Raw genomic sequence first — 288,358 nt, forward strand, 5'->3', positions numbered from 1 at the left:
AGAGAGACAGCTGCAGTGTGGCCTTTTTCTGGCCTCATATTTATAAAAGTCTTATGACCTATGACTATGCTTATTCCTGTAATGATAGCAATCATCTGTAAGAAATCTTTTCTTTGCAAGAACTCTTAGTGTGTGTCCATTGTACAAGGAGTTGCTCCGTGCATGAAAAGGCTCTGCTGTCCTGCCTACAGCAAGCCAGATGTATGCTGTTACACAAGAGAATATTTCTGTAGAGCCCTTTGATAAGTATGCATAATGAAACAAAACCAGTGACTGTTTATATTTTGTGAAGGAAAATAAATATGGGTTGTGCCTCCGACAGTGTGATTAAGAGCTATTTTCTTGGTTCTCCTCACTCCACTGCTATCCCAAGAAGGAAGGGAAAATGTAAGGATTTAATTGAAGCTTAAATGATAGGAGTACATATTTAATGCAATACTTAAAAACTGAATGGTAAACTGATATTAAAAATCCTTGGACAATACATCTATTACATGAGTGTATCATCTTGTTCCTTTGTTATCTTCAAGTTTTCAGAGGAATTGCACAGTCAGCACAGGATGTGCATTTATGTCCACTCAGTACTCCCTGCTGCTTTAAAACCTCAATGCCAAGTCTTGTCTACTGTGTTCAAGTTCATGTTTTTGTAAGGCTGCAGAAACTAGCTGACTAGTGAAATTGTGGAATCGCTGTATTTTGAACACTCTAAGAGTGAGGTTTGGAATTTTTTTAACCAACTATTTCCTTTTACATTATTTTGAATTTCTGGAAGAATAAAACAGTTTAAGAAATGGTGTATTTCTCAGCTTTATAAACCACAATGACTTGAGTTCTGGAGAATTATGAGAATCATTCCTTACAGCACTGCACTGTGTCTTAGTAACAGTCTTTAAGTGACAGTGTGCATCACACTTTTTGCAGTTATCACAGCATCAAAATACAGCAGACATTGGTTAGGTCAGTATTTGGCTGAAAAACTCTCAATTTTGTATGGGTATGCAATGTGCATTATGAGCATAAATAAAATGTACAAATTTGTTATACATTATATATATACATTACATCTTCACATATAAAGATTTTCACAAAGAAAGCTTCTGAAATCTGATCTGCAATTTTTTTTCTTTCAATAAGACACAGTGAATTCATGGAAATCTACAGTCTGGAAAGCATAGAAGCTAAAATGCTAAGAATTTTTTACCTATTTCACTATCAGTTCTGCAATTCCATATAATTAGAGATTACTCCTTCTTTAAGACCATGTGATCTTACCTTAAAACTTATGGAATATATTACTGCTGAAGAGAAACAACATCTGGCCAATACGTTTATAAAATGTTAACCAATGATGAAAATATACTTCAAAATCTGCAGACAGAGGGAGAAACAAGTCTCATGTAGGGCAGGTAACACTGAGATCACTATAAAGTGAGTGTCATGGCAGACAACCTAGACATAATTTTTCTCAGTACCTAGGGGACATTCCTTCCTTCAATACCTTTTCTTCCTGGCACAGCCTTCCATCCATGCACCCATTCCATCCATGTGCAATACATAGCGCACTGTAACTGTGTCAGTTACAGCAGTTTAACTGCTCCCTTTGTAGATGCATAGATGGAACCTTCACCAAAGCACATGTGCTGCTGAAAGGGATCCCAGCCTCTCCTCATGCACAATGCACAGTACAAACTGCAGGCAGGTGCCTGAGCTGCCAATCAATGAACGATTTGCCTGAACGATGGAGACTGAATCTCTACATGAGACTTCTGGAGAACTAGGTGTCTGAAATCCTGCAAGGTCCTTTAGTTATAATTTCTGTAACTTAACTTGAGCACATGTCTGTGTTTAACAATCAACAGAAGTGTCATCATTAACTCAAAACATTTACAAGCAAGACATCATGAACTCTGCAATGAAAAGGGCAATACAACTGACAGTTATTTACTGTTAATTATTACTATTACTGCAGTCATGGGACCACTCAGGCATTTAGCTTTCTGGTTTGCCTCTCTTTCTGAATGTCTGGTAGCAGTAGTGGAGAAAACATTCTTCAGCTTTAGGACCATGAATTTTAAAGAGCTGCAAGTATTTTTTTTTTCTTCTTCTTCCTTTTTTTTTTTTTCATTTCAGTTTTAGATATTGTTTCCTCTTCGTCAGTTTGTACAGGAAATCTGGCAAAGATTCATGCAAGATCAGCACAAACCTGTTTTGTGTTTCCTTTTTTTTTTTCCTCTCTCTCTATTTATTTATTTATTTATTTGTTTATTTTGCTGACAAGCAAAAGTTCAGAGGAGTGTAGTTAGCAATTTAGAGGGCTGGAAAAAACTGTGGTGTGGGAGCTGCTCAGCTGTTCCACCACATGTCACTGGCTCTGGGCTGTGGTGGGGATAAAGTCACCTCATAACTCCAGACCCTATAAAACAACACATGAGACTGATTAATGCCTGATATGTAAGTAATAGCTAGGACATAGTATCAGGAATATATGAGTAGGATTCTTGAACAATTCTTGCTGCCAGGAGACAGACATATAAAAAGAACAAAAGAAAGAGAGAAGGAGAGTGTGAGAGAGAGGGATAGAGCAAGCAAGAAAGGAAAGAAAGAAAGAGAGAAAGAGAGAAAGAGAGAAAGAGAAAAGAAACTGGAGGTCAGCTAGTTCAGCTAGAGATAAGGACTTATCAAAGTTCAATGCCAGCCTGGGAACCATGTCTCCTTGCAGGAATACAGAGCCCTTACAGATAACGAAAGACAAATGAGCAGCTATGCAAAGCTGCTGACTGAGGAGATGTTGAGGTGTGCTGAGGTGATTATTTCTTGTCAGGACAAGGACTGAGTTACTTTTCAAGCTCTACAAGCTGCACCGGTGATTTTGGAACTGGACAGTGAGGAGATTCAAAAGTGAGAATGACTGTTATTGCCTGTAGGTAGATAATGAGATATAAAGCCTGTTTGGTGTAAATTTTTAGGCACCTCAAGATTCATCCAAGCACATGTGAACATTTGAAACAGGTAATTTCATAAAGCAGCCAAGAGTGTTGCTAGTGAATATTGCAGGGAAGATTTTTTCACACCTTTGTTCCTTGGAGTGAAATGGATTAGTGTGAGAGTTTGCACAGGTACTTCCAAAGGTGTCTTCAGGCATCATAACTTCTTTTCTACTCCCACTTTTCTTTCTTTTTAACACCATGTTATTTCCTCTGTTCTGTATACTGCGGCTTTTATGCTGGAAAATCTTTGCAGTTCTTTTTATTTTATTCTATTTTTTATTTTATTTGTTTTTTGATCCAGCAACCTACAATCTAGGAGACGAAAGCCATAGGAAAAATAGTAATATTGGTAGTGTCAACTTAGCAAGAAAAAAAATTTAAAGATATAATGATCTTCCAATCCTTGCTCACCCAACATACTAAAGAAATAAAATTCTAAAGAAATAAAATTCTACAGAAAAAAAAATTGCCTTGCCTTCACTATTACCTTCAAGAACTGCATCTATGGAAAGTAAATTTTAGGGTTGTAACATCAAATATTTGGGGACTTCTGTTGTGTGCATATTTCATCCAAAATATACAAATAAATATGTGTTAATGATATTTATCCACACAGATGTGAACTTTTCAGGACACCATTTACGGGTGTCCCATCCCTGAAGGCTCTCAATGCCAGTTGGTATGGGGCCCTGGGCAGCCTGATCTACTGAGTGACAACCCTTTCCATGGCATGGAGGTGAAACTGGATGGGCTTTAAGGTCCCTTCCAGCCTAAGTCATTCCATGATTCTACCGTCATTACGTATCTTACAGGAGGGTTAAATGCTTATTTACTGAATAGATTGGAATGTCTTTAGTACTGTAGTATATATACAATATATACAGTATATAATAAAATTTTATAAATTCATTTCAAATGGTGGAAAACAAAACATACAAAGACCATCACTTTCTTAAGAATTGCAAGTATTTCCTATTACCGTAGAATCCCAGAATAGTTTGGGTTGGAAGAGACCTTAAAGACCATCTGGTTCCAACCTCCTGCGGTGGGCAGAGACACGTTTTATTACACAGCATACTCATCACATTCTGAGTGGGATACAGATACCTAGCAGCTATGTATGAGTAAAGTGGCACTGTAGCTACTGAATTTTGTACGAAATAATGCTTGCTGAAGGCCAAACTTCAGGGCAGTATAGCTTTGTTATCAGAAACAAAATATGGGTAGGGGCTGAGTGTCATTGTTTCTTTCTCTTTAAACAATACTACTGACAACACTCAAAAGGCTGTTCCTCTAAGATAGGTGATACAAGTTCTTCTGTCGCATTGAATGTCAAAACTGATCAAAATCAGGTGGAGATCTGACTCTCACAGTCTTCCATCAGCTTCCAAAAATCAAAGCCAGGAGGTTACTTCGTTCAGAAACTGATTGTTGTGAGCGGATGTATTCAGCACAACTCTTCTTCCACACGGAATGCTTTTCATAGGCAGTTCAGTTCTCTCACCAGCCCTCAGAAGGTCACTTTATAGTATTTATTTACTTACAGAATTCAGTTGAGCTACTTACATTTTGAGCTCATTATGACACTAGGAGCATCCCCCCCCTCTTTTTTGTGTGGAACTAGATTTTACTCATGGTGGAAGTAGATGGCCATCAATCTCAGCATCCTGTGCGCCAGAAAAGTGAAGCATACTCTGTTAAGTGAAGACCAACACTTGTATTGATTTAGGTTTGATTTAGGCAATTACACGCTCACAACTTGTGTTGATGACACACTTGCCTACTCTTGCCCTCAGAATAACACACAATAATTTGTTACAGTTCAGCATTCCAGGTCTGTGCTATCAGAAAAGTACTATCACCAGCAATCAGGCTGTCAAGGCATATACTTGAAGCCATAATCATTTTAGCTTGCCAATTCTGTTCCATGTAAAATGATTATATTGTTCTTAGCCATCTGAGTCTATCCCTAAGCTCTCTTAACATCTGTTGCAGACCATGCTGTTGGCAGTCACTGCTATATTTCAGGAAAATAAGACAACATAGATGCATAAAAAGAAACTTGACTAAAAATATGCAAACAGTTTTTCATCACAACTCAACAACACTTCAACTTTGGCATTCTAGATCCTTCTCATTCATTGGCTGAACCCACTTTTCAGTTCAGTTTTCATGTATTTTACAACCAATAGGCAAAAAATAGTCTTAAATTTCCTGTAAGGCTCATGGCATGTTGTCACCAAATCTCATGCATTGTGCTGTCATTATTTCCATTCTCTGGCTAGAGTTCAGTGCACTGAACTATGCTTGGATGACCTGTTACAAATCATTAATGAAAACTTGTTTTTACAGGTAATTCCAGTTAAAGACCTTTACTGTCACCTGCAATGACACACAGTGGATTTAGCAAATGAATCATCTTCCTCCACATCTCCTGAGGTATAACATCTGTAGCAGGAGATACAGGTATTGCTAGCTATACTTCTAAAGCTATGATTGCAGTTTCACCCTTATTAAGACCTTATTTGTTCATGTAAAGAGAACTATCTAAATAAAGCAAAATCAAGATTGTTTATCTTCCTTCATATTCATTGGTCAGTACCATTAATTGTTTTAGATATGCACAGAATGAGTGCTGGAAAGCCTGTGGTGTCCCAGGTGCAAGTGCATCATCCCTGTAGAAAGAGGGACAGGTGGTTACTGTGTGGAATATCATGGAATCATAGAATGGTCTGGGTTGAAAAGGACCTCAAAGATCATCGAGTTTCAAACCCCTTGCCATGGGCAGGGTCGCCAACCACTAGAGCAGGCTGCCCAGAGCCACATCCAGCCTTGCCTTGAATGCCTCCAGGGATGAGGCATCCACAACTTCTCTGGGCAACATGCTCCAGTGTGTCACCACCCTCTGAGCAAGAAACTTCCTTCTAACATCCAACCTAAATCTCCCCTGTCTTAGTTTAAAACCATCCCCCCTTGTCCTATCACTATTCATCCATGTAAACAGTCACTCCCCCTCCTGTTTATATGCTCCCTTCAAGAACTGGAAGACCACAATGAGGTCTTAACAGAGCCTTCTCTTCTCCAAGTTAAAGAAGTCCAGTTTCCTCAACCTTTCCTCATAGAAGAGGTGCTCCAGCCCTCTGGTCATCTTAGTGGCCCTCTTCTGGACCCATTGCAAGAGCTCTGTGTCCTTCTTGTGCTGGGGGGTCTCAGGCCTGGATGCAGTACTCCAGATGGGGCCTCACAAGAGCTGAGCACAGGGGGACAATCACCTCCCTCTCCCTGCTGGCCACCTCTTTTTTAATGCAGCCCAGGATATAGTTAGCCTACCAGGCTGCAAGAGCGTACTGCTGGCTCTTTCCGGCTTCTCATCTGCTAGGACCCCCAAGTCCTTCTCCACAGGGCTGCTCTCCAGGAGTTCTTCCCCCAGACTGTATAAATACCTGGGATTGCCCCAGCTCAAGTGCAGAACCATGCACTTGGCCTTGCTGAACCTATTTAGGTTCACATGGGCCCACTCTCCAGCCTGTCCAGGTCCCTCTGGATGGCTTCCCTTCCCTTTCCTCCCATGTATCAACTGCACCACTCAGCTTGATGTCATCCACAAAATTCCTGAAGGTGCATTTGATTCCACTGTCTATATCACTGTCATGATATGTATGAAGCTGTTGAAGAGCAATGATCCAAAGACCAACCCTTGGAGACACCACTGGTGACTGTCCTCCACTCAGACATAGAACCATTGACCACAACCCTTTGGCTGCAACCAGCCAACCAGTTCTTAGTCCATCGAACAGTCCATCCTTCAAATACACGCCTCTCCAATTTAGAGAGAAGGATGTGGTGAGGGATCATATCAGAGGCTTTGCAGAATTCCAGGTAAATGGCATCTGTCACCCTTCCCCGTCCACTGATGCCATCACTCCATCATAGAAGGCCACCAGATTGGTCAGGCAAGATCTGCCCTTGGTGAAGCCACGCTGGCTGTCTTGGACCACCTCTTCATCTCATATGTGCCTTAACGTGGTAACCAGGAGGAATTGCTCCATGATCTTCCCAGGCTGACCAGCCTCTAGTTCCCCAGGTCATCCTTTCTTCCTTTCCTAAAAATGGGAGTAATGTTTCCCTTTTTCCTGCCTCCAGGGATTTCACCTGACAGCCATGAGTTTTTAATTATGAAAGAGAGTAGCTCAGCAACCAGATCAGCCATCTCTCTCAGAACCCTGGGATGCATATCATCCGGCCCCATGGACATACATTCAGTTTCATGAGAAGGTCTCAGACTTGTTCCACTGTTACAGTGGGATGGAATCCACTCCTCTCACCCACACTTAGAGGATCAGTGTCCTGACAGACATGGGGAACTTAACTACCGCAGAAGACTGAGGCAAAGCACTTATTGAGCACCTCAGCTTTTTCCATGTCTGAGGAAGCCAGTTTTCCATCTTCCTCAACCAGAGGAAAACACTCTCCTTGGTCTGTCTCTTCCTGCCTATGTACCTGGAGAACTCTTTGTTATTTTTCACATCCCTCACCAAGTTCAGTGCAAGTCTGTGCCTTGGCTTTCCTGATCTGCACATGCAGACATCATCCCTATATTCTCCCTAGGCTACACAACCCTGCTTCCACTTCCTGTAAATCTCTTTTCCCTCAGTTTGAGCTGCAGGTCTTTGCTCAGCCATGCCAGTCACACATCTCCTCTGCTCAAGTTTTTCTGCTGGGGGATGGAGAGCTCTTGCGCTTGTGAAGGGCATCCTTGAAGAGCTGCCAGCTCTGTTCTGTTCCTACACCCTTAAGGACAGTTTCCCATCCAGCAGTTCCTTGAGCAGCTGGAATTTTGCTATCCTGAAGTTCAGGGTCCTGTTTCTGCTTTTTACCAGGCCTGCATTCCTCCAGACCACAAACTCCACCAGGGCATGACCAGTACATCCCAGGCTGCCTCCAATCTTAACCTTTCTAATGTTCTCTTCTGGACTGGTGAGCACCAGGTCCAGAGAGGCTTCACCTTGGGTCCATCTGTCTAGCACCTGAACCAGGAAGTTATTCTCAACAGACTCCAGGAATCTCCTGGAGGGAACTCCTGATAGGATTGGAGGGAATGGTCTCAAATTGTGCCAGAGGAATTCAGATTGGATGTTAGGAAAAATTTCTTTGAGACTGTGGTCAGGTGCTGGAAAGAGCTGCCCAGGAAAGTGGTGCAGTCACTGTCCCTGGAAGTGTTTAAGAAACATTTAGGTATTGTACTAAGGGACACAGCTCAGTGGGGAAATACTGGTGGTAGGTGGATGGTTGGACTGGATGACCTTGGAGGTCTTTTCTACCTTAATAGTTCTACAACTCTATGATATAATGGCCACTGAGATAACATATGGAACTTGTAGGCTGATAGAATTATTTTAAATGCAGAAGGGGAACAGAGCCAATCAGTTACTCAGAATATACACAGTAATTCAGGGTCAGTTTACATTTGTAATCTGTATGATAGTTAGAGGACATGTCTGATGAAAAATATTTTCCTTGTTAATTGTGGTATGGTACAGATTGGTTAAAGAAGAGAAAGACACTGCATTGTTATTATGTAATTCCAATGCAGAAAAGCAAAACATTTACCTAAAAATCAGAGATCTTTTCTGACTAATTTTGTTTGTAAATAGACAGTTGCCTTTATCAGATGTTCCTTAGTTCACTGAAGCAAACTCCAAGTCTATATCAGAGGATGTCAGCGTTTGTAGCTTCCTTTGAATTCTGACACGTATGCATTTTGTTATCTAACACTGCTCTGCTGCAAGACATGTACTGCCCTGCTATAACTCTTTCTGGAGTTACTTTAACTAATGTGTCTCCTAATGAATTTCCTGAATCTACTTTACTGTAATATATAGTATTTGTTTTCACTTATATTGATCTTTAGTCATAGCATTTAACAAAGAATTTAAGGTCTCACAAACAAATCAAATTGGTTTTATGTAAGCATTAAGCCAACTTCAATGGCCTGTTTTTGTTTTAATTTATTCCTCTATAAGTGATGAGTAATTCCACTGAGATGACATAGTTACACTGCTGTAAAATGAGAATCGCGAGAGAAAAATCAGCAGAGACTCACAATCTGCAAGTGGACTTTGAGTTTCCTGCTTGTGACATCCTTCAGTCCCAGCAGCAAAACAGACACTGATGTCTTGAGATCTTGTGATAGAATTCATGCTGGATCCATGTTCTGCTTCCATCCTGTACTATTTGCACATGTTGCAAGTCACTGTTGCAGACTTTACCAGAGTATAACTACCAACAGCCTTACAATTCCAAGTCCATTTAAAACTTTTTCAGAAATGTATTTATTGCCAACCTAGATGGCCGAAATAATGAACATCAGTTAATTACAAAAGTAGCTGTACACTAGCATTTCTATGCTGTGGTGCTTTGAAAGGTTTGATACAAACAAACAAAATGAGGGATATTTATACTCAGCAAGAAGGGAAGGGAGCTCTTATTCCCATCAGTACCATTATTCCCCCCTGCTAAGAAAGAGAGTGAGTAGGCACTGGATGATAATTATAACTACTGTTGAAACTGAAGACTTCTGCAAATTAGAATTAATAACAGCTTCCTGCAGGGAGACTAAGTCTTACTCAACAACTAAGAGAACACTTGCAGCGGAAAGGGAAATTAAAATTTAGGGTTATTATTCCTTTAGAAACTATAGATGAAGGGCTATAGGAGCCTATTGATTCAAGGGAGCTGGCTAAAAGAAACAGAATGGTTGTGCTTTTGTGCTGTAAATTTAACAACTGTTAAGATCTTCATCCTATTTATAGAAATTACGGAAATGATGTATTTTCTATGCAGTAAGGGTAACATGTCAGAAAGAAGGTTAAACATATTTAGGGAGTCATACATTTCCAAAACAACTGAAATAGACCTGTCTACATCCAGAACCATCACGGTAACATTTCTTACCACTTGAAGGAGGAACTATCTTCCTCCATGAATCTCAAGTCAGAACAATGGTCTTCAGTAGGGTGAATGTTATAAAGCAAGATGCTTACAGGATACAACTATAAATGTAGTTAAGACCCCCCTGACTTAATATTATAATTGTGTTTGGTAGATGTAATGCAATGTAGTGGTAGAATAGTAAATAGCTATTAGCACAGTCACAGTTGCTAATGAAACTGCTGCTTCTCATCCCTCTGTGAAGCAACTAAGTATCTGTGACTATCTCTGTATACTACCTACGAGCAAATGTAAACTTTCCATCAGTGACCACTGCACATTTCCATCCTCAGAGTGCTTTCCCTAGCAGGTCTCCTGTTTTATAAGCTAGCTGCTTTGTCTGGATGTTACATTCTTCAGTACATTTGGGCTGTGAGTCTCAGTGTGCCGAGTGTGCTGTGCATAGTATTTCCAGATTTCCAGCTATTTGCAATAACTTGTAAGAAACCAATTTTCAGTCACTACTGAGCTGTGTTTTACACCTCTCTGTATTAATAGAGCTGTACCTGCTTTTTTTTTTTGTTTGTTTTGTTTTGTTTTGGTTTTTTTTTCAGCAATTAGGAATGGGCAGACCTGATGCACCACCAAATACTTCCAGCATACCTGACAGGGCTCCATTAGTGCTAAAAATCAGTAAGTGAACTTCAAGGCAGGAGGCCCAGCAAAAAACCTCTCATTTGGAACACAACAGGACATCACCACAGAAACAAGGGCTTGATCCAGCAGAACTCCCTAACCACATAACCAAGGTGAGGATGTCCCATCTTGAAATATTTATCGATCCGTATCAAACATCTGCCTCTGCGTTCTGCTTCGTGTCCTCAGAGACTGCTGAGTAAAACCTCAGATCTTGGTCCTCCTTCCTATTGACCTGAGCAAGGCACTTCAGGATGACAGCTCCATTCCTCACATCCAAGACACAGGCAGGAGCTCAGCACCCATCTGTGCAGGAGATGGGGTCGGGGCACAGAGCTGAGCGAGTAAATCTCACCGCCAGGAACCCTGCGGGCACACTACATTTGCAGACACTTATCTCTACACAAACATACATAAACCATACATCAAAGGAAATCAAGCAAAAACAAAGCACTTCATGCATGAGCAAACCTCTGTGTGAGGAAGGGGGAAGAAAGCAGCATAACGTGAGTGTTCTCGAGTACCTCACTGGTGAAGATGGAAAGAAAGCCTAACAGCGTAACAGGGCTACACGCTGCTGGCAATAGTAGGGCCTCACGGATTCCACATACCTACAGTATTCTGAGGGCTCCAACCCACAGCACACGCTGTTGAATAGGAGCGATGCCCCGGCTCCCGGCGCAGCCGAAGTAAGCACGAGCAGCCTTGCACCAGGAGCCCCGCAGAGCACACGCGCTGCGCTGGGGCACGCCGGTCCCTGCGCAGCTAAGGGGCAAAGCACGAGACAACTGACTGCCAGCTCAGCAGTTTTACAAATGGAGAAGTGCCTCTCCCCGGCCGCGTCCGCCCGCGTGCCCGCAGCACGGCCCCCCCGCCTGCCTGTACCACTGCTCGGTGCGACGGGGTGGCCCAGAAACGCGCGGCCCCGCGTTCAGAGCCGCCGCATGGGAAAAAACACCTCTCCGGTCTGCGTGACAAATGGTTTCTACTTGCAGCGAGTTAACCGAGAGGAATTTTGGAAACTTCAGCCGGAGGGGTCTGCTTTGCTTGCAAGGTCGCGCAGAGCGAGCTCCCTGAACTTTGCCCCGCAGTGCCCCGCGACGTAAACAAGGGCCCTATAAAAAGCAGCGCCGCGCTGCAGCCGCGTCCTTGTGCCGGGAGCTGCGGGGTGAGGACGGGGCGGCCGCTGCGGGGAGCACTGCGGGAAGGTTGGGAGGTGCGGGGCAACGCGGCTCGGGGTCCTGCCGGCTTCGTGCGCTGGTTACCGACCCCCCGAGGGGCGGGCGGCTTCCCGGATGCGTGGAGAGTGGGGAGAAGAGGCTCTGTCCGTAATTGCCAGGGCAGAATTTCGGAGCGCTGTGCCCCTGGTGAATTCGGTAGAGCTGTAGGAAGGCAGCGCTGGAGTTAGCTGTGCCGGCTTTGCGGAGTGCTGTCTCTTGGCTGGGAAGGTCAGGAATGAAAGTGTTCTGCTTTATTTATTTACTTCAGCAGAACGTGTTTTTCGTTAATCTTATCGTGCGTCAGGACTTGCTGTTTCTAAAACGTTCCGAGTTTGCTCTCAGATGTGAGCGCTGGAAGTGCACAGTGCCACAGCCCAGGGTGTGTTGGGCAGCAGCGTCTAAATTTCACTAACGAGGGTGGTCTGAACGTAGTAAGCCAAAGTTATTACGCTATTGGGTTGAAAGGATGATTACAGATTTTCTTGTACGTTTTGATTCCCACAAACATCAAAGGGACCCGGTGCGGGCAGGGGGCTTTATAAGGTCTGGCAAATCCTGGAACTTGAGATTTCATGTCCTATTTCTGCAAGCTTGTTTCTACTGCATGCCTTAAGTTTTATTTTTATTTATTTATTTATTCTTCCCCAATGGCGCCCAAGTGCTACTAACTGACATCTAAGAAACTGTCTTTTTTTTTCATCTTACTTTTCGTTTCTGTAGCACTTGCTGCTTTAAATGTGCTGCTGGTGCCATTACTTTTAAGTCAGTGGTTGGATTTGTGCATAGGTTCTTACTGGTGTAAACCGGCCCAGCAGCACTGTTTTAACAACCAAGGAGACCAGTCTGTTTAGTGGAATTAAAAAAAAGCAAACAGTTCTTTTGAGCTTTTTAAAAAATATATATAATTTATTGCAGAGGAACTCTGCTGCTAAGTGAGATAAATTTGGTCAGGCAGCAAACATAATGGCTCAAGTCTATTGTTGTTGTTTTCTTTTCAAGTGACTGGAATCAGTATCCTGCTGCGTTTTGTGTGGGAATTTCAGCGTCTGGACTTTGTTCAGGCATTGATCTCATCTTGTTTATTTTCTTCCTTTTCAGATAGGCCCAGCCATGTGGGCAGGGCTGGGGCTGGCCCTGGTTCTGTGCCTCCTCCCAGGAGGGGGGGCACAGAGCCATCAGTGCCAGGAGCCTCCGGAATGGCACATCAGGGAGGAGAGCCCGATGCTGAACTCCAGGGGGTCGGTGGCAGTGGTTGCTCTTCTCCAAGCTAGCTGATACTTGTGCCTGCTGCAGGCTTCCAGGTGAGCACCAGTTTCCTTCCCAGCTTCTGCTTTATCACGAGTGGGCATTCCGTAAAGCCAACTGAAGATATTACATGCACTCGAGTACAGGTGCACTCAACAAGCTATAGCTTCCTCCAATTACCACGGCCTTGTGTGTCCTGGTCCTTCTGACCAGGCCATTTCCCAGCGGCTCCAGTTCTTCAGCTGTCAGCTTTGTCCTTTCAAGATCTCTTCAGGTTATATTTACAACATTAAAATACAATGAGCTTGATGTTAATGAAACCCAAAATGCACCAAAAATGCACAGGAGCAATTCGTCAAGAGAGATGATTTGATTAGCAGCAAATAGTTAACATAGGAAGGCATTGAAGCCAAGAAACGTAATTCTCTAACAAGGCTTGAAGACCTGAAATAGACCCACAGTCATGCCTCTTTATGTAAAATCTGCAGGGGGAAAAAAGCAGAATGTGTACCTTTCATTTGCCTCTGTTCATAGGTTCTGGATACAAAAAATTCAGAAGATACAGAAAGGAAAAACCCTCCAAAAAATTGGTAAAACATTTAAGGGAATCATCACTGTTACATTTTCATGCAAGACCTAGGACTTCGGTGCTCCAGTTTCTAGAATGTACCTTGGTATAAATAGATAGTATGATAGTAACAGCAATAGGAACATAATTTTGAGCTGGCCTATACACGAATTGCCTGCAGTGCTTACTTTTGGTTCAGTGGTTGTGAAATCACTTTGGCATAAAAATTCATAGTGCTGGTTTCACAACTTGATTAGGATCACTGTAATAACATGTTTGTTTCACTCTCCAGGCTGCTTAGCTTCATATTACAAAAGTCTTAGCAAGTTTTTCAGGAGCTGGATTTTGGAAAGAGCAGTGGCAAAGTTCTGGCTTTGTGGTTGTCTTTCCAAGTAGCTGGATTTGACTCTATGCGTTTTAGAAAGGCTGTATTCTTAGAAGTTCTAAGGCTACATCCAGAAAGTGAAAACATGAAAGTGTTTTTGTTTCTGGAGTAATCCTGTAGTATACTCAGAAGTATGCTGAAGCCAACTGGGTCACAAAGACATTCTGTAGCTGTTCTTTTGACTCAGCTGCTGACCCTTTGCTGTAATGTCCCTTTCTGGCTATTGCAGAACGTAGACAAGTCAAGATGAGAGGGAGAGCTGTTGGCCTTGTGCTGTAGGTTTACTTCCTTTGTTATTCATCTTCCTGATGTATTCACTCTGCATTCTTTAACAAACTATGTGACCCAAAACTCAGCCTTTAAGTAAAAACATGAGTACTCTCTGTAAGAATGTGAAGAGTGTGAAAGAGCTGACATGAAAATAACACTGAATTCAGTCTGATAACATCTGCTTTACTTAGTACTGTATCCTAGTCAAAAGGATAGGAGCTGTGACACGTGAACTTTTCTTGAGTCTGACTTGGTGGCAATATAGAATCACAGAATTGTAGGGGTTGGAAGGGACCTCTAGAGATGAAGAATCATGCATTCCTTTATGTTGGAAAAGAACTTCAACGTTTTCAGTTGTGAAAGGAGCTGATACTTACAGCAAAGAGCAAGAAACGTTTTAATCGTATTAGACTGTTGCTGAGAGGAGAAAAGACTCACTCTAAGGCAAGCAATGTGGAGCACATTAACTTTTGATGAATGTGACAAATAACTTATTTTCATATTGCAAAGGAAAAAACCTCTTGTGATTGCCTGTAGATTTGTAGTCCTCTTTTTTTCACGTTCCCCTCTAGGTTGGAGGACCTGCGAGTGAAGTTAGAGAATGAAGGACTGGTCAATATCTCATACGTGGTTGTCAACCATCAGAGTCCTCATTCCCAGAAAAAATTTCACCTCCTGCAGGAGAGTGTTTCAGACCACATTGCTGTCTACCAACAAGATGATCACCAAGCTGATGTCTGGACTACTTTAAATGGAAACAAGGATGATTTTCTTATCTATGACAGGTTTGTGTTTAGAGTGAAAAACTGGAAAATATTTACATGTATTTAGAGTAATGACCTCTGTGTTAATTCATTAAAATGTCCTCACAACAAAGATACCAATCTGCATGTGTGCTTTTACTGGAAAATGGAAGCTACATAAGAGAAGTCTGCTTTTGCTTAAATAAGTTTGGGATGATGGCTTAAATGGTTCTGATCTTAAGCTGCTTTTATTCTCTAACAACTTTGTACACCCATGTGTTTGAAAGAAAAATCAACCCAGGAATTCTACTTGACTTCTCATCAGAACATTTTGACTGGCGTTGCTGAAAGTGCCCTGTAGCTGAATGAAAAAACTTAGAACTATGGGAAAATTAGCTTTTTGATCACGGGATTCTGGGACAGGTGTCTTTTGGTAGAAACAGTAATGACCGTTTAGTTGGAATCCCAATTTCTTATTTCTGGAGTGATGAAAAATATCTGAGAGCTATTCTAAAATGCTCATCTTAATTACTATTATGTTACTGTAAAGAACATTCTGTCTTTGTACTGAAACATAATGAAGAATTAAAAGTTATTGAGCTATTATTTTTTTGGTAGTATAATGAAATTAGATAAATTAGCTATATTAGGCAGCAAATGTACTGAAGTATGGAAAGCTGCTGCTGTGTGACAGACAAAGAGATAAAGGCTGTCTGCTGTCCATGGAGGAGCTGCAAAGCTGACACCTGGCTCACAGCATTTGAAAGGTAGTTCTGCACTGTTGATGCACTGAGTACGTGTACACCTCCAGTACTAATTGGTTTGACAACAGTTGGGCTGTAATCTTTTATGACTCTAGGAATTTATGTCGTACTCTTTGCTGGTCCTAGATATTTATGGCAGATGTTTAAAGGTAGGGCTGAAGGACCTTCTGTTGACATTGCAGATGCCTCCTTACCAAGATGCCCTTGCATACAGCTTCCACATTTATAGCAGCTGCTTTTAGAGTACCAGTTGTACAGTTAAGTACGTACCAGAATATTAAAATACAGACATGGTGCAAATATTTATCCTAAACTCACCCCCATGCATGCTAAATTACTAATGTAGATGGTTTATTCCAATCAGAAAGCACATAGGCTGCATTCAGACACTCCTCCTATGAGATAGGAGGTTAGGGAAAGGCTTTTCAGCAGAGGGCGGCTGGGCACAGAACAGGCTGCCCAGGGCAGTGATCATCACCCTGTGCTGCCAGAATTCAAGAAGTATTTGGGCAACACTCTGAGACGTAGTGTTTGAAATTAGTGTGGTCCTGTGTGGAGCCAGCAGTTGGCCTTGATGATCCTTATGGGTCCCTTTCAACTTGGTATATTCTGTGGATCTGTGATTTTTTGGATACAATAACCATGTAGTGATTTGCATCCCTGTGCAGACTGCCCTCCTCATTAGGAAGACAGGTATTGCTAATGTATACCTTTGGTAATCTAAGTGCAGATAAACTATAAGTTCCCGCCAGCAGAGTGATTACATCCCTTAGAAAGCAGACTTCACATGTACTAAAGCAGCTGAGCATAAAGAAGTTTGTGAGGTGGAGATTGCAGTTTACTGTGAGAAAAACAGTATCCGTGGGACTGCACAGCACTGATGGACTGGCATAAGTAAAATAAGGTATACTTAAGAGATGTTTAGTTTTGTGTATATGTAACCATGAAGTTCTTTCTCTCCTTAGATGCGGTCGTCTTGTGTATCACCTGGGTCTTCCATATTCCTTCCTGTCTTTCCAATATGTAGAAGAAGCTATTAAGATTGCATACTGTGAAAACAAATGTGGAAATTGCTCTTACACGGTATTTTCTTGTTTCATTCTATTTATACTACGAAAAAAAAAAAAACAAAACCCTGATACTTAAGAATCTTTGCTAGCATGATTAATCAAAAAAGAAAACTTTGAATGTACATGTTTCATGAGTTGTGACAGAGAATATATAAGTATTACTGAAAATTGATCTAATTTTGAATAGACTGACTGTTTAAATTCCTGAAAACCATTTTCAGAAATCTAAATGTAATCTTGAATGCTAATGCTGTTTGTGGAATTACATACAGATAGTGAGAAGTTAGCTACTTTAGTTTTTGGGGAGAGGTAGGTACTTTGTTTTTTAAACGTTTGAGATGGTTTGAGTTACATTTCCTTTTGGTTTATATTTAGAAGCAGTATACAAAAGTTACTTTGAAAATTGGTAATACAAGGAGGCATTTGTTACTGTAAGAAAAGAGGAGCTGAATTTTACATGTAACTAGATATCAGAACTACTGTAAGGATTATCATGGAATGCAGACAGGTATTGAAGAATTTCATCAAGAGGAATTTTAGCTCCCATCAAACAGCTTCCAGCTTAACACGCCCTGGGCAGGTTACATATGGGATCCTAGAATAAGAATACTTTTAATTAGAAATTGCTTTGATTGAAATTTGAAAAATTCTACATTAGTTACTGGTGGTCCTGTAAAGCATGACTATTTTTGATACATTCAGATCATTCTTCAGCAGAGAAACATTCTGAAACAATCACTTTATTTTTTTTCCTGGGATACCCTTAAGGGAAACAATTCAATGTGTTTCAATGCTAAACACCTTACATGCTGTTCAGGGGGCACAGGGCACCTGTGTGCCTCCTTCACCCTTCAGCCTGCAGTGCTGACACAGATAATCACAGCTGGAATCGTGTGGTCTGATGAACACACTATTTGGGCACTGAAATAGAACACGAAGAGTATGTGACAGAAAATATTGCTTGCCCTCTCTTTCACAGAATTACATCCAGCCAGGTTAAAAGTTAAACATAAAAAAAAGGGATTTTAAGTGGCTTTTGGGTGACTGTGAGCATTAACCAGAATAATCTTTGCTATTTTCAATGTTTGTTTTTTTTTCTTTTATAATTTAAACTTTGACATTAAGAAACTGAGTGTGCGTTGCTGACTGTTTTACCTAGCTTTACTTGAAAAATCTCCAAAAATCCACTGACAAGCCTATCTGTGGCTCAAGAACACAACCAAGAAAAATCCCAATTTAAGATGGGGACCTAGGGGTTACAGAGGATTGTTGTGCCTCAGTGACAAACTTTGGAAGCAGATGTTTCTTCCTGGTTTTCCTTTTGCAATTGCACGACCTTTCAGAAGCCGCTATAGATTCCTTTCCTGGAGTCAGCATTTTTGGCTTTCCACTCCCTGCCATCCTTCAGCATGGAGAAATTACAGAAATGACTTTTTGGATGGTCTGTGTTATTTTCTTGACTTCACTGGAAGCTAGAATGCTACATGTTTTATTATTTTCAGGAAGGAAATACAGACTAGCTCACACTTTGCATTGCTGCATTAGTTTATCAAAAATATTTATAAACAAAAATTTCATTGTGTGGGTTTTCTAGGTACTGCAAAAATATTTAGTTAAACTACTTACAAGATATTAATTAAATGCAATGTTTCTGTTTTGCAGGATCCTGATATTGATGATATATGTGAAAACATCACTAAAAAATACGAAAATCTAGCAGGGATAGAACCTGAACCTGAACCAAGTGGTCAGCATTCACATAGTCACCACCAGCTGCACAGGCACAGACACCACCATCGTGAGGGCAGTCGTCATTCAAAAAATCAGAACCATCAGGCTCCCTCTGCATCTCCAAGACGTCACCCTCACAATGGTCGGCGGCACAGAATTTTTAGCCACAACAGACACGACCAAACAGGTAGCCATGAACAGGTAGAATCTCTTCCTCCAGGAGAAGGCGTGGAAGTTCTTCCACGTGTTACAAAGCTATGAAAAAAGGGGAAAACCATCTGTAAAAATCAGTTAACCTGAAATTGGCAGACAGCATCAGACTCAACAACTAGTAGCTGATGTTGTCACTGTCGACACCTTTTGTTTGAAGAGCTAGGAAACTCCATCACTTGACAGTGTCGTGGAGCACTTCCAAATTCATGCAGGTGACACGGCCAGCTGTTAGCAGAGGATATCACTGAGTCCTGACAGTGACGTCTGCTCACTGCTGCCTGAGAGTCATCAGCAGCAGGAGGAAGTGAGACGAGTGACACCTGACAGTGACAGGAAAGGGCAGCAAACTGAGCATGAAAAACAAACTAAGCACTTTAAAAATGCAGGGGAATCATATGGCCTACATTTACTTAATTGCAAGACTGGAAAAACTATCAGCTTATGTATTGCTCTTGCTCCCACATAAAAATTAGACTAAGGTGACAAAGATGTAGAGTTAAAATTTTGCAACGAGCAGTGCTCTTGGAATTTTGCAAGACCTTGTAAAACTCCATCAGTGAAAATTTCTTACTATAAAGGAATTGGATTAACCCATAGTTTGTTTTTCAGTTACATTGGAAAGGTGTCTGTGTGGTTGATTAATTTGTCTTTCTTGTTTCTCTTCTAACATTCTGCTTGCATTTGTGAAGACAGGAGCATAAACTATGACCTAGGGGCTCCTGTTCGATATTTTGCAATCAAGAACAGAAGATAAACAAAAGAGATATTTTAATCTTTTTTTTTTTTAATTAAGAGGGGATATATTCAAAAGGCTTTTTTTCCTAAAGTAGGTATACACATTATGTACAAGCAAAGCTTATTGCTAAACAGAGAAGCAAAGTGACTTTTTATCTCAAGTGTAAGATACTACAGTAACTGTGTTGTTTTAAAGTAACAGACCATATGCTTAAGGTTTGTGGGTTAGGTATAGTACCAGGTTCCACTGATACACAGAGCTACAGTTCGTCAAATCCCACTCAATCAATAAGTTCATGTCTGACGTGAGAAGCAATATTAACAACTCTTTGTGCAGAATCAATGCCTCTATCAAGTAAGGGACAGGACAAACTCAATCTTGGTTTGATATTTTTCTTCGCTTGTGACAGTACAGGATTTGTTAAATCTGTATTGATTAGTAAGGCAATATACCACTGACATTTTTATAATTTCTTTGTATGTAGCTTAGCATTTTCTAATTTTGATTAACCATGTTGAAGTAAAAATTCTCTTGTTCAAAGGATTCCGGGATGAGCAGAGTGTTCAGGAAGGGAAAGCTGCTTTGAAAGTGTACGCCATAATCAATGATGATTGAATAGGGAAATTATTACCCCTATGAAAACTGAATATTTTTGTGGTGAATGCTGATTAGCAAGAAAGTAGTACTGAATATAAACAAAATGCATGCCTTTGGAATATTTGACAAGAGACTTTTCAATAAAAAATATTCAGCATTTCTTTGTATTTTGTTTTTATTCTCAAGTGCACGGTTTTAAATATTCAGTTTCTTATGATATCATACTGAAATGTTTTATGCTATTTACTCAAAACCTCCTCTGTTTCAAGTGCAGATCCTGGCCTTTATTAAGACGTTGCTCTAAGTCTCTTATGGTGTTTCGAAGGATTTGAATTTCCTTGTTTTTCTCCTCCTGGAGGTGCTGTAGTTTCTGTAAAAATATGAGTAAAAGCTTTTTTCATAATTATCAGATAGGATTACGGACCAACACAGTGTACTATTGCTAATGAGAAATATTCTAATAAGAATATTTTTCCTTGGTAATTTCTGTCACAATATTAAAAAAGATGGCAGCTCCTCCCCCAACCCCCTCCCCCTCCCCGCCCCACACACACACATACACAGGCACACAAATCCTGGTCCTGTGGCATTACAAAGTTTCCATTCCACAAAGCCACTAATGCGCACAAAAAATGTTATCTATTCCAGTATCACTGCAAAAGGACCTGGAATTGATCATCTAGGCATGGGAGAGATGTGTTGATGAGGCACATTGTTTAAATCCTCTAAGTCATGGAACCGCTTTTCCCAAATAAAATGTTCTTGCAAATGAAACACAGTAACAGCCAAAAGAGCTGCTGCTTACAATGAGCTGTGACAGTACTCAGTATTTGCAGGTTATTGGTTATTAAGGCACATACCCTTCGGTAAATACTTTGTGGCAAGACAGAAGCATCCGAAAATGATTTTGTTGTTTTGTTCTGAATTCTTGCCAATGTACTGTTGAACTGAAAGAACCCGAGAAGAGAAAACATTAACAATCCAACAAGGAAAAAATGTATGTTAAATAGTACAAACTTTTTTTTTTTTCTTTTCTTATAGTGGATGTTGTTATCTGGAAGTTGCAAGATTATCTAGAATTTAGTCCTAGGACAATTAAGTTTATTAGAAATAAACATAATTACAGGTTATATTTCTTAATAATATAAAATATTACAAACAGCAAATAGTTCAAATATTCTAATTCCACTAAGCTATGTGTAACTATTTCTGAAATGCTGGATAAAAAGAACACTACTGAAATGAAAACTTCTTTAGCACCACAGTCTCGTGTGTGCAGGAGGGTAAAATGGAAAGGATGCTAAAAGCCTCTTCCCTCCCATACTACAGATATCTCAGCCCAAACGCTCTCCCACCTTGTTTCTTATTTAGTGTGTGAAAGGTTTGAACTGTTTCCTTGACTTTTCTGTTGTGAGGACTGAGCTGTGAAATGCGTGTTGAATTCCATGACTCAAAACTCTTGGAAATTTATAGAATGGCAATTATAAAAAAAAAAAAATCTTCAAGCATTCAGAAACAATCATAAAAATGAATAGAAAACATTGTTTTGATTTCTTTATAGGACAAAAAGTCTCAACATTTTCAAAATAATTTAAAGGAAAAACACTACAAAACTCAGCCTTATATGGTAGCTAGAAGTGCAGATTTCTGAGCAGAATCTGCTTAGATGCCATAGTGGAAGAGAAAGCAGTGCCACTGATCCTTCTAAAGACTGCTTTTTAAGATGCTTAGGTTCCATCACATTACTTTGTTACGCACTAATTACAGTCTCTTTCACTACAGTCTTCAAAGTTTACTCAATGCCTAATCAAGCTTTAATTCAGCATAACACATACCTCTATCTGCAGTTTAATTATTTCATTCTGCTTCTCTTCATCTTGAGTTTTCAGCTGCCTGGTTAGCTCTAGTATTTCCTGTTCCTTTTTCTCTATCTGTTCTCTATACTCCATCTCTTTTGCTTCAGCTAATATTACAGTGGCACCAAATATGTTGATTAAATTAATTTTATAATATGGTTAAATGAAACCAACCAACCAACAAACAAACAAAAACAACATAAGAAAACAAAAACAGAGCATTTCCCAAATTGCAGAGCTTTCTTGAGTGGCAGGTCAGCATTTTACAGAACAGTTTCTGTCAAACAAAATATATACTTGAAAGTTATCTAAGTGGAACCACTAGTGAGATTGAATCTCATTAAAGCAGCATCATGTTTTTTAAAAACTTCGTTTTGCTTTTTTACAGCTAAGTGAGTAACCAAAAAGACCTACTTTTGAGCCTATTTCCATAATGAAAAACAATCAGTACTGCAATCAGGTGTTTCCTTTGGCAGCATTATTTATTAGCAAAAAGTCCTGCTCTTCTCGGGCATAGCTGAAACGCCCTCCTAGGAACCTTCCTAAATCAATTTTCCAGCAAGTTCGAAACAATTCTCCAATGAGTACTTAACCCCAAATTTTATTCTCTCAGATCTTTATGTGCAAGTTCTCAGTGTCCGTTCTACTCAATTTGGAATTTCTGCTCATCCTGTGTTGCTGTAATATTACCTCATTGCCACTGTCTGTTCTCTTCAGTTAAGATAAAATTCAGTTTGACAACATCCGCTTCTAGCTTTCATGTCTGCTTGTTATGTCAGTAATACACCTGGACTCTATGTAAAAACTGTTTTCCAGTCATGTTTCCATGAGGAAGTTGAACTATTATTTTTGCATTTATACTAGACAAAGTATAGCTCTTAGGCTTCAGAAAACTTACCTTTTTTCCTCATCTCACAATTCAACTGTGCTATTTCTAATTTGTGATCTTCCTCTTTGTTTTGAATGTCTATTGTGAGTTTCTCAATCTGATCTTTGTATTCCTGTGAAATGTTCATGAAAATCTTCAGGATTCTGTGCTTATAAAGCCTTCTGCAAAGCACAATGTTCATATCAAAATATACAGAATAGTTCAGTTATTTATAATTCTATAATTCAGTACTTGTTTTATTTTATTCCGTTCAATACTAAAATGTCCAGCCACTTCTTAAACCAGTGAAAAGCTACAGATGAACAATGTAGCAGATTTCACCTATCTGTTAAAATAAAATTATAAATTGCTTGTATTAAGAGAAGGAGTAAATGGAGAGGTAGTATTCATTTCCTTAGTGCAGGGTCTGGTATGATTCTGGAGTTGGTTAGATAATTACAGTTTTCCTCGTATAGATTTAAGGTTGTAGAACTGTGCGACAAAAAATTGTATTTAAAGTATTTCAGATTGCTAATACCAAGGACTCCACAACTTCACACTAGCAGCAGTGGAAACATCAGTGGTATTAACGCTGTTGGCCCTGATATTCAAGTTAATAGTGAGAGCATACTTGTTTTAAATTTGCATCAGTGAGAAATACTCCAGAACTATCAAGTAATTTGCTGTAACTGCAAGTGCAGAGGTGCTTACTCCCAAGGTCTCATCAGAGCCTTCTGTTGTAGATAGACACTAACTAGGAGGCACTGCCAAGGCAATTACCATCTGGTGGTAAGAGCATGTACAGGATAATCAATTAAGTGGCTTCAGAAAATCACTAGGAAAATTCAGTAAATGTATATATACATACATACATATATACAATACATATTAGTTATTCTCAAACTGATGAGATAACAGTTCTATTAGTATGAAAGTTTAATATAGATTTTTTGCTATAAACATAGACAAAGAAAATTAACAGTAAGATTCCTAATCCTACACAGGTAACAGATGTTCAGTCAAAGAACAGAACTGGCACAATTTGTGACTAGTCCTGTCAGTATTACCTCCTTTCCGAGAATGAGATGATAGACAAAAAGTACAGGGACAGCAATGGGATTTATTTTGAGATATGAGGACCTACCCTCTTTACAGCATTTACTCACAGAGAAACTACAGGCATAATTCAGATGGAACTTGATAACCTAGCAGTAGAACAGATATCTTGACTATCAAAAATTTATGTGTAGGAAGTCGAAAAAAAAGGAGTGTATCTCAGACTGAGCCAGAGTTCTCAGCTGTGTGTAGTTTTGACATTTTAGTTCTTGTGAAACTCTCTTATACTGTGATTATAACAATTTTTCTTGTTTCACACATGATAAACTTTAGGAAAAGTGAAACAGTGATGTGATTAGTAGCAAATGCAAGAATAAAAATGTAAATGAACTACTTCAATGAAGACAGAAATATTATTATTCCTCCTATTAAAGAGTGATCATTTTGACAAACCTGTTCAGAAGCCTTTAATTTATCTTCCAAGGAATGAATGCTTCCTTTCAGTCTATCGTTTTCATCTAAACAACAACAGAAAAGAACAATGCACTAAGAGGTAAATGTTGATGCAGGGAAGTATGGAAGAAAATTTTTTCATTTTTTTGACTTGTCTGAACTACAGAGACCAAACATTTTCTAGACATGATAATCTTAATTTACAGAGATACACAATGTCTATACAAATTTTTGAAGAAGATTCCTTGCATAATTGTAATATATACATGCATTACTACATGAACTGCATTTATCAGTCTTTAGCAACTGTTTCCCATTGCATTCAAGAAAACCCAGATACAAAGCTAACTTGCTCAGAAAACAAAAGATTATTAACATATTAATAATACTTTAAAATTAGGAGGTGCAACTATTTAAGTGCTTGTTTCTCAAAACCAGAACCTAGTCAGTTTGTGTAGGCCCCAATAGCCTGTCTACAGTGATAGCAAATACACAAATTGAAAAGCGGTACCTCAAAAACAAGAAACAGAAAGCAGATACTGCTTCCTTGGTTAGACAGATTCTTTCTAACTATTAAAAACAGCTACCTACTTCAATTTTTAGTGTTTTATTAACTCTTATACTAAGGTACCTGGAACAAAGAATGAGTATATAATTGAATATGATAAGTAAACAGCAATATAAAAATATGTTAATATATGACGTATAGAAATATTGTGAGTACTTTTATTTTTTAAATAAAATAACAATGAGCAATTATCAGTAATTTATGGATAATGGCCAAATTTCAACCTCCTTAAGATGAGGATTAAGACTCTATTTTTACAAAGCACTTCAACAAAAACTGCACAAATGCTTTAAAATAATACAGTTCAGTGGTTAAGTAATACTTCCTCACTTTTTCTGAAGTTTCATTTGCTATGCTGAAAAAAGATTTTAAATCTAACTATTACTTCAAAATCTTTCTGGGACAGGACTTCTTTTATGAGTGGATTCTAGGCAGAATAACAGTAATAGACATTTACTAAGCACACAGACCATCAAAATCTGCACAGGATTAATTTTAGATATACTTTCTTTTCTGTCTGGATGCTAGTGAGTTTCTCTCTATAAAACACATTGGATTTAAAGAAAAAAAATTAAAAACTCTGTTTATACAATATGATTGTGCAGTATATATAAGAAGAATTTTCTTTTACCTTTTACGTTACACTGGTTTTCAATAGTTTGTATAAGACCCTTTATCACATTCCGTAGAGTAGTACATTCTAGAAGTGAAAAATCCACTGTTTGAAAATAATTTCTTCACCACTTTAATTTCAGAATTTAACATAACAATTGAAAAAGTAATAAACATCACATTTAAATTATTTTTATAAAATAATAAAACCATCATAAAATAATTTATGTTTCCGAGTAATAGAATTGTAAGCATAATCCTTCTTTTTGGTCTTTCAGTAATGTTTAACTTGGGTTTTTTTGGATAGTGGGAAAAATACAATGCTTTGCTTAATGTAAAGCTCTTCTGTAATAATCAGCAATCTCTTTCCCCCTGGGAGGTAACGTTATTTAATTACATAACCTCTGAGAAGAATATATTTTGCAGGAAAGTCTCACAAACCCTATATATTTAAACCTTGTGCACTGTAGAAATCAGCTTAAAGATTCACAGCCTTCTACTGGTAGACTACAAGAATTCAGCAAATAAAGAATCTGTACAATTTTGTTCTCAAGTTGGGCTTTTCAGTAAGAACTACTTAAATTACTTCATATTTGAGATTTTATTTATTTAGCAATGTTACTATACCACGTCTCTGCCTTTTGAGGTGGATTTCGGTATAGTCAGTGTCATGGGAGATGAAAGCCTGCTGTTAGTAGCTGAGCAAACATTTAGTATGTACAGGAATTACAGTTTATTTTGGAAAAAGTATTGAACACTTTATATAAGTGCTTATAGAAGATGAGTTTGAAAAATGATAGTAAACTATAAGGCATTGGATTCAACTGTGACTTTCCAGAGAGGGGAGCAACCTCTGTGATAATCTCCATTAAACTCCGCAATCTATAAAGGGAAGAAGAGAGCACCGAGGAATTTTGCTTTGCAATAATATCATCGAAAATGTATTTTAATAAAGGATGTTTAAGAGCCAAAAAAATTTCTACATTAAACGAATATTTTCTGCTACACAGTTTTAGTCCTACAAACTTGTTGAAAATATCTGTCCTGAAGATATGCTTCCAGGGCCTAAATGTTTTATTACTTAATCTTTAATTAATGTTATTGTTTTCTTAGTATAGCTATGTAAACATTGTTTGGATGGGTTACAGAATTTGTTCAAACATTAGTTTCAAGGCTTCTAAGTATGTAAAATTTGCATACAGTAAGGATTATAAATTACTATAAAGCATAGAAAGGCATGGAAACTACAAGTAAGTGTATTTAAGAATAAGTTTACAATAGTTGAATTGCATAAGTGAGGGTAGTAAAAAATGAACATAAAGAAAAAATCCGTTAGACACTATGAAAAATGTTTCTTTCTTATAATGTCCTTTGTCATTCGTTTTCATGTCTTTGCCCTCTTATCACATGAATGGCCATTATTCCAAAAATACTTGTTCTTCTTTACAGGTACTTTGAAGCTGTTAATGGAGGAGATCTACTCTCCATTCAATATTTGTGTGACCTTCACTCTGAAAATCTGGCTATTTCAAATTCAGTCAAATAGTTGACTTCAGAAAATCTCAGTTTGTATGTGCCCTGTAGAGACCTTCTACAGCTTGCTATTAAGTTTTCAAGACTCAGATAAATAGCCCAAAAACTGAACAAGACTTGTCATTATATCAGCAGGTAACTACTGCTGCTGTACATGCTGATGTCAGTCTCTCCATCCTGTGACAGTGGTGGTAGTTAAAGTTGTTTTATTATTATTATGAAAAAAAAATGCAGAGACTGGGAAAGTAGTAGTGGAAGAAATTGAGATGTGGATGAGAGGGGCAAAACACAACAGAGGCACCACTTGCAATATAGATGATAGAACTGTGAGTTGCGCAGCAATCAACAATGAGGAGAAATGCCTGATGCAAGGAGAAAAAGGACAGAGGTGGTAAGATGGCAATCACACCATGCAGGAAAGAAAGGCAGATAAACAGGACACTCAGAGCAGGACATAAGAAACCATGCTTTAAGAATACTGCGAGTCCACCCACTCAAATCAAACTTTCTTAATTTCATAGTATTTGAATTATGACTAGTCATTATCATGCTTGGTCTTGAATACGTGTAAGTATACAGCTTCTGCCCATAACAAGAAGGTGAAGAGAACAGAAAGTGGTATAATGATCTTGGGATAAAACACTAGCTTTATTGTGGGGGTAAAACACTAGCATTGTTAGTTACAGAAAGTCAGAATTTCATTCTGAATGAGGTAGGATGCTTCTGAAACAGCAGATTCTACTCCTAAAGTTGTCTGTGGCACTGTTATCCACTTAAGTCAGTGGCAAGCAGCTTATTATGCCTGCAGGTGTCTTTTGAGGTCAGAAGACCACCCTAGTATGCCACTGTCTTATTTCTATGTCACAGCGCATACTGAAAATGTATATCTACATATAAATGAAAATTATTTGTTTAACTGCAAATAAGCGAAAAGCCTGTAAGATGGGTAAGGAACCTCAGCAAACTGGACTTCCTATGTTTTAAAGTAAGCATCTGAATTTGGACATTTTGGATACTGATACTTCATTACAATCCGCATCTGAAATACGGAAGTGATTTCTGTCACATCTGAATGCAAAAACTGCAAAATTTGTAACACTAAAGACTTAAATGATCCACATCCTTTAAACATGCTCTACCTGTACATTTTTTTTGTTTGTCTGTTTACAAATATTTCTTAAAGGTTTTATAACCACCTAGGTTAAACATTAATCTTCTTACTGGCTATACAGATAGCATCTTACTGTTATACTATTACTTTTAGCTTTTATCTTGATTACAGATTGAACTCAAATGCAACAAGCATTATGATTTTGTAAAACAACTTTTTTTCCTAGCCATCAAATAAAGATGTCATTATATTCTTGGCAGTAATTGAAGTTTTTCACACCAACATAACAAATAATTTTATGTAATCAATATTATGTTTACCTCTTCACCAACAGTATTTTTGCCAAGATTGTTTTCAATAAGGCACAATATAAGAACAAGTTTCAATAAGAACAAAATAGTTCTCTGTGTGTACATACACGCAGCTTGTTGCTAGCTTACATACTTATATCCCGTAATTTTATTAAAAAAAAAAAAAAAAACGAACAAAACCAGTGTATTTTTCGTATTCGGAGACGCGGCTGTGTGTTAGCCACCGTCATTCCCTTGTTCCATTCTTCTAAAAAAGCAGTAGGGGGAGCACGAAGGGCATAGGAACAGTATCTGTCAGCTCTTAACACTCGTATTGGACGCCTTATCAACGGCATTCGTGGAAAAATCCTATCCAAAAGTTGAAGCTCGGTCAGAATGTCTATTTATTCTGACAGGTTCTATTACGACTTTTCATTCCTTTGAAAATGTACTAGATTCTAGAAAGTTATACACACACTATAAATACACTGCATTGGAGTAAACAATGCGACAGCAGATGGTCTTACAATGAATCACAGCTATTTAGATGCAAACTACTTTTTTGCCTAATCTCAAGAATATTTTCTTATCTTTATTACCTTTAAAAAAATGTATTGACAATTTTCTTATGTTGAATTATAGTTGTGACTGGAAAAATTACTGAGCATGCAGTTTTGCTTGTCTACATTAAGGAAGAAAACACACAGTTTTGCTAAATGGTCATAGCTTTGTGGATCATTGGCATTATTGTGGCTCCACCTCTGTAAAGAATACACCCTACACACAGAACGAATGAACAGCCAATCAGTATTATTTCATGTTTAATATTCATAATTTGTTGCAAATTCTTCCATCCACAATTGTAACCGAAAATATTGCTTTTTTTTTTTTCTTTAACACCTTCAAAACACTAGTCAACAAATACATAATGCTGGAGATGCTATATGGAATTGTGTCATTCAGTATGCCAGTCTCATCTTTGTTACTTGGAAGCAAAATCCACTGCTGCAATATCTGCTGCTGCAAGAAATATTTGAAGAAAGTGATTAATGACCAAACAAAACCAAAACCATTCATTAAGACAAAATAAAGCCATCTTCAGTTTTCTGACGAAATAACGCAATCACTTTCTTTTTAAAAACTACTCTAGATTTTATCCAGAACTGTAGTCTGCACCTCAGTTATTCACTTATTATAGGAAACATTTAGAAGCAGAAAAAAAACAACAAAAACCAGACTTGTCCATCTTAAGTTGATCACAGTGATTTTCACTAAACAAAAACTGTAGTCCCGAATCTCACCTTTGTTCAGCAAAGAACATATTAAACGAGAACAAATCTCATTTATTATCTTCCAGAACATGTACACACTTGCCACGTTGCTTATCTTTTTCTACATTATCTTTGGATAAAGAGTTTCACACTCCTCTCACAACTGAGTTTTATATATTCTCCTTCCTCCTTTGCATATCCCTCAGAACTCCCACTCTTCTTTTATCTTGAACAGTTTCAAAGACTTCTGGCAATCAAGGATGTCAAGAAGCATTCAGGTTCTCACTTTTACTTTTTGGAATTTTCTTGGGTCTGTTAAATGCTATTCTCATTTCAGTTTCTCATACTAACGTAAGGTTTTTCAGCCAGAGCAGAATTCCACTTCCTCCAACCCACCACCCCTAGCAGCCACTAATCCTTCAGGGTAAGTGGAACAACACCCTTTCCTTCCACTGTGCTTTTGCTGTCTTTGCCATTGCTGAAAGAAGCATGTTTATTTGGAATCATATGTGAACCATTCACCAACATGTGGTCTCTCGTGTTTTTCCTTAGCTATTCTGTGAATCACTTTGTGGTCTACTGCTAAGGCTTAGTTGTTTATCTATTCTACAAACTCTCTTACTCTTGTGTTAAATTTGCAACAAGGTGAACTTGAGAATCTTATTCAACTTGAGAATGTACATACATTCAGAATGCACATTCACATTGTTCATCAAAGACTTGTGGCAGCTGTTCAGATCCAGCAATTTCAGTTGCTTTTGGATCAGTTCTTTGACTGGTACTGTTGGAAACTGTGACTATGTTGGGCGCTGGGAAGTGGCTTGGGATATGAGGCTAGAAGAAATCTCTTTTCTAAGCCAAAGCTGACCCTGTCATTATATAAAAGCCATTCTCACATCTAGAGTCTGCTAGGATAACTGTTGCCAGAATAAGAATAGAACAATCAATGATGATGTTCCCACACCACTTCTGTGCAGGGCTCCTCTATATCCTGACTAGAAATAAAGTGTGTTTTTACTGCCACAGTGCTTTGACTATCAAAAGTTCCAAACTACCTGACACAGCACTTACAGTGCACTATGTCCAAATATACTTTATGTTACTATTTTAAACAGTGATTTTGTTAAAATTTCAAGGTCCATCTTATCAATTCTAAAAATAAAGGGTGAAATGATTTGAAAATATTTTACAATTACTGTAATTTGTAATTTCTTGATAACCTATAATGTCCTTTCAAAGTATTTTTAACAGTATAATCACTGCTGACCCTGAGGAACACAGTAACTCATGTTTATCTGAAAATTTCTCTGACAACCCCCACTGCAAATTATGGCAATGTATTGAAAAAAATGGCTTGAGAAACTACTGTTTGATTACCTTTAGTGAATGTCTTTCAAAAATGATACTTCTATAAACACTTTAAATCTGTGCTGTGCTAGAATTCAATTGGAATACCTTACTAGTAAGCATCTTAACCTAAGAGAATATAGACACATTAATCAGCTTATTTTCTAAATACATTCTATGCCCTTGGCATCTCTTATTTGCCTTATTACCAAGTAGATTACAGAACCACCTCTTGGAAGTACTACTATGTTTCAAGTTACCTCTTTTCACTTTTTCCTTTATTGCTACCAATTTCTTGGCAGTCTCTCTTACTCTTCGACAAGAATTATCAGATTTCAAAACTTCTGCATCCTATCTATGTCCTTACTAATTTGTAAATTACTGCAACTTGAATATTATTATATATATATATATTCATTATATTATATATTATATATATATATTATATTATATATAATGAAGATTATATATATATATATATATATATATAATATATATATATATATATATATAAAATATAATATAATATATATTATATTATATATAATGAAGATTTGTTTTCTTTTCCTGCTGCCAAACTTTATTTCATATTTCATGCTGATTATTCTGGCATTTTTACTTGGACTTCTGCCCTCTACATTTTTTTTCCATCACGTGTTTCAAAACAGCTCCAGAGATTGTTCTCCCCCGTTTTATCAGCATAACTATCTCCTCAAGTCATTTCACTCTTATCTCATTGTAGTGAGGCAATTTACATAGCCCAAACCTCACTTCTGACTTCCATCTGTTTTCAGTCTGTTGTGCTGATAGTGTCCTTGCTTCAATCTTCCCAGCTGCTCTGACATACTGCATTGTCTCTTTTGTATTCATTATCTCTTATACCATGGGTTTTATGATAAGAATAATTTCTTCTTTTTGTCAACATTTTCCTTTCTGTCTTTAAAATCAATTTCATATAAAAAATAACTCCTCTTTGTTCTCATTAATAATGAAGGCTCTTGCTCTGTTTCTGAATGGCTATCCTTCATTGTCTTTTGTGCACAATAGAGAAATGAATGTTTCTAATGATTTAAATTAGAGTTCCTCCCAGATTACTGCCCCATATCAGCATGCTCCGTAGAAGATACATCAGGAAGGACTGAAAATACTGAGCAAGGTACTGTCATGATACAATCTCTCATCTTCAAAAACCACAAAAAGGGGGAACCTGAGTGAGAGGTACTGTCCTTGTGTTTAAGACTTCAGGAGTCCAGGGAGGTTATTGTTAGCCATAAACTAGCCAATGTTATACACATCTACCAAAACAGCATGAGAGAAGACACAGAAAACTACAAAACTGTCAGTCTAACCTCAGTCCCTGAAAATGTTATAGAGAAGATTATCATGGGTGCCACTGAGAGAACACAGAGCAAAACTATTTTTGAACATAGTAAACATATTCAGGAAGAGAAAGCTCTGCCTTAATGGTTTGATTTCTTTCTGCAATAGCCACCTGCTTAATGAATAGGTTGCTGGAAGGGTAGATTCCATTAAATGCCACAAAATAAGCATTACTGCATTTCACACAGTATATAAGATCCTTGCTATTTTGTATGACTGAAAATAACAGAAGTATTTCTCAGAATTTCAGAAAATGCATTCTTTCTGCTTATTTATTTATTTATTTATTTTGGGGGGAGGAATGAAAAAAAAGACCTTACCTTCTTTTACAGATTCCTCCCTTGACTGGCTTAATGTTAACAAGCTGTTAGATTTTTCTAGCTGAAGAACTAATTGTTTGTTTGCTTCATTAATTTCTGAAATTTTCTAGGAGATGGGAGAGAGACTAATTTTATACTAATATCTTTTGATTTAAGTTTTAAATCTTGCTTTAAATTTATATAAAATTAGCACTTAACAAGACTGCAGTCACAATCCTCTATTATCTGACTGTCTGGAAATTCTATCATAGAAAAGGTGAATCATAGAATGTTCTGGATTTAAAATGGACCTTTGAAGTACATCCAGTTCAACTCCCCTGCTATAGGCAGGGACATCTTCTCCTGAATCAGGTGTTTCAAAACCCTGTCCAACCTTACTTTGATCACTTCCAGTGATGGAGCACCCACAACTTCTTAGGGCAGCTGGTTCTGTGTCTTATGACTCTCACTGTGAAAAATTTCTTCCTTATGTCTGATCTAATTCTAACCTCTTCCAGTTTAAAACAGTTTAAAACTGTTCCCCTTGCCTTGTCACTACAGTCTCTGGTAAAAGGTCTCTCCATCATTCTTGTAAGCCTGTTTTATATATTGGAAAATTATAATGAGGTCTCCCCAGAATTTTCTCTTCTCCAGGCTGAACAAATCCAGCTTTTTCAGCCTGACTTCACAGGAGAGATGCTCCAAACCTCTGACTACCCTCATGGCTATGGATCAGCTACAACTTCTCCACATCTTTCTTACACTGGGATCCCCATGCCTGGACACAATACTGCAGCTGGGGTCTTATGAGGGCAGAGAAAAGGGGGTACAATCACCTCCCTTGTCCTGCCAGCCACTCCTCTTTTGATGAAGCCCAGGATAATTTGGCTTTTTTGGATTGCAAGTGCACACTGGTGGCTTATATTAGTTTTTCATTCTCAAATTCTTCTCAGCATGACTGCTCTCAGTCTCTCACTCAGACCGGTCAAAATCTGAGATGGCACCAATCCAGGTACAGAACCTTGCACTTGACTTTATTGACCTTCATGAAGATCACATGTCAGGCTTGAAAAACTATGCAGTTGATAGTTTACTCTGCAGAACTAAGATCTTGGTTATAAACTGCATCTTTCTGAATTCTGTAGTGTATAGTTCAGAGAAGTCCTCACAGAGTTCTTTTTCCTGCTTTGCATAAGAAGCTGTGAATGCCAGCACTGGGAATCAACATGAGTAATGTGTATGAATAGAAAGTGGAATAATATATATGTGTGTATATATATATATATATATATATATGTATGTATGTATATGTATATGTATATATATACACACATATATGTATATATATGTATATATATATTTTTTTTTCATGAGAAATACTACGTTTATTTTAGGCACTGCTTCTCTATTACCTTTAGTGTGTATTTACTGAACAGGATCAATTACCAGAGAAGTGACCTGTGGGTCTAACAAAAAATCTCCATTCTTTAGTGGATGTGGCTGGGAAAGTGCCCACTTAGGATGAGGAAAAGTCTGATGTTCTCAGCGCCTTCATAAGTTCTGTCTTTTAAGGTCAGACCAGTTATCCTCAGGGTACTCTACTCTCTGACCTGGAAGTCTCAGATGGGGAGCAAAATAAACTCCTCATTATTCAGGAGGAAAGAGTCAGAGACCTTCTATTTCACCTGAACTGCCACAAGTCAATGGGGCCAAATGAGATCCATCCAAGAGTGCTGAGGGAATTGTCAGAGGTGATAGCCAAGCTGCTTTCTTTCCATCATCTACCAACATTCATGGTCAACTGGAGGGGTTCCAGAGGACTGGGTTCTTGCCAGTGTGACTCCCATCTATAAGGAGGTTTTTAAGGAGGATCCAGGGAACTATAGGCCTCTCAGCCTTACCTCAGTGCCAGGGAAGGTTATGGAGCAGATTGTCTTGAGGAAGATCTCATGGCATGTGTGTGACAACTGGGGGATCAAGCCCAGCTAGCAGTGTGCTCAAGTGGCCAAGAAGGCCAATGGCATCCTGGCTTGTATAGTGTTGCCAGCCAGAGCACAGAAGTGATTGTCTCTCCTGTGCTCAGCACTGGTGAGGCTGTACCTTGAGTACTGTGTTCAGTTTTGTGACCGTCACTACATGAAAGTCATCAAGGCCCTGGAGCACGTCTGGAGGAGGGTAACTAAGCTGATGAGGGGTCTGGAGCAGCTGAGGGAGCTGGAACTGTTCGGACTGGAGGAGGCTCAGGGGAGACCTTACAGCTCTGTAACTACCTGAAGGAAGGTTGTAATGAGCTGGGGATCAGCCTCTTCTCTCTTGTAATTAATGATAGGATGAGAGAAATGGCTTCAAGTTGTGCCAGGGGAGATTCAGACTGGATGTTAGGAAATACTGTTTTTCCAGGAGAGTGATCAGGTGCTGAAATGGGCTGCCCAGGGAGGTGGTGGAATCACCAACCCTGGAGGTAATCAAGGAACATTTAATCATTGTGTTGAGGGATATGGTTTAGTGAGAACTATTGGTGATGGGTGGATGGTTGGACTAGATGACCTTGTAGGTCTTTTCCAACCTCGGTGACTCTATGATTCTACGACTCCAGTACCAGTTTTCCACAGTGGATCAGTCTTTAAGAAATTATATATAGAAAGTTCAATGCATATAATGATAATGATAGTGATAATGACATTATTATTATTATTATTATTTTAATTAACAATAATAATAATAAAACAGATTATCATTCTATATCAATACCAATTTCTAGAACAAGGAACAATTTCTGAAGCAAAAGTCCAGCAGAGCTCTGTGATACTAGTATTAGCAGCGCAAGTGTCTGTAAGAAAGAGATATTGCAATCTATTCCTCAGAAGCCAAAATTGGCTTCAGCACCACTGAAATTTTAGCACAGAAAAGAATGCTTCTCAGACTTCACAGACCTTGCATAGAGGTTGTGACAACTTGGAAGGCTGAGCAGTCACCAGCCTCATGAAGCTCAGCAAGAGCAAGTGCCAGGTTCTGCAGCTAGAACAAAGCAACCCTGGCTGTATATACAGACCTGGGGGATGAGAGGACGCAGAGCAGTCCTGACAAAAAGTATCTGGAGGTTCTGGCTGATTGTGAATAGACTCTGTGTCAGCAGTGTCTGTGGAAGCCCAAAGAGACAAATGCACCCTGGGGTGCCTCAGGCCTCGCGCTGACAGGCTGTTGCAAGAAGGATCGTTCTACTCTGCTCTGCAGTGTGCAGCCTCACCTTGAACACTGGGTACAGGTTGGGCACCACAATATAAGAAGGACATAAATCTTAATAGATTTATGATTTATTTATCAGGGAACTTTCTGATGAGATCTATGAAGGTGGTGAATGTTCTAGAGGGTAAGGAGTGTGAGGCACTGTTGGGGTCCCTTGGTGTGTCAGGCCCACTGTGACAGCCACAGGACCCAAGAGAATGTCATAGGACTGTGATGGGGGAGGGCCGCAGCCTTAGGGAAAGGGTCTGCACCAGAGGGCAGAAGGTAGGGTTTGAATATTTGTGTGTTCCTGTATGAAGCCAGGAGCTAGACTCCTGGATCCTGGTGGGACCCCTCCAACGTAGGAAACAGTATGATTCCGAGATTCTCTTAAATCACTTGTATCACTTTGAGATACAGCTAATACAAACAGCTTTGAAACAACATTGGTATTACAGGGTGTATAAATAAGAATTAGCTGACAGTACTTAGAATAAACCTTCACTTGAAAAGCACAATATGAAAAAAATATTATAGATTGTAATTTCAACTCTGTTTTCAGACCAGTCACTTACCTTTTCTATCTCTGAGAAGATATCTAAAAGTTTATCAACATCAACCATGTTGGTTTTATTCATGGCTGTGATTCATTTATTTCCAGAACATTTCATCCAGTGACCACTGCATATATAAAGTATAGGTCTGTTAATTTTCAGAAGATTTCCTATGCATAAATGTAAGCAGAGCGCATAATACTTTTTAATAAATTGCAACTGATTTTCTCTATTAAACTTGAACCAACCTGAGACCTATTTCTAAGAAATAAAACTAATTTCAGAATGCCCAAAGCAAAACTACCATACTGTTAGATGATGTAAAATAAAAATAAAAATGTTGCAATTCAAAAATACATCTAAATCCCCTTCCATAGACACAGTGACATAATATTAGGTAAAACCACATGACACTTCTAAAACATATGAGCTACTTCTTTTTACACGTTAATAAAACATATTGTTTTTCTTATCCTCACTTTCAAAAGCAAAAAATTGAATTCAAAATACTCGTTCTCCACTGTGCATCTTTTAAAGGCACCATGAATCTCTGTTAGGTTTGATTAAGTTAAAAAATATTTCTTAAGCAGAGGAGCTTTTACTGGGTACATATTAATGCAGAATATACATATTTTAACTGTCTATGTGCTCTAATAAGTTATTCAGGCTTAAAGCTACATAATGTATTTTCTTATAAATGATCCACGTTAATATCAGTGATGAGACACTGCTGCACATAAACCTCATCATCTTAGTGAAAATCAATATTTTGAAGCACAACCGTATAATTTCTGATTAGTAACACAATTCCTATTTTTCCAGGATTTCTACTTACAGAAACTTCAACATGCAATTGCAAGGTAGATCTGAAAGAAAAGATATGAATGTTTCAAAAATATTTCAAGTTTCTTTGGACATCAGGCTTCATCAAACAGTAACTCAAGAACAGATAAAGCATATATTCTGGACAAAATCATCAGTTCTGTGTAGGAACGTATAAACTGTCTATTTACTACAAATAGTAAGTAAAAATGAAATGAGGGATAAATTGGTGATTTTCTTCGAAGCTAGTAATCTTAATGACCTACAATAGTTATTATGGTGTAGTGAATTGTTCAAATTGAGTTTGAAATAGTCACTTAGGACATTCAATACTGTAAAATAATTACAAGTTTTATTTGATAATCTAAATGTATAGTGTGGATGCCAAGCCCCGATCTTTCCAATCTATATCGTGGACACTATCTTGTCTATTTTTCTATCACAGTTCCATGTTATCGTGCTTATAAAATTGTTTTAACATCTGAATTTTGACTGAGGATGGAAGCTCAGAGAGCTGCCATGCTGCATGCTGCTTTATTTGTGTTTTCATATTCCATGGCATCATTTGTTTATGTAGAAGACAGGATGTGCTAAACATTTGGCAGCGTTAAGCAACGATGCCACTGGGAATATAACTCCTGCTGAACAGAAAGAATAAATTAAAAATAATATGCTGTATTTTGAATGTTGTATTTTTCCAGCAGGAAAACTCATCACTTTTTGTGTAATTATTATTTATATGTTATGTTCTCCAAAGGCATTTTTCTTAAGCCTCCCACTCCTATTTTGAACTGTATTTATTTGACTCAGAGGAAGGCTAAAGATTTAACATAAGTATTCAACTGCCACAAAACTGACACCTTTATTTACTCTCCTCCTCTTCATCTCTTACAATCATTTTCATTTTTTATGTAATGCTAACGATCTTATTTTGGAATTTAAGGGTTTTTTTTTTTGTTTGTTTGTTTCATGTAACACCGAAAACTGTATATATAGCCTAAAATGCCCAGTAAGTTCTCCTGATTTTTTAACAGCACATCTGAAGTGAATACAGTGATTGCTCAGGAATAGGCACTTCGAATCATCTCACTGTTTTTCTGAGCTCCACCCATCTTGGGGACAAGCGCTATCACTGGTGCCAACCTTACTTCATTGCTCACTCTTGGAAGACCCTCTGACATTTAAAACATGGTAGGCAGATCAACACGCAGCCCTCAGAAGAGTGTGAATCCCATATCCTCGCTTGATTTTGCAGAGGACTCACCGCAACACAATAAGTCGGCAGCACCAACTGCTGCAATCCCAGCCAGTGGTGTACGCCCGCTCACAGAGGCCCTGTTGACCTCTCTGTCCTGCAGTTTGCTTCCAGCCAGTGCCTGTGTTAAAGTGAGATCCTCTCACAGGCTCTGGAGTGCAGCCTGCTCAAGGTACGGCCTTTTGCTTGGCAGAAGCACAGGGGGAGGGAGTAGGTGCTGCAGGTACCTGTGGGAGGACAGCCTGCCTCGCTCTGCCCTGTGCACCCCTTGTCCTCAGCAGGATGAGAAGGAACAGCTCTCCCCCTCAAAGGCGGGAAAACCTCTCTGCTGGTGGAGCACTCTGCTGCCAGTCCAATTCCACTGTAGGGTGCGGGGGGAAAGGTTGGCTGGAGCGTGCCACGTATCCTGATGCTCCCTTGACATCAGCACCTCACAAAGTGGACCAAATAGAACCTGAACACCTCACTGGAGCACCTGTCAAGGCCCTGTTTTTCTTCTCTCTGTGATTGTATTATTTTTTCAAAGTTCTCCTCACACCGACATTAGCATTAGCTGAGCAGGAAGTTCATGTGTGAATATTCCTTTACACAGAGGCGAACTGACTTCTGATGAAGTCAGCGCACCACCTCTGTGAGTGACAGAGAGACCAATACGTTCCCATTATCTTCATTTCTAAGTACTGATGATGTGCCTATAAATCTGTCTACCAAGCAATGAGATTCTCTGTGTGTATCACTCCTTTTTCTGTAGGAAATTACCACAAAGGGCTTCTAGAAAAAGTGTCCAAGATACATTTATGAGTGTAGCAGCATGCAGAGAGGCCTGCAAAGTAGACAATTACGATGCCACTGAATGACATTCCCATGAAATCAGAGGCGATCAGGCCCTCTGGTTATACAGGGAAGCTGAATGACTCCTCCTCCAGCTCCTTCATACCTCATTAGGTAAAAATTGCTTGTTTTCCAGGCTAACACCGAGTTGATGAACGGAACATATCACCATTTCTCTAATCCTGCTTGTTAGGCCCATGTATGTATTCCACTTGATATTCTGCCTTGCCATGGAAACAAACTGCGGTGGCAGGAGGCTCATATCAGTAAATGTAACTGTTGTTAAAATAGCTTAATTAGCTAGAGACTCTTACTGAAAGCTTCACAGCAAAACATTAACTATTTTGTCATTAAAATGATCATAACAGAGCTTCAGCGTTAGTAATGCTGGGTGAGGGAATATTTGCTATGCTTCACATAGTAGTTTTCTTTGGGAGGGACTTCTGGATCATGCCTGATTCAAATCTCCAAGTCGGGCCAACTTCAAAGTCAGACTGAGTTGCTCATAACATGCCAAATTCAGTTCAGAATATCTTCAATTAATGATGATATCATGGGTTGAACAGGAATATTTTTCAGAACAAACTGTTTCATTTAGACAGAAACAACTGAGCCAGATCTGCATTCCTCAGAGATCATCTAGTTTCAACCCCCTTGCCATGGGCAGAGTCACCAACCACTGGACCAGGCAATAAGTGGACTCGCTTTCAGAAATGCTAAATATGTCATGGCATGCTCAGGTAGCATGACATCATTTGTGATTGAGAGGAAAGATATTACATCTTCAGTGCTCGTTGATGCTGTTCTCAAAACCAGAACTGCCTGCCATGGGAGCATGCACTTCAGGTATGAGCATGTCCAGAGGAATAACAACCTACCAGTCATGGTCACAACTGCTGTCTGTAGGGAACAAGGTGATTAGAATGTCTGAGGATTGCTGTCCACTGGGAAATAGACATAGACAAAGCGATGAAAGTATTTTTTGTGCATACAAGATCTGCAGCTGAGATAGGTGCAAGTGGAGAAAGTACTGAGCTCTTGTAGTCATGGATTATACTTAGGACTTCAGGTGTGTCATGATGGCAGGGTCTGATAGGGAAAGGGGAACTTGACATCTCCCAGTGAGCTCAGTGCTGCTTGTACTTTCCAGTTCACCTCTGCTTCATGTACCAATGTTCATGAAATTTATTACACATTTTCTATTGTCCTTGCACAATCACTACTGACTGACATGAAGATTAAAAAAAAAAAGAAAAAGAAAAAAAAAAAGCAGTCCCAAGTAATGAGGGTTTTAAAACAGAGTAAACCATATGGTATTATACAGTTTGTTTTTAGTGTTAATTAGTAGTGGTTTTACTTTATAGATTACAGTCACAGGAAGACAGGCAATTAAGAATGAAATCTAACTCCAATTATAAGGCAAAAATTTAGCTTTGCAGACATTTCTTATACTTGCAGTAAAGTGATGCTGAATGCCCATCTGCAAATACATCATAGAATTGTAGAGTAGAACATCTCAAGTTGGAAGAGATCCACAAGGATCATCAGGGCCAAATCCTGGCTCCACCCAGGACCACCCAAATTCCAAATGCTTTGTCTGAGGTATGACCAAGTACTGTGTCTGAGCTATGTCCAAATGCTTCTTAAATGGCTTGGTGCCATGAACTCTGCCCTGGGGAGCCTGCTCCATTGCCCACCACCCTCTGACGCAGAACCTTTTCCTAACACCCAGCTTCACCCTTGCCTGACACAATGCCATGCTTTCCCTCAAGTTCCATTACAACTGGTAAACAGGAATTGAAATTTTCTCAAGTGTATATCATTCTGTGTCTCTGTAAATGCCTTGATTTTAGGCACCTCCAGAAGGACTCATTAGGGTCAGATGTGATACAAACACACTCACTAGTGTTAGTGGTACCACATGCTTAACTTGAAAAGGGCTTTAGTCTGCCTTCTAAAGTAACTTTCTAACTGACTGTGACTGGATGGAAATCCAGCTCACTGTATCATGCTGTCTGCAAATCTTGGTCTGGAATAGCCTGTGTTTTTCTGCAGCATAACTTTAATAAAATATTTAGCCATATGGTATTGAAGGTAGACAACATGTTCCAGCACTTTGCTGCATAGACAGACTGGTACGTGCTGTTTCCAAGGGGAAAAAAGCCCCTTATATGTCATTAGAGCCTAAGAGACCTTTACAATTATTTAGCTTGTCAGAACAATATTTTTGTTTTAGAAGTCTTAACCATCACCCAAGCAGGACTGAAAACACTGACTTATGGCATGGCTTACTTGTTTTTTTAAGGTTATTTTTGCTGATTCCATTAAAATTCTCTCAGGAATATAGGTACATACCAAAGCCCAAAGAGTCATTGCATATGTAGACTAAATAATTTAGTTATATTAACGGAAAATTTTAATCACTGCTGCAGTGAAGAAAGTATCTATCTGTACACGGTCAGATTCAAATGTTCTTATGACCCAAGTGTAACTTGAGATAGTGAATTCCTCATTAGTCAGGAGTTCTTCACTAGTCTGTCAGTATCATCAGCTTAGAGACACTTCTGGGTAGAACACAATTAAGTGAATGTATAATGTTGATATTTAAGATCTTCTTTTCTAAAAATTGAAGTTGCTAGAACAATTATTTTTTTTTCTGTAAAGACTTTCACTTTATGAATTACTGCTTATTTTTTTTATACTGCAGCCATGTCAGCATTCCAATCATGCCAAAGCTCTGTCCTGCCAAGTACTGTATGAGCTTAGAAAGAGAGCCTTTGCTTGAAAGTATTTAACAGATAGGTCTTTTACCCACTTTAAATAGGATATGACAAAGAAGACTGATGAACTTCAGAGAAAATAGAAACAGAGAATTTAGGACAAATTCAAGAAAAATAACTGTATTTCCACTGAATTCCAAAATAATGTGATCCACATTTCTTTTCTTATTAATTTACATAACACTGATATTTCTGGTGAAATACTGACATGTCAAACTTACAATTTCAAGCACATTTATAGCAATATAGTGTTTTGTAATCTATTTCACACAGATCTGTGCGCTTTAAAGTAATACTAAACTTCTCCTGAGATTGCATGCGTCAGGCTGGCAAGGAGCACGCTTTCTTAAATGCATCTGAAACACCATTTCCCCAAGACTATAAAATCTTGTCTAATTGATCATATCCAGAGGTCTCTGTTTAGACAGTGTTTTGTACATTAAACTTTGTTATGTTTCTTCTTTTTTCCTTTCTGTTGACTACTAACTTTTCATCTATGGATATTAAGTAGAGAGGTTAAGACTTGTGAGAAATGACTATCTGTGTTATCATCTACTGCACTGTGGAAGTAGAAAAGTAACTTGTGATGACACATATTCTTCTGTCTTATGCATTGTATTTATGTTGTGACTGTGCTAAGCTATCAGTGCCAGGCTAAAATCATGCATTTTGCAGCTACACAGATATTTACTACATTCCACTTGAAAGGACACTTTTGTAATTTGATTAGTGGAAATTAACTAATTAATAGAAATCACATTCCAGGAAGAAACTATGAAGATGCTATTCACACTATAGAAGCAACAAGTGTTTTACCCCTAGTGCTTTTCATAAAATAGGTCATGCTTTGTCTGGTCTTCAGAAAAATGTTGAGTTTTTAAATACTCTGTACTTACAAATCTAATTGCAGTTAACACAGATACTTCCCCAGAGCTTCACATTCTTTCATTAGAACATATTTGAGTCAGGAAATTTCACTGAGAAGCTTTCATGGCATTTCAGGGCAATAGCAAATCTTCCCGATTCCGTAAAACAAAACAAGCAAAAAAAAAAAAAAAAACCAACAAAAACAAAACCAAAAAACATAGTCAAAGCTTATAGAATTCCACATTGCTAGTCTAAGGAAGGAGGATGGGATGCTGATAACAATCCTAACATTTCGGGGTAGTAAACATTCAGCACTCAGACTGTTTTTGAAGGGCTGGACCCATTCTTTGGGTAACAGTTTTGCTGGGAATCATTCTCTTTGATAATTTTCCAGGCTTGTGCCTTACTCTTCCAAGGAAAGTACATTTAGTTGGCTCACAGTTTTAGTTCCTGAAGAAGTTTTCCATTCAGAAGGGCAAAGTTGCTATTTCCTTTGTTTGTAACTCAAGATTGCAGCACTGTATGTGCTACAGGGATAGCTGCTGTGAAATAGATCAGAAATCTGAATTTCTTTCTTAGCTGGGGAAGTTACCAAACTCTGTATGGTTCTATACTGAATATCTTTCTGGTATGATATTGTAATCCCCTTCTGGAAGGGGGGCACCCTGCACCCAGCAGGCAGCTCACTCTCTCTTGCAAGAGCAGTGGGGAGCTGCACTCTGTTAAACAAACATGGTGACCATACACTGCAATTGTCAGACTGAAGAACCCAGAAACCTAGGCTGGGGAGCCACAGCCTTTCTGGGATGATGTGTGCACTCAGACAGAGCTCCTGAGGTGCAACCAACTGCGCTTCCCAGTTCCCTGGGGAACTTCAGAATCCGGAAGCCCTCCAAGAGGAAGGTGTCGTGGGTGCATATGTGCCCAGCTTGATGAACCTTTTGAGCAGGTGGCCAAGTTGAGTGAGGAAATTACCAGACAGAGTAATGTTTAGGTAACAGACAGATCAAGTGATACATGATATTTATGGCACAGTGACATGGGCACACTGACGGCTCTGTCTTAAGTTCCTGAAACAGAAGAAGCTAAGCTAGCTTCCAGCCTTGAGGAGACAGACAATACTGTGATCAGTGGCTCTATTACCAGGTAGGGATCAGTGATGAATGGTATTCCCAGAGCAACTGTCTTGGGACCAGTGCTATTCAACATCTTCATCAGTGACTGAGATAGTGAGATTGAGTGCACTCTCAGAAAGTTTGCTGATGACACTAAGCTGAGTAGTGTAGTTGATACAACAGAATATTCCATAGAAACGGATCTGGACAAACTTGAAAAGTGGGCCCCTGAGAACTTAATGAGATGCAACAAGGCCAAGTGCAGGGTGTGGCACTCGGGTTGAAAAATCCCAGCTATGTGAAGAGCTTGGGATTGGAACTCACTGATTGCAACTCTGAGGAAAAGGATTTGGGATTTCTGGTGTATGCAAAGCTTGAAGGGAGCCAGCCGTGTGCTGGCAGCCCAGCTGTGTCCTGGATTAAATCAGTATAGGGGTGGCAAAAAGGAAAAGGAGGTGATTGTCACCATGGAATACTTTATCCAGACCTGGGGCTCCCAGCACAAGTCTTGAAGCTTTTGAAGCAGGTCTAGAGGGGGACCACAAAGATGACCAGAGGACTGGTGCACGTCTACTGACAAGCTGAGAGAGATGAGTTTGTTCATCCAGAAGAAAATGGCTCTGTCTTCCAGTACTGAAGAGAGCTCATAAGCAGGAGGGAGACCAACATATTCTGCATTCTGACAATAAAAGGACAACAGGGAATGATTTAAAAGTAAAATAGGAGAACTTTAGGTCAGACTTTAGGAGGAAATTTTTTACTCAATGAGTGGTGAGGCCCTGGTATGGGCTGCCCAGAGAAGCTGCAGATGCCTTAACACTGGAGGCATTGAAGGCCAGGTTGGACGGGGCCTTGGGCAGCCTTGCCCAATGGCAGGAGGTTTGGAACTGCATTGGCTTTAGGGTCTTTTCCAACCCATGCCATTCTGTGTTCTGTGATATGAAACAGAAGTGAAGAAATGTGTGAAATATATGTAAGTTTTACTACTGAAGAAAGAGTGCAAGAAATATGTTTCCTGGTATGCACCGTTCTCAGGTGTTTCTTAATAAACAGATTTCACTTCCCTAAGTTCAAGAGCAGACCAAAGATATTAGTGGAAGCATAATTTATAAGATTTGTGACCGGAGACTACAGAGAGTTGTTAGCTCTTCAATTTTGCTTTTATTTCTGCTCCCTAAAGATAAGCCTTCTGCTAACTTCTATTATTTCCAACTGTGAGGAGGTAACTTTACCTATGTTCTCTCATAATTTTCAGTATGATGTGGAAGGATCCTCTGATTTCTGTGACTAATCTCAGGAAGCAAATATATAATTAATGTGATAAGTTCCATATATTAGGACATGGAAACTCATATTATGCTAAAGAAGTACTGAAGCCTTTGGGGAAAAAAAAAACAACTATCAAACATATGTATAATTTACTAGATGCACTGATTTTAATATCTGCATCTGCTTTTCATTACAAATACTGACTACAGTGTTGTCATCCACACCACTCCTACAGCTCCACCTACAACTCATTACCCTGCACACTGCCATATCCCTTTGGCTGCTGGTCTGCTGGGCCAGAGTCTCAAACATCGGTGTTATTATTTCTCTTCCATCTGTTTTTGAACATTTTCTCTTGTGGCCCTGATTTGAGGAGGTGAAAAGATGCTCACTCAGTGAATTATGAAAGAGTTCTTACATGATATACAAATAATGGAAGTGGATTTCATCTACATCTTACTTCTGTTTGGCATGATTTCTATAGTGGCTAACGCACTGAGTGTTATGTCCAATTAATGATAACAAAGAAAACAGAACAGTAAGATCAGATTTTAACAGAGATTTCCAACATAGATATATATCCAGTGGTATCTCCTAGAAGTCATTTGGGTAAATAAAGTGTTCAGTACCAATTTCCACCATTCTGGAAAACTAGGATGTTCTGAATTATACCTGGGAAATGTGTCATGACATAGTAATCTTTCATAGCAACCCTTCTTCAAAACAGAGTTTGCACTGCTTCTTTACTTACAATCAATCATTCAATCAAAACAAAAACCAACACCATACTTCAAAATTTCTGTCTTTCTCAAGTTAGTTAATCTCACACTTCTTTATTACAGGGTGTCTGGTTCTGTTAGTCTTCCCATGCTGCCTGACCTCACTCCATTGCCAATACTTTTGTTTTCCACCTGAACTGAAGGTGAGGTTCCTCTTCAGCTAAGGTGGCCTTCTGTGCCATCCACTCAAGTTCCAGCATTTTGTTATCACCTACTTATGTGCCCTTTAGAGTTGGTAATGAGCTATGAACAACAGTAATGCTCCAAACACAGGCTGCCATCATAAACTTGAATCATTAATAATAACACAGAAAGCTTATATATAACACCTTGCACCTCTTTAATACTCTTCCTATTCTGAAAATAGAGCATATCTTTGATGGTGTTTATTTTCACTGAGGAAGAATGAATAACTCTTTCTGGTCTTGCCTCCTGTATGATGGGTTAGGAAAAATATTTCAACTTAAGAAGTAATAGAAATGTAAGGTTATGTCACATAGAATTATTTCCTTAACAAAAATTTGTATAAATACAGTTTCCTGTAACAGCAATTTGGAAACCTTGATGGAGAAACTGACTAAAAATCAAACTCTTTCACACTGAAGTGTGCATTTTGATGAAACTAAAAGGAAACGACAGATGTAATTTTTGCCCCACTCTAGGGAAAACATGTAAGTAAATAAATGGGCCGCTTTGCAAGTGCCTCATATCTTAATAACAGGTTACTGTGTTCCATAGGAAAGCAGCAAGTTGCCAGTACACAACACAGCTGCAGGTCTGCCTGCACTTGTCATAAGAACTAGTGAATTGTACACACAACCTACAGTCACTAGGTATGTGATTATTTGAGTTGCTGATGGAGGCAGGAAGAAGCTCAAGATGACTTTCCATAGTCAACTACTTTTAAAGTGATGGGGGGCAGTTACCATCAGGAGAAGCTGTTACACTACTGAACTGCAAACATATCTACCTTGAGCTGTGCATTCCTCCTGTATCTTGCCTGTGTAAGTACTGTGACTGTCAGAATCTGATTTGTGGATTGAGTTGTAGGTGTGAATCTCAAACTAATGCAGTTTATTTATCTGCAACCACAGGCTGTTCCAGCCAAAGGTCTACTAAATTAGTAACTCCATCTGGGCCAGTGCTGGGCACAGTACATCTTATCTCCTTCTTCAAATTTAGGTATGTAGTTCTATTTTTAACTAAATAAATATCAATAAGTGAAAACACTGATGCCAGCAGGTAATGCTTGTGTTCAAAAGAAGGCTGTACACTTCTTCACCCAGTAAGAAATACTCAATATTTCTCCTGGCAGAATCTGTGTTTTCCATGAACACTGAATTATCTGCAATAAAACACATTCTGTCAGGACAGATCAAAGACAATACATTTATTAAACTTTGAGGAAAACAAACAAAACACCGACATAAGGAAAGTTAAATAGAAACTGAAAGACACATCTTCTGACCGGCGTATAATGGCTTGTGTGACCAGTAAAGTACCAAAATGACATTCTGAGTTTGATTGAGGTATTTAACTATTTTTGGCAATAGAAACAGAGTAAGAAACTTTTTCCAAACACACACATAGGCTTTACTTGCATTAGTGTCTATCACCTATGAAATTTTATATGAAACTAAATAATGTAGCTGTTAGAAAAATATAGCAGCAAATTAGCAGAATACCTAATGCACATTTACCATAAAGTACGTTCTAAACGTAAAAATCCCACCCAATAGTTGGGCTCAGTCCTGTAGCCCTTGGTCACAAAGAGAGCATCAGTGAGTTCAGTGGGAGACATCATGAGCAAGATCTGCATTCACTGCACGTCATACACTTCCGTTCATGTCAGAGAAAGGCAATGAACATCCCCATTTGCTTTATCAGAAGAACCCTGCTATGATGCAGCTATAGCCTAGTAAGGTAACTTCTGAAGCAATAAAAACTCATTGCAAAGCTCTGTCAAGTTCTTTATATACTTAAGAAAAAAGAGAACTTTCCCACTCAGTTTTGGTTTTCTCACCTCCTTTCATTCCTAATTCTGCCTAGTGCAGTCAGAGGAGATGCTGTTAGGCAAAGAGGAAAAATCCTTTTTTAACAACACTGTATCAAATACGCATGTTCCATTGAAGCCTTTAAATCTATTTGTAGCTTACAAAACCAATTGCTGGCCAAATCCTGAAGCCCTTGTTTTATTTTCTTAATCAGTACTCCACGTGGCACAATCTAGTAACTGTAGTGGTAGCTCTGTCCATTGGAAGGCTTCAGAATTTGGTCAAACATGGAAAGATTATGCTGCTAAATTACCAGAGCTTATTCATGTGTTTTCAAAAATTTTCAATGGAAGTGTACTTCCACATTCCTTAATACTGCGATCATCAAAATCTTGCTTTAAAAAAGTACATTATCATTAACCAGAATTGGATGAAGAACAGAATTTTTTGTCCAAATATTTCGCATAGTTTAAAGTTTTCTACAAAACTTTAAATTTCACATATATTTCTGTACTAGTTACTATAAGAAAGCACAAGGATCAATTACTCTAAGTTCCTAAAATATTTCAAAATTTCTCAACAGATTTCTTTGGAGGTATAAAATGGCTCTGTAAAATTTATTTGTAATTTTTGCTGCACACAGAACTTTTATAAAACAGGAAACTCCTTTTCAAGACTGCAGCAATTAGATTCCTGGGATGGGCCACTATGTAGTATGTAGTATAATATAAAACATCTACACTTTTGTGACTAGAATATTAAAATATATTTTATTAATTCATGTAGATCAAAATAGATGTTTTCTTCAAACTAATTTTGTGGGGTTTTTTTTTCCACTTTCATGCTCAGTTCTCAGTTATTGATATAAAGATCTCTGTCAACTGTACGATTTTTGCTAAATTCTCAGATTTTAGACCACCTGATTTTTAGCTTTATCGAAAAGCATGATTTACTGTACATTAAACATAGTCTTTTCAATGTTCAGTATCACAAAAATCAACACCCACGAGAACAAGACAGTCACGGCTAGTTAAGCAGTCTCAAGACAAATTCATAGATAATATTTACAAAACAAGAGGAATATTTTGATGAATATTTTATGCTTCAACATTTGAGATAAACTTAGAAGAACCACGACAAACGTTTAGACTTCATTTTGGTTTCAGCACACAAGCCCAAGCTGGCCCTCTGCTGTGAAATACTGCACACATCTAGTCAAAGAATTGCTACGGCATGATTTTGTTCAGCTGGTCTGTGCTCACATAGCCACAAGACATGTTAAATTCTTTCTCTGGCACAGGCAGTGCAGTTGCATTGAGCACAAGGCCTTGTGGAGAGTGAACTATGTGAATAGAAGTGTAGTCTGGGACAGGCATTTCCATACTTGGGGTTTCTGCCATTGAAGCGCCAAGACTGATACCAGTAGTGGTAAGGCTTTCTGTGGTGAAGTAAGTGTCCTCATTACAGCTTTGCTCCTGAACATGCGGCTCATCCTCTTCCTGGGAAATCACAGCAATACATTTTTTCACATCTGCTTCGCAGAAATAGGCATTGTCCATGGTGAAGTTTTGTTCTGGGCAGCCTTCACACTGTGCTCTCCCCACCTTGGATTTCTGTCCTGGAGAAAGCACAACACTTCCAGCTGGAGTAATATCACTCACTTGTGCATAAAAGTCAGTGTTTGTCAGAGAATTCTGGTTGCTTAGCTGGGTATGGACTGATGGACTGGCTGAGTCAGTGCTGTCTGCAAAAGGTGGCCATGACTCTCTGCTTTCAGACTGAGTACTAGTATGCGGCTGTTGGGTGTCTGTGTTGGCAGGACTTGGAAGTGCCTCATCGTCCTCTTTCCTGTCAAGGCACAAGAGATCCTCTTCTTTTTCAGTTATCTTCTTGAACTGATCAATATCAGAGATGGCATCACATGTGTCGCTTGCACTGAAGTCTGTCTCTGGAATATCTGGTTCACAACAACTGGCGCGTCCAGAATCATCATCTTTTGCTCCCAAGCAACTGTGTGATTTCAGGCGATCATCACTCAGAAGCCTGTCAGTATCTGAGACTCTGTTCTTTTCATCGGAGTCATCTATGTCCAATTCAATAAACTCAACCCACAAGTCATCATTGTATAGCTGTGTCTTATAGTTGTCATGGCTGGCTAAGATGGAGTTCACTTCATCCAGCTTTCCTTTCTATAAAACAAGAAAAAAAAGATGTTGTAAAGGAAAGAATAAAAATATTAGTGCTTCTGATGATGGTAGCTAAAGGAAAGGTAACTGTAGCTGGTGTAATAATTACAATAATTTTTTTTGTTGTTTTCATATTTTACAAAAAGTTGTCGGAGTGCAGCATTACCTTCAAGAGGTCTGGATCAATTCCTTTAATCTTTGGAACTGGCACAGGAGGAAAAATCAGCATTTTTAACCTAGAAAAAAAATAAATGACTGTTTTTAATTTACAGCAGTCCTTTTAGAGGAGGCTAGAAAGAAGTGAGCTTTATGTTGCATTTGGACTTTTTGGCTTCAAAATTGAAATGTTTGAAGATTCAGCTTAAAATAGTACTAAGGAAAAGAATATCTTTTTCTTTCATTTCAAATTACAAAACAAAACAAAATGAAAAACCCCTAGGTTCTTGCAGCCTGCCTTGTTGGAATCACATAAATTTATGCTGAACTCTAATCTGATTCCATTCTTTTGTTTTAACACTTTATATAAGGAGAATAAATTCCTAGGGCACTGTCAGCTGTCTCCCTTTTTATGTTTTCCCTAGTGTTTTTGAGGCATAAAGTAGTCTTGCATGAGCCCAAGTAATTTAAAGAGGGGAACAGAAAAAGAAAGTTGGTGAGGCCAATATTTTGTCATCTGCATGACAGTTATTGTTGCAAAAATTAATTACAATAACGTTTATCGTTTTTGAGAAAGAACTTGCTTATACATGTTCATGCTGTGGTGACATTATTTTAATCCTTCATAAAATGAATTTAAAATTCTCTGAGAAAATAACAGTAATAATTCAGCTTATGTTCATGCCTATCCTCTTCCATTTTACCTCTGTTTCTTTTGCAAACACATAAACCATACTCTTAAAAGGGAAATTCAACGTTTTCTTTATACTGGATTACTTACGTATTTTAGAAGGTAAACTGTGAGAATGGCAGAGCCAAATCTCAGTGTGGATTCTGCTACACTGTTAGTGGCCTTGATGATCAGAGGAGCATTAAGAGGTGTTAGTGAAAAATTTAGGCACGTTCTGCTTAACTATAAGAGGTGTGCATTCCTCAGCTATTTTTGCTTTTTGTAGTCTCTCTAAAGTTTTGTCCAGTAAGCTTCAATGAGAGGCAGAAATACAGTAATTTTCCACCTGTTCCCTGGAGGGATTGTGCTAGCTGTGCACTGGCTGGGATCTCAGAGTATTAATTTTAGATATCCATTTCCAGCTGAATCCACACATCAGATATTCTGACAGGATTAGGAACTCAATCCAGTGACACAGCCCAAGGATTTTACCACTCATTGATTTGTGAAATAGTTCAGGAGGCTCCTTTCTTAGCTTCAGGTAACTGTAGCCTGTGTGTCTCAAGGTTTGATCCTATGGTACCTGTCCTAAGGAGCCTGGTTCAGAATGTGTGATAGCAGAGTTAAAAAAAAAAAAAAAAGAATTGGGATCTTTTCAGATAAAGGAAAAAATGGATCCTGGATGTTTTCCATAACTGGAAATCTAAGAAGCCCATTTCTTTGCAAGAGATTCTGTCACTCCCACCACCACAAGCAGCAATGCATAGAATGGAAGCATACAGGCCCAGAGATACATGCTAGATAAGGGGTCATTGCTGGAGAAAAGCCTCCTTCAGCAATTATTATTAGCACTGAATGAGCTGTGATTAGAGACGTGCTTTATCCCTTGGGATTTTTTAAGAACAAGCTACTCCTTGCTCCATGTGCTGAACAGTAAGCTCCTGGTCCCACATGTGACATCTTGTACCCACCTGAAACGCAGAGCTTCTGCTATTGCAGGGAGTGGATTCCTGGAATTTAAGCACTACTAAAATGCAGCGCTGCTTCCTAACCTATTTTTCCAGCAGTAGTTCCCTCGCGCACCATCTTGTTTTCATTTCAGTGACTTGTCCTTACCTGGTATGTACAAAACACCTCAGTGTTCAATTTCAACATGTATATATAAGATTACTGACACTGTGCACGTGTGCACTGGGGCTAGACCATGGAGTTGCTCTGAAGTGAATTAATTCTGTCAAAATCTGTCCCTGAAAATATATTCTAGGGAATGAATTCACTGTGAGACCATTATGTCATTCCTATAAACGTGTCACTGTGTCATTTTTATAAATGACACAACCCTGAGCTTTGTTTTATTTTGTCCCTGTTATTTATAGAAGGCACAGTCTATCCACAGATACCAAATACTGCCCTATGACTCAAGCTCTTTCCCTTGACTCAGTGAAGAAATAGTTAGAGATGGCTGGAACAGCCTTAAAACAAACCCAAATATACAGCCATATGTTTGAGTGAAACTTTTGAGCAGAAGAGTGTAAAAAAATATCATTTACAAAATTTGAATGGATTAAAAAAATATAAATTGACTTTGAAGTCTAAGTATACTAAGTAAATACCATATTATAAAGTGCTCTGCAATCCAAAAGGATCAAGAACTGCCAGCATAAATAGACTCCTTCTGCTCAAAGCCCAGTATGCACATATACCAGCATCCATGTAGCTTGAGAGGGTGGACAGCGATCATCAGCATACTTTCTAGCCCCTCAGGTGTGATGAAGTTGAAGCATCCTTTTCTTAAACTACAAATAAATAAAATATGACAGATAAACCTCCCTACCTTGGCTGCTTAGACAACAGGATTAAGATCGCTGTTACGGCCAGCCCACACACTCCGAAGATAACAACTAAGAACCAGGGAAACTCGATTTCTGGAAATACAGAACAGAAACATTAGCAAGAATCTGCATCTCTGCTGCATCTTTAACTTCCACCTTCTCTGCAGCCACCTGAGAATTCCAAAGTCACAAAAACTGATAGCAGAATTTTTGGTTACACAAATGAGGAAGTTCTGTAACAAGAAGAAATAAAAACACTCTTTGATATCAGTAGTTTCCATGCTGCATTTGTGAGTCCACTGAGACTGCTTACAAAAAGAGACTGAACTTTTTGGTATGAGCAAGATCATAGCACAGACAATACATATAGCAAAAGCAGACAGGAGGAGAATTCTGCCAGCCAGGAACGTGCTACCAAGTAGTCCCCTTTGTAGACCATGTTATTGCTTCCGTTAGCCTAAGCAGAGAACACATCATTAACACCATGTTACTCTGCTAAATCATGGGCACCACAGTGCCATCAAAAACTGCGATACCCCTTTTTCTAAAGGCAGAATAATAATTATGTTGTGAGCTGTATCAATTGCAAAAAAAGAAAAAAAACAAAAAACAAACAAAAATTAACCTTGCAGGTAAATACGTGGAGAGAATTTTAGGCCACTGATAGAAGTGATTTGGCAGCTATGAGGAATGATGCTAATAAATGAAATGTTTTATCTTTCAAATAACATCAATTTTTTATTGTAATGTCAATTGTGAACTGTAAATTCAATTGTATTTAAGCTGACACCATGAAGTACAAGGTACAAAAATTCATTCTAGCCTAAGATTCTTCTCACTCATTCCCAATTTTAAATTTTATATTCAAACTTCACTGACTTTTGGAGTCAAAAAGTACTGGGCAGGAAGATTTGGAATTCTATAGCATGTACAGTAGCCTATACATGAATATATGGTTTTTTAGGAAAAAGAAATTTTCAGTTTTAGACATCTGCTCCCAGCTTAAGATGATGACTTCATATTTTCAAACATGAACATTTGAAGTTCCATACACTTATGCCTGTGTTAGACAGGACTCTGTTCTAATGTAGAACCTGTAACTTCTAACGTCAGTGAGACTGGAGTCTGGCTGCCTAAAAAGATAGCATACTACATGTGCATTTAAGTACCTAACATGGGAAATGTCAAGTATGTGTTCCTACAGGTGAAATACAAAACAAGGAATATAACATTTTGCCAGAGCCATTCTATACCTCCTCAGTTTTCCTTTGTGAACTTCCATCTTGTGTCACAATCTAGCAATTCTGTAGATGGAGGAGAACTGACTTTCAAATGAGATCACTGTGTCTGTATGACAAGTACAGATACGAGTCCACTTGCAGAACATGGGTTGCAGTGAATGAAGAAAACTGCTTGGCCTTAGATTTTCATTGTATTTTTGCTTGTATGCACAACTGTATTTTCTGCTGTAACACAGACAGTGCAATTTGCATTGACAAAATCACATGGACAGAACACAAGCTATTCGCCTAAACTAAGTAATATTAACTGTTAAAACGGGGACTCTACAGAGACTGTGAAAGACAACATTTACAGGTTGTTTGTATTTCCACTGATACTTCGGAAAATGAAGTGAAGCAGTTTGTTAAAATAATTTACTGAAGAGTTCATCCTGTGAAAAGCTTAGGAAAAGGCACTGTCTCATTCTTTTGGTAGAAAAATTGCAGTGTCCAGTGATTGCTCCTTCTGTTTTTAACAGCAAGTACAAGCAAAAACAAGTACAAGCACAAAATAAAGAAATAGAAAAACACTGTCCTTGATTCCATCCAGCAAATCAGGAAAGCACAGCATTCTGATAACATACTTAACAAACAGTGTAACATTTTAATAGAAGTGAAAATTCCCTCCTCATTACTGGAGTTCTCTGCTTACACAGTGAAGGGTGAGGTTTATCTGTCTTTTTTTTAGGCTGTGTAGGAGCAGTTGTTATTTCTGATCCTCAAGGCTACTTGTACTTCTGCACTCTAATGATCTGGGAAACAGTTGCTGAATTTACTTCTGAACCTGTGTATGGAACTTGCACACTCCTAATCTCACCAAATGACTTGCATGTGGTGGGCTGAATTACCAACTTATTCAAGTATACAACAAACGTAAGGAGGAAAAAAGACAAAAAGATGACAATGGTTATAAAAACACTCTGATGTACCTTCAGCACAATGAACAAATTCAATGCCTGCTTGAGTAAAGGAAACATAGAGGATTTCACTGAACTCCCCAAACTTTTCAGAGGTACGCTGTCTTGATCGGACTCGGATCTCATAATCTCGTCCCATCTTCAGGGAATACAGAGGAACCACTGTTGAGAGCCTGGGTTCTAACTGCAAAGACAGAAAAGCTGTGATATAACAGCGTGAGCTGTACCTGCAATTTTTCACTGCTTCTCAATTTCAGAAGTAAACATTTCATGGCAAGTTCCAAGTAGAAAGAAAGACTTTAAATGTTTATTTCTGTGATGAGTAACTGAAGTGACCTGAAATTGCAAGACAGTTGAATGAAAAACTGAATGATGCATGTGAAACATCACACAGGTTAATCCCAAAACCTCTAAAAAAAGACTCAGCAATGGGAATTTAATAGAATTTAAGCACAGTGAATTCTTTTCTATGTTATTTTTATGGATCAGAGTTATACTTCATTATGACGTATTCATGCACTCTGAGATTATCTTCCACATTTAAAACTAGTAATTTAATCAAAGCATAACTGGACATTTCTTTCCGTACTGCTTCAACACTCATTTTAGGAAGCATTTGTAGCAATGAATGCACAGGGAGGAACTGTCACTCCACTACTGTTATTAGGGATTTTGCCATTCTTTGTTTAGATCAAGATTTTGTTCAGAAATTTGGCTTTTACATTCTGATTGATAAGGGCTCAATGCCACGTTTATGGTTTTAAAATGAAAGGTGCAGTAATGCACAATACATACAGCTCCAGTAAAACATAAATACTGTTTTTTTTCTTGAGGCAAATACAGTATTCAGCAATATGTTTTCTGTAAGAAGAAACACTGAACTTCAAGCTTTGCTGTCCTGGGAGAATCACTCCCAAGGCAAACTGGAATTATTAATGGTACTGGAGTAAGAACAAAGGTTTAGAAGGGGATTTGTATGATTGATACCTAAAGGATTATAAAAAAAACCATAAAACCTGCATTTTTAAATTGCCACTTGCTTTTGTAGATCTCATCAGAACTCAGCAGATTTTCATGTTAAGGATTTATGGCAAAAAGTTAACCAAGTCGTTTTAAATATATGGATAATACAGAAAATATAGCTTAGACAAATATAAATTCAGGCAGGTATTAGGAAAAAGTTGCAGGCACTACAGTGCCTGTTTTGTTGTACTCTTACCAGCAAGGGGAGAATAAACAGAAAAAAATAACATCATAAAGATCAGAGGAGAGAAGGAGTCCAAGGTCTGTCACAGATAAAAGCAAGCAAACCAACTTAGCTATGTTTCAGCTGGTAAACCTGCCTTTTGTAGATTAAGTCACATTCTTATCAGTATTATCTGCTTTCTTTCTGTCATTAAGCTCAGTTCATTCTAGTAAGAAAATAAAGGAAGAGTTGTGCTCTGAGAAGATATTACACTGGACAGGTATTCAGAAAAAAGTCTGTATGTGCAAATATTCTACAACATCATGGAAGTAAGCAGTAAGTGGAGTACAATTATTTTCCCCAAAACAGGAAAACTCCATGAAAGGTTAGTGATTTTTAAAAGAAAATGTAAGAGTTGAGAAATAAAACACTTCATACTTCCATGGACTACCTATATGTTCACAAACCATATATGCATTTCTGTCTTCTATGAAATCTATATGTTTTACCAATGCCTTGATTCTATCAGCTTATTGTATCCAATTTTAAATCATAAGTCAGTCTTCTAAAAAATTCATTGAAACAATATTTACAATTATTAGAACACTGAAGAATCTGGACAGACATGGTGACATTTTCCAAACATAGAATTCCTGCTCCATGTACTAAAAATACTGTTCACTTTTTTAAATAGCAGAGGCTTAGGAGAAACAACAGAGAAATATTTTATCCTTGAAAACCTTTATATATCTGATTACTGCTACACAGCGATTTCAGGGTCTCTTTATTATCCTTGTATGCCAGCTATCTTGATACAGAAACTTAAAATGTCTGCCAGAAAATTCCAGAAGAGTACGTGTGTATAAATTTATGATTTAAGGTATCATCTAATGAGCATTTACAATCCTGTAGCTTTTCAAAACAGGACAAATGGGCAGGGACAGGACAAGCCTGCACTCGATTATAAGTGTTGCATAAAAAATTTTCGTTCCATACCTCCTTCCATTTTGTCTCATTAACTTCTTTGTACTGCAATTCATACTCCAGAGTAATCCATCCTTTCTGAACATCTGCTGTTGGTGGTGGATCCCATCTTACTTGAATATCCCCATGGATCCCAGTTTGACTAGTATTTAGCAAAGTCCAGTTAAGGTGCACAGGGGGATCAGGTAGTACTGTTTAAACAGAGCATTTGGATAAAACAACCAGTTTTCAATCAAAATTACCATTCTTACTACACAGTGCTACATTATTTCAAGACTAAAAAAAATAAATGCATATTAATCAGACATTTGATGATTAAAATCTAAGCATGTGAGTCAATGACAAAACCACTAGACATCTGATAACAAGAAGGTACCTGGCCACCAGCAGCAGCCATACTCTGCTTAAATCTCAACTGGGTAGTTAATAAAGCAGACTAAGAATGTACTACCTATTTAATTATAATTTCCAAAAGTGGCTTATAAAACACTAAGGTATAAGTCTCCATCAGAATTCATATCGAGTTCTATTGATAGATAATACTAAATAATTAAAGTCATACAGAATACAATATTTGGTAACAACCTTGGAAATAATGTAGAAATACACTGAAGAACGGTATCTGAAAAGTGATTCTGATGTTGCACAGTGGATACACTCTAGTCACTTGTGGGAATACAGTCTTAACTGGATGTGCATACACCAATGATATGGACAAGCAAAAACATCTGGAGATATCAGTTCCAATTCATATTGTAATAAATATAAAATCTACAAAATGCTAAAAATACCACACCTGACCCTGCAGGTGTTTTGATTCAGGAACAAAAGTCTATTTGGCTCAGGAACAAAAATCTATTGGGTGCCAGAATCTTGCAGAATCAAGACTTTAACGCCATCCTTTCCCACACTGACCAAGGGTATACAGCACCCCCTGAAAAGGGTGTAGTGACAGCAAAAGTAAACACTGATGCATACATATGAGAGCATTGGTAATCATGACATATTAGCTTTTACCCTTCTAGCTTGCTCTCAACAGCAGCACTACTGTCTGGATGCTGATCACACTGCATACTTTACAAATACAAATCGCCTCCTATATACAGTGTTTTTTAGCAACCTTTCTCAGGGGGAGAACGAAAGCTTATAGAATCACACCCATTGCGGTATAAAACTACAGAGATAAAATGCATAATGGAAAGGTACCTATTTCATCAACACTGAAACATTTTTCGTCAAATACGTCATCTTTATTGGCAAGCTTAACACAATACGGTATCCAAATCGAGGTGTAGGACGTGTTGAAGTAACAGCTATTTTCTCCTGCAGTGATATAATCAGGACATTCTTTCCAGTCTTCATCATTCCTAGAATGACAACAAAAACATAGGATACGTGAGAGAAAGATTTATGGGATTTACGAAGTACACATTGTAGACGTTAGAATACACGCTGTTGATAAGTCATATCTTCTGTGGAAGTGAGAAATATGTGTCAGTATTTACTGAGATTTACAATGGAGTCAAACCACTACTCAAGCAACCTACATAAACATCTCATGTATTGCTAGTGGCACTTCTATGCTTTGGATGGTATTTCTGAATGAACAGTCAGAGAGCATGAGTCAGTTTAACACGCATTTAAACAACTGTTCTTTGGGCAAAATCGATTGTGATAAGGCAGCTAACTATACAATGAGATCCAAAACACTGAAAGCCAGACCTCCAGGCAGGTCAGCACTGCACCACTTGCAAAACTATGGGCACTGGACTTTTGCTGGTCATCAGGATGGGAACGTAGGCACTGGGACACTTAGTACTCACACAGGAAAGTGCCCAAGGGCAAATGCTGGCACAGAACCCAGATCTGTAGGATGTGAAAAAAAAAAAAGGGGAAGAAATACAGTGTTGGGAGTGAGGAAATGCTATCTTATTTAGGATAAAGAATTTCTAAAACACTGGAAGTACAAGCAAAAAAACCTACTTTTTTCCACTTTTATTTTCTAAGTGCTCTTTGTAAATAAAAGAACTGTAGTAAAAATGTCACATTCATATGATCATATGATCAAATACAGACTGGATAGGGATCTTTTCAGAAATTACAGTCTTGTATTTTTAAGAATATAATGTAAATGCCTTTCCTCACTGAGAGTTGTTCATATTGTACAGGGGGAGGATCAGGCTTAAGCCATTATTCTAATTGCATCCTTTAATGCTGGAGTGGGTCCTTATGAAGTGAGAAAGACAGATGCTACATAAATGAAAAGGAAGCATTCATGTCACTGGATGAGAGCCTTGTGCTTTGCTGATAAGACCACATACTTTTCTAAAGGCGATGCTGTAGCTCTGCCAAAGCCAGGATGTGATAAAGCTCACACACTAGAGGTGCTATGGCTTGTGGTAAACAAGAGACTGAGTTACTTGGTAAGGTTCAATCCAGAGTGTTAAATATTGCTCGTACTTTGAAACAGAAATACTTCTAACATGGTTTTCGACATCACATCTTTCATTGCAGCACACAAATTTCTGAAGCAAAGATGAAATATGTGATCTTTTCAACACACGTGGAACTGATTTTACTTTTTCAAGTTTGTACCATCTTCATGCATGCCACTGACATTGTCAGATCAGCATTTACACTTAACAGTGTTTTTGATCTGATTCCCTGTATTTGTAGGGGGTCTTAGAAAGGCGAGGAAGTAAACAAGCCTTGCCATTAAGTTAGTTTCCAGAGCAAATGTATCACCATCTGTAGAAAGTTTCAGTAAATCAGAAAGGTTGAAAACCAGTAAATTAGATGGAAGAGAAACTCACATCCTTCTGCTCCTTTGAGGAAAAAAGCTTCTGTTTCCCAATTAGACATTACTGATAATGGGTATGTTCTCTTTCTGGCTAATCATTTTAACAAGCAGAAATCTGCAAAAACTTCATTGGAATGTGAATCTGAGTTCAACAGAACTATGTGAAACATAATCCCAGTCTCAGAGCGTGGTTTTTACCCAGACCTGCACATTCAGACTTCACTTTAGCAGTTGACCAATAGAGGTTTTATACAACTTTAATATGAATTGTAAAGGGCTTGTACACAAACTCTTCTTCTTTATACAGACATAATGAATATCACAGCTACAAGTTAGATAGTTAAGGAGAAAACTGATGTTCCCTGTTAGAAACTCCTTTTCCAACTGAAACAGAGTTCAATTTCAGATTCCACAACTGGGACTTACATTCAGTTATGTTTTCTTACTTGATTCCCATGAAAGGTTCATGACTGCAAAAAGCTCGATAATTGACAAATACATTCAAAAATATGCACTTAAGGTTTTGTGCCCCTAAATACACTATTGGTCATATCATAGTGAAAAATTAATAATGGTGAGGTAACAGGCATAAAGGAGGACTGCTCTGAAAATAATGTCTCATATCCTATTATGTGGGCCCACAGTGTCAGAGGTAGATGTTGGTGGTATGGCAGTAGAGGTCGAACCTTTTCACCTCCTGTTATATGTTGTTGATGTGTGACAGATGGCAGCAGTGGGGAAGTCTGACACAGTGGTATCTGACACAGAAGCGTGGATGAAGCAAAGGTGCATCACCGAATTCCACCATGTGGATAAAAAATGGCACCCACAGACATTCAGTGATGCTTGCTGAATGTTTGTAGGATGCGGATGTGAACACAGTAAAGCTGTGGGTAGTGTGTTTCAGCAGCAGCAACAGCAACAATGGGTTGTCCATGCTGGTACAGGTTTTTATGAGTGCAGTATACAGGTTCTTGTTCACTGCTTGCAAAATTACAGAGCTAATGGTGGTGGCTGTGTTGAAAAGGAGTGTTTGTAGCTGCAAATTTTCTTTAACTAATAGCATTATTTCACTCTGTAGCTGTTGCAGTTTTTGAGGTAAATAGATAGGAGGCATTGCTTTTGGAACAACCTATGGATAAAAATAAGAATGGTGTCTAATTCTTTTCCTCCTTCTGTTGTTTTCATATTACTACCTTTTCATATACAACAGTTGTATTGTTCCTGAAGTAGTGAGGTTTCCATCAGTCCAATAACATGAAAATGTCTCCAGCTCAGGTGATCTGCACTTGCTGATTTGCGGCCACTGCAGAAGATCTGTCAAGAAAAATGGCAGAAGACAGAGTTAGACAAATTAAAGGAATACATAAACTGGACCAATATGCTGTTAAAATGAAACATAGCACTCTTTATACATAATTAAATTTCCTCCCAATTGCTTATGAGCAACGAGACGAGATTTAAATTCTTCTTACATGAATATACATAGATGACTGCATCTGTGAAAGGACAGATTTCAAAGATGGATCCACTTCTCCTCTGTGAGAATGGAAATGGTAGTGCTATGGCCTGACACTCAGATGGAGACATGCCAATGCTAGAGCTGTAGTAGAAAATGTGTACTGCAGAGCTCAGCACTAGACTAACCAAAGCTCTGTATTTACTCAGCTGAGCAGTTTAGCAATGTGACAGGGCCTATAGTGCTAACATTAGAGCTGCTACCTTGAACTGAGTTCAGATTTGTGAATTTTTCATTGTGCAGTTGTAGCCTTACCCTGACAAGAGATGAGAACAGCTCGTAAGCATGTGCCTGCTCTGCCACATGCTGCTTTGATATTTGTAATTTCCATTATTTTTCAAAGCTGAATGATGTAGATCTATGAAATGACTGGTATAATGACTCAGCTTTGACAGCCTCGTGAGAAAAATAAAAACAAAATTTGTGTTTATGATTCACTGCTTTCAAAGTAAGTATGTAACTTCTTCCTAATTTGTAAAGGTCTAATCGAACAGTCACTCCAAAATGCCAACATTACCTACTTGGCCTAGGAAGCTGTCCAAAAGAGGATCACAACACAAGGATGTGTTTACCTCTCTTCACTATCTGTGAAATATAATTATCTCTTTAAGAAAATTTCTCTGTTATGCAACCAAAATTTGGATATTAATCAGGTGTTTATGTCTGGTGAAATCACCCGTGGCCATGAACAACACAATACTACTGGATTCCACGTATTGTTGCAGCATTGCAACTGTAAATATTTAGTACAACTTTATTTAAAGTCAAATTTGGAAAAAGTATTAAGGTACAGATATCCATGTGCTCCCGATGTTTCCTCCTGTGCATGGGAATATTGTGGCCCTCCAGCAGGTGGACTGCTTTACTTATAGCCCGGATAGAAACAGCTACTGAGTGCCAAAGTAATCTGTATTTCTTTGGCTCATTGGTTCAAGTTGTGTCGTCTGCATTCTGTAATGACAAGCGTCCATAGCAGGCAGTAGCTAATACACAAATATTAGACATTTCTGTTTAGCTCACCATGCAGTATTGCCTCATTTTACACTTTGGACATTGAACAAGGACTGAACGCCTTAATGTAAATAAGAGGTTTCACAAGCGCAGTGACCTGTGCCCCCACCAAATATTTAAAATTCTTCTTGCCAACCTAAAATAACTGCTTTCCTGATGAAAAAGATTTAAAAAGCACGTTCCATTTTACTGAGCTTCAAAGAAATTTCATTTTTAAATTATAACACATTTTCAAGTGAAATGTTGCAGCAAAAGGAAAAAGAAGTCAAACTGTTCTTTTTCAGAAAATACTGAAATGAAACATTTTGGCTATGGCACCTGGTTTCAACTGTTATGGTATTCAGTATTTGGTGGCTTCTGCCTAAATCTCAAAACACTTTTGGTTGACCTTGACCTGTATTTATAGAAAACTCTGCACCACTCATCAAAAAACTTTCATCTGGCAGAAGTGATAAGATCCTTAACACATGACTATCACATTGTAAACGATTGCAACACAGATTGAAAACAAAATAGGATAAATATTCAAAAGTAATACTACATATATATTTTTTCTACTTACCATAGTTTCAGTTTTCAAGCTCAACTTTCTTTCACTTTAACGAAAATTCATTTAATTGTTTAAAAACAAGGCAAAGAAAAATAAAATTTTGTGCCTGTACTTCAGAGACATGAGTAAAACTGCCTCAGTCACATGATACCTATAATCATCAAGATTCAGGCCTCTCCCTTCTTCTATAAACAAGAGTGGTAAGCAAGTACATGTTATAGTTTCTCCTGTTTCTATCCTCAGCTATGTGAATCAAGAACAAATATAGCTAGTTTCACTGAAACAGGTGTAAGAATATAAGAAAATGATATACTGGGAAACCCTCCTGAGTTAGAGTATTTCTGTTGATGCCTGCACTGTATTTAAAGCTGGGACATACCATATTTAAAACTCACACAGACCATGGCCTCATCTCCAGGGGCAGAAGTCACAGTCACTTCTTAATGTGACTGAAGGAATTGAATGGAATAAAACTTCACCAACTTCATATGGAAACTAAGTTAAAGATTATAAGACATAACAAACTGTTCTAGAAAAACTGATAAGAATGCAGCCAGAAGTGCCATCAGTTAGGACACAGAGGATCAGCAATGCACACAGAATGCTGATTAAGACTTGTTCTCTTCCACTCTAACTTGAGAGGAACACACTCCTAAGGGCCCAGTTTCTTCTCCTCTTCCTTCTAATAGGACTCAGTATTTCATCACACAGGTCCCCTTTGACATGCACACAAATCTACCTCATGGAACAGATTTATCTAGGACTCATATACTCCTAGGTTACTGACTTGCAATTCATATTTTTACTTTTTTTAATGACCAGCTCAATTTCTAACAAAAATTGTTCTCTGATCTATTGTTTCCAGTTTCTATGTCAAACTTCCAGCCTTCAAAACCACAGGCTTTCGTGCCTGACTTGTCCCGCTGACTTGTATAATGCTTGGCACTCTTGGGGTGCATCTTCTCAATTTCTTGTTTGCTACAGGAGGCAATTATCAACATTGTACAGGACCCTGTGTGAGCTCCATCGCCCGAACAAACCGTACCAGACTCTGATAAATGAATACAATAGCTCAGCTGAATGCATTTAGGCACAACAGTAATAAATGAATAAAACCACTCATCTCATCCCAGATAATGGCTTGGCTAAGTACGCAGACTCAGCAGCAGGAAATGTGGAAAAAACCTAACAAATCTGTGATTTCCACCGTGCTGGTCCTGGCCAAAACATTCAGCTGCCACAACTGCACTGCAAAAGAGCATCCAGGATCTCTTTGTGTTCTGCTTTCATTCTGGTACGGCCACAGATTAGCCGATGTATAAACTCTGGCTCAGTCAGAAGCAGCTCAGCCAAAGCAGTAGCTGAAACACTGGTGTGGTTTGCAGAAAGAATCAGGAACGCAGACATGCCATCTCTTCTGCTTACATTTGTTCAAGGCCACAGTTTTCCATTTAGCGTAGTTTCAACGCTTACATACACTTTAATGATTTAAAAGGGAATATAATACTGTAACAGCTTACTGAATGTCACATATAGATGGACTTCAAAACAAAAGAAATCCTAAAGGCAATCTAGAGCTGTCAGAGAGCTAAATCCTTCAGAGATTAAGTTCTCCAGTGTTGCTGTTTTCTTTTTGTTTGCTTATTTAAGTCTCTCTAATAAAATCTAACTGTAAAGGCAGCTGGCCTCGAGTATGCGACAGTAGTCACTGATGCTGTTAAGAAGTCAGTTTATAACTGGTTACTCTCACCTCAGGGACAGTTCTACTGCCACCAGAGCTCCAGCAGCTCTGCAGGGACACTGGTGGGGCATGGTATGAGCCATGCAGAAACACATCTCACTAGTATGGAGCTAGGTAGGGGAAATAATCATGAGGATGTAACTGATACAAAAAAATCAAGCTAACTAAGCAGTAAATGAAAAAGGAAGATGAGCTTTGGGGGATTAAGACCAAGTATTCATCATGGTAATTTTAAAACGTTCATGTGGAATTACTGGTTATCAGAACTTCTGTTGCCTACTGAACCTAGAGCAAACTCAAACTTCCAGAAAAATAACGTGCTCCAACATGCAAATCTCTGACAAAACAAACTGTATGCAACAGTATATTTCTTACTATCCACACTCAAAGCACATGCAGTGCGTCACTGCTAAAGTGTATAGAAGATGGAGATGCAAAAAGTGAAATTAAGTACATTTAAAACTGCAAACAATTATGAAGCCCTGGAGTGTTGTTTACTGCAGTTCAGATTTGTACACTGAATATGAGTGCTCTGTCAATCAGGTTCTGAATCTACCAATTTCAACAATTGTCAGGCAATTTACTTTAATGGGGGTAGGGTGATTTCTCCGGTACCAGGAAATTTCTGATTCTTTCAAGTTGCATGGCAAAATGAACAACATTTGCCATCTGTGGATGATATTTTAAATATGTACAATCTAGTATTAATAACTGAACGTACATCACATATAAGGAAAGTGGGATGCAACCAACAGACAACAGGGTCAGTTCCTTATTGGGTTGCTTGCCAGCCTGACTTAAGCCTTGCCCTAAGCACTACCTGCACACGAAAAGCCAGCAGCAAAGTTCTGGGACAAGGCTGTGGGGAAAGGAAGTTAATCTCTTTTCTGTCAGTATCAAATGAGATTGTATTGCACGAAGTTCTCAGCAGAAAGAAAGATGAGTTTAACGGCTGTAAAAGGGACAAAATATTTCAGTGAAAAATAAAGGGAAATCATATGCATGAGAGTATTTTGTTCATGAAGTCTAAATATTATAATAGTTCCTGAAAAATACAGATGTTCTACTGAGGAACATGGAACACTGAAGGCTAATTTGGTGATCAGTTTTGGGCAATAACACATGGGCATCACTGCTAACAGATGATAGGCATGCACAGTGCTCTGTAAAGTGCCAGAAGGAACTACTAGCAAGTTTGCAGCAGAGCTGAAGAACTACAAAATTCAAAGATCAACTCATAAAGCACTGAATGAAGAAGCAATGGTCAGCTATTCCCTTTCAGGAGAAACGCCTTTCTTTTTGTCACGTGAGATAGTTAAAAGTATGAAAGCCTTGCTGAAGCAGAGATTTACTTCAGAATCACAGTGAAATGACTGTGATGGTTTCCCACGCTCTCTGTGCTTCTGAACCTCCACAAACAGGAGCTGACGTGTCTCACAGATGTGGTGTCCATACTGTGCTCTTTGGGTACACAAGAAAATCAAGTAAATAAAGCTGAGAACTGTGGGAAAAACAATCCTGCAGCATTACTCAGTAGTGTTGCCCATGAGACAGTACAGGGATGAGCAAGGCTGTGGATACGTGCCATGTTTCATGTGTGTACTTTCAAAATCATGCCCTCCTCCTGAGCACGGTGGTGGAATCATGTGATTTCTGCTACAGGCAAGCCACACTGACTTCCCTGCCTACATATGTCACGTACACAGGGAAACATAGACAGAGGACATAGTACTTGTAAAATAAAGGCAGTTAACATAACAAAACCCAATGATCTTGTAGTTGAAACTCAAAATTGCTTTTTTCAAGGAAGTATCCATAAGAATAATAACAAACAATGCTTTTATCTGTTCTTGTTGCTGCTGAAGATGTTCAGAATTGCATAACATTATGTGTAAGGCATATGAGGAAAGCTGTATTCTGACTGCTGCACCAGCAAACGGTATGAGAAGTAAACAAATATTGCAAAAGGTTTTCTTTCCCCTTCTGAGAGCAAACAACTTCCACTTCTAGCTGACAGGTAACTGCAGCATGCTTTCTTCTCCTGGTCCTGCACTAGCTGACACTTTCCTGGTACAAAGGGTGCTCAGAACCAGGTCTGATGTTTTCCAGAAAGATCAGCTGAAGTGTGATATGGCATTCACAAACCTTACTCCAGACTGAAAATTGTCTTCTCAGACTGAGGAAAATACTCACCAGGTTGGAAGAGAAAATCTATTAGGATGAGAACCCACATCAAGAACTGCAACTTTGCAACCACCTCCATAAAAAAGTCACACAAGGGCACATCACGATGGTCCTGGCTACATCTGACAACTTACTTCCCTTTTTTAAACATCAGCTCACTTCATATGAAGTAGAAGGGGGAGCACAAGTGGAAGCAGGTGCTCCGGACTGACCCGGGGCAACCCCTCACTGCCGGGCACATGCGATGCCTGCATCACTGCGAGAGGTGGCAGCAAGCGGCTGCAGGAGGAGCGAGCTACGCCAGTGCCAGTGGGAGAGACCACAACATGGGAGTGTGTTTACAGAGCAGAAGTTACAGCACAGCTCACATCTGCAGCTGAGTGGCCTGTGGGAGAAAAACGGGATGCAAGAGAAAGAAGGACAAAGAAAGAGGAGGGAAAAAGGAGGGGAAAAGAAGATGCATTCAGAAATAAAAGCTGAGGAAGAAGAAATAATGTGGACGAACTGTAAAGTGCCAGGTGACACAAAAACATGAACACACTGACGCTCAGTCCAAATAGTAAAGATGATCATGTCTCCGTCTGGCATGTACATGCCCTGACAGTGAGGAGAAGAAATAATGTATATTGCTGACCACTCAGAAGAGACAGCACACAGTTACAAGGACAGTGTGGGCTGCAAGGCTGAGGAAATATGAAAGGAATGACACAGTGTACCACTGTTAGAGAACATCTGCAAAAAATGAGTGTTCGTGAGTCTTCAAATTCATCCTGATATCTCTAGTTATATGTTCCCTTTTCACACACAGGAAGATAGTGGCCCTCAGTCCACTCTTGTGCTTGACATTTGCTCCCTTTAATTCACACTGCATCTAAGACCAGAATCAAGCTGTAAATTCTTGAACTTGCCATTATTGAGCTCCCAGGTTACTTCAGGCTGCTGTAGATTTTAACCATTTCAAAATACTGACTGACTAATTTATGTGAAATAACATCAGCATACACCAGACAGAAATACTTCATTGTATTCTGCAGAGAACCTTATGGGGTGCAAATCACCAATCCTCATTTCATTAAATTTGAAGTGGCTAAATTTGGTGTAATTTTTAGTCTAGTGAAGAAAAGGAAGGAAAAAGTCTAGAGAACAACTAGCTGAGTGCCTTTGAGGGAAACTCCCAGAACTCTTGTTCTTCAGTTAGAGGAAAGTTCCCTGTCACAGTCCACATATATTAACATAAAAACTAAGGAGACAAAAAGCTTCCAGAGGTTTCATTACTACAAAGATCATTTGTTACCTTCCACATCTGGAGTGAAGCTGCAAGGGAGATTACTGAGTTGCCATACAGAAATTCCTTCAGAAGCCCTGCCAGAAGACCCTCCTCACACATGGGCACATGCTACAAAGGGAAGATGAGGTTTTCAAGTAGTTTGAGGAGTTACTTCTCACTCTCTGATCACTGACTACCATAGATTAGCTATTGCTTCAAATATCTGGAGACTGAAAGTCATGCTGATCCTTCACAGTTCCTCATGATAGAAACCACTCAATTTTACCTTTATAGACAATGAGAAGAATAGAGAGGCTTTATGGAATATTCTTACTGTTTGTGCACATCTGGACCGTAACATCTTTTTTCCTGAGCAACAAAGATGACTGACTCAGTTTGGGTATTTTAGAACACTCTGGCATGCAGTATTACTCCTGTGCTTTTTGATTTTCTTTTTTATTACTACAGCCAGGATGTTTACTTGTTCAGTAATTCAGAACTTTATTATTGCAATGAATCATGAACTATGAGTTACTAACTTCAAAGAAGATCCAATGAAATTTTAAAAACAACCTAGAGAAGAATAAAAGTATTTTCTGCTCAGTTTATGCTCAAACTTAGTAAGAACCTGAGTCTTTGCAGTTTTGCAATTTTCTTGTAAAAGCATCCTTTTCAGTAGATTTCAAAAGGAAAATGACTGACAACAACTTTGTCCCTTGTTAAAGTGCAGTTCTTAGAGACTGGCTAGCACTGCTCTTGTGAAGATATTTATAAAATAACAATTTCCATTTTCAATTAACTATTTTGTTAATTTATGAGGATTTGTACATTAAATCTATTTATAAATTTGTACATTTAATGTACAAATCCTCATAAATTAACAAAATAGTTTTCTTTAAGAAAGCATAATAAAACAACCAGAGTATCAAGCAGTTCTCAGTGCCATGACCAAATATACATGCTTGGGATCTCAGATGGGCATATGAAAAGAAACATGTGACACACCTGAATTTATAAATATGGAGTATTTTGATGTTCTCCCCCAAATGGCAAAGTTGCTGAGCTGGGTGGGTACTTTTTAGCTTTGAAATTCAGAGCGATGGTATATGACCAAAAGAATGAGAAACCACGTCAGTGGTATTAGACTGACATAATTAAATTAAAAGTGGAAAAACAACAACTCCCAAAGTTCTGGAGACTCAACACTAAGATGAACAATGCAAAAGAGAACACACAAACAAGAAGCATTCATGACTCAGAAGAGAACTGTCCTTAATAGAATAGCACATTTCTCCTTCAGCATTTATTTCTGTGATATGGCTATGAGCCTAAGTGTCTTCTGATCATCTGTACAGCGTTGAGAGGTCTGAAGTAAGCCTCCAGATTCATCCTGATTTTACTATTGCATTTAGTTATTCATATGCAGAACAGATTTGGATAAAATGATCACAATTCAAAAGCACAGTGGACAGATTTATAAAGGAAGTCTCATTTTTTTCTTCTGACAGACTGCCAAAAATGATTAGAGTTTTACATATACTCTGCTGAACTTCCCTCTAATATTCACTCCCTTGTGAAGACCCACTGCTGCCACTCCTAAGCTTCAGAGCTTAGTTGAGTAAGAATCACAGGGAGAGTTCTCAGGGCCTTTTTCTCTCACTACTTGAAATACTGACTCCAGACATGTACCTGAGTTCACGAAATTAAAGGCCAGTGGACTTACAAAAGATGAAGACTGACCACTATTAAAAAATTGGCTGCTCTCACTTGGCTTGTTTCCCACGTTCCTCCAACATCTTTTCACAGATTAGCCATTTCAAATAAATACAGCAGGAATTTATGGGGAAGCCTGATTTTGTTCATTTGAAAACAGAGTCATTTCCTGACTGGACAAAATACAGAGCTAACACTGAAGTTAACTAAAGATCAATCTAAGACTGTAGAATTACTTTTGCATTAATTAGCCACTAAGAAGACTTCCCTTCTGACAAAAGTACTGACCTTAAGGATGCTATGCCAAGGAAGGGCTCATTCCCTTGAGTAACATTAATACAGAAGCAATACAGTTTACACTGTTTGCTTAGATTAATTAAATATTTATAAGCATACCTAATGAGTCTTTAAAACAATTGAAGAAAACATTGGTTGGTGAAAAAATGTTCTTATGTACCACTTACAAAGGTATTCATTACTCTTCTAGAGGCTTTCCAACATCCACTTTCTGTCAGCAGGTTCTGGACATTTAACACACAGTTAAGTGTTTTGAATGTTACCTCATTCAAACAGCTTTTCTCATTCTCTTCATTTTTATTCCATTATTCTTCTGCTATTTTCAAGGTGTCAACAAATGCAACATTTAAGCCAGCAACTGCTTTATTGATTTTATTCCAGTACTTCAGCAATGGAAAACTGAACTTAAAAGAGTTCACAGATCACTTCCTTGCAATTAGCCAGATGTATGTATCTTGACTGAAGCTTTACTAACTGTGATGGCATCTATACTCCTCGATAAAAGGAGAAAAGAGTTTTCTACTCATAGAACCATATCATGGAATCACAGAATGGCCTGGGTTGAAAAGGACCTCAAAGATCACTGAATTTCAATCCCCCCTGTCATGGGCAGGGTCACTAACAACTAGAGAAGGCTGCCCAGAGCCACATCCAGCATTGCCTTGAATGCTTCCAGGGATGGGGCATCCACAGCCTCTCTGGGCAACATGCTCCAGTGCATCATCACCCTCTGAGAGAAAAACTTCCTCCAAACATCCAATCTAAATCTCCCCTGTTGTAGTTTAAAACTATCCCCCCTTGTCCTATCACTATCACCCCACAAAAATAGTTACCCTCTTTTGTTTATATGCTCCTTCAACTACTGGAAGGCCACAATGATGTCTCCCTGGAGCCTTCTCCAAGCTCAACAAGCCCAGTTCCCTCAACCTCTCCTTATGGAAGAGGTGCTCCAGCTCTCTGATCTTCTTAGTGTTCCTCCTCTGGACCCACTCCAAGAGCTCTGTGTCCTGCATGGGCTGGGGAATCCAGGCCTGAACGCAGTACTCCAGATGGGGCCTCACGAGAGCTGAGTAGAGGGGGACAATCACTCAGACAGGTCTCAAGAATATTGTTATAATTACACCATTTTCTCAGCAACAACCACAAGCTATAATTACAAACAAACAAACAAACAAACAAATAAATAATAGAACCAGAACTACATTCATGGCACACTTAAGCACATGGAATTAAGTGATTCATTCACCTCCTCTACAGGTGAGCAGAAAAACGTGATGAGTGCAGGCCATTTAGTCTTTAGAAGTACTTTATTAATAATAAATAAAAATAGTAATGAGAATAGAAAATAATGTGAGAACATCCTTGAGTCATACGCTGATACTAAGTCCTCCCTCAGGACTTCAGTGAAAAACTCATCTCTAACTGATCTTTTCTTCACTGTTGGTGTCAGTTCACATGAGCAGGTAAAATTTAAAGTTTCAGAGATATATAAATTTAAGAGAGGAACAAAAATGAGCCAAGATACAGTTTAGCTTTGGGCAGAAAATCCTTTTATCCTTCTTTCCTATATACATTTAATTTTGGAAGCTCTATTTCCCATTCCATGTAACCATTTGGCTCAGAATATTTAAATTTATCTGAGAAATTGCCTGGAAATGTGTCTTTAAGAATATCTCATAGGTGTTAGTACAATGGCACACAGCCACAGGTCTTATTGGTAGACCTAAATGTACTGACCTCCATAAAGAAGAATTATACTTTTTCTTTAGCCAGTAAAAACTTTAAAGCAATATTTTCATGTTTTTCTAAGGTGCAAAATTTTAGTAATGTACAGTAAGCTTATGTTTATTTCATCATGCCATTTATGAAGCATCTTTGGATATCTTAAAACTAGGTGTAAATAGGATTTTGACAACAAAAGAAACAATCGTAGCACACTATTAGTCTGATCATTTAGTTTCTGCCTCCTACTAGAACAGATACATTAACAATGTCTTCAGACATATCCTGTGAATAAACAGTTCATTTTTTTCTAGAATACTAAGATTATTTGGAAATCTAAACTCCTGAATGTTTGTAATGCAAGCTTTCATCAACATACCATATGTGCACTTTCCCAAAGTACGAAGTACATATTTTCACATCCTAATACCTATAAAAAGTCATCAACTGTAAATTTTTCTGTTGCTCACAGAAATCCGAGACAGTTTCAATGGTAACATACAGAAAGACTTCATGAGATTCTGTGAATTGTTTTTTTGTTTTGTTTTTTTTTGGTTATAAAATATGCTGAGACTTCCCTTAAATTTGAAATGCTATGGCTGCTATTTTCTTAGTCATGATAGAGACTGTGTGCTAAGACTAGAATTAGAAAATATTAGGACATAAAATAAATGGAAACATCTTATTTAAAGCATAAGATGCTTAGCATCCTTATGAGAAAGAAGATTCTCGGAAAACTAACCAGCTTTGTCTCAGTGTCAGAAATGTAGTTAACCAAATTTGATGAACTGTAAGAGAAATTACTTGTTTGATCAGATTTCAGTGACACACTTGTGTCTGTAGAGCAAAAAAATAACATTTATTACAACTAATCCAACATATTTCCCAAAGTATACTACGTTTCTTGATTAGAGTTCTAATTGGATTCAGACAGTCTTCTTAATTATTCCCGATCTTTTGCAGTACAGACAGTTGCTTTTGTTACAGAAACAATAGTGACCTTGTGAAATGTCACCCTTTTACTTAGATCTAATTCTTGATTATACACTAAATCATGTTGTCTCATTTTATTTAAGTGAATACTAAATCTTGACGGCCCTTCAGCACAGTGAGAATTTGGAAAAGTGAGATGAATTATATATTATGTTCTGTGCTTCAGCAGAATTTTTCAGATAGGATTTCTAAATCTCCACATTGAGATCTAGAGTGCTGAACCTCACATGTAACCTTTACCTACACCTATATTTTCAGCCCATTAAGTGCTATGCTGACCTACAAGCAGCCCAGAATAAGTGGGTGGAGTTGGGGAGAGGAAAAACAAAAAATAAAAAATGAGGAAAAAAAAAAGGTATCCAGAAAGAAAATAAAAAACCCTTAGTTGTGAGCTATAAATTTGAATGACATTTGAAGCTGCTGCCTCTTTTTAAATTCATGCTATAGAAAGCAACTACTATAAAGATACTAAAATAGAACATACATTTTTTGATCCTTTGTATACCACAGAGCTTTACTTATGATGAGAGGATGAGAGACCTGACCGTAAATAGCAAATGGAGAAAGGACAGCAGTGACTCAATGGGGACAGAAGATGATTTGAGCTGAGCTGAGGAGACACAGATTTGCTGCACTGCCCAACTGGTAGATAAGGAATTGTCTGGATCACTGCACTCAGAAAGTCACACTGCGATGTCCAGCTCCAGAACAGTGACTGGTGGTGTCCTTCAGAGGTGTGCACTGGGACCACTGCTGTTCAACATTTTTGTCAATGACTTGGACAGCGGGATTGAATGCACTCCCATTGCGTTTATGGGTGACACCAGTTAGAGTGAAGTGGCTGACGTGCTGGAGGGAAGGCATGCTACCCAGCGGGACTTGGACAAGCTTGAGAGGTAGGTCCATGACAACCTCACGAGATTTAACAAGGCAATGTGCAAGATTCTGCACCTGGGTCAAAGAAATCCCAAAAACACATCAGGCTAGGCAAAGAACGGATAAGGAGCAGCCCAGAAGAGGACTTGGAGGTGCTGGCTGATAAAAAACTGAGCATGAGCCAGCAGTGCACACCTGCAGCCCAGTAGGCCTACCATTTTCTGGGCTGCAACAGAGGGTGGTCACCAGGGACTGGGAGCAGATTGTCCCGCTCTGATGTAGCGAGGCCCCACACCTGCAGCATTGTGTCCAGGTCTGGGACACCAGCACAAGAAAGACATGAAACTGTCAGAGAAGGTCCAGAGGAGCCATGAGGATGATCACAGTGCTGGTGTACCTTTCCTATGAAGAAAAGTTGAGGGAGCTGGGCTTGTTCAGTCTGGACAAGAGGAGGCTCCAGGGAGAAATTTACAGCCTTTCAGTACCTAGTGGGGGTCTAAGGAAAGATGGGACTCTGAAACGTAGTGACAAAACAAGGCAAAATGGTTTTAAAATGAAAGAGAGTAGATTTAGAGTAGATAAATGGGAAAAAATCCTTCACTACGAAGGTGGTGAAGCACTGGAAAACACTGCCCAGAGAAGCTGAAGATGCCCTCTTCCTGGAGACATTTGAGGCCTTGTAGCATGGGGCCCTGGACAATCTAATCTAGTGGAAGCTGATCCTGTCCATGGCAGGGAGTTGGAACAAGCTGGTCTTTAAGGCTGCTTCTAACCCAAATCATTCTGTGATTCTATTATTCTATGTATTTTACATTAGTACTGAGAATTGTCTGTGATGTATTGATGTATTTCTGGCAGCAAGACTGGAGAGTTACTGGAAAACGAAAACATGAAATGGACAACTTGTGCAAAAATTGTCTAAAATTTAGACAAAAAAAATGCATTTTCCCTGCTTCATATTTCTTTTTAAAAATGTCCTTTCCTTTTGTCACAATTCTTGATGTCAGCAATATTTTGATTACTTTCATTATTTTCATAGGTTCATAGGTTCATAAGGTTGGAAAGGACCTACAAGATCATCTAGTTCAACCATCTTCCTATCACTATCCCTACCCAACTACTAAATCAAATCCCTTAGCACCTCATCTAAAAACAAACAGGTTTGATCTCTGTACCTTCTGTATCTGAATGCCTCCCCTTGATGACTTTTTGTGATGACTGGTGCATTGCCACGTGTTTCTGCAGCAAGACTTGTGTTTGATACCCAGCACAGGTTGAGGGGCCATTGCACTGTCCATTGATTCTTCAGACAGGCACTATTGCCCCATGCTCCACTCAAGCTATGGCAAATGGAAACACCTCGCTTAAACTTTTTGGAATGTTTTTTTTATTGTCTCATACCAAACAAAGAAGTGGAGCAAGACTGGGAGCTGTTTCCAAGGCAGTGTGGAATCACTGTCCAGTGCCAAGCTGATCTCAAGTGTTGGAGCTTCAGAGCTGCTTCCAAGTCAAGACACCAAGAGACAGTTTCAGAGCTCACATCGGGGTTTGCACACAAAATAAACTGAACCAGAGATGCCAGCTGCTCACAATACCTTACATGGTGAAATGAGCACTTGTCTGATCATCACAGAAGCCAAAAGGTATAGCAGGAGATTGACCAAATATTTCTAAGAAGGTAAGATTTCTGCAATATATACCTGCCCATGAACTGGAAACCCTTGCTACAGGCACACACATATGCATTTATTCAGATGAAATATGCTGCATAATTCTTTAGCACTACAGCCATGTATAACATCTTGGTTTTCAAATAAGGAAGAAAGTAAGACTTATGCATATTGGCATTTGCCTTAAGAACCAGCCTAGGCTCATGCACAAACTGTGAAAGACACAAAAAAATTAATCTGAAACAAATGCTGGTTCTGTCAGAAGATTCTCTCATTGTGATTCTGGGTAGCTACAAAGTTATTTATTAATGAAAACAGATAAAGAACTTTTTTCCTCCTGTGGAAGCTTGACATTCAAGAGACACAACAGAAAAGCAAAAGCTAAAGTAAAACATGTCAGTAAGCTCAGGACAGAGAAAAAGGCTAGTTGCGAAAAGCAAACAAACAATATGTAGAGCATGTTGCAACATTTCATATGTGCACTCACTGGAATACCTAAGAAGTGAATTCATCAATAAAAGCCTGTAGAATTTGCTTTTCATCATTGATTTCAAGACCAGAACTATTCTCAACAGCCTGGCAGGTTTACATCAGCTGCTAAAGTTTAACCTTGCAGACTGTAAAACACGTGGCTTTGTCTCCTAAAATGTTTGCAGTAAAAAGACTACCAAAACAACATTATTTCCACTAAAAAACACTTCCTCCACAGACAGCCGTTAGCACTGAATACTGGTAACAGCATTGGACTAACCTCAGGATATCTGAAAGCTTAGCTCAGCACTTCAAGCTTGGATACTTGTTTGCATCTCCAGAGACAAATTTTTCTTCAACTTGCATCATGTTGGCTTTAGCAAAGCAAATAAGGTATTGTGAAGAACAGAACGTGAACTATGGCCGGCAAATCTGAGTGGAAAGTCTGTCAGCATGCCCTCTTCTCTGTGACTTGCAGTACTCTCCTTTTTTAGCCAGGCTTTCAGGTTTTTGCTTTAACTTAAAATTAAAAGGGAAAATCTGCTGAGTATTCAATTGTATCCTATGGTTTCTGCAGGAGGAAAGAGATGATTGATACCATAGTGCCATACAGAAAGTGTGAGTCGAGATAGTTATAATGTGAGGGATGAGAGATCCAGCTCTCCTTGATCTGGCCAAGGCTCATTTGATGGTCACACCCTTCCAGCAAGTCCTGTTACGCAGAGGCTTCCTAGATTTGTTGTACAGCTATTCCTATGTTTCAGTTAGCTGAAACATTGATATCAGCTGCCTCATCTCAACAGTTTGATCAGTTCACGTAAGGCAAGTAGCCAGCAAGGTGTATACGGCCAAAAGCAAGAAGGGCTGATAGTCTGTAAAGTGACATGTTACTTATTGTTCTTTTGCTGAGCTTCAGAAAAAGTAATTATGCCTAGGCAGGCTGCTGTGCTTGCCTTCAGCTAACTTTGAAATACTCAGCAAAGTGTGCAGTACCACACATATAAGCACTGATTTACAGAGGCAAACTGCAACAGAAGTGATCTAATGCCCAAGACAACCTCAAAATCATTGGCAAAGTGTGTCACTTAAGGTAAACTTCAGTGTCTCTGCCACCTTGCTTAAGTCACTGTCCAAGAACACATTATGTAGAATGACAGTAGTCATCATACTCTCAAGAGTGCTGTAGAAATAAATGCAAATAACTTTTGCCATGTCCGCACAGGGCATGGTATTAGGATAGGCATATGATTACCTAGGAAGTATACACCTAGCAGAGCACAGTCAGGCCCAGAACAATAAAAATTCAAACAGTACAAACCTTTTTATTTTTTTTTTCTCAAAACAGTAAAACAGACAGTAATTTAAGAAAGGTGAAAATCTATCTAGATGCTCCCAGAACAGTTCGTTTGGAATATGTCAGTAAAACACAGATCCCACCTGACAGTCTGGGGAATCACAGCTCTCTTTATCAAATTAATCTTTCTAGAAAAAACAAAGAGCTGAAATACATGCCAGCTTAGTTAAAAATAAATAAATAAATAAATAAATATTGCCGAACAGATACATCTGGGAGTGATCCTGGATACTGTATGTAATATTTAAGCTCATATTTCTTCCCAGAGACAGAAAAGTCATATAACAAACATGAGTGACTACTGCAAAGTCAGAAAATGTGATGCTGACACAGAAAATTTCCTGCTTATTGTCTTATCAATCAGCCTAAAAATGCTATGACTTATGGGCTTGGAGGAAAGAGAAGACACGCTCTTTACATTCTTTGTCTTGGTAAAAGTCTCTAAGCGATACAGTGAAAGATAAATGGGAACAATTGTGAGAAGAGAGAATGCTCAACGGACTTGTACTGTGAAGTACCTTGAATCCCAGCACAGCAGCATACTGTGGTGAGGAATGGCTCTGCAATGGCTCTCACCAAGCACTGCAGCTCTCAGGCAATGCAAACACAAAATCAGTGGTGCGATCCGCAGCTTGCAAAGCCCTCTTAACACTTAAGGCTCCAGCACTGAGTCTTGATAAAACCACTTGATGCAGTTATTGTCTGCCAGGCTCACAATAACACCACTTACAGTGACCTTATGCAAGAGTTTCGGTCACTTTGTCGCTCATGAAAGACGCAATCAGAGAATCGCAGAATGGCATCGGTTGGAAAGGACCCTAAAGAAGATCTAGTTTCTATGCTATCACAGACTTCAGCTTTCCTTGAATACATCAAGATACAGGTAAGAAACCTAGACAGTTAATTAAACCATGTACTAAAATAATACATTTGCATTAAAAACAGTAGCTACAAGTTAGATAATCTCTCTGTGGATTCTCTCTAAATACGGGAACAAGGAAGTGCAGGAAATCTTTCCTTGTGGTGGCCTGTTTCATCTCATCTCTGCATATAAACCTGGCATATGTTCTTCAACAATCCCAACATGGTGTCGTCAAAACTCCACCCAGTGAATGCTTGCCAGACTGCTAAGGACACGGGCCTCACTGCCTCTAAGGCTTCCTTGTTTCAGGTGGGCTCTTCCACTTTTCTTTTCCTTGGGCTCCTTGGCATGCTTTACAGGTACAAAGGCATGGATTCTTGCCTTCTAAATTGGAGAGCTTAACGGATGCCTCTAGGGAAGCAGTGAAGGTGCACTGAGCTGCCTTTTGGAGATACCATCTCTCACTGACTGCAGCCCCAGGAACTCCTTTGGCAGACATAACTGGCAGTGCTGCCTGAAAGAAGCAGGTTTCTGACTGCTTGCTTCCTCCTGCTCCAAGGGCCTGTATGATGGTGTAGCACACTGGACCAGGGAAGGGAGGCAGCTGAAAGCTGATAGTGGGGAAAGAAAGATTATTTTCCAGCCAAATCAGCTCCCCCAGAGAGCCTCCTGCATGACTGCAAGGGGGTTTGTGCCAGACTGTGTGAGAAACAGTGAAAGTCTGGGAACTAGCATGAGGCATGGATGAAACTCTTTCTCTCAGTGGTAATGAAGTGCTTATTTTGAATTTAAAAAAAAAACAAAAACCAAAAACAAAAACACCTTTTTTGTAAGAGGTGTTTGACTTTGAGTGACTTCAAACTGATCAAACTGAGTGATTTGACTCTATACAGCATAAAAACAATGTGCAGACAGGTAGGAAGTAAGAGGCTCAAGTAAATCCTGACTCAGTTTCTTGTCATTATACAGAATCACACAGAATCATGGAATTGTAGGAGTTTGAAGTGACATCTGGAGATCACCAGTAACTAAAGAATACAGGAAATGCCAATGAACACCTTACAACATTTCCATATTCATTTCTGTATGATTAAGCTTGAGTTCATTATCCAACTCAAATCACCACATGTTAAAAGAAAAGGATAAAAAATTACACTTGGAAAACCATGGTCAAAAACCTCTGCAATTTCCTAGACGTTACCTTAGCTTAGAGAAAAGCTGCTGGAATATGAAAAGAGTAGCGAGGGTGGGTATGCAGTGTTTGCACAACAGAACAGAGACATAAGATGCCAGAAACATGCCATGATAAAGTGTACATCAATGGTAGAGGTAACAACACCATCTGCTAACTCTTCCTTTGCACAGCCCACTAGAAAATCTGGTATTCCTCTTCATGATGCTTTGCTATAATTTACTCATGTCAGGTGAATATCTTTGCGTTAGCTGCCTGCCTCTTACGGAAAGCAGCAGCCAAAACAGTTCAGCTTTTCAAAGTATCTTAGACAAAACAGTTCATTCAAGCTACAGACTCCAGTGTTCATTTCAAGAACAGCTTTTCAATTATGAACATGCCGTTTTCTGGTGGACATCTGCCTTAACTCCATAATGCACTGTACTGTACACAAATTTCTGCCTAGAGTTGTACTTGCCTCTTGCATGGGACACATTTTTATTTGCAGAGCTATCGCTTTTATTAAAGTGGCTGCTTATTTCATGCTACTGTACATCAGCGCAGGTCTCAGTCTTTTGGCAAAATGTTCATGTTGTTACCTGAGCTGGGAAACCAAAACCAGGAATCATCGCTTTCAAATCCCGCAGGCACATTATGTGGTGGCACATGTTGGAAATTCCTATGACAGTGGCAAAATGCTGACAGATTAATCCACACCTGGCCCAGAAAGTGTCTGCTACATCTCACCAAACAATAAATCAAACATGTTTTTTCAAGTCTTCTTCTTTTAGAAATCACTCAGCAAATATTTTGAGCTCAAATCGGGATCCTTTTTCTCATAAAAGTGCCAAGCCCTTTTCAAACTGGTGTTAAGTGAGGAGCAGATTAAAGTATCAGTTGCCTCTGACATACAGGAACGTCTAAGTGCTTAAAGGAAGAGTATTTCTAATGCTACCTTGCAGAAGGTGAGCCACAGTCATTACCCATGATCAGTGCAGAAAGCCTGGAACTGTTTTCAAACAGCTGTTCTCACATTCGGCTGCACCACAGTTGCATGATGGAGCTCTCGGTGCCCTGCTCTGCCCTTGCTGAGTGGCACTGTGTGGGTCCTGCAGTGGAGCTGACCTCTGAGGCTGAAACCACTACACTGCAGAGGGCAGGAGGCTATGTAGACAACATGGACTCAGGCGCAAGACAGGACTTTCTTCCCAGGCCCAAACACCCACATCTCTGGAGGAGGGCAGAATATCCAGTGATTGCTATGTCTTCTTGCTATGCACTACAGATTTGGTAGGCAATCATTTAACACGCAGGAGATAGGTTACAAAGTTGAAGGAATTTTAGATCTTTCTTGGCACATCTGCTACTGTTTTGAAAAGAAACCTACAAGCAAGATAGACAAGAATGTCAAACAGCTGTGTTTTAAAATGACTTTTCTACTACAGATTAAATTAAGCTTTATCAACTAAGTTTTGCCATCCCTGGTAAACAACTGATATACTTAGTAAGACTTGCTATGCAACACAAATATGAGATAAGCTTTCTCTTCTACTTTTAATCAAAGAATACTTGGTGAGCTCAAGCCAGTTCACAGCTTTGAGCCAGTAATTGCTATTCTAGATACCCTGCTCCAAAAGTAATACCTCACTGTGCAGACATCCACTGTTCAGAGTCCATGAACGTTTAGCTAGTGTTGATGAAATGTCAATGGGTGCCATTGTTTCCGCATGGAGGAATTTGATGATGCACCTTTGCTATCACACCTTTCCGTGTCAGGTGCTGTTCTGTCAGACTGCCCCTCTGCAGCCATCTGTCACGTGGCAATAACATGTAACAGTATTGGTGGGAAGGTTCAGCCCCATCTGCCATACCACCAACATCCACCTCTGACATCAAGGGCCAACATAATAAAATAGGAGGCATTAATTTCAGATCAGCCCTTGTATTCTGCTGCTGCAAGGAAAGCTGAGTTATGTGCTATATACTTAAGAGAAGCTCAGAAAGAAGAGCATAGCAAGAATATCACTAAATCCATGGTTTAGAAAGCTGCCAAGTCCTGCCCTCTTCCTTGAACTCAACCCTAAGCCTTGTGCCTGTAAATGACACCCTCTCAGGCTCACCTACATGTCACTATATAAACACCATTTTGGGAGCATAGCCAGGCATGGAATGGTCTAAATCACAACAACTATTTCTTTCTTTATTACTATTTTTTTGAAGAGAGGGGCTGAATGCCATGGGGAGGGTTGGGGGGGGGATACACTGAACTGGTAAAGCTTTAGGCAGCTTAATTATGTATTTGTTTAGTATCAAGAGAACTGATACACCTAATCTTGCACACAGAATTCCTCCACTCGTTTCTCAGTTACCAAAATATATACAGCATTTATGGTGGCTTTTAGCGTGCTTCCCAGACATAGCTGAGAAAGGCAACGGTGCCTTGAAGAACTGAAAGGACAGAATATTCCTGAACTTATGCCATGTACTTTGCTGCTGAGTTTGTAGCCAGGGACAGATAGAAAAAGATTTATTTATTGAGAGACCTCCTGCTGACACCCGCACGTTACAGTCTTTTTTTCTTCCCTTGTAAATTTCATGGAGCAGTTCATGCAGCATTAACTCTCTGTGTGACTTCTACACCAAATAACACAGAAAATGCATACATTTTGGGAATGAGTCACTAAAAGCACGATTGGCTTGCAAGCAGAATAGGAGTGATCAGCAAAAGGCAATGGTGACACTTGCACCCCTGTAAGCCATGAGAAGAGACAAACACATCTCTCATTTCAAACTTGGAGAAATAAAAAAACATGGCATCCTGCAGCCAGTGTAATGAGTGGAATAACTGATTACAAGAGCACAATCAACTTTCATACACTGCAGTGCAAACACAGCACACTTGGTGCTAGATGCCTAGGAAAGAAGAAGCCAAACCAAAAGAAGATTAAAAAAAGAAGGTACTGTTAGGATTCTGAATTGTGGTTTGCAAAAAGAGAACACAAGTGTTGGCAAGAGCAGAGAGCAAATTCCCTTTCATCTTTCATCAGGGCACTTGAGGATTGCAGATTTTATTATGAACCTAGTGGCAGAAACCCTTCTGCATCTGCTGTTTCCTCCTTTTTTGCCCATTCAGGTCCCCTCTTTCCCTTCCTGAGCTATTTGCTTCCACTGATGAGTTCCCTGTCTATGTTCCTCCTTTCTCAAGGTGCCTTCCCAATGCACGTATTTTAGTTCCTAGTCATCCCACTCTTTGTAACAGTTCCAAGTTGTGCTGTTCTGGGCTACTTTGCTTCTTCTGGTGAAGGCAGGATGTGACACGGGGTGCTCAGCAGTGCACTGTCAGATCCAAACACAGCCCTGTGATGTGGGCTTGTTTTCTGTTTTGGACACAAGCTCTCAGCTAACCTTTGCATGGTAGCAGAAGGGAAACCAGCTCCTATAGTTCAGTAAAAAAAAAAAAAAAACAGAACAAAACAAAATAAAACAAAAATCCAGATTCGCTAAGGGATCTGCAGTGGTGTCTTGAAGAAGTATCATTTGGGCTCATCTGACAATTGTGCTGCCTGCTCCATAGGGAACACTGAGCTTTTTTGTTATTGACACAACAGAACCTGACCACCTAAAAAGCCAGAAAGAACATTCTGGTGAATATTTAAGTGACTTTTGTTGCAGTCCAAAAGGTCTCATAGGAATTACAGCTTCGTTATGTGACCCTGAGCACTACCAAAGCATGTTAAGGGACTGCAACAGTAACATACCAAATGCACCCTCTAAGTCATTACCAATGACAAGTATTAATTCCCCAAACTATGACAGAGCTCCCTTCAAACTGCTGCCATGGAATCCTTGTCATCTTTTCCAAAAGCTTTGTATAATGCATTTAGCCATTTGTTACAGTTTATAAATGGATTTACTTTTTGTCACAGGCATCCTGGTGAGAAACCTTTTGTTGACACAGACAATGGCTATTTCTTCTATGAAAACCATGTTTTAAGTTCACATCAGAGATATACTGAATAGACAGTAACATTTCAAGAGCTTTTCAGAAAACTAGAATATGAATTAAAAATGTCAAGATCACAGAGTCTCCCATGCAATTTAAGTCCTATCACTTGCACTGAAAAGATACAACTTCATTATGAAACTAATAGAAGGTGGGACTGGCTCTGTCATGCTTACTCATACTAGACAGGGTGTACCTAGCTAAAGCACCCATGGGACCTCTCTGCAATACGTAGTACCAGTCTTTTCAGATTAAACTGAGAAAAGGAATGAAATAAAATGTCCCTTTTTCTACAATCTTAAAATGCTGGCTTCCTGCATCTAATGGTGTACTTCTTGTACAGTGCCCAGATGAATCTCAGGCAAGAGAAGATTCATGTTTTCATTCTGCAGTTCTATCGCTCAGTAAAAAAAGGATGTATATACAGAGGAAGAAAATATGTAATAAATATGAGCCAACATGACTGAATGCCAACTCCAACAATTCTGCCTGGATGGGAAAGGCCTTTTTGCTGGCACTCGATAGCTGGCTCGGTCACACACTTTGCCAGCGAGATCTGCATCTATCCAGTATGAAGCAGCAGGCCTCTTCTGGAGGAAAGCAGGCTGCAGAGCTTATACAGGGCTTTTCTGCACATTTCTTTGCAGTCCCGAACCTTTGTGTCACAGCATCACCAGTGTAGTCTTATTTGCTTTTGACTTCTTGTGCTTACCAAGGGATGATCTTCAAGGGATCTGCGCAGTTCCACTTGGTGCTGTTCAGACAACATTCTTCTTTTCTTTCCTTGCTTCAGGTTCTTTCTCGTCCATTTAGTTTAAACGGGTCTGACAGAGCTTGGACTGCATTTGCACCACCTCTGCCCTGCACCGCAGCATGCCCCTGGATTCAGGGCTGCAAGTCTCTTGCCATCAGCTGGACGTGAGCTCCAGACCTGCCTTATCTCATCCGCCCTGGTGTTACGCAATGTCAAGCCACTTTTAGGCAACATTTACACAATGTTACCCCAAAAAGCAGAGACTGCACAGAGAGCTGGATCCCATCCCACAACAGGTAAATACTGTAGATAGACACCTACTGGGCCACTGAGATTATTTCAGGTCTAGCATATGCAACGGCATGAATTCAACCCTTGCCTGTATTCCTTTCCCCTAGTTCAGTGCCTGTCCCCACTAAACCTGAACCTACTCCCTCCTCCTGTCAGTCTTGGCACCAGTGTGGGGGTCACTCAACACGCACAAGAGGCAGGCTTCCTGCTCTCTGCTCCAGGCCCTTGGCCCCCTCCCAGCCCACAGCAGCTGGCTGTAGCCGATGAGAGAAACTCGGCTTCACCTCTGCAGCCCTCTAAAAGCGTGTGCTCAGACGTGCTTTGTGGGCAACACGACCAGACTATCAGGGCTCAGTGCTAGGAGAGCCTAAGAAAAGTGAGACGTCGCACGCTTTGGACATTTTAGTTCATAAGTTTAAGTACATTTCTACTCAGCACGCACACACAAAGTTGAGAATTCTCACAGGAGTACCAAAATCTGAGCACAATGTCACTGACACAGTAAAATACAACTCCCCGGTGAATCAGAAGCAACTGAGAACATTTCAGCAGAAAGAGTTAGGCAAATTCAATCCCAATCCTATAGCCATTCTATCATCAGCAAGCTTGGAAATGCAGAGAAGCACACATCACTGGTCTTCTGGTGCAACAGCACCACAGAAACAGAACTGAGCTCTCTTACTCCGCAAGCTCCACCAGGTATTCTGCGCTGAAACGGTTACACATAAATTCTCCACGTCTATGTCATAGGCAAAATCTGTATGTCTGCCCACTACTTAAAACTGGTAATTTTGTTAAGAACAGAGAGAGCCCCAGATCCTAAGGCAAAGAAATCAGCATGGCCATTTTTATCAAGGGAGGCACAAACATCATTCCATTGTATACACTTCTATTTTCCACATCTGACAGACTTGGTAAAAGAGAATACTGGCCAATGTCCCTACTTTTTATTGCTCGCCCTCAAAAGCAGGGATTTATCCAGCACTGTATGTAACAAATGAAGAGTGGATTGTAACTGAACAAACCTAGAGAGGCAGGTGTGTGAAGGAAACAGGTTATCTTGCAATTACTCCAGGAGCTTTTGAAAGGTGATCACATTCCATTCAGTGTAATTCATACAGCATTTCTTAGAAGGACAATGATAGTTTCCATGTTAAACATGTACAGAAAGTAAGGCCCAAAAATCTGTTTGGTGAGATGTCTACCTTACTGGAACACAGTACAGGGTAATCAGAAAATATGGCCACAGTAAAAGTTCATAGAGCATGTGATTACAGCAAATGCATCAGGATGCCTAACGCTGTAAGAAAAGAATACTCGGTATCCCAGTACTTCTGCAAGAGGTGATACAATTGGGCTGTCAGACATAATAAATCTACTACATAATAAATCTACACATCTACTATAGAATAATAAAGAATAAAAAAAAAAAGGAAAAGGAAAAAGAAAGGTAGATATGGCTTCTGCTGTAAAAATAATTAAATATAGAGGATTAAATGAAGGGCAAAGTTAAAGCAACTGTGTGGTTTTCCTGTTTGCTTTCCATCACCTTTTCCCTCAGCACATTGAGTGAAGGTTTGAAAAGCAGAGCAAAGCTCACAAAGGCTTCCTAGGTAAAGGGATGACACATCACTTGTGTTCCAGGTCAGAAACTAAGAGAGATGCAAGTATTTATGAGAATGACAGAATAATTTAGGCTAGGAAGGACCTCTGGGTGTCATTTAATCCAAACTCATAGTCAAAGCAGAGCTTTACTTGAAGCCAGATAAGGCCGCTGTGGGTTTTGCCCTGTCCTGAGTATCACCAAAGATAGAGATCCTGCAGCCACTCTTATCTGACCACTTTCCCTTGCTCTTTTGCATATACCTCTGAGAAGAAACAGGTGCATCCATGAAAGCTCCTGTAGGTAATGGAAAACAGACCCAGTTATCTTCAGCTCCCTTACATACTGTGTTCTCTCACTCTTTAACCAGCACAGTGGCCCCCTCCACTCCGGGACTGCCTCCAGTTGTCTATGATATCTGTAAGTATAAAGCTCTCTAGATAGCATATTCCCATAAGAAAACACCGACTTAAAAGCAGTAAAATAATATTCTGACACATTTTACTGATTCTTCACAGTTCATTTAAGATGACTGCTAATAAAGTAATAGATATGGGTAGTAATTTCAGCAGGGTATAGGGCAGTTTCTGCAACCATGTTCTGCAATGAGGTTAAACATAAAGTAAGAACATAAATATTAGAGGACAAGTTTGATAAAACTAAAGAAAAGAAATAACTGAAAACATGGATGGTGAAAGCACAGGTTACAAGTTTTCACATCAAGTTCCTTTCCATCTTAACATCAAAGCCACATTTTTCTCTGAACTGATATCATTTCACTGAACTTCTGAGAAGTATTTCAGACGAAAAAAAAAAAGGCCTCACTAATCACTTTCTACACTTCAGAATTAAAAATACTCCTTGTGACTGAATGCTGATCAGTTTGCTTGAGCTGGTGTCTACAGAACAGCATTCTGACTTACCCATCAACTCCCTTGAGAAACAGCACTGAAGAGAACTCTGCCAGCACAGTGAGGGCAGCTACGTTTTCCTACGGTATTATTCTGAATTCCTCACAGAGGTTTCTGTGGATTTTCTAGGCCACAGCTGAGTTCTCCTTGCTCTCGTGAAGTCTTTCTCCTCTCCGTTGATTATTCAGAAAAACAATGGGGAAAGTAGGGCCCATATGGCAGCAGTTATTATCTTCCCAAAGGAAAAGAGAACTGATGTGTTTCTGACAATGCTTGCCATTGCAAGTAGCAGAGCTGCCAACCTCATTCCTACATTCCTAACAACAAAAACTGTGTTAGTGGTTTTAGGGAAATGCAATGCTAGGTTTCCTGGAAGCATCCTTCCTGCACAGAGCACTTCAGAATGGGGATGGGCAAAAGAACTGCATCAGGAAGTGTGCTATGAAGAGAGAAACACTGCTGGAGCAATGTGCCACCAATTTGCTAGCTGGAAGTACAGAAAGCCGAACACACAGCCCTGCTATACTGCTGCTCTGATAGGTAACCCTGAGAGGAGAAACTACCAGTTCTGTGTAGGAGATAGTATAACCAGACACACAAATGGAAAATAAGATAAAGCAGGATTTTTTGTAATGCTTAAATTCCACTTGATGCAACTTATCCATACAAGTGTTACTGTACCCACTTGGTTGTGCTTTTGTGGATTAAACACCCACCCAAGGGTTGGCACTACCATGTTCACTCAAGATCCATAAAAACACATTTTTCATCTCAAGATAAACAAAATTTATAGATTTAATAAAATTAAAATATTTTGGAGTAGATTACAGAGGCTGGTAAAAAGAAACACACTGAAAGATACAGTGTTTTTAAGCCACAGTCTATCAGGTAGATAAAAGATTGTAGTCAGTGTTGAGTAAGATTGATAGAAGCTTTGCACTGCAGCATCAAATATTTATCAGTGGTATAAAATTATTAAAAAAAAAGGCTTTTGAGATTTAGCATTATGATGCATTTGAAATTGATGGGATAAGTATGTTGAGACTCATGCATTTGGTGTCTGGCAACGATTTCAACTTACATTTAAACACATACCATTGCTGTATTTTAATATAATGACAAGTGATAAAAATAATACAATAGCAGTATTGCTAAAAGCAGCGACAGAAAAAATATTTTTGTTTTAAATCTCTGACTCTTTATATTCCTCTTTGGAGGCAGTTTTGCTGACTGCCTTGGTATTCAGCCAATTAGTATCTTCCACAGTTGATATGGCTCTTCTACACACCAATGTGATAACAAAATTAAAAACAGAAAATGGAAAGGTGCACATTTTGCTACTGAAAGGCTGATGGGTTTGGGGAGAGAAGAGAAAATGTGTAAATGTTCTAAACAGATTTTTGAGGGCGAATTTTAACTTCTATGCAGTTCTGACACATGTAAATAATAGATGAAGACCTTTGCTGAAGAGAAAAAGGGGTCATGTGCTTGATTTGCAATCTTACCTAAAAATGAATAACAGCTGTCCCCTTTGCCTCACTATCTTTACAAAACAACTGTTGAACTCTCCTAACAACTCCCCACTTCAGCTCACATGTTTCTTTCCTATCTGGCACCATACCTTCTGCTATGATTTCCAAATGTCCTCTTGACACACACTTGTGCACGTACTGCTGCATCTGCGACTAATTAGGGAGGGATATTTACCCTGGTTTGAGAATGAGGCTTTTCAGCAGTGAAAGGAAGGCTGCAAGTTAAAAAAACCTTCCCACTCCACTTCTATTAATTGTAGACACACTGAAATATAGAGAAAAAATCCTCTGAGTTTTCTCAAGAATGAGAGCGTATCTTTGCATATATTGCGTTCAGCTCTCTTTCCAAGATGCTGGAAAGTGATTTATTTTGCTTTCCTTTGAACTCTGAGTCAGACTGGCTCTTTTCCACATACCTGTGCATAACAGATATTTTCTACCAAGTTGTTAAAATTGTCTAGGCTTGCATAGGCTGAACAACAAATTCATGCTACCTAGCACAGCCAAAATATGTAGTAGGTAACCATAGAACAAAAAAAGCAAAGTTATCAACTTGACAGTAAAAGTGCACAACAAATGAGAAGGCTTTATGTTAAATTACAAAAAAAAAAAAAAAAAAAGCATGCAAACATTGTGGAGTAAATAGGTAGGATATTTAATTACAATTCACTAGGGACTATGTAGAATAGTTGCTTAACTGCTAACTAAGCAGGCTGTGAGTTTTCAGTTTAACAATATGGGATACAGGCATTCAGCTTTGTATGAAACAGCAGAATTTGGAAATGTAGTGAGAATTTATGAGGCTTTTAAAAAGCAAGATCGTAGAAAATGATAGCGTATTTGAAGTCCCAAGGTGACTTGTTGCTGCAAAGGAACAGAAAATGGTAACATCTGACAACGACAAATTACTTTTAAAAAAATGAGATTATATTCTTGTAGGTTTTGCCTCTCTTGATACAGCAGCACTATGCTGTTTTCCTGGTTCCTGGCATTTTTAAGCTCCCACACGTTTGTCTTCTTTGTTGGTATTCTTACCTTTCTCCTTTTTATTTCAGGTCTCTTTTAAGCATTTTTAATCTACTCCAACCACACTCTGCTGTCCAGTTTATTCTTAACTCCAGCTTTAATACTAAAAATTATTTATTTACTCTCCCTACATTGATGTGCAGATAAGAGTTTAAATTACTCAGGTGCACATGAATGTATAGTTTACATGTATGTATACAGAGTTGTTTCTGTTTTGATCCAGTGGCCAATGTTCATTTCTTCTTAATCTTGTTCTGTACACTCAAGGACAGGTGTCCAACCTTTAGGTTCACCTGAGTCTCAGTGAGTGAAGAGAAACTGTATTGATGCTTTGGTCATACTGAGTGACAGGCGTGCTTCTATAGGACTGGGCCAGTTGGTGGGGAAGAGCCACCACCACGAGGATGTGGAATAGGAAGCAGGGCTAATTACTGGCTGTCCTGGGCTGCATGCGTTCCACTGTCTGCAGGATAAACATGTCTGCCCTAAAGCCATCTGAAGTCTGATTCCAAAGAGTTTCACACTGTTCAAAATGAAGCTAGAATATAGTTATCTGAAGAGCTGTATGAAATTCTGCTGATTCACTGCAGGTCTGTCACCATAATAACATCTGGAGAGAGGCTTCTTGGAAATTTGGCAGCAAGACTAGGAAAATGACAGTTCCGCATCTCTAAACCCACCAAGAGTGTTTCCAACGATAAATCTTAATGTCCCCCTGGAAGCTCTTATTAGTCTTCACAAAAGAAACAAATCTGAAAAACATTATTTTAAACTCTAGTGCTTCTGACAGTAAAAAATGGTCCCACTCATTAAAAAGGAAAAGCCATAACTGTGAGAACTCTTAAGTCTTATTAACATATGGAACAGTTTAACACATCCGGGATGAACGTCACAAATCAACAATTAGTTATGACAGGCAGAGATTTAGCGCTCACGATTCTGACACAGAGACAAAACATCTCCAATTTCCATGACAATACTGTACGTAGATTCCAGTTGTGTTCGTAAGATCCTATCAGGCATCAAGCGTTTGATAGACACAGGCCACGATTTGTTGTCAGAATGGCATTTACCTACTTTTTAGAGAGTCATCTTAATAAAGATCCTGAATCACTGTTTGAAATATAAACAAGGCTGCCCAACTTGCAAAAGCTGACATATCTGCTGCTGTATACCACATAAAAAGGTCAAATCACACATTCAGCCTGCTGAACAACAACACCCATCTGTGAACCAAATTTGCTTGTTTATGGAGCCAACCAGACTCAAAACATTAATATATTTCGGTCTTACAAGCAAAATTTTAGAAGCATGGGAAAGGGTCTCTATTGACTTACGTGGATGACAGTGGCATGTAAAGAGCTCATGTACAGAACTGTGGATCTTTATCAACTAAAAGTATTGCTTGCCTTGTTGTCACGTTGTTTTGTGCTAAAAGTATCTAGTTGTTACAAATCTTTTTTATCTCTACAAAAGAAAAATCTAAAATACATTCTGAAAACACCCATTTTGAATGCATATTCAGATAAAAGTACTGGTCTTCTTCACTCATTCTCTTACAGAGAATTTCATACTCAGGTCACTTTTAAAAATTTCTCTTGTCTTCTGATATCTTTCTCCTTTGCATTTCCAGGTTTTGTTCAGTGACCACTCAATGCCGTGGATCTGATAGAAATGGCATCCCTCAGCACATCTTCCCAGAATCACTGAACAGTTCTGGCAAATTTCCCCCAGTAGAGGTAAAATAAATCCAGGAAGAGCCTCTAATTTTAAGAGTTGTTGGGTACAAAGGGTTCTCAGCTTCTTATAGAAGAAATCAGGGCCTAACAGCCATATTTAATCTTCTGAAATCTGAATGTTCTGACAGAGATTAATAAATTATCTTTATAGGGCTATAAACTGCAATACAGAACATTTCTGAAACTTTGCTCCCAGCAGTATTTAAATACTAATGGAACAAGAATCAGTAAACTCTGCATGTTTTTCATTCAGAAATTGGACGTGCTGTTCCTTCTTTTGAATTTAATAAGAATTAGGTGGTGTAATTTTACTAAAAGAGTATTGCAACATGTGTGGACCTATCTACATACAACTCCTTCTTTGGAGGGAAAAAATTTGGGTGTCTGTGTATATGCCGTTGATTACCCACCATCTCCACCCAACTGGGATCACAGACTCATGAAATAATTCAAACTGGAAGCCTTTCTGGCAGTTATCTAGTTCAACTTCAAAGCAAGGCCAGCTGCAAAGGCCAGTGTTAAAGCTAGAATGAGCTGCCAAGGCTCTCGTCCAGTCCATGGCGAGTGTCTCTGAAGACAGAGATTCTGCAGCATCTGTGGCAAAACCTACTCCAATGAAAAGGAAATATTTTCTCCTTATGTCATAGAGGATGGTTGTGTTGGCAGCTTGTGACCACTGCCCTTACTCTTTTATATGTACCTCCAAGGAGAAGCTGGCTCCATTTGATATACAACCAACCTTGCTGTATTAACGATTGTAGGAAACTGAAATCACACTACCCTTCTTCAGGTTAAACAAGCTTCATTTCTTTAGTTTCTAGCATGCCCAGTGCTGCAACCCTCCACCCATTGGACTGTGGTCTGTAAACAGTTTTCTGCAGCAAAGGCCCACACAGTCATGGAACAGTACACAAGATACCACTGCTGAACAGATGGAAACAATCTCTTTGCTTGACCTGCTTGCTGCGCTCTCTACAACACAGTTCACTGCGTGCTTAAACCTTAATCTCATCCACCATCATCCAGCTCTCCACTTCTATGCAGCATTGAACAATCTTTCAAAAGATACCCCTGCGAAGGGGATACGTCATGGAGCACAGTTTTGTAAACTCCCTGATGTTAAACAGCATGGGATGTACCATAACACTGTTTCTTTTGCATATCATTGTATAAACACATCTCTCAGTTTCAGAAAAGCTAGAGTATTACAAATTACATATAGTAGGCAAGTGAAACTGCCAGGATGTTACTCGCTAGGAATTTTTCATCTCTGCAGGCTCAGAATTCAAGAAGTGTGAACAGCGATACAGGCCCTACAAATAAAATCTCTGCACTTCAAGCTTTCAAAGCGGTGAAGAGCACTTTCAGTGAAAAAATATGAGGCAGAACAAGATATATTTTCATTCACTCCTTCCCCAAAGAACAGTTTTGACTTGAATACTAACATAAACAAGAGTTTATGAATATTTCATTCTAATAATTGAAAAATCAAATAAGTTTCTTTATCAGTGAATCATAACCAATCAGTACAGCTCAGTACTTAACAAATATCACCTTTATCACTACTGCAAGAAAAAATCTGAAACCCAGTAAAGTAAGGAACATGGCCCTTTATTAGGATTTTAGATTTTTTTCTCTGCCAAGCCATGATACACGATCATCACATTCCCCTTCAGATTTCTGGAAAATCACTATTTCTCTGTATCACTTTTTCCAATATTTTTTAAACAAAAATAATAGTTGTGAAGCCTGCTGTGATTCTATATTAAATATCTATTAATTCATTAAGCACTTTGACATTATCAACTGAAAGGTCCTCTAAAAGAAGCATACATTTTGGTCATTTTTACCTATGATTCTGTTGCAAATGCTACACCTTATATAAAGACCACTTATAATGATCAAATGTGTTATTTATTTTAAATCACATTGTGATACTTGAAAGAATGGATTTATTGTTTTTAAATTATATTACGTCTCGTCTTTGATGAGTTGTAATCTCCTCACAGCTGTTGCTGGTGAGATTGTTTTAAATTAACAAGCACTAACAAGCATTTATTTGAAAGTAGTAAACCCTGTTAAATCAAGGAGCTGATCCAAGCACCACTTTTTTGTTCCTTTTTCACCAAAAGTACTAAAGTTTTATTGGTAACTATCTAGTGTTATCACTAGCTGCGAAACTTTGCTAAAAGAAAAAATGAGAAAATAAGCCAAACTTACGAAAGAGTAGAAAACAAAGACTGAATATTGATTTCAGTGAGTGAATTATTTCCACACAATTCAAAAAGGCAGACAAAGAACACTGACTTCACAAGTGAAAGCAGGTTTAACAAACTTCACTATGTCCTTATTTTTTTTTGTGGTCAAACTATATAGCTGCTGATTTTTGAGAAAAAAAGTAAAGAATATAAAATGAAATTCCCAAACCCTCCAATTCTCTAATCATCCAAAATAACTAAGAACTAAAAACATTAGATAGCTATTGCTGAAGTCTTTTAGGTCTGAAGTATTTTCCCTCAGAACAGTTATTTTCAGTTCTCCAGCTACATCAGACAGCAGCAGCTTGCTGCCAAGAGCATGTGTTCCTGGACATAGCTGCGGGTCCTGGGGAGGGATAAAATCTCCTTAGCTGAAGAAATCTGGCTGCAGAAGGCACTTCCAGGAGACTACAAGTGCTGCCCATCCTTGTTCTGAAATGTTCTTTGGGTTTTTTTTTTGTTTGTTTGTTTGTTTTTTCCTGGTGTTTTTTTTTCCTCCCCTTTTTAAAGAACTGTAATTGGAATGACACTTCATACCAAAAGTAGAAAAGAAGCCAAGGACTCCCTGAACCTGACTAGTGACTTTACTATTTCCAACAGTTTCTGAGGACACAGCACAACTATCAAGATGAGGGAGGACACACTAACACTGCATCTGCCTGGATTCTGTGCTGTTTCCAATTCACCTGCTCAGCATCACAACCTTCCCTCAGACATAGTGTCTTCCAACTCTTCTGTGAATTGGCAGAAAAAGGAAACTTCTGTGAAAAATCAAATAGACTTTAGAGACCTTTACTCTTGTACCACCTTCATCACAAAATGACAGAATAGTCTGAGTAGGAAAGAACCTTAAAAAACATCTAGTTCCAACACCCTGCTGTGGTCAGAGTTGCCACCTATGAGATCAGTCAGGCTGCCCTGGGCTCCATACAGCCTGACCTTGACCACCTCTAAGGATGTAGCATCTATAGTTTCTTTGGGCAGCCTGCTGTGGGTTAAATATTGGCTGTGTAGTATTTGTCTCAATTAACAGTATTTTCAGCCTTGTTACTCCAAAAGCAACATCAGATGCAAATGAAGGAGACTAGACCCAAGCAATATCTGTTATTGTTCAAACAGTGGAAAACCATACAGTGAGCTATACCTGCAGGCTTCTTCCCTCTGGATTTGGCTCTGATGCCACCTGTGCTTTAACACTGACTGACACCTCACCCATCTCCTGCTGCCACCTCCACGAGTGCATGTTCAAGACACCTGTGTTATGAGGCTTCTAATTCCTCTCTAGAGGACATGGTTTTAGGTGCATCCAAACAAATCCACCTTAGAAAAGGCCATGCTGAGAAAGACCTCCAGTGAGCATCCTTCCAAGAATGATCAATACAGTTTCCTGGGGATATGTACATAAATAAGATGCATGTGTACTGCGCTGCTTCAGAGGCATCCTGAGCTGCACCTGGCTTCCATGTGTGAAGTAATGCCCAATGGCTGTCCTTTGTGCAATTTCACTTTGAACTTACGTTAACTTATGGATCCATGGCTGTGGAGTTACAGCCAATACATGGTTTGCACAAAGAACTACGTTTTCTTTTTTCTTTTCTTTTTCTTTTTGCTCTGAATGACACTTCCTCTAGCTTGGTAATTTCTGATTTTTCTGTTAGGAGAGACAACAATACTTCCCCAAGATATTTACTTCTTCTAAAGACATTTCTTATGTTTCCTTCTTTGTATGTTATCTTTTGTAGACCAAGGAATATCAGCATGGCTGTTCTCAGCACAGAACCTGTTCTGTAGCTCTCCTCATCCTTCATAACCTTCTCTGGATTTTTCCAGCTCTGCTGTACATTTTTGGAGTTGGGAAGAGCGGAACTACATAAGATGAGCAGTGAACAAGACTTTGCAGGGAGTGATCACTGCTGCAAAATCCCATGTCTAAGTCACAAAGATTGGAGTCTGAGAACTTACATGCAAAACACCTGATTTTTGCTTACATGCATTATTCTACATTTATCTACACCGACTTTGATTTGCTTATTCAATACAAGACAGTCGCCTTGTAAAGTTTTCCTGCAGCTCTTCAGCTGGTCCATTGATTTACAGTTCTATATAAGCTAGTAGAGCATCTGCAAACTAATTCTACCTCAGCATTTTTCTGAGTTTTCTACCATTATTTTCTGTTTTTTTTTTTTTTTTAATTCTTTTTTTATTTTTTATGAACACGTAGAAAGAACAGGTTTGAGCACAGATGCCTGAGCAAATTCACTAGTCACCCTCCTTCTCTGACTCCAACTCTCTGGTAACTATCTTGATAATGCTGGAGTGAGACGCTGCCCTCATGTCTATATGTGACTGACTATCCTTTACACAGACTGAGATGAGGTCCCTCCTGATAGACTCACTTCTAAAATATATATTGTTTTATGTCTGCACACTAACAATCCTGACGAGTTTTACTCTCCCATGTAGCTTTGACAGTTTGACACACTGTGCCTGTTGGTTTTAAGGTAGAAAGAGAATCACAGAATGGCTTGGGTTGGAGACAACCTTAAAGCTCATTTCCAACCCCCTGCTGCAGTCACAGCTGCCATCCAACAGATAAGGCTGCCCAGAGCCATCCAATCTAACCTAAATCTCCTCTGTTTTTAGTTTAAAGCCATTCCCCTTTGTCATATTACTACAAGACCGTGTAAAAAGTTGGTCTCCTTCCTGTTTGTAAGCTCCCTTCAAGTACAGGAAAGCCACAATGAGGTCTCCTCAGAGCCTTCTCTTATCCAACCTAAACAAGACCAGCTCCCCTCAATCTTTCTTTGTAGTAGAGGTGCTCCTTGACCATCTTTGTGGCCTTCTCTGGTCCCATTCCAACAGCTTCATGTCTTTCTTATGTAAAGAACCATGAGACGGGATGTGGTATTACAGATGAGGCCTCATGAAGGCACAGTAGAAGGGTAATGTCAACTTTAATACATGTCAGTATATGTCCAAAGGCAGGAACACCGCAGCATCTGGCCAAAGAAATGTAATCTTTCAGGCTTTAAAATCTATTTTATTAAATACTTGTTCACTGATCCTGCATGCCATGTTAAATTAGCCAGAAGTCTTTGGAAATAACAGAAGGAAATGAGAATCTGAATTCAGTTTAGTGAAATGTCTGTGATCAAACCCTATTCTAGAAGCATGTTAGAACTGTGGGAAGTTAAATATGTCCTTCAATTTCCCATTATATTTCATTTTTAAAGACAAAACAAAAGTATTTCTGTTTCCACAGCCTTCAACACACAACATTTCAAGAACACCAACAATAATTTAAAATACAAATTTAAATACCCAGTTGGAAGAAACCTAGGCCCTTCCTGTAAGAAGCTTCCCACAGCACAAAACTGAATTGCTCAGTATATATTTCTGCCTCCTCTCAAGAGATTTCAGTTTGCTTTATTTTATGAACAGCAAACTATTTTAGGCATCTAAATTGTGACATGATTCACACTGATGATAAAAGCCACATTTGAACATTGAACACTGAACACATCCATCTCCTCTTGTTTTTTAATTGTTTAGAACTGTTTGAATGTATTTATGCATGTTAGGTATCTTAAAAAGCTGGAACACAGGTAACCCTTGGGCTGAGCATATGATGAAAGTTCAGAGCAATGGTTAAACAAAATCAGAACAGAATAAAAAAAATTGAAACAAGTTTTGCGACTGTTTTAAATAGATGAATTTTGTTGTTGAAAACATAACTAAGTGCAACTTTCTCTGAGTTGTTTTAAAGAGACTTTTATTACAGTTTTTTCTTCATGTTTCAAATTTGGCCAAGAGATATAATATGACATCTAGAATAAGTTCACATGTACTGCACTATATGCTTTGAAGTGCATGCACTCTCCTAAGAAACTATCTTCCTCAGTAAGGTATTTTACAAAGTGAAAGAAAAATGCAGTCAATTAGAGACTCCTTTTGTGCCCACGGCTCTACAATCACAACTATAATATGACAAATATCTGGATACTTTTATGTAATTTCAAGGAATTGGAGCCAGCAATTTATCTACTTAGAGATCTATGAAAAGAAAAATGTTCTATGTGGCCCACATAGCACTTTTATAATATTGTTAACATCAGAAATACAGATAAACAGGCAAACTCTTTTTCTGCCAAGGGAAGAAAAACATTGAAATATTATTTTAAATTTGATATATCAATATTTCATTGAGAAAAACAATCTCTAAGATCTTTAATATCTTTGTAACTTGAAATATCTTTTGCCTGCACTGAGGCAATTTGGCTTAACTAATTCTTAAATTTCTTTAAGAGTAAATGAGTAAAACTTTCATAAAAAAGTTTTTATACTCACATGCTTTTAATAATACCTCTTCTCCATTAGTAAATGATTCAGACCAGGAAAGCTAGGTAATGGACATCAGTCAGATTCTTGAGATATTTAATCTGCTGTTTTCACTTTCAACATTAGTTGTTAATTTCACAACAACTGATAGAAGATTTTAGTTTGATATGAGAGCTCTCTGTTTAAGTTATAATTTAAGGAAATACAAGGAAACAAACAATAAAGCAATTAGATGAATGTCACTTTTCCAATTCCCATTTATACTCTGTTTGTATATAAGCCATCTCATCCTTGAAATTCTAAGGCCACATCAGTGCATCCATCATAATCTAATTAGATCAATAATATGTACAATTTTCATTATTTCAGATCAGAAAAGTTCCAGAAACAAACAAACAAAAAGGCAGGAATCAATCTGATAGCTGACAAAAAGCTTCACAGTTAAAAAATCAGTAAGATCCATGCTTGTGTGCCACATGCAGCTCAGTCCTTTATTTAGGATAGGACAGCTGCTGCTAAAGGTGCTCACACGCAACTCAGAAATGTCAGACAGGAACAAGTGTTTGTTGTCTGTCCTAAACAGTGTTACAACTGACGTTAATATTAATCTAGTCAGTATTTTTTACACATAAGATTTTGGCAGATTAGGCTGTTTTGAAGACAAGGAGGAAGCCAAGCACTGTACTCTACTGTTGGTGCTTCTCTCATCAGAGAAAAGGGTGCCAAATTCACAGTCCAAAGCAAATGTGCAGCTCAGCCAGTGACAATGCAGCTTTTTCCACAACATTTCATTCCATCAATATATTTTAACCTGCTTCACAGGGATTCTCTCTAAAAGGTCTGTAGTGCAGTTACCCTTACAGAAGTCCTTTGTCTGCTCTGCTGACAAACAGAGAAACAATTATGCCTCTTGACCCTAATGATTTTTTGATGCAGCTTCTTAGCAAGCAGCCGGGTTTCAACAGCACATCTAAAAGCAGGCAGCTAGAAAAAGGAAAAATGTCACATATGAAAAATGTAACACAAACACCTGATTGTACAAACGTCTTCCTCAAGCAGCGAGCACAAACCACAGGCAGCAGCATCCCCTTCTCATATCCCAGCAGAGACTCTGTGGTCACTGCCTGCTACTGTGGTGCCTGGGTCACTTACAACTTCTCCACACTTGACTCATCTGAGTGGAGATATTCTAAATTCAGTGTCTGTCTCATGACAGAAGTGTTTTAGAAAACTTCAGACAGGATAATTCAGCCTTTTCAGCATAGGAGCAAAAGGGACAGATAGGTTCATTATTTAAAACAAAATACTATCTTCTTTGAAAAGCTCCATTTACATCTTTATTTTTTGATCATATTACTCAATGGGAGGAAAGGCTGTAGGGTCACAGTGTGCAACAACTGAAGTTTGAAAAGGGAAAATTTCACACAACTGGCTGTGTGTATGTTCTGAGCACATCAGTGAATTGAAGCAACATCAAGAGGCACTCAGGAAATCTCTGCTACTTGAGCAGCCCACAGACAAAGTGTTCCAGATGTTGCTGATGCTGTCAAAATCTTTAAAATTAAATAAAGCTTTTTTATTACAACTTGACAACATTGTGCAAGAAACATATATATAAGTTACGTACACAGAGATCGAAGAACATGTATGAACATAAGCTCCATTCAGAAATAAAAGTGTGGGTGGCCCTTTCATAGTTTCCCATGGTAACAATTAGTTATGGACTCTCAGTAGTACAAATTCTTGCCTGCTGGAAGAAATGCAGTGCTTCTGCAAGTACATAGATTAATGCAGAAATCAAGAATGTGCTGGGAGAAACGTCAGTGCTTTCTCAGCTACCTAGTGTTACCCTCTACCCACTGACAAACACACAGCTGCCTTCTCCTGCCATGACCAAGGAGGCAGCCTCCCTGCTTCATCAGTGTTGGAAGAATGCATACATTTTTCTATCATTTTCCTCTGGACAATACATGCAGTGCGGTTGACAGGCAACACTGTATAACTTCAGCAGTTTCATCACCATGATATCTGATCAGCTTGAGCCAATTAATGAATTTATTATTATTTAACTTAAGGAATTTATCACTATACAGTAAGAAGTGCCTTCTTACTTTATAGCTGGGGAGCTGATATTAACTGGAATATACATATTGTCTGATTAATCAAGATTTTTATCAACAAAAGAATCTCTGTGGGGCAGACAAATGTTAAAAGCTTGCTCCAGACCAGTGTCTCTCTTACAAAACTATTACTCTTCCTAGAGTTTCAGGGATTTTATCAGACAAGTAAGTGCATCTGGAAGCTCATCCTTTCCTGTAAATGTGCTCCTGCTTCATTTGAAGGGCTCAGGTTATTGTGACTTCTTTGTCTTTCTTCTGACACTGATGGCAGGTGTGTCTGATAGGAACAACACAGGCAACTGAAGCACATTTCTTCCAGAAAACAATAACCAAAAAAGGGTAATTTCAGGTCCTTTTCCTTTTCCTTTTTTTCCTTTTCCTTTTCCTTTTCCTTTTCCTTTTCCTTTTCCTTTTCCTTTTCCTTTTCCTTTTCCTTTTCCTTTTCCTTCTCCTTCTCCTTCTCCTTCTCCTTCTCCTTCTCCTTCTCCTTCTCCTTCTCCTTCTCCTTCTCCTCCCCTCCCCTCCCCTCCCCTCCCCTCCCCTCCCCTCCCCTCCCCTCCCCTCCCCTCCCCTCCCCTCCCCTCCCCTTCCCTTCCCTTCCCTTCCCTTCCCTTCCCTTCCCTTCCCTTCCCTTCCCTTCCCTTCCCTTCCCTTCCCTTCCCTCCCCTCCCCTCCCCTCCCCTCCCCTCCCCTCCCCTCCCCTTCCCTTCCCTTCCCTTCCCTTCCCTTCCCTTCCCTTCCCTTCCCTTCCCTTCCCTTCCCTTCCCTTCCCTTCCCTTCCCTTCCCTTCCCTTCCCTTCCCTTCCCTTCCCTTCCCTTCCCTTCCCTTCCCTTCCCTTCCCTTCCCTTCCCTTCCCTTCCCTTCCCTTCCCTTCCCTTCCCTTGCCACAGAACTTACAAAACAATAATCGGGCCTATTTAATAAAATAAATTTCACTCCCACTTTAGCACTGAACTGAACTCCATCTGAGTGGAGTACAGCCTTAGCACCCTGCACAGTGGTGTTCTGGACATAACCTGCATTTTGTTCTGCAAGGATATGATTAGACCAGCTCTGTTCTTCCTAGGGACAGATCTGTGCAGAAGACATCCCAAAAATGGAGTTATAAAATTTTAATCCTTATCTATGATCTAAGCTTTACTCTGATTTAAAGGAAAGAGAATTTCTTCATGTGCATTTTTCCAAAATTCTCATATTTCTAACATTCTGTAATTAAAATCTATGATAACACAGAGGAAATGCTGTGGGATTTCCCCACTCTTTTAAGAAGCCAAGGCAAGTTAACTCTTGTAAAAGAGAAATATCCACAGCTCTTAAAAATGTAATTTGTTAGATGATTATAGCAGCTTTTCATAAATGTAATTGCCTACACAGTGAGATTTCTGTAAGGCAACTAGAACAAGAGACAGAACCTATCTCTGCTTAAATCTACAAGCAATATTTTTGTAAGCCTTTTTTGTTTTGTTTTTAATTGGTCCTTGTTTCTCGTATTAAAGGAGGTTAAGAGCTACATCCTAAGTCTAATACAATGTTTTTTAAGGGACAGCCGTTATTAGGAAAAACAGTTTCTAAAAAGACAGTGTGTACATACACGTACCTTAGGATTACTGGAGATCTTAATTATATTTCACACAGCTCTGCAAGTGGCTGAGATGGACAACACAGGGAAGGGGAAACTTTTGTCATGGTTCTAATCTGTGTTTCTTAAGGAATTTCAAAGGAACACAATGGAATTACATAGCAAGACATTCACTGTGGGTACCTCTCTAAGCAAAAAAAAACAAGACAGCCTCAAGAAAAACTGCACTTTTGACTACATAAATTGAAAGAAAAAAAACATGCTTAATTCCAACAGTAATAAGATCTCATAGCTGCAAAACAGAATTTAACAGTAACTTACAATCAAGCCTTCTGTTACAAAGTTGGAAAACACAGAACAAACAGTAACCCAGAAAGATGTAATCCTTATACAGCTTTTCCTGTAACTGGAACTGCTCCTTAAGTTTACCATCAAGATAAAATAGTGCAGATGGCTGTAAAGCCTGCTGCTCTGTGGGAATAAGATAATAAGTCGGGTTGAGGCTTCTGCAATGAAGATATAGTTATTCTGAGGTGGTTGGCATGTTTGGAAAGAATCCCTCACCTCCTGCAGAACACTAACTGGAAGCTGTCATACACTTATCTCAACAAAACATTCACAAGATTGCACCATGGGCAAATATGACCAGGAGGCCAAATTCTGTAAAGCGTGCTCCTCATGGTAAAAAAAAAACAAACATGCTTCTTGACTGGTGGAGCAAACAAAGACCAAGTCAGAGAAAAACCTGCTTCAAACAAGTAGCAGTGTACATGGACTGGCAGCAGTAGATCGAAAAAGAACAGCTACATATTTTGGATAAGCACATTAAATTTCATTAGTATGATATTTGCTGTCTTAATGTGAAGTCTCATTCTGGAAGGTTCTGCAATATTATTGCAAGTATTTCTGTAGAAATGTATGTAACTCTGCTTAATTAATCACCTTTCACAGGAATGGGAGGATGAACAACCTCAGCTGTGGAAGCCAAAGAATCCCCCAAGAATCACAGAATCACAGCATATCCCAAGTTGGAAGGGACTCACAAGGATTACCCAGCCCGACTCCTGGCTCCACACAGGACCACCCAAAACTCAAACCCTGTGTCTGAAGAGTGTTGTCCAAACACTGAATTCCAGCAGCTCGAGGCTGTGTTCCATGGCCTGGGCAGCCTGCTCCATGCCCACTACTCTCTGGTGAAGAACTTTTTCCTAATCCCCCCACACTCCCCTGGCACAGACCCATGCCATTCCTTCAGGTCCTGTGGCTGTCACAGAGCAGAGCTCAGCGCTGCCCTCTGCTCCCTGTGAGGAGCTGCAGCCACCATTCAGGCCTCCCCTCAGCCTGCTCTGTGCTAGATTCAACAAACTCAGGGATCTTAGCTGCTCATATGTCTTCCCCCTTAGACACTCCACCATCTTTGCAGACATACCTCTACTAGTTGTTTGTCTTTGTTGGTTGGCCATTTTGGCTTCCAGGGCACACTTCTGATTTGATTTCATCTTGCCATCAGCCATAACACCCACATCACTTTTCACAGGGCTGCTCTCCAGCCTCTCATCCCATGCTCTGTAAAAATATCCAGGCTTTCCACATGTCAGGAGCAGGATATGGCACTTGATTTTGTTGAACTTCATGTGGTTGGTAATTGTCCAGCTCTCCAATTTGTCAAGATCTCTCTGCGGGGCCCCTCTGAACTTAAGGGACTCAAAAGCTCCTTCCAATTCAATCCTATCCACAAATTTAATTTTTATACCTCCAAGTCCAGTATTTAGATAATCTATGAAAACACTGAAGAGAACTGGCCCTAAAACGAAGCCTTCAGAACCCCCTCTAGTGGCTGCTTGCCAGCCTAATGTAACCCTATTTACTGTAATTCTTTGAGCCAAGCGTTCATCCATTCACATTATGTTCCTGTCTACCTGTTTGCTGGACATTATCCACCCTAGAAGGATAATGTGAGAAATGGTATTAAAAGCTTTGCAAAAAGATTACATCAACAGGCTTTCCTTAGTCAACCAGGCGAGTAAGCCATATCATAAAAGGAGATTAAGTGTATTAAATAGGACTTTTCCTCTTGTGAAACTGAGTTGGCTATGACCAATGACTGTGTTTTCAGGTGTTTCTCAATAAGTTTGCAAAGTCTGCTTTTCTATCTCTGCGATGTGTGATATAATCCAGCCAAAACATCAATTTAATTTTGAAAGGCCCTAGATGTGTGCCATGATTAACATAGGATACTTGGGAATTATCTGGTTAATATCTACAGCGCCGTATTGTGCAAATGGATTCAGAAAGAAAAGATAGTTAGATATTGACCTTGCATCCAATTCATCACTTGAGGAGTTGTACCAGATGTAAGCAGCCTTTTCTGTGATGCGGCTTATTAAGATCTTCACAGCAAGAAGTGCTGAGCTTTGGAGCCAAGTGGAGGTATCCTTTGTTAAGAGGGCTATTTTTCTCTAAAATAGATGAGACATTTACACTCAAAGATAATTAAACTAGTTAGCAAGAACAACCACCCACTACAAACCTACAAACCACTACAAATTGAAGAATAAAACAGAGAATGAAACAGTTTGCTAGAAAATAAATTACGTTGCCTATATAGAAAACAAGCAATTTTTTATGCTGTTCATATGTGCTATGTAATTCCCTTGTAATACACGAATTATATTTCATTTACCTTATGAAATAAATTAATTAAAATGGTGAAGAACAGTCAGATCAGTGACTTCCACCTCCAAACACCTTACCTAAAGCAACTCCAAATATCAACACAATGCCTACAACAGGTAACTTTTTTGTACTATATTCTGCCTTCAACCATTTCTGTAGCAGAAGTCCTTGAAAATGGACACTAAGAATGTGAAAAAAAAACATTTCTTTTTCTTGCCAAGCCCTGAACCAGTAATAATTTCCATTCCCTTAATAACCACTTTTATCTTCCAGAAAAACACTTCACTGCAAGCAAAGACCAACCCAGGATATATACAAGTAGATTAAAACAGATGGCTTGAATTAAATCCTATACAACAGCAACTGCAGTTGTCGTGTTTTTATTGAAATAATTATGGGTATTGACTATTTAATCATTATGAGCAAATAATGAAGACAGGGCTAGCATTTCCAATTTATTACCTGCATTCACTTCCCCATACTTGCAATTTCCCGTTCAAAGTAAAATTATTACGTTAGACTTTGTCTTGAGCTTCAGTGCTTTTGAGAAAGAAAAAAATCAAAGGGTGTAACAACAACATTTTACTTGGTACATGTTGTTGTTTAAAATTTAAAATTAAGTAAATGTAAACATAGTTTTTTTCTGTTTTCTTGTAGGCATGGGTGGCAAGCACTAAGTGCCTTTTAAAAGAAACATGATAAACATAGGGTTTGCCAGCCAGGCACATTATTGTTCTGGTCATTTTGTCTTTACAAAGTACTAAACAGCATATATGGATTCAAATATAAAGTCTTGATCCAAGTGAGTTCACACTTGCTTGTAAATTTCCTGCCTCAGCCTTGACTTTAAAGCCAAGACTGCACATTGCTAGGGGAATAAAAACAAACAAAATCACAAACCAAAGAAGAATATATTTATTTCCTTTCAGTATGTTTCTTTGAATATATTCTGGGTAAGAGTTAGGAAATGCCCACAAAGGAAACACTCTCCAGGCGTGGTGGATCTTTTTGCCTTTCCCCTGTCCAGCTCCACTCCATCATCACAGCAGTGCATATCAGCAGTGCTGGAGAGTTTGCGTGAACGTGTGCAGGAATCTAGGAAGCCCTGGATGCCTGCTGCATGCTAACAGTCTTCTCTATCACTCTCCTGGCACCACTCAGGATTGCACAGATTTCTGTCATGTCCCAGCATGGAGATATCCAAGCAAAAAAGTTATTGTCTAATTTTTTTTTAATAGACTGTAGAAGGGAGAGCCAGGGAGCTCAGAACTGGACAGAGTGCTCCAGATGAGGCCTCACCAAGGCAGAGTAGAGGGGGATGATCACCTCCCTCGACCTGCTGGCTATGCTCTTTTTAATGCAGACACTCCATGTGACTCAAGGATGGCACCCTGTGACTTCTGCTCTGAAATGCTTCTCTGTTGCTTTGGATCCTTTGAAATGGTTGAAAAGAGCAACAATGTGCAAAATAGTGCTGAGGTGTCACAAGACACTTCCTCGTGTACAGGGGTATGAACCAGTTCTATTCTGTGACTGTTCTCCAACTTCCAGTCACGCTTTTATTTTGTTTCAGATCTGATCCGATCACCTTTGAAGACCATAGCATGGAAATACAAGGTGCAACACTGCAGATAGTCTCTTGGTTCTGTAAGTCCCTCATACATTAAATTTGGTATTGCAAATTATTGCACAATGGTAACTGTACCATTGGTTGAATTTCTGAAAAATATCTACTGTTTGTTCCTCATAATCATTTCATAATACACTGTGAATGTGCAGTAGAAGTTTTTTTGTTACAGATGGCAATACTGCAGGCATTTGCTCTCTATATACCTCTGCACAGAATGACTCATTATAACTCATGCAATATGCTTTTGTAATATTAGTGCTTATTTGCTTGAGCTGCTTTTCCTTTTCTTGATGAACAGTCAGTTTATTAACTGAGGCTCATTGGGCTAGTGCGTAACAAACAGTTGATATAATTCACACAAAAAATGTAATTACATTTGTAATACCAAAATGAAAGTTCTAGTAAAAGCTAATTATGAATTTTCTCAATTATTACCTTTTTATCTATAACATATTGTAGTGTACTTTTCTTGCTGTCTTCATTATCTGACCTTCATCTTTAAATACATGAACTTAAAAGTGTATTATGGGCAACAGTTGTTTCAAACTAGCCTCACTAGTTCTCCTCCAGAATAAAGTCACAAGTAATCACCCTGAGCAAGCAGTATTTGCTGAAGCTCATCTCTGTTAACAAAGAGGAGCAATCATGGTTCATAGGTGGACCAGAGTGGGCACTGGTGGCTTGGCTGCTTGGGAAATAGAAGACATACATTGGTATTACAAGCCCTGCAGCAGACATACAGAATGACTGACTTCTCTTCCTCACTGTACCTGCCACTAACTACAGAGGTGTGGCTAATGTTTTGCAAAAGAACCCACAAAAAACAGCCATCAGAGGACAACATATTGATGATTTTGTGTTCTAAAGAGAAGAAAATATAATGGCAGTTGAGAAGCAATGAAAGAAATCTACATATGAGCAGAAATGTTACACATAACTGAGATAACTGGACAGGAAAATTAGCATGTACGTTATCCTGCAGGGTGTCTGAAGCGGACTGCTTATGATGTGGTCTTTTGGCATGTTGGTGAGTGAAGATATCCAAGACCTCAAGACTCTAAACGCTGGAGTCACAGATGTGGTTTAGAGGACAGGACAAAAGGCACAAGTCTTTTGCAACGCGTATCACCATTTCAACTACTGGATATACCCAGTTACAAACTTAAATATGGATTTTGATGGGCATAATTTAAGGCTACGATAACTGAATATTCCAGGACTACATTTTTCTCTCTGTGTTCTCTTACAAAATATACTCCTGTCTACAATTCACTTCCAGAATGTACTTTCCACTCTTAGAAATTCCAGATCCCTTCTTGTTAATTATATATGCTATCCACACTGAGGAAGGATAAGATGAAATCCTTTTTTCTCCAGGTGAGATCTCAGATACTGTCACAATGGCCCAGATAAAATACTTATAGATACTGGCCAAGAGGTAACAGCAGTGAAAGCAACTTAGAAATGCACAGACTGAAGGCCCACCCTCCAACTTTTCTGACAGTCATCAAAGCCATGCCTAATCACAGCGGAAACCAATGATGGAAATATTACTTGGTTCTCTGCAAAAATGAGTGTTCTTTCCAACTGGAATAGCTTAGCAGTATCAGAGTGGTATAACTTACATTTACCTGTGCCAAGCTTCCTAATCTTGGCTCCCAGAATGGCTTCTGTGGCACTTTCTACTACATAATAGAGTATTTTTCAGAAATACTTCTGGAAATAAGTTGAGTATTCTAAATATTCAAATTTGCCTATTGAAAATCTATTTTAAAACTTGTCATTTTTAAATATGCATTCTCAACAATTCTGCTGCTGTTCCTGTAGAACAGTATTCACCAGGCTGACAGCAATGCTTGATGTTTTTTTACTGCCAACTCTGCTTTGCATTGTATTCTATAATTATTACTTATATTATTGTAACACTAGGAAAATACATTATTTAGACGAATTAAGGAAAAGAAAACAAACATAGTGACTACTAACTATGTTATGGTACTGTTATTCATAAATAATAGCTTAAGGTACAGATTCTGCCCTTTCTCATCACCCTCTCCTACCTGAAGCAAGATTAGAATAGCTATATATGGAAACATATAACTCTTCCTGATCACCAAAATAAAATAATTAAAAAAAAAAAAAAGTTAATGTATGAGAAATGGTTCGTCACTGCACTGACTGCAATGTGAGTTTGCCTAAATCACAAAACATGTTCAGACAAAACCCCCCAGTGTCACTGATCTTTGCTGAGAATTTGAAACAGATAATGAAGCTCTTGCTATCTCCCAGCTCAAGGAACAAATGGAAAGTTCCCTCTCTCAGCCAAGAATACGTTGCAATTCAACAGCATCTTACAGCTTAGATTAAGAATTCCTCTGTTTTTTAGAATTTTTAAGAATTCCAAAACTAAAATCTATGCCTTTAACAACATTGGTCTTCTCCTTGACTTCATGGTGACAGTAAGATGCCATTAGTTATCCCTTCAATACATTAAGAAGATGCTGCACCTTGTCTGGCTATAGAACATTTACAGTACATGGTTGAACAGCTACACCATTCCACAACAGAACGTATGCAGAATTATACATACTCAAACAAGGACTCATTGTTCCTTGTAGGTCCCTTCCAACTAGGAATATTCTAAGGCAGATGTGGGTGTTAAACTATTCAAAATGCAGACACCCAGACACCTATATATATTTATTTTTATTCAAAATATTGAAAAATCCAGTAGCCTAGACACCTGTAGCTGTCTCAGAATGCCTGCTTTCCAGCCTCTGCTTCAAAAGGCACAGGTATCCTATGGGTTTTATGGGCTACCAGTAAGTCTCGTGAAGGTATTTTAGATACCTAGAGGTTCTTCATATGATTCATACATGTATGAGCGTCATCCTTAGGTATCCAAACTCCCACAGAAGCAGTGTAGAGAGAATCAACACTGTCCTGGAAGAAAGAACAGCTGATGGAGTTTAGTTGCTTGAAAACAAATGGTTCAGGGGCATCTGAGGTGCCTGGCCTAAACCTTTTTATAGAGCTCAGTAAGCTTCTGGTTATTTCAGGACAATACAGATGTCCTACAAGCCCTGTGTCATTTCTGTGAGTCCTATACAGATGGCTGCAGTGCCCAGGAGTGTCATCAGTGACAATAAAGCCTATGCATGTCCTGTGGACTAAATCCCTCTTCTATAATTTGCAGCTCTGACACCTAGTGCACACCTAAACTTAGTTCAGCTTGGACACAGAATGCATACAAAGCACTCAAGCACAGTAAAAAGGCAGACAGTTGCATAAGAGAAAGACATTTTTAGGGTAGTAAAACCTGTATTTCATGTGTCTCATCAGGGTAACTATTTAATCATACTTATAAAAAGAACCAAAGAAAATAGAGTATTTGAGCATAACAGTTACTTACTTGAAACAAAACACTTACTTAAAACAAAACCAAAAGTGCTACAAAAAATTACACTCACTTCTGAAGTCAGATTAGATAAAAGGCACAATAAATTCAGGCTCACAGCTCCTAAAATCATTACTGCACAAAAACAGTTCACTCAAAAATATTTTTATGCTTCTATAGAAAATAAAAACATTTCATTAAACCTGCTCCAGAGAATGAATTAGCATAGCTGCAACAGTAAAGTTAGATTTAGTATAAAGAAATGATAAAAGATATTTCCTACTTCTTTCACTGGGAAGAAACGAGTTTTGGAACTATGAGCTTATGTATTGTTTTATTAACTGGGCCTAATTCCAGGTTTATCCTCTACGTCCTTACATGACCTGCACTGATCAGTTCTAGGCAAGGAACGAGCAGACAAAACTGATTTTACTCTCTAAACACTGTAACCTCTGCCTGTAGCTATTCATCCCCTTTTGATATCAGAAGATACAGGAAGCCAAAACACCTAAGTGTATGGCTAGATACATATGTGAAACAGCATAATTATATTAATCTCAAAGACAAATAGCTGGTGCATACTTGAATACCAGCTTTCAGTTTTCCTTGAAGGGACTGCTATCCCAGGGAATTCAGCAAAATATTCATGAATCACTCCTCGCTCTTGCTCATGTGCCTTGTTACCTAAAAACAAAGCTCAACGATTTTCTAAAGCACATAATCCCACACCTTGAAAGCAGCCTACATTCTTAGGAATCGTAGTTCTGCTGACTTTGCAAACATGTCTTCAGAGCTGTGAAAATGGGCCTTCTGCTTTAATTACATACATATTAAAAATTACCTTCCCGCTATTGTGACCATCACACTTTCTCTCTGCCACTGCCTGTGCTGTTCCCTTACTGCTGCAGGCATCTCCAGAAACAGGCTGTGTGTGGCTCAGTGTCCAGCTGGCAGGCGGCTGCAAGTCCCCAAACTGCCCAACTCCAGATGTATCCCCACACAAAGCCCTGATGTATTTGGCCATATTTAACATCTCCATCTCAGTGATGGTGGGCACCTTGTGACTCCACTCTAGCCATAACCTCAGTTTAAGCAGCTGGCAAGCCAGGCTCTTGGCAGGAGAGCATGAAAACTAACTAAATCAATGGAAAGCCTCCAGCAGACCTAGCAGAAAGCAAACATGTTACTAAATGTCCAAGATCTGGTCCTGAATGCTGTGCAGTTCTCCTGCCAGCTGCTGGCCTCACAGCAGTTTTCCTGCCAGGAGGAAACACGTATGGGATTTAAGTGTGTGCCAAGGGTGGATCTGACCCCACTGCTGAGATTCAGCCTGCAGCACAGGCGCTTGTACAGCTGAATATAAGCTTTACTTTTAAGACACAAAAAGTTGCAGTTCTTACGTGGTTCCTTCCATGTATCAGTGTACACTCTGTCACTTATGTACTTCAGTATAAGATTTGCTAATGTTATACTGCACAGCCATAAAAACAAATGAACAATTTCTGAAGTGAACTTCTTCAGTAAATCTGACATGGCAAATCCATCCAGTCCCAGTGGCAACAACTTCAGTACTCAGTACTTCTAATTAAGCTTATAGAAAGGTCTCAGCAAGTCTATTCTGGGCAGAGCTCAGAGAGATTGTCAGGGTTCATCACCTAGCAATGAGCTGGGAAAGTGGCTGGAAGCTGCAGAAACAGGCACACCCACATGGAAAAAAATGAAAAGAAAAAAAATCTCTACTGGCAAAACCAAAACAAAACAAGAAACAAAACAAAACAAAACAGAAACCAACCTCATCTGCATCATGTAAGAATGACACATGGGTGTCCTATGTTCCGCTATCTCCCATATGCTGTTCAAGTTATACTTCCTTGTCTGGCATTTTCAGCCAACAGAGCAGAAGTGCTAGAACCTCAGAAGTAGCTTACTGTTAGAAATTTATCTTCAGGATAACAAAGCACTGGTGCTTCACACACAGTTTTTAGCATTACTGCAAATCAAGACACATACTGTTAGCACTGTGTCCTGCATTTAAGCACTGGACCACCATTAAAATCTTCAGTTTTTGATTCTGGAGGTAAGATCATAGAAGTTACTATTTAATCAAGTTACTATAGACAATGTCACCAGGTAAAAGATGACACTGTGGTTGAATTTCATTTGTAACATGAAGTTATTTACTTAAGACATCTGGACCATACCTCAGATGGAAAGGATTTAAAAGTCTATGTGTGATTTGATATATTGAGAAAGAAATCAACTGGCACTACACTACATCCAAGCAGGCCTTATTTTTGCCCATTTAATGAAGGTACTGTAACATACAGACACAGTGGAGAAAGGATCAAGTCTGGACACATTCATTTTTGTTCTACCGGCCATTCTGAAAGACAGTGAATAGAAGCTACATGTCTCATATTTCACTTAGAAATACCAACTTTCCATGTTTTAGAAGAAACAAGGAGGAATCTGTAAATTTTATTTCAGTTAACACATCTAACTAAAGGAGTGGTATGCAACAAGAAAAAAAAAAAGGGGGCATACAGCCTTATTCAGCAAATTCCTATCATAAACTTCCTCTCTTAACAAAATCTGAAGAACAAGGATACAGAATAAAGCAAATAAAGGCTTAACATTATTATAGACCACTTCTAATATGAAAACAAACACCTCCATATACTCTTCTTGAACAGGCAGTCATTTCCATTGGGACATGCAGGTAGTGGAACAAAAGTACTGCTCTAGGAAATGAAAGTAAGGAACAAAAGTGAAAACTTGATACATTCACTGCCTTCAGCAGTCAGCTACATTTGGGATCCAAATGAAATTCGGTAAATGTTACACAAAATGCCTTAACTAGCAATGGAGAAGATAATTATAAAGATGATCTGATGCCTAATAAGACTGAGGACAAGATTCTGAGCCACCAACATGGAATTTAATTCAAACTCTTGTCTTCTCCCATTCTGAGTTCTTATTAATAAATGAAATGATATTGAAGAAGAATTCTCTGAAAACCAAACACCTGAGTTCTAGCTGTATCTTACTGCAGTTTAATGTCCCCATTAGCAATAAGGTAATATCCCTCGTATTTCTCCCATCATTCTGCAAATATAGATAATCAGAAATGCTACGTATGCAACTCCAAGAAAAGGCAAAAATGTATCAGGGAATAAGAAGATTATTGTATGTTTAACCAGTTAAGATTATAGGCAACTATTACACAGTCCTTTGATTTAGTATCATAATCCAAAAATAATACCAGAAGGACTAACAGAACATGGCTAGCAACTCTATCGGTACTTAAATTCCATTCAGTAACACTTAAGTAGGACTGGAACTAATGAGCAAAGTAAAAGGAGATAAACTGAGAGATGTGAGAAATTTTCATTGAATATTTTCTCAGTCTGTTTACAGCTTGCTGTGGAAGTTGTTTCCACTTCACTTCTTCCAAATTCCTCATCAAGCTGCCTTGACTTTCTCTGCTGGCACTGGTTTCAGCCACAAGGTGAGGAAGAGCACCTGCTTAAGGAACTCTGCTACTGCTGCAGCTCTGCAGTTTTGGGAAAAGTAATATTTTTGTGTAAGATTAATAATTATGGAAAACATACTGTACTTCCCAAAGGCCAGAAGAAGACAGAGCAGATTAGGTTTTGTAATTTTTACAGGAGTAGATCATAATCATTGTTAGCAGATCAGTCTGACCACAACAACAAAGTTCCCACTGAAGTTAATGGGAACTTCTAAGTAAGTAAAAGACCAGTCCCAAAGGACCAGCCAGATTCAGAGCAGGCACTGGGTGATACAGAAATGGCTACAGAGCTTTGCCTGTTGCAAGAGGACAAAACATCAGAGAAAGCTCAGCTGGAAGGATTAATTTCTAGCCCTACATTTAATCTAGAAGATGGATGAGTTAAGGTGAATATGGCTAGGAAAGAGAATAACTGTGCAAGTCAGAGGTACATTCTATGGATGTGAATCCTCGGGCACATTTCAAATCACTTTTCTTACCTCTACTTAAAAATTTCTAATGCAACTTGTTCATATTGGCCTCTGAAAAAATACACTCAGCCTTAACAAGCTTCCTCTACATTTTCAAATAGTTCAACATTTATCAGATAAACATTTATTTTTTTGTTAAAAAAAGAAAATGTTTCAATCAGAAAATTAACATCACACAACTCTTCCATAATTTTAGTATGTGAATAGAGAAAATCTCAACATCTAACATAATCATCCATCAAGATTGCCTGCATTCCACACACCTGATGTTCTCTATGAAATTCACTTTCATTCTCCAACTTGTTGACTACATTGTACCCACCATCCTTACACTTAGGCTGACATATTTTTCACATTTTGCATCCAGGAAACACATTCAAGGAACTTGTATAATTCTGATGTGTATAATATAACAACACTCCGTATTGAAAGTTCTACATACAAAGGCACAGGATGATATCATAAAACTTACCATCACTTGCAGAAAGTGAGTCATTTGCACAGACCAGTGCCAAAGTAAACAGCAGATGCCGAAGATCCATACCTCTAATTCTGTAATAATAAAGAACAATAAGAGAGTTTGTTTATAAACTAATATTATTATGGATACATGACACTTAAATAATTACCTATTTTCATTTAATTTCTGATTGAATTTAAACTAGAAGCATATTTAATTTACAGCTTTTTGCCTCATACATCATCTTGCATTAGGAGACAGACAGTAAAAAAATCTTATTATTATATAAGAAGACTAGCTCATGGGTCACTAGTTCATTTAATATAGAAGAAAAAAAAATCAGTATTGTCAATTTCTATCTTGCTTCCTGGAAGCAACCAAAGTAACCATACTCCCTGCAGAGCAGCCTTTGGGGAATGGTTCCCAACAACCAGCCTAGGTTAAATGTGAGAGTAGGAAAGAAGAGTCTGAGGGAACAAGGATTTCCAGATCATGCTCCCCTGATGCTGTGTTTGTCTTTGCAGATCACATAGTCCAGATCTCCATGAAGTAAAAAAGGAGTGCTGGGAGGACAGAGAAATAGAACTTTTATATTTGACCATTAAGTAATACAACAACATTTGATTCTATGCTGAAGTATATTCACCTAGACATTTTCCATCTCCATCTGACTTAATAAATCAGCAGAATAAATCAAACTATTGAGTCCACTACAGAGCAACAACATTTTAACTGGGTGCTACTGAATAAAACAACTGGTGCTAGCAAACTTGGCTGTTAAAATAGTCCTAGCAGATTTAGCAAAGTTTGAATTTAATCAACTGTACGACACAAGCATGCTGAGTATGGAAAACTATGTTCACATTGAACTTAAAAGATAATTCGCTTTTCATAATTTTCTCACCCCATGAGAACAGATTACTCACACTGCAGGAAAAAAAAAACAAAAAAAAAACAATTATTACTAATGCCAAATTTTCTCCTTCATGCTGTTTAGAACAAAACTGGAAAATCAGAATGTATTTCTCACACCCTCATTAGCACAACTACTCAATAATTCTCCAGTTTCATGCCCAGCACAGGGAAAATTTATTCCAACCACAGTGCAGAGCCTAACCTTCAACTGCATAGACAAACTGGGAGGTACTTCCCACTGCACTGGGGCTGCTACAGGAATGTCCAGCTGCAATGCTGCCCCTGTCCCAGCAAGCAAAGCTCTGTCCAGAGGGGCAGAATTCTTAAGGCCTGGAGGGATGCAGGCTTGTCAGGCATTAGTGCTGGTGTGAGAGCCTGTGGAGCAAAACTGAGGGGTGGTGGAAGGCAGCTGCTGCTGGAGAATGCTGGGTAAAAGTTCAGAGAGCAGCTAGAAACTAGCTCTCCTACTCGCAGAGCAGGTACAGCACGAGGTTCATCCCAGGACAGCTGCATTTTTAACTAGCTCACCTGGTCCACCAGTCCACCTGTATTCATGACTAAAAGATTCTTGTTGTCTCTTATTAATAAATCCACAGAAATGCTTCACTGCATTTGTCATTTCTCACCTCTTAGAAAATCGCCACTCTAACAAACACTCCATCTCCACAGCCCTTACACTTTCACCCTGAAACTTAGCTCTTTCACAGACCTGAACAGGGCATTACTTTATTTACAACCCTGCTCCTCTATTGTATCACCCAGACATCCCACATTGCCTCTATTTACACTTCTCTGCTCTCCTGTCTCCACCAACATCTGCTCATTTTCCTACCACTCTTCTTCATACTCTCCTACTTCTTCCTGCCTAACAACACCTAGAAAAAAACCTACAACCATCACAGGAGTATGCCACACAAAAGCATCAACACTGCTGGTCATTCAGAGAACATCTGCAAGTAGAACTTTGGTTTCTGTAACCACACCACACCAAGGAACTCTGTGATGAGAATGGGATCGGTTCCAACACAGGCTATTCCCTTGTTTGTGCACTGGAACCAGGAGCTTTCTCAGCTTCCTCCAAGGAAAAGTGGTCTGACAGCTAGAGCACTAACCCCGGAGTCTGGACATCTATCCCAGAGATCAGACATCATGTTAAACTTCAGTAAGGTCTTACTGCTGCAGATAGACACAATACCACTTCAGTACTGCTCTTCCTCTTGTGCTGGCAATCTTGTTTACAGAGCTGTATGCAGCGATACCATCAGAAAACTGCTTCACCAAAAATAAATCCATAAACATCTATTCTAACCACGAACTGTAACAAATTTTTATAGAAAAAGCAAACAGTTTTACTCTGAACATATCCAGTACAGACAGGATAGAGTTCAAAAAATTGTGACTGCTCTCATCTGAAAATATGGAAAGTCTTCTAGGTTTCATACAGGCCCTGGAACAGGGAAACTCTGCTTCCTTTCCAAAGCCTGTGCTACAGCTCTCACACTCAGGATCTCCCCTAGCCTAAAGGAGCATTGCAAGAGATGTGAAGCACTAGGGCCGGTGTCACCTCTGCACTCAGCAGGTAAACAAAAAGCAAGGCTGAGATGCAGTAAATCTTCCACTTCAGAAGTACTGGAGGTCAAGGCATAGCCATACTACCACGCCTGCAGGCACGTGGGAGAAAACCTGTTGTGAAGCAGGAGCTACCCCATCATGATACTGCCTTTGGTCCTACAGAACAAGATTTTACAGAGAAGATTCCTTGTAAACACCATCTGCTACAATATTAGACAACTTTCTTGCTGAAAGTTCTCACATTATCTGTTTTGTAACAACTTGCTGCTGTTCCTCTGAAACACTTGTGCAAGCTCACAAGGACAGTATTGTTCAGAGGCTGCAGTGTTAACCTAGTGAGAGTCAGCTTTTCTCTTCTGATCAGCTCTAGGACAAACTCAACCTTTTATAGACTAGTAACATCAACCTCCCAAAAACTATGTGCATGTATGAAAGACAAGTACCACTAATAAACTTCCTGAGCAGATCAAGAAATTTCAGTGCCTGCAACACATGCTATTCTAAAGAATAATAATCTATATCTTACCTAACTCCTGCAGTTTGAAAGAACGAAGAGAGCTAAAACCAGAAAAATAATTACAACAGCTGACTGTCCTCAAGGCAGCTGAAATTTGACCACAGGAACATTTGGCTAGAGGTCAGCTCAGGCTAATTGCTTCAGTAGAGAAAGAGAGCCAGGAGTTATAAAAAGGATAGAAAAATTCCTGGCCCTTTTCTATAGCGATGTTGGAGTAAGGTCAATCACAAGTGAATTTAAACACAACTCTTCAGTGGGACGTGAACACAGTCAGCACAGACTGGGGAAACTTGGCTAAGAAAGTCCCTGAGAAAAGAAATTGTTTAGTTAGAGCACACTGAATGGTTTGTATCTACTCTGGACAGATAACTATATCAATACTTGGAGCAAATCATCAAGAGTTCCAATTATATACAAAACTGTTGTTTGAAGTGGAAGTTTCATGTTTAGATAGCTCCTGAATCTGTAAGGACCTGAAGGAAATAGAAAAATATTACACTTCATTAAAATGTGCCTAAGAAGGAATTTCTGCTTTTGCCATCTCCGTTAACTCACTGTACTCCAAGCACTCCAAATATGAGATTTTTTTTCCCCTATAACCTCCTTCAGTTTCACTTGGCTTGCCAAGTAACACATGTGCAACTATTCCAGAACCAAAGGTGGCTTCTCCGCTGCAAACCAAACAACATAACTGAATGAAGGACTAACCTGAGAAGATTTACATTTTTTGTATGTTGATAACCATTTACTTAAATCTCAAACAGGCAAGCACACAAGAGGTCACAGTGCATGTGGATGAATATACATATTTCAATCACCAAGTAAAAACAAGTGTTGAGCAGAAGCAAATGCAAATTCAGGCTCTCAAAACTCTATGCCACTCCAAAGCACATGTATTCAAATACCAAATACGTGTATGTACCCTTGCTGAATTTTTGGGAGGAAATACCTTTTTTTTTTGGAAGTGCATACATTCCTTACAAGTTATCTCATGGCAAGATTAGTGGCAGGAAAAGAAAATCTTCTTTCTCTGCTTATGTTACAAAATTCACGCTCAATCCCTATAGCTGAAATCACACTGCCTGCTTACTCTCTTCACTAAATGCCAACAGGACAGAGTCATTCGCAGAGGAAATGAGTGAAAGCCATTCAAAGCAACACAGTCTAAAGCTGCCACGGACCTAAAGACTTCTCTGCTTGTGTGCTGATATTACAGTTTGACTGAGTCATCATCAACACTTGGATGGTTGCCTGCCTTTATTGAGTCCTTGTCAGTGCCACATACTCGACCATCTTAAGAAACATGAATATTGGACTGTCTCAGTTGGGATGAATAGCACATTCACCTAGTTCTGTGGTAATCCAGGATATGAAAAGAACAAGGCATTGACACCACAGAAACAGAAATTATGCACTTCAAATAAAACAATCTCAGAAAGAATGTATTTCTCAAAACAAAACAAAACAAAACAAAAAAACAGACTCACAACAATAAAAGACAGCACCACTGGGAAAGAATGAAGTACTGGCAAAAGGCTGCAATCTTTACACATGGCTTGATGCAAATCTGTGGATCATTAAAAAGTATATCTTCATAATAAACTCAAAGTATGGAATTGAGACAATGTTATGTTTTTAATTAGAGCTCTATGTAAGCTAAATCATTTATAACAGATGTAAGCATTCAAGCTGGAAACAAATGCTCACTTTAGATTTAAAAAAAAACCCAAAACAACAAAACTATTCATCTTGGAACACAGACTATATGAAACCTCAATTTTAAGATAAAATTTGACATTTTTCAACAAGCCCTGATTTAATTTATTTATTTTTCTATTGTAACGGATGTTTAACACCTTGACCAGAAGTGATTTCTTTCCCCCCCGACAGATGTGTAGTAAATTACTCTCACTCACACCTAACTTAAACTGGTAACAGACCAAATGGTTATAGATTCTTGCATGTTATTAAATGAATCCAGACTTTAGACACTATGCTGAGCTTTTACTGAAAGCTCTTCTGGGTTAACCCAGCTGTAAGAATTGACTGGAGAATACTACAAGAATATGACATTCTAATTCTTGATTTACAACAAAATGAGTTTTGCTTTAACAAAAGAAAAGAAATCTGATTTTAAGTGCTCACAGTTATATGTTTAACAGCTAAGTAATGTCCCTAACACACTCACAGCTCTTAGCACCTGCAGAAATGAAGACACACTAGAATGCCACCAGTGCAACATTACTATGAGCTTGGGCTGGAATTTACAGGATTATTTGAATGTTTAATAAGAAAGGTTTTTCTTACATGTGCCTACTGAATTGCCACCATACTGCATACTAATTCTACTGCCCCAGTAAATATTTCCTTTTCAAGCTACATTCTTAATGCTAGGATTCACATCACACAAATCATGAAGTGTATTAGCAATCATGCAGGCAACTATAGCCAATCAGGCTCCAGAACTCTTGTTACAAAGAAATCAGCACCTCAGCTCTTCCACTTTTCTGTAACAGGAAAGACTGCGGACAGAGATGGCTGCTGCCATAAAGTGATCATAAATGATTAAGTTTCTGCTGACCTCAGGTAAATCCATATTTGTTTATAGCAAAGCAATTCTCCTCAGTTTCTTTTAATCACCTTGAACTCAAGCTCACCTTTCAGATCACAGAGTACATTTGTCATCAGGAGGCAGGGAGTTCATTTTTAATTATATTTATATAAAGCTTTTCTCTTCCAGGGAAGATATCTTCAAAAAGCTGTTAAACTTAGGTTAAAGACCCTGGAGTTTATCCTAGACTAATGGAATTACTTAACAGTTCATTATGACGGGACAAATTAATTACATGGTTCAACTGAATGCTACATTATTCATGTGCTGCTAATCAGATTAAAGACTGCATAACGAAGTCTGTAAGACATTAAGGACTTCCTTGAGTTAAATACCAAATTAAATGAAAGCTTGTAAGTGAGAAAGGACCTGAAGAGAATTTCTGGATAGTCACTGCAACTCAAAGTACTTACATATTCAGATTGGTTATCTGCAAGAAAGCAGTAGGAAAACTTCCACATTTCACATGCTGCCACCTACATCCTCTAAAGATTGCTTGGCCAACAAGTAATAACTGCTGTGCTTAACAGAGGGTATATCTGTAAAAAGTGCATTTAAATTCGCACAGCTTTGTGTGTCCTGAAATTCATACCAGTTTAAGATGTGGTTTATATTGATTTCACTTACAGCCATAATTTACAGATCAAGTAAATATCAAGTACAATTATCTGTTTGAGAAGTTCTCTGGTAATGAGTACCAGCGTCACTGAAATCAGTTTCCACATCTCTGCTGTGAAATCATAACAGTGTAATTTCCTGGCTCTGTTCTCCACAGATTTGGTGCTTTAGGTCCATGTAAATCTAAATACATAAACTGTATGCATCTGCCAAAAGTAGCTCACTGCTTCAAGCAACTGCACAATACGCTCTAGATAACCTCACAAAAAATCTTGAGCTCAATTCTTTATCGTCTAAGTATACACAAAGTTGAGAGAGACCATATGATACTACCATGGGGAAAAGTTACATTTTTACAAGTAGCACTGTCAAAGTATATTTTCATAAGTTAGCAAATAACTCAAGAAGAAGAACAGATTGCTGTCCAAAGATTTAAAAAGTCACTTAACCTCTGCTTTCCCTGCTAAGATCTGGAAATCAGAATATCCAAAGAGAGATCAAAGAAAGTCATTATGAAGTATCTCTCATTAATAGAAGTTGACTGTGAACATCACAAGTAGTTTGCAAACACACAAGTATTTCTGTTTACCATCCAAACAGAATGTCTAGAGCCTTTACACTAAAATTAAACACATTTTTGTTATACACTATCAGAATCTTTTAAGCTGATACCCATAGGATATAAGCTGCTACGCTGCTCTTCCAAGACTAGTATGTCCGGTATTTCCAAATAGAGAAAAACAAATCCACTCATTTAATTACCTGAATTAATTCAAAGTCATTGTAATGTATTTACTGAGTCTACTCCTTTATCTTCTAAGAACTCAATGCACTTCTTCTTCCAGGTCACATTTTCAATTATATCCCTGCCCTTATTTGATCCATTTCAATTAGTACTGGTCCTGAAAAAATTCTTCACAAAGAATATGAGTCTTAATTTGTGTACATGTGATGACAGTCCCTAGACTTAGTGACTTATTTAACAGTCACTAGTTCAGTGAAGATGAAAATCACGTAGTTAATCTTCTAAGTAAGCACCAAGGAAGTCTCTTTTGGAGTAAGAAAGGCAGCAGTGGGCAATGGCAGGTTGCAATTAAAAATCCATATCTGAAACTGAAAAAGCTCAGTCAACCCCAATGCCCTGCACTTTCTCTAAGAAAACCCTAATTAAGAACTTAAGACCTTCCTGTCAAATAAGCAATAAACAACAGAAATGAGGTTACCAATTTTAAGGTTAAGTTGCCAAATCTGTATGTTTTTATTATAATGATTCCATACAGTCTACAGTGGGCTCAGTGCCTTCACCATCTTCAGATAGGGAAAGGAAGCAGCTTGCCTACGTTTACACCACTGCCCCACAGCAGAGTAAGGTGTGGAGTGCTGCTGTAGCCAATGACTTATCTGCCACAGTGCATTAATGAGAACAGTGAATGTATTGCCAGTCATCTCAAAATACAGCTGTAGTCCATAAAGCAAACAAACAAACAAACAACAAAACACAGCATAGCTAATCATTTAAGAGACCAAGAACTGTAACCTTGAGAAAGCCTAATTGTTCTGAAGCTCTTGAGTAATTTCTCCCTGGTACAAAAAAAAGAGGAATTTCCTGGAAAGAGTCCAGTGGAGGGCCATGAAGATGATGAAGGGCCTGGAGAATCTACCCCATGAGAAAAGGCTGAATGACTTCGGTCTGTTCAGCCTTGAGAAAATAAGACTCAGAGTGGATCTGATCCATGTCTATAAATATCCAAGGTGCAAGAGGCAAAATGATGAGGCTGGACTCTTATCAGCAGTGTATGATGATAGGATGAGGGGAAACGGCAACAAACTGAAGCATAGGAAGTTCCACACAGCTGTTGCTTCAGAACTTCTTCACAGTAACAAGTCACCTGCCCTGAGGGGCAGCTGCGAGCCTCATCCTTCATCCACTTCCATCAGAACCATAGCTCATACTCTTACCTGTTTAAAGAGGGCTACTCACAAAAATACCATACCAAGCTTGATCTCAGGACTCAGACACACATGCTAAAAACGAGTGGACTAAGGGTAAGGACATTGCATTGTAGCCACAGAAAATTCTGTGCAACCCTACCAGGAACTACATTAACTCTGTGCAGCATGGCATCCCCACTGCATCTCCTTCTATACTGAAGCAAGAGGCAGTGCTGCCTTCACAAAGCCTGTCTGCAGAAGCCCTAACAATTATCCCTTTCACCTTTAATCAGTGGTATCAGGAATCTTCCCACTCAACGCTTGGCCCTACAGACTAAACTACAGCTTTCAGTTTCACTGGCATGATCATGCCCAGGAATTGTCTGTATAAATGAGAAAGAGCATGATAGTCCCTTTTGTGGTTCTCACACTGAGTAAACTTAGCGTCAAAGGTGACTATGAAATGTACAAGGATTCTTCCATTTCTAGAAAGACCTTACCGTGTAAGTTCAAATCTACTTTTTTGTTTGTTTGTACAGAAGTTCCTAATGATCACAGAATCACTGAATGGCTCAGGTTGGAAGAGTTCTTAAAGACCATTGATTTCTAACACCCTGCTGTGGGCAGGGTTGCCACACACCAGATTAGGCTGCCCATGGACTCATCCAACATGGCCTTGAAAACCTTCAGGGATGGGGCAACCACAGCTTCTTCAGGAAGCCTAAGCTAGTGTCTGACAACCTTCTGAGCAGAAAAATATCTTTCTAACGTCTAACCAAAATTTTCTCTCTTTTAAGTTTAAAGCCATTCCCCTGTGCCCTATTGCTATTAGTGTGAATAGTCGCTCTACTTCTTGTTTAAAAGCTCCTCTCAAGTACAGGAAGGCCACAATGAGGTCTCACCAGAGCCTTCCCCAAGCTAAACCAGTCCAACTCCATCAGCCTTTCCTCACAGGAAAGGTGCTCCACACCTTTGATAATCTTCATGGCTCTCCTTTGGACCTGCTCCACATCCTTCTTGTAGGATTTTCTGCCATGACAATGCATACCATCTCCTCCAAAAATGTGTAGGACACTAAGCAATCACATTCGAATTGTGTGTAAGCAACAAAATTAACAATGAGGACAATGGGTCTGACTACTCTAAGTCCTACTACACACTACAGTGCAACCTTAGATAAATCATTATCTCAATAGATCATTTTCCCAACACTAATTATACTGCAGAATATCATAAGAGAAGGAGTCGTTAGTTTTGAATTGCCGTGGTGTGTAAATTAGTCTTTATTTATAGTTCATTTATTGCATTCAAGTATCTGCACTGCAATCAGGCCTGATAACAGGTGACTGGACTCATGCACTAGACAGAATAATGACTCAGTACAGTTACTCAAAGAAGAAATTATTGTGTTGCTGCTTTCACAGATTATATAAGTGATTACCTGAAAAGATTAGAGAGCTTATCATTCATGTTATGAGCTATCTCTGAATGTAAGCTGATACAGGGTGCTTTAACTACATATAAAAAAAAGCCCTAAGCCCCTCAAAATCTGTAGTCCTTTCAGAGATGAGAAAGTAGTAAATCCAAATGTTAGCTATTCTGTGGGTTGCAGAGAACAATTCATGCAGAATTACAGAGTTATCTCATCTTCTGAGATACAGATAATTGTTATAAATTTTGCTATAGATAGCATTAGGTATGCTTGCACATATGCTTGAATAAGGATCTGAAAAAGAATTTGAGACTGAAGTGCTCAAGTATTATACCACTGATAAGAAGGAAGCATGCATCATATAGTATGTGATTTCTTAGCTAACAGCCTATTTTAAATAACCTGAGAAATATTTTTCCCCAAGAAGAATTTGTCCTGACAGGAGTAGTACATTTACTTTACTGGTGTGACTGAAAGTCATCTGATACATTCACAAGCAGCTGTTACTAGGAGCTGATGCATAAATTAATGGAGATGATGGTAGAACTTTATAGAGAAACATATGAAACTGAAGACTAGCTTAGTTAAAGAAAAATGGGATTCTTCAAGTAGGCTGTCTTCTGTCTTTGCCAGACCTGTTCAAATTTCTGTCAGGACATACCTGTCTTTGCCAGACTTGTTCGAACTGAATCTTAACTTTGATTTCAGGTCTACAGTACCATATGACTCAACAGCAGTAGATTTTAACTCAATTTATTTCACAGTAAATTAAATTGTCCTACTGATGACTGTATAATGATCTGGTAAAAAGCAAACACTCCGAATTATATGATGAACTGATAAAACAGAGGCATGAAGAATGACCATAAAGATAAAAAATAAAACTGTTATACTTTTTTATAATTAAGTACATATTGGCCTTCCACTAACACTTTCTGACCGAGGATCTGGATCTGATCCCAGTCACAAACAAGTGGACATGACACACACAGTCACGTAGCCAAACATCACCAAACAAATGTCATGATCACAAAAGTATTTCAGCATTTTGTTACTAAACTGATGGATGCATTCATAGTCAATGCAGCATCTACACACTGACATTTTCATTTTAGGCAATATCTTCCCTGAAGTTAAAAGGTCATTCAAAAGAGAGAAGCCCTGTACGCCTGTAAGTTTTTCCAGACCATGGAGGAATAGAACAGAACAAATTTTATTCTCGTACCCTTAGCTTTTCTCAGGTACACATACCACCATGAATGGTTTCCATACTCAGTGCATTGTGTACTAGCAACATAGCAGAACTGTATTTGAAAGACACAAAGGTGTGCTGACCTGGTAGTTGGTTAAATATTAACAGTTAAAGAAATGCCACATACTGGAATATTTTACAGCAGTTATTTTACAAACATCTTTGCTACTTTTGGCCAGCAATTTTTTTTTCCCCAGCATATTCTGCAGAACTACCAGCACTTTCAAAATCCACTTAAAGCTGCGCCTTGTATTATCTTTCACTGGACTGTAAATGTCCATGAGGCACAAATTACTCTTGCCATATCTGTGGGGCACTCTCAGTATCTCAGACTTGAAATAACGAGGCATCTGATTAATTTTTAAGGAAATAATACAACACATTCATTTAGGATAAACAAAATCCTTATTCAGAGCAAAATACTTTGTCAATTTGAAACTAGAAAATGTGGAGATGAACATTTCCCATCATGCATAGTACATTAAAAGTCTCAATTTCACTAAAAAGCTAAGCTGTAAACTTGACTCCATACAACTGAGTCAAAAGTTGGTGCAGCCAAGACTATATAAATATGTAAATATATAAATGCAAATATGTTTGATCTACATGAGAACAGATACCACATTTCCAATTCTTAACCTAAAAATAGCTTAGCATAAATAGTATAAATTACAGGTATGTGATCTGCAAATTACCTGGCCAGCAGGTCTATGTCTGTCCTGTACTGAGGATTCCACATCTGGATGCAGTACTCCAGGTGAGGCCTCATGAGATCAGAGTAGAGGGGCAGGACCACCGCCCTTGACCTGCTGGCCACACTTCTTTTGATGCAGCCCAGGATACAGTTGGCTTTCTGGGCTGTGAAGGCACACTCCTGGCTTGTGTCCAGCTTACCATCCACCAGTACCTCAAGGTCTTTTTCAGCTGGGCCATGCTCAATCATTTCATCCCCTAGCTTGTACGGGTAATGGGAGTTGCCTCAACCCACATGCAAGACCTTGCACTTAAAGCTGTTGAACCTCATGAGGCTCCCCTGGACCCAAGTGCTCAAGCCTGCCTAGGTCCCTCTGGATGGCATCCCATCCCCCTGGTGTGCCAACCACACCCCATAGCTTGGTGTCATCTGCAAACTTGCTGAGGGTGCACTCAATCCCACTGTCAATGCCATTGATGAAGATATTAAAGAGTATCAGCTCCAGAACCAACCCCTGGGAGACACCACTAATCACCGACCTCCATCCAGACATTATGCCACTGACTACCACTCTTTGGATTTGATCCTGCAGCCAGTTCTTCATCCATCAAACAGTCCATCCATCACACACATATCTTTCCAATTTGGAGAGGATTTGTGGGATACCATGTCAAAGGCCTTTCTGAAGTTGAGACAGATGACATCAGGGGCTCTTCCCTTGTCCAGTGATGCAGTGACACCATCACAGAAGGTCACTAGGCTTGTTAAGCAGGATTTACCTTTGGTAAAGCCATGGTAGTTCTCCCTTATCACATCCCTGCCTTTCATGTTCCTTAGCATAGCTTCCAGAATTTGTTTCATGATCTTCCCTGGCACAGAGGTGAGACTGACAGGTTAGTAGTTCCCAGGGTGATCTTTTGTTACCTTTTTTAAAAATGGGTAGGATGTTGCCTTTTTCCATCCACAAGGTACTTCATCCGATTGCCACGACTTTTCAAATATTATAGAGAGTGGCTTGGTAACTACATCAGACAGTTCCCTCTGGACTTTGGGATACAGCTCATCAGGACCCATAGACTTGTGGATGTTCATGTTCCTTAGGTTACCATGAATGTGACCTTGGCTTACAGTGGGAGGGACACTGTGTTCCTGATCCCCACCTACCAAACCAAATGTTTGAGCCACTGCTGCATAGGCTGCAGTTATCAGGGAAGACGGAGGCAAAGAAGTTAAGTACCTCAGCCTTCTCCTTGTCTGTTGTTACCAGCTTGTCTGCATCACTCACTGGGGGAGGGTATGCTCTCATGGGCTTTTCTTTTCTGGTTGAGGTACCTGTAGAAGCCCTTCTTGTTCTTCTTGGCAGCCTTAGCCAAGTTCAGTTCTAGCTGGGCCTTGGCTTTCCTGACCCCATCCTTACACAGCCTAGCTGCTTCCTTATATTTTTCCCATGGTACCTGTCCCTGTTATCTCTGCCTCTTCATCCTCTTCTTCCTCTTCAGTTTGACCAGCAGGTGCCAGTTCAGTCACTCCGTTTTCTTGCCTTCCTCTCCCGACTTGCAGAACCTGCAGATGGAGAGCTCTTGAGCCCTGAAGACAGCCTACTTAAAGACCTGCCAGCTCTGCTCTGCACTCTTGCCCATGAGGACAGTCTCCTAGGGTATTTGGTTGAGTAACTCCCTGAAGAGCTGGAAGTAAGCTTTCTTAATCTGACTCTTCATGTGCCTCATGTCACTCTGGAGCATGAACTCAAACACAGCATCATCATTACAGCCCAGGCACTCTCCAGGCTTGATGTCATCAATTAGTTCATTTATGTTTGTGAGCAACAGGTCCAGTATTGCATCCTCCTTGGTGGGTCCATCAATTAATTGACTCAGGAAGTCATCACCTGGGGATGCACTATAACTTTCCAAATGCAGGGTCACACTTCAATGCAACATGTTTGAACTCTCTTTTGGTAAGGCAAATGTTAAATATGCTATGTAAGTAACAGCATTTCCCAAGGATCAGAGTTCTTTGGTCCTTTCTGAAAGTTGAAACTTACCAGCCTTCATTTACAAGCAATAAACTGGAACACAACGAAGTCAAACAAGATGGCAAGATCACAGAGTCTACCAGTGGTGGTACTCAGAAACCTGCCCAGACTCTATTTTCAAGCTGGACACTAAAAGAGAGAGTCACTTCTTGTACTTTTGCTTGTAGAAGAATAAAGACCAGGCAGCTTAGCTGAAGCATGACTGGCTTGCTCAGCACAAAAAGCAAGGAAAAAACGCACAGAAGCAACTTTTTGAAATGGCTGTATTGGCTTAACTCAGCTATAAGATGAGAGAAGTCATCCAAACATTTGTTTTCAAGGGTGCTTAACTTACTAGGAGAAGGCATGGTAGCCACAACAAATACAATTTTGGTTGAGAAGGTTCCTTTTGACAGTAGGTTAGGCATACTTTTTTTTTTTACAAGCAACTTTTCATGCTTTTGACCTTTTTATCTTCTTAATGGAAATAATATTTCCTTATAAAAATCTCTTGAATGCAGATTCATAGTAGAATGAATGCATCCAGAGTTCAACCATCTGATTTCAGAAACATTAAATGTAAGGACATCATAGAGTGTTCTGACTGTTACATCAGAACTTCCTGAATTTCTCTTTTATTTAATAATGTTGTATTTGTGTACACTTACACAGGAGTAATCAATTAAGCACCCTAAAGTTGTTACCGTACACAGAAGTAGCTATGAAGTCTTATCTAATCACTTAACATTAGATTGCATCTTTTCAGTTCCTGCAGAAGCAATCACGCACCTGGAAACCTTACATCACAGCATATTTCTGTAACATGTTTGATCAAAAATTACCCCTATTGTAATTTGATAAAGCCTGCAGAAATGCACTCCAGATATGAATCAGAATCACTACATGAATTCACAGTAGATGCCATTTAAGAGCCATTTAAACAAAGACTTCGTATCTACCACATGGAGTCTACAGTGGAGCTAAATCCAGCTGGCAGCCAGTCATAAGTGGTGTCCCCCGGGGATCGGTACTGGGGCCACTCCCATTTAACATCTTTATCAATGATCTAGATGAGAGGACTGAGTGCACTCTCAGTAAGTTTGCAGACAACATCACACTGGGAGGGAGTATTGATCTGCTGGAGGAAAGAAAGGTGCAGAGGGACCTGGATAGACTGCATTGATGGGCCAAGGTAAACTGTATGAGTTTCAATAGGGCCAAGCGTCAGGTCTTGCATTTTGGTCACAGCAATCCCAAGCAGCCCTACAGGCTTGGGGAAGAGTGGCTGAGAAGCTGCCTCACAGAAAGGGGCCTTGGTGTACTGATGGACAGTTGCCCAAATATTACTGCTGTCTTTAAATACCTGGAAGGTGACTGCAGTGAGAGCAGGTCTGGTCTGTTCTCACTGGTGACAGGTGACAGTACAACGGGAAATGGCCTCAAGTTGCACCAGGGGAGGTTTAGGTTGGATGTAAGTAAGAACTTCTGTATGGAAAGGGTTGTTAAGCACTGGAATAGGCTCCCCAGGGAGGTGGTTGAGTCACTATCACTGGATGTGTTTAAAAAAGTCTGGCTATGGTGCTCAGGGACATGATTTAGCAGTGGGTTGTTAGAGTTTGGGTAGTATGTCTTGGTTGAGGTTACGCCTGATGATCTTGAAGGTCTTTTCCAACCTGAGGATTTCTATGATTCTATATTCTAAAACAGATTTCCAAGTTCTCTCTCCCTGGAATATTTTCCCACTTGTTTTAATATTGCGCATTCAAAAAATTAGGCTATCAATACTTTAAATAACTCCATAAAACAAAAGTGTCCCATTAACAAACAGAAAAATAGTTTTTCTCTAATAAGAACTGTTATGGTTTTATGGTTTTTGTTATATTGCTGATATTCCACATCATGACATCACGTAGTGTATTGGAAGTTGAAGGAGTTAATGCTCCAGCTCCGTGGATCATCGACAGTTCTGGGTGTACCTGTCTCAGAAGAGAAAAAGAACTACATTCCCCAGATGACTATGTGATGCTTTGCATTTTTATGTGTTTCCGCCCAGAGGGAAAGATAAAAACTGTCTGTGGTCACGGGACTGTCCCTCTTCCCTTCGGGACCAAGCTCGGCAGTGGGTGTTTGTTGCAGCCGTCCGCCTTCAGCGTTAGCGTAAGGCCTTCAGTCTATTAGACACTCTCTCTTGCTCATTTTATTTGATTCATTAGCCTCAATTCCAATTATATTGTATTATATTGTGTTATTTTGCTTTCTGATATCTTATTTAGTAAATTAACTTTCCTCCTCAGATCATTGCCACTGTTGGGGCCCATCTCCCTTCTCCATTCTTCCTTTCCCCCTTCCCCTTCCCCCATGTGTGGGCCCGTGGGTCCCCTGCCTCAACTGTCATGGTACTGGGTCAAACTGACCCGCAAACCGCTGACAAGAACAAATGGCTTTCAAACATTTATATCAATTATTAAGTCATTTGTCTCAAATGCTGGACAGTAAAGCTCAGTAGAATCGACATCAGCTTACATCAGGATGAAATTTAATAGCCTTAATTCAAATACTTCTGGCGTTGGTTTTTTTTTTTTTTCCTGAAAGCAGGAAGAGTGGACTGCAGGAAACTAAGAAGAGGATTGTAATCTCAATCAGAATTCTATATACTACATGCTACCATTATGCTCTTATGTACAAATGAATCACAGGATTTGTAAAGATTACCTGCAGAGTACTACGGGGCTCTATTAATCACTTTCCTTGGACAACATTAATCATAAGGTAACTCGCAAGTAAGAAAAATGTTAAAACACTACCTCATATGTCCGCAGGGGATGGATGATGCTTCACACGTCCCTCAGCTCAACTGTAGAATGTGGCCTTTTCCAGCCATCCCAGCACCTACACAAAATCAGGGGAAGAAAGAAAGAAAACACGTGAGTTCAAGAACATGGTGGTGAGGGAAAGATGACAGAACAAAATCCTAGTGGAGTCTTGTCACTGTCCTTCTATGGGAAAGGCATCCTGGGAAAGGTCCCCAGCTGGGCAGCCTCCACAATGGAACAAGAGGTGCACCTGGGCTTCTCACTCAAAAACTAACAGCTGCCTGCAATCCCTTTGTCTCTGGGGGCTTGCCAAGCAGCAGTATCTAACACTAACTTTGACATTAAAATGTACTAATGTAGATTTAAATGGTGAAGACAAGTCAAGACGACCTGAAAGCACTCAGTATCAATATACATCTACAGCATATATAAGACGGACTTGAAAGAAAAAGCAGAATTATTGTGAAGAGAATATGGATGAGTATACTAGATTCCTAATATTTTTGACAATAAACTATAGAGTAATACTTATGCCAGTTGTAAGAAAGCAACATTGTCTTTTTAATTATAAGGACAGTATTCTAGTGATTGGCAACCCTGCCCATAGCTGGGGGGCTGAAACTAGATGATCTTTGAAGTCCTTTTCAATCCAGGCCATTCTATGCTTCTATATGGCACACTAAGGAAAATGGCATTTGTTGTGTACAGAATTGCTAAGCACATTACCACTGCCACAGCATTTGGCAAAGAAGCAGCATCTGAAATGGTCTTGAATTAGTGGCATTTCTATATTTAAATAGAAATAATTATTAATTCAATATGAAAGTTTGTTTCTTCCCAAGGAAGAATTCCTTAGTAACATGGTTTAATAGTGGACTTGGTAGTGTTAGGTTGATAGTTTGGATTTGATAATCTTAAGCCTGTGGAAAAACATTTGAAATAACCAAGTAAATGCTGTTTGCCTTCAGATTGTACACACAGGGCCACAGTGCTCTCACCTTAACAAGAAGTTAGTATGTCACAGAAGAGTTTTCCTTGGCTGAGTGCTAGCACTGGCTTAAGAAAGAGTAGCAGAAATTTTGATCTATGCTCACAGAATTTCCAACTTCTGTGTACTGTTTTGTTGTTGTTGTTGTTGTTTTTTTATGTATGTATGGTTGCCTAAATAATGAAGACATAAATGCAAAATGAGACAGACTGAGTGAAAATGCTGTATTTCTCAGAAACTCTTCAGTGCAATTTGTAAAAGGCTAAGTGACAACTATGTGATTATGTTAAAAAAAAACAATCACAACAAAGAACTACCAGATGGGAAAATCTTTGAACAGAATACAGAACAAGATTAAACAAATATTTGGCAACATAAGAAGGAATCTTCCATATATATACATATATATGTATATATCTCAATAATAATATGTAAAAGGAATCAAAGTCAAAATAAATCATTCTGTATATCATAGCTGAAATGAAATCTGCAATCGTGGCTCTCCATGGATACACACCATGGAACAAGATGATTATACATGGTAAGCCTTTGCTTTTTACCTCTTTTACCTTTTGTAATAAGCACAACTAATAGTGCACCTAACAGAAAGACAGCACTCATGTTTTGCCAGGTTGAGGATCTTACTGTCTCAATTTTACATCATCCTGTAAGGAGTCTCAATGATTTGTAAATTTTTGAAAGATCTCTTAATCTCACAGAGAACAAGCGATCCATGAGCCATAACTCTCATTTTCTACAGTAAAGGACAGTTCAGACTGAGTAAAATAGTGAAGATTAAGGAGCTGTTGACTGAAGCAGGTTAACAAGGACTACTGACAAATTCCTGTTTCAAAACACTTGGTAGGGTATTAGCTAGTGGAAATGATCTCCATGTGACAAAATCAGAATCCTTACTACAAAGGTAAAGGCAGAATTGCCCCAGCAGCCTTTCCAAAATATTCTGAAATCCTGCTCAACAGCAGAGAAGATCTTAGCTACTTTATAGGCAAAAAAAGGGACATGTCCTCAATTCTAATTAACTAATCGTACTCAAGAATGTTTTGTTTCATTCTTGGTAGCTAGTGGTGATAACACAGGGATTCCATGCAGCAACACTGCTTATTTGCAATGTTGCAAAGTTTAGAACAAGCCAAACAGGAATGAAGACAACGACACGTGCACTTGATTCTGACACTTTATCATGTATGAAAAGGAGGTAGTACTGCATGTAAGATAATGAGCAATGTGTTGAAATGGCAAGCAGCCACGTTATCACTGATTCTTGGAAAAACTGCAACTTCAGCAGCAAAAGGAGAACTCAGATTAGCAGGAATAAACTACAAAGGTAATGATTTTTCCACAGGTGTTTTTTTCTCAGAAATTTATTGTAACCTATGTGGCAAGCAAAAGGATTGCAATGCAGACTAAAAATGGATGTCATCGGAATAAAGGAAAATGCTGTGGCCTTACTGTCCAGAACAGAACAGGCTCAGGTTTTCACATTTTACTTGTTAACTTAATCAAAGCTGTTTCATCCCCAGACTGAAGTTATAAGGTAACTACAGGTACATATCAGCACGTAGTTTTGTGCATTCTCTTTCTGTCTTTCTTCACTCAGTGTGTGTTCTCTCAGTATCGGAAATGGTAGGGACAATGCCCTAAGACTAGAAAGAGGACAAGTGCTGTCACTTCATTCATATGTGCTTCCAACTACAAAGCAATGCACGTGCTTTTTATATTTATATGTATGCATGCACATTCATACAGTCATGCTGACAATATATTAGATTATTTATTTCAAGTGACCTTGAACATACTGAGGCTATAACTCATGTGAACACCTGACACATGCACCAATTGATTTTAAACTAAGATTAATGATCTATGCTTAAGGCTGAAAATTCACATAGTTACTGTGGCTCTAAAGCCCAGCATTAACATGTGGTCATTTGAATTGTTGGAGAACTTGCAAAGTATTTTCAATGTGGTTTACATACTGCATGCTTACATAAACATGTACATAAATTCAAGCAAAATCAAAACCAGATTCATACTTAGATTCAGAGAAGGCATGTATATACACTCAATCATTAGCTAGAAAAAATACAACTGAATGCTTGTAATAAGCCACATGCATATGTATGTGCATGTGACATGAAAGTGCTGAGGAATCTGGTCACTGCAAAGCCACTCAGTGACATCTGAAAGTTCATGGCAATATGGAGAGGTTCCTGAGAATAGGGTGCACATATCACTCCTAATTTCAGGAAAGGAAAGAAGCAGAACACTGAGAAGCAAGGACTAGTAATCATTACTCCTGATCCCTAGGGATCTCATCTTGTTCTCCTGGAAAGTAATGGAGAAAATAATCCTGGAAAATACTATTAAACATACAAAGTACAAGAAAGCAATTCAGCATGTCAAAAAGTCAGTATGGATTTATGAAGGGAAAATCATATCTTACTGCCTTCTACAGTGAAATGATTAGTTTGCTGGACAAGGGGAAAACAGTGGATGTTAAGTTTAGCAAGGCTTCCAACACTTTCTTCTCTAAAACCTTCACTGACAAACCAAAGAAGTACTGCACAAGTAAGTGGATTGTGAAATGGACTGAAAACTGGTTAGCATACCAGGCTCAAAGGCGTAATCAGTAGGAAAAACTCAGCAGAGAATCAGACAGTGGCAATATTCAATATGGACCAAGAGTCAACTCTTAGCTGCAACACATCCACAGTAAATCAGAGAATCATAGAATGGCTTAGATAAGAAGGGACTATGAAGATCATCTAGTTCCAGTGTCTCATTCCGTCAACCCTTCTCCATTAGGAGAGGTGCTCCAGCCCTTTGATTATCTTCCTGGCCCTCCTCTGGACTCACTCAAACAGCTCTACAACCTTCCTATTACTGTGGACCGGAGGTCTGGGTGCTAGTACTCTGGATGGGGCCTCTCAAGGACATAACAGAGGGAGACAATCACTTCCCTCTCACTCTGATGGTGAAGAGCACTGGACCCAAGACATACCCCTATGGGACATCACTCATGACCGGTCTCCACCTTGATACAGAGACGATCATTTCCAGTTAGCCCAGGTTATGCATAGCAGTCTGAGTTCTACCAGAGCTAAGCTGAAAGGATTAGCTCATGTAGTTTTCTTTTTGAATCTCCTACTTATCTGTATTTTTCTAAAAGAATGGCATTGTTTACTCATGATCAGCCAGCTCCAGATGATTTTCTGCAAAACTGGAATGCCTGGCCTTGGAATAATATAATTCCCCTTTCTTCCATAACTTCCCACCCCTTCTTAATTGAACATTTCTAAATTCAAAAATTTCACATTAAAAATAGGAGGAAAACAAAGCTGTTAATTTTAACTAAAGAATAAAACTAACACAGGGATAAAAACTGCGGTTCAGGGACTGCAAGACTGAGGGACTGCAGGACTCTAAGAAGGTAAAAGAAACTATTTTTCTTACATATTAAGAATACCACCTATGAAATGCATGATGCCAAAGTAATCACTGCTTTACAAAACCAAAACAAAACAAAAAACATAGCATATATCAATATTTGCCAAACTGTGAATAGAGAAATAAACAAAATTTACTGGATGAAAACCACTCCCAACTAACCAGTACAGTGGGTGAACTGCTTAAAGCAAAGAACAAGAGAACTTAAAATGGAGAAATACAAATTTTATTTTAAGCTTATTTGTATCTTCTTATATAATGTGGTTAGAGTTAAAATCTCTGTGGCACTTGTTTCTATTCCTGGAAATGAGGCAAGTCCACACTTTAGGAGAGTGTTTTTGAGCACAAAGGAGGTAATTTCGTAAATCTGTTGGCACAAATTAAACTGAATATAATAAACCTACATTTTAATGTAATTTGTTCATTAAGTGGTACAACTGCTATTCTAAGCATTATTATGGATCTTTGTTTTTAAATGACTGGCTTTATGAGTTCATCAAGTAGCTAAAATGGTTTCAAATGAAGCGCAATCCTCAAACTAGGGTGGTAGTCACTTTTTTCAGCCTTCTCGTGACATTTCAATAACAAGTCCAAAAAGTCCAGGTTATTTTATTCCAAAACAGCTATTCAATTTTCTGCCTCAAAGCCTCACCAACTACTAAGTGACTGTTTCATTACTTATCTTTCTTCTAGAAAAGTTCTTATCACTACAGAGGTCACTTTCAACTCCATGTGTCTTAGGTTTCCCCAGTACAAGAATAGAACTCTTGATGAGCGTTCAAAGTTATACGGCAAAAGAGACTATACGTATATTTCCATACTCCAGATGTACTTCTCTTGAACCGCTCCTCAGTAACTTCTGATTAAGAAAAAATGACTTAATGTTGAAGAGCTGCCTGTTTAGCAATGCCATGGGAGCTCTACGCAGACTCTTAACAATGTTTTTCCAAACTCTGTAGATTACTTAAGAAATACTGCTTGTTGATTTTAGTCTTACCTTTGGACACACTTTCAAAAGTTTCTCAGAGTTGAATCTGAAGAAAGATTCAATCAGCCTCCACAACCTCTTACAAAGTTCTCACATGAAGGCACTCAGCATTTTATCTCGGAGTCAAGTATTTAATTTGGGAAGATTTCAAATCCACCTCATTCTCTCAGCAGAAATTAAACATGGAATTACTGGTCTCTTACACTCACACTGTAGTGACCGAGAACCAGAAGAGATGGGTCACAAACCTTGGCACCTGTACAGCAATAATACTGTGTATTTTATTTCAGCTCTATTTTAAAAGTAGTCCTTATTTGCTTTTAACTAATAATAACAGAAGAACTAATCTCTAGAATACTTCTCTGCAAACAGTCACGGTGAGGCATCTTTTGAGAGAATGCATGGGTATTTACATACATACATACATTTGTACCACACATCTGTTTTGTGTCATGACTTCTTGTCACAGGCGTTACTCTTACAAGTTTGCTCTAAATCCTGCACCCGATTTTCATGCATATTCTGCATTAATCTGTTTTAACAAATGTCCTGACTGCTAAGGCACAGAGAGGTCACCAACAAACTCCACATAAACGATCCAACACAGAGTAGATTACAGAAACTACCTATCTGACCAAACTTCACTCTAAGCAGTGAAGTTTGATTGCTTTATGATACTGTGTCTTTCCCTGTCTTTAGAAATGTAGTTTAGTAAAAACCACAAAGCACACCTGCAGCTGAAATAGGCTAGCTCACTGTAGGCTTACTAGCCACCTCTGAAGAGCTTCACACTGTGTCTTTTGTTTTGAAGACAATGTGGTGCCTATCTGATGCAAAGCAAAGCCCAACTCCAAGAGCATAACTATCAAAAACTAAGGTTTCTTTACACACGGATGACTAGGGAACAGAAAGTATCTGCAGCAGGATATTTTGTGTGCATGTGTGATAATTAGCACAGGAGACTGGTGAGAAAAACTCCTTCAAAGCAAGTTTTCTCTGATGTGCCAAGTGAGACCATGAATATTGTGCAATCCACATTTTCAGCCAATAATTTCTGCACTGATTTAGGCTTGTTTTCTCTTCTAAAAATATTAAAGCAACAACCTTAAACCCGACTCAGGAATTTAAAGAGGCCTATTTTGAGGGCTTGGCAGGAGCACCACTGATGGCAATATTCAGACAGATTCCTGACTGTAGCCAATAGGAGACTATATTAGGAATATAAATTTTCTTAGGTATTTACATATATACATACATGTAATATAACATAGGCACATGTCAGCAGTTCTCTCAGGTTTGTTTGTACACTATATGACATAAATGCTAAGTAATGGCAAAAGTTAATAGAATTCAGCAATTAGTTTAAATTTATTTCCAATGAAAAAAAATTGAAAGTGCTTCCTTCTTCCACTTCAGTACATAGGTATCACAAGGAATTCCTGAAGAGACCACTGTATGCCAAATCAGATAATCTTTATTAACTTCCTCATGAAACGCTTAGAACAGGTCAGTAAATTACATCATTAAATTTCACATCAGTGAAAACAATTCACCATTTTCTTGCACTTCTATGGTATGTTCTTCTGTGTGTTTTTAAACTTAATCACTTCTGTATTAAGCAGAACTTCACGTTATCAAAAACACCAAACTATTTAGGTGAGTCACCCTGGAAGTAATGCTTCTTATATTTCCATAGAAACTACAATAAAGCTCAATCACGCTTTTTGATAGAGCAAATTCGTGGCTGCAAAACACTGTTTTTCAAAACAGTCACCACCACTAGCTATGCATTTTCACCAGCCAGTAAGAACAGCCTGCATGCTGAGCTTATCAAAATCTCTGCAACTATATGAAATGTGGCTTGCCCTTCACTTTAATCTTGCCGCCACTGAAATGCACCACTCACTGCCTCATTGTTCTCACACCTACACTTTGGTCTCTATAAACATTCAGCAACTAACAATGAATGTCAATGAGCACCATTTTTTCCTGCACAGGGGGAATTCAGCGATACATGTTTGCTTCATCCATACTTCCATGTCAGACATCATTTTGTCAGGATGCCCCTTTGCTACTGTCACGTGGCAACAACACGAAAGAGGATATTGGTGGGAAGGTTCAACCTCTACCGTCATACCACCAACATTCACCTCTGATGTCATGGGCCACCATCAATAAATTGGAAGCATTACTTTTAGAGCAGCCCTTATACAGAAAAGATCTAAAACAACCAGATCTGTTTTGGTGTTTTCTTGTTCTTGTTCTTTTTAACTTAAGGTCATTTCAGAAGTTTTCATCATAATGGAATAATTGATGCTGAAAGTAGCTAAATGGGAGATGTTACAGAGAATGCTCCTGGGCAGAATAATTACTGTCTCCCCATAGAAAGCATGTGCATTTATACAAATGCAATTTATGATTCATTGTTCTTCCATTTAATGGTAACTTTAATACAGAGTTCATTTATACTCTATCCATTTTTTAAGCCTTTCCTCTGAATCCTTCTTTTTAATCACCAAATCATTAATTTAATGAAGCTCTAATTTATCTTGTCAGTGTTTAAGAAGCTAGACCAAGGGATGAAGAGTTATTCTACTAGTTATACTATTAGTCTCTGAAAAGATTAGTGAAAAGACATTTCTGTAAGCAGTTCCATACTGAGCATAAAGAAGTCAGTGTTTCTGAAACAAAATCTGAGCACAATTTAACAAAATACCAAACTCAAAGTGACAACAAATGATCTACACAGAAACAAAAAATATATCATGCTGAAAAAAAAATCATTAAAAAAAATTCAAAGAAATTTCAATTCAACTTCTCCTTAGCTCTGGCATATAACATTTTCTCTCGACAAAAACAGCAAATCAAAACAGCAAATGGCACTTAGTCTGACAGAGCAGCACATATTACACATCCTATATCACCTTCAGACTGCAAAATTATGATGACTACATAAATAAGACAAGTATAGTTTTAGTATTTGGTCACAAAACGGAAAAGTCTCTCTGTAGGGAAGTTTTATGCTATCTGCCTAAAGCTTTGCTGCCTTCTAAAAACAAGTAACACTAAGTCCTCAGACCATGCGGTGATGTCAGATTGTTGTGATAATTTTATGACCTGCAGCTTTTGAGCTCTCTGGGTGTTCAGTGATCTGATCCTTTTATAATATACTGCCTACTTTGGTTACAGAATAGCCAGAGACTTAAAAAAGGAAACTGTTACAAATGCCTCGGGTTGCAATAGAGAGAGAGTAACAGCCCTTATTGTGGTGCTTTCCTCCAAGCAGCTCATGCACTTGGTACGAAAACGAGCACATAGAGTCAGCCTCGATACCAAAGCAAGCTGTAGTAACTATGTCATGAATCTACACTACCTCTCCTGAACTAGTTTTTCCTAATAGTAGCAATCTGTTTCTGTAATCTCAGCTTAATTGAGGGCCATTGGGAGAAATCAGAAGAGTTTCACCCAGCAAATAATTAAATGCCTTTGATAATTTACATACGCAAGTTATTTTCAAGCACCTCGCTAAAAGCACATCATCTTTTTACAGAAGAATACACCGACACCATACTTCAACCTGCCTCAGCTGCCACAATCATCTGTTATGTCAGGGTTGACAGGTATGTCTGAATGTCATGACCTTCAGTGCTATCTTCAAGAGGCCTTCATACCCTTGATGAACTGCTTCCAGTCATCTTTCAGCTGCTAGATGAAGATGACTTCGCAGTTTGTGACTGACAGCGTGTTTCCTGAAATACACCTGTTGCTGAGAAAGTGGTGTGTTAAAATGGACATACCTGACTCAGGGATATATGGAGTTGTGACAGTACAATAGGGAGCTTAGTTGACACTATGTTTCAGACAAACTGAAAATGGGTGTCTAGAACAGCCCAGAAAGAGGCTTAAATGAAATCTATCCAGAGAAGTTAGGAGACTAAGAAAGCTCTAGTCTACAGTATACATTTAGCTCAAAACATGACCACATGTACAGCAAATGCAAGAGGGAAGACAAGACAGTTGTAAGGGTAGAAACTATGGTGAGAAGGCTTTACGTCAGCTTCCTTAATCTCCACATCTAATTCACCATGAGCTAGGAGAGAGTCTGAGGTAAAAATTCCACACTAACAAAGAAAGATCCAATGTTCCTTGATCCAATGATGAGCAGGAATGTTCCATGGACAGAACATTCTATACCAACCAACAGCCTGCCTCCACACCTACCAGCAGCTGAGCTCTCCTGATGGAAGCAATGACTAAAGGGTAGTGTCACTCAGACTAAATAGGAAGTGTCACTTTACTAAAATGTATGGAAATCTCATTTGCCAGGCCAGCCTGTCAGAAGCCCAAATGCTTTTCCAGGTATCTGAAATGTTCTTTGGTGGAATTAGGCAAAGCACACTGACAGACTGAATGAAATTTGTATCCACTTTTATGTCTGAACGTTCAAGTTATTTTAAGGTGTGAATCCAGGAAAGAGATAATTGCAAGGATTATTGTGGGTTGTTCTTTTTTTCCAATTTGCTTACTTTATTATTTTTTTTTTTAAGACAGGAGGAAACACAGTAACTACTGAAACAGCTTTAGATTGCTTAAACAATCTGAAGATTCTTCTCCAGTAGATGGTAATTTTTTTTCATGTCTATTCTAACATCTTCACATCATTCCCTTAATGCTCTGTCCTGCAGCTCCCCTCTCTCCCTCCTTCAGGGTTTCCTCTAACCTTTAACCATATTCTACAAACCTGCTCAGTATTTCTGTTCTTCAAAACCTCTCTGCCTCCTTAATCTAGACCTATTTCACCTTTTTTGTGTGTGTGTGTCTCAAACTCATCAAAAACTGTGCTTTCAATCACTATCTGGAGGCATCATCCTCCATTTCTGAAGTCCATATCTTTTACATTACACCAAATTTTTAAAAAATCTGTTCCTAAGAAAACTCAGAATGTGATTTCATCATCAGTCCTGTTCACTTATTCTTTTGGCTATACTCCCAAAATCTTACTTTTTTATTCACTTCTTCTACAGAGCTTCTTATTTTTCTATTCACAGTGATCTCTTCTTCCTCTGTATCTTGAGGAAATCTCAAAACAAAAACAACTTAACTGATAAAAGAATCCTCTAGCTGAGAATACTCCTCTATATTTTATTCCAAATTCATTTATCTTGTCCCAAAATATGAGTTGGAATAATTCAGAAAGAACTGTAAATTCACAGTGAATTTCACAGAAATGAGACGCAAAAATATCCGAAGCACTTATTTCATTTTGTACTCAATTCAATGCTACACATGAAAAGAATGTTTTATTTAAAGATGATTTTATCTTTAAAGTTTGACCTAAATATAATTTTAAAAGGTAAAAGGTTCAAAAAGTTTGATGAGACTACATTTAAAGACCAAGAAAATATTAACCAAAACATTTTTTTTGCATTTGTTTCAAGAAATTCAGACTTTTTTATTATTATTATTTAATTCTCACTAGCCTGATAAATACATTACTCCAACAGCTCTTGGAAGCTATACAAAGCAGATAGCATTGAAAAGTGAGAGTTCATAAGTCACTGATGCAATTTTAGCAAAAGCTTTCACATGTTTGAAAAACAGTTTTTTTAACGCGCCATGCCAATGCAACCAAGGAAAATTTGACTGGCATCTTAACAGAGATGCTATCAATTTGAAAGGTCACTATCTGAAAGAAAGGCTTTTGTATTTAAAGTATTACTCAAACCTTTTTTTTTTAAATGCCAAAACAATATTGAATAAAGGCAATTGGAAGTGCACTGCTAATTCTCTTTGAGCACAGCCAATGCTCTTAAGAAAATGACTACACTGGCTTCTGATTAATTATTGCTTTGTTTGCTGAACTGAGTTATAGCTTCTTTGAAAACAATTTCCAAAACACACAACTATGAATAAGATCACAATGGTCATTTTTTAGTAGTAATTCCCATTTACCATCAGAATAACTGCTATAGCTTTTTCTCTGATAACGTATTTGCATATTATATACTTAGACATCAGTTTCTTCAGACTGCCATTTCAAGCTGGTACAATAACATTACTGGCACAGTGTAGTGTCACATGTAGGCAGAAACAAGAGAAGGAACATAGAAACATTTCACATATTTGTAACAAATGTGGACACTAGCATCTCAGAAATACTAGCTGTCCTACATACAAATCACAGCCATATGATATACTCCAGTAGTATAAATGTCTTACAAAATGTCACAGGAAGGATCAAGGTAGAGTCAAACATCAGATATGTCTCCTAACTGGCAAGATACACTAACCCAAATACCATACACTTTGGCCACAGGAATAGTGATTTTGTAATTTCTCTGTTAAGTTTCTCTCATATTTGGACAGAGAAAACAATATAGTAGGGCTATATGTTTGGGCAGTGAAACAGTCATTTACTAACTAAATTCTTCCCTCTTCTTAGCTCCTAACTCATTAACCAAGAAGTAATTATTTATAGTGCCAGTTTGTTAAACCACATGGAAACAACTGAGCCCTGGAAAGCAGCATGATAGCCACTGTCACTGCAGAGAAAGAACAGAATATCCAGAGCAGCACTAAGGCTTGGAGTGCAGAACCTACATCCTGCTTCAGTGGATAACAACAAATGACTCTGAGAATATAAAATGAAAACTTTGAAACTGAAGGTATTAAAATTATTTTCCTCAATCCATGAACACTTAGAAGAGGGTACAGAATACATTAGTTGAAGTTCAGGGAACATTTAGACTTTGTGCTGAGGAACATGGTGTAGTGATAACTATTGGTGACAGGTGGACAGTTGGACTGGATGATCCTGTAGGCCTTTTCCAACCTTGATGATTCTATGATGTATGACGGAATTGGATTCTGATTTTTACATGTAAAAAAAAAAGAACCAACCCTCATAAAGCAGAGAAAAGCACATATAAAATGCATCTTGTTTCTGGTGCTGACTAACCAAATTTATGCTAAAATTGCCAGAAGCAACACATGACCTTTATAATATTTTGACTATGTTTATTCTTGTAAACTGGAAAGAATCAGGGAATGGGCCCAATTATGGGCATCTGTCATCCTTATATAACATTCAATTACCAACGCAGCTCCAGCCCTGACCATCTAGCTCTGTCCCAACCACTCGTGCCCTGGCACAGAGCTCCACAGCTGCTCTCCATTGAGGGTGAGAATGCAGCCTCTATAGGGCACAGGGATGCAAACTCTGCCTCACCAGTTTGTCCTCACCACACCAGCACCTCGTCTATGTTAGCCTAGATGCCTCCTCTGAGCCTTGGGAAATCTATTTTGTTAGTGTTAGGGTGAAAGAGAAGGCATAAGTCATGAAAAGATGTGGCTTAAAATGCATCTTACATAGTAGACATCCTTCAAGCTTTAGCAGGGCACATCATCTTTAGTAGTGGCAATTTGGATTTACACTCTAGCTTGGTCTGGTCAAATTATCATCCATGTCAAGAACAACAAAATCCCAATGATAACAAGATGAACATTGTAATCTGACAAAACAGTGGCAACGGCAGCCAATTTGTATCAGTCTGTCTCTTCTGCTGGCTTAACCTCAAAATGAAAGGCTAAGAAGCTTCCTGGCACAAATCACTTTATCAAACTAAGCACCCTCTCTTTCTTTATGCTTTCAGCCATTCCTCTGCCAGTTGTCAAGTGAACGGGTATCTTACATGATGTCAGGTAAGACTGAGCAGCAGTTCTTCCAGGATTAATGCAGATGTAGCATAACTGTTTCCATTCATAACACGTATGAAACTAAGCAGCTATCTGTTGTTAAAAGCTTTTGAAAAACAGGCCTGCTAAAGAAACTGTCCATGACAGCTTTTACAATTGCCAGGCATATTTTTCACAGTCTCAGAAATAGCCACATTATTATTTATAATTTGCAACATATGCACATTTCTTAGGAGTTCCTAGTCATTCCACACAGTTACTGTATTGTGCACGTGTAACACATGCAGTCCCTAACACGGAAGCCTGCCAGGGCCCTCTTGTGCAGCAGTTATATATAGAGATGGACACAGTTCTCTGCTAAAGCAAGAAGCACTGCAATCTTCAGGATACATCACTGTTCACTCATGTTGCCTCTTCCTACTCTTATTCCCGTGGAGCACTGGGAGTAATGGTCTGTAAACCACTGCCGCAGTCTATTAGAGAGACGGCTGCGTGCTTTTCTCCTTTAGATCACTGGACAGAAAACGAGGGTTTGTAATGAAAAGCTGAAAGCTCTATTTCCCACAATCCTCTTGTATGATTTACAACAGTCATGTTAATTTAATGCTGGCAACCACGGACCAGAATGCTTCACTACTATTGTTTTAGTAGCACAATCAAATTACCCATTCTGGGCTTTTACAATCATTTTGTTACATGCATATGTTATCACTACATGAGTAGTAATATTATCAGATGGAATAATTCAGCAGGGAACAGTAACAGTATTCTGAATTTAACTCCCATATCTGACCATCAGTGAGAAGTCCTTTATCACAAGACATGTTTAATGCAGAAAATGAATTGTAGAAACTCTTACAGCAATCCATTCTTTCCTTTTTCAGTTTTGAAACTGAAATGAAGGAAGGCTGTTCTGTAAAAACAAACATCAAAAATTCCAGAACACTAAGATAATTGCATAGATGTTTAAGTAATCCCTAAGGTCCTGACAACTTCAATTAATACCCTAAGCTACAAAGTCATCTATTGCAGAAGTTAGTAAATACCACCTACATTCTTCTTTCCTAAGTTAGGTTTGTCAATTATGGCAGGAGGCCTTTGCATTCGTTTGACAGATCAGACAGAACTAGAAAAGAGCTCTTTTCTTGCATTCACTTTTGTGGAGATATTTGTCACATTAGTAAGTTAATTCCACATATGAAAAACATGTAGCTGCAAAGGATATAGGACATCATGATAAACACCATTTGACTTCTATGTACTGTGTTATTACAGCAAGAGAGATGAAGAGGAAAGCTTTCTTTACATATAACCTCAAGATAAAAGATGAATCACACCAAGTGGACAGCCTAGTTGCATTTACTGTGAAAAGTAACTAAAGAAAAGAGAAGAAACTGCAAGGTTTTGTGGCATTTTTACTAAGAAATATGGACACTAATGGGCAGTGAACAAAGTTAATAATTCAGTGAAATTCTACCTATACAAGGAGAATACTAAAATGAAATGACCAACAGATAATAGCTGTGTTCACATTCTGTTCTGCACTGCTCTGGATGGAAAATGAACTGGATGTTATAACTAGATCCTCCCTCACTGTTCATTCAAGTCTTAGTTTCACAATCATGTTAGCCCTACTACTGTTCCAACCTTGGAGTGAAGGTCAAAAGACAACGGTGCAAGATCATCAGTCTGTTTAAAAGTGCAGTTGCAGAGGTCTTGCAGTAGAACTGGGATTTTGGAAGCAGTATCACTATTAGCCATCACTTAAATGCAGTTGCAACTGTAATTCTTAAAAAAATCACTCTAATTAGAAGGCTACAAGTACAGATGACCAGTTGTCTTGCAGCCATGGGACAATACTGACATGCCTCCCCAGTGCTAATGGCAGTATGAACACAGAAAGAACAGTATTCTAGCGGTGTGAATACCTGCCCTTGCTGGTGTTCATGTCTGCCATATACAAAACCAGATGAGCTGAACAGAAACAGAAAAGGATCTTATTTAGAGAGCCAATAAAATAATCACATACATTAGTGAGGTGTACGTGAGGCCTAAATGCAGCTGAATAACAAGAACAGGAACCAGATTATATACTAGGTTAAGGACAAATACTGATATCAGACAGGGAACTCAACAGGTTTTACCAAAAGCTACAGTAAATAACAAAACTATTTCAGATAACTCAGCAGAGAGGCCAGGTCAGGAAATGAAATAATGCTGCTCCTAAGCAATGAGAAGGTGATTTATTAACAAATGAGATGTTTGACTGAGATAAAGGCTCTCTTTCCAAGTTGTTAAAAGGATGGTAAGAAAAGGTCCAGAAAAATACTGGAAAAGTGATAAGATACAGTGTGAAGGAATTAAAATTAGTGATCAGTTTAAAGTTCAGACGTTGTTAACATCTCAAAGTTACAAAGACCTGTGAGCATCCTGACAGCACTCATAGTCCTTCCTGACTCTCTGCAGCAACCCAGGGCTCCCACCCGCCCTGCCCAGGCCCCCACATCAGCCCCAGTGAGGCCGTAGCAGGGCCTGGCTCCAACTCCCCACAGCTCAGGCCTGCCAGGCCATGGCCCAGTGGGATGGGACTGCATCGCATCATGTCCCCAGGGAGGTGCTCAAGGCACAGGGCTGGGCAGTGCTGGGCCTACTTTTCAGGATTATTCCCAACAATTTTATGACTCCTTTGTCTTTCCCATTGGTAATGTGGGCCTCATTCAAACCATGAGAAACAAAAAGGACTTACAGATCATCAGTGGCTCCAGACTGGGCACAAACAGAAAAAAATCCTACAGCTTATTTAACAAAATCCAACAGTTTGTCATTAACATCTATAAAAAGACATAGAATACTTGCAAACCAATGACTGCTGAAGGCCAGCTACGTTTTCCTACAATAAGAGAATACATTAATCTGAAGAGAATATGAACTCCAACAGCACTTCTGAAACAGTAACCTCTGAGGACAATAGAGAAAAGAGAAACCCTTCCTCATCCCTCCAACTACCATATAAAGGTCAACACACCCTTGTGCAATACAATGCTTGTTTACCATTGGAGAAACCCTAATTAACAGTTATACAAGCTATAGTTTGTACATGCTAACATGTTTTTAGCATCTTACACTTCACTAATAGGAACATCCCTGAATTGTACCTCAGAATGCTCCTTAGCTTTTCTTTGCTTATAGGGACTGTCACAAAACATCAGATCATGTGAATCCTGTTATCACAGAATTACAGAATGGCCCAGGTTGGAAAGAACCTCAAGGATCATAACTTTTCAACCCCCTGCCACAGGCAGGGCCATCAACGTCCCCATTTAATACAATCATGCTGATCACACACAGAAACACATAGAAAGAGTGTCCTGCTCATCAAAGAAAACAAAATCATGAAAAAGGATCAAGACAAAACAAACAAACAAAAAAACCCTTTAAATGATTACATCTGATGTAAAGTAATGCCCCAGACTTCTAAAGCTATTTCTGGACATGGTCTTCCCAAATTATCCTAACTCCATATGTGCAGTTTTAAATGCACACAAAATAATTTCAAATATACAATGCATCAGCACAATGTTTATACTAAATTTCAAACCAATTAGGATTTGTCAAAAATAAAATGCTCTTGTACCTTTCAAAGCATCCACATACACTGAACTTGGCCTTAACTTCACTAGCAACCTGAAAGTGTTGTGGCTAAGCTGTAGGATAAGTGTAATGTGACTAGATCTGTACTTCCTTGAGTTTATAGTGGAGATAAACATGTTCATACAAATGTATGTGGCTTTACTATCACAGTCTTCAAGTGAAGAATGAAGAAGTGAAAACTGTTTCCCACTACTTCTCTGAAGTTCAAGTATATGAATACTTAAGCAATGTACATGAATATAAAGTTTAAATAAACAAAGTCAGTATGGGAAAAGAACAATGCTTTGGTTCAAAATAAGACAATGATGAAGATAAGCTTTGAATTTTCTTAAGAAAAGATGAACAAACTCCTCACACTTCTGCTTCAGAAAAGAAATGTCAAGATGGTCACTTGGACAGGGATACATGTGGCCTTTCTTCTCCTTATACCAAAATCTTATAAAACCAGAATAATACAAATTGTAACTCAGGAAGCTATCAAAATGAGCAAGTAATAAAATAGATTTTAAAATGTCTTTGCTGCTTATTCATCAAGATAATTTCTTTTCACAAAGAAGGGAACATATCTCAATATTCATAATTCTTGTAATACTGCTGCATTCTATTTTTCTGTCTATTAATCAAGCAGAAAGATTACATATAGAAATAAATGGCACACTGCGTGTAACAGCTAACTTTGACCAATTTTACTGAAGCAAAATCAAGTCTTATAACAGGAGTAGTGCAACAGACCTGGAACTAATTTTTGAGTCCTTGAACTCAGTAGTCCTAAACAACACTTCTGGTTCGCTTCTACTATTATTGGAAGAGAAAAATAAATAAATGAAAATGTACAAAAAAATTTTAAACTTTAACTAATCCTAAGCTCATTGCTCATGCCAGCCCTTCTGATAAACTATCCTCAAAAAAGTAAAACAAAATATGGAGACAGTTTTGAACCTGTTAGCTTAGCACACCTTCTTTCCCAAATTAAACCATCCCTAGGTTTAATCCCCGCATTACTGAGGAGCCTGTCATTCCTAATATATATATATATTTTCATTTAAATTACAGTAGCTATGCAATATACTTTAAAATGAGCAGTCTAGTAGTGTTTTAGCTACAAAGCTATATGAGAAAAGTTTTGTTTTGCAGTCAGACTCTATTTATATTGGTATATAATTACCTGGAGCCATAACTATGGGAAGACTACAAAAAGCTACAGAAAATGGAAACATCTATAAATGGTGGCACTAAATAAAAAAGATAGCTGTTGGACAATACAATTTTGCCTAATGGAACTTAAAACTGAACAATACAGTGATATGATTTTCCAACAAATTAAATAAAAACACAACAATTATGGCAAAACCATTAACATTTTTTTTCAAAATTCTCACCATTGTTTTTCCCCCAAAAGGACTATAGCACCAGAAAGTATTAAATACCACTGCCAGTTAATACAGTGTTGAAAAAAATGCAGATATCAAGCAATAGAGTTTGAGACATGTTCATATATCTCATAATATAATATGTTCATATATCACCATATAAAGTTGATAATGCTTTGAGTCATTAAAATTCACCATGGCTTTAGTTACTGAACAAAATATTAAGGATCCTGTTACAATGAGAAAATGACTACTTATATCTTATTGCAGTTTAATAAAATAATCTCATGTACAGTAGACATTGCAGAGAACCATACAGAATTCATACCCACATTTGCTTTGAGTAAATAGCACTTTAAAAACCTACTTATGTGACAGAGCTGTAACACATCTCCTCTAAGGAGGTGACCTGAAGGGCTAAGTAAGCAATTGTTTTCATTCTGGTACTCAGTGCTGGGCACATATGGTTTGAACAGGAGGAATCTCTCAACTGTAAGCACCAAAACAAGTCATGGTATTCCCATCTAACAAGGCAGACAAGAGATGCACAAACAACCCCAAAGTATGCCATCATTGTTTGTAGATGGTAAATATTTTCAATGTGTTTCTCTCGAGTAACTTTAATTTCACCAACCTCAACAGAAGTACAGGTTAAGTTGTGTTAGTCAAAAGCATATCAGATATTTTACAGAAAAACAGAAACTGCTCATAACCACCAGAAAAATATCCAACCCCAGTACTACAAGGCAGAAGCAGATGAAATATGATCCCAAGAATATTTATAGTAACAGAAGTCACTTATTTCTTGTTTGGGAAATTTTTTGCCTATGACGGGTATAACAGGAAAAGTTACAGAATAAAACTGTTCTGTATTGAAAAGTAAACGATACAGACAACAGTTCAGTATGGTTGCTGAGAAAGTTTATTTAGGTATCAGGAGTGGTGAGTATATTCATTTCAGACCCAAAATGTTATTCTGTCTGCAGTGATGTAGCATGCTGTCTACTCATGAGGCTGAGCATCAGCTATTCTATGGACAAAATCTGCCCTAGTTGGTTGTATAATACCCAGTTACCACTCCATACATTTGCATCTCATCCTCGTTGTACTGCCATGTCTAGTCTGTCCTGTCTGCACCAATTGTGCTAAGGCTTGTCGTCTCTGACTGCGTGCAAGGTACGTAACACTGCAGCTACAACAAATCAAATAACAATGCAAAGACCCTGACATTAAGTTTCTCTAAACTGTGCTCTCTAAACTGTGCTTTGAAGGGGGTCAGCATGTACTGCTGTAATTCCAGGTTAAAAAATAAAAATAAAATAATAATAATAATAAATCAATCAGCATGACCATAAACAACATCCCTACTTATAAAGTGCTTTTAATTCAGACTCTTCTGCAGAGGGACTTCTGGGACTTGTCAGCAGAGGCACAGACAGAACACTGTGGACTGGAAACATCAAATAATGAATGAATGCAAAATTTATATTATGTTTCTGCATTAATAGATGTTTAAGCAATACTATCATTGCACTGAACATTCAGTGAGGTTGAGAAAATTTTATCCTATTGTTGAAGATCACGGTCCCTTTATCTAGAAAGTGGAGTTTGTTTTTCTATTAATGAAAAAAGTGGAAGGCTGAAGCTCTGAGTCAAAGGGGCTTAAAATAAAAGAAAGATCTACATTTCCATTGGCTTAAAAGGAATGGCATCAAGCTTTAATGTGTGTGAGCTGAGTTGCTTCTTCTAATTTTTGTAAACCCACTGTATTTTTATTTAAACATGTCTGATAGTATAAGGGATCCACGATCCTCTTAGGACAATATTTAACTAAACATACGAGTATGTGATTTTGAGGAGAATCTTTCAATATGGTTACCCATTGCACAGTTCTGGTGCATCTCTGAAGAACCTCACAAGGAACAAACAAACTCTTCACTCCACAAAGTCATAGCCAGAAAGGACTATATTCGGTGTTCTGGAGGCTCAGGTTTCATGTTCATAGAACTAACAGTGGTCTTCTAAAATGATACTTAAAATTATTGATTTGCTATTTCTAGCCCAAATCTTGAATTCTGCCATTTATTCTTTACAGAGATCATATTTTTCACATAAATGACTATGCACTGATTTAATGTCAGCCACAGTTACTTTCAGGTATATTCTGCTCCTTGAAAAATCTTAGAACTTCAGGATTATATTCAAACATCCTGGTATTTTGATATAATCCTAGATTATATTAACGTAACTTTATTTTATTTAGAAAGTCCATTTAATGTAGGCCATCCTTACCTGAAAATGAATTACTTGCCAGTTGCAAGTCTGTCAGAAAAGTCTGCTACTTACAGCAAATTACCCATTAATTTTCATTTCAAAAGAGCTAAACAAAGACAAAATCACAGAATCACAGAACTGTAGGGGTTGGAAGGGACCTCCAGAGATCACTGAGTCCAACCCCCTGCCAAAGCAGCTCCCTAGCCCAGGTTGCACAGGTAGGCGTCCAGGCGGGTCTGGAACGTCTCCAGAGAAGGAGACTCCACCACCTCTCTGTGCAGCTGTGCCACTGCTCCGTCACTGCACTGGGAAGGAGTTCCCACACACACTTGCGCTGAACTTCCTATGCTTCAGTTTGTGGCCATTTACTTTTAAACTGAGAACTGATCTTCGAGAATGCGTCTTCAGCATGGATACATTCGAGACTTTTATATCTCGTGTTTATCTTTTATAAAACCTGAAACTGCTTAGCATAGCCAGAGAGTTATCATCACACTATAGATGGTGGTCTTGTGAAGCTGAGCAGGTAGTAATTTCTTATTGCTCCATCCTCCATATCACTTAGGATCAAAATTCAATAGCTGCGCTGACTGCAACAGGGTACAGTGACACTTATTCCCTCAAGGACAGCACCTGCACCATGTGCCAGAGTGGACAAAAAGAACACATCAACTTGCATAGCACTGGCCTACATACAATGGAGAAGAGTAAGTCCTAGTAAATTTTCTTCCTAGTTTTCCAAGGAGTTTTGATAGGTATTCTCACAAAACTTGTTTGCAACCATTTTCTCTCTGTAAACTCAAGTCTACAGAATACAACTCAGTGGTTAAGGCAGTTCCTACATTTTAAGGAGCATCCTGTTAAGTTCAGCGTAAATAAAAGTTTCTAAACAAATGCTACGCAAATCTCTTCTATAACTATTAACTGGTACATATGCATATAAGCAATTATAGACCCAAAAGCACATATCAAATTCCTGTAACATTAAAGCCCAACACAGAAATTTTATCTGGGCAATTCTGATACTATTTTATCCTTAATGTATGTTGGACCACCACAAATCTAAGGAAGCTGCAATGAATGTACAAGCTTTTGGGTCCAACTATGATCTAGAATTTGATATACAAATATTAACACATGACTCAGTGTTGATAAACCAATATTGAAGTGATGTAAGAACTACGCATTCCAACTGAATGGAGTGTCAAAACTAGAGACCATCACCAAAGTGAGTACATAATTCAAAGAGTATTGTTGTTAAATATAAGGTTGAATAATAAAAGCAGGCCTTGAAAAATGTGAATTGTAACATTTAGGGATTAACTGTATTACTAAGACATGTTTTCTAGTGGGTTGATACTACCAGAAGCCTATTATACAATATAATAAGAAAAGAAGAAAAGCCTTTGCTGATGTCTGTATTGGAAAACCAGCAGAAATGGTAAATTAGCATAACTAAAATTATCGTATAACATTACAAAAAATTGCAGGTAATCATTAAGGTTTCTAAGTTTCATCTACTAAAGAAAGGGAACTTCTTGGATCATAATTATACTCTTCACAAGCCCTGTGCAAATACTTTTCAAGAGTACCTCAAAGTATGCTGCAGTATAACAGAAAAATACGTTTGGGCTGCAGGATGCTGGAGATGCAGAAGGAATCTGGGCAGGATTTTACAGACTTGAAAATTTTAACATGATCAACAGTAATAGCATAACTGAGACCAAGGACCTGCCCTTGAATTGCATAAATATGAAAATAAAATGAAATTTGGTATTGTGTGAAAATGCCCAGGTGATCCCTAGATGCAATAACAGAAGCCAAGCCCTTGTTTATAATTAAATAAGCTCCTCAATAATCTAACTGTAACACTAAGTACATGAGAGCAAGGTACATCAGTCTCCCAGATGATGTAGCAGATCTTACACAACATTTATCAGTCACAACCAACCTCCAGGGCCAGGTTAGGGCAAAACACTTGAAAAGTCATATTGTAGCTCACTGAATAAAAAAAAAACAAAAAAAAACCTACACATTTTTCTTGAAGATAAATTCAACAATTCTTTTGGGCTCAGATGTCACATGGATTAAGTTCTTATAGCAAGTCTTTGAAATCAATGTAAAAATAACCTGAATAAAGGCAGAACTACACATAGGATTAGTGAAAACATTAGTCCAAGTGTACTCCAGTTACTTAGCTGCTAATTATAGACCTGTTTCCATACTCTGACAGCGATGATCTGGTGAGAACAGCAGGTACTAATCAGCATTGCCATTGCCACTCTTGTCTTTCTCTCAGTACTAAATAGTGTGCATTGTCAAATAGACACCTCTGACTCAGTGCAAGAAAGGACTCTGCCATTGCACACCATGTCATCAACTGCAGAAGTTTTGACCAAGTCTCCAGGCTTTCTCACTGATAGTCACTTTCTTAAAGAATCAAGTCAGGCATCCTAAAAAAATGGCATAGAAATGTAGCACAGCATTTGCTTAGTAAAATAAATAAAATTAAAATGCTTTCCCCTGCTGTTCTAACCAGAAGTCATGTTAAGATCATCTTGTGGCCAATCTGGCCTTTAAATGTACACAATATACTCGCCCTCAGCCATTACTGGGTCTCTCATAGTGAACGTTGCTTTTCACTCCAGATCCCACATATATATCCAGATCTCGACCACTTGCTGAGGTCACACTGATCTCTACACTAATGGGCAAAGGAGGAGTAAAAGGACCAGTACCACACCTCACCAGGAGGACTGGCTCTACACCAATCTCAGAAACGCCTGCGAATGCTCCTGGGCACACCTGTAAGCAACACCATTCTCATAGTGGTAAGGAAGGCCATTCTGCAGCAGTTAGTCTCAAGTGTTTGGGAACACTCCCAGATACACTTAATTGACCAACACATTGAGCTTTCCAGACAAGCCTCCTGGTAGCCATTTCTACTTGCTGAAGATGGTGGCAGCAGAGGGACACTGCAGTGCCCAGCTGTGGTGCAGCATCAAGACAGCAGCCGCACACCTCTCACTCACCTTCAGGCACCCATGCAGAAGATAAAGAAATGAAGAGTTAGTGCTCTGAGAAGGTATTTGTTGGATATAGTCCTGGCCAGTTATGACACAGGTTTGCACTAGGGGAGTGTGTGGCTGGCTGGCCCCACTAAACATCAGCACAATCATATACCGTTGTCAAGTGGGGATATTAATGAGGTGAGGCAGTGTGCAAACGACAAGAATCATTCGTAACACCTCAAGAAAAATGCAAGTTTCTATATCAGCTTTTAAAACTCTTCATCACACTTGTAACTGGACCCTTTCAAGCTGAGATACAGTCTCAGATGAAATCTATTTACCAAGATCTAAACCACAGAGGTCCATAATACAACACTGAGAATCCATGAAAATGGAGAACTTAAAATTTTGAGAATGAAAAAAAAAAACCAAACCACCGGCTTTTTAACAGTTTATAAAATCCTTAAGTTCTCAAATCATTACCATGCTATAGGTTGAAGTTTGTACAAAACATCTTTCATTTTGTATTACATTTGAAGTATTTTTCCCAAAAAGGGTGTTCGGGGCTTTTTTTTCATTAATCACATTTCTTAACAAAAGCTGGGACTAATAATATACTATCCTGTAACAATAAAAAAGCAATACATAATTAATATTTGATACTACTTGCAGAGTTACAGCAAAACAAGAGAGTTATGTAATTTGTTTTGTTCATTTTATGATAGCCTACACCAGAACACAGCTCCTATACCTTATTGCACTTGATGTATTTGCTGCAGTTCTTGATGTATTTGCTGCAGGCTGAATTACTTTATTGCACTCCTCATCCTTTAGAACATTTTCAATTGCATCTTCTCTCTACTCTTTGGATTAGGCACTAGGAAAGTGTAAGTATAATTTTCAACCACTCTAACCCTGTTTCCTTTCAAGATCAAAGACTGGAAGATTGTTACAACTCCTTCTCTTAAACCGGTAACAAAAGGTTCAGAGTACTACAGACATAACAAAATTAAGCAGGGATGCAGAGGGTGAAAAAGGGCATAAACAACCCTCATCTAAAGGGACACAACAAAATTAAGATCTAGTTCACTGAAAACTTTGTTTCAGTAATATCCCAACCAAAATCTTCCATTCAATTTTAGAGCTATTCCATTCTTGTACAGTGTATTTTTCTCCCCTTTCAGTGTAGTGCAGAGAAAACATTACCATGCATAATAGAAGTGACACTAAAGCAAAAACAGAAGCACAAAGCAAACAACTCCAGACAATAAAGAAATAATTAAGTACTTCATAACTAAATTTTTACTAATAATCAATAGTTAATTATTTTTTTTCAGTCATGTAGAAAATGAAAATAAGAACAGGCTTCCCTCTAAGGACTTTTTACTTCCCAACAGATAAATAATACTGTATTCAGAATCAAACAATCAAAATGAATGAGAGAGAGCGAAGAAGAAAACATGATATGTTTTATTAAATTAATGGTTGTTTGTTGTTCTTTTTGGGGGGGGGACTAAACTGATTGCAGCAATCAATAAATAAGTTTCAAAGAACTCTTTTAGCAAAAGCCTGGCCTAGACAGCAGGTATTACATTAACTGTCACTATCAATTAGGACTCTGTGAACAGACTTTATTTACAAAGCAAGAGTTCTGGGAATTCACTTGTGCATTAAAAGAACCTCTGTACTGCTCCAGTACGACGTCAGCAAAGCTAAGTGCTGCCTCATTAGGTGTAATGCTTCACATTTCTTAATGGAGAACATCTCTAATATTTCCAGGGAGTTCACTGTCATCATGTAGCATGGACATATGTTAACAATTTCAAAAATGAGATAAAATACTGCTTGCTCATTTTAAACTTTTTTCCTCAAAAATGCAGTATATAATAAATGAAGCACTAGTATAAACTAGACAAACACTCTCTTTGGTTATTAAATTTTGCTAGTTTTTAGCATGTTAAAATTGGCAACTACAAATGGAGAAAAAGAAGGAAGTTAAATACAGCAAAATATTTTGGCTTCTGAGAACACTATCAAATCCTCAGCTCTACTCAGACAGGCATCATCGATCAGTTGACAAGGGAAATAATCAAACATGGGAAAGATGACGGGTGTTTCTGATAAGCCAGTGACTTCTTCCCCTGCCTTACAGTGCCTCACTCAGTAGGATGCAAACATAAATTTACTAGGTCAGCTGTACTTTTTGAAAGGTTGGTCCTGATTATAAAATCTACAAGTTACTCAAACACAAAAACATTATCGCTGTGGGGACACTCAACTCAAACCCATAAAGGGACCTTATTAGCTACCACTGCTGACATGTTCTGCGCGTTATATTTTAGGTAATAAAGACACAATAGATTTGTTTGGAGGTGCAATAATATGAGTCACACATGACAAGGAGATAAACAATACTGCTCCATTACCCATGAGATGAGACAGCTTCGGAGTGTTGTCACTATTTGCACTTAGACACAAAAAAGCTTGCAAATAAAACTATCAATCTCTTTGAGGAGGAAAACAGCTTAGGTGCTGAAATTAAAAAGGAACAATAACTCTACTGCAATCAATTAAATATAATTTTATTTCTTTTTTAACAGAGGCCATTTATTGCTACCCTGAAGGTGTCTACATACTACAAAGGACAATACTGCTTTCCAGCTCAGTATCCGTATCTCTCCAACCATAAGTGGTCTTGAGAGTTGGATGGTTTAGTTGTTGCTTAAAGAAACTTTGAAACAGAAGACAAGATGATTTCTTCACTTGTAAAAGCAGCTTAACTCTGAAATTTCTGTACTTCAGTAAGGTTTGAGGAGGCTCTTTCTCCTGAAATAAGAGTTGAACTGAGAAAATTCCAGAAAGCAAATAAAACCAATGCTTATTTTAACAATTTTTTTTAATAAATAAACAAGTATGACTCAGTCCTACACAGCAGTTTTACTGCTAAGAACTTCCTGTCCCTTCCCTGCACTTGAATCATTCCCGACAAGACGGTCAAATATGCCTTTCCTTCATTATTACTGCCCAGACGTGAAATGAACTCTCTTTAGAGAGATGCATGTGTTCTCAAATCACACGAAAGACTTCAACTGTGGACTATGCATAGAACTGCTGTAGACTTTATAGCACCCACATATAGAAAATAACAAATATACACTTCAGTATCTGTAAATCATTTTGCTCACAGGTAGAAAAGGAAGGCAAAGATACCGTTTTTACTTCCTTTGTTTAACTATCTAAGGCCCTCATACAAAAACACAGTGAATGGGATTGCTTAGGAAAGTTATTTGATTTTCCAAGCACACCACAGGCATTCAAAATTCATGAGGTTGGTTTAAAACTGTGTTTAAAAATTCACTTTCTTATTTTTTCTGGGTCCTCAATCTTTAGGATTAGTGAAATCCTGTAGGCGATAAGGAAGGTTATAAACAAGCATGAGAAGTAAGATACAGGCATGCTGTGACGTGTGACATGAAATGTTTTCAAGCATGTTATAGAACTATGTGTAAGACATAATGCCTATATAGGTGCTAAATAGACATGGAAGAATATAAACGGTAAAACACAGTCAGTCTGTCTGAACAACCTAGAAATACACAGGACCGCTCCAGAAAAGGAGGCTACTCCCACAGTAAGTCATTTTTAACATTATTGTATTTCACAATATGCAAATATACAGTGTCTATTTTAAAAAGCAGCCCTCTTACTACAGTCAGTTCACTACAGCAGAAGCTCATAATTATCCATCAAAAAGACACCAGGCTTCCCTTGATTACTTGAACATAAAGGGTGAAATCACTTTTGTGTACATTCTCAACTCCTGCCCAGTTTGCAAATGTTTAATTAAATATAAATAGCATTAACTTTCTCTCCATGATTCACTTAGGAGGTTAAAAAGTTCAACTGAACATACAGTACTCATCAAAGCAGCCCGTGGTATGGAGTAATTGTATCTGAGGTGTTACAGTGAAAATAGAATGCAAATTGATTCATGTTGTACAAACAAAACATTATTCCTGAAGACAGAGCAGCTCCACCTTCAAAGTCTCCATAAAACACCCCTTATAATCTAGCACTGCCTTCTGACCTTCCCATCACCACAAAGTCAAGAAAATAACAATTGAAAAAGATAAAATAATCCAGCACCTGGATTGGGAATCCAGCCAAAACAAAGAACCAGGCTGCTATGTACAAGATCACCTTTCATCACATGCACAGTCAAGTCCAAATTTAAAGGATGAAAGAAGAGGTTATGTCCAGCAGGCGACAGGCTGGAGGGCAGGGTTACCGCCCTGCACCAGGGGAATGGGAAAGTTCGGAAGTTCAACACTGGCAAGTACTGTGATACAGCCTCTCTCAACTACCACCTTTCCACTTGTCCTACAGGCAGAAATTCCTTGTTGAGCCCCATTACCACTTTCTACCTGCCAATCTCACTCTCTAGGTATGCACTTCATGCACACATTCACTATGATAACCCAAACATGCCCCTGTGCATTGCTAAAAAAAAAGATAAATAAATCAGTATCAGCCAAGATGTCCACAATCCATCTCATCAAGCAAGCTTACAGCAAAAGCAAACCATCACCCTCAGCACAGTTTAGAAACTGCTCACACTGGGATTTCCAGTAAAGAGCCCTCTGACAGAAAGGGGATAAACAAGAAAATGTGTACAGGGATCATCCGGAAGTTTAAAGGCAAAACTGTGCTGAGTGAGAGCAATGGCCCTATGTACCCGAAAGTCAACAACTGGATTCCAAGTATTTTGGAATATGAACTCAATATTTCTTTGGTTAACAAAGTTTACAAACCTGAAGTCACGCCAGAGACAAAGAGAACATATTCATTTTGCAATAAACCTCAGGGAGAGCAAAAGCTCTTAGAAAATCTCAACATGTAGCTGAAGAAAACTGCCTGCCAGTTTAGTAGTTGTATTTGGAAATCTTTGTAAGCAACATTTAAGGCCAGAGGAGAATCTATAATGTCAGAAGCTGCCTGGCCTTAAGTTATCACCTTAAACCATTAAACAAACAAACAAGAAAACCCAACAGTGTCAGGATCTTCACTGACCACAAAGCAAACAGGACTTTGCCATGACAAAGGACAGTGCCAGAGGCAGAAGTGCTAATGCAGCAGGTGAAATCTCTTCACATCCTCAACAAAATCTGTCCTGACCACCCTTTTGTAGAAATAAAGGTGGACTTCTGTCTATTTGACTAAATCACTTGACACACTGAAGCTTGTTCTAAACCATAAAAATAAATGTAAAAAAAAAAAAGGGGCCTTAAATTGCAGAAGTGTGAAATGATTGTATCTGGGGAATTCTCATGATTCAAGATGGTTTTCATCATGTTTTACTACATGATTAAATGTTAGCATGTAGCACACTATCACTAACCCATGCAAAAAAAATAAAAAAAAAAATCGTGCCCTACAGTGGAAGAGGAGTTTGGAGTAAAACACAGACTGAGTGTGTGCCAACAGCGTGGTGTTATCTCAAAGGCACCAGTAACCCTGTAACACATAAATGGGAGCAGCACACACGTGACAGGACACTGATTGTTCCACTGTTGGGCACTGTGAACACGAAGTCACCTCTGGGCAGCTGCTCCTTGCACAGGTCACTGGAAAACCAAGGAGTGCAAAGAATTACAGCCACCAACTTCAGAAAACCTGACCTACAGAGAAAGGTTTACACATGCGCATGCAGCTTATGAAAGAAGTGAGACATACGAAATGAAGAGTGTCACTCAGTGCCTACCACTTCATTAACAGCACTGTTATAGCCACCATAATCCTTTATCTGACATTACTGTCTCGTATAATAAGAATCTGGCATTGGTAAACATTCATTTAATCTTACCATTTTCATAAGCACCATGAAAATGCTGGCATCTATATAAAAGAGAACAGGCAGTGTAACAGCAAAACCAGCTCAATAAAGATCCTTTTGGCATGATGAAAAAATTCACCTAGCTCAGTTCATACAGAAATGTAATTTAATAGACAACTGATTTTTTTTCTAGTTAATCATTACATTTTATGAAAAACAGAATAAAATGCATTTTTCATTTATTTGAGTACATGTGAAAATATCTGAACTTATGTAAACTTACTTGAAATTACTTGTGTTTAGCTGTTTACTTCTGTGGGTTTTTTTCACTAAAGTCTATTAAAAAAAAATCAGATTGCAAATTTAATTTAAAATGCTTGAGCTAGTTTTAAGCAATGAAGCTATTAGACTAATGCAACTTAAAATTATAAACTGTCTTGATTTCTTGAAACCTCTGCTTTTCTAGAATTACTATTATACTTCATCCAGTCAGCGTTGTTTGTAATGAAAAACTTCTATACTTCACTGCACTGAAAAGACTAATTGTTTTCACTCCCAATTCAATATTCAAGGATTTCTCCAATGGTCCATTCCATCACCAGTCTCAACAGGCTACATTCAAAACTTCCTTAAAATCTGAGATTTCAGGAAAATATTTTCCTTTGGCTATTTTAGCAAAGCACAAACAGGCTGTCAGGGAGCAACACATTTCAGCAGACATACATGTATTAAAAACACAAGTAATCAGCGTGTAGTGCAGTCATATGTTTATGAGTACATTCATTTTGCTGTGCATTGTAAATTACTCTGCTGACTCAAAGTGCAGTCAAAAAGGCAGCTCACCAGCCTCCCAGGCAGGTAGCTTTGTAATTCTCAGGCACAGATCAGTGAACTGCTAGCTCTGGCAATGACACTGTATTAGTGATAAATTATTGTCACCTCCGGCAAATATCTTTGCTCTTGTTTATCTTAGCAGATAGCACACACCAGGGAAATTCTGCAGATACTATTGAGGATCAAGTATTAAACTCATATGGCTGAATTTTAGGGCTATCAAAGTATACTGGTAGCTTTAGAGGCCAATAATTCACTTATTTAGTGGAGACAATATTTGATCATGAGCAAACTTCAGCAACTAAAGTCTTGGCCTAATTATGCTTCAGATTTTGAGAAAATATACAGTATCTGTGGATATTAATTCATATCAGACTAATCAAGTGTCCAATCTGCATTTACTTGCCTAACTGAAGAAATCAAGCTGTAAAACAATGAACTATATTAAATAATCTCCATGTGTTTCTACTATTCCTTTAAAGGAATAACATAAAAAATATAAAAATCATAGAATCTTTTGAGTAGGAAGAGTCCTTTAAACATTATCTAGGCCAACTCCTCTGCAACAAACAGGGACATCCACAGCTAAACCAGGCTGCTCACAGCCCCATACTGATCTTGAATGCCTCCAGGGATGGGGAACCCATTACAGCTCTGGGGCAACCTTTTCCAGTGCCTCATCACTGCCACTATATAGAACTTTATGTCTAATTTAAATCACCCCTCTTTTAGTTTGAAGCCATTTCCCCTTGCCCTATTACAAAAGATCCTGCAAAAGAACCTGTCCCCTTCTTTCTTATACCCCCCTCTTTAGATACTGAAAGGGCTCTCTCAGGTCTCCCTAGAGCCTTCTCTTCTCCAGGGAGAAGAGCCCCAGCTCCCTCAGCCTGTCCTCCTAGGGGAGGTGTTCCATCCCTTGGATCATTTCTGTGGCCCTCCTCTGGATGCATTCTAACAGGTCCACCTCTCTCCTGTACTATGAACACCACATCTGAATGCAGTACTCCAGGTGAGGTCTCAGCAGCGCGGTGTAGAGAGAGGGGCAGCATCACCTCCTTCAACCTGCTGATCACGCTTCTTTCGATGCAGCCCAGGATACAGTTGGATTTCTGGGCTGTGAAGGCACACTGCTGGCTCACGTCCAGCTTGCCATCCACTAGTACTCTCAGATCTTTTTTGGCTGGGTTGTGCTCCAACCTTACACCCCCAAGCTTGTACTGCTAAAGGTGTTGCCACAATCCAGGTGCAAGGCCTTACACTTCAATTTACTGAACCACACAAGGCTCTTCAGGGCCCACTAGGTCTTTTTGGATGGCATCCCATCCCTCAGGTGTGTCAACCAAACCACACAGCTTGGTATAATCTGAAAACTTCTGAGGGTGCACTCAGTCCCACTGTCGACGTTATTGATGTTAAAGAGCAGCAATTCCAATATTGATCTCTGTAGGACACCACTCACCACTGACCTTTATCTGGACACTGAACCACTGACCACTACACTCTGGGTGTGATCTTATGATCAGTTCCTCCATCACTGAACAGTCCCCCCATTAAATCCATATCTTTCCAATTTAGAGAGAAGGATCCTTTGGGGGACCATGTTGAAGGCCTTACTGAAGTCCAAGTAGATGACATCAGTGGCTCTTCCCTTGTCTACTGCTGCAGTTACACCACCATTAAAAGTGACAAGGTTGGTCAGGCAGGATCTGTCCTTGGTGAAGCTGTGCTGGTTATTCCTTATCATTTCCCTCTTCTATATGGCTTCTCATCGCTTCCAGGAGGATCTGCTCCATGATTTTCCCCCACTTTAAGTGAGACTGGCAGGTCAGTAACTCCCTGGGTCATCCTATCTACCTTTCATAAAAATGAGTGCCTTTTTTCCTGTTACCAGGAATTTCATCTAACCATAACTTTTCAAGTATCATCAAGAGTGGCTTGGCAACTATGTCAGCCAATTCCCTCAGGGCTCTGAGATACGTCTTGTTGGGACCTGCACTACAGTGGAAGGTGTGATAGTGTCTTCTCCTAGGACAGCAGCACGTCTATAAGCGTATTAATAAAAATTCAGTTTGGAAAGTAATACAGGAAAAAGCAGCTTAGCCTTTCTGAACATTGGTGGAGTCTCAAGAAGGACACAAGCTTCTAATAGAGATACTGCTCCCCTGGCTGCAAACCCTTAAAATGAGGGTGAGGATGTGTGGTTGCTCAGGTGCACTGCTTGCAGCTACACTCCCTGAGTTAGCTGCACCTTCCCACTTGGTGGTCAATCACTGCTTCATGCCATGACCTAGAAGTTCCTGTATGGGACTCATAAACTTATGGACATTCAGGCTCTTCAGATGGCTGTGAACCTATCTTCACTTACAGCAGGAGAGGCATCTCTCCCTTAGTTCTTACCCTCTGAACCATATGCTCAAAGGCTGTGTGTAGAACAGCTGCTAGTGAAGACCAAGTCTAAAAAGTTGTTGAATGCCTCAGCCTCCGCCTTATCTATTGTTACGAGCCTGCTTGTGTTGCTCACTAGGGAGGGTATGACCTTCTGGACTTTCCTCTTCAGGTTGATTTATCTATAGAAGCCTCCAAAGCGCAGGACATGTAAAAGATGCTTACAGTATCCTTCCTCTTCTCCTGTGAACTAAATCATCTCTGGCAAGTTAGTTACAGGAGGGACCAAATCTATTTATATTAGAAAAGCTAACTGGAAATGAACTTCACTCTTAGGTGTAGTTCAGCTATTTTTCTGTATTCATAGAAATGCAAACTACTGCAGAGCTAAAATTCTGGAGATGTGTAATAATATTCAGGATTAAATAGAAACCTTGATCTCTTAATTAAAAACATACATCAAAATACAAAAATAACAAGCTTGTGATGTTCCTCAAACACACCAGGCACCATTATGTCTTACTTCCTAACTGCTGCTGCATCTGTCTATCCCAGCTTGACTAAAACTTTTCTCTGATGACAATGTACTGCTTGTAGATTGTGGAAACACAAGCCTGGCTATCTTGAAGGATCCTGCAACAGCTGTAAAGAAAGTAGATTTCAGTACCCCTTTCTGACCAGTGCATGTGGCCCCGAATAACAGAATGCTCAACAATCAGGATGAAAGAAGTTGTTGTCCCTTTATTTCATTAGATGAGTTTCTTGATTCAAAATGCAAATTGATTCACCTTATATTCACACAATGATTTGTGCTGACACTGGCAAAGAGTGGTAACCAGGAACCTTTGTGGGAAGGAGCACAGCCACATTCCCCAGGGTTATAAGAGGTCTGACTCGGCTTGTCTTGGCTTTGCTTGCCTTGACCAGGCAGGAGATCGCATTCTCAAGTAGGAGAGCAGCTCTGAGCAGTAGCACACATTGCTGCCTCCACTGATGCCCCATTCTTTCATTTTTGAAACTATCCCAACCAGAAATAAACTCAACAAAGCTGTGTCCATCTTAGCTGGTGACTGTGAAGAGAGAGCTTCAGATTCAGAAACTGCAACTCTCTTGAGAATTAATAGGCTTTTCAGCAAATCATCAGCACAGTCAAGTTGTCAGCTGACAGAAAAGAAAGAGAAAAAAAAAATCCTATGAAGCAAAGGGAAGCCCAGTTGGGAAACTGAATTTTTCATTGATACAGTTTCTATATCACTAGCTTCAGGAGAGTTACTATAGCTTGCTGACTGTACATCAAGAGTCAAAACTGTTAATCTGCTTCTTCATAAACTGAATGTGAAGATCACGATTTCCTTTCATAGAGCAAGCTACAGTATTAAAAATACCTGTAGGGAAAAATCACCCAGACTTCAAGTCAGCGCTACAACCTTAATGAATGTGCTGCCATTCAACAAGACCTGGACAAACTGAAGAGTTGGACAAGGAGGAACATTGTGAGGTTTCACAAGTGTATGGTCTTGAAAGTGAGAAGGAAAAACGGCATGCAACAGTACAGGTTAGGGGCTGACTTGCTGGAAGGAGCTCTGCAGAGAAGGACCTGGCTGTTCCGGTGGACAGCAAGTTGGCCATGAGACAGCAGTGTGCCCTGGTGGCCAAAAAGGGCACACTGTATTTATGAATCTTGGGGTGCATTTAAAAAAAAAAAAGTGGTCAGTAGGTCAAGGGAAGTGATCCTCCACCTCTATTCAGCTCTGGTATGTCCAGTTCTAGGCAGACCAGTTAAAAAAAAGACAGGGATCTCCTAAGAGTCCAGAGGAGGGCCACAAAGATAATAAAGAGCCTGGAGCATCTCCAGTAAGAGGAAAGACTGAGTTACCTGGCTCTGCTCGGACTGGTGAAAAGACTCATGGGGAATCTAATTAAGGTTTATAAATACCTAAAGGGAGCTGGGAGGCAAAGAGATTAAATCAGGTTCTCAGTGGCATGCAGAACATGGGTACATGTGGAAGAACTTCTTTATGGTAAGGGTGATGGAGCACTGAAACAGGTTGCCCAGAGAGGTTAAGGAGTCTCCTGTGAAGATATTCAAGACCTGTCTGGACACTTATCTGTATGACCTATTGTAGAGAATCTGCTTTAGCTGGGGGGTTGGACTCAATGCTCTTGAGGTCTCTTCCAACCCCCTTCCAACCCAGATTCTGTGATTCTGTGAAAAAAAGCCTCTGAAAATAACCAAATATGCTTGATGACTAATTTCCAGTTATGAAATGAAACAGTCTCATTCTTTCAAAACAAAGGAGCTACTGATAATAAGAGACAAAGCAAGGAACAAAATAATATGTTTGCACTTATTTCTCCCAATAGTTTTCCACCTCAGAGAGCCCACAGAATACTTTTTTTTTTTTTTTTAATCTGCAGTTATGAAAGCATTTCAGCTGTGTCTTTAAAAAAAAAATCAAATATATTTTTCTGTCTACAGAATACCCAAGAACATGCCAGAAAGTAATTAGGAATGACAAGCATATAATGACATGTGAGCTGAAAGTATTCTGTTTTTAGTCTGGAAAATAAAACACTTAACAATGGATATGGAATGCATTTGCTCTAGCTCCTTTATGCATAGCTGACTTGACTAATTTGAAACATAAGAGAATGTGTGCCAATCCACTTCTCAGGAAGAGTTCAAACGATGGATAAACGTAAAACAGGAAAAGGAAGAGGACCAGAACAACGATACCAAATGCTTATATTAATTTTGCAAAGAAAGAACCAGCATCTCCAAGGGCCTAGGAATAATTTCCTAAAAAAGACCAGTTTGAACTTGAGGCCTGCCAGATTCCTGTCACTTCCAAACAGATAATTCTGGCCTTTCTGAGTTTGGTGAAGAAATGATCATTTTGTGCAGATAAATCACCATCTGGCAAAGATCACAGATATAAATTATTTTTATATGCAGGTATCTGCTAACATCATTCAGTTTAATTTTTCTGGATTTATAAAAATCACTGTTTAATAAAAAATTGATATTGTAATCTGAATTTTTGGACAGTATGTTGGATTTTGAGCAAATGTCTAGTGTACTAGTACACCAAGGAAAATGTTAGAACAAGTAATTTCTTTAGTGAGCAACAGGTGCCAAGGTTTTATGATTTCTGTTATCAGTATTCCACATCATAACATCATGTAGAGCACTGTGCGCTAAAGAGTTAATGCTCCAGTTGCATGGATCATCAATAGTTGTGGGTATGTCTGTCTCAGAAGAGAATAACTATGCACCCCAGAGGCCTTACCTTACTTTGTGCCTGTTTCCCTTTCGGAGAGAAAGATAGAACTATTGGCAAGTCACAAGATGCCTCTTTTTTTCCCTTTTGGATCTTCCCAGGAGCATGTGCACGCCCTAGCCATCTTGCCTTCAGTGTTAGAGTAAGGCCTTCAGTTTTTGGACGCTCACTTTATTTGATTTATTAGCTTCAATTCCAATTATATTGTATTATATTGTGTTATTTTTCATTCTGATATCTTATTTAGTAAATTACTTCTCCTCCTCAGATTGTTGCCACTTGCCTTGTTTTAAGGCCTATCTCCCTACACTTTCCCCTTTTTCCCCTTTCCCCTTCCTGGAGCATGGGTCTGTGGGTGCCCCTGCCCCATTCGTCACAGACCTGGATGAACTGGCCTTTAAACTGTTGAGAACAGGACATATCTATTGACACCCCTGACTAGAAACTTTCCCATAAATCTTACCAGAAGCAGTTACCTAAGTTCAACTTACTGATCAACAATCCAGAAAGGTTTTATGATGGAGAAAAAATTTCTTTTCATCATACAACTTGGCAGCAATAGGTTATCCAATACATATCTGTCCCAAATAATGCTGTCAGCGTACTTCAATTACTGAGCAAAGTAGCTGTGAAGGATATTACTGTCCTGTGCCTCACAAGGCAGGCATGCTGCCAACTGGGTCATACAGTAATCAACAAACCAGGTTTCAGAAAGGATGCTGGATTTCTCCTAACTGCACATACCATTGAAACAATTGTATTTTCTCTGCATAGTGCTGAAATTTCACTTATTTGTTAACAAACTGTTCAAGAGGGTCTGATCAGCAATAAGATAACTTTAACAGCCAGATTTCATATTTTGTCATGCATCTTTAACTCATGTAAATCTTTCAGTTCATACTACTGCCAGAGAATGGCTTGAACAAAAGGAATAGTCTGTTTATAGGCACCCTGCAATCTTGGGTTGGGTACATTATCCTTGAAATACAAGAAGAACCTGGCTTATTACAAACACAAGTCTGCACAAAACAGCACAAAACATTCAAAACAATACTGGAAGACTTATCAAGTACCCTCTTGTTCTAGAGAAACGAAAACAAAAAACAAAACTGCTGTAGTGGTTCTGGCATGATTTGGAAACCAGCACCAAGAACACAGCACTCTGAAAGTTCACATCTGGCAGAGGTCTTTCTGAGCTTGCTGCTGAGCCATCTATACATGCAAGGCCGGGAACATGGCTATGTTCCTAGCCACAAGAAACATATCACTTCCAGGAGCTACTGCTTGGGAAATGCAGACCAAGACTTTCACTCTATTCCTACAGTCTGTTCCACAGTCCTTCCTTCACAGCTACATTAAATTCCCCAATAAAAGACAGTATATGGATTCCCATAGCTAACAGAAAAGACGAGGAACACCTTATTCATAAGCATCTTTACTATCTGCTTACTTGTCACCCAAGTTATAGGGTAGTCTGCAGAGTATTAATACACTCTTAGAACAACTGGTCTGGTACTGACTTTGAGTAATTCCAGAAAATGCATTCCTTCAGTGGTGGCTGTTCTCTCTCAATCAGCATCAGCATCTGGCAACAAGTGATTCCACTGAGTAATCCTGGCAAAAATTGTTTTGAATTTTCTTCACAACCTCTCGGTGCCTGACTGTACTAATAACTGAAGATCAAACGGCACTGCACTGTTCTGGGTGCTCCTGGCCCCACGATAATTACTCTAATGGTCTGTGTGGTTTGGGTTGTGTTTTTTTTTTTTTTTAACTTTTTCAATGTTTTCTTAAATGTACTACAACTAATGTGACTCTTCTATTCAGTTCCTTGCTGGTAATGAGAGAAAGAGCAGCCAACATTTAACACACATAGATAGGTCTTTCAGACAAATAATGACCAGAAATACTAACATTACATAAAACATAGACTAAGTTTGTAATGGTATCCGCAGAAAATTCCCTACCTATAACTCAGTATTGTCCTGCTTCGCACTTCAGAAAGGAGTTACCAAGACAGTTTTGAATCCACTATCCTTCACATACCAGATTCAACCAGTCTCAAAGAAAAAGTCAAAAGAACATGAGCAATTCTGCTCATTTTTACTATTTTGAGTGACAAAACAACATAATAAATCCTGTACTAATAACAATAAATCTTCTGTACTAACTGAAGCACTCTGCTAAGGTTGTATGGTAAAATTAGTAGAGGTCAAAAGCCAAGGACCAAAGCCAAAGCCGACAAAAAGTAACTATAATGCAGAATATCCAAAAACGTCAGTGCTGTTCACTCAGAAGTATATACACTCCATCTTTGATCAATTGTGCTAGAAGTGCTTTCTACTCTTCACATCTTAGTCCCTTAATGTACCCCAAACAGCTTATGCAACTTGAATCAATGCTAGCCTGGAAGAATCATTATGAGTCAAATGTGCTTTTAGTGCTTTTTGTTGTTGTTGCTTTTCAAGCATCTGAATTTCTTTGTTATTAATTTATTGTGTTATTATTGCACCTACAAATGGTTGCTGGGTAGCTGTGCTAAAAACTACACAAATAGAACAAAATGCCTAACATTCATCTTTCCTTCATCTTCCAGAAGACACCTTAATTATGTCCTGTAATTGCTGTAATGAATGCAGTTGCTTGTTTCTGGCTTCCTGCTGTTCTTTCTGAGTTAGTTTCCACCTACAGCAGTGCCACACCTACATCAGTTTCTGCAGCTTTACTCTCTTTGGGTCCCTTAACACGTGGGCTTCATCGTCTGCTCCTTCTCCTATACCGGCACTACAGGAAACTAGCTACTGAATTCATATGCATATTCCAATACAGGCTTCAATTTCTGCTCGTCAAGCCAGAGAGAGTAGCAGAGAAGGAGCACAAGGCAGCTACATTTGTGGAGTGCTGAATGGGCAATTGAAGCCAAGGCTGCCTCTTCCTTCTGCTGTGCACAGCTCAGCACTTTCCCAGAACTGGCTTCTCTGTGTACTGTCTGGAATCACTCCACAAACCACAGCTTGCAAACAACTGCACGGCTTCTGTCCTGGAATTTTAATAACATTTTTTAAAAGTACCTATTTGTATTGTTAAGATACAGAGTAATCAGAGCATCTAATATTTAGAAAATGCCAATCCACTAAAATACTAAGCAAAACCCCAAACATAAGATTTTGTCACTGCCCTCCAGAGCAATCCTTCCAAAACACAACGGTGTGACGAGAACTAGAGATCACTCATTTGTCCTATGAAAGAGCCTCCTGTTGGTCTTCCACACATTCTCTACGTCATGTAATTCAGAAAATCATACCAATCCTTAAAGTTTGCTGTCAGTCAGATGAGCTAGAATAAATAAAGTGACTTAGCTCTGAATACTAAATATAACCAAACATGCAGCTCAGTGTGGATTGTGTACAGTAAGAAAATACACAATTAATGACTCGGATGCATTTTTCTTCTTTTTTGAGTGTTCTATTAAAAACATGCTAAAATTTGACTTGATGCTCAATAAGCTGGAGGTGACCATTCTAGTTCTTTGTCAATTACTTAATACGACTGCTTAAAAACAATAAGAAGATAACAAAATCATCAAGGGAAGCCCCTGCAAGTAATCTGCCTTCTTCCTCATGGTCAATATTGACAATGACACAACAGAATTTAAATGTGTTTCTTCCTCAGCATGCTCCTTTTTTCCCTGTCAGATCAGCTGATGGTAGCTTTTCAACAGCAGAAAACTCAGAGGGCCTAATTAATTTCACCTTAGTAGGCTACACAGGGTTTCAACCTACACAGCCTATGAAAATTGACAATAGAAAAACCGTTTGAATATGCTGCATTATAAATATAAGAAATTTATAAGACTTTGTATCCCAGCTAGTTTTAGGGTTCTAAATTAAATTTAAAAATTACTTGTTTAAGCAAATTAAGCACTCCGCTGAACCAGCTGACCAAAGGTTGTAGTCTGTGGCTCCAGGGGCAAAGGAGCCTGGCCACACCTCATGAAACAAGATAAAAAGAAGCAGGAATTTCAGGCTGGCTGTCCTAAAGATCCATAAGCCAAAGCCAAGGACATGTGAATACAAATGCATGTACTTCTTGTGGTAATTTTCAAGACACCTGGTCAGTACAGATGCTTGAGACACAGGGACTGGTTTTGCCTGTAAGGGTGCACTTTTGCTTCATTTGAACAGCATTACTTCATAGTCTCTCAACAGACAGGGCTCCTTGGCAAGAGCACTCTAAATTCAGCTGAAAAAAAAATCCATACACTAATAACTAACTGGTGAGAGATGTCTGTTTCAGTATTAAAAACAAGCAATGACAGTCATTCATTTTTATTGACATCTTAGGAAATAAATTGAAAATTGCAATATAAACAAACAAACAGTACCAACTGCTCACATATAAAATTATTCGGTGAGAGACATCACTCGTTTGATGCAAAAATACCATCTTTCAGCTCTTTGTGTTTTGTTACAATGCTGTAAAACACAGCAACCAACATGTCACTTGGAAAGCACAGAAGTGCAAGCCTCTGGCAAAACAAACATTTTACTCATCCCACAGATCTGGAATAATCTCTGTAATAGTAAAAAATCAAAATGAAAATATACTTCTGCATGTAATTCAAATTACATTAAAGTTTTTAGATAATCTTGATGTGTTTTACTTTTTTGTTGTTTAAAGACATCTCAAATACTCTTACATTGCTACACATGGTCTTAAACAAGCCTTTCTGATTACTGGTCATGTTCTGTCCAGTTTTTACCTTAAGGCAGTACAACAGAAGAGCACAGACTCTGTAACTTCAATCTTTTCAGCATCATCCAAAAATTACCCAAGTTTCCATTTGATCTTTCTGCTTAAACATTTTCCCCTTTGTTTAAGAAAGTATCCACAGTCTATAATCAGCATCTTTGTCCTTTATTCCCTCACCCCATATAACTGCTTCTCCTTCTCTGTATGTTTTCACAAACTAAAGCACATGCAAGACATGTTCACACCCTGTGGAAAACTTCTTCCTCTTCTACTCCAAGATCTCTTGTGGTTAAATAGGCATTCGTGTTCCTTAGGCCTGAAATAACATTAAAGCAATAGGCCAAGATTTGAAGTATTTCCGAAATTCATACATTTGTATACAATACAGTGTGACTACAGAAGCTTCTGGACATAGGTTTTTGTTCTGTTGTTCAGTGTTAGAGGGAAAGATTAATGAATATCATGACAAGAGCCTTTCTTCCTAAATCCTGCAGTCTTCCTTCCTGATGGATGAACTTTTTATTTATATTGGATCCATAAAGCACCCATTGGCTTTTACAGAGAAAGCCCTCAGTATGCAGTAGTAGAAAAATAGAGGAAAAGGGACCTGCGATGATTTTCACAAATATTTTTGTTACTTTAGTAAAATATTAACTTACTTATAATATGAAAAAAGCAATACAGCAGACTACAATAAATGCACAGGCTCAATAATAAATGACATTACCTTTCCTGTAAGGGCATTATATGCATTCACCTATGTCACAAGTTGATTCAAAGATACAAGCAAAGACTGTATTTCTTACCTCTCTTGTACATCCACGTGACAGCCATGGCTTACAGTTACATACACTAAACCTGAAACATCAGTGGTGTACAAAGGTTCCTCATGTATATACTGCTGTCTTCTTCGCTAAGACATAAATTACACAGGCTTCCTTTACCACTTAAACAGGTAAATGCCACTTTGCTTAATGACTGACTGGCACACCTCCAGTCAGCCAAAGCCTTAAGAGCAATCAAGCAGTACTCTTACATATCTGTACATGCTTTGTGGTGGGTGCACGACACATCACTGAAGAAGAGTGCCTGAACCCAGCTGAATCAAGGATGTTCACTCTCTTAAAGCCACCTACTATGTCAAGGAAAGTGGCTATCCAAGCAAAATACTTTAACTAAGAACGAGCAGTGAGGAGGCACAGGCTGCTTCTTAGGAAAGTAAATGCTTTTTGTGAAATGGCTTTGAACTGATGTGGCCAGCTACATTAAATACACCCTGGTGCTGGACAACAGAGGAGTTCAGCTCATGGTCCTGTTAAAACAGCCCTCCTCCCAGACTGTTCACAGTTTGAGGCAGCAGCTGCTCCACACAGCACAGGCTGTCCTACACTGCATGCTGGCAGTGACCCCATCACATAACTAGCACACAGTGCTGCCAACACCAGCACCCTGAGACTCAGTGCACTGCCCAGAGCTCAGAAATGGTGTGAAACTCTATCTCAATCTCAGCCTACTCCCCCTGCAGTAACAGACAGCGGCAGCACAGAGAGTCCATCTGTGCACCATGGACCAGCAGGTTAGCACTCTCTGCCTGGTTCAAGCACACATCAAGCCTGAAAAGTTTTGGCTGTGTTTGTTTCAGTAACATGTGCAGATGAGCCAGGAACTTCTGCACAAGAATTCAGGAATAAAAGGCAGCATTCCCCACAGCACACTGCAAATCAATCCTTATGGTGGCTCAACTCGCTGTGTGAGTATGGAGCTACAATGTGCTCTACAAGTGTCAGGAATCAACCTGGATGGATAAAGCCCCACAGAAACCAGAGCTCACAAGGCTTGTCCTGTGCATGCTCAGAGCTACAGACTGGTGTGTGGAGCTGCAGAACCCTGGCCATGCTTTGTTCAGTTCTGCTTACTTAACATTTGACTCAGCCATTAGAGCTGCTCCATGCTTGAGTTCACACTGCTGCAGTCATTCCAAAAGCCACGGGGCTGAGCATTTCTTTATAAGCACAATCTTCATACCATTCCCTGGACTTATCTTTTGTTCATACTAAGATACCGAAGGATTCCTTTTCCTATGATTACGATCAGCAATCAAGTGCGGTGACAGAAGTGATGAACCAGCCTAATTGGTTTCCTCCTCTTGATCGTTATCCCAGAAGACTTTCCTTATTCCAAGCACTATTGGTAAAGCTTGGTTCCATATGTCACCATGCTCACGCTTTTTCAAGTTGTGCAATGCAATGACAAGGACCGTGATCTAGAAGGAATTCTGCGTTTTTATTTCTTCACATCTTTTTTACAGAGTCACATAAAGTGACAAGTAATCTCTTTAACAGTCAAAACAGCAGACAGTTTGAGCTCTTCTGGATGAAAACAGTATACCAGACATCACTCAAAATAATTACAAGTGATAAAGTAGGTTCACAACATTCTTTGTGATCAAACACAATTTAACAAGCATTCAGGAGCAGTTTCAAACAATATTTGTAGTCATGCAATAAAGCCCAGTGTATCAATCCACTCTCAGGGCAATGCTGATGAATTCCTATATATGCATGAGAAACACAGGCAAATAAAAGAAAAAAGAACATGAAATACAGCAGAAATCTGGCTGCTACCTGGATACTTGAAAGCAGCTGGGCATTCTGATAAGGCACGTAGTTTGTGAAGTTAAGCAAAAACTGACAAGCATGCTCATTTAATTGAGACAGCTAAAACAAAATTTGTTAGTCCTTTTGGTCTGTTTATCCCACTCTACAGCCAGACCCTTTTCATCCAATCCTCACACTCCAGTAGGCACAGAAGGAATTGTGTGGATGTATCAGTAAGGTTGAGACAAGCACAGAATAAACACAAAACGGTTGCATCCTGGACAGTCACACAGGCGTCTGTTCACAAAACTGAGTAACGTTCATATGATTTCTACTTACAAATTACCAACAATGCATTTTGTGATGTATGGGATTAGACAGTGAGTCTTCATGGACCCAATATTTCAGAGGTGCAGCCAGTTTTCAAGGCTAGAAACAGCTGTTAGATGTTTCCACCTAGATAAGAGCAAGTAAAAAAAATACTTCTCCTCAAATTCCAGGCTGGCCAGACATGCACTCTCACAGCTACAAAAGCTGAAATACAGAGTGCATCCCAGGGCTGCAGAGCCACAATTATCTGGGTACAAACAGATTGACCCTTAGCACTGTGCTGGAACACCCCTTGACAATAGGACAGGATTTGTTTTTTCTCTTACTGAAGGGTCAAGTTTTACCAATCTTATTTTCTCCCGAGGCAGTAAATCTTCAAGAACAAATTAAGCACTTGAATGATGCAACACGATGGCAAGGAGACCAAGTTGTTATTAATAACCTACTGCTTTCCAACTAACCCACAGAGTTATGTGTTAGCTGCTGACAAACTTGTATTGCACAAAATTACCCCGTGGAGCATACGAAATATGACTTTATGTTTGGACTGACTACCGGTAAACTGAGTCTGAAGACTGCAATGGACTTACAGCTTTTCAAGATCTATACATTAATTAGCTCCATATTATTGTTCAATGTTTAAATGGTACCCAAAAGTAACTGATTATTCATACTTGTGTCATATCTGTTCTAGGACTTCATGCATAATCTTCTTACATGATCAGAGACAGAAACAATTTACTTTAATGACTTAAAGCCAGTGAAGCATCTTCACTTCATACACTATAATCTTCATTTCCCACGTTCTACACTACACAGACATCTGTGCTTGATCCGCAGGCTTAACAGGTCTAGCACTACCATACCCTAACTGTGCATCTCTGTAGGACTATAGAAAAGGTGAGACAGGAAAGGGTAATCCTTCCCCACCAGAGGAATAAGCAGTGACTATTTTCTTAATGCAGAGGTTGATATTTTATCCCTAAGCTTTCCAGAGCTACACCTCTTCCCATTTATACTCCCCATGCAGAGTTTGTTCTTTATCTCCAGAGCTCTCCACAGAGACCCATTCTCTGTCCTCTGCCCATACCACCACATTCTCACACCATGCATTCCTTCTGTAAAGGGGCAAAGGCCATTCTGCAGAGTTCACTGCAATACATGGAAAAGTAACATGCCCAAAGAGCACAAGGTCACATGGCTGAGCATGATTTAGAAGACAGATATCTACATCATGGCAGGTATGACTAGCCAAACTTATGGAGCTTTAAAACTCTTAAGTGAAGAGTGCTTGATTATTTCTACAAGCATTTACTTACTGACTACACACATCAGCAATCATCAGTGCTTGAAGCTCAATACTGGGCAACACTTTCTCACAGCCACTTCTTCATAACACTGCGCCTATGAAATACTCAGAACTCCACTTTGTTCAGATAAGAAATTAAGTCCCATCCTACTGCAAAACACATCACTGTGAAGTGCTTCTGAAGCTTTGTTAACAAAGAAAAAAAAAGTTTCTGGTGATGAATTTCCAACCACATATCCAATAAAATGCCATGCTTAGGAGTATTTTCATTTCATATCTGCAGCACATGTGACACAGCAAACAGCCATCTGTCTAGAAACAGCCCTTAAGAATTTATTTGGAAAATTTATGTCTCACACACCAAGAATCATCTCCTGGGTAAGTCAATACTAATTACATCCCCCATGAATTAAAATGATGTGTAAAACAAGCACCCACCTCACACCAAGAAGTCAGCTCAGGATTTGTAAACAGCAAAGAAAGATTTCCCGTGTGATAAACCATAGTAGCACAGAGTGTTCCTTCAAGTCCTGACATAAATCTGGTATCTTGTTGCGTTAGCTTCTCGCCTTTGCCACTGTTGCAGCACAGCCTTACCACCCCTCCACTGCCTTCCTCACACTGCATGCTTCCTGCAGTTACCACCTGGCTCTGCTGGGACCGAATTCATCTTCCCATCAGATCAATACATGGCAAAAGAACAAGCACGATCCCCTTCATTCCAAGGAATCTAACCCTTCAGCAAGGGACACCTGTGTGAAGCTGTTACTGCGCTGCTGTTATCCCTGCCTTGCCTTTCCCCATCACCTTCATCTCCTCTCTTTTTAACAGCATTGTTTTCATCTATTTGCAATGCTTTAAAATTGTTTTGACTCCTGTCTTAAGGAGGAGATGGTTTCACCTAAGTCGAGTGCAGGTGTTGTCACATCTGATAAAACTGTTTTTGGTCTTCAACTAGAAAAAGGAAGTTAAAGCTTCTTTGCTTATCTTGCCTTCTGGCCAGTATCACTGGCTTTTTTTTTTTTTTGTCTGTGAAAAGATGGCATTTCAAATTACATACACAACGTTTTATTTATTCAGCCTGATGCTCCTATATGCAGCGCAAAATCAACGTTCATGTTGATAAAAACAAAACAATTTCTGAAGCAAAAGAGAACTTCCTTTGAAAGAAGCAAGATCTATCTTTATATCTGCACACAATCGAGGGAAAAGGACCCTTTTAGTTATATAAGACAAATGGGCCAATTCAAACTGTGGAAAAGAGTACCAACCCAGAACAAGTGAATGATCAACAAAAGATCTGTTTTAGCCTTCCTTGCTGGACAAGGGCACAGGAGGCAGCAGTGCAGTGGGATGGGGCAGAGCAGAGCCCCCACACCCACATTCCACCCAGCTCAGGGCAGACAGCCAGGAGCTGCACTCTGGGGCAGTGGGGCTCACACACCTGCACAGTACTGATGCATGCTGCACCCACATAGCAACAAAACATGAGTGGGGTACCTATGGCTTCACAGTACAGTACAATGAGTTTCAGTGGTTATTTTCATAAATTTAATAGAAGTACCATTGGTGCTTATTGGCAGTTTTTAAGATGACTCCTCAGGGAAGCCATGCAAACTGTGTTGTTTGTAAATCCCTTATAATTATTAAAGCACCGTGACATCATGAATTAGCACAGCAAGCAGCAGTTCTAGTAACGCCAGAAGGAGATGTGGCAGAGATGAAAGGCACTGCATTCCTGCTTAAACACTTCAAGCTGCCTGAATAACTTTCAGCAGTACTCATTTTTATCACTTAGAGCCACAGAACATCTCAATTGCATCCTAATCTTTTTAAAGCAGTATCCTTTACATAGATTTGAAACAAAACTTACCAAACCTCCCTGCACTGACTATAACTGCACACAGATTCACAGAATTGTAGGAGTTGGAAGGGACCTCCAGAGATCATGCAGTTCAACCTCCTGCCAAAGCAGCTCCCTAGCCCAGGTTGCACAGGTAGGTGTCCAGGCGGGTCTGGAACGTCTCCACAGAAGGAGACTCCACCACTTCTCTGTACAGCCTGTGCCAGTGCTCCATCACCTTTCAGCGCCACTGTGAATGACCGTGTGTGTGAACAACGAAACGTATGCCACAGCTGGGACAGTTTCAGATTTAGTACCTACTTAACTTGGTGAGCAATACTGGTTCTCCCCATTGCTTAAAGGTTTGCAGGATTCCTAAAATGGGATCCAACTCAAGCAGTGGGCCACACTGCTCTGCTCTTACATCTGACTTAACCACAAGAGTTGAAGCCAAGGGGTGCATCATCTGTGGTTGCGGCATAATGAGAGAACGAGAGCTGCGACTGAATATGGTCCCGTTAATACTGCGCTACATTCTGAGAATACCACGGCTACCGGAGGAGCAGTCACACACCTGACTGTTGCCACCACCCCGAGAGCTAGCAGCGACAATGCTGCTGTGAGAAAGCGCCAGCTGCGCCTCCAGCAACGCTTTCTGTGTGTTAATGGAAGAGCGGCTGAAGGATTTGCCCTTAAAAATAGTCTGTTCAACTTTTCTCCTGGGCAATACTTACAGTGGACCACACACTAAGAAGCAAGATCAGATATATCTGGGCACGAAAGAAAAAAGGAAGAAAAGGAGAGAGAACTGCCCAAACACATAAGGTCCTCAGAGCAGCACCCCGGGGCAGGACACCGGGACGCGAGCAGCACGCACCGCCCCGACCTCGCTCTTCTCACCCGCACAGAGCTCAGTTCCCCGCAGCGCCCGCTCGTCCCGCCCGACCCCCGCGGCCGCGCGCAGCGCTCTCGCCCCTCACCCCGAGGACACGCTCCTCGGCCCGGCACCGCGCTCCGGCCGCCCCCACGGGGCCGAGCCGCGCCCGCAGCCCGAGGGGCGACGGAGCCCGCGCCGCACGGCGCGCACGGAGAGCAGCGGCCGCCACCTGGCCGCCGGCAGAGGCGCGAAGCCGCCGCCCGCTACTCACCGCCCGGCTCAGAACTTCCCCCAAGTTGCCCGGCGTTCCCCGCCGCGGCCGCGCGGCCCCGGCAGCATCGGGGCGCCTCGGGCGGCGGCCGCCCTCCGCCCTGCAGCCGCGGCGGCGCCGCCGGGCACGGGGCGGGAGAAGCCGTCGCGCGGGCCGGGCCGGTCGCAACTTCTGGGCGGGCGAGGGTCGCCCGCGGCCGCGCCCGCTGCGCCCTCCCCTCGCGGGCGGGGAGCGCCCGCCGCCCCCCTCCGGTCCTCCGCCGCCGCGGGGCCGCGACTCACTTCGCTCGCGGGAGCCGGCAGCGCCGCCCTGCGCGCCGGGGCGCGGGGGCTCAGCGGCCGCCGCCTCCGCCGCCTCCTCCCATGGCCGCCGCGCCCCGCTCGGCAGCTCGCTGGCCGTCAGCCGCGGGAAGGAGGGGATGAGGGAGCGGGGCCGGCGGCGCGCCGGGGGAACATGTCTGTCGGGAGGGGCCGGCGGCCGCCTCTGCTCGGGGGAGGGAGCCGGGCGGGGCGGGAGCGGTGCGCGGGGGGCTGGCGGCGGGGCTCGGCGCATTCCTGGGAGCGCGGCTGGCCGCCCGGCCGGGGAGCGCTGCGCCCGGCGGCTCCGTCTAGGGGAGGAGTTAGGCTACTGCAGCGCGTCCCGCAGGCCGCGGCGCGCTGCCTGCTGCTTCTGCCCGGAGGCCGGGGTTCTCTTAAAAGAAATCACCCCAAATGAGAATATCCTGCAGTTTCTGTTCCTTAGGTATCACATCGATGAAGTACCCACGTGCGAAGAAGTGACTTCGACGGCGATGCGCTTGATCAGTCTGGCCGTGGAGCAGTTTCCCTGCACTGCGTGGCATCCGGATCCTCGTACAACAGAGGGGACAAGGGCCACACAACCCTGCTGTGTTGCAATGTCTCACAGTCACTGGGTGAATTGTTGGGTAAGCCGTGGTGCAAATCATACTCTGAAATTAACCCAGAAGGGAATCACAGCTTCCTTTATGAGGGGACAAGGGGAAATGGCTTCAAACTAAAACAAGAGACTTAGACTGGGTATAAGAAAAAAGTTTTTTACAGTCAGAGCGGTGAGTCATTGGAACTGCGTTCCCAGAGAGTTGGAGGATGCACCATCCCTAGAAACATTCAAGATCAGGTTGGGCCAGGCTCTGAGCAACCTGATCTAGCTGTGGGTGTCCCTGTTCATTGCAGGAGAGTTGGACTAAATGACCTTTAAAGGTCCCTTCCAACTAGAACTATTCTGTGATACTACCCCAAGATCCCAGCTGTGGTTTGATGAACTCAAATGTGTGGGTTGCAGTGGCTGGGGACAGCAGCCCACATTGTTCAAGTCAGTATTGCCCGGCTTCAGGGAGCTCATACATCTCAGAAGCAGCCCTTGCACACAAAGTGAGCGGCTCTCAGGCGTCTGTCCCTCCAGGCTGGCTCTCTGCCCACTGGTGTGAGAGCAGACCAAGTGAGGGGGCAAAAATACACATACAGAACAAGATGGGCAGTGGGATGTGACCTCACTGATTAGAGACTGGCTTAAAGGAAATGAAATCTAACATAGAAGTAACTGTTTGCCAGAAGCCTTGCAGAGGTTTTAATCTAAGTGCCTCTTACGGCACACGAACACATCTTCCTTATTCTTACACCAGAACAATCTCCTTCCCTTCCCTCACTTCTGGAATCATGGAAACAATGTTGAGCATAGCTTTTCCATTAATATGTATGTATGTGCAATGGACATACTGTTCAATTCTCATCACTGGCTAAGGGCTTTGCATCCACATCTCCGGAGAGATGTCTGTGTTGCCAAACCTGTGGTTATTCCTGAGGCCTTTCATTCTGACTTCTGGCTTCTGAAGCTATGGGAGAGTATAATTAGCAACTCGTGGGGTTAGAAACTGCAGCCACAGACTTGATCCAGACTTTGTCATTCTGTGGCTGGAGCACTCTGCTGGAAGAGGCAAACTTGTGTTCCAGCTTTAGTGTTTATGGTGCTGTTCAGCACAACGTTCCTGTAACATAATAGGAATATATCTCAAATCATTACCAGCTATTTTATATTGGCACAGTGGCAATGGCAGTTGAATATCAATAACAGCAGATAGATGAAAATACTGTTCCCTCCTTATATGTACAAATCGCCAGAGATATTTATAAATCAGTAGATTTAACATATGCTCTTGATTTATTCCTTCCTGTATTTACAATATACTAGATACAGATTTTTATTTTTATTTTTTATTTCTTTGTGAGGCATGTGGATCACAGGGGTTAATGTCAAATACAGTTCACTGCCAACCAGGCCAGATTTAGACAAAAGTAGCCCAAGTAATATTTAGGGGAATAATGAGGATTTTGCCTCTAAATTAGACCTTGACTCTCCAGTGTGTCTACAAGCCTAGAAGCTGAAAAAGCACAGTGCTCTGTGTGTTATCTGTCTGCAGGGTATTGTCTCAGTGCAAGTAAATAGTATAACACACAGTCAGTGATCTTGTTGAAAACAGTCTGCCTTTTTTGTTGTTGTTGTTTAAATTATAATTGATATATTCAGCTTCAGTGCAGGATTTGGGAAGATTATGTGATTCCTTTATTCTGTTCTGCTAGACTGTGATTGTATTTAAATAATCACCAGAAATTAATTTCAGAATATCTGAGTTTTGCACCTCATAGAATATGAGTCTTAAGATTATGCAACCATTAAAAAAATCTACCTTTTTACTTTCATGTGTGCCTGTGTACTTCACTGTCTTTTTGTTTGTTTGTTTCTTTCTTTGTTTATGCTGCGTTGTTATTCCTCTAGATTCCCTCCAATCTTCTTAGAAAGCCAGGTTTGACTGAAGTACACTTAATAAAGACACCTGAATTCTCACCACTATTCTGACAGTTTATTTTCCTGCTAAATATTCAATAGTAGCAATGTCAGCTAATGTGAGAGTTCTCTTAGTGTCCACTTCGATCCATTCTGAAGAGTAGTATTGAAAGTAGTCTCCATTCCAAGTGTGATGCTATGGAACCAGGCACAGCAGACAAAATCTGATTTTGCTTTCTATTTATATTAATGTGTAATATGATGTTTATGAATTACCAAATGGTATTCTAACAGCTCAGTTCACAGTAGTTCTTCATCTGGAAGAGGTTACTTCACTGTTGACTACAACTAGTGCATATTGTATTATGATTGGCAGTGTTTCTGCAAGACTAGCTGTGAGTGTCTGTAAGCACTGGATAGAGTTTGTATTTGTACAGCATAAGAGTAGCTTTGTCAGTAAAACTGTCCTAGGTAGAGTTACACCGGTCAAACTGGTTGCATGGTTTAGCGGGTGATAATTTCCTACAACAAGAAAAAGTTACTTTAAAATACATGTTTATAGACCAGCGTGACAGGGTCCATGTGTAGGGTCTATGCTAGAAAAGAAAGGGTTTACATAGTTGTATGGTTTGTACTGGAAGAAAATTAAGTGACTTTTTTTGCTGCTGAACATTTTTGCCAATACAGTATTATAAAATTCACTCTTAATTGTTCTTTCCCTACCCACTGAGCTTTTAGGTGAGGCCTGAGACTGTGAGGGCTCATCTGAATAGTTCAAAATTCCATAATGCACACTGTTTAAGTGACTAACTACTTACATTAAATTAGAAAAACAGTTTTTATTTTTCAAAACTGCAGGAAGCTGAAATTAAATCAAGACATTTCCCATATTCCATGTTCTTATCCACAGTTGTTTTAATCTATTTTCTTTGCTTTGTTTTTAACGCAGAATAATGGAATCACAGGCAAAATTATCTCAGAAGTGCTTTCAAGAAATCCCTTGTCCCACCTGTTCAGTGAAGAGGTCAGATGTGGTTGCTTGAGGCTTTACCCTGTTAGGTTTCTAAGGATGGAGAGTTCTCAGTGTCTCGAAGCAACCTGTTCCATTGCTGCTCTGTACTCATTTTTTCTTTTTCCCTCTATTTTGACTTCTCTTATTTCAGCTTATGTCCACTGTCGCTCATTCTGCTGCCTAGTACAGCTGTGGAGAGCCTGACTTCATCTTCTCAGAGACTTGCTCACTGGTAGTGGTAAGCTGCTCCAAGGCGCCCCCAGAAGTGATTCTTCAGGCTGAAGCAGCCCTGACCCTCAGGCTCCCTAGTGTAGCAGGTGCTCTAGTCCCGGAGCATCCTGGTAGCCCTTCTCTCCATGCACCCAGTCCTTAGCTTCTATCACTGCTATATGGTGTTCCTTCTTCCCAGGGCAGGACTTTTGCTTTTGATCTCAGAGAATTTCACACAGTTCCCATCAGTCCCTTCTTTAGGAAGGACCTGCTTAGGTTTTCCTGCTGGAAGACAACCCTGCCCTTTAGCATATCGTCGTCTCTCCTGTTTGCTGTTTTCTACAGAGTTGATGTAGATATTAAATAGGGCATGTATCGTAGATCCTGTGATCCTCCAGTTGTTACTGTCCTTCAGGCATATGGACTATGAATCTGTATTTTTACATTAAAATAACATCTTTCTGCATTTAATTTCCATTGATCTTATTTAGATGCTAAGGGAAAAAGGGAGTGAATGTTTACCCAATTACTCATTATGTTAGAACTGTAAAATATTTAAAAGAAAAGGAAGAGTTTACTGGTGCTGGGTGAAACTTAACTGATAACCTCAAGAGGAAGAAAATCAGTCCCTTAAGCACATACTGTGTGTTCCCCTGTCACATCTGTTCATAGGGTAGGAGCAAGTCAAAATTCTGTTAGAAGATAGGTTACCACTGCCTCTTTTCTCACTTCACCTTCTTAATGTTCTTTGTTAATCCAAGACACCTGAAAAAAGTTAAGCATTCTTTAAATTTCCATTATAAATGGATTTGCAGAAGAGGTTTTGTTACAGCACGCTACCAGTTGCCACAAGAGGAAACCACACTAATAAGAGACATATTCCAACCATGATCAGACTTGTACCAAGAGCTATAGCAAAAGCACAGTGCTAGCTGTATGCAAAAATAAAAACAATATTTAATAGCAGCTCTGCTCTCAGCCTCTGGATATGTGGAAAATTTTATGTTGTGGGTTGTCTGGGTTACTTCCTTTAAAGTTACAGAGCAAAGGTCCCCTGAGTACTTTGTATTAAAGCAGAATAATTGCATAATCAACAAATACCTGTGGAAACACAGAATTTTCTTTAAGGAAATAATCTCCAAGGAATCGTTAGGAACATGCATGCAGGAGAGGAAGGCATAGTCAAACTCAGAATAGAAAAATGAAAGAACACTGTGCTGCAGTATGAAGTGTCTCTCTCTCTAAGGCATCTGTCGTGCTATTATCCACAGCTAATATAAACTGAAGTCTTTTCAGAGTCTATAATGAATACACCAACTTTTTGGTACTCTGTGAAAAAAAAAAAAAGAAAGAAGTGACAACGTAAGTATTCAGCTTGTTTTGTTTGAAAGAAGGGAGACAGAAGAGAATAGAAGCAAAAGTCTTGCTTCTGCCAGTATATTGGTGCCCTTTTTCAAGTGCAAGGAGTTTCAAGTCTGGTGCCCTAGTCTGCTTTTAGCCCTAACAGACTATCCTGTACCATACCTATATTAGCCAGAAGAATTGCTACAAATGAACAATGACAATGATTAATTATTTTAAACATAAATAATCTGGATGTATTGCACTGTGGATCTTCGATCAAATGTTCAGAAAATCTGTGTGTTTTCAGAATGTCAATTATATTGGATCAGTTTTGGTGAACAGAGTGTATTTCTGACTTAACAGTTTACTGTGCAGGACCTCTAGTCCTCTCCTTGCTTGCCCATGACAAGTGTACACTGAAGTGCTAAAGGTGATGTGATATTTTCAGTACATGGGTCTATCTCATACCTGGCATCAACCTGTGTACATCTGACATAATCTGTGGTATCTAAAATAGCTCTAAATGCCTATTGCAGGTACCTGAATCCCATCCTTACTCTTTTCAGTGCTTACTGAGCGCTGTGACCAGACAAATACACAGGACTGGAAACCAGAGCCTGACCACTTCTTACACCTGTGTGTCTACATGGCTTCCGTTTCCTTCTACTAATAGCACAAGTTTAGGCATCCAATAATGCTTCTACCTAAAAAACTAGTCTCTGAAGTGTCTCAAAAGTTTAAGCTTGTTAAACAAGATTGCCTTGGATTGATTTCCTGTCCTTAGGTTCCTAAATTCTGGCATGTCAAGTCCTGTCTGGTTCTCTTTTCAAAGTATTTTACATCTTATTGCTCAGGGTATACACTCTTTATCTACTCATATTTTATGAGCATTTTTTCTGCAATTTCTGTCATATATTCCAATCTTTTTTCATAGGTTCTTTTGTCAGATTTAAGTAGAAAAGATATTATAGAATCTACAGCAGAGACTATTTGATTGTGAAGATACTAAATTCACTTTGAGCTGAAGTGTAGTGTTACCATGCAAAAGGCAACGAACAATGATTTGATCAAGGCCATGCTACATAAAGCAAGAGATTCAAATTTTGTGATGTAGTTGAAGAATGAGGAAGAAGCCACAGAGTAACATCGTTTTCATAGGGCTGCTAGTTCCAGGAAGAGTAGCATCCTTCAATTTACAATTTACAATTCAGGTTAAGATCTGTAATTGACAGCTCTTAAATAAATGTGATGGCAAGGGATTAAAGTCAGACTGAGAATGTATATTGTTGTCTTTTGTACATAACTGATAGGCTTACTATCGAAGATGACACAAACCTTTCAGTGAATGGCTTGGTTATTTTAAATCAAGGGGCCATTTTGAGAAAAATGTGTCATTAGAACAGGAAAGTCTTCTCAATATTATTTTCTTAGAGTATCATTTAAATGCTCTGTGAAGAAGTGTCTTTCAAAGCATAATCTACATATGCAGACATTCATAATATGATGTGAGATAACCCTTTCACTCTCCCAAAAAGCCATATTCATTCACTTGTTTCCCAGAGATTTCTTGTATTAGAACTTCAACTTCTAATTGGGTGTAAAAATCAGACTCACCGGATTCTCTAAAGATCCGTTTTTTGTGAATGGGATAATACTGATCTCTTGTCAGAAATCCTAATTGAGCCATAGCTTTTTTGCAGTCAAAATGTAGATATGTAGACCCTGCATTGCTTGCTTGACAAAACTTTACTACAGGGTTCTCACATGTGCTTGTCTGTCCACACACAGGACCTAACATCCTTTGGCCTTCAACAACTGCCTGGGTGAAATTGATACATAAGATTATTTTAAACTTGTTTCATCTTGTATACCTCTATTTGATGTTTCTCAGCATGCCTCATAGCATTGAAGGGCAGAGAGGGCAAGAGTTGGCTGACCCCAGGAGTCATCCAGTCCAGACAGTGTCCAGCCTTTCTGCTTAACTGTCCCGATCTAAGTCTTGATTCTTACTTGACTAAATTTTCAACCGTCACTCAATGGTAAAGGTCCCCCTACCTATCAAAGCCACCTGTATCAGACCCTCCCAAAGTTATTATTAGAATACTTTACTTCATGCGTAAACTTTCTTCAGAAGAATTCCTTAATTTTACTGTCCACTGTAGAAGTTTTGGTCAGATTATTCTCTGTTTGATAAATTGTCATATACCCTTCAATTTTCCTCTTTCTTATGTCAAACCATCTCTGGTTTTAAGGTAATCTTCATAGATCATGTCTTCTTTATTTCTAATTGCATGCTATTTTGGACTTTTTCTGGTTGAGCCATATCTTTTGTGGTGTACAGCGCTCTGTAGGGACTGAATCCTCCATCCAAGGTTCTGACAGTAATGAGACAAGGAAAACTTGAGGGCTGTGTGGTTATTAATAGGTAATGGGGTATTTCTTGCCTGTTGCATTTGCAAGAGAATGTTGGCTTTGATATATATTCAGTTTGTGACCTGTTATCTCTAGGCACTCTTCTGAAAAAGTAGTTCTTAAATAGTAATTCTCAGGCTTGATATTTCTGTATTTGACTGTTCCCATCTAAATTCATTTCAAGTGTTTTTCATTCCATTTTATTTTACTATTTCTTTTCATTTTTTTTTCCATTTTCAGTTCAATCTGCAGTTTTTCAAGATAGTTCTGATAATTCTGAGTTGTGTCTTCCAACACATTTATGATTATGCTTCTTTCCAAATTTATCTCATCTGCAAATTTAGTAAGACTGTTATGGAGATTAGAATACAGTCATAACTAAGACAGTTTCCCCTAGAAGTTGTCTGAACATGAGCCACCAGTGCGCCCAGGTGGCCAAGAAGGCCAGTGGCATCCTGGCTTCTATCAGGAATGGTGTAGAGAGCAGGAAAAGCGAAGTAATCCTCCCCTTGTACTTGGCATTGGTGAGGCCCCACCTCAAGTACCGTGTTCAGTTTGGGGCACCACAATACAGAAAGGTCACTGAGTTGCTGGAGCAGATCCAAAGAAGGACAGCAAGGCTGGTGAAAGGCTTGGAGAATATGCCCTGTGAGGGGTGGCTGAAGGAGCTGGGGCTGTTCAGTCTGGGGAAGAGGAGGCTGAGGGGAGACTTTATTGCTCTCTTCAAATACCTGAAAGGTGATTGCAGTGAGAGTGGGGTTGGTTCTCATTGGTGACAGGTGACAGGACAAGGGGAAGTAGCCTCAAGTTGCACCAGAGGAGGTTTAGATTGGATGTAAGGAAAAACTTCTTTACAGAAAGAAGTTCTTTACAGAACTTCTTTACAGGGTTGTTAAGCACTGGAATAGGCTCCCCAGGGAAGTGGTTGAGTCACCATCCCTGGATGTGTTTAAAAACTGTCTGGATCTGGTGCAGAGGGGCATGATTTAGAGGTGGGTTGTTAGAGTTACGGTAGTATGATTTGGTTGTGTTTGGACTTGATGATCTTGAAGGTCTTTTCCAACCGAAGCAACTCTATGATTCTATGATTCCATACTGGTATTGTGCTTTATTTTTCTGCTTTTTTATTTATTTATTTATTTATTTTTACATGTGCTGTTATTTTATGTGCTTTAGAATTTTATCTGATTTCTACTTTTTGTCTGGAGCTTTTTGAGTTTTAAATTATAGTTTTCAATTATAAATTTGTTGCTTATGTAAATTAATCTCTCTTCGTTTTTCCCCATTGATAGAGATAGCTTGCACTTTCTGCCACAAGAACCTATTTACGTTTTCCTTTCACTTTCTCAGTGATTTGAGCTGATGGAAGTTTGCCTGCTTGAAGTCCATGATTTTCTTGTTTTCCATGTTGTCATTGTTAGGACTGTGAACTCTAGTATGGGACATTTCTTCAGGCATTTTGGGTCAGCTGTTCTGGTTCAGTCCTCTGCCAGCTCCTTGATCACCCCCAGCCCCTCGCTGGCTGGACAGTATGAGAAGCTAAAATGTCCTTGTCTCTTTGTGAGCACTGCTCAGCAACAGCGTACAAGGTTGGAATCAACTGTATTCTCATCCTGAATCCAAAACACAATATCATACCAGCTACTAGGAAGGAAATTAACTCTGTCTGATCCCAAACCAAACAGACAGACTCTCTAGCTCTGTGCACTGAACGGTTTGTCATACTGGTGATAAAAACAGCTTCCACTGCAGACATTTCAGGTGGTTTGGTTCAGCAATCATAGTGGTTCTCTCCTTCTGTTCTTTCACTGTTATCCAGAGACTTTCACTGAGACTGACTTCCTCTTTCCCCTGGAATTCAGGACCAGTACAAAACCATACCCTTTAATAGCAAAACGGCCTATCACGTAAATTACTGCGCTAATAATTTTATGTTTTGCCAACAAGGTCATTTTTGTGGTTATGGTTTAGGTTTTCCTATGTCTCTTTGTCATTTCCTGCATTTCCTCATACATTTTCTTGGCTTGTCAAAAAATCCTCCTACCTCCATGCATTATTATTTTTTTAACAAAATATTTCCAAATGTGCTTTATGCACTTGAAATGATGTCATACAGGTAGAGTAATACAGAGGAGCAGATACAGAGTAACATGTCTTTAAAATTCAATCTAGTAATGTCTTTTTTTTATTCTATTCTTTCTCTGAAGGTTTTTTTTTTTTGTTTTGTTTTGTTTTTTTAGGGGATTCGTATATTCTTGACCAAATATGTAGAAAGAATAGAAAAGACAAACAGGGGAAGCAGGTCATAATTAGGATTCTGTGCCAGATGTTCTCAAATTGTACTTTTATTTATCATTATTGACTTGAGACAGAGCGCTTTAGATACCAGCTTTTAGTTCATTTGCAAATACAATTTAAATGTCTTCAGCACAGTGGCAGTGACATTTACCTAGTGTGATTGTTGTTATTATTATTATTATTATTTAAAACAGTTCTAGCCATGGTGTGAAGCACCTGCAGATGTGTCCTTCCCAGTTCCCTTTAACTGCACTTGATAACATTCCATCAATCCTGACACTTGTAAACAGATGCTCAGATATCCATCCAGCCTAAACCTCTGACACAAGTCACATCTAGAAATAGCTTGCACAGAAATAATTCCATGAGGCATTTGACATAGCCAAGAGGAGGGTCCTGTAATGCTAAGTGACTTGCATACACACTGAGTAAGAACCTCACCTACTTCCAACTCAGTGATCACATTCATGACTTTATGCATGCCATATTATACTCTCACTGCATGGCAAGATTACATGCACTTCCCTTTGTAAGAAACTGTCACAGAACTGCTGTTTCCTGTTTTCATAAATTTAATCTTTTCCTTTTAGAACTTGGAAGCAGTTTTCAGCCATCACTTCCCAACAGACATAGTCCTGACATGGGGAAGAGACAGCAATCCCCATCACATTCCAAGGGTACAGGGTTACAGTTCTATTTGTCACTGTCTTCACTCCCACATGAATCCATGCCTGCTAAAGCATCAGTACAGAAGTGCTGCTGGAGCATTTCTCTTGGCTTCTTGAAGCTTAATTTGAAATATGAAAGAAGCCATTGGCTTTTGCAAAGGCAGGGAAGTTTGCAATTTTGGAAACCCTTCACATGAGAAAGCATAGCTTCTGCTATTTGTGGAACGTAGACACAGCTTTATATGTCTTACAGAAATGGAAAATCAGTACCAACATTTCACAGCTGCCGGAAGGACCTGGACTTCCAGACTTCCAAATACAAACAGATTATATCTGCTTGTATTTGTTGGGGAGAAAGCTGGTGGAACATACATCTGGGTAGGATGGTTGGGGCAGGAAGGCCAAGAATTGCCGCAATAAGGTCACTGTTGTTTTAGTATGTAAATTTCTCAGTGGTTCCAGCAAAATATTGCTGTTAATACTAACATACTTATTTTTCCCCCAGATGTGCCAATTTTAGTGAAGTTTATGGAGATAACAAAAAGTGAAATGGAAGGAAAATTTTGAGTGACTGCTTCAAAGTGAAACCCACCAAATGAGATATATACACCCTGGCAGCCTAGTGACATGAGATGCAGGAGCACACCATTGACTCCCTACTTCTTTGTCACATGGGAAGAAAGGGTTGGATGCAGTTAAAATGAAGGCATTGGCCCACTATTTCCATCTACAGTGTTGTGTCATCTGAGGAAATTGACCATTCTCACACTCCATCTTAAGCAACACAGATGAGATTTGGGACATCAGGACTCAGCTGCTCTAATGCTTATGCATATTCGCCTCACTTCAATTTAAAGATATTCCACTTCATTGTGTATGAGAATTGTCCTTTACCAAAATTACTCACCATCTTCCTAACACTTTTCATTGATTTATTAATACCTACATTATTGTCCTCAGCTTTCACTTTACTTTTATCATACCACCTGGTTGGTCAACACCCGAGGATCCATCAATCACGATGGTCCTGCCCAATCCAGCTCTCTACCTACTATAGAGGTAGATAAGGTCCCTGTAGTACATGTAAAGAACTTGTTGGGAGAAGTGGCTTGGGTTCTTCCAGCTTCTGGAGAGGGCAAACCTCTCCGTGGAACTGTTTTTGCTTAGGGACCTGGGTCCACTTGGTGGGTGATGCAGAAGAATGAGGATGTTCAATGTGTACCACAAGGGAATTTGATGTTGGGGGAGTGCAGTCAGTAATTCCATGTATATACTTGTATATATGGTGTGTGTGTATCTAATGCATGTTAATCACTGTCCATATATATATCTATCAAGCATGATGTAGTCATGTGGAATAAGGAGTGGAATGTCATGGTGTTATGATTTTTGGCATTGGTATTCCACATCATAACATCATGTGGTGTATTAAGAGTTAAAGAGTTAATGCTCCAGCTCCGTGGATTATCGATAGTTCCAGGTATACCTGTCTCAGAAGAGAAGAAGAACTCCATTCCCCAGAGGACTTTGCGATGCTTTGCGTTCTTACGTGTTTACACTCAGAGGGAAAGATAAAAACTGTCTGCAGTCACGGGACACTCTCTTTCCTTTGGGATGGACTCAGCAGTGGGTGCTCGCTGCCGTCCGCCTTCAGCGTTAGCGTAAGGCCTTCGGTTTATCGGACACTCTCTCTTGCTCATTTTATTTGATTTATTAGCTTCAGTTCCAATTATATTGTATTATATTGTGATATTTTGCTTTCTCATATCTTATTTAGTAAATTAGCTTTCCTCCTCAGATCGTTGCGGCTGTTTTGTTTCTAGTCCCATCTCCCTTTTCCCTTTTCCCTTTCCCCCTTCCCCTTTCCTGGGGCGTGGGTCTGCGGGTCCCCCACACCAATTGTTGCAGAACTGGGCTAAACCTGCCCGTAAACCATTGACAGTGAATCATCCTTTTCCTCCTATTAGAGAAAGGTCACTACATGTAGGTGTTATACTGTATGCTCGATTAATTAATAATTAATATTTAAATATTTACAGGGCTCTTGGCTTGGCAGTATTTTCCCTTTCTAGTCTACTGGGTTCACTTCCAAGCGCCAGCTCTAATACAACACCCAGTGTTTGTGTCTGATAATTGAAGCAAGAGAACTGTGGCAAACAATGAAATCACATGGTTTTGGGTTTAGAGAGAAAAGAAACAAAAACTGTTACATTCACATAATAGTGGTCAAGTCTCCCCAGTCAACTTGATCATAGGTTCATAGGTTCATAAGGTTGGAAAGGACCTACAAGATCATCTAGTCCAACCATCCTCCTATCACTATCCCTACCCAACTAAATCAAATCCCTTAGCACCTCATCTAAATGCTTCTTGAACAGCGCTAGGGATGGTGCCTCAACCACCTCCCTAGGCAGGCCATTCCAGTGCCTGACCACTCTTTCAGAGAAAAAATGTTTCCTCAGGTCTAATCTAAATCTTCCCCGGCGCAACTTGTGGCCATTCCCTCTTGTCCTGTCATTTATCACGGAGAAGAGGCCCACCCCCTCCTCACCACAACCCCCCTTCAGGAAGTGGTAGAGTGCAATAAGGTCTCCTCTGAGCCTCCTCTTCTCCACACTAAACAATCCCAGCTCCCTCAGCCGCTCCTCATAAGACTTGTGCTCCAGACCCCTCACCAGTTTTGTTGCCCTTCTCTGAACACGCTCCAGGGCCTCAATGTCCTTCTTGTAGTGAGGGGCCCAAAACTGAACACAGTACTCGAGGTACGGCCGTACCAGAGCTGAGTACAGGGGGATGATCACCTCCCTGCTCCTGCTGGCTACACTATTTCTAATACAGGCCAGGATGCTGTTGGCCTTCTTGGCCACCTGGGCACACTGCCGGCTCATGTTAAGCTGAGCATCAACCAACACCCCCAGGTCCTTTTCCTCTCTACATTCTTCAAGCCATTCTGCCCCAAGCCTATAGCATTGCATGGGGTTATTGTGGCCAGAGTGCACGACCCGGCACTTGGCCTTATTGAACCTCATCCCATTTTGCTCAGCCCAGCTAATTCAGCCTATCCAAATCCCTCTGAAGGGCCTCCCTACCCTCAAGCAGTTTGACACATCCTCCCAACTTGGTGTCATCTGCAAACTTACTGAGCATACACTCAATTCCCTCGTCTAGGTCATCAATAAAGATATTGAACAAGATGGGCCCCAAAACTGACCCTTGGGGGACACCACTCGTAACAGGACGCCAGCTGGACTTAACTCCATTAACCACTACCCTCAGGGCATGGCCTTCCAGCCAGTTCTCCACCCAGAGAAGAGTGAACCTGTCCACACCATGGGCTGCCAGTTTCCTCAGAATACTGTGGGAGACCGTGTCGAAGGCCTTGCTGAAGTCCAGGTAGACTACATCAACAGCCTTTCCCTCATCTACCAGTCTGGTCACCCAGTCATAGAAGGAGATGAGGTTGGACAAGCACGACCTGCCCTTTGTGAACCCGTGCTGGCTGGGTCTGATCCCCTGGTTGCCATGCACGTGCCGTGTGATCTCCCTCAAGATCATCTGCTCCATAACTTTCCCTGATACCGAGGTCAGGCTGACAGGCCTGTAGTTCCCCGGGTCTTCCTTACAGCCTTTCTTGTAGATGGGAGTCACATCGTCAAGCCTCCAATCTTGTGGGACCTCTCCAGATAACCAGGAATGCTGATAGATGGCAGAAAGTGGCTTGGCAATCACCTCTGCCAGCTCCCTCAGCACCCTTGGGTGATCATGAATTATTAGGAGGACTATGTTTATGAATATGCAACAATATTACGTATAGTTGAGTTTAATCCCCATCTGTTCCCATTGGAGGATAGTCATCATACTCATTTTTCCTGCAAAATCACGACTCTGGTTGTTATTACATAAGTAAAAGCTGATCTTAATGGGAACATTTGCTATTAAACTAAACAAAAATAAATAAATATTGCTGTTAAACAGTGCTTTGATTAATAGCAAAATAGGCTAATGAGTTTTATTAGTTACAGTTTCACTGCTTGTTTCTTCTTGCTGTTTTATTCATAGACCTCATGTTTTTGCTAAAAAGGGAATGATAAACAGCTGCAGATTGTCCTGGGTCACAAACTGAAATGGCCTCTTGCAAGGCATGTGAAGCTGATAAAACTGCAGAACCAAGTCTAAATCAAAATCCAATGCTGGCAGGAGAAGCCTCCCTTGCTCATTTTTTACCTAATTACATTTGATTACGACAGATAAGAATGATTTGTTTCTTAGTGATAGCAGTAGAGCAGATGCACTGAATCACTTAGTCCTTTCCCCTGCTATAATAACCTCAATCATCTTCATGTTGCTCAGTGAAGAGGGTTAATTTGCTTCTCAATAAGGATGATCACTTATTCTCCCTATGTATTTCCTAAACCCTCAGCAGCATTTAAATGGGTGCTGCTCATCCTTTATCCTGTAAGTGTTGTATCATTACACTGCAAAGTGAAAATTTAGTGTGATCCTTATAATTTTTCCCATCTTAAGTTCTCATTTATCTTTTCTAAGCAAGCCTTTTGTTTCTTCTGCCCCCAAGTGCTGCTAATTCAGTTCATGTTTACTCTACTACCTTTCAGCTAATACATAGGTATCTGCAGATGTTATGGACATCCCTGTAGTCAATAGGCTTGAAAGTTTCCTTTGCTATGCTCATACATCTCTTACTGATTTTTAACTCCTTTGAAGTGCCCTCTTTCTTTCTCTCCATCCCTGAACTAACTCTTAGGTTTCCTTATTACTAAGAAATATTACCTCTAAGTTCCCAACATGTTTCTTAATGCTGTGAACTTTTCAGAGAGGTGTTTTTCTTACTTGTACAAATACTGGCTATTTATTCATAGTCATATGTAGGCAGCCAAAGGGAGCAGAACAGCATACTTCCCACTATTAATGTAGAGTTTTTATTATCTTCTTTCAAAGCAAATCTACATCCTTAAGAAGGATGAAGCTTATCTCTTCTGTTTCAAAGACAGAACTCAAGAGATCTGTACTTAAAATGAAATGTGTCTCAGAAGAGTAGAAATGAGATGCTCGTTCTTTTTCCTACTTTAATTTGTAAGCAATAGAAATTGACCTGACAGCTAGGTGTAAGCAAATCAGGCTCTCATCACTTGTTAAGTGACAAGAACTTAAAAGTAATTATGCACCTAAAAATTTTGGAAGCAGGGAGCAAGACTTGATAAAACTGTGCCATTATTTGAGAATCCTTCTTGCAGGGACAAAGGGGATGCTGGTCCTTTTCTGATAATGTGCTATTCCATAACATTCTGTTTATTTCACAATAAGCTAATGAGCCTCATATGTTGCAACTTTATCCCAGAGCTACTTAATTCATTGGCCTGGCAAGTGTACTGTTTGCTGGAATAACAAATACCAGCACAGATCCAAATTCAGCAGAGTTCATGGCATGACCTCTGATTATGTTCACAGCAGAGACAGGGAATAGCATGAGGGCATCTCTGCCAGACTCTGTCTTGTGATCAAGGCAACAGAAGGTCATCTAAATGAGGGCCTTGTCTCTCCTACTAGCCACTTGTTGATTATCTCAATATTTTTCCCTACAGAAGGTATTACATGTGATGGGCATACAGCATTTCTGATAGCTATTGTGAGGGAATGGCAAGGAATATAATGATTTCCTGCAGCAAAGCAGAAATTCTCAGAATAAGCACTGTTTAACCTTAACATTTGTAATCTTTAAATTTGGCTCTATCAGTTCTAGTGATTCAACTCATTCTTCTTCCTTTCCTAACAGATGAGTGACCAGAGAGGTGTGTGGTGGAGTCACTGACACTCTAGTGATGTTCAAGGAATATTTAGACATTGTGTTGAGGGACATGGTTTAGTGAGAACTATTGGTGATAGGGAGACAGTTGATCTGGTGATCCAGTGGGTCTTTGGGTCTTCTCCAGCCTTGGTGATTCTATGATTCCATGATTCTATGATCCATGCCCCACATGGCCACTAACAGCATTTTGCTGTGGCTAGTTATAGTTTGTCTGCACCTGAATGCAGACAGGAGAATTATGGGGCTTCATTGTAAGACACTGCTATTCAGAGTCCCTTTACTTTGCCTTTACAGAGTAAGTTTCCTTCATCTGTGGCAAAATTATCTTTGAAACCTCCACAGTGAGGAGAAACCCTGGATCAAGATTCAGGAGCTGAAGCTGAATGGGAAATGGAAATTAATACAGAGGTCTACAGTAGAAATCCTATCATCAGCTTGATTAAAAAATAGCAAAATAATCTAAAACAAAGACCACAACCCAGGAAAAGGCCTACACCAGCAGGAAACTGAGACATAAAATGACTTTCTAATTGTAGTTTTGGTGTAAGATCACTGAACATTAACAAATATATGGAAAATCCTTCTCCCTTATGTCCAGAGGGGAAAGATATTATGATGTACAAAGCAGTTGGGGAATGGGAGTGGTGTTAATGGGTGACATGCTTTGATAAAATCAGCTTGTGAGCTTTGAGTACTTATTCCTCAATCAATCTTAAAAGGCTGCATTTCCTCCAGATTCCTTTCAGAGTACTGGTTGCTGTCAGGTTGTTATATCTTCATAGTGAAAAGCTGTTGTTTGCTCTACAGTAACTACTTCCTACTCAGCTCACTTACTGCTCATTGTTGTAAACCCTCATTAGTGCTTAAGATCAGCTGGCACATCTGCTTTCTTTTTTAGTGCTCTACTTGAGCAGTACTCTTGAAGGAGAATGAATTTATTTCTAAGAAGAAATCTGACCTCAGTTCTTCTATAGTTGGAGTAATTAATTACCACCCTTACAGCCATATCTTTATGATCATATCTTCCATATCTTTAGTCATCAGAAATACGTAAGGAATTGTGAGAAGAAAAGGCCAAACCAGACTCCATTTTCTATCACACAGTTACTCTGACACAGTAAATTTTCTGGCCATTTTTACTGCGAAGTCTTCATGTGGTATGTCTTCAGCACTGACATAGCTGTAGTGTCAAAATGCAAATGTCTTACATTCTTCAATGCATTTATCCTCAGAATACATTTCTGATACAGCAAAGTGTGGTTTATGAATGGAGGATTGAGGATTCTGGAGGGTAAGACTTAATAGGATTCACCTTCTGGACATGTTTATCTCTCCCAGTGCCTGTGGTGAGACCCTTGATAACTACAGAAACTAAAATATCTAAATGTAAGTTAGATTATAACCTAAGTTTCTCACTGAGGATAACAGTGGACGTAGTTAGCAATTCAGGCAATTGAACACAAGTGTTTTGAAGTCCAAGCTATCACTAAATATGTTGGATAATAAAATAGTGTTTGCACCTTCTTGTTCAAGGGTGAAAAAAAAGTCCTTCCCAAAAGTACTTGGTCTCAAGAGGGAGCTGACATATTTTGAAGTCTGAAGAAAGACTTGTGTGTTTTTGCCGAAGACCAAAAGAGTTCAGCTAGTTCCAAAAGGGGTTAGAGGGACAGACAATGTATCAACTGAGAAAGGAGGATTGTAATTTTGTTAGACTGTTTTCTTTTCACTTGGTTGAGCTCCAGGAAAATAACCAACATGTGGTAATGGCAGGCACTTACTCCCATTGCGTTGCCATTATAAAATCAATGAATAGCTGAAAATGGATAAATAAGCACATAGACAAAATCTGTAAAGACAAACTGACCCTATAATTGCAGGCAGGAACAACAGGTTAAAAATCACAGGTGTCATCACCCTGAGAAGTGATCATTTATCAATATACAGTGTTTGCCATTCAGATGGTATCAAACTGTAAATGGAAACTAGACCATAAGCCATTATGCAGTAATCTTCAAGATTTAAGGGTTTTTTTGTTTCTTTCTTTCTTTCTTTCTGGGATGGATTTTGACATAGCAGAGGGATGCAGAGATTCATGGGCTCTAGCCTGAGGACTTGGTGCAGGAATATGAATCTCATGATGCTGCCACATTGTATGTGAAAATAAGGCCAAAGTCACATCACTGTTATGACTGGACCATTCTTTCCTGCTTGAAAAGGAGATAACAAAACAGATTTATTTCTGATCATAAAATCGAGACAGGACAAAGTAATTTTTTGATAGTTGTCAGGGATTCTTGTCATTTTCTATTGCAAATATCATCAATCCAAAATACAGATTTCTCCTTTACAAATGCCTATGTTGCATACTGCTGCTCAGATGAACAACTGAGTTCAGAGCACAGAGCACAACTACCACCATTTAATACATTCACTATATAAAACTGTAAGTACTTAGTTGTAATAGACAGAAAACACTTGCCTGGCTATTGCAGTGTTTGGTATTTGGGATTTTATTGGTTGGTGCATAAATGAAAGGTTAAAAAGCTTAACAGTTTTTTTAGCCTATTTTAAGACATCAGTCCCAAGGGCCCTTGACAGAAAAGAAAAAAAAGTACCCACACTCTTGAGAAAAGTTAAGAGTTCACATTTTGAGTCAGACTCAGATGTCATGTGTACCGACATTGCAGGAAAAACACATGTTGACTGTACTTCTGAACTGAAACTTCTAAAGATTTGTGCGTCTCACCTCCCAGTAAATGCAGTTCATCTTCAATAATCAACTACTTGATTAATACAGCAGCAGCTTCATTACTTAACTCCCCCCCCCCTCTCCCCCCAGCATATGAAGATTTTTTTACCAGAAAGTATTCTGCTTGCAACTTGCTGCTAGGGAGGTTCTATCTGAAGGTGATCTTTTATATAATCTTCAAAGGGTTCCCATTATTATTATTATCATTATTATTATCATTATTATTATTTTCTTTGCAGAGGAATGCCAGCAGGCATATTGTTTTTGCTGTCTGAAAAGTACTTGAACAATACTTAAAAAGTGGAATGCATGAAAAGTCCATGCAGTTTTGCTCTTTAATGTCCTTTTCAGTTAGAATTCTCTACAAGGCTGCCAGAAGGGTCATTAACACCATGTGGGAAAAGCTTTCAAGAAACAAAAATTTCTCTGTTAGCTATTGCTCACTTCACCTAACTGAAAGGACCTCAGAAGAAATTCTTGTTTTTGAGGATATACATACATATATATATATATATATATATTTAATTCAAATGTGTGTTCTTCTGATGAGTAGAAGGATTATCTGGCCTCTAGTTGATGAAAAAAAATCTCACTCTTGGACCACACCAGAGTCTGATGGAAGACACTTTGTGCTTTCCTTGGTTATGGTACTGCATGGCCTGGTTCCATGGCAATGCAGGGGTCCATCACAGCAGTTTCCTTCAACGAGCTGCGTGGCAATAGGTCTACAAATCTTTCTCCAATTGCTACATCACACTCCCATCCAAATCCTAAAGCACCAACCAAACAAAAATCTCATGAAGCAATCTTAATCCTAAGGCACCCTTGAGCATTAGAGCTGGGACTGATGATCTCTTGAGTAGTGCAGAGGCTTCCTCCTGGTGACATAATGCTCATATAAAGAGTGTGCCTGCCCTGATCCCTTTGTGCTGTCTTATCTTGCTTAACTGCAGCTGTGCAAGCCTTGCAATAATCTGAATAAAACTAAAGCATCTGTGCTGCTACCCAGTAGGATCAGGTGCTATGAGCATACAGCAAGGATGAAGTACACCTTTCAAGTGAAGAAAACCTGACTGGGAAGAAGAGTTTCACTGGGAAAGATGACAGTTAGATCAAAGTGAAAGAATATGAATAACATTTTCTCCTGATAGTGCTCCTTGACAGCAAAAGGTGTCATAAGAGAAAGCACTTACTCCTGTGTTATTCTTTCATCCTAGCTTCAGCCTGTCTATGCACCTTGTAGTACACATCTACCAGTTAGCCTACAACTTCTTACCAACTACCCCTCTTCATCCTGATGCCTTCCCCCATCAACACTATTCCCTCCACATCTCCCATCTCCTGTCAACCTTGTTCCCACCACATCCCACTCACTCCTTTGCTGAAATAGCCTCATTATTCCTTGAAATTGCATGATCTACAGCTGCAACTAGTTTTCTAGGCCCCAGGTTCCTTGTACTCCTAGGTTCAATTTTAGAATGTGTTTTCTGCCTCCCAAGATGAACACAGCATCTCAAAAATAGAAATTCTTCCTGCTTTAGGGACAGCAGGCAGTGAGCCATTTCACACTCATGTCATCTGTAGTTCTAGATCTAGCTACTCCATAAACTGAAAAAACGTGCTCAAAATGTGAAATGAACTCACAGATGTTCTCATTCTGTTACTTATCTCCCCTTATACTGATGTTGAGGTAGATAACTGAGTGAAAGTCAACTGCTGCAGAAAGCGTGTACAGACAGATCCATTAATATCACCAGATCAACATGCTGTAAAACAACAATCCCCTTCCCTAATCCTGAGCTAAAGTAGATTTTATCCTTAGGGATGTTCCCTTGCCTCTATCAACACTGCTGAGGTAGGGGAATAAGCTACACCTTGTAGCAAGGATGTAAATAGCAAAGATTTACAGCAAATAAAGAAATGAAGTCATGTTCCTCACGCTGTCTTTTGATATCTTCATGTACATTCTCCAGTAAATGCTCACTAAACATGCTTTAAATCACTTTTTATCTTCACCAAAATTACTACTGCCCCCATACTGTTTTCTTATTTCAGAATGTAATTCCCTCTTCTCCAGTACACTACTGCAGGTTCCTGATAGGGCATCCAAGTGAGGCACTGTATGGGAACTACTGAATCACAACCTGAACCACTGATTGGTCACCTGAGGTGAGCACTGAGTCAGCCACGGGGGCACAGGTGAAGGTGATATACCTGTGTGAGTGGAAGGGGTGGAGCCTGGCTCCACCTCTCCCAAACCCCATTTAAGGGCTGACCACCACCAGAGAAGGATCTCTTCTCAGAGGTCCCTCCCATGTGGAGTCCCCTGTGAGCTTTGTCATCCTGAAGGTGAGCCATCTTCTCTTTTGTATTATTTTTATACTATCTATATAGACCTACTCAAAATATACCATTATCTATACTATTTCTTTGTGAAGTACCATCCTTGGGAGTTATTTACCCCATAGGCGCATATGCCATCAAAGTCACCCTTATCATCTGGACCTGTTTGTGTAAGTAATGATCAAGTGAACAAAGAAAACTTGTAGAAGGGTAAAAAAGTCCCTGTACAAAGCCATGAAGTAGTATTGCAAAAGGGCTAACAATTCAACCAGAAAGAAACTTAGATTAATCCAGGGTTATAATAGTAGACATTACACAGTTATTTCAAAATACCTCTGAATTTTTCATGTATTTTTAACTAACTGGCTTCCAGAATGCTAGGTAAGATCAAACTCCCCCTAGTCATAAAACCTTTGCACTGATTTCAATGAAGTTGGATTCAGCCACAAAACCATACAGCCAGGACAGCACTCGCAGGGGAAAATATTGCACCATCAAATATAGCTCAGAGTAACGCTGTGCTGTAGCCAAACAGATCCTGTCTAAGAACAAATGCAAAGAGAGGAACATTCTGTGCAAGGCTGTTGTAGGAGTTCTTAAAAATGCAGAATAATAATTCAACACAAAAGGTGTTGTACTGTTTACACAATTAGTCAGCTTTAGATCTTGTTATGAGAGATAACGATGAGTTGGAAGTTTTTGGTTGCCTAGGTGGTAGCAATCATAACTTGATTATGCTCACTGACGCCTAACAGAAAGTCAGTACTAGCATTAGCAGTCTATTTTGAAAGCTCAAAAAACACCTGTGCTTTAATCCTCCCTCTCAGAAACCCGGGAAACAGAGACGTAAGGCAATGAGGAGTACCTCCACAGTTCAATGAGGCCTCAATGAACATGAGCTTAATGAGAGGGCAAAAAGACAATATTAAACAGTAAATCACTAAAATAAGTAATAGATCTATGTAAATACATTGGAGGAGGGAAGCTTACTAATATAGACTCACCTTCTTAGCAAATCTAAGAAGCACAAGGAATTTTTCTTTAACTTGTGCTGCTCTTCAGTTCCACTGCAGCTCTTGCTGCCTTCCTGCGTATGGCTATCATCATTGGCTCTGCAATTCCTCAGCTGATCTTCAACATACAAATTCTTTTAGGCCCTCCAGTAGGTTACTTCAGTACTTTACTATTACCAAAAATACAAACATACTCTCTAATTTAAAATGAGGCAGTATTGTCTAAGATTTTATTTTATTTTTTCTCAAAACGTTTCACCTCACCATTGCTGAATGCAGCTAGGATGGAATTTGCCCATAGAAGTATTTTTCAAAGCTTTCATTTCTGTAAATTTCCAGACTTTAGTTGCAGTCCCACAGCCACTTCAACTTCATCATTTACTTGTTCTCTAATAACAGTATCGTGAGGCACTGAGCACTGGGAATGTAACCTATGTCTGGTGCAACCATTTCCTTCTTTGTTACAACATGTTGTCAGAGAACTCTTCTCTGACATCCCTGCCCACACAAAATACTTCAGTAGCTTTGAAATAATTCTCTTTACTTATTTTGAACTGAAAAAAAAGCTCTAGAAAGGAGAGCAGTAAGCAGTAAGTCAAATTTATTTTCAACAGTTTATTTTGTTCCAGCATTAATGGCTTGGAGTTCTGTCAGGTGAGGGTCAGGTTGGGTGTTAGGGTAAGTTTCTGTACCATAAGGTGTTGGGCACGAAGAGGCTGATCAGAGTCACAGCCCTGAGGTATCATAGTTGAGGGAGCATTTGTACAGGCATAGATTTGCATTTTGGGTGGTCCTGTGTGGAGCCAGGAGTTGGGCTCTATGATCCTTGGAGGTCTTTCCAACTAAGGATGTTCTGTGATTCTACAATTAACTTTCTGATAATTGTTTCCTGAAGTATATTTCTGGATAATAGAACACGAAGTCATAGCTGTGATTCAATCTCCATTCTTTTGGTCATCAAAGAATACATATAACATCTATTTTCAACCAATTTGATTGCTTGATAACACAATACCTTCATTCAAGAGCCTAACATCTCTATAGCAGCTTGCAGAGAAATATAGGTATCTTAGGATGTGGTTTCTTAGGACTATCTAAATTACATAACTAAAATCAGATTATGAAGCCACACCTTCAGAGAAACTATAGATCAGAGGGAGAACGGTGCAGGCATGCCCTGTGTGAAGGAGGTATTCAGAGAGAACATAGCCACTGGATCTTCTTTGTGCTTTGCCAGGAAACAAATAGGCTTTTGAACTCCAGTTTAATAGCAGTTCTCCCTGTCTGGCTTGCACAGACCGCTACTAATGTTTATCTGCACTACCCCAGTGCTCTGGGTGGGCTTGTTGCCCCTGCATGGCACCATGCGAAGCAAATGCAAGACCTAGCATAGACCCAGGAGATGTATTCAAAGAAATTCTTCCTCCTAGCAGACCCAAAGTGCTAAGGCTCAGGTAGTATAAATAGAATCACGTAATAATGAGTCTTCAAAGAAAAAAAGGACAGGGAAGCTGATGTTCTCAGCAGGATCCAGTCCTATCCCTCAGGATCAGGTTCAGCACAACACATGGCATACCTGGGCTGCAACCCAACAAAGTGCGTTTCTAGAATCACAGTGTCACTGTACTCAACACATTTCCTGGGCACAGTCAGGTTGGGCATTCATGTGAGCTTTCATCAAACCTACTAATTTCTGGGACACAAGAGGGCTTGGCAGGGAGGGGTGAGGTGGAAAATATTTCTGCACAATAGTCTCTAGCTGTCCTGATCTCAAAAATTAGGTCTTCTGGAGACCAGATTGTATCTCCCAGGGACTCAAACATTTGCTGCATGACTATAAAAAAGGACAAGAAAAAGAAACATGAAAGTTAATGTTTTATGTCTATCCGTCATGTCCTATGAGAAAATCAAGCATTTATAGTCTCTAATCAAATGCTTTTTTTTATGGAAGTAAGATATTCCACAGTGTAGATGGAATCTTAACTATTCCTCTAAGGCAAAATGCAAATTTTCTGATTTTTTACATTTTGTTGACATTACGAAAACTAATGTCAATCACAGGAATTCTCTGGAGTTTTTGGGGAACCTTCTATCTGTTATGAATGTGAGAACTGTCTTACTGACATAAACTAGGGCACATACGTAAGAATTCAGCTTGAATGTCACGCCCTGTCTTTTGGAAGGGATCACACTACTAATTCACAGTGCAGCTTGTGTATATATAAAAGAAAGAACCACATGCATTATTTCAAAGGATGAGGTTAGCAGTAAGAATCTAAACAGATAGCTATAAACTTAGTAAAATCAGGATCAGTGCAGTCTGTGGTGAAAGTTGATTCCAGACTGAAACTTTGTGGATTTTTGTTTTAAACTAAGAAAAAAATCACACTGGGCCACTAATAATATATTCCTTGTTTTCTGGGCTCCCAGCCTGAGACAGCCTCTGTCTCTTTTCGTAGATGATAAGAAGTCAGTACAGATGAGGCCAGATGAAGCCACAAGTGGCTGGTAGGTACAAGACATGTCTTGAGTGCGTTAGGTAAAGTACCTAGATAATGAAGCACTCAGTTTAAAGGTGATTTCTCTGTATACTGAGCTAAATATTTATGAAGTTTTTAAAATATTCTGTTAGGGAGCTGAGAAGGAATACTCATCTACAACTGTGGGCTACACTTAGGCTATGGTAACTAGCATCATTGAGAAAGATGATTAATTTCATTGCAGATACAAGATTCAGATGGCTTGCATTTCATCTGCTCTGCACTCCCGTTTACAACATAGAAAGACCTTTTCTGAGGCAACAGATACTCTTTTTTATCATGGAAGGAGAAGATTCAAGTGGATTCCTCTAAGCATCCAAGTGAATTGGTTAGCTGAACAACAAAGTACTTGTGCTCCCCCCGATCCTGTTGCATATCACTGTACTTCAAACATCAGGCAGCAGAAAGATTGTAAAGCATATCACTTTGATATTTCTGCTGTTTCCTAACTTTTAATGCTGTTTCCTAACTTTTAATTAGTAAACTCAGTGGAACTAATTAATATTATTAGCAAATAAGTGAGTTGGAGCCTTATTATCCAAAAATGCTGCACTGATAATGTTAGCTGCCTAATCCTTCTATTATTTAATACATAAATTTCAATTTTAAATGTTTCAATATTGTTTATACAACATATTATGTAATGTGTACTGTATTGTATATTAAACATTCAAAATTATTTTATTTTTATTGGAACATTGGTATTATTTTGAGTAGTAATTGCTTATAAAATATTAAGAAATATATTCCTTTTTCCTTAAACACACACTCCTTCTGCAACTCACACTTTACAAGAGTGGAGACTTTTGTGTTTGATTTGCATCATTGTTCTGCTTATGCCTGAGGGACCTTCACTGAAAGTCAGAAACATATCCATGTGGTTGTTAATGAGAAAAAGAAAAATTGTGACAAAGGTAAAAGCACGTGCTGTGAGATCTGAATGATGCATGTACCTGAATGCAACTAGTGAGAGAAAAGTGATCAAGCTACAGAGGCCAAAAGGTAGATAGATCAACTATGTATAACCACTTTAAGCCACTTATGTATAAGGCTAAAAATGTGTGAGAATCACATCATGTTTTCTGCACTACTGTTACTTCTGTGAGAGAGCCTTTTGCTAGGGATATGGACAAAAAATGTTTCTTCTAGGTGAAAACACTGAAAAGTGATTTATCGATCAGGGTTCTTTAGCAAACACAGACCATGCATGCACTTGGTGCTGTGTGTGAATTTACAGCTACTTGAACTTGAGTTGTCTCAGCCTTGACCTACCAGTCCCCTTCTTGCTCTCTAACCTCATCTTGAGCTTTGTTCCTATAATTCTGCATTACAATTTGCTCAGAATTCAGCTCTCAAAGTAAAATTCTTCCTGTGCTGGGTAGACAAACTGTTTCTGCTAGGTGAAATGAAATAACTCATTTCAAAGTATATGCCATGTAACATGTGTTGTGTCTTAGTTACAGTGAGACTTAGGCAGTGGCAGAGGATAGAGGGACACCACCTGCTTCTACATCTCTTCAGCTGGAGGAGCAGGTGATGTGCTCTATGAGAGCATCAGTGTCTGCTGTTAATATCACAAGTGGTTTCTTTTCAAATGTTTAGTGCTTCTAGTAGGTTAACTGAAAGCTCTACTGCTTCACAAGCTCCTATGTATGCATATCCTAAGTCAATCTTTCCTTCCAGAGGAAGGCATACATATATATATATATTTTTGCTAACTGGCAAGCTAACTTGGTGTGGAAAGTTTGTTCCCAGATATGATCAAACACAGTTTAGCATAGATTTTCATCTTTCTGAACTATATCAAAAGTACTTTTCTTACTGTGAAATGATTTGAAATCTTCTCTTGAATTGTACTTATTCCATTTTAATTATAATGTAGCAGTTAGGAACATTGAGAACTGTCTTTATCAGGACAATATATTTATATTTTTTTTCTGGTTAGGTTTTTGTTTATTTTGTAATCTTTAATATTCACTAAAAATGAAACCAATCACATTTTTTTCATCAAATAGCTTTTATCTGCATTTTTGAAAATGTGAGGATTTCTTCAGAAGAAAGATTTGTCTAAAATAATGTTAACAAAAAAAAGGCCTTCCCCACCATTCCACACACAGTGAGAAGTTCCAGGACTGGAAGTTTACCTCCAAATGCGTCAGTTTTCCTAGTCTTAATGTTCATTCCCAGACACCAGATAGGACACTAACTGGAAGAGAATTTTCCCATGTATTCATGGTCAAAAATTCAGAGCACAGTTACTGGAGTCCTTAAAACTATTTCAGATTTGAATTGGACTTTCAGTCTGTATAGCAGTTTTGTACTTGGTCACTCTGTTAGTCTGAACCATTACTGCACTTTTACAGCTAAGCCACAGATAGGTCAAACTTTGCAATCTTTGTGATGAAGCTGAATTGTGCCCTTGCAGTGTCCAAATGAGTTCTTGTTTGAACATGTGACTACTTTATCTGTAGCCATGGAAAAAAGCCTTCAAATCTAATTGTGAATGTGCAATACTTCTGAAGAACATACAATGAGGATATAAAAACAGAAGAGGAAATTTCAAGAAAAAGATTAGCTATAAAAACAACAACAATAAAAAAACAATTCTGCTTCAAAGGACTGCCTTTTATTTTTTTTCCCCAAATTATCCAAAATGTAAAGGAAATTCAGTGCATGTATGTCAACTATACTACTGTCACAGTTATCAAGATATTATGATGTGAGATGGGAATTGTTCTTTTCCTTCTTTCCTTTTTCATTTTTTTTCTTCGTCCAGCAAATTAGAAAAGTCTTGTACTTATTGTGTGAATTATATTTTGCAACCACTTCAGAGACAACATGCTGGCAGACCAGTGGCACTGAACTGCACCCTCCAGATGGCTGGGATTTTTGACTCAGGAGCGCATTTTTCTCATAAGAGTTTGCTTGAGATGAAGTGGTACTTACATTCGCGTAATAAAAGCAGTGCAAGCTCAGCTGTGGCGTGTCCCTTTCTCCACTACAAATGCTTTCTATTCAATTGCAGCAGTAAATATTGCCATAACAGTTCTCAAGGCAGTAGAACAACTGCAGCGTTAATTAAAAGAGGGCTCCTGAAATGTTCTGACAATCAATAGAAATGATTGTTACAGTTTGTTATTTAAACTCACACTTGTCAATCTTTTAGCTTTACTCCTACTACATGGCAAAATATTTGTTTTCTCACAGATTAATATTTTGACATGTTGTTGGAGGAAGGAAAATTTCAATCTGATAGCAAGGCTTAGGACTTAGGGTATTGCCAGGCAATGGCATCACTAGGATTTTATGTATATACCATAACTTGCTGCTTGGTATCTCTTGTCTCAGTGTAGCTCAAATGACCAGAAACACTAAAGCAAGCCCTGGAGAAAAGGGTGGTTGTTATCACCATCTTTTCTGTACAACCTATGTAGTACCTAGCACGGTGTTGTGTAGTAAACAATTTATGTGTCTCAGACATGAGATAGTACAGAGAGCAGAAAAGTAGGCTTTTTTCACATTGAAATATCTACAAGTACAGACTACTCCAAAATATCTTTATGTCCTAAAATCAGTGGAATTTACAGATAATGCTGGAAAACTGAATTTGTTGTGATGTGTGTTGTGATTTAGCGATTGCGTTGGAACTATGTACATCTGACTCACTATCACAGCTGTGCAACACCAACTACATTGTGAGTCATTGCAGGGACAACAATCCATAGGACAAATGAGATTAAGAGCAAGACTCTTTTCCCCCTAGAAAAGAGGAAATAATTTATATATCCTCTCAGTAGACAAAAATTTAAAGTCATGCGTTGTAATAGGAGTCAGTAGAAAAAGATACGAAAAATAAGACAGAATAAAATCTGAATAAAATTCCTTCCTGTGGACTTCCCCATCTTATGGGCAGGCAGCCTTTTGTCAGCCTTTTGTCTGTCAGTGAAGGCATAAAGATGATGGCTTTGAGGGAAAGAGTTCAGCTCTCCAGTGAGGCAGAGGCCTCAAAGAGTTTATCTAAAAGTCCATTACCTCTGTGAAATACAAACACAGCTAATTGTTTAGGAATTACATTGGTGCTATTTTGCTGGGAGCCCTTCGTGCTACATGGACCTACCCCTAGAAAGCAGAGGAGCTGGGATTATGGCCACGAAAACCAATGGAGGCAATTTCACTTAGCTACAGGGAATAGATACCTGAAGAAGAGACTTGTTCATCATGCAATCAGCACTATAAAATGAGCACCAGTGTATTTAAGAAAACAAATCTTTCAGGAGCAATAAACAACAGAAAGGCAGAATTAAATGCAATTCTCTGTAACTGTGCTGCTTTAAAAATTCATCTCAAGATCTTTTACAGATAGATCCACTTTTCACATCAGAAAAAGGCTTTTCTTGAAGTGCTTAAGATAATGAATTCTCTGGATTTATCCTGAAGTTGTCTTGAACTCTCTCAGAACACTATGAACTCCAAATTGCACATTAGTATCTTTCTGAGAGTTTGAAACTATAATGTTCTGTTTTCAAAGTTATGTTTTCTGTATACATTAGCAATAAAGTTCAGTTAAATTTTGAAGTTACTGCATGGAGAATAATTTTCTTTTACCCTCTATACTGCTTGAATCTTTCATATCATTTTCTGCTATTTCTTATGTCTATGTAAGGAGAGCATGCATGCCTGATCCTTGTGTCTTTTTTTTCTCCTATATATGCCTTCTCAGCTAAACAACCACAGCAAAGCCAATTACTCCAATTATCTCAGGTAATAAGACCAAGTTTACACATACGTAGCTTTGAGAAGAAGGGGAAGTCAAAAGGATAAAAAACATTGCTTGTTATGGCAACAGTCAATATCTAAACTTTTGACACAGCTGCACATGTATAAATGAACTAAGCCATTGTTCGAAGTGAAAGCTGTAATTGTAGCTTGAGATACTTGAGATTTTAGAAAAAAAAACAAGGCAACATTAATATATACTGCTGGTGTACACTTGTCATATTTAAACTTGTAGGAATTATGTGGATGTGTGATAGACCTGGATCCTTGTACTTTTAATTTATTTTTAAAGAACTACAAGGAAGAAACAAATGTGTTTCGTATATAAATTCTGAGAATATTTGACTTGGAGCATATGACCACTACATCAAACATTTGTGAAATGCAGCCTGCATAAGTGTGAAGTTCCTACTCTGAGTCCTGCTATAATAATAGTATTTTCTCAGCGTAATAACTCATTTTGATGGTTCATCTCACTGTGACCACATGCCCAAGCTCGTACCAAAACATGCTGAAGCCCTCAGATACTAACCTTTTTGGGAGACTAGGAAGTGATTTTTCAAGTGTAGATCTTAGCAAAATTTCCTAGTAAGACAGAACTGAAACCCTACAGCTCCTACCACTGATCCTGCAAGAACATGTATGCTTAAGAAAACTCCAGATGTGAACCTCAAGCATCATGCTGAGCCTCCTGTGAAACCAGAGGCAAGCTGGAGAACTTGCTGGGAAGGAAGAGCTGTAGGCAAACAGCATCTTAACTTCTCCATCCACACAAACCACTTTCAGCTGTGCTTGAACAGGAACAGGGCAGCAGCCGGGCAAGGGAGGTACTGTGGGAGAAACCTCCTCCAGGTATGTTTTATAGGCATTTGTCTCCAAGCAACAGAGATGGCCTTGTAAACAGTAATCAACTTATTACTGTAAAAGCTCAAAACCAGAATGTACCTCTCTGAAGGACTGGTAGAACAGCAGAAAAATACATTAGAATTGTAACAAAATGCTAGAATTGCATGTACATTAATCAGCAGAGCCCAGGACCTTTGATGAGCTTGCCTTCTGACTCACACAGGTTATCATAAAATGGAAATGAGATTGGTACCTGCTGAGGCACACAAAGGGATATCAGAGTCCCTTTCTGCAGTGCTGCATGCCCAGGAGGGACCTCTGACAATCTAATAAGGGGTGCTTTGCTGGCAGTAATGCAGTGGTTGCTAAATGCACTCATTGTAGCCTACCAACTAGGTCTGCACATAATGATAAGGCATATAATATAGATAATCATAAGCAATGAGGAATTAGTCATAAAAGGAATCAGAGACTGCCAGTTTTAAGCAGTGTAGATCACCCTTAGGGAGCTTTTCTACCTTTGAAAATGTATCTTTCATTGTTGTTTTAAAAATAGGGATAACAAGCTCTGGGCATGGAGTACCAGAGGGAGGAGGCCCTGAGACACTGGCACTGCACTGAGTAGGCAGATCCACATTTCCACCTAAAATGATCCTTCTACTTCTTTCTTCCACAGAGAAGTTCACAAGCTGCCGTACTCCTTGAAATTTTGAAACCAAGCTTGAGTTACCACACAGGGCCAAGGCAAGTCACCAGGTAGAGGGCATGGACAGAGGCTAGACTATGAGCTAGGCATACTGACCTGGTACCATCATGTCCCATCAGCTGGAAACATTCTGAGAAACCAGCACTGTGAAGGAGCTGGGGGGTGATGCTTGTCATGGGCAGCCTCATGTGGCCCAGATGGTGTGCTGAGAGGGACCGTGCCCCGAGGGTGGTTCCCGCATGTCCCAGTAGCTCAGCTGTCACCCTGCAAGTCCCTCAGTCCTTCTGAATCTGTCTCTGGGAAAGAAAAAATTGGAGACTCTGTTCCTGCAAGACCTTCCAGAAGCAGCTTTCAGGAGATGCTCAGCTTTGCATGGACTGTCTTGCTGGCTGTAACACATTGCAATGCAAAATAAACATATTCAAGTATTTTAAAGTTACTGAGACAGTACATGCTATAAATAAGCAAATTTAAGATGTTCTCAGATTTGCTTCATTAATATTAAATAAAAGCAGAATTTAACCAATTCTAAATATATTTGTTTTTTTCTTTCACTCTATGTTCAATGGAAGTATCTTTTTCTTGACGCTTGAGATCAGAATATGTCTCTCAGAATGCTCACAATTGATATACATGTACATTTGAACAAATCACACAAAAAGTGTCATCAAGATTCTGTCTACTCTTTTCACCAAAGTCCACTATTTGAAGGTAGGAGAAAGTGTATCTTCAGGACAAGTGACTGATTTCCTAGCCAGCCAAACACAGTGTAAAGAGTGGCATACATATGTTGAAAGCCATAAATGCTAGAAATTTAATTATACTGATAATGAAAGACACTGCTACTAGTTTTATTGTTTCCAAGACTAAGCGCAGACTGATATATCCCTATTTCCTAAACATTTAGGCAATTTTAGGAGGTGAACTGTGCTATTATGTCTTCCAAAATCAGGAAGGCAGTATATTTATCTTGGGTTGACTAAGTGATAAGATTGTGATTTCATAAGAAAAGCTAACCAGTAATGTAGCAATTGTCTTTTTCTGACAGTCATCAATGTGAGAGTGCTGTAAAAACATGAAATGCACAATAAGAATCTTTCATTTTTGCATAAGGCTTGTACTTCATCTTTGAACACTGCAAGCATTTAGAAGTGTGCTTGTACAGAAATTACACAAACATCTATTTCTCTGTTCAGACTATTCCACGTTTTTGTATTATTCTCTCAATGTACTGTTCCTGGATTGTTTCTCATCTCTTGATTCACTTAATTAGAATAGCAGACTCACAGATCCTTTGGGTCTACTTCACAAGTCTTTATTCTTAATGATTTGTTTTTAGCAAGGTAATGAATTGCTAAATGCTGGTTTATGTTAGCAGAAGAGAATACTACACAGGCATCAGCAGCTACATGGTTCAGAAAAAACTGGTGTGTTTGTTCTGATACTGCATATGAAAAGAGAAAGAAGAGAATAATATCAGATACTGAAATTTCATGACACAGAAAAATGAAGAAAAATGGTTTAGTAATCTGGGATGTAAAGATACCAGTTCTTCCTCAGTGAAAAAAAAAAGATATTTTAGGTTCCTCTAATACCTCCCTTCTTCAAAAGGTAAATGTTCAATGTAGGTTTATAATTAAAAGTTCATATTGCTGAAGTTACCAATATCTGATCTGTCTGATCATGCTCTGTTGTGAAAACAGGTTGGGTTTTTTTAATGATATCTGAGTTATATAAAGCATTTCAAATGGCTAAAAAGTTTAACAGAAGGGTGAAAAATATGGCCTAACTGTTTTGTATGTACTCTTGTTACAGAAGTGTATACCAGCTGCTGAGTCATGGCCTGAACCACTGACTGACCACCTGAAGAGAAGACTCAGTCAGCCCTGAAAGCACAGGTGAAGGCAATTCTTTTAGACCTCATTTAAGGGCTGGCTGCCAGTAAGGAAAAATCTCTTGTTGGAGATCTCTTCTTTGTGGAGTTTTGTGAGCCTAGATCCTTAGAGATGGATGGGCATTTAGTATTCTTTCTTCTTTGTAAAGCCTTCTTGTTGTGTTGGTCCTGTCGCCATTACATTTGGCAAGATAGGCAGGTATTTATTTATGATGGATTATCTTAAAAGAATTATATCTTGGATAGTCATTGCGATCCAGAATACACACAAAGAGGAACCCCCTGGGGGGAACCCCAGGATTCCTGGGCTGTCAGTGGCTGAGTGCTGCTTGGATTATTGAAGAACAGGGACCTACAAGAGTCAATGGTCCCATTATTAAATCCCCTTCAAAAATGGCTATTTCAGAACAAAACAAAACAAAAAAAAAAAACTAGGACAAAGCTTTTTAACCACTGACAAAAGACTAGTACGTGCCATGGCATGGCTGCTGCTTTTCACTGTTGATGTATATCATTCCTCAGAAGAAGAATTAAGAAGTGAAAATAAGCTTTTGCAAGCTTGTGTTAGACAGCTTGAAAATAAAATTGCGTCTTATTTGGGCAGACTGCCCCAACTTTAAATGGAATTTCTCCTTTGAAATTAATATCTATTTCACTGGAAGAGGAAGAAGACTTGTATCAGCAGGATCTTGGATTTTGGTTGAGCCCAAGAACAAGAAAATGCCAAGGAAACTAAAAGCCAGCTAGAGGATCTGGGGACTACAGATCATCTAGAAATAAATCCAGTTATAACTAAAAAAAAAACCCAAATAAACAAAAGAAACAAAAACGAACAAACAAAAACCACCATCCAAGACCAACCAGCAGGGCTGGCAGTTGAAGAGTGGCATGCTTCACAGAACTTGTTATGTGTAATGGTGTGCCTGTACACAGCTGTTCAGCTCGTGGATCTGCTAAAATGGTTAAACAAAGACCATGAGTGGGCATACCATCTTGGCTTTTGAGATTATAGGACATGGGAGCTGAAAGTGTGGTGAATGCCATGGAAGTGTGGAGAGCATTCAATTTATTTCTTTCTTTGTAACGCTTTCTCACTATATTGGTCCTGTTGCCATTACAAGAAGTAATAAATACAAAGAAAAAAAGGTAAGTAGGTCGAATAAGAAACTAGAGACCTGTAGAAAGGAAATAAGAGGAGAGGGTATATAAGGCATTAGACTGAACAGAAAAACCATGATACTGTCATGAAACAGATTCTGATATTCTCAGTGTGTGGAGCATGCTATCAGTGTTTTAAAGTTTCTAGTTACAGAGTAATGCAGAGTTTTACACAGAGCTGTTGGTTTGTTAAACAGAGAAACGTGTAGTATTCCTAAACAGAGGTCATGTTTCAATGCTGACCCTTTCTGGAAGCTCTGGGTTTACCTACATTGAACAAATCACACCTGCTTAGCTCCACCCTGGACTTTAATACTGGCTGCAAGATTTCCAGTGGCTTAGCTCAAAATTGGCCTAGTCTTTGTAAGAACACTGATAGGAAATTGATTTAGAGACAATCATTTACCGTGATGTGATTTGCAGGTAAAATAACTCAATTTATTCTTTGATACACAACATAATTACAGCATCTGTTTAAACACAGTTGGTGGTTAAAAGCAGAGTGTGATTATGAGATAACTAGGAAGTAGGTAGTACTGTTTATCTAGCAGGCTGATGCTGTCTTAACTACTGTACATTTATTGATTTTTCTTTTTGAATGCCACTCACATCATGTTAGTATTTAATTTTTTTTTTTTTTTGCGGTTGATCTACTGTGCAGAAAAATAAGTGCTTTTTCCAAAAGGAATCTTTCAGTGAAGAAAGATCAAACTGAGATTCAAAAATAAATGTTTCTGGATATAGCACAGAATTGCCATAGGAAAGAATTCAAAGACCTGCTTTGTCAGCTTCCTACACGCTTTGGATGACTTCTGGAAACAGTGGATTTTGATCTGTGATGGTTCTTTGTTTCGTAGGTTTGTTCAAGCTTCCTCCTCCTGTCCCCTTTCCTCTCAATGTATGCAGTGCAAAAGAGAAGAAAAAAGAGCATTTGAGGATGAAAAAAGGCAGACAGTCCTAGCAGTCATTACCCATGTTGCTCAAAGTAGCATATCACAGCTGTTGAGCTTCCCTGCCACTAGCACTACAAGGTATGTCTGTATCCTTTATGGGCCAAGCCCGTAAAATGAAGATCTCTGGTGGGTAGGCTGCCCCAGAACTGCCATTTTCAGATTCACACCTTCCTCTGCAGCCTTCAGGGCTGTCCACTGTTGGGTTCAGGGGCTGCAGCCTGACCTGTGCATAAAGCTCTGTCCTTCTGCCACATTGGTGCAACACAGGATGTTAGGGCAGCCTACCTCCAGCAGTAGCAGCAGATTCAGATGCCAGATTAAGTGCCTGATTTACAGAAGCTGGCTCCCATTCAGAAGCTGCATGGCAGCACTAGGGCTGTTGAACCTGGACTAAGAATCTTAAAAAAAGATAAACTATGTCACTCTGGGCTTGGTAGCATGAATGTGGGAGGTGAAGGCCTCCTGCCTCAAGCTGGTCTGTGCTGGCTAGCTGGAAGGGGTGAACGACATGTGGCCTGTCTGCACCCACCTATGTCAACAGGCCTGGCCTTGATGAGATCAGCTTCACCGTGTGACACAAAGCTTGGAGTTCAGCTATGGGGATACTTCCTTTGGTTTCTATTTTGTTTTGAGGGGCTGGGAAAAGATATTCTTTCTTTTCCAGAACTTGCAGTTCCAGTCAGCTTTGTAATCAGTGTTTGAATACTCTCTGAATGAAATCAGGTTTTTGTATCTCAAAAGCACTATCAATACAGAAACTGGTCCAGAAGCCATATCCAAAAAAAAAAAAAAAAAAAAAGGTTATTATAAAAAGGCTCTTAATTGGAAGAAATTATTTGCTTTGATTAGCTTTTCCACTCCAGATAAAACCTTCAGTGATCTGTTGAGATTTGATCCCACCAAGTTCAATATTTCTACATCCTTGGGAAATCTGAGATGCTGTGATTGCTGGTGAAGTAAATGGTTTGTTTCAACCCACATGGATACAGATCTCTGGCTTTAGGGAGGTACACTGGCTTTAAGGTCAATATTTCTCAATTTGTTTACGTTGTCTTCTACTTTAAAGCATCACATGCAGTGCCTCTTTGAAAGGCTAAGTTGTTCTGCAGGATCTTAAATACATGTCAGAACAGTGGAAAATAAATGGAAAAATCCATGAGAACTATGTGATAAATGGGTGTATTGAACATTTGTTCTGACAAATGAAGTATCTTTCTTCGATCAAGTTACAATAATTCTATATCTATATTCTCCTAATATAAAAAATGAGTATTTTAGAAGTAAGAGATGATTCCAGTATCTAAAGGGGAACTATAAGAAAGAAGGTAATAGACTCTGTAGCAGGGTCTGTTTTGTTAGGGCAAGTGGGAGTAGTTTCAAACTAAAACAGGCAGTTTAGGGTGAGTATAAGAAGACTTCTATGATAAGGGTGGTAAGGTACTGGAACAGGTTGCTCAGAAAAGTGGTGGATGCCCTGTCTCTGAAGATGTTCACAGCTGGGATGGATCTGAGCAACCTGATCGCACTGTAGATGTCCTTGTTACTGGCAGGGGAGTTGATGTAGGTGGCATTGTAAGAGTCCCAACTCAAATGATTCTGTGCATCTCTCTAGACCTTGGATTAGTAAAAAAGACAAAGACTGAAGTAATATCCTTCTGAAGGAAAGTACATCAGGCAGGAAATCTATAAAGTGTATTTTCTTGAGAGTTCTTACCAAGCAGGAGCAAGAGCTTCAGGTAACGCAAACTTTTATGAAGTCACACATTTGTGAATGGCAGCTGAGGATAGGATCCTGATCATTTGTTCCACATGTATAATTCGCAATAGTGAATAATCCAATGGTATAAGAGAATTGCATCCAAAATCCAATACTATAATTCTTTTGGGCAATGAATAAAGAATCAGAAGACTGTAAAAAATTAATGTAGAATATCAGGGTATCAGAAGGAATTTTTCATATTCCTTGTTACTTGGCTTTTATTTATTTTTTAATAATTCTATTGAACTCATTTCTCTCTTGATGCTGAAATGTTAAAAGTGTATCTGGTTTTAGCAATTGATTGAACTTCAAGGAAGAGGTATATTTGAGAGAGAATATCTCATGTGTCTGGAACAGAAGAAAAAAGGTATTTTTCTTCCTTTAATTGATAGTTTATACAGATAAACATTCAACATTGAGGATACATCACAAAACCCTTACGTGGGAAAGATCACAGGAGCTGAAAGACCACTTTCTTGGCAGGACAGGCAATTCACATGTATAATAATGACAACAGAAATATTTTGAATCAAGTGGTTTTTTAGATGATTTGTGAACTTTTTTTAATGAACAATGTCAAAGTTGAGTTATACCCAAATTGTTGAAAACAAACAAAAACAACAACAACAACAAAAACCACCACCAACAACAAGAAAAAAAACACGCAGTGATTCATGTTTTCAACCTAGAGAAGCAAGGTTTTTCAATATTTACATTTTTTCATGGAGGAAAAAATGCAAAGCGTAACCATTCATTGAAAATATTCTCTGCTATTATTTATTACTCTATTTGGGCATGGCCTTCACTGAACATTACTGCATTGTTGCTAAGAGACACTGACATATGATACCCATATATACTACTGACATTGAATTTTTCTTCTGTATCAAGTTATAGCTTGCTTGAAAACAGCTGTAATTATGCTATGAAAGCATCCTCACTTCACTACCTTTTATATTTTAGTTACAGACTGAAGTCCATATCTTTTTGCTACGTGTCTGTAACATTTCTATGCTATTACAGCTAAGAGTTAATAGTATGTGATATTGATGGTCTGCATCTTCATCTGTGCTGTTGCTCTGACAATATACAAATGTTTTCTTTAATTTTTTCACCCAATGTATGTCAAATTGCAGGAAAAGAAAATCAGTGATGGTTTTCTTTATTTTCCATCTTAATGTGACAACCCATTTTGACTTGTCAGGTAACAAAATAAAAAGCACTCGAACTCATAGCTGATGTTTTGCAAGTACTTCATATTTCTCTTATCTTGATCTAAACAATTGATCAGTTGAATACTAAAATGAAAAGATGTTCTTTATTAAGTATTATAGTACACTTTTTTTTACGACTTAAGTAATTTTTCTTCAAAATAATCACTCATCCAACAGTTGATATACATCAAATACAGACAGCTTCCACCACAGAAAAAGTAGCCTCATATATATAAATCTAGTTACTTGATCGTATTATTTTCTACATATCATCAGCATCCAGAAAACCTACAAGCACCACCAGTATTTTAATGAAACTTGAGGCTTCATCTATACCATGTCCAGATGTCCTCAGTCCAGGAGAGATGTGGGCCTTTTGGTGTACATCTGAAAGAGGGCTACAAAAATGATCCAAGGGATGGAGCACCTCTCCCCTGATTACAGGCTAAGAGAGCTGGGGCTGTGCAGCTTAGGGAAGAGAGGGCTCTGGGGAGACCTGAGAGAGACCTTTCTGTATCTAAGGTGGGGCAAAAAACCCGAAAGAGAACAGACTCTTTTGCAGGCACTGTTGAGAAAGGACAATGAGATATGGCTTCAAACTAAAAGTGGGGAGATTTAGATTGGTTATGAGGAAGATTTTTTGCAATAAGGGTAGTGACATGCTCAAACAGGTTGCCCAGAGAGGTGGTGGATGCACCATCTCTGGAGTCATTCAAAACCAGGCTGGACCGGGTTCTGTGCACCCTAACCTAGCTGTAGGTCTCCCTCATCGTTACAGGGCAGTTGGACCTTATGACTTTTAAGTGTCACTTTCAACTCAAATAATTCAATCATTTTCTGATTTTATTAACCAGGAATATACAAGTGGAGAGAGCACTTCTTCGTCACAGAGTTTGCATGCCAAACAGTCAAAGTAGACATGATATCTCTTCACTATCTTTACTGCTGACCTGGACAAGGGCATTGAGTGCACTCTCAGTAAACTTGCAGATGACACCAAGTTGGCTGGAAGTGTCAATCTCCCTGGGGGTAGCAAGGCCCTGCAGAAGGTTCTGAACAGGCTGTATAGCTGGGCTGAAGCCAATGAGATGAGAGTGCTGGGTTCTGCACTTTGGCAACAGCAACTCCAGGCAATGCTACAGGCTTGGGACAGTGGCTGTAAAACTGTGTAGAGAAAATGGACCTTGGGGGTATTGGTCGATGCTTGGCTGAACATGAGCCAGCAGTGTGCCCAGGTGGCCAAAAAGGCCAATGGCATTCTGGCTTGTATCAGAAATAGTGTTGCCAGCAGGAACAGGGAAGGAATTGTCCCCCTGTACTCAGCAGTGGTGAGGCTGCACCTTGAGTACTATGTTCAGTTTTGGGCCCCTCACTGCATGAAAGACGCCTTATTGCTACCTGAAGAGAGGTTGTGGTGAGTGGGGGATTGGCCTCCTCTCTTGTAGTTAGTGATAGGATGAGAGGGAATGGCTTCAAGTTGCTCCAGGGGAAATACAGACTGCATGGTAGGAAATACTTCTCCGAAAGAGTGGTCAAGTGCTGGAATGGACTACCCAGGGAGGTGATGGAGTCACCAACCCTGGAGGTATTTAAAGAACATTTAGACATTGTGTTGAGGGACATGGTTTAGAACTGTTGGTGATATTTGGATGGCCGGACTGGGTGATCGTGTAGGTCTTTTGCAACCTTGGTGATTATATGACCATTTCTGTACCAGAAATGGAGAAAAAACTTCAAGAATATAATGATGACAAAATATCTGACTATTTACAATTAGAATAACTTAAAAGATAATAATTAAACCTCAGGGAGAGCCTATTAGGGTAACAATACCTCTCTCCCTTTATATGCATATCAAGAGCCAATGTCTATAAGGCATTTAAGTTTCATAAAAAAATCTCAATATCGCACCACATAAATTTTATCTTGAAAGAGAGGGCAAAGTTATCACATCACTCTGTTGAGAAAGAAAAAAAGATTCTGCTGAACAGAAAACATCTGATATGTACACACTGAAAACTCAAAATCAATGATCAACTAGTATGGCATGTCAGGTGGCAAAAATAAATTTTAAAATGTTAAAAGAGAGGAGTATGTTTGGGATCTGAGAAAAGATGAGGAAAACTTAGGGAATTATGTCACATTATGGGAATCTGTCATCTCTTGGCATGGACTACAAAGATCATGAAGACTGCATAGCTCTACCCTCTCATATGCTCTGAGAGGGGAAGTGGACCACCTTGCTGTGAAAAACAAATGGACAATCAGGACAAAAACACTATAGTAATGGTATCTTGCTGTTAACTCACATGGAGAAGGGCACAAGAACAGAAGCAGAAAAAACTTTGCATGGTTAACCTCTTTTAAAAGCATAGCTGAATGAAAAAAAGGGTGAATAATGAATGAAAGTAAAGGCTAAAAATCTTCAGCAACATGATGATGATCAAAAACCAAAGGAGCAGGTCCACAGGTGCCTTTAGTGGGGACAGGGAAACACCTTCCTCAGCAGAGAATAAAACTCAAAAAATTAAACTCAGCCATTGTTACTTTCTGGAAAGTTCTCTGGAAGTTGACACTAGGAGTAGATAGATTCTGTTTACATTCATAGAATAAATAAAGCCAGAGTACACTAACAAACCACAGGGGTAGGTCAACACAGAGCCCAGATACCATCATCATCAGGTCACATACCACACCATGAGGAACTTCTGGGCAGTAAAATAACTCGTTATTCTATTTCCATTCCCAAATTAGCAGTGATATCCAACTGTGAAATTCCCTACACAACACAATACTTCCCATCTCCCAGTTTTTTAGCCTGAGAGCTGAAAGGCAATGCAAACTGTTTAGCCTTCAACAAAAGCTGAAATACTCTGTATTTCTTTAACTGACTAATGGGAATATACACACCTTCTGGTTTGTAAGATCATCAAGGAATTCCACATGTGCCTTCTGGCAAGGAGTTGTTTGTATTATGATTGGCAGCTTGCCTGCTGTGAGGTAAGATCCTTCTGAAGCTTACTGTATTTGTTATGCCTAGAAGTTTACTAAAGAAAGATATTAGGATGATCTGGGATGAATGCTACAGTTATTTATTGTCCCAGTTTTTAATTACTTCACTGACTTGGATTATTCATTCTTAAAATTTTCTTCTAAAGCATAACAAAAAATCAGCCTCACAGGTAGGTATCATTTTTCTTCTTCCTTAGACACAAGACCATTATGTTTCATGCAACCTACATTGACTTGATTTTTATGTATTTTTAAAGACCCTTTGCTGTTGGTACTTACGAATGTAAGCTTGCCATTGGAACTGGAGTAAAATCCAAAAATTGTTGATAATTTCCTTTATTTTTGTTGATAAGCTTCAGATGCTTACAGAGAAAATTATCTGTGAATATATACATATCTACAGCTTTTACTCAAATTGAGCTGTTTTAATTCTATTATTCTCCTTAGCGTATGTAAGGTTTTTTAAGAAATTTCTTGTAATTCTTTGCTCTTCAACATACTTTTATCTTGTAAATGTATAGGAAGATTCCTGTCCCATTTGCACCTATCCTGAGTAGTCCTGAATTTGAGGTATCTTTAATCCTATTTAACTGTAGATTTTTTCTTTGTATATACAAAAGAGTGTTTGACTGGAAACTTCTTTCCTTCTAGGAAAAACAGGGGTTATATTTTCCATCAAAAATACAACGTTGGTCATTTTTATAATCAAATACTGTTCAATTGCAATCCCTCACATATGTCTGCTTCTGTTAATACTAGTTGTCTTTCCTGATGAAATAGAAATAAGATATCTAAAATTACCACTGCAAAATTTACCAGGGAAAAGCTGTAAATTGATAAGCTTACTATTATGTATATATTTCCTACAGCATATCATTTGATTAAAGAATGAGCTCATTAACTGCATTTTTATAAATAATATTCTTTGGATTCTCCCTTATCTGCCAAGAATGTGAACTCATTATTTCTCTTTCAGTAATATGAATATCACTTTTTGTTTTAATATCCACTCCTACAGCAGGTCTTGGAGGTTCTGAGTATTTCTATAAATACTCTTCGTCCTTTTCTTCCCTAATATAGTCTTATAACAAGTGTATCATTAGCCTTGCTTGGGATAAAATCCAAAATTTATTCAAGTCAAAGACAAAATTGTAATTAGCTTTAAGGAATCTTACCTATGTTCTTTACAACTTGAAACATCTATAGGCAAATGTCTTGGTGTCAGACACTGTTAACTAGCTATAAGGTGAGATAAAATGTGTCACAACTCCTTAGATTCTGCTGTACATTATGGATTTCCTTAGAAAAATCTGTGGATATTCAGTACTTCAGAAATTCAGATAACCTTCTGATAGGCTTCAGTATTGTTTTGGTATTCTATGCATAGACGCTAGTGAATATTTATACACAGAATTACATTGCTAGTGTTTCCTGAGTTTGTAAAGAAAACAAACCAATAAAAGCCAGTATTTGTATTATACTAGTCTTGAGTTTCTCAAATCTACACAAATGACTAAACAGCAGAAAATAAACACAAAGGAACATCACATATCAGAAACTAGGAATCCTTGGCTTTCTTTCTTAATCTAACAAAACTGTGTCTATTAAAAATGGATGAAAAGTCATCTGAAAATAAATCATAAATTTTTACCAAGTGAAATCACAGTGTAGTAATGGAGAGAAATGTGAGCAAGACACTTGATATTAATTTCTCAGAGAGGTTATAAGACACTGCAGTAATTTCAGTTGTGTTTACATTAACTTTAAATAAAATATTGATTTATATATTTTTTTTCTGTTGGTCCTGACATTAGATTTCTATCACTGGTGTGAATCAGTATTATTTTGTTGCCTACAAGGACATTACAGTAATAAATCTGGGGGAGAAAGAAACTCTTTATCTCTTGGTATTTACTTTTCCCATTTGAAAGCAATGGAAACTTCAGTCCTTGGAATCTCTGCACAACACGGTATGAGAGAGCATGATCAGAAAAACACTTCTCATCTTAGCCAGTGTTAAGCTAACTACAGTTTTATTAAGTGACTTGTTTTCTGTTCATGGGCTTAATTTTTTTTCTTTTTCCCAGAATTCATCTTAACTATGCTTCTTTAGAAAGAGATTTCTACACCTTGGTTTTCCTGAGGTTTGTTAGTGTCTGCCTGTGGGTTCCCAGCAAGATGTAGCTAAAGAAATGTGCTTAAAGTTCAGACAGATCCAGACGGAAGGAGAAGTAAATTATTTTTCTCCTTATGCCCTAACTCCTGAAATAAATTCCCATGTTGCAGGTATGGTTTGAATTCCCACTCTGTCTTCCCAGAGCTATTTCACTTAATGTGGTGTTTCTTATTGGGATTCAAAAGGCTTTTCATGACTTTGTAATCTAATGGCTAGAGCACTTTCCTGAGAGAAGGGAGAGCTGAAGTCCTGTTCTGTTCTAGTTAATATTTCATTGTTTCTATTCTCATCAGGACACAGAAAGGAAAGCCTACTCTTCAGTTTCAAGAAGAGAAACCAAATGACTCTCAAACCTAATCCGAGATGCACAAATATGGCTCTAAGTCCAAAAACAGAAATGTAGCAGTGGTTTGCTTATAATCTGGACCAAGAAAGCATTACAATCCCCTAGTTACAGGAAGAAAGGACTGTATCTTCCTCACTTAGAGAGCAGCTGTAGGAACAAGACTGGAAGAAGGTTTATGCACTGGACACTTGGTGGACAGAAGCCTCTCTGTGCACATCAAAGTCAGTTGTGTATGTCCCAGAAAGCATAAAACTTAATAAGAACTATTCTAAAAATAAATCAGATTATTAGGTGAATACACACTCCATATGTGTTCTTTTTGATCTTTTTTGTGATTCTTTTAGTCTATTGACATGTTGTTTACAAATACTAAAAACCTGGCATAGATATGTGGAGTGCACTTGTGTGATCAGGTACCTGCAATAATCTGCACTGTAGAGACTGGATACTTTTTTGACTGAATGCCTTGAATAAATCACAGATAGCTGAAAAGAGAGCAGCAGTCTTTAAAAGTGAAAAGCTTGAATGTGGCATCTCAGTTTCTTTCAAAGCTTTTCCTAGAATGTTTTCAATTTATACAAGAAAAACAGTGTATTTTTAAGAAATAGAAACAAAACAGAAAAAGTACGTGGATGTTTCTGCAGAAGTAAAATACTGAAACACTGCATGTGTACATGTTCTGCATATGAATCCAACACATTTTTTAGTGAGTGCCAGGCCTGCTGGGATAGTGTAATACACCCGTAAACTTGCTTGGGGTTGCAAGGATAATGTGAAACATTTTGTTGATTGGAAGTTTTAATCTCATCAGGTGTTCAGTGTGTGTCTCATTTGAAACAACAGGAATGAATCATCCTCAGTTAATAGCTTGTGCTCATCCATGCATTTGTGCTATGAATCATTTCATTGCCTGCTTATTATTTTTACTTACATCCTAGTTGCCTAACCTAAGAGTGAGGGTTTTTATTTATTTATTTTTGTTGTTGTTTTCCATTTATCAACAGGCCCCACAGCTTTTATTGTGGATACCGTGACAACAGATGGTAAAGAGAACAAGGATGCATATTTTATGTTTTTCTGTACAATTACCAAAAAAAAGGTGGTGACTACTGCTTCTCAGTCATAAAGACTCCCTTCAAGTGAGAGCAGGTGGTGGATTTTCCCCATAAAATCCAAACTGTTATGGCTCCTTAACCTAAGTACAAAGCAATCTTCTTCAATCTGCATTCTCACAAGCATGAGCACACAAAGCTTATTAGAAGTCTTTTTCTAAATCACTGTGTCCACCATGCATTCAGTCCTTGTTACAGAAAAAGATAACAAGAACTTAACACTTTGGAGAGTTCTTTTTCTATTACTTATATGCTAGCAGAAGATGTTTGTATATGTTGTGGTGAAATGGTATGAAAACAGCAGACAAAATAAAATATTTATTTTAAAACTGTACTATGTAAACAGTTTCTATATGTGGAAGAGCAAAGTAGTAAAGAAATCAGATTTACTGGGCTGCTGTGTTTGTAATTGAGCTGTGACTGTGAGATGCCCCTGTGATGTGCTCAGCTGGAGATGCAGTTGCCCCTGCCTTTGAGGTTATAAGTACAAAGCTGTAGTTTGATCCTCAGGAACCACCAGCTCTCTGGCTGCCAGCTAGGAAATCTGACAGGGAGTGCAGAGTGATCTGCAGAGAACTTAGCTTTTAACAGAACACTAAGTATGTATGACATTTGCTTTTTCAACAACAACAAAAAAAAACCCAGTACAACAAAACTGCAAACAACTCTAATTAAGAGCTTTAAAAAACAGAAAACAAACAAACAAAAAAGGAAGAAAAAAAAATAACCCGCTTCCTCTCAGCTAATCTTTAAGATGTTTTATTACCAAAATCACGTGTTGACATGTTTTGGAAGTCTTTATATTTCTGACATTTCATCCCAATGCAGAAAAGTGAATTCCAGGTAGAAGGGGCATTTCGTAGGCAACATCTTGCTGGGAGATTTGTCCTCTCAAGAAGCATACTGCCTTTCAGTGCCTTTACTGATACCAGATTAGAGAATGGTTAGAGAAAGAAGTTGGCATTCAAACAACTAAAAAAGGCACATTTTCAATAATCTGGTATTTAAAACCAGGCTTTTGGACTAAATGAGCTCAGTTTCTGTTCAGAAATATCCATAAACTGAAAGCTGTGGGAGAACTCAGCACCCAAGTCACCAAGGAAGCATTCTTCTGCCTGTGGGGTAAACTACTGCACAAAGTTGTGCCATAAAGCTGCCAAGTCAATACCAGAGCTTTTGAAGTCTAAGCCTATAGCAACTATAATGTAGGCCTGTCACGATCTTTGATCTTTTCAAACACCATAGCCCTTTTGGCTGCATACACTGTGAAAGCTCATCGTTCCAGTTAAAAATAAGCAGATGAAGAAGTTCAGACTTATTCCACATTTGAAGCTTTGGAGCAGTCAAAATAAATAAATAAATAAATAAATAAATAGTAATATTGTACTTCCAACATTTTGAAACAGGTTAAGTGGATTTAAATGTTTTGGAATGTTAAAGCAACATATGAATGCATCTCTGCACAGAATAGGTCCAAGTCACAGCAGCTGTATAGAAATTGCACATAATAGAAGTAGAGTTTTCAGAGTAATGATGCTGCAAAAGGATGCACTGCAATCTGAGATAATTTGGAGATGAGAAATCTAGAGATGAGAATCATCCCTTTTTTTTCAGACTGAAAATTTATCATGAAAGATAATGTGTCTGAATATTAGAAAAACACAGAAGTCTACAGACTCCCAATTTTCTCCCACTGAATCAAGAAAGTACCTAGAATTTTCAGCTGCAGAGCTCAGTCTATATTAGCTACTGAGCCCTACTGGAATCTACAGGTGATCGGTCCAATACCAGCCTCTGTGTAGGGACTCAGCCCAGACCACTACCTCAAGCTCTGTCTTTATGTTTTATTGGATAATTCTTCTTACACAAACTATACAAATTACAAATGGGAAATGGAGACTTTTACTGTCTGTACCTGCCCAAAATGTACCTCTGGAGGAGTAGGACATGTTGATATGCCATCTGCCTTTTTGTTTCCACCATCAACTGTTTTGGATATTCTCCAGAAAGAGAAACAGCTTCAACAGGAAAACTATGTAATTCCTTCCTGCTCAGGGGATAGAGTAATTTTTGGAGCTGGGTTTCTGTATGCTGAAATGGTCACAAATAAATATATTTTGACTGAGTAGTGTTTGACTGTAGTCAGTGTGTTATACTTCAGTTTTGCCCGTGGCAAGGTGTTTATGTGGCATATGGTGTATGTTACTTCAGGCTAACCCTATCAAAATTAGTTCTGTTGTTAAGTAAAAATTAGCAAGGAATTTATTTAGGGTCTAATTTATCTCTTTTGGACATTGATTTCCATTTTGAACTTCCTCATTTTAAAGTTGAACGTTCTAATTGCATTTATAAAAAATGAAATTTCTTGACAGGAATATTCAGGACCTTGTTTAAAATATTGTGCTGAAAGTCTACAATCCTTTGGTTACATTTTTAGAATCTTGTGGTCATTTTAGCATCACAGTTTTAATGAAAGTCTAAATGTCAAAAGTCTATTTAATACGTCTGTGAAACATTAACGTGTTAATAATAAACAAAATATTCTAAATAATAGAATAAAATATCTGATTATTCCTATCATAACAGCCTGTTCATAACCTTCCTTGAGAAATTACAATTCTATATCTTAGTGAAAAGCTGAATATATATGTCTTCAAAAATGTTACATAAAAAAGGTTGTGATTTTTTAGATTAAAGCAACTACTGACCCTTTTAACTGATGTTAAGAGACAAAGATTTTCTTACAGTAGAGTCCATTCTCCAGAATTATATTATATGATCAAATTTGAATATAATATTTTTTTTTCAGATAAACTATTTTCTAGTTTTGTGTTCTGTAAGCTCAAAGTCACCCAAAGGAGTCAGCAGGAGGTGATGAGAGAAGTCAGCCATAACCTTGCAGAAAGTGATTAATAATTACAGAAATGACAGTATTCTTACACAACAAATATGGTCAGTCATCAGAACAATTTTGTCTTCATTCACTAGGTCATGAGTGTCCAGACTTCTGACTTGTCTGGGCATTGACTTGTCTTGGCACGGAGTCAAGAGGAATAGCCTCATATACATAGGCTACTCTAAAAGTAATGTCTCTAAAAGTAATGTCTGGAAACTACAACAGACACAGTGAGAACTCTTGATTGTTTGATAGACCAAATTCTCAGCTAACAATCTTTTTCAGCATAGTCACTACCGTTAGCTATGCACTGTCATCAGCAATGAAATAAGAGCCTGCATGCTACACTAAAAAAAACCTAAATCAGCAGGGGAGACCCACTGCTGTTTTTGCCACTGTTGGAATGCAGCACCCATCTCCTCCCTGTGCTCAAATCCACTGTTTAGTATCCATAAATGTTCAGCAAGTGTCACCGAATGTCAGTGGGTGCCATTTTTTTGTATAAAGGAATGATACACCTTTGCTTCATACACTCTTCTATGTCACATGCCATCTTGTCAGACTGCCCTATTCTGCCATCTGCCACATGGTAACAATGTGTAATGGAATAATACTGGGAAGGTTCAGCCATACTGCCAAAACACCAATATCCACCTCCGATGTTGCAGGACAACATAATAATACAGGAGGTATTAATTTTGAAGCATTCCTCATGAAACATACAATATGGTTAATGTATACAAGTAACAAAATATTTTTTTTAATAAAACATAAAAAAGAAGAGCAACAAGAATAGAAAACTGGTGGTATATGCGATCTTATTTTTGTGAGCATAACACATCAGGGAGGTTCAGTGGCAGTGGTTGTAATTCTCACTGAGCTCTCTAGATGTTCATTAGAGAGTTTTGATAAAATTTTACTCTTCATGTGCTTTGTCTTCAGCAATAGTTATTTACAAATTTGTGTACTGACAACAGCAATGACATGAGTAAGATGTCTGTGAAGTGAGAGATATTTCTCTCTGCTAAGAGAAGGCTTATAAATATCTGGTAAAGAGACATGATCAGACTTTTGAGTAGAATGAAACAAGAGCCTGCATGCTACACTCAAAAAAACCTACACTCAAAGAAACCTAAACCTTTCAATTAGAAAGTCTGATTGCAACTCAGTACATTCCATTTGAAAATTTGCAGGTCATATATTTATCTTGACTAAAAATGGAGTTGCAAATAAATAAAAAAAAATGATAATTTTTTTAACAATCTTGAAATCTGTTCTCAAATTTCTTTATTAAAATGGAAAGCATGGATGCATATTTATTGCTGTTTACAGGACTGTGTTGAGCCAACGTATCAAATTCCATAAACTTATTTGGCACAACTTGAGCTGGCACTACTCTGCACCCCATGCCCTGGTTTCAGCCCAGATGGGGTTCATAGTTCACTACTCTTTGGTTGGTGCTGAGAGGCCAAGCCAGGCTGCCCTGTGGGAAAAGCCTATGCCACGATGGTGTAGGGCAGGGGGCAGCTGTAGTGCCAACTGTGCTGGGCCACCTGCAGCCTGCAGTTCCTCTCTTCCAAACTTTCCAGCCTGTCCAGGTCTTGTTGAATGGCAGTACAGTCTTTTGGTTTATCAGTCACTCCTCCCAGCATTGTATCATCAGCAAAGCTGCTGAAGTTGCACTATACCCCTTCACTCAGGTCAATGATGAAAATGTTGCACAAGATTGGACTCAGAACTGATCCCTGAGGAGCACTGCTAGCTACAGGCCTCCAGCTAGACTCCATGCCATTGATCACAACCCTTTGAGCTCTGCTAGCTAGCCAGTTCTCAACCCACATCACTGTGCACCTGTCTGTTCCACACTTCCTGAGCTTCATTATAAGAATGTGGGACACAGCGTCAAGAGCCTTGCTGACATCAGTCCTGCTTGTAGTGAATTCTCCACCAAATGTCCTAAATCAGCTATATCCTGGGGTCTTCTCATCAGTTCAGTTCATGTGTTCAATGTGATCTGTATCTGTCCACCCCATCAAGCCTCCATTGATTTTGCTCTTGGACTCGGTCTGACTGCCAGGCCTCTCCTGCTTCACCCGCAGGCCGTGGAGTCCTGCTCCACAGCACCCTGACCTTGTGATGAGCACAGAAGGGCACAGAACAGTTTTGTTGATGCTCATAAACTGTATATCAGCATCACACATTATACTTCATAAAGTGACAATCTATTAGCTTCTTTGTTATTAAGTTTATAAACTATATGATAATAGAGAAAAGTGAAACAATCTCAAGCACAAGCATCAGAAAGCAAACAAAATGAATCCCATCTGCAGTAAAAGTCGGAAGATTTTCTGAGGTTCAACAGATGACTTTTTAAGCTCTTAGTATTGGCAGTACTGGATGCAGTAGCTGTTTGGAATTTTTTTATATATTTTTTTTTTACTGAAGCATTTTCATTGGAAATGTTGATTCATCTGAACCAAAATATTATGTGGGAAAAGATAATTTTCAAAAAGTTTGAACACTTTTAGATGCTTTTTGTTAACACTTTCAAGCTCAAACATTTCCTTTCCTGATTGAAAAAAACTGTTAGAAATGGAAATAAATATGCAGAATATGTTGATGTATAGTCAGACTGATGAGAATTCATTTGTTCTGGTGGAAATGATTACTGATTGACCAGCCAAATTATACCCTACCAAAAGTATTTTTTCCAAGGCACTTCATCAGACGTGACAATTTTCTAGGTCTTGCTTTAGAAGTACTTCTTCACTTTTTTTTTTTTTTAAGGCCAAATAAACCCTATTTCCCCCATAAACAAATTTCATTTCCTTGCCACGCACACTGTCATCTCTCTGTCAGTGTTCTGGGCTAGGTTTTTTACTGTGCCTTTAATGCTGAGGTGTGAGGAAGATGAAATAAGAAGGACCTAGAATTTCTTAATACTGCAGCCAGAAAGAAAGGACTACCAGTATTAGGTAATACCGAGGTCAACTCCTTACTCCCATTTCCCACCATTTTTTAAATAACTTCAAAGAAGAATTACAAGCAAATAAAATATTAACAGATAAAAGCAGTAAGGTAAGTGAAGTTGGTTTCATGCCCTGCAATTGTTGGCATTTGAAGCACATCTTCATTTCAATAATTCAGTTTCTGATTCTGTCAGTTATTTGGCAGTTCACATTATTTTTGATGAAATCCTGCAAACACAAGGAATAGTGTCCCATTTTGAGTGTGTTTAAGATCCAGATCTGCTGATACTGATCAAGAAAAAAAAACAAAAAACCTTTGGGAGAAAATCTCCAGTTTTAATATTTCCCTTCTACTGCAAACATACATTTCTGTGATGTAGTTTGAAGAAATGAAGGGCTGAAGCAAATAAAGAAATGCTGAAAATGCATATACGTATACTGCTTAGATACAAAGCCTTTTTAGGGGAGCAAGGTGAAATAATACTGGGATAATATCGACTGACTGCCTTTTATAAAATTCTCTTGAGGTAATATTTCAGAAGTAAGATATAATCAGTTCCTGCTTTCGGATATGTTTCTTGCATCTTGGCCACTCTTTCTTTGAAAAGCACATTTATTAGGTAGACATTCTTATGCTATTCCTTTGAATCTCTGCTAAAACTCTATGTGATCTTAGAAGAGAAACTGTATGTTCCAGTATAGAATGTAACACATCATGTTTTTATAATGAACATGTCTATTTGTTCCAATATGTGTGATCAGAATAGACATGAGCACATAAATTTGCTGAGACTTATGTTGACAAATATTACTTAAGCAGCTAATGGTTTCCACAGTAGAAGTCTGTTAACCACTCAGTGAGTAGAAGCTGAATATATTGGAACAAGCTTTTCCCTAAAGGAAAAGAATTATAGAATTGTTTGAGTTCGAAGGGACCCTTAAAGGTCATCTAGGCCAACTCCCATGTAATTAACTGCAACTAGATCAGGGTACTCCAAGTCCTGTCCAGCCTGATCTTCAATGTCTCCAGGGATGGGGCACCCAGCACATCTCTGGGCAATCTGTTCCAGTGCCTCACCAACCTCAGTGTAAAAATCTTCCTCCATACATCCTATCTAAATCTCCCCACTTTCAGTTTGAAGCCACTCCCTCTTGTCCTGTTACAGCAGACCCTGCTAAAGAGTTTGTCCCCTTCTATCTTATAACCCACCTTTAGACTCTTCTATCTTATAACGCATCTTTAGACACTGAAAGGCCACTCTCAGATCTCTCCAGAGTCTTCTCTTCCTCAGGCTGAACAGCCCCAGCTCACTCAGCCTGTCTTGGTAGGGGAAGTGTTCAATCCCTTGGATCATTGTTGTGGCCCTTCTCTGGACATGCTCCAATAGGTGCATGTGTCTCCTGTACTAAAGACTCCACATCTGAATGCAGTACTCCACGTGAGGTCCCACTAGTGCAGAGTAGGGGCAGGATCACCACCACCCTCACCTTACTGATCACAATTCTGCTGCAGTGCAGAATACAATTGGCTTTCTGGGATGATAATGCACAATGCTGCCTCTTGTCCAGCTTGCCATCCACTAGTATCCCAATATCCTTTTCATCAGGTCTGTGTTCCATCCTTACATTTCCCCAACTTGTAGTAATAGCAGGGCTTCCATGACGCAGGCGTAAAACCTGGATTTGTTGAACCTCATGAGATTCACCTGGGCCCACTGCTCATCATGTCTAGGACTCTCTGGATGGGATTCTGTCTTGCAGGTGTGTTGACCACACTATCTAGCTTGGTGTCATCTACAAACTTGCTGAGCATGTACTTGTCCTGGTGGCTAAAAAGGCCAATGGTATCCTCATCAGGGGATCTGATCCATGTCTGTAAATATCTAAGGAGTGGGAGGCAAAGGGATGAGTCTGGACTCTTCCCTGCAGTGTGTGGCAACAGGACAAAGGGAAATGTCCACAAATTGAGGCACTGGGAGTTCCACACAAATGTGTGTGGGAACTTCACAGTGCAGGTGGTGGAGCACTGGCACAGCTGCACAGAGAGGTGGTGGAGTCTCCTTCTCTGGAGATGTTCAAGACCCACCCAGATGCCTACTTGTGCAACCTGGGCGAGGTAGCTGCTTTGGCAGGGGTTGGACTGAATGATCTGGAGCTCCCTTCCAACCCCTACAATTCTGTGATTTAGTACCACTGTCAGTGTCATTGTTGAAGATGTTACAGAGCACCGGTTCCAAAACTAACCCCTAAGGGACATCACTTGTCACTGATCTATGTCCAGACATTGAGCTGTTGACTGAACAGTCCACCCATCAAATCCATACCTTTCCAATTTGGAAAGAAGGATGTTATGGGAATATGTGTCAAAGGCCTTTACTGAAATCCAAGTAGATTACATCAGTGGCTTTTTTTTTTTTTTCCACTGATGCAATTACACCATCATAAAAAAAAAAAAAAAAAAAAAAAAAAAAGTTGGTTCATATCTTCTGAACTATCTGTTAGAAGGCTGTGTGTAGAGCAGTCACAAATGAAAAGTTGTTGAATACCTTAACTTCCTTATGTATTGTTACTGGCCTACCTGCGTTGCTCACTGGGGAAGATGTGCCCTCCTGGACTTTCCTTTTCCAGTTGATGTACTTATAGAAGCCTTTCTTATTCCTCTTTATGCTCCTTTCCAAATCCATTTCCTGTTGAGTCTTAGCCTTCCTGATTCCATCCCTGCACAGCCTAGCAGCAACCATATACTCTTCACAGTTTAGCTGTTCCTGCTTCCTGAGTAGTTTTTCTTGCACTTCATTTTGACCAGCAGATACCTGTTTAGCTATGTTCATTTCTTGCTTTCCTTTCCTGGCTTCCTCTACCTGAGGATGGAGAGCTCTTGTGCCCTAAGGAAAACTTCCTTAAAAATCTGCCAGCTGTGCTCTGCTCCCTTATACTTGAGGAAGATTACCAGGAGGTTTTGTTGACTAACTCTCTGAAGAGCTTGAAGTTGCTTTTCCTAAAATTAAACCTCCTGATTTTACTCTTTGTCTGTACAATATCCCTTAGGATTGTGAACTCCATCAATGCATGGTCACTACAGCCCAGGCAGCCTCTAATTCTTATATGACTTGTCTTCAGGGACAGCTCTTAACGCTATATCCCTTCCTTAATGTAGAGGGAAACACCTTCTCTCCCTCCTCACCTGCCCCTTCTGAACAGATTGTAGACGTGGGAATCATCCCACCAGGTTTTGGTGATGGCAACTACATCACTGTTTCCAGTAGTACAGTAGCTTCCAACTCCTTTTTGTTTCCCATTGTGTGTGTGTCAGTATAGAGGCACTTCATCTTGTCTTGTTAACTTCTTGGGGGATAACTCATTATTTCCTTTGAATTATTCACCTTTAGTCTCCCTTTTACCTTCATCATCATAAGATGCAGCAGGTTGAGGGTCCTCACTATACTTTGTCCCTTCAACTTTGCTATGCTATCCTTCAGCTTGCCGTTGTCCAGCTTGCTATCACTCCCTTCCCCTCTCAAGCCTAATTTAAAGACACATCAATGAGCCTAGACTGCTGCTGGGCTGCAACTCTTTTCCTCATTAACCCAGGCAGATCTCACTGGCAGCCATCAGACCAGGTGACAAGTGAGGTGCCCCATGGCCAAAATGTTAGCAGCAATAGTGGAGACAGATTTTAACTTCCAAGCTTCCCTTCTGTTGGGTAAAATAGTGGTAGTGACAAGCCAGTCAAAGACAAAAAGAGAATGAAAGAATATAGGAGGTGGTATAAGTTTAGTTTCCAGAGCACTATTCAAACCAATGCATTTTAATCTATCCACTTTCCCTTGTCTGCCAACCTGCCCAACCTTCATTCCTGGAATCATTTACATATGATCATATCGAGATAGTGAAAATAACCTGTGATATCTTCTCTGCCACCCAAGTTGGGGTATTTCCAAGATATTAGAAGCTCCATTTTTCAGAGATGGATTTCCAAATGGAGAAGCACACACTGGAAATAGAACCCCAAAGAACTGCTGGGTGAATAAAGGTGACAACAAAGTGTTATCTCAAATAATTGCTAAGGAACATAGTGAGAAGTTGTGTTGCACTGCCAGCTCATGTCAGTATTCTTAAGTGTCATGGAAGTATCAAGCAGGAGCTTTGGACATGAGAATAATCTCACAGCTGGGGTCAGACATAACGAGGCTAGTTGTTAATAAGATGGTCTGTTACTTTAGCAGTGAAGCCATGGCAAGGTTAAGTTTAGCACACTCTTAATCCAAACATTTGCTGCTATTTTGGGGCTTTATGTTCTGTCACTGCATGTGTTCAATCATGTTGCCTCAGCTATGCTTTGCTGCTGCCACTGTCTCAACTGGGAATTTCAAGGGTAGTTCAAATATTTCTAAACAAAAATTAAACAAACAAAATATAACACTGCAAATTTCTGTCAGAACTGAGGGAGAACGATCAGGATCTATTGTCTCTGCTTTGGTTTCTTACACAGCTGCACCACCAACTTCATTCTCTGACTACTGATTTCTATTTTTTTCTCAGGGCAAAATATCAGAAAGCAAAGGTTAATACGTAGAAGAAGGAACACTGCCCTAGTGCTTTCATAACATGATCTCAGCTCACAGCTGATAGTAGCTGACCTCCATCTGCTCTCTCCCATCCAAACATTAATCTTCACATGGCACAACAGTCTTCTTCCAGCTTTGTATTCCCCTGCTGGCTTCAGTCATAATCCTGTGAAGGTATTGAGGCAAATATGACTTTCAGAATTTTTCTTTTATTAGGTGTTTCCTGCCTATACATTTCAGACATGAATACATTTTTTTCCAATTGCATGACTTTGCTTTTCTATTCGTTTTCTACCTACATGGCTTTGCCTTGGGGTTATATACAAAATTTCAAAGGCTGGTTTTCATTCACTAGAACATTTTGTCCTATCAGGATCTTTCATCTCTGTAGCAGATTGCCCCATCAAAGTTTACTTATAGTGAAGTTCAAAAGATGCTTAAGTGAAGACAGGGTGGCAACATAAATTTCCCATGTAGCAAAGCATAATAGTGGTGCTTTCCTTTCTGGATTTCACATTCTAATCTTTTTGTACTACCTGCTAGAGAGGCTGAAGAGAAATAATCAGAAAAATGTCTTTTTCTATATCAGAGCCAAAAAGTATATGATAAACTTTATTTGGGATAAAGACAGCTGCTACAGCTCTAGTAGACTTTCAACATGAGTAAGATAATGTTTGTAAGGAGAGAGAGCATCTTACTAGGCGATTTGATAAAGAGGGTAAAAAAGAAAATAAAACTGGGGGTACACCAGTGCTGAAGAGATGAGATGTTCCTTGAGGATAGATCTATCTGTATGATCCAGGACCATGTCCTTGGATATGCACAAGCATTGAGCAGAAAAAGTAAAACATTACTGAGTTATAATCACAATTTTCATCAAAAATCCGAAACACAGCATCACACAAACCTCTAGGAAGAAAACAAAGTCTGCCTCAGGCAGAATCATGACAAGTTGGCTGACATGTTAGGATACAGCTGCTGTATTTAAGGTTGGACTGGTAGCCCAAATGTGCTTCAAATTCTATATATGTGTCAACTGCTTGTACAAATAAGTTTTCTTTGGCACACTTCTTGTGTGTGCAAACTGCACGTGACCTATCCTCATAACTAGATATGTTGGAGGAAATGAGAAAATCTTAGTAAAGAGGCAAATTGAATATACTTAAATTAAGACTCCTAGTTCATTTCTTAGTTTAAATATTTCTGAAATCTTACTTTAAAGTGTAATTTTTACAAGCTTCCTTGAGCTTCTTGCCTATAACTTCAATTATTATTTTTCCTTCTCCTTTCTGCAATTACTCTCTACCTTAGTTTAGAAATTAAATGGCAACATCTGCAATTCTACAGTCTATTTCTAAATGGCATTCTCTGTTAACTTTTAATGCAACCTTCAGGAGAGCAGAAGTAGTGCACTGACTATTATTTAAAAGGATATGAAACAGAATAAGTATGTCATGATAAAGTGATAAAATATGGTTACCTTACTGACTTTAAAAGGCACTATAAATAGTTTTATGAAAATATCATCTTAAGTTTGTGAAACAGAAGTTAAGAATAAAGTAAAACCAGGTAGTCCATCTTTATTTTGGTCCTTCCAATTCACTGCCTATAAAGTATGCACTTGATATCTATTGCTGATAAACTTCAGAGACACTTTTCCAAAGAATAATTATTCACAGAACCACAGAATGGCTGAGGTTGGCAGGGCCCTCTGGGTCCATGTGGCTCGACCCCTGCTCCGGCAGGGAAACACAGAGCACAGTGCCCAGGGCAGTGTACAGGTGGCTTTTGGAGGTCTCCCAGGAGAAGAGTCCACAGGCTCTGCACAACCTGTGCCAGTGCTTGGCCTCCTGCAGTGCACAGAAGTGCTGCTGGGTAGACAGACAAAACCCCTTGTGTTCCAGTTTGAGTCTCCTTCCTTGTGTCTGGCTACTGGGTATCACTGAAAGGAGTGATCTCTTCAGTCCCTCTTCAGGGGAATTTCTCAAACACTGTTGCTAAAATGTTACACAACTCACAAGTAAATTAGGTGTGATAGATTACTTTATTGTAATACTTCTTAGGAAAATTATTAAGTATCTGGAGACAGCTTAACCCTTAGCTTAGAAAGTTGCCAAGAAGTTGGAGAACACAGCTGCATGTCTGCTTTGCATCTGTGTTCACAGGATATTTTTTCATGCAGATGCATGTTTATGAGTCCAAACCCTGAGAGCTGGGAAGTGGATGGTTTTTCTATCTTCTAGGCTGTATCATCAGAAACAGGGCTGGGTGAGAAGGTGTAATAGCATGTTCAAACACCCTTCTATAGCTGTTGTCACTCCACACTTTGATCTGAATGTTGCTCAGATGAAACAAGTCTCTATATAAATTCCTTATTGTTGTTACTGCGCAGAGTAAAGCCCTCTCTGAGAACAGAAGTGACATTAGGAAGCTGAGGTCTGATATCCAGCTTACAATCTCCTCTTTGCCACCAGCAACTAACAGTATCAATTAATGTAAAAGCTGTCTTAGTTAGCAATCACTGTTCGCTGCATTATTGAAATACCTTTTACTGATGCCTTGGAAACTCTGTAAGAATTTTTTTTTTTCTAAAATGTAGGTCTTTTTTGAGCTATAGAAAAAAGCTTAAGTTTTACTATGTTTCTTCTCTATAGCCTACAACTTCACATCTAGTCATATCTTGTAAGCTTTGGAAGTGAAAAAAAAAAAAAAAAAAAACAACCACAACTACTACTTCCTACTGAGACTCCATAGAAAATTTTTTCCATCTGTAGGTTTTGTTTTCTCCTCAAATATTATGGATCTATCTGTAATTCAGACATTATTAGCATGCTCCTCTGCTTCAGCTACTGTGGCAGAGGTATACGACATTGACTTGATGTATTCACAAACAAAAGAGTAAAAGAATAATCAGATGGCTGATAAAAATACTGCTTGTTAGACTGATCTTTAAAATACTTTGCAAATATCAGTTCATTTAAGGATACCTTGTTCTTGCAAAGTGAAAACTTCTTGTGATGAATCTCCAATTCTAGCCTTTCTCTGTTGACATAGTGGATCTCATAAGCTATAGTTTTCCATGTAACTGAAATTCTGAGAAGCCTGTAATGTTACAACAGAATGCTATTTAGCTTTAAGCTTATTCAAAAAATATCACACAGAATTCAATAAATTAAAAGAATTACTTTCATTATGGCTACTGTTTCTACTACTGTCCCAGCTTGGCCCCATTAAATACAAAAATAATAAACTCATGGAGACCTGCAGCTGCTATGGCATCCTTTTAACAGCAACTGATCCTTATGAGCTGCAGACATGAACCAAGTTGTCCCTAATCAGTGCTGAATCCTGACCTTGCTACTACTACTGATCTGAGATGCCTCTAGTCTGAAACACTACCAGACAGGATTTTTGGATCTAAGTTAATCAACAGTGGGTAGATATAAGTCCCTTCCTTGAAATCATTCATGGAGAAAGAGATCCAGGCTCTTAGAAAATAGCAGGTAAATTGTGCTATGAAGAAACTGGGTTCCAAGGAAGCATGTAGCCACTGAATCAGAGGGATTGCTAAACAGCCAGATTTTCATGGAAATAGTGATCTAATTAGAAAGAAATCTGTAAAACTAAAAGTAGATTGCTATATGCTAATCCAGAACCACAAAGTGTTTTGGAAAGATATTCAACTCACTTTATGAAATTCTATATCACAAGAGACACTTGATATATTGAACTATTAGCAAATTCTTCCTTTAATGCTACTGTTTTCAGTCCCTGTGGTTCAGAGTAAGATAGATAGAAAACTAAGGAAAACAGAAATGTTTTAAAGAATCATGTACGTTAGAAAAACCCTAGGCAGTGTTCCAGGTGTTGTGAAGTTCCATTGTATTTAACTGAGAATAAGGGAATGAGATGCATCATTCCCATAAGAAATACTGGAGCTTACTGATTTCCAAACCGCAGCTAAATTCTTGGATGTCAGCATCTTCTATTAGCATCTAAAACACAATTTTAAAGTGAGTTGCAGAAAGGAAGGTCAGAGTTGTCCAGTCTACTGAGCAGTAGGCTAATATTAAAATACAGTGACATTTACAGAAACGTGCAGAATTTCCAGCACATAAACTGAGTGTAAGTGGACAGACATATAAACAGATTTTATGCTCCATTACATCTTTCAAATTATTTAAAATATTTATACCAACTTATCATTTTAGTTGTTGAGACACAATTTCTCTAGGATTAGTATTTATCATTTAATCAGTAATAAGTCTGTATTTCAGAATTTCACATAATACTGTACATACTCATCTGGTTGTCTAGACAGTTTTTAAAGTTTCTTTGATGGCATTTATAGTCTCCATCTCTTTCTACAATCACTATCCAATCCTATCTAAGACATGGCCTGTGATAAAGGTTCCATCTTTATCAGCTCATCCTGGTTCATACAAGAGACAACCTGCGCCTGCTGTCAGTGACATACAATATCATTTCAGAAGATGATCACTACTATTTTCCAAATTCTTCAGTCCACATTTTGGTAGCATATGACTGAAATAATAGACCGTATTCATAAATAGGAGTGCATCTTAGCTGTAATTCTTATTGGCTTATTGTTTTACTGTGGTTTTTTTCTCTCCTTTTTCTGTCACTTTTTCTTCCTACTGTTGGCAGTTTCACAGAGCTCTTTCAATTTTTTTTCTAGCAAATGATGATTATGTTTTCATAAGCACTACATTCATCATTTCATTAACGATAGTAGTTTTATTTAGGAAATGAAGTTTGAAATAAGATTGCTGCTCAACATGGGGATACTTAAGCTAGCTCTGAATAATCTGAAAATAATATGTGAACATGGAATAACTTTCTGCCTGAGTAATACTGCTTTCTGTCCGTGACATTGTACATGACCTTAACATTTGGTTTACTTCTAGATTCAGGCATTTTTTACATTCCTGATAAGTCCTCATAGACAGTACTTGAACACCTGATTGTTGTGGCTGTCCTGGCAGTAGCTGAACACCTGGCTGGTGATGGGAAAGAGCCCATGAGTTCTTTGCTGTGCTTTGCTTGAGTGCAAGGCTTCTGCTTTCCCTGGTGAACTCCCTTTATCTCAGCCCAGGGATTCTGGCATCTTTCTGATTCTGCCCTTCATAAAATCACAGAATCGTTAGGGTTAGAAAAAACAGTAAGGTCATCTAGTCCACCTGTCAGCCTATGCCTGGGACTGCTCTAGGCAATTTCCCTCAGTGCAACAACTACCCTTTCCTTGAGCACCTCCAGAGCTGGTGTCTCCATCACTTCCCTGAGCAACCTGTTCTAATATCTCACCACTCTCTGAGAATAAATTTTTCTTCTCCTGGCCTGTAGTTTTTGTAACTGAAATGCAGAACCCCGCACTTTGTTGTGTTGAGCTTCCTCCCATTGGCCTAAGCCCAGTGACACAGCCTGTCCAGATCCCTCTGAAGGGTTTTTCTACCATATGGGCACAGTGAGCATGTTGCTGCGTGTTGCTGAGTTGCTTGCCAGGGTTACACTGCAAGAACAATTTATTAAGAGCTTCCTGAAATATATTAACTAAATTGCATTTAATAAATTGGAATGCAAACACATCGCTCAAGATAAAACATTAAAAATATCATGGAAATTAAGGAGTCAGCAAGAATATTTGGAAAAGCTGGCAATATGAAACCTGAGCAACCCCTTTCTAAAGTGGCTTTATAGAATCTCTTAAATAGAATCTCTGAGATGGCCTCAGTATTTAGCATAATTGAAGGATATTATTAATGTAAATTCTATTCGTACATCCATGAGCTGAAAATATGTGAAAATTGACTGCCGCAGAATGTAACAGAATTTGTTCTTCCTGTCTGAATATGCAGTTATCATCAAAACAATATTCCAGATGTTTATGAGGCTAAGCCTGAAGCCTCCTCTATGGGAGAAAAACACACTAGAAAATAAAAATATTTTAATAGTTTGAAGGTAACAAAGATCATGAAGCCAATATAAAAAAAGTAATAAACAGACACAATACTTTCCCCAGGAGTTACATAGATATGGACCTGAGTTTTGAAAAATTAACTAAATTTGTGCCTCTCAGTTTCTGAGTCTTGAGCTGGGTAGGCTCTGAAAATGGCCAGCCTTCAAAAAGCACCATGGCACACATTTACAATCACTCATTAAGGCTCAAATTCACCATTCCAAGAACAATGGACTCAAAAATCAATTCTTTGTGTCTTGACTTATCCAGCACGTGGCACTACATTCTGTGCAGCTGAAGTAACAGGCAAAATAATGCTTCAACAGAGAGCTGAAGAGGCAGAAAGGCAGTGTTGAATTCCTCTGAGAAGAAACATTATGATGCACTGTTGAAACTGCAGAGAGGGTTGTCCCAAGGGCTGGAACTACAACAGGAAGTCTCCTTTCTGAAACTGAAAAAAATCAGAAGCACAATTCACCTTTCATTTCAGTTACAGATATGAAAACACATGACCGCCCCTTTACCAGTTCTCAATAACCTTGAATAACTATTAATATACAGACACTGACTCCTATACGATGTGGTTTTCTCGGTGGCTTCTCAGGGCAGCAGAAATTCTTTATAAATTACTGAGCGACTGTAATTTATTAAAAAACAAGACCTAACATGTTCATTTGATGCACATGAAATTAAATTTATGTACCAAAATAATACTGATGTAATTGAATAGCTTTTTCCTTCTGTGGAAGAGAGAGAATGCCATTACCTTTGCAAGAATGTAGATTATCAACACGTGTAAAATCCCACTGCAAGAATTGCTAAGGTAGATGGCCCAGCATATGAAAATGACTGAATGGTAACCTGGCACAGCAGATTCTGTGTTGCTGGAACAAAATTACAAAGTTGAACTATTCATTTCTCTGGTTAAAATTTTTTTGAGAAGTTTCATTAAAGCAACACTGTGAACACAATGTGTGTTTCCTCTCCACTTGTTCTGCAAAACAGCACATATCACACTTCCATATACTGCTGCAACTTTTAGCATTCATTTTTTTCCCCTAATACACTACAGAGATCATACCCTTGCAAAAATAGGTAATAGTTATGGACATTATAATAGCACATTATCTAAACAGCTGTGGATTCAGCTGTATATTTTGTCACGTTGATGCAGTCCATTTCTAGAATACATGGAATAATTTTCTGAATCAGTAAAATAGACTGCCTCATCAGCTACTTTGTGGCAATGCCCATTACAGCAACAAAATGACTGCAAGAAGGTATAAAATAATAATTGGGAACCAAAAAACAGGAGGTGAAAAGATGAGCTACAGAAGTTCAGCACAAACTAGCAATTTTCCTTTTTCCTACTGATGTACATAATGACCCAAAGAACAATATATTTCACCTCAGCGTGTTCAGTTATAAACTCTGAAGTGTGCTAAATTAAGCAAATGCCCCGAGTAACTTCTTGGAAAGGCTTCTGAAGAGCTAATGTGAGTGACAAATTGCAGCACATACTCCTCTGGCTTTAGAAAGTGTAAATACCATTAGCGACAGCACTGTGATCTCAAGTTTTAACTTCTAAATTTAATTCCCCTATTTTCATGTCACATCTCAACACACAAACTTATAAACTTTCAAATGCAAAAGAAATCTGACTTTTTTTTTTTTTTTTTTTGCTCTTATTAAGCTGAAGAATGTTATATTGTTTTTCCATTGCAGGCCACTTTCACTCTATTCCTGCATTTTGATATTCACCAGCATATCCTTTTAGTTTAAATGCTAATTCTTTTTTTGCCCTTTTTACGAATGTTTTAAAAACGTTAATGTATTGTTTGCATCAATATTTGTCTTATAAATTTTACTAATTTTGTTTTCTAATGGATAATCCAACACTTCCAACAGATTGAAGGAGTAAACAATCAAGGAAATAGTGTTAACATGCAAGTGCTATGTACTGAAGGTAGAAGCCTTCATACTTTTTTGATATGTATTTTCATTTGCAATGGTAAAAAAGCACCTTAAACAATCAGGAAACACACAGGCACACACAGGAGTATGATTTTCCTAATTCCCCTGGAAGAGCAACCTACCAGTTTCCTACTCACATCACAAGCTTTCCAGACATTTTTGTTAAAAAATATTTTTACTTTCTTTTCTCTTGTTATCCTATGTGACACATAACTATTAGGTACTGTCAGTAGCAACCAGTGCTTTCTCTTTGTTTTTGGTCTTCAAATTGATACTACTGGTTTATAGCTTATTGCCTTGAAATTCACATGTTCTGAACATGGGACTGTAAATATCAGACTATTCAAATACATCTGCAGCTAGCAAAAATGAATTATTAGCCAGCAACAACTCAACTACACTGTGTTATGACCCCTTTTAACAGCATACTACTTTGCAAAAGGTTCTGACACTGAAGCATAATGAGCCTGTTGCCCTCTGACAGCTAATATTTATCCAAAACAAATGAATAAGAAATCAAGCACTCTGCCAATATTCCAGCAGCATCTATGGAACAGTAAATCCATACTTCTAAAAAAAGTTAAAGATCTCATAGTTTTTGCACGGTGTGTTATGGATAAATTGCTCAAAATAAGAGATAAAATCATGAAAAAGATTCTATTTGAGCATGACAGGACTTTTTCAACATCTCTAATCTGATTTTGTTTCTTATTTTACTAGTACCAGCCTTTGACTCAGGATCTTGATAGCACAAAAAATAATCTCTCAGAACTATTTTTGGCTAACGTTTGGAATAAATTTTTGCTAATTTTATTCAATGTGAACTTTTTGATCTACCATTGCAGCAGCAGTTTTCTGAGCTGTATGCTGAGTATATATACCTGGAACTCCACAAGTTGCTATGGCCATGTCACATGAAAAGTCAGTTTTACTCTTTCAGCATTTCAGGAGAGCATAAGGCAGATGCTCTGTGTGTTGAGCCTTACTTGTTAGTTTGGACTGCACACAGTGGGCGTCCATCTGCCAGCCCTGGACTGTGTGGATGTGGCATTGCAACCTTCCTGAGATGGAAGCACACAGGATACTGAATTCCATCAGCTCTCCGGAGTGCATGACTGTTTCTCTACTTGTCTTCTGAAAAAGTACTTCTGAAATGCATAACATCATTTTTTTCACACACAGAACATAACTCCAGAGTGAAAGAAGTACCTTTTTAACACTTTGCTGACAAAGTACAAGTGGAGGATGTAGAGAATTGCAGCCGACTTTTCCCAATCAATTACACCTGGTTTTCTTGTGCTAATGATATCCATTGACTACCTGTTTCATGACAGACAAAAATAACACTGATTTCTGTCTCATCACAAAATAGACAAAAGGTCTGTGTGCATTACCAAGCAGTCACTGTCACTTTCTGCAGTTTGGCTCTTGAGGAAAGATATAATTCTCTCAGTTCACTGCATTCCATTTGGAAACGTATTCAGAAGCAGAAGTCACACTGTGAAGTGTTAACAGAAGAATCAGGAAAAGAAAGAGGACTGCTCTATCTAGAAATCCTTATAGTTCAGCAACCTGACTTGTAAAGCTGGGGAAGAGACTTTGCTATGCCCTGAGTGGTGAGGGGGATCTCTGCTTAAGTCACAACTGAAACCATGATATTGAAAATCATTGCCATTTCTTTTGAAATCTGACTCCGTGAAATCATAAAAAAATAAAATAGAAATAGGCTTCACAGAAATCATTTGACTAAACTTTTACATACTATGAAACTTAACTATAGGAAAGTATCAATATCTTCTTTCCAAGTCATGCTAAATTAAATGGATTTTGGTGGGGGCTGAGGTACATAAGTATGTCATAAAACAGATAGGCATTTTTTCATTGAGTTAGAGACCACGAATAAATAAGGAGTAAGGCTAGTAGATAGCCTCTAAGTAATGAAATAACTTCAGAACTCATGAAAAAAGGGTAGATGGAAAAATGCATTGATTAAAAATGCTGAGTAATATTAATGCAGAGACTGCACAATGTCATCCTCCTGGAAATGAGTGTTAGTGATGTAACAAAACCCCAGGCAACTCCATGAATGCAGGTCAACACAAATTAGAATTTTAGCATATATGTCAAGCTAAATTTCATAATCACCTGCTGCAGTACTGGCTAGACTTTCTTTACAGCTTAAAAACAGAGGGTCACAAAAATATCCTTCAAACCAAGTAACTGAATTAAATTGAATTCCCCATGCCTTGCTTGACTAAACCGAATGGCCATTTCTTGCTCAGCATAGGCTTTTTGTATGTAACTTATTCCCAGATAGAAGGAAATACCTTATTCTAATAGAGGAAGAATGTTTCACTGACCTCGCTGTGCTTTGGATCAGGTCAAATAAAAACAATGATTCCCTGAAGGCAGATCTGTTTTGTTTTTCTGGTCTGGAAAGAGCAGTAGCTGGGAAGCTCAATATCCTACATGCAGCATGGGACACCACTAGAGGAAAGCAGTGGTGATAAGATTTTACAGTCACATGTGGAAAAAATAACTTTGAAATTGGCACTCCAGAAATGAAAGCTAAAGCTTATCCCTAGGAAAACCATTAAAAAAAAAATCAATAGTATTCAAAAAAACAGCAGCATTACATTCTTCCTTTATTTAAATTTCTGGTCATGACTCTGCCACTGCCTCAACAGTAGCAATCAGTTCTGCTCTTGTTTTGTTGATGTTGCTGAAAGAAATCTCAATCATCAGTGCTTTGCTGTACAAATCTAATCCATAGTAATAGTTACTAAGTTTTACTCAGCCAAAAAAAGAAAATTATGCAGTAAGGAGAAAAAGAATTCTTATAACATAAAAAAGTGACCTTACAAGCTACTGTATTCCTTCCTGTCTATGTTTCATTGTCTTTATTTCTCTATACCCCGAAAAAGAAAGCCTAGAAGAAAAACAGGCAGGAATGGCTGATTTCCCAGAGAGGCTTTCTGCATTTGATCTTTTGCACACCCTGTTAGGACATTGCTCCCAGATAGGCCAGTTCCAGTGTCTGTCCCACCACACCATAAACATCTTTGTGACATCTTTCTGTACAAGCTCTCTCTGGGAATAGAACCACTGATGTTGCTGGTCTCCCTCGTTAGCTGAAACTAGAAAATAAAATAGGCTCTCAATGTCTTTTAGTTGCTTCCTTATTAAGGCTGAGAATTTGGATTGTTCCGGATATATACCCTATGGCAGAAAACCAACCAAATCAGATTTCAGGAGGAGAAAGCACACTGCACAACTGTGACAGTTTAGGATTGAGTGAGTTAGGATTTGTTGCTAGCATATGGCTTAATTAAATAAAGCGCTATCTTAAGAGGTTACTCCATGTGCAGCTGTTAATATGTAAGCATTCAGTACTGAATGTAGATAAACGCTCCAAGGCAATTTATTCATTTAAACATCAAAATACAGGCACTGAAGGAGAAACCTGGAATTAATCTTTTGATTTTATTCTTTTAGTTGGAGGCAGCTGCCTGAGCAGCAGGTCTTGGGGCTGGAAAGCCCACAGAGTAGTCCGCACACTCAGACCCACACTCAAGAGCAGATGGAAGCAAAGTAGGAGAAGTTATTTCTACACAACAAGAGTCTGCCAAAGATAACTGCAGTTGCTGCTCTACTACTGCCAGCAGTGCATATGTTTCTTATGGGCAACTGAATGCTTTCCATTCAGTGTGTAAGAATCCTGTTCTCTTGAGCTATATTAACTGGAAACACTCTAAAGTTTTCTGAATTAGAGCCATACAGAAACCTCTCATAAATCATTATTCCCTGTTGCATAAAATGTCTGAAGTATTTTACACATATAGCAATGGTCTAGTGCTCCCATTATCCCGGTGAAGAGATTCACTAGAAATTCACAGAAAACAACCAAATCGAAGTCATCCTAAATATGTCTAGGTTCCATCTTAAGTGGTCTTTTTGGCAAGCCCTGACAATCTAGATGAGGTGTACAGTGGGAACACTCCGGACTACGTGCCCAGACTCTCCTTAGAAACAGAGCATACGTTTGCATGTGTGTGCGAATGGAAAATGGCACAGACAGATTTTGTCCTGCAGGGAGTCAACGTGCTCAGGGCAAGTGTCCAGGTCTGGAAACTGGGAATGATTCCCAGATCCTAAAGTACAGACATAGCCACAGAGAGCCAGGGGCTGGCTCCCCAGTCCTCTGGTTTTCATGCTCCAGTTGTGCAAGATGGTCAGAAAGCAGGTCTTTAAGGTTTCACCATCATTTGATTTTTTCAGAAGATCTGTCTTCAAGGAAGGAAAAATATGAGCACTGACACTAAAAGCTTCAGTTCCCAGCTCTCAAACCCTCACGGAACACTGTCTCTTGAAAGAAATGAAGTAAATAAAGTGTGAGACTGAGGCAGAAGAGAAAATCTCCAGCAGTTAAGTTTTAGTGCTTGAGAACAGTTTTCTGAAGAAATTCTGCTTTACAGCTTCTGAACAAGATGCTGTGAGCAGAATAATCTTGCCTCTTTCTGTAGGCTGAGGGAAGAGATCATTCAAAAATAAAACCACATCCAAATAGGGTGCCAATGCTGTAAAAAATCCATGTCTTTGTTGGAAACCTATAGCCACTGAGCTTGCTCTGTGCTTCATCCTGCCCAATAGATTTGTGAAGCATATAGCTTACAAAAATAATTCCAATTCTTGTAAATCATCTTTTCTGAGTTTCATAGGATTTCTGATCACTTTACACAACAAAGATTAAACCAGACCAAAAATCAAATGTAGCAACTTCCAATCAAATATCTAACAAGAGCACGGAAGCAATACATAAAAGTAATGACTACAAAATCTCACTGAAACACTGAAGAAGATACTACTCTAGATTCTTTTCCACACAAAAAAACTGACTTACTTGGCTCATTCTCTGGATCAGAAAACAAAACAATAAGTGAAGTTGATAGTACAACACAATATTATCCCATTTTCTTGATAGCATGTAATGCACATATTTAAAGAAAATTAGGTTAGACCAGTTACACTCAGAGTGATAGGAATCTATTGCCCCCACTAGGTTGCACTTTTCTCTCTGTACTTCTGACAATCAAAAGATGCTTAATGTAGCTGATAGAAATAGAAACCTTCTGTGTTGATCCCCTTCAGGCTACTAGTAACTTCATCTTCTTTGGTGTCAGTTGCCAAGGGAACCACCAAATTGAGTCAGTGATAAACAGGGTAATCAATTTTAGGTATTTTCATCTGCCTTGCTGTACTAAGCCAAAATGTCCTTTCATCTCAGCACTGGTTTGGTATCTCATTGCTCTCCTCATGCTTTTTCAATTAACACAGCTCATAAAAAACAGTAATCCAGCCACATCACCACAGCTTGACAGCTGGATAGACTGAAAACTTGCCACATTCACAAATTCCAGTTCCAATAATTCATAACTCTGGATAATTGATTGTTAAGTAATGCCTCTCCGTTGAAAGGCAGATGGGCAGGGTGGATTTCTGTGCATATAGGCTGGGGCTAATCAGCCCTTCATTTCTGACCCATCACCAGCTAACTCTCCACTGAGCAACAACAAGACTCAAACCAGAAGAAAACAAACTGTGGAGTCAGATGAGTTGTGGCTGAAAGTAACAGTAAAGAAGTCTAAGATTAGAGTAGAGTGGATAAGGTGTTTAATTTACAAAAATACTCCAAAGCAAGATTTTAGCCTAAGAACTCTTGCTATTATTCACACGGTTGGATAGCAATTCAGATAACATTTGGAGTCCTTAAAAGAAGCAAAGAAATGTTATGACAGTCACTGGAGAACACTGAAGAAAAAACAAAACAGACACTGCTTTGTTGGTGAGTAGTGGGAGTGGATCAGAAGCATTCTTAAAGAGAGGCCCCCAAGCCACAGCCTTTCACCTGACAACTCCTGATCAAAGTGTACTGAATTCCATGGGAGTTTTTATCATTAGCTTCAATAAATTTTGCAATAGGTGTTACTGCTCAAATCTGTGATGGATACTGACAGTTAAGATTGCATTTAAGAGAAAGAATGGAAAAGATCAACAGTACAAAAATTATAAGAAAAGTACAAAACAGTACAAAAATTATTAAAAATATATAGCATACAGTTTAAACCAAATAACTTCTAACTTTTTAAATTAAAAAAAACCAATACAAAAACAACAAAAAAAAAGGAGCCTTAATTTAACATGAGAAAAAAATATGAGAAAATGGAAGTAAGATTATTCAGGACTAATACTGAAACATGAAACTACCAATACTGCAGAGAAGCCCTTAAAAAAAAAATCTCATCACTCTGGATTTCTACAACCTTTCCATCTCAACTATGAAATAACATACTGCAAAATTACAGGAAATATATCTGTCTAGTAAATCACAAAAACACACTGGAATAGTTTTGAAGTAGCATATATAAATGAATTTGAAATCTAGGTAATCTCTATTGGCTTGAAATAGCCATTTATGTCTTTTTTATTTATAGAAAAGAGATTAATTGTGCTATGTTGATAGGTGAAGTGCTCTGGTGAAAGAAATTCTTCCTTCTGAGAAGGCTTATTTAACAATTTTGCAGTCAAACTTTTGTGAGGCCCTGGGTGTTTTCAAGTAAGAATCCCTCAGATGAGATGGTAGTGGATCTCAAAAGTGCTGCACTGGGGTCATACTCCACAACACTTATTTTTTTAACAGATGAGTCATATTTATATTGAGGTTTCAATTGGGCCTGAAGGTTTGCCCACCCTCAAACGTGCTGGAGAGACAGATACTTTCCTGTGCTATATTGATTGGAGCAGATTATGGACAGAAAAAGGAAGGAATGGCAAAATTCTAAGTCATGATTTTATCTTTCAGATGGAAAGAGGAAAAAACATCAGTGTGCACAACAGCTGGTTCTCCCACATCTTCTGCATGGAGCTCTGCTCCAATCTGTGCTTCTCCTGCTGACAGCACAAGCATGTGGTAAAGTACCTGTTCTCAATTTTGCTCCCTGAAGGCAAATCTTCAACTCTGCCATCATTGCAAGCTCTTTATTTTATTTTACTTGAATTCACTTGTCAGGCAGCCATGCAGATACCTTTCCAATTTTGCTTAATAACTGTTAATGAACTGCACTTTTAGAAACCTGATCCCAAATTTTTCAGATGCTTTAACTTATTTTCAAATAAGGAACCTGGAGTGAAAATTTTGTTTGTTGTAAAGAAATTTCAATACTTTGCTGAAACACACATTTAAAATTTCTAACCTTTGCAGTACGTATGATCCCATCACCTGAACTACCTTGAATGTTCCCGCTCCCCCTCATCTGCTGGCACTGTCAGTATGGAAAGGCTGTTGAGCCTAGCTAGCTAGGCTGTGTGCATCCATATCTCCCCAGAGTGCTTGACTTCTGAATTAGACTTAATAATAAAGGCTGCATGGACTCCTTTTTATACACACAATTAGTACTTAGAAATATATTGAGTTATTAAGGGAAGAACAGGAATCCTAAACTATCTCATCAGACCTGTACCTGTAAATGCTGATATTCAGTAATTCTGTCTAAATATATATATATATGTACAGATATATATATTCACTGAACATGTGCTACACGTACCATAATATGCACAATAATATACCAGATAAACAGATAGTAAGACTCAGAAAAGGTTGATCTAAAATTTGTCCAGGATGAGTTTGTAGTGGAAAGAATTAGATCTGGAAGATCTGGTTCAGAACCTACTGGTTCTGGCTTGTTAAACTCTCACCTTTGCCAAGAGATTGCTATAGAGAATGTCTTTGAACAGTCCTCCTACCTCCTTCCACAATAGCCCTGCCAACTTTTACCAGATAGGATATCACATGACTAAGACCAAAGAATTGAAAAACATTTAGTAATTTGCTTGAGCCCAAAGCACACAGGAAAATGTTGCAGGAAAAAAAAAAAAAAAGAAAATGCAGTGTTGAGAATCTAAATAATTTAGCTATTTGTTTTGAATTATTTCCCTGATATTCAAAAATGAAATGACTGCTTACATGCCGCACCTCCAGATGACCTTTTTTAACATTTTATCTGGCTCTTACCCAATTAATTCAAACATTAGCACAAGCCCTCACACCTTCCTGTAGACTGCAGGTCTAGCTAGTAATTAGTTTTACTTATTATTTGTCATAATTATATATTATGTTTGTTAGAAGCCACAAGACATGAAATCACCTTCTAATAAGAGTGTAGGGGATTATTATTCTTGTATTGTTTACAACTTGTTTACTTACTTCTTTCTGCTAAGATTTTTGAGCACATTTCTTCCTGATTTCTGTTTTTTGAGAGAGGGAAATAATCTGTAAAGTTAGAGTCGGCTTACAGCATTATTTTTAAATCATCTTAATGTTAGCAAGCCTTCCATATGATGGTGCTCTCTCAGTTACTTTTAAAATATTTCTTAAACAGTAAAAAGAATAATCATACTATTTGATAAAGCAAATTCTCATATACAGAACACTCTTCTTCAACATATTCATTACAATTAACCACACATTTTCACCAGCTGTGAACAAGAGCCTGCATGCCACACCTGTAGAAGTCTGCACCAGCAGATACTAGCCACTGTCATTTTTACCACTGCTGAAATGCACCACCCTCTGTGCTAGCACCCACAGTTGGGTGTCCATAAGAATTCAACAAGCATCTCTGAATGCCAGTGGGTGCCATTTTTTCTGCATGGAGGAATTTTCAGTTGCACATCTTTGGTTCATATGTACTTCCACATCAGATGTCATTCTGTCAGTCTGCCCATCTGCCACCATCTGTCATAAGGCAATAATATGTAATAGAATATTGGTGGGAAGGTTCAGTCTCTACTGCCATACCACCAACATCTGCCTCTGATGTTGTGGGCTAACATAATAAAATAGGAGGCATTACTTTCAGAGCAGACCTCATATTTTATTTCTTATTTTGCTTTCTTGTTTTTAACTGACCATTGGTACTGCACCTAGACTGGAATCAGAGAGTGAAATACAGAGAACTGCCAGTAACAGCAACATTCTTAAATGCAGCAGATGTGCTTGTTCTTACTTCACTGCGAATGAGACTGAAAATCTGCTTATATGAATTTAAGAACTTATGAACTCTGGTGAGACTTCAAAATTTTTATATTCCCATAATAAATATACAATTTAAGCTCTTTTACTTACATTTATGGTGCAGTTAGTGATTCAGTGTTTCCCAGACCCATACAAATGAAGGAATATCAACTATTTTAACAGACTTAAGGATCTTGAGTACCCTTTGTTCCTCAAATGTATATGAATTGTTTTCTCTTTTGAATTTAATATACGTAATATAATTCTTCTTATCTTTCAAAATAAACTTCTATGTGAATAGTCTGAAACAGATTCCATATGCCTAGAGAGAATAAATTAAACAAGATACTCTTTCTTTCCTTTCTGCTTCACAAGTTCACTAAATCCAGAGACTGTCTTTTGTTAATATGTGCTCCCTTCAAAGTTGTCCATATAATTATGAATGAGATCTTCAACTAACAGAGTCAGAAGGTTTTTTAAACAACAGAAAACCTATTAACACCAAGCTGAGTGGTGCAGTCAACATGCTAGAGGGAAGGGATGATATCCAGATGGATTTGACAGGCTTGAGAGGTGGCCCCATGCCAACCTCATGAAGTTCAGCAAGGCCAACTGTAAGGGCCTGTACCTGGGTTGCACCAATCCCAAGCACAGATACAGGTTGGGCAGAAAATAGCTTGAGAGCAGTGCTTGAGGAGGAGGCTTTGGGGATGTCGGTTGATGAAATATTCAACACAAGGTGGCTATGTGTGCTTGCAGCCCAGAAAACCAATTGTATCCGGGGTTGCATCAAAAGAAGAGTGACCAGCAGGTTGAGGGAGGTGATTCTGCTCCTCTACTCTGCTCTCGTGGAGAATTGCATCCAGTTCTTGGGTCCACAACACAAGAAGGACCTTAGCTGTTACAGCGGGGCCAGAGGAGGGCCACGAAGATGATTAAGGGGCTGGAGCACCAATCCTACAATGGCAGGCTGAGAGGAGACCTTGTAGCAGCCTGCCTGCGCTTGAAGGGGGCCTACAGGAATACTGGGGAAGGACCTCTTACATGGGCATGTAGCAACAGAATGAGGGGAAATGGCTTTAAACCGGAAGAGGGCAGATTTAGACTAGATATCAGGAACAAATTCTTTACTATGAGGGTGGTGAGACTCTGGAACAGGTTGCCCAGTGAGGATATGGGTGCCTGCTCCCTGGAAGCATTAGAGGCCAGGCTGGATGGGGCTTTGAGCAACCTGGTCTAGTGGGAGGTGCCCCTGCCTATAGGAGGAAGTAGGAACTAGATGATCTTAAAAGCCAAAACATTTTATGACTCCATGAAAATAATACCACCAAAAGTCATGCATGATATATTCATTTCAGATGAGTGCTAGCCCTTGAAGTTACAGATTGCAGGCATGCTTTTCAGAAATTTACTAAGCTATAATTCTGCTGTGAGCATCACTTTTTATTTTACTGAATTTTTTTCTTGTACATATACATATATATGTATGTATACATTTACAAGATGGAATTGGAAGTCAGCTTTGGGCAAGGGAACATTTATATCTAGAGTGGGTTAGTACTGGCACTCTGATTTGCAGCAGTTGTAGCAAGTAATATGTATAATATTCCTGCGATTAAAAGTTTCTATCATTCCACACCAGCAAAACTTAAAATAGTGAATACTTAGAGCTCATGCCCATTGTGATGAGATTATTAATGTGCCAAAAAGTTTGTCATAATCAGTTTGATATCAGTATTAAGACTAAGAAAAAGCAAAGATAATTCTTAGAAGCTGTCCATAGCATCATAACAGTTATTCATAAAGCAAAACTACTTAATGTGCAAAACCAGGGCAATGTAGTCTTATTTAACCACTATTTCACTCCAATATGAAGTACCAAAAAACATTAAAAATACATTACTTCTTAATCCATTTTGTGTCAGTATACACTGAGGCATTCTAGGATGTGACATGAATACCTTCTTTCCTAGATAAATTAATGATGTTTTATAGCATTCAAAGGGAGGAGAGGTTGGAGAAAGGAATGAAACAGAACAAGAGAATAAAAAGAAGATAGTTGCTATATTTTAAGCTTAACCATTTAGTCTCAAATATTGCAATCACAGAACCATAGAACTGTAGGGGTTGAAAGGGACCTCTAGAGATCTTCGAGTCCAAACCCCTGCCAAAGCAGCTCCCTAGCCCAAGTTGCTCAGGTAGGCGTCCAGGCGGGATGTAAACATCTCCAGAGGAGACTCCACCACCTCTCTGTGCAGCCTGTGCCAATGCTCCATCACCCTCACTGTGAAGAAGGTCCCATGCATATTGTGAGGAACTTCCTATGCTCATCCTATCACCATTAGGTGTTACACCACTAGGTATTACACTATTGGGTGTACAATCACCATTAGGTATGACACAGTTATTAGGTGTAAGTTGTGGCAATTAGGTGTGAGAGAAATGCTATATCCCCTTAAAATTGAGTTGGTATACTCTAACTCTATGCCCATTTTAGGATTCAAGTTAATCTTTTAATATAGCTCTACAGGCAAACAATTTGCAACTGTCTGATTAAAGACTGAGCTTATTTGCATGGCGAGGTTTAGCTGAGGCTTGCAACAGTTTTACAACATTGTGTCTGACAGCTTGCAAAATAAAGCAGTCTCTGTGGCTTTTTGAGAATGGTAATTACATAGTTCCGTATCATTTATTTAGAATACACAGACACGGTAATCTTCAAATGATTGAAATAGCTCTGACTGAAAAATAGCTCCATTCTACTCCATTGGTGATTCATTTGGTTGGAATAATTTTGTATTTCATACCTCAGCGTCATCCTTTCCTGTAAAAAGCTGATCTCAAAGAGACTAAATAGTACAATCTGAAAGAGAAATATGTTTTAAATGTTGAGGTTTTGTCTACTGGAAAGGCTCTTCTTTGTGTTCACTATTGATAGAATTCACTCATTAAATGACAATCAAACATGATAAACAGATTGCTGCTGATGGGTAGCTGTCAATCTACATGGCATGAAGGTTGACAGTTTCCCTACAACAGAGAAAATCTTCCTCTTCTCTGCACAGCAGTATGCAAAACTCATCAGAGAAGCACTGCCATACCTGCACTGACAGTGACTCCCACTCAGTGAACTTCCACCAGCAGCAAGTTTAAGGAAAGTGTTGTCAAGTTACTCACTTTTGTTCTTCAGTTGTAAGTTCACAACAATGACATGAATTATCCGTGATGAATTTTTCTCTGGGTCCTTCCAAGAAGGCTAGCTCTGTGCCAGCAGTACTTCACAGAGCAGTAGGGTGGGGAGCTGTATGAGGTGAGCAAATTCAACTTGGTCTTGACCGACACTCCTGCAAGGACAACAGAAATGAGCCCATGTGCTTTTGTTACAGTGAAATATAAAAATGGGGAAATCAGTCTGAAAGGATAAAATTCAGACTATGTAGGGACAACTGGGAATTCACTGTGCACCCCACACAAATATACTACAGAAAAAAAAATTCTCAATAGAGATACCCTGGATGATAGGCATGAGTTTGTTTCCCACAAAAGTTCTTCCAGAGCTGGTAGTGGTGATGGTATTTGCAAAACACCTACATAAATATAGTAGGAAAGCACACAGAAGGATTCCTCAGGGAATAACTGTGGCTCTCTGCTCAACTGTATTCTATATATATGCCTGCAAAACGGCAGATTATTGAATTAGTCAGTAGAGTTTGGCTTCTGAAAGAAAACTCCAAACAAAAAAGTTGTGGAATCAGGTGAAAGCAATATATGGTAGAACCTGTCTACCACAGAAGGCAAAAGGAAAGTTCGAATAGCAAGAAGTAAAAGGGAAAATCAGACTGGGAATTCTTGCTGAAAAGTAGTATTTGATGGGTTATGGACATATAGGACATAGTGAACCCTAAGTTACTTTATCAGAAATATGGCTTTAAAAATCCGTTGTCACTTTGAAAGTATTTTCTTCAAATGCTGTATATGTGTTTCTCATCTAACTTTTAATTCTTACACAAAAGTGAATCTAATTAATTCTTCACACTGAGTGTGAATAACTGTAAAGAAAAGCACAGAGTTTCCTCACCTGGAGACTTGAAATGACCTTTTAGATATGTTCAGAATTGTAAAGGGAATCTTTGACTAAAATGTATTCTGAAAGACTGTAAGTTTGTATTTTAAATAAAACACATTTCAGTGAGTTGCATTCAGACATCTGTCATGTTATTTCCCTGATTAAACTACCCAAAAACTGCAGATCAGACACAATCCTTCAAATGAGACTTGTTTGTGAAGAAGTTAAGAATGCAATGTGGCATTGCAGAGATTAATTGAAGTACCATGTTCCGAGGTAGTGTGTAATGAAATTGCTAAATGCTGCCCTAGAGTTTTCATTATCACTAATACATTTGTGCTTGAGACAGAAATGATTGTGTTTTTCTCCATACAGCATAACTTGATTAGGAAAGAAATTTGATTACCCTTCTAATCTTCCTGCCTACTAATTATTTGAAAACTGTATCTCATATATTCAACATATTTACCTCACTGATCAGATCAGCATGACTAGCATGGCCCTGGTTAGGGGAAGTAAGTGGATAATTTGAGTAGTGAGGCCTCAGGACTCAGCCAGATCCATTCCTGAATTTCATCTGGATTAAATGAAGTTCTCTGTAAGTCTGTACATGAGAAAATTTCAGTTACCAGACAGTTCCTAATCAGTCATAAAAGGTATAATAGAATTCAATACTTGGCATCAGACACTAAAAGACCTGATTATTTTCAGGTGATAAAATAAACCCATATGGAGATTTTTGTTTGAGCATGCTAAAGTCAATCATCAGGTTGTTATCTTAGTAAACTTCTGTTTATAATCATCTATTTTGCAGCAAGTCAAGTTCATGCACTGTCAAAGTTGATCTATCCTCCTATATCTACGTCTAAAATTCTTTTTATAGGAGAATATCACCTACTACAAATGCCTACTTCCAGCATTCCAGGTAACTTCAAGAATATCTTTTTTCCCCTAGACATTCCTATGAAACACATTTGACACTATTAATGATTCTCAGTGATAGTGATGACAAGATGCGTAAATAAGATGAATGAGAAAACTTAAGAAGAGAGACTGATCCTTGAATAGGAGAGCCTCCCTGTCATTTTTTTTTTAATTTTTATTTTTTTGGTAGTTCTTTTGACTTAAAGTACTTTTCAAAGATCTGTGGCATGATTTGCACAATCCTGGAAAGGTTTAGAAGTAATCAATTAAATAACTTACCAAGAGCTGTATAGTAATGCTTTAGAAAGGAGTCCTGTTTCTTCTTCCAGTCCCAAACCATGGACAAAGGATCACAGTACCTCTTTAGAAATATTACAGATCTGTTTGAACTACTGAGAAAGATCTTTTGAAATCTCTGATATCAATATGAAAGTATTGGATTCTTGTGGTTCAACCTGGCAAGTGGCTAAGTGCCACATAGACATTCATTCACATTCAGTGGGACTGGAAAGAGAATTGGGGAAAAAAAAAAAAGAACTTGTGGGTTGAGATAAAACTATTTATTAAGATACAGAAAGGGAAGGAATAACTGTTATGATAATATGTATATTTATGTGTGTGTGTGAAACAAGTGACACACAAAAAATTGCTTACCTCCCCCTGACCAATGCCCAGCTAGCCCTGCTGAGCAGCAAAAGAGCAAGACGCACTCCCACCCCCTTCAAAACACCTTCCTGACAATGTGATACAGTAGAGAGCAGCCTTTTGGCCAGTTTAAATCAGCTGTCCTAATTCTGTTTCCTCTCAGCTCCTTGAGACCTTCACCAAGACTGGTGTAGGCTCTGTACAATACTGCTTTGCAAAAACTATGAGCATTGGTGTGTTATCAACATGTTTTTTCTCCTAAAACAAAAACATTTCATCATACCAGATGTTCTGAAGAAAATGATTCCATCCCAGCTGTAACTAACATATGTATTATTGGCTCAAAAAATATAATTGTGAACTCCATGAGTGATCAGCTGTAAAGTGATAAGCAAAGTACCAACACAAATTGGAAAATAAACATTAAACAAGGAAATAAAATGAGTGTTAAATAGAAGTATTAACCTTAGTCTGAGCTTCTCTTCATGTTATTGTCATCAAGTCTCAAGATAGACAACTTTTTGGAACAAGTCTTAAAGAATATTATTTAGAAAATCTGAACTCTAAAACAACATTCAAATGAGTTCCCACTTTTTATGACCAAAACACATCAATTTTAAAACTAAATAAGTTTAAAACTAACTAATAACACTCAGGCAGCAATATAGTATAAGGCAGGCAAAGCTCTTCAGTTATACATCGTATATTAAGCTATTGCAAGCAGGGAATGACCTTACCATAGTGGGCTCACTAATATATTACAGTAAGTTACAAGACAGACAAATAAATAAAATAAAATAAAAATAAATAAAAAGTAAATGGCATGAGGTTCTTGTATCCAAATTAAAGGAGGAGAAGATATTCTAGTTTATATGTGAGAGCTGGAGCAGAAACAGTGCTACCGTGAATTGATCCTAGAGGAGCAATCACTGGCACTCCTGAAATGTTCAGCAATGCTTGGTAGATCATTGTCATTAAAGAGATTAAACAAAGGGGCTGTTTCAAGTTTCATCCTTATGTAAGGAACTGCTATAAACCAATCAAATAACAAATGCATGTGGACAAGACTAAACAGGTTTTGCTTAAAGTTTTTAACATATTTTAGAAGACAATGCTTCTAAAAGTATGTGTCTACCTGTATGTATAGCAAATCAGTTGAAACCATATTGATTGGTTTTAAATTTTAGGAATATCTGAAAAAAAATCTGAAATATGTTTTAATATATGTAATATATTTTAACAGCTGAGATTATTTGGAAAATCAAGATCTCTAAGCTTTCTCATTTGTGTTTGAGCAGACAAAGAAGATGATCTTTAGGAGAGAAACTACACTGTAGATTCAGTTGGAAGGAAAATTCTCACAACATCCCAGATCAAGGCATCCAGGCAGGTGTATATCAGATGATGGTGGAGTCTTAGAGATCTGCTACTGATGAATATGTAAGTTAAGATATACACCTACATTAAATATTTCTCCTTTCTAGTGAGAGGTTAAGAGAAAGCTCTTTGTTTATGAACATCACAGTATATAAAAACAAATTTCTCGGATCTCTTAATGTGAATACAAGCATTTCACTGTGGGAATTATGATGGTACCTTTGGAACCAAGGATGTATTCCATACATCCTTTTGTGCTATATTTATCAGATAGACATCCACCATTTGTTTTACCTGCAGTGTGAGCATAGGACCTGGCTTCCCAATATGGATGCTATTGCTGTTTTGAGGCACTTTATAAAATACATGACTGTCAAATCTGCACTTCCAGAAATTATTGATACTCTCTGATGTTTCAGATGGCATTGAATGCCCAAGTTCAAGCAATTAAATAATGTTCTAAATTCCTGTCTTATTCAGAGAAACATTCCAAGAATGTTTCTCCAAAGAGATCCAAAGAAACACTTTTCCAAATCTTCAGATATTTTCCTGTATGCTGGAGATGTTGACCTGAGACGTTTGTTTAAGCTCTAGGTCAAGAAAATCTTCCAAAATTCTCTTTTAATAATATTGATGGATATACTCAAATAACCACTTCTCTATTTAAATACAGCGTCCTTTTAGTCTAAAATCTGTTTTGAATTATGTTTCTGATAGGAAATTCAGAATATCAAGTACAATTGAAAGTCAAAATACTCAAGATTGTTCACTGGCAAGTGGGAATATTCATTATAAGGGCTCTCTCAGACATTCTTCTAAACATAAATGTTAAATCGTAGATAGAATCATAGAACAGCTTGGGTTGGAAAGGACCTTGAATATCATCCATTTCCAACTCCCTGCTGTGGGCAGTGTTACCACCTAGCAGCTCAGGCTGCCCAGGGCTCCATCCAACCTGGCCTCGAACACCTTCAGAGATGGGGCATTCTGGGCATGGATGCAGTACTGCAGCTGTGGCCTTTTGAGGTCAGAGTATGGGGGGGACAGTCACCTTGCTCTCGCTGCTGGCCACCACTCTTTTGATACAGCCTAGGATACTACTGGCTTTCTCTTTTGCAAGTGCATGCTGTTTGCTTGTGTCAGTCTTTTCACTTGTCAGAACACCCAAGTCCTTTGCAACAGTGATGCTGACAGTGACTACTGACAATGAGTTCCTCTGTAAATATACCAGATTTTCCTGACCTAAATGCGTCACATTGCACTTGGCTTTGTTGTATCTCCTTAGGTTCATGTGGGCCAACCTTTCATTCCCACGCAGGTCCATCCCTCTTGGTGACAATCCTTCCTTATGTTGTATCAACTGTGCCTCTCAGCTTGGTGTCATCAGAAAACTTACTGAGAGTATACTCTACCTCATCATCTGTGTAACTGATAAAGATGTTAAAGAGCGCAGGTCCAAAGACAGACCTCAAGGGATGCCACTTATCACTGGCCTCCACCTGGACGTACAGCCATTGACCACAACCCTCTGGCTGTGATCATCCAACCCACTCTTTGCCTACTGAGTAGTCCACATTTCAAATCCATATCCATTTATTTCCAATTTAAAGATTAATGAAAATGATTTTATTGTAAAAATCTGGTGACACTTTTTTCATTATTTTATTTTAAAGGAAAAAATTATCTAATTTTCATTAAGGAATATATGGACAAGTTCTGACTTTCACTGATCAGTTTTCTCTTTGAATGAGGAAACTATAGCAACAAAGAAAAAGATCTGAAAGAAATGTGTGGAGTGAAGAAATATGGACAGCTATTTAACCAGAAATTAAATAACAAATCAGAATTTCGGTATATTTGACATGGTTGCACCGCGCTTCACATCCATACAGTGGGTTTAAAAGCTATCATTGTGTAAGTAATCTTTCCAAATTCAGGTAGAAGTCTGATAGTATTGAACTGTGTTTTTTAGCTGTCATGAACACAAAAAAAAAAAAACACCCAAAACTGTGGCTTTTGAGAATCTGTTGTTGGTAACTCCTCATTTTGACCGAAACCTATTGTTGACCTCTCCTGGAGCATTCGCCACACACCACCAAATTCCAAATTTGAAATTGTATTAATATATACTTAGTTGGTTTTAAATTTTAACAGTATTCCAGTATTCTGCTGCTGATGGCCTAGATAAAATCTACCTTGTTAAAAAAAGGGGAGGGACACAGTTGAAGGCTCACATGAGTTGTCAGATTTCATGGATGAGAGAAGATAACTACATCATGGGAAAATTTACACTGAACTTAGTGGAAGGATTCCATGGAAGCAGACATTAGTGTAAGAAATATCGATCTGTAAGTTGCAATGATCCTTGATTAGTTCTGGGAAGGCTAAAGAAATGTTGATCTTTAAAAGACTGTAAGCAAGTTGAGCGTGCTACCTATATTAGGTATTTACATTCTCTGCCATATTTTAAGGAATTCGTAATGTCTTGGTATTATCTTCATTGTATAAGAGTGGGAAAAAGTCAGCAAGATTATTTCTAGCTAAGAAAACAAGTTCCATATTCTGCTAGATTTCAGTACTACAGACTTATTCATTTATTTATTTTTAAAAGTGCCAAAAAATATATAAAAAATTAAAAAAACCAACACAGTAATGGAAAGATTGTTTTGCTTTACATATGCAAAAAAAAAAAAAAGATGTAAAAAAAATGGGAATTGTGTTCTGTCTTTCTTTGGAAGCAAAATGAGTATAAAATTGGGATGGAATGCAGTTCATGGGCACAGTCATCTGGTATGATAGTAGATGCTCTGGGGCTCTCTGACCAGGATCAACATGGAGCTCCCGAAGGGCTCTCGTGTCCTGCAAGTGTTTTGTGGCAGCTGCCAGTCCCAGGCACATACCTCATGCCTTGGCATTTCCATATCTTCACTGAAGTCTCTCCACCCTCACTGGCTGTCTCTTAATTCTCTGCTCCATTCTATGATCAATTACTTCACTGTGTGACTTCTGGCACCACATAACTGTCCTCTGAGTGACATTTCCTCCTCTTTATGCCCAATCTCTATTTTTCAAGCTGCATATTGTCAGTATGACTCTCCTTCTGCTTCACACAAACAAGTAAAGCTTCATTATCTGAGAAACCACCCTTTAAGCATATATCTAAACCCAACAGTTTTCTTGTAACTTGCTGCCAGCTGGCGAGACAGAAATAAAGTCACCATGATCTTCCAAGCCATGCACCTGCAGCTGGTCTTTCAGCTTCTCAAGCAGACTCAAAATAAGGTCAAATATGACACAAGTTTTATGTTTTTGCTACTCTTTTTTTAATATATTTTAATACAAACACATTAAAAATAAAAAATAATAGAAGGCCTCAATACTTATTTAACAAAAAAGAAGCTGGCTGCCCATGAATTGATTGAATAGGCATACATACACTCTGTTGGGTCAAACATTGGATGGCCAGGTGCAGAGAGTTGTGGTCAACGCAGCAAAATCCAGTTGGTTGCTGGTCATGAGTGGTGTCCCCCAAGAATCAGTACTGAAGACACTCCAACATTTTTATCAATGATCTAGATGAGAGGATTGAGTTCACCCTCAGGAAGTTTGCAGATGGCACCAAGATGGGAGGGAATGTTATCTGCTGGAGGGTGGAAAGGCACTATAGAGGGACCTGGATAACCTGGATTGATGGGCCAAGGTAAACTGTATGAGTTTCAGTAGGGTCAAGTGTCAAGTCCTGCATTTTGGTAAACAACCCCAGGCAGCCCTATACAGACCCGGGGAAGAGTGACTGGAAAGCTGTCGAAGGGAAAGAGACCTTGGTGTACTGATGAAGATTGGGTTGAATGTTAGCCAGCAGTGTGCCCAGGCGCCAAGAAGGCCAATGGCAAGCTGGCTTTTATCAGGAATGGTGTGGTGTGCAGGACTAGGGAAGTAATCCTCTGCCTTTACTCAGCACTGCTGAGGCCCCACCTTGAGTACTGTGTTCAGTTTTGGGCACCTCAGTGCAGCAGGGACACTGAGGTGCTGGAGCAGGTCCAAAGAAGGGCAGCAGGGCTGGTGAAGGGCTTGGAGAATATGCCCTGTGAGGGGTGACTGAAGGAGCTGGGACTGCTCAGTCTGTAGAGGAGGAGGCTGAGGAGAGACCTTATTGCTGTCTTCAAATACCTGAAAAGTGTTTGCAGTGGGAGCAGGGTTGGTCTCTTCCCACTGCTGAAAAGACAAGGGGAAATGGCCTCAAGTTGCACAAGGGGAGGTTTGTTGAAGAATTTCAGCAACAGCAAGGTGGTTTACACTGGATATAAGGAAAAATGTCTTTATGGAAAGGATTCTTGAGCACTGGAATAGGGTCCCTAGGGAGGTGGTTGAGTCACCACCTCAGAATGTGTTTAAAAACTGTTCTGGATGTGGTACACAGGCATGTGATTTAGAGGTGGGTTGTTAGAGTTAGGGTAGTATGGTTTGGTTGTGTTTGGACTTGATGATCTCGAAGATCTCCAATCTGAGCAATTCTATGCTTTTCTATGATTACATTAACTATGTAACATATTTTATATGAGGCAAACACAATCCTTCTTAACACAGTGCAATCAAACCAACAGGTTGGACACCCACAAGTTACTTATCAACGTTGCTCATCAAAGGGGCAAAATGACAGCAAAACAGTCTTATATGCCATTCAGACATCTAAGGAAGCATCACTGGAATACAGCACACAGTACTGCAGGAAGTCTTCTACAGAATCAGACAAGCAGGTTGCTCAGAACATAAAATGATACGTCCAGCTGCTATCATACCTACATAGAGGAAACGTGAGTAAATTACTATGTTTTTGAAAAGCTTGACAGTAGTCAGATAACCCATTAATAAATACTAGAATGTTCAAAAGAGAATGAGATTAACCAGGAAACACTTGTATGTACTACTTGTATGTAGTAACTATGTAAAAAGCATAATTCTGTAATAATTAAAAAGAAGTATTTCACAAAAAAAATCTCTTTCAAAGTGAATAGAAAAAGTAAAAAATAATAAAAAGTACAAAATGGACTGCATCCAAAATAATTCCATCATAACAGAGAGGGAGGTAAAGGATATTGGAAGTACAGCTTCATACCCCAGACTGGAGTTCAAGGCTGCCCCCAGTAGAAGGCGTTTATGAGAAGAGATTCAAAAGGATAAATTAATGGGATGCTTGAGTTGGAGTGTAAACAAAGGAGTGAATGCTTATTATTCATTAATGCTTATTACATGCTATACTTTTATACAGATATTAAAGAAATAAAAAGCTTATTTTAAAAATTCAGAAGAAATAAGCATAAAGTCACAAAACTTATCTGTCTTCTAAAAATGTAAAATTTAGTACCATTCTCACTGCAATCCATTTATATACACATCAGAAAAATCTATCCCAACAAAGAATTACATGTGGATGAAGCATGCAGATAAACACTTCAAGATTGCAAAGAGCAAAATAGTAATTAAAAAACAAACAAATAAAGCAGAAAAAGAAAGTAGAAAGACACCAAAGCACCAAGATATTTGCCACATAACAGAGCATTATTAGACCCACGCAGCATGGAATAACAAAGTTTTATTATTTTATTTTACTTCATTTCGTTTTTTAAATCTAGCTCAGGTGCTGACAGCCCCTACTCAGCTCTTCCACTGTGAAAAAGAATGCTGCTTCCATCTATAAACACCACTTCTTCTGTACTATTCTAGGCAATAAAAAGGACATAATACCATGGGTAGAATGAGTTAAACTTTAAATCAGAACAAAATCTTTCCTTTTTTATTGTTTGTTGGTTTTTTTTTCATGTAGTTCTGAAAAAAAAAAAAACCAAAAACAAAACAAAAAACAAAGTAGGCTGAAGGAAGCACCTTCCTGCCTGATGTAAATGCAGATTCTTTCAGCAACCTTGATTTTAGCAATAACAGGTCATTTTTTACACAGGTTTGTCTGGAGATCAGATATTAGCAATAACGTCTGCTGCCTGCCCTTGCTAGTTGGAATTGAAATTCATGTCGTCCTAATTCCATTTCCAATAGAATTTATTTTTTTTTAATGGCACATTCTTATAAATGCTTGAAAAACCCAAATCTCCTATGACTCATACATCCTCCTGTCAAAACAAATTAATAGTCCTGTTTATCCACACAGCACATGTAGCTGTGTAGGCTTTCCCACACAAATCAAACAGCGAAAATTGACACCATGACCTAAATGCACCACCGTCATTAGACTGCTACTGACCTTTTGTATTTATTATTTCAGCAGAAAAACATAGAAATGTTGGTGACAAAAGATGCTGGCCTCACATATAAGTAGTTAGGTAGTCTTCAAATTGTTCATTCTATGCTCCTACTGGGTCCAGGTGATAAGGGTCAGGTGATTCAGATAAAGACTGAGCTACCCTCTAAAAGATGAGTAGCAAGTTTTATCTGTCAGAATACAAAGGAAAAACCTCTCAAGTTTCTCTAACTCCCCTCAATCTTTAGGAAAATGGATTTGAACTTGGTCACATCACTAAGACTTTGGAGTGTCTCTAATCCTTTAGTAGAGTGGAAACCAACACTCTTCATTTGAAAAGGGCAATATCTGTTCCCTGTGTAAGATACGTCATAGAATCCTGCCAACAAGACAACATTCTTAATTCCACATCCTAAAAAGAAATAGCAACGTGATACCTGTCAAAAGTAAAAGCACATGGAAAAAGGCTGAAAGAAAGATGTGTCCAGAAAGTATGCATAGGTCTCTTCCAAATCCAAGCTAAGTGTGAAAGAACCAAGTTCTGCAACACCTATCTTATTTTTGGGATCTAGCTACAAATTTTAAGTCTTCACTAGTCAGTTCAATAAAAGTGGCAGGGTGATTGAGGTTGGACAGTCCCTCTGAAAGTCATATAGCCCAACTTCCCTGTTCATGTATTGTACGTTGCCAAAACCACGTCTAAATTATTTTTAAATATCTTCAATGCCGAAAGTCCATAACTTCCCTGGGCAAACTGTGTCACTGCCGTATCATCTTTACAGTGAATAAAGATTTTTCCTGATGCTGAGACAGAACTCCTTTGTTTCATTTTGAGTCCATTGCCTCTGGTCCTATCATTGGGTTCCACTGAAAAAAGTTCTGGCTCCATCTTCTTTAGCACCTTCCATTTAAGTGTTTACATATATGAATGAAAAAGAGACTTCTATAAGGCAAACAGTCCCAGCAATCTGGTACTGGAGAGTGCAGAAGCAGACACATTTCTCCAGATGTGGCCTCATCAGAGCTGAACAGGGGGGAAAAAACACCTGCCTGCACCTGCTTGCAATGAATCAGGCAGCCCAGGATACTACCTGTGTTCCTCATTGAGAAGCCACAGTGAGGAAGCCCAGTGCTAACTCATGTTCAAATTATAGACTCATAGAATACAGAATCATAGAATCATTTGAGTTGGAAAAGACCTTCAAAAGTCATTTAATCCAACTCTCTTGCAATTAATAGGAACACCCATGGCTAGATCAGGCTGCTCAGAGCCTGGTTTAGATTGATCCTGAATGTTTCCAGGGATATGGCATCTATCAATTTTTGGGCAACCTGTTCCAATGCCTCAACCACCTCACTGTAAAAAGCTTCTTACTTATAATCAGTCTAAATCTCTGCTCTTTTAGTTTGAAGACATTTCACCTCATTCTATCACAACAGACCCCGCCAAAGAGTCTGTCCCCTTCTTTCTTATATCTCCCCTTCAGATTCTGAAAGGCCAACACTGATGTCCAAAGGTACCCACGGGCCTTTTTCAGCAAAGCTTTTTCCATCTGCATAGCCCCCAGCACATACAGGTGGATGTGGTTGTTCCTCTCCACTTACAGGACTTGCAGTTCTTGACGAGCTTTCCTTTAGATTCCCATCAGGCCATTTCTCTAGGTCCGGGTCCCTCTAGATGGCAGTACAGCCCTCTGACTTTTCCCCCACTCCCAGTTCTGTTCCATGAAACTTGATAAAGAGACACCATCTGATTACCTAAGTCATTAGTGTCCATGTTAGACTGGATCCAGTACTGACTCCTGAGGTACACCACTAGCTACAAACTTCATGCCACTGATCACCACCCTCTAGGCAGCCGTTCTAACAGTTTTCAGTCCATCTCACTGACTGCTCATCCAGCCCATGCTTCAACAACTTATCTATGAAGATCTAACAGGGGACAGTGTCAAAGTCATTAGCAAAGCCCAAGAAGACAGTATCCACTGCTCTCTCCTTATTCATCAGGTTGAGGATTTCACTATCTATTGTATCTTATAAATTATGTATTATTTATCACATATTACACGTTACATATTAATTGCATTATGCATAATATATTGAATATGTGTTATATATGAAATACTTTGTATATTGTAGCCTGACAGGAGGGGGAATGACATTACATCATCTAATAGTGATAGGACAAGGGGAATAACTGAACTAAAAGAGGAGTATTAGCCTAAGTGTAAGGAAAAAATTCTTTACTAGAACTGGTATCCCAGAGAAGCTGCGGATGCCCCACCTCTGGAGGTGTGAAAGACCAGTTAGGATGGGGGCCTGGGCAGCTTGATCTGATGGCTGGCAACCCTGCCCTTGGCAGGGTGTTAGAACTCAATGATTTTTAATGTCTCTTCCAATCTAAAACATTCTGTGATTCTATGATTGTAAGATATCTTATGTTTTATACATCAGATGTGGCAATATGAACCCAAAAGAGAAGGCTGGAAAAGAGAAGGTAATGGAAGAAATTAAGAGACTTAAAATGAAGAAGAAAGATTGGAAGGCGGGTGGGGGGAATGGAAAAGTCTGAGAAGAGGAAAAATGAGAAGGTTTGTGAAGATCCATGGGAAGGAGAGAAGGCCAAAGAGGGTCAGAGAGGTTCAAAAGAGGTCAGAATGCACTAGAGTAGGGCCACAGATCTTGAAAGTTCAGAGAATGTTTTAGCAGGTCAGACAGTGTGAAGAGAAGACCAGATGCAGAAATACAAACTCACAGAAGAGGGAACTGGTGAAGAGAAGGCCACAGAAGAGATGGGAGATTTAAAATCATTAGGGATAGTCAGAGAAGAAGGGACAAGATCAGAGAGGGGGAGAGTTTAGAAGAAGAGGTCAGAACACAAACAAGGCCAGAGAGAGGAAGAAGGTCAGATTAAAACATCAGACAACATACGTCACCAGCTTTTCACCGTGGATCTTCTAGAAGGCAGTGTCCGAAGCCTTACTGAAGGTCCAGCTTGAAGGTCAAAGACCATAACGGAAGGGACACATTTTCCATTCTGTACCCTTTTTCACCAATGAACTTACATAGGCTCTTCTTCTTTTCTTTGATAACCCAGTCCAGATTCAATTCCATTTGAGCTTTATCTTTCCTAACTTCAACCCCTCATATTTGAATAATATCTCCGTACAACTTGCAGGCTAGATATTCTTACTTTCACTCTTCACTATGCCTCCTTCTTTTGTTAGAGACTGGCAGAAGTTCCTTGATCATCCAAGCTTCCTGGCATTTTTGCCAGACGTCTTTGTTGGAATTAACTGTTCTTCAAGTGGGAAAATGTGATCCTTGAATATTTATTAGCTTTCTTGGGCCCCTTTTATCTCCAGAACCCTACCTCAAATGACTCATCCAAATAAATTTTTGAAGAGGCTACTATCTGCTCTCCTAAAGTCCTGAACTGTTTTTCACTCTTCTCTCTGCCCTCAGAATCTGGAACTCTATCTCTTAATAGTTACTGCACACAAGATTGAGTTTGACATCAATTTTTCCAACAAGCCCCCTTCTGTGCAGAGTCAACCTGAAATCCTGTCAGCAACGCCAGATCTGGAGCTGATTATTGACCGGCATTATTAGTATCTTCACATCCATTGAGGTGGAGGGGAGGAGGACACTATTTTCCTTTGTTTATGAAACAAACTGTCCCATAGAAAATTCAACACATTTTACATGTGGGTAGACTTTTTGGGACACAAGTGGCTAGGAGTTAAAGCATTTCTTTGTTATTGTCCTTATCAAGAACAATGACACTGCATTCAGACACACGTAAGATTAAAATACCACGTAACTGTGATGTAGCATGGAGCAGAGTCTGGCATATACAGTAGTTTCTGTTCTCAGCAACCTGGATATGTACCTTCCACAGTAGAAAATAATAATCGGTTTATGCAGGTAGAACCCAGGTTTTGCCTTAAGATGTCCTGCTGCTCTGGTATAGTGTGTGCATTAGAAACTGAATGGACAACAGCAGTCTAATAAAGGTTGAGCATCGGACACAAATGCCCCATGACCCAGCTACATAAAGCCATGGTAACCTAGAATAAGAATTTATCCCTATAAGAATTTATTTGATTCAGAGGTTTACAGTAGCTGTATCTGCCAAAGAGATAGTGTTCAAAACTACATCCCATTACCTTCAAAGGAAGAGCTCTGAATGTCTAAATGAATGTTTAATCACAATTAACAAACAAACAAATAAACAAACAAAAAAACCTTGCACTTAGCTATGTTGAGTGCATAGATTTAAGATAAGATTCAAACATTCCTTGTATTGACATTTTCACTATTCTATTGGTTTTCTAATCTTTATCATTTTTCCTCTTCTATATGGTACGAAGTGGCCTACACTCTCATCTCTATCAGTAACATTTTATTATGCTCAGCATTTTCTTCATTCATCTGTATTTCTAAATCCATGTAAGTTAATAGGAACCATATATTGAAGTTTCAGATTTGTTTTAGGGGATGGGTCTACCTCCTTTCATTGCTTCTACAATGTAAAAACCTGTTTGCAGGCAAATATCCAAATAAAAAAGAAACCTTCCCCCCAGATACAAATTGAAAAAAAAAATAAAAAATAAAAGTCATCATTAACCACAAGCCAGATTGTCTTAAGCAAGTTTTCCCAGTACCACAAGACCACAAAAGACAACACAAGACAAAAGAACTCTGTGTTCTCAAAGAACTTTTTTCAACAATTTTAATAAACAGAGTGCAAGTTAGTGTACCAGTGCATCAGTTAAGAGGTACTTAAGAAAATCAGAAGGGAAGAGGAGCTTGCAAAACTAAGGAAGTGTATGAGTCCTAGCCATATAGATGTATAGGGTGAGATTTGTATGGGCTCTTATAGCTGGACCACTGGGACTTGTTGGTCTGGGAAATGCAAAGAAATACGGGAGCATTAAAGCACAGTGACCAGTAATAGACCAGAATAAAAAGTATCAAAAATTTTCCTTGAAAATTATAAATGGAAAGTGCATGAATAGTTCAAACATTTGCATCCATATGGATAGAAATTGCGCGTATGAATTATTCCTTTGCAATAGCATAGCCAGTGTTAAAGGACAGCAAATGATTATCTGCTTAGCAAGACAGCACGAGCAAGAACCAGGCTCTGTAACAAGTGTCTTTATGGAGACCTGCCTTAAACCTGAGCCTTGGTTACTCAGTGGTTAAGACAATGCTTTTAGGACTTGACTCTGCTACTTGATTTCCTCACAAAAGCTCTGAGCATTCCTCACTTGAGGGGGCAATGGCAGAGGTCAGTTGAAACAGTGCATGTGCTATGGGAACGATTTAAACCAAGTAATATGGCTTTTCTCTGAAATGATTAAGATATTTTAGATTAAAAGTAGTTCTGTACCCTCATTAAATTACATTGATGGAACACTACCACAGCCTACTGAGGCCAGATGGATTGGAGAAATTCAAGCATTACAGACTGTCACTCATATAACTTTCAGCTCGGTGACTACCTGACTCACAGGTTGTGGGAATTTGGAAGGCTCTGTGAGGAAAAAACAGTGTAGACTTGCACTTCTCTTATACTCTTAGAACTTATCACTGATGGAGACAAAAATACATTTCTCTGATTCAGTATAGCTGTGCTTGAATTCAATGAGTAGAGATGACATAGCTTTTCTCCTAATATCATTGCCACTGTTTTATTTCTAGGCTCATCTCCTTTTTCCCTTTTCCCCTTCCCCTTTCCCGGGGCGTGGGTCTGTGTGTCCCCCGTACCAATCATCATGGAACCGTACCAAACCAGCCCCTAAAACATTGACAGTATGAAAGCTTTAAATAGAATATGTGAAAAGCAGTACTTCAAAACTTGCTGACTGCTTGCTCTTCTCTCCTTCAGCATGACAGTTTTCTTGAGGCTTACTGTTCAAAGTTTATTGCTTTTTTCCAATTCATATACTGGGACTGAGAGAACAAAACTAGAAAAAAACTGTATACAAATTAAAACTGGATTTTTTATTTCAATGTTGAGGATTTAGAACTATAAAGCAGGACCTGATCTGCTGCATTTAAAATGAAAACACTGCAAGTTGATTAAATACTACACAGAAGTCTTTTTACACTTGGCTTTTCTTGAGTTAATATCCACATGTCCTTTGAGCTTCTCTTGAGATTGAGCCAAGGTTCAATCTAATTTTGCAATGGCCATGGCTTGGCTGCAGAAGCACATTCCAACCCAAATATACAAAGGTTGTATTTTTATTTTTTGCAGTTTGCTTACAAGATAAACTGTTTGAGTTCAATATGCTGTTGCTTCAACCTTTTGAAACTAGTTAATGTTGGCCACAGTAGTCAGGATTGATTATGACCTATTATCGTCTGATTGTCACTAGAACTGCATTATGATATAAAGTAGAGTGATTCTTCACTACTAAACTTTCATACAGAATGGAAAAATCACTGCCAAATTTAGTTATTTACAAAAGCAGTGACCAAAATAGCCTTGAATTGATATACGTTTATTGAATGAGATTAAGCTAGAGAACCACCCCCGAAAAAATAAAAAATAAAAAAAATCAGGTTTTTTTGAGTTGTTCTTCACAGAACCAAATTTCAGTTTTTCAGCTTCATTAGTGTCCTGCCAGTGAAGGGGGCTGAGGGGACACAAAGAGCTGGGAGGGGATAGAACCAGGACAGCTGACACAAAATGACCAAAGGCATGTTCCATACCATGTGATATCATGACAAAATACTTTAAAATTGTGAGGAGTTGTGCAGGGCAGAGGATGGCTGTCACTGCTTGCAGTCTGGTGGGACATCTGTCAGAGGGTGGTGGTTTGTCCATCACTTGTTTTGTATATATGTATATTATACAAACACTCGTTTTCTATATGTATATATTGTACAAAATTAAGGTAAACCAGCACTAGTTTCAGTGTATAGCTCTAGTGTTATACAATGATAGCAATGTCTTGTAAAGTTTCTGCAAGTTTTAACTTTTCAAAAACACTTACAATCCTTTCTTAGTTCTTCTCTTTTGAGGAAGATAGCATATGACTGAATTTATATGTAGTAACCTGACCCAAAATTTTTTCATCTTGCCTACTCTTATTATAAAAATTGGGAAAGTGCTTTCTGATGGGCAAACACGTGAGCAGATCTTTCTCCACTTTCTGGCAGAGGTTGTACATCCCTGAAAGCAGGGCTAATATTGCTTGAACTAAGAGGTGAAAGGCAAGGGGTACTTCTATGAGAAATCTCCTTCCCAGCAGCAGCCCTCACAGGCTCTTTTTTTGGCCATGTCAACCTGTCTTTTATCCATCATGACAAGAAGGAGCTCAGCTCTGGAACTAGTAAGAAGACTTGACAGATTCTCACCATGAATTCCAGAGGTAATTGTTTGCATAAGGAAGAAAGGGAAGGAGCTACAGGTGTGTGGAGAAAAGGGGATGAGAAGTAGAGCTGAGAGTACTCTTCAAACCCAAACAGAGTATCTGGTGTGGAAACATCCTGAGTTTTTAAAGACACATATTTGAAATGCAACATTTCCATACTTACCTTTTTTTAGGTGCTGTAATATATATATATGTTGTTATTTTGTGTGTATTTTTCAGGAAAACAATCTTTAATGTTGTTACGAAGCCACTATCAAACTTAGAAAATCTCCAGAGATTTGAAGAGGAGGTTCACAATGACTAGGAAAAAAAAAAACCCTCAAAAAAATGCCAGGAAGAGGCTTAAGGCGCTGCAGACAAGTCAGCCCCACCATAATCCCTTGGAAAACTATGGATTAAGTCTTCATAGAAGCCATTTACATGTGCATGCAGGACAAGAAACATCGGTTACAGATATTTTTACTGTGATTAATTCATGCTAGCTATTACCAGACTGATTACTTTCTGAGAAGAGACCTTGAAGAGAGCATGAAAAATTTCCTACAGCTTTTGCAAGGTAATGCTCTCTACCATGTGGCATTATTTATATCTAACTGAGGAGTTTAGAAATGTGTAGTGAAATTCCAGGTGGGTAAAGAACCATTCCCCTACGCTCTAAGTGCAGTCTTCAACATGTTGAAGTCCAGTCTTCAGATGGAAATTAGTGTCCCCAAGGGTTTAAACTAGAAACAGTACTTTTTATTAATCTTATCATTGACAAGGATTCAATATATCATGTTGTCCTTTATTATGTTTGAGGAAGACACCAAACTGTGGTGTGATCAAAATACTGACTAGCAGGGCTGCCACTCATATGGTTGGATCTTGGCAGGCTCAAGGAGTGAGGTAGCAGAAATCTCATGAATTTAGGGTTACAAATCTTGAATTTGGTGTAGGATAACCTTGTGCAGCTTGGGGAGCATCTCTGCAGCAAAGAACCTGGTAGTCCCAGCAACCAATGAAGAAGGTATCCTTGAGCTGTGTCAGCAAGAGTGCAGCCAGAGGACTGAGAGATCTCTTTTGAGATTCACTAGACTACTGCAGCCAGTATTGGGCACTGGAAAAGAGAGTGACAGACTGGAGTGAATACAGCAAAATTCTGGTTAATAGGATGAGAAGTATGATGTATGTGGATAGAGGCTGCCAGACCTCAGCTAGATCACCCTGAAGAAAAGAAACCTTGAGAGGATGTAACCACTATCTTCAGCCTCTGTAATAGGTTTTAGTGAAGACCAAGGACAAGCAAATTTGCAGAACTGAATTCTAAAGAGTTTTAATAGCTTAGTTAGCTGAAAAAGAAAAAAAAAATTAAAACATCATAGAATTTGACTTGTAGCAACCCTGTGATAATATTCCCTTAGGAGCAATACTATCATCACCATAAGGTCATTTGCTGGGAACCTTTGCAGGGCAAAAGAAAAAATCCTAGAAAAAATCCCGTAATTAAGTAGCAGAAACATTGAAGTACCTAGATCCAATAAAGGAATTATTTGTCTATGTGCTGTATTACCAGTTCTTCTCTAGTTCACTGTCTCACTGCACTCCCACAGTGAAATGATAAAAGAAAATGGATACCCAGACACCTTGTTCAGACGTCTGCTATGTAATCACTGCAGATACTTCACTCATTTTCTAGCTTGCTCTTCAGCTTCAGCTTCTTTTTACTCATCTTCAACCATGTTTCACATGGAAATAACAAGAGACTTGCTTTCAGCAGTGACTTGAATATGTAAGTCTCAGTGTAAAACTTCTTTCTATGAGGACACCAATACTTTTAAAATTTTTGTAACTCTAGTATTAAATGATCATAAAAATGTGGCCATTGCTATCTTCTGAAAATATTAGCAAATACACTGAATCATTTAAGAAAAGAGTTACATGTCCTACATTCATTAATTTTGTAAATGTGCTACCACTTGCAAATGTGCAGTGTTATGCTTTCTGAAACCACATTGCCCAGCCTTCTTGCTAAGGTAGCTTGATAATGTGCATTTTTTTTTGCCTTCTTTAATAGATGCGTAAGAGACCAAATGGTTGCATAATTAATTTATTTTTTTCCAGATATTTAATGTCAGCTTTGTAGCTGTTCTCCGTTTGCTAGACTATGCAAATATTTAAAGGGCTTTTTCTAAAAAAAGTCTTAGAGACTGAAGTTGCATGCAGCATTAAAAATATCTGAACAGATTAAAACACATATTTTTATAACTTTGTACTGCTCCTTGTGCTAGCCTTGAAATTGAAGTTACTATTTTTTTCCCCCTCACATTCATCACCTTATGGAAAAGTTTTTCTGTTGGAATGTAAACAATTCTGGCAGTTTTGACTTGTAGATATTAAGCAGTAAATCTGCAGTCATATAGCACACATGTGCACATGTGCACACAAAGGGATTCATGGAGAATAAGGAGCCAGAAGACCAAGAATGAAAGAGGAGCATAACAGTGAATTCCTGGGGAAGTTGCTCATGTAGTTTTGAATTGTGAAGTAGATAAACCCCACCAATGAGATGTTACAATCTACACTACCTGTTTGTCTGTTTTCTTAGAACCATCATGTGTGCTGCTAGTTTTACTGAGTCATACAGCAGTGAAATAACTTGTGCCCTCTGAAGTCCAGTGCAGATCTTAGAAAGTATGAGACCCTCAGGCTGACAGGAGTGTTAGATTTCAAATGACGAGCAAAAGGCGAACACAGATGCATCCCTAACAGAATGTCCCCTATACACTGTAGAAAATAACTTGAGAAAATGACAAGTACATGGGCTATTTCCAGTAAGTGCCTTTATTACCATTTACATTTAATCTTAGCCAATATGATTGCAAATATAAATTTTGAATTATGGTTGGCCCAAAAGGCCAACTGTATCCTAGTTGGTATTAAGAGAAACATGACCAGGTGGCTGAGGGAGGTGATTCTGCCCATCTTCTCTGCATTCATGAGTCCCCATCAGGAGAACTGCATCCAGTTCTGGGGCCACAGCTGAAGAAGTGCACAGTTATTAGAGTAGGTCCAGAGGACAACCATGAAGATGATTGGAGGGCTAGAGTACCTTCTTTGTGGAGACTGCTAAGGGAGATGGGACTCCAGCCTGGGGAGAAGAAGACTACAGGGGGATATTATAGCAGCCTTCCAGTACGTGAAGGGGGCCTACAGAAAAGCTGGGGAGGGACTTTTTATAAGGGCATGGTAGTGAAAAGATGAGGGGAAATGGTTTAAAACTGGAAGAGAGTAGGTTTAGACTAGATATTAGGAAGGAATTCTTTACTTTGAAGTTGGTAATACACTGGAACTTGTTGCCCAGTGAGGTTATGGGTGCTCCCTATCAGCATCCTGGTCTAGTGGATGCGGTCCCTACCCATAGCAGGGAGGTTGAAATTAGATGATCTTAACAGTCACTTCCAGCCCAAAATGTTTTATGATTCTATTATTCTGTTTTTCACTTGCAAGCAACAGAATGTAGTTTAATACTTTTAAGATTAGTTTTTTAACAGGTCACCTAGACTGCATTATCTCCATTTGAAATAACATCTGCTAAGTTCAGGTTCCACTAGTTGCACACAGAAGACAAATACTTTAAGAAACTGGAGTGAATACTCTTGATATTCCAGCATTTTTATTTACTCAAGACTCTGGACTGGTCCATTTACCCAACTGAGACTTTTGCAATCTCAGCTGGGACCCAGGCAGGTGGAGGTATTTTCAGCTGATAGCAGTGACCCTGTCAGCTGTGCAACCATCTATTGCAGAACTGACCTCTCAGCAACCTGCTAGATGAAGACGTGTCAGAAGTTAGCATCTGCTGAACTGTTGGATTTAATCTGGCAGGCAGCTCACAACCACAGCCAATTCCTCACTCCCACTCAGTAGGATAGGGTAGAGAACAAAAAAAAAAAAAGTGAAAGAGTGACAACTTGCTGGTTAAGGACATTTTAATGAGAATTATAAAAGGTATGGATTAAAATTCAGATATTCACCTTGCGTTATTTTGTTTAGATCACCAGCATCCATATCAGCTATTACACTTATGGAGTGTATTTCTTTCTATGTATCTATTTCATATGAACTAGTTTATTTGATATGACTCATTTAAAGGAAAATAAGTAATCTTTGAATTTTCTTTTCTGTATGGACAATCCCAGTCAATCTTTACAACCTGAAAATCTATGACTGATTTAACTTTTAAAAGTAATTTCATTTCTTTGCTTACTTTCAATTTAGTATTACTCTAAGCCACTTTGAAAATATATGCCCTGTGGTAGGTGAAAGATAGTAGAAAAATAATAATGCATGAAAACTGCCTATTTATCCAAAGTTTTAATGTTAGTAGTAAATCATCAAGGCAATAGATCATATAGTGCATGTGCAAAATGATTCAACAGTAGACATTAAAATCTTCTGAACAAAAGCTTAAATATCTGAATAGATCACCCAAGTATAAGACATACAAATACATTTCCCAAACTGCATTTCAGAAACAATTCAGTATTTTGAATATACACGTCAGTGTGAAGGTAGCTGGATTAATTATGGTTCAACACTTAGTCAAGGTCTCCTGAAAGCTCTGACAAAGTATCTATGGAAACTGTATACGTATCTCCTAACAGATAGATCCTATTATTGGAATTCAATTTTTGCTGATAAATTTGTCAGTATTATAAAATAGCTAAATGTGATTAGCTGGAAAGACCTATGTTTGTAATTCTTTTCCTAATAAAAATGAAAATAAAAACACTACCCAAACCATAAAAATACAAATAACATTTAAAAACAGCCTTTGGAAATAAAGACACCTTGGTTGTAATCCTCTGTGTTAGTTTGCAAATATTCAGGGAAAGAGGACAATGACAAAAACTTTAATTCTCTCATTCACTGTCAACTGAAAAATGGAATCGTATCTTTGTCAGAAAGCCTCCAGAGTATGGTCTGCTTCTAAGATAACATTCAGCTCTTTCAAATTTTCTCAGAGTTCGTTTTTGCAATCTTTTAATTCTTATAAAAATATATTGTTGTAGGTGATCCTCTATATTTCCACATCAGTGCATGCTTCACAGGTAACGTTTGTACAAATTAGTTATTCAAACAGTTAGAATGTTTCTGTAAGTGTAAGGATTAGAGTTGTTCTTGGCATGCAGTGTAGCCAGGTAACAGCTCTGCTCATGCTGGCACAAGCTGTGCCTTCCTCAGTTGTATCAGCTTGTTTGTCAGCTTTTATGATACTCGAAAATTCAACTTCAATTCCTTGCTGCATGACAGCTTTTAACACAGATACTCCTGCATGTTGCAGCACTATGTACAATGAGGATAGTAAAGACCCTTGAATTCTAGTATAGAGCCAAGGATGACTAATATTTTTCCCATGAGCATTTTAAAAATAATCTTATAGAATCATGGGGGTTACATTTTCCCTTTTCCAATCAGTGGAAAATTCACCAGACTGCCATGACCTTTCAAATATGATGGACAGTAGATTGGCAGCTTCATCTGCCAGTTCCCTCAGAACCCATGGATGGATCTCATCCAGCCCCATGGACTTGAATACCTTCAAATTCTTAAGATGGTCTCAAAAAACCTTATCTCCACTTACAGCAGGCATATCTTCCTTCTCCCTATTCCATTACCTATTACCATTGCCTTCTGAAACTTTGGAGGTGTGTCTAGAGCAGTTGCTGGTGAAGACTGAGGCAAAGAAGTCATTAAGCACCTCAGCGTTCTCCAAATCCCTCATGACCAAGTCTCCAGTTTCCTTACAGAGAGGGTCCACATCCTCTCTGACCCTCTTTTTAACACTGATATACCGGTAGAATTTCTTCTTTTTCCCCTATATGTACCTAATCAGATTTAATTCTGTCTGGGTTTTAGCTTTTCTGACCTCATCCCTGGCTGCCCAGACAACTTCTTTGTAGTCCTCTCAGTGTTACTGGTTCCACTCCCACTTTCTTTCTGAGCTTAAGTAAGTCCAGGAGCTCCCTGTTTCACAGAGGCCTCCAGATATTCTTGCCTGCCTCTTTGGAATTATCTGTTAAACTACAAATACTTCTCATCAGCATGATCCTTTTATTTGGAACAAAGTGTTTTGTACTACCAGTTAACATATTGCTGTAGTGACTAACAGGATATCATTTCTTCTGATGCAAAAGACATTCAAATAATAGCAAAGCAGGTCCATCACATTGATGGCTATAAGAGAATACAAAGATACTACAAATGTTTGGAACCATTGTAAGGAACTGTTGCCATCTCAAAGTGCTACCAATCACTTTCCAGCAGCTGCAAAAAAAGGTTGGTTTTTTTTCGATCTCCTCTGTTGAAAGATGGTGGAGATAAAGAACCAGCATGATGTATCATAGCTTGGATAAACCAAACTGGTTCCAGTTTGCAATGTTATTTATAAGCATTAGTTGTTAAGGACTACCCTTCTTGTTCAGTTTTTAATTTCCTTCATGCTTTTCCCATGTTATTTATGAGGAAGATCATTCCCTTCAGTCTCACTGTAATTGTCTTTTTGAACTATTAACACATGTGCAACTTGGCTGTGCAAATACCAAGTTCTCTACACATTATATGAAACAGTAAATTAGAGCATTTAGAGATGTAAATCTCCTCACTAACAGCATCACAAAGAGTAGCGAAAGCTGTCAGTATTTACACATAGGCAAAACAGTGAAAACAAAATTATGTTTTATAATCTTAACTTCTTATATTACAAGATGAAAGTGATGATCATATTTCTGTTTTATATTTCAATCGTTTTAACATTGATGAGTTGGAAAAAACAGGGCAAAGGTTTATTTGCTTCATCTAAATGATACATTAAGTAAACCAGAGCAGACAAAACAAATAGTCTGGCAAAATGTTTGCTGTGGTCTAGAAGTAACTGCAACTGCAAACAGGGGCAATTTTTGTTTGTGGTGAATCACTAATAAAAATAAGATCTAGTTAATGATAAAATGAAGATTTGTTTGGTGACTAGTGAAAACTGATCTCACATGGAATGCTGTGCAAATCTTTAGCTACTGAGAGCCTCCTATCACCCAGTGCAGCATTATGCCTCTGCACATATCTATCTATCTATCTATCTATCTATCTATCTATCTATCTATCTATCTATCTATCTATCTATCTATCTATCTATCTATATAAAAATAATAAAAAAACACATACAAAAAAAAAATCCAACAAAACAAAAACAAAGAACTCATCCAAGTAGAATTGTCAATAAAATGTTCTTAACAAACCCTCACAAAGAGATTTAAATACCTCCAAATTAAAAAAATGAGGAACTACACTCCTGGATGCAGAGTATAGCAAAGAGGTATAATATAAGCCTTCTCTGTACCAGATTCTGAACACAGAAGATTCTTTAAAATTCTGTCCAGTCATCCAGCAGACAATATTTCCCAGAAAAATTACAATAGAAATCTGAATGAGGTGCCATGAATTGGGTCCAGAGTCTGAATTTCTCTGTTTGATGATAGAAGAAGGTCTTGTAAAATGAGGACAATAAAAGACATTAATCTGATGACTGGGCAGGGAAGAGGAGAAAGGAAATGGGGGAATTTATAACAGGAGGTAGTAAAATAAACCAGTGAATTAATTTGTTAACTGAGAAAAGGGAACTTTGTGCCCACAGCACCAACTGGAGAATCAGATGGGGATTCAAAATACATCTGTATGTTCAAAAACATGGAAATTACTTTTGAATAAACTCCCCCAAAACTGTTTATAATCTGGCAGATCCATGTCTTGCATAGCAGAACTGCTCATGAAGTTCACAGCTACCTCAAATCCTTTATTGGTCAGTCTTAATTCATGTTTGATAAGCAGCCGGTAAAGTAATCCAAACTGTCATTCCTCAGAGGTTACTAACATAAATATGACTTCACTGAGATAAAAAGCAGTAACTTGGAATTTATCTAAAATATACAGTAACTAGTTTAAAGGTCTTGTTGAGTACTCAAGCACCAAGAAAAATACAGGTTACTCAACGTATAATTAACTCACGGGAATTATTTCTTACATTTGTCCTCCTCGAAGAGGTATCCCTAAGTAGAAATGCAGAAGTTTTCCAAATAAGATTTTTCTATGCTTAATATCTGCAGCTCTGGAAAGATGTGGAGCTTTTGGAACTATTGGTCCAGAGGAGGCCACAAAGATGATCAAAGGGCTGGAGTACCTCTCCTTTGAAGACAGGCTGAGGGAACTGGGCTTGTCGAATCTGGAGATGAGGAAGATCAGGGGAGACCTCACTGTGGTCTTCCAGTACTTAAAGGCAGTTTATAAAACAGAGAGAAAGTGATTTTTTTACATGAGTAGATACTGATAGGATATGGGGGAATATTTTTAAACTAAAAGAGGGTAGTTTTATGTTAGATGTCTGGGAAATTTTTCATTTTGACATTGTGGTGAGTTTCTGGCATAGGCTGCACAAAGAAGTTGTGATGCACCACCCCTGGAAGTGTCCAAGACCAGGTTGGATGGAGTGGGAAATATAATCTAGTGCCTGAGTTAGGGGTTGGCAACCCTATCCATTGCAGGAGGTTGGAACTATTTAATCTTTGAGGGCCCTTCCAACCTAAGACATTGTATGATTCTATGATTAGCACTCCACATCATTTCCCTGATCAAATTTAAGGGAAAGCCCAACACTGCAATAAGGTATACTCTATAAAACGTTCCCCAAGTACAGATGAACCACATGAGAATAAGAGAAAGTAAAATAAAATTATTGCTACACTCTTCCCCAGACAATTTTTAATAATATTCCTTGCATGCACTGGTAGTAACCCAGTGTTTATAGGAAACCCTTATATGGAATTATTCAGAGACAAACACTTATGCTTTGTGGGATTTTTCAGTTGCAGCAAAGGAAATGGACACAAGGTGACTGTTATCTAACAACCACTTCCCAGAACAATTTCCTGGGAGAAATACTCACACAGCAAGAATATTTTAGGATCACAAAAGGTAGGGCAAATAGGACTAACTACTGCAGTATGTTTGTTTACTAGAGAACAACATGAACTCCTGCTCAGTCAGATGATTTCTAGCCTTGAAATGGTTTAAGCTCTCCTCTCTTGCTTTTCTCTCCCACATTTTCAGCTCAGATTTAACTAATTTCAGCATAAGACCTGCTCAATAAAAAAAGTGGTTCCTCTTCTAGGGAAGATGAACTGTTATCTTACATGGCAGTACCCTACCAAGCAGCTGACAAAATACTCAAGGAAATGGAACCCTCAACAATTTCTGAACTGCTTCGAACTTGTCTGTATGCAAAACACATTAAATGATACAAAATCCAGCCCTATGCTGTATATGTCATTAGCTCTTCAGAAGATCTTGATGTAACTTGGCCTTGTAATCTTGCATTTTCTCAGTCCAGATCTTCATTTGGATTACCATACAGGAAAAACTTCCAAAAATCTGGGGAGTGCCTAGCCAAAGGCAAGAAAGAACAGCAAAATGCAGCAAATGGGCAAAAATATCACCATGCCATGTGTTGCTCAGTATTATTACTACCAGAGGAACAGAGGAGCATAGTGAGATACAAAGAGTATGCATTATCCATGGCTGAATTCTCACGTTATTTATATCAAAACAGCTATCATGAGCAGCAACATAAAAACCTAATCCAGACAGTGCATTCTTAGATCAAATAACTACCTACGATCCATCCTGACAAACTGGCAAAAGCATCTAGAAACTTTAGAAAATAAGTAGCTGATGATGAGCCAGTTGTCTTCTTAGAAAAGCTACAGATGAAACACTCCTCAGTATTTGACTTGGTTCCTTTTCTGAACTACACATTACCCTAAATGTTGGCACAGCCACATGGTATGAATGCTGCAGGAGATATCATTAGATGAAGATGACTGAACTGGTCTCATAGAGTCTGCTTCTACAGTGATTTCTTCTGCTCTTGATCTATATGTGCCATTGATCAGCATTGCTGAATGAGTTGCTTGTCTGTAACACTAGATTCAGTCTTCCTTCACCTGCTCACAAAAAGTCAAACTGAAATGAGAACAAGGAAAACTCACAATAGACTCCAGAGCAAACTAGGACAAATCAGCAACAATTTGGTAAGATTGTATTCTTTCAATATTCTGTAAAATATTTTATGCCCTTTAACAGTTGTGGTTGTGTAGTAGCATACAGCTCTGGCGGCTTTTAGGAACACTTTATCTCACAAAGTTAGCTAACATAACTATAGTGACCTTCATCCATCCTCAAAAGCTTCAAAATGTTAGAGAACACCCTTGACATACTACATAGACATCTCTAATCACACACGCTTAACAAACACTGATACAGTCTTCCTAATTCAGCATGTCACAACAACTGCAGTCATGTTCTCAAGAAACAAATTTCCACTGCTAATCTTATCAACTGTTTTTGAGGGGTTTTTTTCTTTTTTTTTTTTTGTTGCACCACTACAACCTATTCATCAAGGTCACTGAATTGGCTGCACTGTGACCACAGGCAGTCTCTCCAGATGGGGTGCATGTAATGAGGATATGGTTAAGTGACACAGCACACTGCAGAGCAGTGCCCTCTAGTTCTGTTTGATGTTAAATGTCAAATACTGTTGACATTCAACATTTAATGTTGTTTGATTTGCCAAGACATAGATTCATTAGATAATCTCTCCTGTTTATATTGTTGGGTAAGTAATTAAACACTTAGAGGCACATGATACATAATCTAGACATACTGTTTCCTTCATGTCAAACCAGCAGCTCAATTCTCTTCTGTATTTTGGAGCAACAGATATTTAAGAATACTACTAAAATCATATGATCTTCACCAAAGCATATGAAGACCCGTATTTGATAATCTGATAGTTGAAACACCTAACAAGAGGAAAAGAGCTCCTGGCTGTATTCTTTAGTTTTGTGTCTGGTTTCATTACTGATGTGATTTTTGGGGGGTTATAACACCATTAATGCCAGGGGAAAAAAATAATTCAACTGAAAAAGCTTGGCCAAAAAGCTCAAAGTAATTCAAATTACATCTGGCAAACAATACTGGAGGAATATTTCATCCATATCTACAAAAGATTTGAGCCACGAAAGGGAAGAATACCTCAGAATGAATATTTTCCTGAAGTCATCTAACTTGAAAAATCAATTATATCCAAGTGTTGTGAGAATTTTTTCTGATTGATTTTATATTCTTATCAGTGTCCCAGTGACACTATCATGCCTTGCAGCCCTGCTTGTCCTCCCCCAGGGCCTCCTCACTCCTGGCTGTGGACCAGGAGTCCTTTTCATCCATCCCTCCTTAGAGCTATCAGTCCACACTCCAGCATGGTTGTGGACTTCATTAATTGTGACCCTCATCTGTGTGCTGATGCTCCAGCCCAACCTCAGCCCAACCTGTACCCAGGGAGCTGGCTGAGGCTAGGGCTGTCTCCACCTGCCATGTGGGTACCCAGTTTCCTGGCTGGGTGTGGGGGCCAGCCCTGGCTATACTCGGAGCCCCCACAGAGCTGCCAGACTGCATAGTATCCTGACAGTACAAATGCAAATGAACTATTTGATTCCCAGACAATAGATCCCCTGAATAATTTTAAATACAGTAGCACATAATGAAAATTGAGAATCAGCAGCAAAACTTACAGGATTATATCTTCACACCACTGAAATAACCATAACACTAATGGGCACAAATTTTCTTTTTATATATACAAGACTATAGAGGTACCTGAACTACAGATGCATATAATGAATGAAGTATCAAGAGATCCAAAATGAATCTGATATAAACATTTACTCCTTTTAGTTGCATCTCTGATATCTGAGAGTTTACCCCATTCTCTCTACTCAATAGCATGTTTTCATCTAATGGATAACTCACATTAAAGACCTTAGGTTCATCCAGTTACCTTTTCATTTATCATCATTCAGCCAGAGAGCAATTCTATGAAGATCAAGGCCAAATGGCATCAAAAATTTGAAAGCTGTCATTCAAAGCACCCTATATTTACATGTGTATGAGAAACTAGTGAACTTGACTAACTCAGAAGTGATATAGTTGATAACTCATAGGTAAGTAAAAATCATAAACATTATCTGAGAGGATAAGAGTATATCTGGACAGCTTCTTAATGCTGATGGATAATGTTTTTGAAATAATAAATGAATCAGTCTGCAAAGCCTTGGTTAATCACAGCAGGACACCTTTGATCTGGCTCACAGCAGCAATGAAAATGTTCAGCAAGGACAGAGATCAGAAAAGATTTTAATGTAACATTTACCACAGACTGAATAAGTGACACTAATGATAGCCACACATCCTTAGCATGTGAATAGACTTACTAACTAATTAGGTGATGTATTATACAGATGCAGGAGTGAAGGCTAGTAAACGAACCTTAGAGAGTAGGAAAAAAATGAGCTACAGCTTCTTCTCCACAGTCACTGGACTAGAGCATCTACAGAGTGGACTACACAGGGTACACTGCCAGAAGTCTGCTTGATCCTTGCTACATTAGATCATAAAGCAGTCTGAATGATGAATCTGAAGTCAAATATTATGTCTGGACAAAGTAGAGTAAGTTGTTTCTGGAAGAGGTGCAATTAGCTACCAACTGTAAGCCACAGGAAGAAGGAGTGAAGATTGATAATACTGGGCCATTCTGTCTAGTCCTAAACTGAGCCTCTAGCAGAAGACTAAACCAGATGCTTAGAAGTTAATATAAAAGTAGATAGTGTCGTTTCCTCAAAATGTTCTCCTGGGCTCCAACAGCCTGCAGCCCAGGGATTCTTGAGACAAACATATTTAAGAATACTCAAAAGATTTCTCTACCATTATGCGTCTGTCTCAGACTTTCTGTCACTTAGCCTCCTGAACTAAAGAGCTCCTCAGGTCACCAATATGATACATGAGGATCATTTCTTCTGAACACGATTCCCATTAGTTTGAGAATTTAAGCTCTTGTGTGTGAAGTAATCTTAGCAATCAGTTACTTTCCATGCTCTCTCTCATTTAACATGCCAACCCTGTCAGCAGTCTCTGTTTCAGGCTCTTTGATTCATCCAGTGATTCCTGGAATTGTAGCTATCTCATACCTCTTATCAGCCTTCTCAAGTTCTTCACTGTTTATGAGAGTTATACCAGATAGTTTTTAATTGTTTTTAATTTTGCTATAAGGTGAGGAGGGGAATACATCCATTTATGTAAGTGCTACTGATACTTGTCATCTAGAATCTTTCTTGTCTCTTTACTCTTGAATAAATATTTATTTTATTCAATGGCAGTTTCTTTGGGAGTCTGCTGCAATGAAGTTTGTAGGACACCTCTTAAAAGCCCAGGAAGACTAGACTAAGCACCTCTCTCTACCCCTATGGCTCAGGATTCTTAATGCCTTCTACATAATCACTGCTCTCCATACTCATCATGTGTCCAGAAATCATTCTTTACTGTAGTCTACTAATTCCCTACATGTACTAAATTTTAATTTTCTTAGGTCTTTCATGCAGATCTTTCTAAATTGTCTCAATTGCTACCTTTGAGACCTGAAATGCAAGAGAATTTTAAACCTCTAGCTATATAGCCTAGATTTCATCGTTGAGGTGAACATTTATAGGCCTGAAGTAAATATAGGTTTTCTTCCTGGCCATCTGCTTCAGTTCAGTTTATCTGTTTTTTTTGTTGTTTTTTTTTCCCCACAATTTCTACTAATACTTCAGTGAAATAAATATTCTGATGAATCACTCTCAAAAGAATTCCAGCACACAAACCTCTTGAAGTTCAAATGCGTGGAGTGAGATGACCTCATTTAGTTTTTCTGGTAGAGGCTTAACCTTCCCTGAGAACTCCTTTCCCATAGTCATATCTATAGGCTGAATTAACTGTCTTAAAAACCTCACTTCTGTTGTTTTTGAAAAATGATTTTGACATTTGTACTTGGGTTTTGGTTTCTGGCTTTTTCTAGAAACCTGCTTTCATGACTGTTTTAGAGTTTTATGTTTAACTAGCAAATACTTCAAGTGTTGGTTGAGCTTTTCAAAAGATATATGTTTGCTTTTAATAACCACCTCTCCCCTTACACTGATGTTTAGCGTTCTTTTGCTTTTTCTCAAGAGCTTTATTTATTTATTGGGAAAGTGATGTGCAGTTACTCTCTACTCTGCTGCAATGCCCTTTAATATCAGTCACCTAGGATCTTGCAAAACTATACAGTTGGCCACCCAAGAACTACAAAATTAATTCTATACTGTCACTCTGTTCATTCTCCCAATATCAAAATTATATCACTGAAGAAGAGATGGGTATTAGTTGTAGGTGATGCCTCCCTGCAGGGAACTGAATGTCCAGTGTGCTGAGCAGAACCACTTCTTAGAGAAGTCTGCTGTCATCCTGGGACTCAGGTGAGGGATGTCACCAAGAAACTACCTAGCCTGGTACAGCTGACAGACCACAGTGTCTTAATGCTTTTTCATACAAAGAGAGATGAAGCAGCTACACGTGGGTAAAAAAGGTCAAGTGTACCCTCAGCAAGTTTGTAGATGACATCAAGCTGCGGTGTGTGGTTGACACACCAGAGGGACAGGGTGACATCCAGAGAGACCTAGACAGGCTCGAGCAGTGGGCCCAGGTGAGCCTCATGAGGTTCAACAAGTACAAATGGAAGATTTTACATCTGGGTCAAGGCAACAGCCACTACCAATACAAGCTGAAAGGATTGAATAGAGCCCTGAAAAAAAGACTTGGGAGTACTGGTGGATGGGAAGTTGGACATTAGCCAGCAACATGCCCTCACATCCCAGAAAGCCAGCTGTACCTTGGGCTGCATTAAAAGAAGCATGGCCAGCAGGGAGAGGGGGGTGATCCCGTCCCTCTGCTCTGCGTTGGAGTATTGCATCCAGATGTGTAGTCCTCAGTACAGGAGAGAAATAGACATGTTCAAGTGTGCCCAGAGGGCCACAGAAATGATCCAAGGAATGGAATGTCTCTCCTAAGAAAACAGGCTGAGAGAGCTGGAGCTGTTTAGCCTGGAGAAGGTTGCAAGCAGCCTTTCAGCATCTAAAGGGGAGCTACAGAAAAGGACAGACTCTTTAGCAGGGTCTGTGGGGATACAAGGGGAAATAATTCCAAGTTCTTGGATTTGTGCTTCTTGTGGAATCCCAAGGCTCTTGGCAAACAAACAGAATTTATCATGCCCTATTCATAGTACTTCAGAACTTACAGTCTCTGAGGGCACTGCAATTCAATTATTCATCTCTAACATTTGTATCTTAGGGCATGTTGCACAGAAGTAGCATTTTGCCTTGTAAACTGAGGTGTTCCATAACAGGTAGAAATGAAACACATGATATGTACTGAAGATTTGTGACTAGGTACAGCCTTCACTCCCTGGCTCATGCAAATATTCTGTGTTAATGTGTGCAGTGTCTATGCATACACAAATGCCCCAATCCCCAGTCTAGAATATGTGTCATACATAACAGCATGTTCATTTAATCTCCAAAGCAAATTAGAGTTTTGAGCTAGGCAAAAACACAGTTCTTGCTGTGTGAGAAGCAGAAATACAGCCATTGGTGTTTAAATCAGGGTAAGTTTTGAGTCTCAAACTTACTCACAGAAGTTAGAATACGGATGATATTTTCCAGTACCTCTAGTATAATTCTGTCTCTTGCTGTCTGATGAACAGCAGTATATAATACAATCATATAAACTATTTTCTAAATAAATTATACAAAATAGATACTATTTATACTAAATAAAATCATGCTGCTTTCCCCAAAATAACAAAAAATTCTAATTGAAAATTGTAACTGAATAGCATGATATATTTTATCTCAGAAACTGCAACAGAAAGATTTTCAGAGGAAATCTGGAGCCCGAAGTTGATATTTTCTGATAAATCAAGACATTCCAAAATTAAAAGTTGACTTCAGCATGAATTTCTATGACACCATTTAATGAGTTTCTTCCTATCTATGTTCTAAAAATCAAGTAAGTGTATACCTCCATGTGTTTCTGCCCAGACACCTTGTAACTAGCTATTAACAACTACCAGTAAAAAATACAGAGAATTTGTACATAGTATCACATTTGTTGGTAAGTAAATGGCTGGACTTGATCATCTTAGAGGTCTACACCAACCTTAATGATTCAGTGATTCTTGACTTTCAAACAGAGTTGTTGAGACATTATAACAGCTTCTAATACAACAATATATTAATATATTTTCCCTTTAAGATATTTTATCTTTATAATTATTCATCTCATGGAGATTGTTAAGGGAGAAATAATATTTGATTGGGCAAGTATTACACTCCCTGAGGTTTTCTTCTTACTTCATATGAAATGTGGCTCCCTCCAAAATTTATGGCAAATTTCTACTAAAACAATAATAATTTGCAGCTTGAACTTAAGCTACCTATAGATTACTTTAAGGCTCAATTTTAAAAGCTAGAGATAATACTATCCAGATAAGCCAGACACACCTGAACACCAAGCCTCACTGGTTTACCCCAAAATTTTACAGTTGATGACCAAACAGTAATTAAGTCATTTTGGATCTATGCAGAAATCTATTTCTATATACTCTCTGCTGCTGCAGCCACACCTCCAGCAACTGGCACAGAACTGGGCATTACAATATAAGAAGGTGATAAAACTATTAAGAGAGTGTCCAAAGGCGGACTACAAAGATGGTGAAGGGTCCAGAAGGGAAGATGCATGAGAAGAACCTGGTGTGCTGTGCCCAGCACAGAACAGGCTGAGGGGAGGCCTGATGGCTGCTGCAGCTCCTCACAGGGAGCGAAGGGCAGCACAGAGCTCTGCTCTGTGACAGCCACAGGGCCCGAGGGAACGATATGGGGCTGTGATGGGGGAAGGGCCGAGGCGTCAGGGAAAGGGAAGCCTCTGCCCCAGAGGGCA

General features: G+C 38.9%; 3 protein-coding genes and 1 long non-coding RNA gene across 8 annotated transcripts; 1 reads left to right on the forward strand and 3 right to left on the reverse strand.

The window, feature by feature from the left end:
- Nucleotides 1-12,907: 12,907 nt before the first annotated feature.
- On the forward strand, nucleotides 12,908-20,312 carry SELENOP (selenoprotein P). The gene is made up of 4 exons (XM_065739950.1): nucleotides 12,908-13,134; nucleotides 14,874-15,086; nucleotides 16,774-16,891; nucleotides 18,541-20,312. Exons 1-4 carry the CDS (start codon nucleotides 12,944-12,946, stop codon nucleotides 19,189-19,191), a joined length of 1,173 nt encoding a protein of 390 aa, XP_065596022.1. The 5' UTR covers nucleotides 12,908-12,943; the 3' UTR covers nucleotides 19,192-20,312.
- An 85-nt stretch (nucleotides 20,313-20,397) lies between these two features.
- On the reverse strand, nucleotides 20,398-36,662 carry CCDC152 (coiled-coil domain containing 152). The gene is made up of 8 exons (XM_065739960.1): nucleotides 36,600-36,662; nucleotides 32,821-32,926; nucleotides 25,588-25,656; nucleotides 24,389-24,453; nucleotides 22,910-23,012; nucleotides 21,991-22,118; nucleotides 21,016-21,102; nucleotides 20,398-20,525 (listed from the first exon to the last, which is right to left on the reverse strand). Exons 1-8 carry the CDS (start codon nucleotides 36,660-36,662, stop codon nucleotides 20,403-20,405), a joined length of 744 nt encoding a protein of 247 aa, XP_065596032.1. The 3' UTR covers nucleotides 20,398-20,402.
- An 11,887-nt stretch (nucleotides 36,663-48,549) lies between these two features.
- On the reverse strand, nucleotides 48,550-178,554 carry GHR (growth hormone receptor). Of its 5 annotated transcripts, none has more exons than XM_065739937.1 (10): nucleotides 178,431-178,554; nucleotides 130,384-130,468; nucleotides 114,035-114,114; nucleotides 61,498-61,618; nucleotides 58,708-58,868; nucleotides 57,514-57,692; nucleotides 55,344-55,515; nucleotides 53,137-53,227; nucleotides 50,643-50,712; nucleotides 48,550-50,479 (listed from the first exon to the last, which is right to left on the reverse strand). In XM_065739937.1, the coding sequence occupies exons 2-10, from the start codon at nucleotides 130,386-130,388 to the stop codon at nucleotides 49,517-49,519; spliced, it is 1,842 nt and encodes a 613-aa protein (XP_065596009.1). In that variant the 5' UTR covers nucleotides 130,389-130,468; nucleotides 178,431-178,554; the 3' UTR covers nucleotides 48,550-49,516. The 5 variants fall into 5 exon arrangements, with proteins under 5 accessions (XP_065596009.1, XP_065596008.1, XP_065596011.1 ...); XM_065739936.1 differs by lacking the exon at nucleotides 178,431-178,554 and adding an exon at nucleotides 178,150-178,317; XM_065739939.1 differs by lacking the exon at nucleotides 178,431-178,554 and adding an exon at nucleotides 175,169-175,187.
- Nucleotides 95,400-95,997, reverse strand: LOC136050800 (uncharacterized). The gene is made up of 2 exons (XR_010622427.1): nucleotides 95,731-95,997; nucleotides 95,400-95,539 (listed from the first exon to the last, which is right to left on the reverse strand). It is a non-coding gene; the product is annotated as an uncharacterized LOC136050800 (long non-coding RNA).
- Nucleotides 178,555-288,358: the final 109,804 nt, after the last annotated feature.

Source organism: Cyrtonyx montezumae, unplaced genomic scaffold, assembly GCF_038088225.1.
Source record: "Cyrtonyx montezumae isolate F1298 unplaced genomic scaffold, pur_monq_1.0 scaffold_25, whole genome shotgun sequence".
NCBI lineage: Eukaryota > Metazoa > Chordata > Aves > Galliformes > Odontophoridae > Cyrtonyx > Cyrtonyx montezumae.

Bases quoted from the DNA above. Each gene is read 5' to 3' on its own strand.
- CCDC152 (XM_065739960.1), bottom strand. From the start codon at position 36,662: ATGAATAAAACCAACATGGTTGATGTTGATAAACTTTTAGATATCTTC. The intron at 22,119-22,909 runs GTAAGTTTTCTG...CTGTAATATTAG, and splicing joins TTGTGAGATGAGGAAAAAAG to CTGAAGCAAAAGAGATGGAG. The intron at 20,526-21,015 runs GTATGTGCCTTA...ATATTTTTACAG, and splicing joins CACAAAGTATTTACCGAAGG to AAACTACAGCACCTCCAGGA.
- GHR (XM_065739937.1), bottom strand. The intron at 55,516-57,513 runs GTATGGAACGAA...CTGTCTTTGCAG, and splicing joins ATGAGACAAAATGGAAGGAG to TTAGAACCCAGGCTCTCAAC. The intron at 50,480-50,642 runs GTAATGCTGCAC...CTTGTTTTATAG, and splicing joins TTGATCCAGACCTCTTGAAG to AAAGGAAAGCTGGATGAAGT.